Source organism: Pelecanus crispus, chromosome 9, assembly GCF_030463565.1.
Source record: "Pelecanus crispus isolate bPelCri1 chromosome 9, bPelCri1.pri, whole genome shotgun sequence".
Classification (NCBI taxonomy): domain Eukaryota; kingdom Metazoa; phylum Chordata; class Aves; order Pelecaniformes; family Pelecanidae; genus Pelecanus; species Pelecanus crispus.
The window spans coordinates 5753988-6010233 of NC_134651.1; the positions used below are offsets into that span (position 1 = coordinate 5753988).

The following is a 256246-nucleotide window of genomic DNA, read 5'->3' on the forward strand; positions in this document are numbered from 1 at the left end:
ACGCTGCAAGAGTTGTGCTCCCACGTGTGGCTTCATCTGCGTCCTGCCGTGCTAGCAGGAGCCGCCCCAAAGGTGGGTGCTGCTCTCGGAGGGTGCTGAGCAATGAATTACTCTCAGGGCTCTTCTGTAGTAGACACTACTAAGTGGTTGCGAGCTCAACCTCTAATGTGTGGGTTTAGCAGTAAATATGCCTACTCCAGCTGTCCTTCTGAGGGAAATGTCAGGGTGTATTTAATGTTCACTTTAATTGCATTTTAACCCTTTCTTAAAGGCCTGGTAAGCTGGGGACTCTGGCTGCTGGGGAGAGATTAACTGGGAAAGTGCTCACGCGTCGTCTGGAGAACTCACCCAACCCTGCAGAGACCAGAGGCTTAACAAGAAACAGTTGGTCCTTAAGAAGGTTCTCATTTCTGCTCTGAGCTAAAAATTACTTCTCACGGCTGAATTTCAAAGCGAGTGAATAAAATGCCAGGGTAGTTAGTTCTTTCTTCAGTCTTAAGAAAATAAGTTAGAGTGGGTCCTTGCAGATACTTAATGCTTCCAGGATTGTTTTAAGATACAATTGTTAGGCATGTTTAAAAAAGAAAAAAAGATCTTTCAAGAGCTCATTTCCCAGAACATTACCAGCCAACAGCCCTAATGGGCTCACACCACACAGCAATTGTTGACTAATACTATGTGCTTTACCAAAAAAAAAAAAAAAAGAAACAAACTGTTATATGTTTTTTCTTGAGATATATTTAGAGAGCTTTCTTATTGTTAAGAGCTTTAGGAACAATAATCAGTGGTATGTCATTCTGGTATTGTTAGCAAAGTCCTTTCTATTGAATTTTCAAGATGTTGTAAAGTGAGATTATGTGAGTAGCACCTCTGGACACTTTTTCCCATCATTGTGTTGGTATCAATCGCTGACTTCCACTGTTTCTCCTGGTATTAAATGAAAATGTTGTTTCCCACTACGCTGATTGGAGGCCGTATAATGCATGACATAACTGATAACCCTACTGAGATTATGCATTGTAGGATTCGAACTGCGCGAGAAATTTGGACAACAAAGTAGGTGGCCACTTGGACTGGGAGACAAAGTTTAAAAGAAAATGTACCGGGATCATTGTTCCAGCTGAGATGAAGAAACATTATAAATGGATAATTTATGAGGCTCGTTCCTCAGGTTTTGGAAAAAAATGCACTTTTTTTTCCTTGTTTTTCTGTGGGGAGAGTAGCTAGAATATATTTTCCAAGGGCAAAGTGTTGCCCTAAGACACCCCAGCCTCGCTCACCCCCGGCAGAGCTGTATTAGAGCAGAAACCCACACCCTGCTGAGACTCCTGACATTTTCCAAAGAGGAAATATTAAAAATTCAGTGGCAGAGTGGAGGAGGAGGAAGTTATGCTTTGGAACTAGCAGTGAGCTGAGAAAGCCAGATTTTTCGACTCTATAATAAAAAAAAAGTGAAAATAATGAGAGGCTTCGAGCTAGCTTCTGTATTACACACACCACCAGTATCTGAGCAACATAAAAAGCGACATAGGGAGTTCCCTTATAGAAGTTTTTGGCCGGTGCCATTTCCATTACACCATGCCAGGTTGTTTTGGTTTTGCACTCGTGCTTCAGAGGGGTTTTTTGGGGAGGGGGTGGCTGAGCTGGTCCAACATCGCTGTGCCATCCTGCTGATTACCCACACATGCTGCTTCTTCCCCAGCACCATACCAAATTTAGGCTGATTCAAGATTTTTGTTGGGTTTTTTTTTTTTTTTTTTTGGTTGACCCCTGTTCCTGTTCTCCTTAGTGCTTCACACACTGACTTTTCTTCCAACTTTGCTGCTTCCTAAGCTAATAGAGGGTGGCATATGCAGAGCTTGGCTTATGACCGACATAAGGGGGAAGGAGAGGTCACTATGGCTTCCCATTCCTTGTCCTTCCTTACAAGCAGTAAAGAAAAGCATGGGGAAAATCCATTTACGAGTCACACTCCTGCCCTTCAGTGTCTCTCACCCCAGTCCGTACGCTCAGCCAGGACGGGGACCCGATTCTGGCGTTCCTCAGCTGATGGGGTGTTAGGTCCAAGAACTTGTTCTTGATCTCCCATTCAAAGTTTTTATGGACGAGTGTAAAGCTGGAGTGAGTTGCTCCATGCAGTGGTTAAGGTTTTAATAGCTCTTAAGTAATAAAAACAGCAGAACTGCTTCCAAAAAGAGTACCAGGGAATCGAGTCTAAAAGTAATAAAGGTCTTTACTTCGTTACAGTGGATTGCAAAGTGTTTTGTGGCTTGTGGTTACGCAGAGCAGAGGGTCTGTGGATCCTTCTGAACTAAATTTTTATTACACGGTCGTGATTGCAGCCGACTGGCCTGCACATCTCTGCGAGTCCCCTCCTGAGAAAGGGTAGGCACACGTCAGCGTGCGGGGACTTCACGTTGGTCCGAGGGTGGCAAAGCTTATCCTCCTTTAAGACATGAGCCAGGAGCAGCGGGGTGCTAGAAAAGATCCCTGTCCGTGCTCGGGCTACGGACGAATTTGGGAGAAGACGCATCAGACAGGTGCCCAACAGGCCTAGCGGCAGCGGAGGAAATGGGGCAGAGTTCATAGCAGGGCCTGTTGCGATAGGACAAGGGGTAATGGCTTTAAACTAAAGAAGAACAGATTTAGACTGGATGTAAGGAAGAAATGTTTTACAGTGAGGGTGGTGAGGCAGTGGCAGAGGTTGCCCAGAGGCGGTGGAGGCCCCATCCCTGGGAACATCCCAGGCCAGGTTGGACGGGGCTGTGAGCACCCTGGGCTGGGTAAAGCTGTCCCTGGCACTGCAGGGGCTGGGCTGGGTGGCCTTTAAAAGTCCCCTCCAACCCAAATTATTCTATGATTCTAAAGAGCTGGGTACAGTAAAACACCCAGTTCCGTAATTATGAAGTTCTAAATCATTAAAATGTTTGTAAGAATCAGTTTTGAATGAAGACCGTTAGCCTCTGGCCTCCAATGCTTCACTGTCATTTTGGTCACGGGTGATCTGAAACTGAGCCTGTTGCTGGGATTTTCACTCAAACCCCGCTGAAATTCAGGAGGGGTTGAATGCTTAAATTCATCTCCATGTCTCACCTCAAGCCTTCATTTTTTTTTTTCTGTTCCAGCATATTAGCACTTCAGATGCAAGAAGAAAAACCTCTCTATTTTGAGAGCAGAGAAAGACCTGCAGATGAGACGAGAGAGTGCCCGTGCGAGGATGCTGATGCCGCGGCTGGTGTTACGTGGGCAGAGCATGCAGCTCACCCCCTTTGCCTCCCGTGATGGTAACTTCAGTGCAGGAGGCCACGTGGTGAGCTGCCGGCTGAGCACCCCGAGCTGTCTCACCCACCGCTACTAAAAACTCTCACTTGTTAACTTTTTTCCGGGCGATTTTCTAGCAGGAGTTTCTCCACCAGCCGCCCTCAGGAAGAGAGACAAGCTGTCACAAGGGTGGGCGCTGGCCTGGACAAAGGAGCTGCTTTGCTAAATGACCATGTTACACCGCTGCATACCTCAACCCAATTAGCGTGGGGCTGCCTGGACCTTAATTGGGCCTGACACGCGCCTGTTGAAAGAGATTCCCCAGGAATTAAAGCGCTACTTCTCTAGTTTGCGTTGGCTGGTGATGCGAAACATGACACGATTTTTGAGAATTTTCTGCGCTTACCATGAAACAAATATGCCACAGGTATCAAGCAGGCTTTGTTTTGGGGCTGTAATCATATTACAAATTGAACACTTCCACATGTGCATGCTGGCACATCTACCCTCGGCTATCTCACATGTATCTGCCCCAAGGTACAGATGCTGAGGTCTTGACATAGCATAATATAGATCTAAATATATTTTCCAGATTGCCTTAGCACATGCTAATGAAAGTGAAGAGTAAAGACCTGAAAGAAGCAGCTGTTTAAAATTTTCTTCAATCCCCGAAAATCAACTTCTTAATTACTGATAATTTAAGCATCAAAATGACCACTAACCCTCTTCTCCCACTAGACCCTCCCAAGCTGGGAGGCCTGTTTTAAGACTCTCAGGCAAAACTTTTTCTTAGGAGTGTAGCATTTCATCACATTTCTTCAGCATTTCTGGAATTAATTAGTATTAAAATAAAGCAGGAGAAAGAAGAGTGCCTTCTGGAGGTGCCTTCTTTCAGACCCTCCACTCAGACAGACGAGCAGGTACTGCTAAAGCTCCTACCCAGCACGTTATAGAAGACTACTTTTGTATTTCCACAGCACCTTTCATAATAAAAGGTTCCCCAAACTTCCCCAAATGGATTTATAGATATAAATAGCTTCAACTGCTGTTAAAATATGGATGCTCCTGGATCAAACAAAGGAGGCTCTGCTTCCAGCACCCAGCAGCAAAGGGATCTGTGTTCAGTCTGGGCTATGGTCATACCCGGGGGGACAACTGGTCCCAAGCAAAATTTAGGTGGTAGTTTTGGGAAAAAGGCTTCAGTCTTGCAAGATGTACCATGAGTTCCTGAATCATTGCATGGCAGTGGGCCCTCCTTTCAGGGAGATGTTAGTCTGATTAAAATCTAAATTCTGGGAAAACAGTAAATCTTGCTGAAAATTATTTTCCTCTAGCAGCAAATGAATCTGAGTTGGGGGAAAAAAATAAAGGAAAAGAATACAGTATTTTTTTTTACTTTTTATTTGACAGTCTCCACTTCACCCTCTCCCCTGACTTCATTAAGTGACTCTGAATTGTGAAGCTGAGCCTTTTGTAATGCTGGTACCATTTTCTGTAAAGAAATAAAAGATAAATTAGTTGGGCTATTGCAAGCCACAGACTAGGTATACTCACAAACCTACACAGCCATTCAATGGAAAGGGAAAGAGGATGGTTTTGGCCAGGCTGCAGAATACATTTTTCTTATAACTGGAGTCCTGGCAAGGTATACGGACTTTGACATGGAGAAAGGGTCTTCTGTTTGGTGCTCAATGCCTTTGTTTTGTTTAAATCACTACTGGAAGCATCTTAAAATGAACTAGCTTTTCCACGCTGCTATATGACTGACCAGCAAAACCACAAATGAGACTTAATAAAGCTGGAAGGCAGCAGAGTGCAGTGAAATGATCCAGGAGTTTGCAGCAATTCTCCGTACGTCTGAGCAAGAGGGACCTGACAGAAAGTTTTAAAGCTCAAGACATGCATGGAGCAATGGGCCAAACTGAATCGCTGAGCAAAAGCAGCCTCGCAAATGTTTTTATAATAACTTCCCCTCCCATTACTCTGCAAATGTGGCTATTAATGCAGTAAAACAGCAGGGCTGACACGGGAACAGCGGCTCAGCCCCGTAGTAGTATTGAGGATCTGGGCCAGGGTGAAATATTGATTAATCATCTTGTCATACCGGTGCTTTGTTAGATTCTGTAGATAGGAATTGAGGTGGTAATATACAGCTCCTTTGTCTAGTAAGGCTGCTGTATCACATGGGAATGATTTGTTGACTTCTTATGGAAAAGTACTACAGTGGGGTGAACAGTAGGATGATGCTGAAATAAGCTGAAGGCTTTTTTAAAAAGTATAGGAATTATTTTTTTAAAAAAAAAAAAAAAAAATCACTGTAGCAGAAAGCCAAAAGCATTGCTCCTCACTTACCAATCTGTTTGCATGTGGACAAGTGCATCTGTGTGGTCCATTGGGGCAGGCATGACACAAGCACAAAAATTATCCAGTTTTCTTTGTTTATTTGGGGAATGAGAAGGCTAATCAACTCTGGGTTTGCTTTTCAGCTCTTCTTCTGGGTGAATAACTCTGCCATTGAGAAAAGACAATGAAAATCAAGGCCATGGTAAGGTATCTACATGGAGTTGAAGGACCCCTTGTGATAATGTTTTGCCACCTCTGCTCATTGCACCCCGTGGGCAGTGCTGCTGGGTGGGATATTTTAACATGAAAATACAAAGCTCGAGGCTCTCAATAGGAGATTGAGATTCTGGGGATTCGATGAGGTGGTGGCAGCCGCTCCCTGATGGTCAATAGACCTGGTTATGTGCAGGTTAAACTAACCCTAGGGCTCAGCTCAAGGAGTACTTTCCCTGACAGTTATATGATGGGAGTGTGCTACCATAACCCAGAACATTAAACCCAGGAGAAAGTGTCCCACCCTTTCTCCACCTCCCAAAACCCCTTTCATCTAGGGCAGGTGAGGGCAGAGCTGATAAGGACTGTCATTGCATCAAATTAAAGGGGAAAACGATCTGGAAAGCTGTTTGCAGATAAAACTTGACTTGATTAATCTATTTGTTCTCTTTATTTGGCAGAAACCTAAAACCAAGTTTCGCGGTGACTTTAACTGCACTAAAAATAATAGCCTACTTATGCAATTATCTGCATGTACCTGACCATTGGCTCAGGCCAATGAAGTGAGCACAAGAACAGGCACACAGGCTTTTTTTTTCCCTTTTCTTCTTTTTTTTTCCAAGTGTGGTTTAGGCTTCCTGCATGAAAACCTCTGGCCTGTAGGTCTCAGCTTGCCATCAACTTGTGCATGAGGCTCAGGAGCTGTAAGAGCAAACCAAAGGCAGCCCATGCCCGTCCTCGCTGGGTTTGGATTCAGCCCTGCCGATGCCCCTGTTGCTACGTGATGGTTATAAACCAAGACAAACCGTAGTGGGGCTGAAGACAAAAATGACACATACATGGTATTCTAAAATGTAACTTATGGCTCAGGTGAGCAACAAGACGTCTTCGTGTACTGAAACGGGCTGAGAGAGGAGCACGCCTCGCCTTTGGCCTGGAGACAAGGCCTCCATCTTTGGAGGTACTTTTGGCTTCAGTGGAGCCACATTTAACCAAACTTGCCATAAACCATATTCCCTAAATATCCTTTTCCCACTGGGGCAGTGCTGCCTTTATTATGCAGTTTGTTACTAGCTGCCCTGGGGTACCGATACCCAGCGCTGCTGGTATCACTGCTTGCTCTTCCCAGCTTGTTTGCATCTGGTGATAGCAATCCTTGGTCCCACTGCACAAAAAGACCCCACGGTGTGCCACATTCACTCTTTCGAGCCAATTAAAACGTGAAGGACTGCCTTGTGCAGTAGCTGCAAAGACCCAGCTTGGCCAAGGGTGGCAGGCAGGGACACCCCCATGGTCCCTTTTGGAGCTGTCTCAGGCCTTTTCTCTCTCCTGATGGGAAAAGCAGGAAAATCTGCATTGCCTGGGCCAATGCTGGCTTTTCCTGGACATCCCACCACCCGCTGCTCTGCATCTTGTCCAGAAGAAACAGGGCTTTAGACCTGATTTCAAATGGTGCGCTCAAACTCAAATAACTCAATTTTTTTTTTTTTTCCTTTCCTTTTAGACCTTAAAGGCTCATTTCATGCAGTTGGAGGCCCATTTAGCTTCTCAGCTATGGATTTTTATCAATCCGGTGGGTCAATTGTTTGCTATTAGCCAGCCGAGCCGCTGCTCCCCGACGTTGTCCCCGTGAGCAGCAGGCGGTTGCATCACCAGCCCGAACTCAAGGCTCCACAACAGCTTTCAAGGTGACCTTGCACCAGTCCCTCCTGTAAAATGAGTGAAGTAGTTCTCTTTTCCAAGGTAGTGTTTTAAAGCTTAAAGGACTGATCTAAGGTGGAGTCACCATCCCTGGAAGTGTTCAAAAAACAGGCAGACGTGGCACTTTGGGACATGGTTTAGTGGGCATGGTGGTGTTGGGTTGATGGTTGGACTGATGATCTTAGAGGTCCTGTCCAACCTTAATGATTCCTAGTTTTTACTTTCATTAAAAATAATCCAACCACCAAGCCAGGAAACATGAAATTGCCACTCTCCCCTTAATTGGTTTAGTGGTGGACTTGGTAGTGTTAGGTTAATGGTTGGACTGGATGATCTTCAAGGTCTTTTCCAACCTAAATGATTCTATGACTCTATGAAAAGCCTCCAGTGGTCTACTGAGAGCCTCTGGGTCAGGCCCTAAATTGCATGACCAATTCCAAGATGCTTCGCAGTGCCCCATCTTCTGGTTACCCTTATCCTAATGACCCCACAGATGCAGTCTTTGCTCTCCAGACTGCAGACGAAATATGCCATTTTTGCCCTGACCCAGACAAAACCAAGACAATAAGGAAAAAGATCCCTCCTGTTTTGTAGTCCTTTATTTTTTTTTTTTAAGTTGATCCTCCCATAGTAATGTACTGAAATGCGTAACAGTTACATTGTACAAAGCATTTAAAGAAAGTACCTCAACTTGCCGATTATTTCAAAATGAGATTATAAACAAAAGGAAAAATAAATCTGGTCCCTCACTAAAGGCCAAAAAACCCCCAAAAAAATAACTGAATACCTTCCGTTATTTATTTATTTTTTTTAAACATAAATTTGGAACACTTCATCTTACAAATAGGATTAACATGAACATAACATCACACAAGCTCGCAGACAACCAGCATAAAATATTGGGTACAGTTTTTTAATCAGAAGAATCATGCTTTCATGAAGAAATTATAACTGTTTATACAATTGAATCAATTTACTGTATTACAAAAAAACCTAAGTCGCATCTATTAGTTATTTAGTTCATTAAAAGGCAAAAATAAAATAAAAGAGGAATGTAAGAAAATTTCAAACACTGTTTTGCACTCCCATATACATAGATCAGTTCACCTCACTTTTTTTGAAGTACATGGGTGCCTTACATCGTAACGCAGTGGGGGACTGGAGCAGTGCTGTTTGTTATAGGAACAGTGCTATTTTAATCAACAAACAATCGTTTGCCAACAAATAAATACATGGTACACACAACACAAAGAAAAAATTAGAGGGTGGGGGGAAAAGGAAACAATACAACAAAACAGTGACATGATTGTCGAAAATTAAAATCTCCTTACAATGATTTGAACTAGTGGTGCTGTCGATGAACGCGGTGCTTTCACGGAATTATCTGGATGATTTAGCTTCTTGGAGTAGTGAACATTCATAGTTTACAATATACACAAGCCTCTTATGTATTGTTTCTCAGAGTTCTTTTTTTTTCTTTCTTTTTTTTCCTTGTTTTTTTCTTTTTTTTTTAACAATGCAGTTGAGAAGGCAAAAGAATTACGGAGAGAACAAAATACTCCCTGTTACTTCTTTCTACATTTACGATGGATAGTGTGCATTTGATAGAACTATTTTCTTTCTTTGAAGGGCTAAAATGCATAAAGCTTTAATGAAGAGATTTGTACATAAAAGCAACTGTTCCCAATCCTGTGTCAAACTATCTTATACAAAAAGAAAATCAATTCAGTTCCTACTTTAAAGGAGTGCCCATGTGTGTATCAATGCAGTCTTAACCCTTTTGCCCCTGCCCCTCAAAGCCGGGTGAACTGGAAGACACTTTTTCCCGGGCCCGGTTTACATAATCCACTGAAACTTTTTTTTTTTTTTAAAGTCGCATTGATCCTCCAGAAGTCAGCAGCTGCCTTTGCTGTGCAAAACAAAATTGAGAATAAATAGTTTCTTTCTTTTTAAAATTATTCAGTTTAAGGTCACCGGACTTTAAATGAGTGACCCTGCAGATTTATAAGGCATTCTGCTCAGCAGTCTTTTAAATAGTCATATATGAAAGAGCCATGCTACTGGTTTGGACTTGGTCCCATTCTCGGTAAGACTTCACAATGTCATACGTGACTGATGGACTGAATGGCGCTGGATTCTGCAGCGGCTCTCGCCATACTGTGCCACATATTGGGAGAATTGTGGGATGCGGAATGAAGGGAGTCCTTGTCGGAGAGAGAGAGCATCATCGCATACGCCTGGATGGGGAAAGAAGAAGGACAAAGAGGTCACGCTCCCGCGGTGCGGATCTGAGCTTGGACCCGTGCCACCCCCTACGCGGTTAGGGCATCATTTAGGCTACAACTGCTATTCTCAACTTACTCAAAAAATATCAAAGCATGTTAGGTAAAACCACTGTCAACCTCTTCACTGACACTTTTGACTCGCTAATAGTAATAATAATTTCTGCTTTCATCTCGCTTCACGAAGCTCTGAGAAACCTTTGATAGTAGACAAGGTCCCAGAGTCTCCTTTGCCCTCAGCTTCTTGGCACAAGAGGCTCTTTTCAAGAGCCTGAGGAATCACATTATCCCTTGGCTGGTCCTGTATTTCGCCAAATACCACAGTCTCCTTTGCTGACCTTTTCTACAGGCATATTCTGCAATTTTAAAAATTGGAATCTTTTGAAGGGGCTAAAAAGACCCATTTTAATTAATGTTGAAAAAAAAAATAATCAAGAAATAGCACTAAGATCTCAGTCCAGTTATTGCTGGTTTTAAAATATGCTGAGGACCTAGAGGAGGTAACACTCAACAGAGTTTAAAAAAACCACCAAAAAGACAAGCCAGCCAGACGACTGGGTCACATCCCTGCGAGGCTGCAGCTAAGCTCCACAGCATCCGAGGGACCACGCCGGCTGTACAAAGGCAGAGCGGGACTATTTCTTACCATGGCATTTCTGCAGGTGGCAGGCAGGAACAAAAATAGCAAAAAAGTAAGCAAATCCTCCACTACCAGGGACCAGAGCATCCCGCCACGTCTCCCTGGTGCGGTGGGAGCACAGGGGGAGGTTGGGGCAGGCTGAGGTTTGTGGACGTGGAGCACAGCCCTGTCTGACGAAGCTGAAATGACCTTGCCTGCCACACACTAACAGTTTAATCCTTCAGGTATTTGGCGACAATAACATTTTAACTGAGTTAAGCTTTTACCTGGGATTTGGATTTCCTGTACAACGGTTGTTTTAGGTCCTCTGGCAGCTGGGAAGTATTGAAAGCTGCCAATTCAGCTTCACTATATTGATTTTCTTCCATTTTCCTCATTTTGAGGCTATCTGTGAAGTGCCTTATGTGGTCCAAAGCCGAAAGTCCAGTCTTATTATACTCCTCTTCTTTATACCTACAAAAACACCACACGGGTTTTAATGTCAATTAATCAATCCTCTCGGCATTCCCTCGTCCTCCCAGATTTACACATCTGAGCAATTTCCCCCTTTTTTACATTCACAAACCACCTTGCCCTGCAGAACTGTGATCCTGAAATAAAAGAAATTCCCCTTTCTTTCCTAAGAAGGAGAGGGCAGGCAGCGGGAGCAGGGGAGGGAGAGGACATCTCTCTCCTGGTGTCTCCACAGACTTTCACAAGACCATTATGGGAGATCCAGGTCGGTTTAGATAACGTCTCTCCCATGAATGTTTCCTGTCTCACCCAGAACCTGACAATAGCTCCCCAAGCAGAGTTATTTTTCCTCTTAAGGGCTACAGATTGCATGAAGAGACTGAAAACAGGGCTGGTATTGACCCAAACACAGACGCACGTTGCTATTGTAACTGGGAAGCTGGCTACTTCAGACCGGTTCCCACGGCACACAGGTTGGTGCTGGCACTCTTGTATGGTTTATTGTTTTTATTTCACATATCGGGCTCACCAATACTCGGAAGGAACCAACCTGCCAGGGGAAGCTTTGCAGTTCATGTCCAAAGTACTCGTTTCCTCGTAATCCTCCTCCGGAGTCCCCTCATGCATGTCACTCGTAACAGGCTCTTTGACTGCTTTCCCTGCAATTTCGCTCTCTTCATCTTCTTCGTCCATCATGACTTCATCTTCTGCCTCTTCGTCATCCAGCAAATCCGAGTTCTGGCTGGCTACCATGGCTTTTTCATCCTTAAAGTGGCTGCCATTCATTCTGAAAGTACCAAAACAAACCCAAGCAATAATCACAAATCAGTTATGAAAGCTCCTCACCAGCGGATTGTCAGAGGCAGATGTGAAAAGGAACCGTCCCAGTAGAATAGAGTCATTTCTGTATTTTGTATCTTGTTTAGCTTCAGACATTTAGGCAGTATTGAAGAAAATTACACTCAAAAATCAGTGGGACGTTACAATGCCATCAGCATGGGATTTTCCTGTTATCCTGGGAGCCTAAAACTACTGTTCAAGTGGAGGTATGTTTACATATCCATTCCAAATTTTCTCACGCATTATTTCATCTCATGTTTCCAATCATATATGTAGTCTGGGCAAAACAACTCATTGACTTTTAACAGAAGCTGTAGGGGCCAAGAAACTCTGCAAATCAGATCCGGCATTTTCAAAAATGACATCCAATACTGCATTCAGAGTTTTAAAGTCAAAATTACATGCATAATTAATTTTGCACGCTACCACCCATTTGGAAGCCATACTACTTCACTGAACATATGGATTACATACATGGGAACCTAAGGGACTTCAGCTGAAGACCTGAAGAGCAGTCTGCAATACTGCCTCCACGCTGAACTACATTATTGACTGATTCGAAGGGTAAGAAGTAATGAAAAGAAAGGTCATATAGCATTTTAAGTGCATTTATTCTTATTAAATAAGTAATTATAGCAATACACACATGGAAAACCATTTGGTCTACCCGCTGTGATAACGTTCTCTTTTGCTTTCAGACAATGACTTCTCTTAACTACTTCCTACGATATTTTATCAAGGACATAATATCCAGGCTGAAGTAGGGGCTCATTTGCTAATGGCCTCAACCCCACAGGATTCTGAGCATCCGCAGCTGCATCGTGTCTGCCGTATTAAATGAGAGCGAAAGAAATTCGGCACCGCCGCCACGTTGCCAAATGCGTTGCCAGAGGTACTAGTGGTGTAGACGGGCTGAACTCCGTGGAGCCATGTGAATTCGCACCACCAGCGTATCTGCTCCGCTGCGTTACGTAGCACGGAGGCCTTGATTCATCTATTGTTCTCATTGTGCAAAAGGTCCTTACTCTTCCAGGAATACAGTTATAAAAATGGAAACTTTATTGTCTGCCTGCAGTTTGCTTTCGACTCCGTGTGCTTCAAACTGTGCGGGACAATATGGAATATACCAAAAGTTTGAGCGAGATAAGGATGAGCCCTAGCAGTGTGTTTGGTATTTGTAACAGATGCATTTTCTTACGGAGCATACACAAGTGAAAGCTAATTTCTTATACAACATTGCAGCTAATTGTCACAAGTTTAGTACTGCATTAAAAAAAAGCTAGGGGATGGTCTGTTCATACCACAGGATCAAAAAATCTGAGGCTGTGCAGAGTTGGGAGAGCTGAAGCAGCCACCCCCCTCTAAGATAATCAGAGCAACATCTCTTTATCATCTTCTATTTAAACAGGCAGAAATAAGAAATTGTTGAGCACAGTTTGGGCTGCCAACTTGCTTGTTATGCTCAATTGAGGCTGCTAGAAATGAAAGGGAGATGGACTACAACCAAAGTAACAAAAGCCATGTGATTAAGAAAACAGATTCTCTAATTATGCTTTCAAATGCAGCAATTTGCCAGGGATAAAGTATCCATCAAGAGCAGTCTGAAGTGCCAAATTTAGAAAGGAAACACTGCACAACCCAGCAACCTTTTCACTTTGCTGACTTCCTGTCGGAGGACATGTTGAGACCAGATGTGCAAAGAAAAAATCCCAAGCCCTCATTGCCAATCAAGATGGAATGAAATTTGAATATGCATGTAATCACTTAATCCAATACTTTTGTGGAAATCGTGTTATGTCCACCATTTTCATCCCTTCACAAAGGCATCTGGAAATTGAGAAGACAGTGAAGTTTGTCACCAACAGTAAGAAATTTTTGATGCTGATAAAGTAATGCCAATTCAAAAGCGCAAATAATGCATAAGGCAAAACCGATCTCCAAGAAATATGTATAGCTGATGTGCGTATCCATGCTACAGCCTTTTCTGCTTAGCTGTATTTTTATTAGCTGAAAATATTTAGAAGTGGTCTCTCTTCTGTTAGTTCAGAAGAATTGAAACATTCCTATACTTAATAAATCTTAGTAGGAAAAAGTGGCTCACATGCTAGAGCACTGCGGACTACCAACGCCTACCCACGGCCTCACGGGCTTTTTGCTAGTCAGCATCTTTCTTGGGATTGAGTTACTTACGGGAAAGGACTTTCAGTTAGAATCTTTCATTTGATCCAAGAATTTAGCTTAGTCTACTTTATTAATTACACATTTAAATTGCATTTAAATCGTAAGGCTCTCTACATTTAGCCACAGGACGTAGAAGTCACCTGTTCTGCCATGAATGTAAAATGAGGGAATTTTTCAACAGACTTAAATCAACGATGGGAACTTGAAACTCAGAGCTCCTGATACAAGGAGAAATGTGTGCAGAGATGAACCTTCTGTCCAGCATCTGCCACTGGGAATATACTCATGCACAATGGGGAGGGAATCAACACGTTTCTTTTCATAGGACACCAAGGTGAACACTGAAGCAACCAGATTGCTAAAATAACTCATCAAAAGTGAAAAATCAGGTTTAATCTGGAAAAGGAAGGGTGGCACCTTTTGAAGGCAGATCAGTTGCAACTTACCTCTCTTCTGAGTTTCGGGGGGATTGATTGTTGTGGTTGCTGTTTCCAATAAAATTCCTAATTTCTGTGAAGTAAGAGTCTTCCTTGTCATCTAGGATTGCCCCTGTGCTTTCCAGTTCTGAGTGAGGTGAAGATGTTGCAGTACCTTAAAGCAAAACAGAGGACTTCTGTTGTTGCCCTTTTACTTTTTCTATATTTAACCATTTAAATCAAACAAATTGAAACGATGGTTAAAATGGGTGAGCGACAGAAAAGTTGGTCATAGTGGTCTATCAGCTGTAAAACCGGTAATTAGAAGGGAAGTAGTATTATCCAAGGGTGAAGGTGGTTTCCAGCCCAACTGACTGCTTGCATGCTGGGTGCCATTTCCATGGTTAATAATTGCTTTTGCCAAGTATCTATTTCAACATCTCCCTCCTGTTCCCTTGTGACTCCAAGACTGTCAGTCAATAACTGTGTTAGACCAATGGCTGAACTGAGCAACTTTAGCTACTAATTATGCAGATTTGCTTAAAATATGGAGCAGTCATTGACATAATCACCCAGGTTAATTAGCACTGAGAGACCAGTGACAGACGTCTTTCTCTGCGCATCGGAGGAAAGACAGCTCTGCATTCACTGCAGGTACCTGGTTATTGCCAGTGGAGCAAAACGTAGACTGAAAAGACTGCAGACAGGGTTTTTATTAAACCCTGCAGATACCTAAACCAGACCAATGATATCTACTACCTGCCGCTGCCTTTGCTGCTGCTGTGCGGTGACCGATTTGCTTTGGGGCTTGGGAGGCACCATTACCTCCATAATAGCTAGCACTTTTCAGCTCCTGACAGTGGGAATATTTTAGAGGGTGCCAAGAAAATCTTTTAGAGTGTCCCCTGAGACTCTAAATCTAGGACTCCTATTGAAAGCCAAGTGATTGCAGAGATGGGATTAAACCAATTTTCCCAGTCTGTACTCAAAATGCTATGGTTGGCTTAATTAAAACCAAAAGAAAAGACATCATCCAGTGGTATTAAGTTATACAAGGGTAGAGTTTATGCTGGGATTTTCGAAGCACTTTAAATGTCAGCAGAGCTTAGGCACTTACATATTTTCCAAAAACCCACTCATTGGAGCAGACTGGGCAGAGCAACATGTGCCTACTGACACTCAGTAGTATTGGAAGTGAATGTGAAATCCCAGCATACGAACGCTGGCGGTACACAGGGCACGCTGGGGAAGGAAAAGGCATACATACCAGACATGTTCCCGTTCTCGTGCTTTTTTAGATGTCTGTCAAGATTGGTTTGTTGACCAAAACACCTGTCACACAAGTGACACTTGAATGGCTTCTCTTTATTGTGGATGTTACGGACATGTCTCTGCAGGTTAGAAGATATGCTAAAGGACCTGTCACAGTATTTGCATCTGAAAAAAACAAAAATAGGTGGGTAGAAAAGGCTTTATTAGTAGCAGGAAATGTAAGACTTGTCCTAAGAGACATGAAGCACCTCCCGGGCTCAGCCTCAGTACCCAACTGCAGTTCCTTGGTCCCTATTGAAGCAAAACCCTCCCTGAAATAAAGACAAAGTTTTCGCTGACTAACTGGAGAGCCATGCTCTTGGAATGGAGACGTCACTTCTACGGTGTGTTTTTTAGCTTTAATCCACATTAGGCTTTGTAATTTAAATACTGCCTTTAGGAATAAGCATAATATTTCAGAGTTAATGGCATCAAATTAGCTAGGGTAATTGATTTCCATGTTTTTAAAACTGTTGCATGCAAAGTTGGGAAGTTTGAAAACAGTAGAGCAATAACTCTATTGTTTCATGTGCTGCCAATACAATACAATTAAACACTTTTGGAAAAAACATGAAACAGATCTCTTCTAATGCTCAAATAAGGTAAAAAGGGCTATTTCTTTTCCTATTCTAAACTATACTGTGTGATTAAATCTTTTCTTGAGGAATTAGCTTGCTCGATTGCTAATCCCAGAGGAAATTTGGTTATCTTGCAAAAACCAGCAATAAACAATCCCAACCTTTAATACTGTGCCAATGTGAGTAGTTTAGTCTATCACTCTGGTACCAGAGGCATCAATTTTCATACTCTGTAGCGATTTGGAGTCCCTAAAGCCTTTACTGTATTGCTCTTTAAGCCATTACTAAGTCATACTATAACTATTCCAAATTCTCTGGCTGGCGACTAGCCAACAGTCTTCACCACTTTAGTTTTTCAATCTTTTATTTCTCCCGTGCTTCTCTTACGCTTGTCAATGATGTCAATTTTTTTTAGTGCTGAAATGGTCCATTATGCTACTAATTGCTCGTGGCTTTTATGTAGTGGATGAGCATAACATGCATCAAGACCTTTCTTCAATAAAATTAGATGTGAATTTCATTTCCCAAAGAGACTAGAGGCAAAAAACATATTGTTTCCTCACAAACAATGAGCTTACTCTACTCTTTACAGCTCGTAAAATGCAGAAATTGGTGCATTTGTTTTACTGGAACATGAAGTGGCTTCTTTCCAGTTGGTTTAGTCTTTCATTTTCAATAAGGTGAAGCTTCTATACACATTTCTGCATGTGACTGTCCTGGATACAATATCACATACATATTCTTATCAACAAGAGAGTACACCCACATGGGGTTTGGTTAAGCAGACCTCAGAAAGGATCCAGATAAGGCAGGAAACAAATAAATACAGTAACGCCTTTGCAACCAGGACCTTTCAGAAATCAGATGATTGACAAAACACCCAACTTTAGGCTGCAAGTAACACCACAGAGCTCTTAGAAAAAAAACATTTCTTGCAAGGGAAAATATGACCATGAGCCCTACTGAAAGCCACTTCAACCATGCCGGTTCAGATGTGCCAGCTATCCTGCAAGGCAAAGGCAGGACTTGCGGATGGTGCCTGGGCAGCTGCCTAAGCCAAAAGAATTTCACTAACTAGGACCAAAACCTTCCCCCATCTCTGCAGCAGCAACGCTGAATATCAGCATCGAATGCAAAAAGCCCTGTTTGAGACCAAAACGCAACGGTGGTCGCACTGCTAAGGGGTGAGTGTTGGAGCTGGCCGAGCACGGCTGTTGAGCACTCGGTCCCTCGCTTTAGTCACTTGCCCACACCACAGACAGGGGTACGGGGTCACAGTACCTATAGGGCTGCTCTCCAGTATGCGTCCTCAGGTGACGTGTTAGGTTTGCAGATCTCGGGAAAATCTTGCCACAGTATCTGCGATAAGAAAAGGTTTGATAAGACAATGCAACCTTCAATGGCTTCGTCCTGATTTGAGCTGCCCCGGACGCATAGCCCAAATTGAATCATTAATATATGGTACTATTGGGATCGCGTCGGTGGAACAACAGTTCAATAAAATCACTCAGGAAATGTGATTCAGACACATACACAAGAATGGGACTGGAACTGCTGGCACTGGCCAGCTTTTCCTGTGCAAGGGATGTATGAAAACATACCAGTTTTAAAGATCACCCAAACTTTCTAAGCTCACTAGGTGATTATCTGTCACATTTGGATTTGGAATCAAGGGAATCTGTTATTAAAGCCTTGGATTTCTGCCTCCATGTAAGCAAATTTCAAACCTTTCAACCAATTCTACGTGTCAGCAAATGTGACATCATTCTGTGCATTGAATAGGATCAGAGCAGACAAGACTCAAAGACCTAATCCATCAAGGTATGTTTCTATAACAACATGTCTTGAAAGAAGGTGACATGTTTTCAAAAAGATCAGATAAACTGATATGCCAGTGTCAAACGCCTGCGCATTCTGGAGACAATATAGAGACCTAAATAATGCAATTTAAAAACCATTCTCCAAACTCAAGAATATGTCACAGGAACAATAACAGCAAAACAATAATAATACGGTGAGTCCTCTCCCCTGATTTAAGTAACATATTAATATTCAGTTTATAATTGGCCCAGTTCTATTAATGACACTCAGCCCATTTTTGCATGGGGACAGAGCACACACAGCGCTCTCTTAAGTGAATGAGGGTGGTGGTTGCTCCATGTGATGACTTTGAAGATTGCATCCCTCCACTTTTAACATCCCATTTATTTTTCACAACGTGATGTATAAGCCTTCAAAATACCCACACAGCTAATTCTACTCTCCTCGACAAAGCTCCTATTCATTTTGGTTGCACGTACAATGACTATCTTCATTGTATTTTTTTTTTAAGTCTGTACACATAAGTCCTAATAAGTCATGTATTTTATCACCGATCCCTTTGGATATTAAAACCAGAAGCCTGAGAAAAAACACGTCTGTAGTTTATGATCAAAAAAATCAATAATGAAAGCACGCTTGTGCATATGAAAGTGATGAGAATATTTGGAAAAAAGAGTTGTTTATATAATAGTTTCCACCTCATTTATCAAACCGGTACGATACAGGGCAAACTCTTCGCTTCATAACACCAGCAGTTTAATAAATAAGAACCCCAAAACAAAAAGCTTTCCATGTTTCGTTGGAAACTGTCTGAGCAGGGGGCATTTTGGGAGCCCAGGAGGGCACCGCGGGGCAGTTTTGGGGCTACCTGCAGGTGTAGCGCTCCTTGCCCTTCCGCAGCAGGGTCTCGGGCAGGGCGCTCGGCGGCGCGCGGAAGTTGAACATGGACGGCACCGACTGGATCAGCTCGTTGGCCTCCGGCTTCAGGGCGCTAAAGCTCTCCAGCTTTTCAGCCATGTTTTCTATAGCTGACATCTGCAACAGAAGATAGCACAGAACCCGTCACGGTGAATATTGCTTCAGCCTTCTGCCCTCACTGGAAACCCAAAATACAAACGATATACACTGCCAGGAGGGGAAAAAAAAAAGGGGTGGGGGGAGCAAACGTAGAGTTGCAGCCACAAAAATTATGGGGCACATTAGGCAAGGTGGTGGCCACCATGTTGTCCCACTTGGAATAACGGCCATAGCAGGGTGCTGTTTCTCTGCAAGGCCAACACACAGCAGAACTTCTGTCCTGATTGCTATAACAGAAAGCTGCTTCCATATAAAATCTAAATTAGCCAGTGTTCATTCCTTCTAATTTTTAAGCCTCAGCTTCTATAAAATTCCAGTTTATGCCGTCATGCTCTGTGGGTGTATGCGTATGAATCTATGCATCCCACCTACTGAAACCACTGGCCATTTCTGACTGAGTCAACAGAAAAAACAGAGATCCTAACAAGAACTGAATTCCTACAGGGTTTTTTGGGTTTTTTTAAAGGACTTACAGAGGACAAATATTGCAGAGGACACCTTATGAACACTCTAGTTCAACCAACAGCTGCAACAAGCCAGATCCAGAGAGGCTCCGTCAATGTCCCAGCCACATCCAACCATTCAGTCCAGTCTTCTTGCCCATCACAGTCAAAGACCATAAGATAAATCCGTAAGAAATGAAGCTTTGATGGGTTTGGTGCTACATGTTTACATTACCTTTTAGATGCCTATCCTGTTTTTCTACAATGTCTTAACAGTCCTGCTCTACCTCTAGTTGCTTCTACACCCTATGCACTTTGAAATGCCTCTGCTCTTGGTCAGCTGTCTTAAAGGGCTTTCATTTTCAGGGAGTGGGCATTAAATAATTTCTGGAGAATGGTTTCCTTTAAGGTGTCTGGAACGGACCATGAAAAACTGCTCCAAACCCTCAAACATTGTCACTTGGAGAGTTGCAGACTGCTGCTGAGCCTAATGACAGGTAACCATCTGCCTCTTCCTAACACCCCAAACAAATGAAAACAAAGAAACCCAAGATCTCACCTACAGAGCATAAAAACCACAGTATGAGCCCTGTGCAATACCTTGCTTGTAATGAAGGAGGAAATTATACGAACGATGCTGAACGCTCCTCAGCTGAGCACACCTTTCCAACCCATTCTTCAAAATCCATAAGAGACTGCTCCAGTTGTTGGGATTTAAAATTTTATTTGAATGGGAAGAATTGCACATTTGTTGGGTTTTTTTTAAATTTTATTTTAATGGGCAGAATTGCACATTTGTCTCCTGCAATGACTATTCACGTGCTGGTTAGCTCTGCCTTTGGTTTGGTTTTTTTTTTTTTTTGTTCCCCCCTCTAGCCTGTAGCCTGCCCTCTCATTTCATGCTCAGATTCCTAATGCTGAGGACAAATTGCAATGTACAGGGTACCACTGCCAATTTGCCAAACGTCTTTCATCAAACACGGTGAAAAAAAAAAAAAAAATTCTCAGAGGGAAGTCAAGATACATTTACTTGTCAGGCAACAAATGTGAAAGCATTGGGAGGCAGTAGGGGCTGTAAGCTCTGGGGTTTGATTCATAATCACTCAGCTGCTAAAACATTCTCCACAGATGCAAGTGGACAGCACATTTGTCAATATGAAGGATTTTGACGTGTACTGATCACAGGCGTGAGATATGTAATGATGATGCTGCTGGGAGACAAGGTAATTCTATCTCAGCACTGAGATGTCATTATCAACCCATACAACTCAACATTACCATATATTTCTTTTTATACGACTTCATCTTTTTCTTTAGTTGGAATTGATTCTTAAAGCTTTTACGATAGTCTTTCCACTGCTTTTGATTTCTTCTAATTGTCCCCCGCAAGAATTCATTCTTCTATTTTGTAATTGCAGAAAATAAGTGGTATGAATGAAAAATGACCTTTGGCCTTCGGGCTGATTAGCAGTGACAAGACAGTGCATGGGTTATGATAGCACATATTTATGGTGAAGAATAATAAGGGCATTGAGAAGTATAATAAATGTTTTATTTATGTATATTTAATATTCAAGTCAGTTTCATTATCTAGTGGTTTTAAATCATTTTTGGATCACCATTTCTCATGTACATGGTCCCCTACAGTAATATATTAAAGCAACTATTTTCCCCTTTACATTTAAAATGGCTTAGTCATGCTTATTTTTTTCAGTTCTTACTTCCAGGATTTTGCAGAGGAGAAACTGAGACCAATTCTTCTCTAATGTACAGCGATGCAGATCAGCTCTACCTCCAATACTGCCTCCAGGATTACATCAGTCCCAAAATAGGTATGAAATCAGCATCTAATCTTAAATCCCTCATTCACAGGAAACACAAGCACTTCCAATTATTTTAAAGTATTACTCGCTTTCCAAAAATATGTTTCTCACCATAGGAATGACTATTGTGTTTGTGCCCTTTTTTTTTTTTTTTAAAAAAAAAAAAAGACTGATCCATGTAGTCACCTGGTATGATTTATATTTTTCAAGAAATGCACCAGCAACAAAGGGAAGTGCTCGGCCCCAAGCCTTTGCTGTGAGTCGGCAGCACTCAGCTGCTGTCAGGATAATTACAGCAGTTACTATCTGCTGGAGATAGGGCTCACAGGAACCAAATCAGGGCATTTTCTTAAGAAGTCCTGGAGCGTGCTGGTGCTCGGGACCTTCAGGATGCAATTCCCTATCGCGAGATGGGCACCCGGGCAGCATGGACTTACTACACCCCGTAAAATCCTGCCATCCCAGACACACAACACACTCTCTGTGACTTTATATTCAGGCAGACAGCCCCCGCTCATCAGTCCAATGGCAAAATCTCAACTGGGTAATATGAAATCCAGGGTTTGTCACGCTGAGGACTAACTCAGGCACCAAAGCAGGAATTATAAAACCTGCGACACACGCTGTTGGGAAACCAGGATCCCCGTTTCAAGCAGTGGCTCCAGGGGATGCGCAGGAGGGTGGACAAGGGACAGACCTTCTCCTCAGTGTCTTCTGTCATGCACCAGCAATGAGAGGTTCAAAAGCCTTACTTGGAAGTTGCATCTCGATTATGGTGTTGAACGGCGATTGGCGGCTGCGGCTCCCATTCATTTGGCTAAACCCTTTTTGAATCCATTTATATTTTTGTCAAGGAGAGTTCGCCAATTTAATTAGGTGCATATGAAAAGACACTGGCTTTTGTTCCTTCTAAGCCTTTTGCCTGATAATTCAGCTGGGTGCCCCTCATTTTTTTTTTTTTTTTTTTTGTATTGTTCAAACTAATGAATAACCATTTCTCATTCAGGTTCTGCTCACCATTCATGGTCTCATAGAACTGGGGCACAGCTCCCTCGGGCATTTCTTTTCCAAGCTGAAAAAATCAAAATCTACTTAGTCTCATTTTGTATGGAAGCTGTTCCCTACCTCTGATCATCATTGTTGCACTTTTCTGTGTCTTTTCTAATTCTACTACATCCTTTTTGAGAGGGACTTCAGCTGTATGCAGGACCTGAAAGCAGTGTAACATAATGTTGTTTTCAATTCCTTTCTGCTAAGCACTCAGATGATATTTTCATAAAACTATCGACTTCAAGATCTTTTTCCTGAATGACACAATTTAAGAGTCACACTTTTCCCTCGGTATTACCGCGTACTTACTGACATTGAGTTTTATTGCTATTTTAATCACTGGTGACTCAGCTTTCTGTGACTCTTCAGCAAAATCTTCATAGTCAGCTTTGGATTTAGCTATTCTCAATAAAGAGTCACAAACTCTGCTCTTTGCCTGGTCACCCTTCTTCCTATGTCATACACAGACCTATGCCACAGTTCAGACCCCAGTGACACCCCTAGGTGGGCTCACTGATAATCCTCAATGATTGTAAAAATCACTCATTTATTCTTAGCCTTTTTTCCAAGGATGGGTTTTTTTTTTTTGATTCATTATTAACCCAGGGGATGACTTTCCCTCTTCCACAGTGAAACTCCCTTTTTCAGTGGAAACACAACCAAAGTAGCTCTTACTCCTTCAAAACACCGTTACTGCTGATGGTAAAGCACGACTTGCCTCCATAGGAGCTGTGTTGACCATGGAGATGGTCCCGGTCAGCAATACACCAAACTCCTGGAGCAAGCTGTTAGCAATAGCATCTGTCCTCGGAGGTTTGGTGGGTACTCATGGCCACCTCATCTCTCTGGGGATGGTCCCTGGGGACCACCATGGAGGCAGGCGTGTGGCTTGAGCCGCCGGGCAGCGCTTTCGGGAGGGGTCTGCACCCCGGCCGAGTACCCAAGGGCTGTAGCGGTCCCTGAACGGGGCACGGGGAGGAAGGCACCGCTTGACCCCAAGGATGGGATTAGTGTAATTGCCATGTCCACAGAGAAAGCTCCCTGAGGAGGTAGGAAAGCGGGACGATCCCATTACATATTTTACATACAGCTATTGCCTTATGACAAGTCATGTCTGCTCCTAATCTGAGATCAGTGAATGACAGTATTTTATATAGAACAGTAACTTTTGATTTACATATATAAGAGTTGTTGATTCTATCTGTGTCCAGATGTCTGGAAAAGGAAGCAGCTTTCCCCCACCTCCCTCCTGCTCCCTGAGAGGCTATTAACCTCCTACTGACGCAAACTAATATGCAGTCGCAATTCCCCAGCTCCGACTCAAAAATGCAGACATTACCATAATCGGCTAAACCAAGTATTTATAAACATTTCAACGGGCAAGATATCATCAGCAGGGGCCTTGAATATTTGTCTTAAAATTTATTAACCAACAGAAGAAAAAATGGCATAAATAAAGCAAAGGTTTCTTGTTGCTGCTTTTTAAGAATAACCTGATGATATGAAATGATCTAGCAGACAGTCATGAATTACATGACCTCATGTTTTACAAACACGACTCCTTCATCGCTATTATCACAAAAACAACTGACTTTATGCCTGTAACTCATGGGAAAAAAATTGCTCAAATGTTTGCTTTCTATTTTTACTAGTGTTATTTAGAGAAATCTTGAAAACCCAACTACTAAAGCTCAGGATTTCTTCCTTCCCGGTTCAAGTTATAATGCTTTCTCTAAAAACTATGACTTGTCAATTTGTTGTCTTGAAACTGTGTGTATTTGGACATCCAACCATGGAACTTGGCTGAGCTATATTCACGTTCAAGAGACCTATCACACACGGCTGAACTTTATGAAGCAGTAGCAAGAAACTCCTGCTGATCTGTAGTATAGTTCCAGAATAATTCGATTTGTATTAATGCAGTTGGTGGGGATTTAGCTGATCTAACAGAATGGATCATGTCCTAAAATAAGGCCAGTAAAATAAAAGCTTTGTTAATGCACTCATCAAATGTCTTTTTGCTTGTTTGTAAAATTATTTTAATTATTTACAGTGATTCTCCATAAAGCTATTGCAAATAAAGTCTGAACCTCTTTATAGCAACCTTCTCTTGATGGGACCAGAAGGGGATGAAAGAGTCTACAGACTAAATAAATCATGATCCATTCAAGAAAGGGTGTTGCCCATTGATTTGCACTATAGGGTTCCTGCCAAACAGTGAAAAACAATCTGAAATAATCTTGAAATATATGGCATGTGCAACTGTGAATTGAGATAGAAAGGTTCATGTGACATATTCAAATCTCTCAAGATGAAGATTCATCCATGCATCAGCATCCTGCTCTAGGCACTTTATGTTTTAAATGCCTATTTCTGCTGCAGCTGCTCAAAGCAATAGCATGGCCAGGAGACATGCTCACAAAAAAAAGCAGGATGATGGAAATTTGAGGACCAAGCCAATGTCAAGGAAAGCAGACAGAAGAAACAGACTGCACTGGGTTTTTCAACTTCCCAAATATGCCCAAACAGAGCCACTTTTCTGAGAGCAGAGGATTCAGGGTGCCCGGGCCAAATCAACAAATCCTACCCACAGCCCTTTCATGTGCTACACTGAATTCCCTCTACTGCAAAGAAAATGTTTGGGAACCACCTCTTGTGCTCTCCAAGTCTGGCGTCTAACCCTACCTCCTATCTGTTGAGCTTATTCAGCGTCCATGGGTGCTCACAGGAGTCCTTCGGTGCCTGCTTAGCTCCTTTCATCTGGGGACCCTAGTGCATCTTTTGCAGCTGCATAAACCACCGCTTTTCAGGAAGAAAATGGGACTAAAAGCCACGGGTATGGAAAGCAAAGGTCCATCGCTGCTTTTGGAGCGTGCAGAGGAGAGCAGGGCTAAGTGCCAGTCTGCAGGGGCAGCACCTTTGAGGGCTCCTGCACCGGCCCCGTAAAGAGACGCACGTGGGAAAGAATATGTGAAGATCTCAGATCTCATTTTGTGAAATTCTGACTTCGTCTTGTGAAATTGGTCCATGTCTCACTGCGAGTGATGAGTGAGAGTGAGTCAGGACCCGAGCCGCAGCCGGCTGGCTCCAGCTCTCCCCTCCAAAGCCCGAAGGTTGGGAAAAATCTGGGACAAGTATTTATGGGTTCTGTGTTGCAGCTGAGGAGCCAGCAACGCAAAGGCAAAACACGGTGTTATTTGAGTTGCATCTGCAAAAGAAGTTGCTGTGGCTCTTTTTTTTCATGAACAATTTAGACATATTAAAAATAACATTTTATAAAAATAGAAGAGCAAGCTCAAATTTATCCCATAGTACTAAAAGCACAAAATCTGTTTGCATAAGGGGGACAATATAAGTATACACACAGGACAAATTTGACCCAAACACGGCAAATAAATGGGTGTTTTATTTGTGCTTTAAGTACAGCAATGAGCAATTAAGCTCAAAACTTCAAAGCTACTGAATTTACTAACTCCCACTGAAGTCCATGCGAGATAGAAACGTGAAGTCCTCTGAGGCGCTGTATTTTAATGTTTCGAATGCAGATTAAATATTTATAACTATTGCAATATAACAAGATTTCGGCCTGAAAATTTCACTGCAATCTCTGAAGGAAATGGCTTGGAACAATTTCAGTTAAATATAAACAAAACCTGCATTTTGAAACCCTCGCACAGGTAAAGCTCCCATTGCCTTCACCAAATAAAACCGGCAAGATTAGGTAGGTAAAAATAAAGCCAATTTGACATAAGAGGATATTTATCCGCTACAGCTACAACACTCCGCAGGAAACTGTGGCATGCTCCGTAATTGAGTGGTAAGTTATCTTTCATATTATATTTTTCTTATGCCATTTATTTCACAATGATTAAATCAAAAATATAAGCAATGAACTTACCCAAATTCTTTGATCAGGCAATTGGAACTGGGAGCAAAATTGAAACAAAAACAACACATTATTCCTGCATTGGAACCCTCATTGCAATCAATCTACTAATCAAGATTTTATTTAAAGATACTAAGAAAGATGTTCTTCTGAATGATTTGTTGCATCAGGGTATTCCCTCCCTAAAAATGCAATCCTTGTAATGGCAAATTATTGTGAAATACTGTTAAATGATCTAATTTTCATAGCTTTTGGGCCACTGCCACCGGGAGGAATTTTGCCCAGGCAGGGACAGGGTAAGGACTGCAGGGTTTATGTCTTCAATCTCTACTTCAGAAACCTGTTTTAAAGATCCATCTGTTAGCTGTTGTATTACCCAGTTAAAAATAACTAATGCTTCCTTCATCAGATGGCAAGTTTCAGAAATAAATTCACCTACAGAAACGCAAACTTGTGGGACACAAACAATAATTTTGTTCATATTTTACAAAGATAAACCCTGCCAGCAGAAAATTAGAACTTGTGGTGCAATCCACACCTGTACTTTTACAGGGGTGAAAAGGACTAGAAAGGAAAAACAGCTTTTCTGCAAGCTGTTCCCCAGTCCTCTATAAATACCAAGCCAAATTCTGCCTTTGCAAACAGAGACTCCTTTCCATTAACATCAGCACGAAAGCAGATTTTGGCATTTTCTCTTCTGACAGGACATGCGATGGTGGTTTAGTTGGTTTTTTTTTTTACAATGTATTAAGAGTGCATGTTACACTCATGACCTTTGCATCCATCCATCTCACAACAAGTTAAAGACGTTATCCCTAGCAGCTAGGCAAGTGATAAAACGAAAGCCAGTCTTTATCATGGATTTTTTTTTCTACGGCACAATGAAAAATGCAGAGGAATGGGCAAAAAGGTGTAACGGGCATATTTGTGCGCTCCCGTGCATGCGTTCAGCAAGGCGGGTGCACAAGTAGCCCTCCCTCCTGCCAGAGGGTGCTGGCTCTGCCCCACCTCGGCTGGCCACTGCGGTAGGGAGGTGGCACCCAACACCTCCTGCTCACACTGGAGGACCTGGTGACCACACTGGGACCTTCCCCGGGCACCAACAATAGATTTAACCAATTCTCTGCAAAAAAAACATGAGGGGTGAAATCCCGACATCCTGCCCACTAATGGCAAAATGCCCAACGTCTCCATTTCACCTGCACGCCTATGGCATCCTCACCTAACTCCCACTAACCTTCCTCCGGTTCCCCATGTAACTCAGAGTCATCCAACGCTATGTAGAAGAGTAGCCAACTCCTTCCCTGCCCACCACAGACAAAGTCCTAATGGTGCATTTTACCCAAACAGCCTCCTTTCCCACCCGCTGACCACACTACCTACCACCATCGTCAGACCAACCTGCAGCAAAACCTTCAGAGCCCCTTGATCCAACTTCATTACACAACATCGATTTACACCTTCTGAAAAGCTAGCTAGCACTAAGCAAAATAATATTGTTCCTTCCATCGATACAGTACCCAAAATGCCCTCATTGAAATAATTTACTAGTACTTTACAGCCCCTTAGCTGCTCTAACAAAATCACTCATTTGATGGAGAGGAACCTGCCTGGTTTTACAGCAGGGGACACAAAGAGGATCGAGCTCCTGTTTGCGTATTTGTGCATTAGTACTGTCTGCTATGAAATGGGAATTTGTACTTGTTGCTTTGCAACTTGGGTAAATAAGGTAACTCAGAAAGGTGCTGAGCTGCTATTAAATCCTTTACATAAATTCTCGGTAATTTTAGTACTTAATAGACCCTTTGCTTCCTACAGGCACTGCAACTGGAATGAGGTGTTTTTCTGCACTCGCCATCCATGGAATAGAATTATGTTTGTGCATGTGCAACTACATACGCCATCAGCTGCTCTTCCCAGTTCTCCAGAAGTCCCATATTTCAGAATACATTCCATACAACATAGGACATAACAATTGTTGCCTTCGTTCAAAAAAAAAAAAACAAAAATTGTAGCAGATTGTTGGCATGGTTTCCCCAGGAATCAGAGGAAGCTGAACCAGAGACAGCAGCTCCTGGTTGCGTGCTTAAAACACAAGACCCATATGGGGTGTCATTATTAGGATGAAACAGCCTGTAGGCAGCAAGGGGTTCAAATTTGCGAAGACCACAGAGCATTTTATTTCAGGCATAAGGTTTAACTCAAACTTTTAGCAAAATCTCCTTAAGCAAGGAGAAGGAAGACAAAATGAGGGTGTGATGCTGTTGAAGAAAAGCAACGTATACTTTTGCATACAGGTTCTCTTTCTATATTACATACACATTGCAGTTATTACTCCACTTTAGGGAGACCCTCATAAATTTTTGTTATTCAGCAAATAAGCAGCAGGATTATGGCCTATGAACAAGACAGCAGCCCTCTCATATAGCATGTCCTGAGGCATGGAGGAGCAGGGATCCTACGAAGTCATTGCACACACTATAGCCCACGATGGCTACCTAAAAAAGATGGAGCATTTGCATAATGAGACTTGAAAGCATGGAGTGGAAGGTTTTATCGCTTTTCTGGGAGTCCTTAAATATTGACAGCTGGGATGCTCAGCTTTGCTGGCCTGACTTTGAATCTACATTGTCTCCTTGTAGTCAATATTGACTCCACCGCAACAGCCCAGAGCATGGGAGAGCGTTGAAGAAGACACGGGTAGCTGCAAGTGTTGGTAGCTACGCTACAGTTTTGGAGGAACACGGTTCTAAAACATAAGTGTAGTTTGAATCTGGCTTCCTCTACAATCAAAACATGTTGTTTCATCTGCAAAACATCAAGAAGCTCAGAACAATGCTTACGCTTTTCCACCACAATGGTGCAGCAAAAACTGTGTGTTTTAGGAAATCCAAAAATGACTAAGACTGCGTTCATTTCTCTGCACCTGCTTTGAAGCATCAACAGGCTTGTTTACAACATCAAAAATCCCAAAATACTTACTTGTGGATGAAACAAGAATCCCGGGGAAGGTCTCAAGTATTTCTCTTTTAAAGCCTCCAGTGGGTCAGTTAACTTTCTTTTCTCTACTCTGTAAATGTTAAAATTAGATTTGCTTGTGATGAATCAGTCTCAGGTATTAATAATTATACAGCTACTCATGTTTAAAACAGTCAGTTATACATCAAGTAATTTGTTTCTCAGAGATAATGGTAAACGATAAGGAAGTACAGTCAGCTCCCGATTCCCGCATACAACTCATTACTACGGGTGGGGGCTGTGAATTGCCATTAAAGGGAGATTATACCATTTACATAGGAAATAATGCCATTTCAAAAGACCGGTGATAATTATAATAGGAACCAATGACTAACTACTGAGCACTTTTATGGAGAAATAAGGTAACCGAGTGCACTCTCCACTCAGAGGAGAGGAATTCAAGGCAACAGGAGCCTTGAGCAATGGGTCCCTTCTCATCTGCCCATGTGAGACATCGCAGCCACCAACCTGGAAACCTCTCCTTGTGCATGGCCATGCACAAGCAGGGCGAGACAGGTGGGCTTGTAGGAACGCACGGAATCTGATATGCCAGCAACAAAGACTGCGATCAACTCATGCGGGCATTTAGGCAGCGAAAGGCAGCGCGGCTAATTCAGAAGCAGTGTGGAAATTTGAGGTTTTTGCTTTTTTTGTTACTGATGTGTACAGTTTAAGGGACAGATCCTGTTGTCCACGTGTAGATGTAACTCATGGCAAAGAAAGGCTCGGTAACAACTGGCTTTGCGCTACGTTGCCAGAATCTGTACAGATTTCATTAGTTTGTAATGCAGGACCATAAAACACAGATCATTATTTCCACTGCTTCAGGCATTTAAAATGAATATGACGCAAAAACCCCCTATGGTCTAATACAGATATCAATCTGGCATGAGTAAAACCATCTCAGTAAATAGCATCATATCCTGTTTCTTCATAATGCATACCTGTTGTCTTATGCGAGAGCATTCTTCAAAAACTTTGCCCACAGCATTTCTTTTTCAGATAAAGTAATAAATTAACATCATTTACATGGCAGTAACTTTTTTTCTTTTTTAACAATAGGCTGTAGAATCAGTCATTTATATTAGACAAATATTTTTATGGCCAATATTTCCTCTAAACTAATTTAGATACATGACTTTGGCTGGTTGCACGTATACGAGCAGAAAGGCGAAGGGGCAAAGAGGGGCTGAGGTACACAGGACACACAACGAAATCCAGATCCCAGTGAGATCCATCTCGGCACTACTGGGAAACACCAAGGGGTCAGGGTTTTACCACTGGTTTTTAAAACCTCGGCTCACTGACAGTGTCTGCTCGTGCACCCGCCGAAGCCAACGACAAGGCTCCCACTGATTTCCTAAGGTCGATCAGAGTAACTAGCCCAGTGGTTAGGCTTTGCACACACAGGGATGCTGCACCTTCAGTTACCTTAAGGAAATGCCCAATAAATCAATGCATTGCTCAAATCAGTGCAGAAAAGGCAGAAATCATTCTCAATTTCCATATTTTTTATACACCTTAGGACAAATTTGCTTCTTTGCTGTGCTTATGAGATACTCCTACTTAATTCAGGAGGCACTAAAAAGGTGGTGTACAACTGGCACCCTGGTGAGATCTCTCTAATTGCCAGGGGAAGGCAGAGGGCAGTAAAGGTGAGCGGGCAGCATTTGGAAGGAAAGGAATTTGGGGCAAAGCAGTGATGACAAATACACAGCAAATGCACAAATATTCAATACCGATGCCAATTCGTTTCTGGGTAATAGAATATATTCAACTCCTGCACGTCAAGCTGCGCAGGTTAAACCCATGACTCGCTGCAACGCGGGCAGTCATGAAGACTTGCTAACTGCAGCATTCCCGGACCCGGGGTTTGCTCCGAGCAGCTCAGATTGGAGGCGGTGTGCGCAGGTCAGCGTGCAGCCTGGGCCACCCCGTGCCCCGGCGGTGGGGCGACGCCTCCGGGGACGGCGGGACGGGACCGGGGTTGTCCTGCATCTGCGGGCAGGTGGCCCTGGCAGCCCTAACGCCTGTACCAAAGGATGCCGAAAGGCAGGAGATCGTCCGTTACCTGTAAATGGGATCCATAAAGAATGGGGTGGGCCTGGCGTGCTGCAAGGACGACTCCGAAGCTTTCCTTTGCTCGAGGTCGCCTCCTTTCTTTTCTCCAAAGACGTGGTTCTTCCGAGGCTCGGCTTGTTTTGTGCCGCTGGCTCGACTCCTGCTGCCCATGCTGAGATCTAGAGGCTGGTCCTGGCTTGCCGCAGAGGGGGCTGCTGGCTTTGAGGGTATGGGAGTAAGTGGCTTCTCCTCCTTACGCTTTATGGTGAGGTCAAAGGGAGACTCAGAGCTTCCCTTTGGGATCTTCTTTATTTCACTGGGTGATTGGGGCTCCACTTTCAAGGGTAACGGTCTCAAGTGAAACATGGAAGGGTAAGGTAAGGCTCCGACTTTTTTGTCTTGCAGCCCCACAAGTCCTGTTGAACCAAAGTACTTTTCAGCAATAGAAGCAATAGCCTTTATAGAATCATTCACCGCTCCTGACACCGCAGTCTGCTCCTCTAAGGATGGTGAGAAAATGGAATGATTGCTGTGGTCTTTCTTATTATTTATTGAAGCCAGGCTCTGCAGAGAGCTTACTTTGTCTTTGAACATTTTACCATTTTCTTTAAATTTCTCTTTCTCACTTTCAATGTCACTTTCCAGATCAGAGCCCGAGGTGGTTTCCAGGTCACTGCCACTGGGGGTACTGACATCGTCAAGGTCAAGGTCACTACTCTCTGACTGGTCACTGAGTTTCTCATGCGGCCTCTCTTCAGAGGACCTCTCTGGTTGAAGCTCCACTGGCTTATTCTCCCCTACTGATGGTTGCTTATTTAGTGCCTTCAAAATATCCTGGGTGGCTGGCAGTATCTGAGGATTTGTCATGAGGGGACTTTGACTTTTGTTTGTCTGATCTGCGCTCGGTAGTCCTTTAACAGGAGAACTAGTAGGTAGCAAAGGTGGCCTGTGGTACAAGCCTGAAGGAAACAGACCAGGGAAGCTAAAAGAAAATCCAGGAGCTGTTGGAAAGGTAAGACCAGCAGGATGCCTATTGGCTCCAAAATAGTCAGCAAGGCCCGGATTTGCATGATTCATATTAACCATGGACGTTTTATCCATAGCTGGGGTTCCAGGAAGTGAAATGCCTTGGCCAAAAAATCCTCCTGCTGCAAAATGGTTCTTGCCCTCACAAAATCTCCTGTGTTTATTTAAGGAAGACGTAGTGCTGAACATTTGTCCACAGTCTTTGCACTTGATTTGGGTTCTGCAATCAGCATGCATGCGCTTATGACGACAAAGGTTTGAAAACTGAGTATAGGATTTATGGCAGACCTCACCTGTATGTAAACAACAACAACAACACATCTCAGGCTTTATCGTAATTGCCCCCACCCTCAAAATTTTGCAAATAACACTGCTTTTTTACCCGCCAAATGTCAATTAGGAAGCCGTAAGGAGAAGTCTGGGTGCACAAATGTACGAAAAGCTATTGTACTCTTCCAAAGCAAGGCATCCAAGCAGACAAATGTCTAAAGACAGCACCAAAACCCGCTCCAACAAACCAGAAAAGGTCTGAAATCACTAAAAGACCAAAGTTTCCTTGTCTGCTCTTTGTATTGCACAGTGTTGCACATTCAGTATCGTTATTCCATATTGCATTAGCACCCAGAGCCCCGCCAGGAGCCGCGGCTTGGTGCTGTAACACCGTACAAACCCGCGGTGCTCCTGTGCAAGCGAGAGCTCGTGTCTTCAAATGACATCCATTTATGTCACTATTCACACGTGGAAAGTTAGTCATTAAATAAATATTTGCAGGACCAGATAGGAGATAGACGGAGCTGCCTCACAGAGCTTTCGGTCTGCAAGACCACAAGGATATGAAAGAGGTGAAGGAGGAGACAACCAGGTATTACCAACTGCATAACCTTATTAACAAACATTTTTTTCCACTTACAATTAAGAATTTAATCTCATGGAAGTCCAGGCTAGAGCCTGAGTAACCCCAGTCTAGTACTCTCATATGTCCAAAGCATTTCTATTCATGTAATGCAGTGTCCCTACAGGTGCCTGGGATGCTGTAATTCTAAATGCCACGTCTTAATAACTTTACTAGTCTTCATATTGCTTATTTGTCTCTTGCACATGAAAAAATACACTATATTTCAACAACAATTTCCTTTAAGAATGCAGCTGTATTTATTTGCATGTCTGATGCTCAAAACAGCTCCATGGATTTCCTTTCAAAGTCCTCTGGGATGAGAACAGCTTCAGCCTGACAAAAGAAGCACTTGGAAAAAGCCTGAAACCACGGAGGGGAGGAGATCTACCTCGAGCTCACGGGCCAGATCTACCCTGCAACACTCGGCACGTCGGGGCACGGCTTCCAGCAACCATTTTCAGTAGCAGGAGGTTGAAAATGGTCCCGGTGGTGCAGAGCGAGACACTATGAAATGTGAATCATGTCGCTGAAGCAAATGGGATTTTGCATGTCCCTGATTTTCTGGCTGCTACAACCCTTAGGGAGCCAACTGGGGCACCAACCAAATCATAGGTCCCTCAGTTAAAATGTGGTTTCAAAGAGGATAATGCTTAGCTCCCCAGTGCCTTTTTATGTCCCCTTTTGTCATCCTTTGGGGCATCGGGCAAGTCCCAATGCTGCACTATGTCTTGTGCTCTTCATTATGCTAAAATCTGTCCGCATCTCCGCACTACCTTGCTTCTAACAGTATCAGCTCCAGCCCTGTTTAAAAACAAGGCAGCAGCATTATCAGTAAGCAGTATTATCCCTCTAATAAGTCCTTTTTTTTTTTTTTTTCCAGCCAGAGAAAAGCATACGGCCACTTTATTTTTATTTAATTTGTGTTATATCATAAGCTCTCATCTTTCACACATCAAAGCCACACAACAATACACATTGTGTATTCTGAGGCCTTTTTAACAATCATTTTCATGATTTGAGACAGACTGACATAATTTACAATGGCTCTATTTTAAGCCTGCAAAGGAAACTGAATTGAATGTATCCCATCCTGCACTCTCGGTTCCCATGAACTGCAATCACGTCCTCTAACTTCCACTCACACCGGGGCCCGCGCTAACCTTCCTGCTCCTCTAAATCTCTGCCCTTGAGAAACTTGACCACTTGTTGTCATCTCTTAACTGTTTACCTCTTCAGCAGGCTGCTTCATATCTCAGCAACAATGATCCCATTGTTCAAGGGCCTGATCCTGCCTGATCCACCCGTTTTCCCTGTTCACGTCCCGTTGACATCCCCGGGACAATTCATGGGGTAAAGAGTGCAGAATTGGGCCCAAACACAGGAAATTTGCAATGCGGTAATTCAGGAAGAATGTTTGTTGCTGTGTATCAGTTACTGTTCCTGCTGGAAATCTTCATTCACAAGGAAAGACAAGAAAGAAAAGAGAGAAAATTAAAAAAATAGAATTAAAAAGAAAGAAGAAAAAAGATGGAAAAGAAAGGAAAGAGAAAAGAGAGATAAGAATGAGGAGAGGAGAGGAGAGGAGAGGAGAGGAGAGGAGAGAGAGGAGAGGAGAGGAGAGGAGAGGAGAGGAGAGGAGAGGAGAGGAGAGGAGAGGAGAGGAGAGGAGAGGAGAGGAGAGGAGAGGAGAGGAGAGGAGAGGAGAGGAGAGGAGAAGAGAAGAGAGGAGAGGAGAGGAGAGGAGAAGAGAAGAGAAGAGAAGAGAAGAGAAGAGAAGAGAAGAGAAGAGAAGAGAAGAGAAGAGAAGAGAAGAGAAGAGAAGAGAAGAGAAGAGAAGAGAAGAGAAGAGAAGAGAAGAGAAGAGAAGAGAAGAGAAGAGAAGAGAAGAGAAGAGAAGAGAAGAGAAGAGAAGAGAAGAGAAGAGAAGAGAAGAGAAGAGAAGAGGAGATTATTCCAATTCATTGAAAAAGCTTCATTTTCTCTTGATAAGTACTTTCTTTTTTTGGAAAATATTTTATTTGCCTATTCAACATAGAACTATTTTTTATTTAATATAGAACTATTTGTTGTTTATTTGTTGCAGTATGAAACTCTGATTTTCCTGCTCTTCTCTCCTATTTTTAGCCTAATCACAGGCATAAGGCTTCTGCTCCCACAAAAGAAAGTCACCTCCATACTTCACAGCACAGAATCAGACCCCTTACCTTCACTGTTGAGGTCTTACACAAGAAGCTCCCCCTGCTCCCATCAGGTTGATCACAGAAACCAAAATTAAACTGACCAAAATGGTGACATACCCATAGGTCTGCACAAGCTTCATCTTGGATATAACGGGCCAACTCCTCTCCTTGTGTAAAGCAGGATTAGCTATCAACACTGACAGAAATCTCCAATGCACACATTTACAAGGCTAGGCTAATGAATAATTAAAAACAATTCAAGTTTTGCGAACTTCTGATCTTCTACCAGGTATTGTTGAGGGCCTGCTTCTTATCACATGACTGTATTAAATATAACGCTTCACTCAGGTAGGCTAGAGTGGTAAGGGGATGAGAAGGGGCGTATTGGCACAGATTTGGTCTCCCTAAAGTTTGGGAAGTTCTCCCTTGAAGAACATGGATACATTATTGAATTATTCTCCATTAATATATTCAAAAGTCAACAGAACTGAGAAATATTCTACTCCAGAGAAAAGCACAAATACACACTTATAATTGAGAGATATCCTTACAAACTATTAAGGAAGATGCAAACTAATCATTTGACTAAATGTATTTTATCTCAGTTTTAAAACTAAATTAAACCAATAATGGCAATACCATTAAAATATGTAATATTTATTATTATAATCTCAATCAAACAATTAGCAGTTCTACTGAGGACTTTACCTGTTCAAGAATAAAAGTTATTTAAAACTGTTTAATGAGGTGCTGCTTGCTCAAGGTGCCTCTTGCCTTTAACAGGCAGTCTATTAAATCCACGGGCTTTCAAGGCTGGCAAAGAAATTTTGGGGCCAGGTCCAAAGCTCTTACTCCCCAGAGCAGTCTTACTCTTGAGGACCATCACCTGAAGCCTCTGCGTAACATGACGTCAACGAAGAGCACACCCAATGCCCTGCAGATTTTGGAGGAGACTCTGTGTGTACATCGATTGCGCCACCTTGACCCCCGTCGATATTCCCAGGAGCCAGGACTCCTCAGATAAGTTTGTTATAAGATCTACCTCTTTTTCATCACATGACTTGTATTTCCAAGTAAAGCTTTGCTTCAACTTTAGCGGCTGGGGGACGGTTATCAACTTTAATTGCTTCCACGTATCAAAGCAACAGAAGCTGGCTCTGATTTCTCCTATTACACCTTATTACACCCTTTAAATCTCAGCACCATACTTTTAAGCAACTAACTTGTAAGAGAAGCTTCCCTCCTTGCAGCTTTTATTGCTCTACCTACCCCAGGTTTAACACAAACTCCCAGTCTGGCTCCTAAATTGCAAAAATTCATCTCATGCCTACACACACTCTGTACCATGATTGTCTCCGGACCCCAAATTAGCCAGCAGTTAAGTTTGCATATTTTCTGCTTATTAAAAAAATTACTGTAAGTACTATTTTGAATATGTTCACTCTATTATGGCATGTGGTTTCTATTTGGAGAGGCTGGAGATTTTGTGAAGGCAGTGAGTAATTACCTTAGTGTTGGTGAGTTTTCACTCAAGCTTGGGCGGTGTACTGTAATAAGAGACAGTTGCCATAAACAGAGCGGTACGAGTAAATCATGGTGTGTGGCCTTCTGGTGGAAAACAGATATCTCCTTTAGGTGACCCTACCTCCCTCCCATCACTCAGCAAAGCCTACCGAACATGTGGTCTCCAAACCCTTTTGTTCTGCAATTACATGGCTATTATTTGTAGGTTCCTCAATGGGTTTTCGTTCCTTGCACCGTACGTATGAAGAACGCTGGTTGATGTACTGGTGGATTTGATTTATCAGAATAAAGAGTAACAAAGAGCATTTGAGAGATTATTTCATTTAAGAGAGATGCCATTTATAGACTTTTATGTAGGGCGTTGACTGCAACAGGACCATCTGAAGACTCCCTACCTGGCCAGAAGTTACTGTTTTCTAATAATTGTAGTAATCTCTAAATGCAATTACTTAACCTGTAATCAGGTTTAAAAATTATTAGTGATATTTATTATTGGATCTAGTTCTACATTTTCTCATTGAAGAAGCCCAGACCAAAAGTATTATCTAACCCAACGGCAGATACACAGACTTCGCACAAATGAGTCTTTCAAGCCAATACTCCTCCTCTTGAGGAATTATCTTAGCGTGCGGCCGCCGCTTTGTCCAGGTGTGGTGTTGATATTTGGGTAAATTATTGTTGAGAGCAGCAAAAGATTAAGAAGTTTAGAGGACAAGTAGGGGAGGTGGTCACAAGGTGCCTTTCAAGCCGTAGCAGGTGCCTGAAAAGACGGTGGTGGAGATTAGCGCTACCAAGAACAATACTCTCAAATATTTTCTGCCTCTGCTTCCCTGGTGAAAGGGAGAGAAAGCAATCTGCAACATTCCCGTGCACCCGGCTTCCCCATCTCCTAGCAGGATCTGGCTCAGCAGTAAACACAACCCGTGAGACTTTGAGGATCCGATTTACAGCCCGGTACAGTCAGGCCCACATAGGAGGCAAGTTTTATTGCTGGAGCAGCTGTTGGCGAAGATCTAATAGCTCAACTCAATACTTAAATTCGGGGCATGCAAAGTAGCCTCAAGGAGGGCAGCAAGTTCCTCCAACTGAAACTCACTGCCTCTAAGGTTTGTTTTCCAACTCCAGCAAAAGTCACGGCACCTGCTGTGGAGGCTCTGCGGTCCAAAATTAACTCCTAAAGCCAAGCAGCCTTTGCTGGCATTGCCTAATTCCCAGCGTGTCCCCCGCCGCGGTGGCAGCCGCTGCCACCACCTCCTCGCCTGCGCCAGCACCAACGCTGTCCCGTGCCGCAGGGCCGGACCCAGCGCGGGGCACGGAGTCGGGCTGCTGCTCGTGCAGAGGAGCAGGAAGGAGAGCAGCCAGCTTGGCGCCGTGCAAAGCAATGAGGCTGCAGCCGCCGAGCGTGGCACAGCTCCTCCTTCCTAAATCTCATTCCCCGCTTGCTCTTTGCATCTGCGCGTGGAAAAATATCCCGGGGACAACAGGTACGTTTATACAGCAATACCGTGTCTGCCTGGAAAGGAAAACTGTATGAAAATACCACTTTGCACTGGGCTACAAATTACCCAGTGCTCATTTAATAACTCACAGCCCCCGTGAAGCCAGCGGGAAATTCAAAGGGAGCACAACACAACCTCTTGCTTCCAGATTACGCTGCTTTTCGACAAAAGAAGTAACACTTAACCAAAGACATTTAGTTGAAGACTTACATATAAAAGGTTTGACACTGCTGTGGATGTGTTTATGCTGTTTGAGGCCTGAAGAAGTGGCAAAGGTTTTGCCGCACTCTGGACAAGCGTGAGCACGAGCCCCAACATGCTGGGAACGAATATGCCTCTGAAGGTTGCTGGGGTCCGTGAAAACCTGCTAGGAAATGAGTACTGATTAACCAAGAAACTTAACTGCGGAAGAAGCCAGTTATTACAAGAGTCTTTTAAAATTCAAACCTTGGAGCTATTTGGGAGTGTTTAAGATTAAAAATGGTGGCTGCATCGCAGCCTGGCTAATGGGCGTCAGCGGGAGCGGTGCCTGCAGGACGGGGCCTCAGTTTCCCAGGATCAGCCAAGTATTTGGTGGCTCTGTTAACCCCTTTGCAGCTGCTGCAGCAGATGCATTTGCTCCTGCCATTAGAAATTGTGCTTTTGAGGTCAGGCACTTCACAGAAAATGAGTCAAGATGCGGCTGCTTGAAACCTCTAAGCATTTGTGCAATAGAAATACTTTATAGAGACAACTGAGCACGTGGCAGCAAAAAGTCCTGTACACGACACAGTCCCAGTACCCAGAGCTTGGTTGCATCTTAAAAGTGTCAGCTCAATATAAAATTCCCATTATTGCAGCAAATCTACTTAAAACCGAAAAAGTCCTCGTGCAAAAGGCCCAAGCTTTGGGAATCTGGTAAAAAGCAATGCGGAGCATCACATCTTATACAAATAATCTGCTCAGCAAGCCCAGTGCTGGGAAGTGATAGAGGTGCTCTGGAGATGAGATAGTTGTGCTCACTTAGCGCAGCTGAGGCCCGTCACTGTTTCTTATTTTGATTCAAATTGCAGACGGGGACCCATCCGCCCTGCATTTCCCTGGGGTTCTTGCCCCTCAGTGGTCCTCTTCCAGCCCACCAGTCCTCGCAAGGCACCGAGCCCTGAGCTCAGGGGTGCTCAGCATCCTGCATCAGCACTCAGTTCAGACCCCACAGCCATTTCCAAATCAAAGAGGGTAGAAAACCAACATATTTACAAAGTGGAAGTGTAAACCCTTGAGAAACCGTCTGGAGCACAGCAGAAGCCTGACACCCTCCTGCATCCCAGCCCTGGGCATCCCCACTTGCATGCTGTCGTGCATCCAGCGGCACGAGAAGTGCCAGGCAGCCTACAAATTCACTGTACCTTGGCACAGTTTTCACACTCGTAGTGCTTCCCGCTGTCATGCGACATTTGGTGACGTATCAAGTTGGACTTCCAGTTAAAAGCTTTGGGGCACTGGTCGCACTTGTACTCCCTCTCCTCGCTGTGCGACAGCATGTGCTTCTCCAGGCTGCGGAAACAGGAACAGGGCTCAGTGAGGTCCCCCCCACACACGGGTTTATCAGAGGTTTGCAGATCAGCATAGGAAGAGGAGACAGCAGAGCACATAATTACAGCAAAAAAATTTAAAAAGCCCCAAAGGCCCAATCCTGCCAGACCCAAGTCCTTTGAATGCTGGGCTCACCCCAGCCGGGAGACAGAACATCCTCCTCCCTACCAGAATAACACATCCTCTCATGTTTTGCCAGGCCACTTGCAAATGCTCCAGGAGGTGCTGCTGCCATCGCTCCCTAAGGAGATTATTTTATACACCTCTCAGTATTTCACTCTGGTGATTCTTCCCTGCAGTCTGAATTATTTCTACCTGACGGCTTTCCTTCTAAACACACCTCGGATCCCACCACCTGACATAACTCCACTCCTTTGATGGGAGTTGATTTTTCTTACAGCAGGAACAGATCAGGAATAACTCCACTGGTGTAGGACAAAATCAGCATAAAAAGCCTCTAAATAAGGCAGACTACAACTGGAGTTATACTTAATTATTATTAACTGTGTTCAATTGCGTAGCTGTTTATTCATTAATTTCTTAGTAGTTTATTCAGTCTATTAGTAGGGTATTTAATCCCCCGCCTAATTACTGCTGCACATCTTTGAATTCATTTTTATTTCTTAATTTTCTGAATTCATGGTTTATTATTCATTTGCAGCAAATATATTTTTTAAACACTTGTACTGCTTGGTCACATGCAAAATCATAACTCCCTGTATTGCTTGAGGAAAGATCACTACGTAATGGAAGAGTGCATTCACAGAAAAGCCACTGGAAATTGGGATCTTTAGCCTGGGATGCCAAACCGGATCAGTCCTTCCTCATGTGAAGCTCCCACTGATCTCTGCTGAATCAATGGACAAAACCTGCCAAGTTTACTGTCTGGTTTGGGTTGTGCAGCCCGAACAGCAACCTTCTTTCTCAGCCACAGGTAATGGAAATGTTTTCACCCTGTGGCTGCTTTTACTTCTACCCCTCTCAGACTCCCTCCTTCGGAGGGAAAAAATAATTCTGGCTTCCCCTCCTAATACTTCTATAATAATTGACTCTCCATCGTGCACCAGTAAACAAATTTGCCTTAAGACCTAGAGAGACTCTTGTCCCTGGCTCTGGCACCAGCTCCCGGACGCCTGCTGCGACGACGTGATCTGCCATCAGCACTGGGCAGTCCTGGCCCCCAGATCTCCATCTTCCTGCTCAGCTCGTTCTCCATTTAATTACGCACACCCTCAAGCATGGCTTGTTCGGGCCTTTTGTTTTATATAATCTGGATATAGCACACTTCGGTACTTTTTTGCTGTGAACTGTCTTTGTGGTGTATTAGCCTTTCAATAATTCAAGAGTTCGGAGAATGACTGCATTCTCTCTCATTTTTCACTCTTTCTCACAGTACTGCCCATCTATTTATGATGACTCGTTCTTTGTTTTCTGCCCTTTCTCTTCAATATTTAATATTTTAAGCTAAATTTACATTTCCTCAATGATTCCCATATGTTAGACACCGTCCTCTGGTTTGCAGGCAGAAAAGAACTTTAACACCAAATAACTCACGACGCGGAAAAACGTTACAGTCCAGACTCCTGCCTCACCCACACTGCTGCAACCCTTTTGACTTGACCTACCTACATCAGCCCTTTCGAATCAATATCTCAGATTAAAAATTAGATACGCGGAGCCGCATACTGCTCAACATCGGCCGGTGAATAAGACCTTGTGCCTGCACAAATTCACACTCGGCAGGGTTGACCTCGTATGCGGGGAGCAATGTTTGGCACATCATGTTTTAATTTTGGTGTCATTAATTTTGCGGAAGCGTTGAGGAACATGTCATACGACATGCTGATCTGAGACCCTCTGCGTGATGCTGAGCAACCTCTGGGCCATCGACAGGAGCTAAGGAGCATCTGTGTTTTGGGAGAGGTGGCTCAATCTTGCAAAATCAGCATCTGAAACATCCAGGAGCGGTTGTCCAAAGGGGCTAACCCTGGGCATGCACAACTCCGTGCTAACCTCCGACAGACACCACAACATCCTGAATCATGGACTAGTAACGATTTCTGTGAAAAATACGAACTCGCAAAATACTCTAAATTGACAGGTCAATATTTAAGGGGCATACGATTATTAAGGAATGCAAATCAATGCACTGCTGTACCTAAAAGGGCAGTTAATAGTTACTTAAGTTGTGCCCACACAACATGGAGAAGAAAGAAGACACTGTGGGAGTGTGCGAGCTGTGCTACAGACTCTGGCTGAAAGCAAGAGACACTGGCCCAGGTCTGCTGCTGCTATAAACCGGCTTCCTAAGAAATGCGCTGCCTCATCACAGTGGAGGATCTGGCCCAGGATTTTGCCACTGAGATATCTCAGCATTACTATCAAATGTTGGCTGAGGTCAACCTTCCCCCATCCGGAAAGCATTAAGATTTGAATCTGTGAGGTATGTGCTGCAGAAGCTCTTGTGAACTCTCAATATCTTTCAGTAATTCGCAAAATTCGCCATGATCTGCACCGCAACGTGGTATTTTAAGAAGCCACAAAAACTATAGGGACAGGAAATGCTTAAAAGATCTTCAGGATATAAAAGTTGTACTTTCTATTTACATTCTATGCGTATTTCAGATACATAGGCATATGGGTCTATCTGTTTAAACAGCCAGATACATATAAAAAAAGAGATGAACCCCAGTGTTTCAAGACAGTATGTCTATAAATATATATTAAGAGAGAGACATATGTATACTAACATCAAGAACCTACCTCTGACTAGCACGGCTTGTTTGCAAAGGTGAAATTGGTAACATGAGTGAACACCACTCACAGATGTTCTAAGTTATTTCTAACTAAAAAAAAGGAGCCCAGACCTTAGGTGATCTGAACTATAATCACTCCTCTGATTTCACTGCAATCAGCCCAGTTCATGCCAGCTAAAGATCGGATTATCAGAAGATCCAGTTCTTAATTCAAGGTCCCCATTAAGGGCTTCAGTGCAAGGACCAAATTTCTGATTTATTGAGACTCCATTGCTTTATATGCCGTAAAACACCAACCAGCACAGAAGTCTCATTCATCTTCATCTTTGGTTCATATAGAAGATGAAGGTATCAGATTCTGCCCTGGCTGATGCCTAGCAAGATCTGACTGAAGCCGTCACAGAATTCACCTCATCCAATCATGTTTTCAGCATCTACTCCTACCTTTGCAAGTCTGTGAAGACTTGATCACACTCTTTACACTCCTGGATTTCATGCACATCCCGAAGGTCATTCTCATTCTCAAGCTTTTTCTGGAAGTCCTCCTCCACCATGGAGAAGGCAGAGTGAGGTGTGCTGCAGGGGAACTTCTGGTGGTCTACAAGCTCAGCCTTGGACTCAAAGAGCTGGTCGCAGTCCTCGCAGCGATACTGGCGCTCCTCTGGAAGACAAAGGGGTTGGGCACAGGGAGATCGCATCAGTTTTCAGTCATTTTAACTACTACCCCATCAGGAGTGCCATGACAGTGTGGTTGAATAAATGGCTATTCAGTGAAAAAGAGAAGAACCTCAAAAGAAACAAGGATGCCTTGTAACGCTTCATAATAATGCTTTAATTCTACAATATAGGACAGTGCAATACTACCTGTTAGCTGCCTGGGTGACATCCAACAGTGAGCCCTAACACTGGCTTAGGACAAAAGTCAGTGTGTTTATTTACTATCCTAAACGGGGATATACACAGTCTAAGGTGGATATCCAGTGGAGGCTGCCAGTCTCTGCCTTTCTGAATGAAGGAGACTGACTTAGACATGAACATCAGCATCTAAAATAGCCAAAAGGGTGTTTATAGAGTTTTTAAAAGTCTCTTCATTTCTATTAGAGTCCTTTTGCAGCACCCAACCCTGTTCAAAGTAAGCCAGAGGCTCATGAAGTTGGGGTAATGAAGACAGTGGGCCTTGCTTCAAATTCCAAAAAATTGATCACAATGTGTTTCTTACTGAAAATGAGTGTAGAAGATCACTAGAGTGTCACTTTGGAGTGAATATTGCATGCCATTAATTACTAATTCCTGCAAAAGAATAGATTAGCTGAAGAAAATCCCAAAAAGCAAACTTGGAGAAGAGCATCCCATGATACTTTTTCTCTGCTGGATTTTCGACTGATGATCCATACAAGGAGCCAGATGCCCTGGTTTGGTTCCAGTGTTACCTGCCCTGCAGATATAAATACCCAGGGGCTCTGAGTCAGAAAGGCACTGAGGAGTCTGGCTGAAATCTCAAACGTACGTAGTTGGTTGCTTATTGACAGTTGAGCTGATCCAGTGAAAGCATCATAGGGCTCTGTTGTCTGCTGTCCAGGAGCAGTACTTTGGCTCAGTCTGCTTATAAATTAGCCCTGTGGGACATACTCCTGCGTGTGACTGCAGAGATTTCCTCTGGTGTCATTTATACAATAGCTACTTGACCATGGGGACTAGGCATGGAAAATGCTATGCTTGAAAAGGGGGACATCTTTAGCAATAACTAAACAAAGTTACCGCTATAGAAAAAAAAAAACCCAAACACAAAACCAAATTAGAATGAATAAATAATCCCCACCTTTTTCTTAAGAGAATCAAAGATACTTCTCTAAACGTTCTAAGACAGCGCAGCCCTTGATACCTCCTGCCCTGGGAAAACCCCTGTGTAGTGTCCTCAAATCCCTGAGAATTTGTAAAATGTCCACACTGGCATAAACTACAATCTAATGGGTATCAAGCAGATATCCTACACCCAGTCCCTGCCGTGGCTGTATAACCCACTGCCCGATGGGCAGCAGAGCAAAAGGAGCTTTTGGAGGTGGGGGACAAATCTCAGCAACAGCTCAGGAGTTTCAGATCCAGAATCTGTGCGTCGGATGAGTAACAAATGAGCATGAGGAGGAAGAATGGCTCAAATGTTCTCACAAATGACAGCAATGTTAACAACCTGAGATTTTCTCTTTTCAGGAGGACAGAACAACAGTTGTTTGGCTAAGTGGCAAAAAATAACCTATAATCAGGGTCCATACAGGTCCTGCAGGAGCAGCACAGCCTAGATATAAGGACATGGAGTCTTGTTCTCCTTTTGCAATACCCACAAAATGATCAAGTTCCAATCTTGAAGCCTTGCTACTGCCCTCGGTTACATCTGCAAACCTCTGTATCTTCCAGGGAGGTTCAAGCAAGCAGGGGTAAAACCTGAACAACAGTAGGAGTTGCAGGGATGCAGTGCTGAGAAATATCGACTGTGCAGACTAGAGCTCGCCAGATTAGCGGGTACAAAATGCAACACCAAAGGAAGCTACGCTCCTGCTTGGCCCAGGAGTGATGAAGAAAATAAACAGAGAACCCCCAATGCCAGCGCTGGCATTGCTTTTGAGAGCAGACCCACTCTTCAGTGGTACTGAAGGAGTCATGATAATATTAGACTAGTTTATTCACTGAACAGCTTTCAGAGAAACGGAAGGGCAGAGGATAGGCAAATACAACTGTGGCCCAGCTCTCCTCCCTGGCTAAAGTGAAGCCATCCTGGATTTCAAAAGGATTCCAACAGAGGAGAAATCTCGCTAATTTTTTGCTTAATTTCAACGATACTTTCTATTCGACTAGATAGTAAGAAGTGGCTAACCGTGAATGTCTGGAGCCATTGTTTCATGTGAATAATCTTCACTCTTCATGAACAGTAAGAGCTCCTCTCCTGGTTCAATATCTGCTACCACTCTGTAGAATATCTGGGGAAAAAAAAAAAAAAAAAAAAAAGCAATGTGACTACCACAACAGGCAAAGAGGCATAAACCACTGCCGGTGAGTATTACAGGATCAAAACCGCGTGGCCAGACCCTGCCCCAGCGTGGGTGCTGGCTGCCGTTTGCTGGAGAGGTGCCGGCTGCGGCAGGTCTGCTCCTTCCAGCCCCAAAGCCGTAGGTGCTTTGGGCTCTGTGAGGATAAAAAGGACGATTGCTTTCAACAGCCTCTGCTGCAAAATGAGCCGCGTGCTGACTGCAAATATCACCAGCAATTTGCGTGCTTAGTTATACCAAAGCCATGTACAAAGTAGCCATAAAACGCACCCCTGAGTGATCCACGTAAGGGACGTAACTCCTGTTGCACACGGAAAAGGCACCAAAGCAGACCTGAGAAGATGTTGCTGATTAAACCACAGGCATCCAACCCCCCGTTTCAATCATCTACACGCTCCAGAAAGCTGTGAGGTGAGAGGCTTATACAAAGCAGCACGCCTGCTTATTCCTTAGCTGCAAACAGGAATCAAAGGAAAAATCAGCCCCGGATGAAGCAACACCGTGAGCAGCCAAAGCTGCTGGTGGTGACGCCGGGCGGTGGCACCTGGTCCCCTCGTACAGGTGACATCAGGCTCCAGGCTGCGGGACGGAGCCCGTCGGGGAAGCAGGAGGCTGCGGGAGGGCGAAGGGGCCACGCTTCCTTGGGTCCGTGCACCCCGGGCAAGCACGCGCCAGCACCGCGAGCCTCTGCCGAAAGGAAATTCCCAAAATCCATCCGGCTGCTTTCTGTCTCAGCAGGAAACATGAAGAGCACTAAAAAGCTCCACGAAGCAGCTCAAATAAATATTAGTAACTTCCTCAGGCCTTGTTAAACAAAAACACGACAGCTATGTTTCCTACGCTAAAAAATGACGCCTTTGTGTTTTCTCAGACCAATGTGGTTTTAAAGGTTTCGCTCTCAAACTCTTAACTCTCCATACTCCTTTCAGTGCATTGGGAGAAAGGCAGAAAAATCACCTCCACTGCTTCAAGTCAAGCAGACGCGTTTGTCGCAAGGTGCCCGCGCACGGGTATCTGGAGATGCATCGGTGTTTTCCTCGCCCGGTTGCACACGAACCGTCACCCATCGGGTGGCCCCGGCAGCCGAGCACATACCGATGTCCTCCAGGAGGTGGCCGTATAGCCTAATCGTTTCCTTCCGCACAAGCGGCCTTTGCCCACAGATATGGGCGAAATACCAAAAAAATAACTAAATAAGACGCATTTCCTCGGATTTGCTTTTTCTTTTCTTCGCCTTGTCCCAAAAACCGCTCTGGAGGAGGCGTGCAGGGGGGCGGTGGTGAAGGCTGCTGGGGCCAGCTCGTCCCACCACCCCGGCGCTCGCCCCTCGCCAGGTGCCCGGAGCACTGGGAAAACGCATTGGGCAGAGGGTCCCCATGCCACAACCCCCTGCTTATGGCCAGTTTTCCCCATAAAAGCCAGGAGAAGGAGTTTATGGGCAGCCTGATCCGCCCAGGCTGCACCTCCCTCTTCTTCTACGCCGTCCTGGTCGAACCGTCAGCTGCATCTGCTTGGGCTTGCCATTTTCACCCCTTGCCGAGGGGATTTCAAACTCCACGGAGTATTTTGGAGAGTGGGAGGGGCCGAGAGAGCCACAGCAGGGTCTCATGCATGCCTCCTCATGCGGACGGATGCCAGGTACCACAATCCCCTCTGGAGCTGATGCTGCCACGGGCGCCGAAGGATGAGGGGCTGCTGCGTGGGCTTCAGCGCACCGGGGACGTGGCTGGGGCAACGCAACTCATTTGGTCGAAGGCTGAAATACATTTAAGTGAAGCCAGCTTTTAACTCCCGCAAATAAATCTGATGTCAGCACCGCATCCAGTGAATATTTGGTTTAAGCGACACTTGTTTTTTCATTTATTGAGATAAATGTATTGAAAACTGGCTTTTTTCTTCCAGAAGTATAATGGCCTCCACACATTTGAGAAGGAAGGTGCAGCCCGATCCCTGGAAGATAAGCCTAGTCACTGGCTTGCTTTGGGTGGAAATAACGTGTGTGGCATTGCACGCTGACCGGAGAGACTTCTGCTGACCTCCCTGCTGCAACAGCACCCGCCTCCCACTTGGGGTGGGAGCGGCCAGGTGGGACCTCCACCATCTCAGAGGGACTGTGCCAAAGCTCCTGCTCTGCCCAGCACAGCTCTGCCCAGGACTTGCCTCGGTACTCCCAGATTTTGGGTCATGGTCAGGTAAATTCAGCCGTTCTTCCGAGGTCAGCGGTGCATCCACACCAAGGAGCGAAGAAAAAACACAGCAAAGCCTCCTCCAGCACTCCTCCTCCTTTGCTCATGCTGTCCCATCAGAGGCATTTCGATAGACCTTTTCACCTCTTGTCGCAACGCGAGGACACGTGGACCGTACATGGGCATAAAGAGGGTCTTGTTCACAAAGCGTTGTGCTGGGGTGCATCACTTCTCTTTGGGAAACCCCAGTACCATGCAGCATCTTTCTTGCAGCTGTGGGATAAATCCCTAACCGGGGCGTAAGCTCTGCAGCCAGTTGTCCCGTCTGCGTTGGTATTCAAAAATATCAGAGATGATTAAGCTACCCGTCAGATGCTACCTGGCCAGCCTCTCTGTACCTCAGCGGGGAGACGAGACGGAGCATCCAGAAACAACTCCATGGTTGAGATTGAGTGATGTTTCTTTATTTTGCACCTCGGAACTAACGCTCTCCAAAACAAGGTCCAAGCGACAGAGTTCCAGCTCTGGCATTCCAACGTCATTATTATTGTTATTACACTAACTCTAATTATTATTAAAAATAGCTTTTAAAATTTCCATATGTACTAAAACCCCCCCAACTGCACTAACAGATTATATACTAGACTGCGTTCCAATGAGGATCTAAAATAAAACATATTGAACTTTAAACCAAAATGATCTCACTGGCAAATTTAATCTGATTTTAATAGCTGTCCTTATTACTTCACTTGAAAGGCTTTTTTTCTCACTCTTTCCACCTAAAACCTCCTGGAATTACCCTGCCTGAGAAGAAGTGAGAAGGTAACTGTGGAGATGAACCACGCTGCCCGAGTTTTTAGGCAGCAGCAGCAGCCTACTGGGGGCAGACGGCGTGGGGGTCCCGCAAGCCCCCAGATGGGAGAGCTCCTAAATTAAATTACCCCCCAGCCCTGCAGGTCTCCTCCTGGCTGCCCCTGTTTTTGCCACAGCAGCAACCTCTGCTGCAGGCAGTAGCTTTTGCATTAGGAAACGCTAATGTAGAATAAATGGCCTTTTCCGTTGCAAAGCTTAAAGATTTCTTGGACGCGGTCCTGCCTCTACTGTAATTAATGAAAGGTTTTAATTTTCTGACTATCACCTCCTCAGCCTACCAAGCCCGTTTCGTTACCTGACTTTCGTCGGGTTAACCTGCGCTGGCGACGCGTGGGCGCGCACCGGTCTGCCTCGTGCAGTATAAGAAAAGCTGCTGCACGGCACAGGAACGGCCGGGAGGGGAGGAAAAAAAAATAAAAGCAAAGTCCAGATGCGCGTTTCACATGCCCTGGGATCAGCGGTGTGTGACTGCAGTTTATATAGGAAGAGCAAAATCGGATCCAGATCTGGAAACACTTTCAAAGTTCAGGGGGTCTGAGGTGGGGAGAAGTTGGGGGAGGCCAAACTCATCAGTCCTCTGCGCCTGCCTACACCGCAGGTCATATATTTATGCTACCGAGCAGAAATAAAAGCTCCCAAACTGCAAAGCCGTAAAGGGAAAGGGGAGGGGAGGAAAAAAAAAAAAAAAGGAACACACACAATTTACTTTTAAATGGATGAATAAGGCCTCATTGTTATGAATCCCAGTTTACTTTTCCTGGTCAGGCACTTGAAATTTTATTTATGCTTAATAGACTGCATTTGGCATGTGTAAAGATGACAGAAGCGTGAATTATGAATGACCTTCAACCTATTCAGGAAGTTGTAATAATTGAAATAATAGCGAAAACGCACTCCCCGCGAGCTCGGGCCGGGGCTGCGCGCTCGGCCGCCGCCGCCCGCGCGCTTTCAAGTGCCCCGGCCGCGCCGCCTGCCCCGCGAGACCCGCGCCGCTTGTCCCGACCCCCCCTCCGCTCCCGCCCAGCGCGCCCTCCGGCCCCCACAAAGCTTTATCCGAAGGATGCCGGTTTTGGGGGGGGGGGCGGAAAAAGTGACGCTTCAGCCCCTGCGTGCGAGCAAAGGCACCAGCTGCCACGCACGCTTCTGTCCTGCGCAGCCCTGAAGAGGAGTTGTATTCCATCGCATCCAGCTACACCCTGTATTCCTGCGTCTGCGAGAGCTGCGGAAAACATTCCACGTGCCCCAGTGCTGCCTGGCAAATTCAGATTTTAGGGCCGGCGAGGGATGCTGCTCAGCGGCGGTGCTGTCTGTACGTTCGCCTTGCAGGCGACGCGTCGAGCTTACAGCTGGCACCACGGGAAGGCATGCAGTGACTGCACCCCGCACCGCGCTGCCGCGAGGACCGCGCGGAGGACCCGCTCTGCATGGGATGGTGGGAAGGAGAAGACCCCAAAGATGGAGCGCACCCCGCGGAAAGCCTGGTGAAGCCCACCAGCGCCCGCAGAGCCCTGCGCCGCCGCTCCCGCGCCAATATCCGGCACCCAAGGGGCTCCCGGCCTCCGCCACGTGCCACGGGGACGTCTGCCCCGAGCAAGGCACCAGCTCCATCTCCCAGCCATTTTTGGAGGCTCTGGTGCTCCGGAGGGGAGCATACCCCGAGCCGGGGCAGGAAAGCGAGCGCCCGGAGAGGCGGCGTGCACGCTGCCAACTGGCATTCGCCGCCGCGCTGCTTCGGAGCGAGAGCGGAACTTGCCTGAAAAGCAAAACAAATTAAACGTCCAAAACTAATAGCAAGCGTTACGTTCGGGGAGCTCGAACAAAATCAGGATTTACGCCCACCAGAAAAACGAGAAGGACAAACGGATACATAACCTCGCAATGAGGCATAATTAAGCATTTGAGGGGAAAAAAAAAAAAAAAAGAAAGAAAAAGGTCCAAACGGCGAAGCTTCAATTTTAGCTGCTGTGATGAACAACTTCTGCAGCTGGAGAACCGTGTGATGAAACCCGAGCCAGGTTCTTCTCGCCATACTTAGGCAAATGATAAATTGAAACGAACTGGAGTTTTTTCAAGGGCTAATGTAGAGGAATCCTTCCCAAGCGCTGTATCAGGCCCAAAGAAAACTTCAGCAAAAATCCACAGGCAAAACTCAGCAAGTGCCTGCGTGCGAGCGGCTGCGGGGGCACAGGCGGGAGGAGCGGACCCTCCCCTTCACCCTGCCGAGATGGTGGGGGAGCACTGCAGCACCTCGGCACCACGACTGCGAACCCCTTCCTTCCTCGTTTCCGAAATGCCCTGAAACTGCCGAAGCGGATCAAGCAGGAGGGGCTGGAGCGAGGACGCTCTCCCGAAACGGCACCGGGAATCCCCATTTTTCCACCTTCTGAGGCGAAGGGTGCCTCCCGCTCCCCCAAAGCAAGGAGGGAGCGTCACGATGTCCCTCCGCAGGGTACCCTCTTCGGTGTCTCGGGGGCTGCAGGCCACCTCCCCAGTGATACTCATGTCTTCTTCCATCGTAGGTGAATTTTAGCCTCTGTGAAAGCCCCGGATCCAGGTGAGGGGCTGCCGCATCCAGCCGCGCCGCTCCAGCCCTGCAAAATCTCCTGCCTAGGGGGCCGGTCGCTGACCACCGACATCAGACCACAATTCGGTGTGTCCACCCGTTCTCCCGAGGCGACCTCACCATGCGGCTGTCTTCTAACACCCCACCTTCCCTCCTGAACCACACGAAGTGGCAGGTGAGCTGCAGCCTTCTCCTGGCTCTGTGGGCATCTATAAGCCTCTATGGTCCTTCTGGCAAGCGTCCGAGTACGATGTGACAGCTCTCATCACCAAAAAGGCATTTTTTGCCTAGAGACGACGCGCCTTCCCACTTTTATTAAGCACGAATGGGCAATAAAAAGCTTATCGCTGTGCAGAAACGGCAACAACTAGTTGCCGGTTTTGGTTCTAAAGAATTTCTTTTAGGTCACGTCAGGACAGGCCAACGCCGAAAGCGGTAACGCCAGCAGCGCGTCAAGCTCCAGATAACGCAGGCAGACGCAGAGACCGGGCAGGAGCTTCACCCGCAGCCCCGGCTCTAACTGCACGAAGTGGAAAATCGCCACCGACGAGCTCCTCATTCCACCAGCCCCAGGCTGACGCGACCCCGCTCCACTGGAGACAGATTTTCGGTGGGAGCTGGATTAAGCTTCATTTGCTCGATAAACTAATAGCTCATGGGAAGAACCATGGCAGAACAGGGCCCCGTATGAGCTCAGCGTGCGTGTGCCCTCCTGACCCACAACAGCCAAAACCTTAATTTCGCTCTCTGACAGCAAAAGCCTCAAAACTATTCCTTAAATACACAACTTTTGCAGGTGGCTGCGCGTCTAGGGCTGCTGGAGGAGTCTCTGCCGTCTTCTGCCTGCGAGCTGCCTGCCACGGAGCTAGGGGGGGCAGCGGCAGTAAAACCTGAAACATGAAGCTGTGTCTGCAGATTAAAAAAGTTTGTAAAACGTGTAAGATGTGATCAGATCTGGTGAAACCTACAGCAGTAGGTTCACTCGTGTAAGTGTATATCGCTGACACCGGGCACGTTGTTAAGAGCGTAACACTACTGGTTTTGCTCCCATTGCAGTGGCATACGCTTGAGTATAGGGGAACGAAACACACAAAAAGAAGAACCCCAAAAACCTACTTCAGCGCACACAGCAACCCAAAACCTCAGTAAAGTGATCTTGAGCCCCTTGGAGTTTTGGGGGAAGCGACCTGGAAGCTCAGAGCAGTTTCACAGCATTATGTGGTTGTGTCACTGTCAGAGCTCTGCAAGCCATAAGCAAGATAAAAACGATATTCGGGAGTTTTAAATTCAACTGCTATCAACTACATTTCTTAGAAGGAAAACAAAAAAAAAAAAAAGGGCATTTTTTATAGCTTGAAGGTGACCGTGATCCCAGCCTGAAAATGTGTCTGGAATGTGTGACAGCCCCTGACATGCCATCGCTATAGCCACTGCTGTATTTGCAACTGCACTTCCATTAACATATATATTTTAAAATAATGCTTTTGCTGGGATGACAGCGCTGCCAGAAAGCCTAACAGGGCTAATCATTCTGAAGTCATTAAAAAGTTGAACTAATAGATGTTTAATGATAACAGAGGGGAGTCGTCCAAGTTAGCAGAAACTGGTATGGAATCCTAACTGACTCTGAGCTGAAAAAACACATTCCAGGGCAATAACGGTGACAAGACTCTCTGCAGCTCTGCACACGCTGTAGTCTCTTTGGGGAAAGGAAAAAATGAGAGCGCCCTGTTTGTGGAATTTTGTTATTCACATACATCTTGAATTACATACGTTCAGCTTAGATTGGGTATGACAGGAGATAATAGGAAGACAGCAAAGAGAAATCCTAGATCAGCCTCGTTTGAAATTAAAACAACAAAAAAAATGCAGCTTTTAAACCCTACTCCACCTCCAATCAAATGAAACACGAGTTGCATCCAGCATGCGTGTTTTGACCGCATCCCACCATTACTGAGCTGTTCACCTCAGCAGAGCTCATTTACGCAGCCGTAAGAGCGAGCCCAGGCCTTTTGTAAAGCTGATCCTAAGTGATGAAACCTAACCTCAACCATGAGTTGGCAGGTGGGGTGGTATGTCTCTCAAGAAAGTCCAATAGAGAAAACAACAAAAAAAAATGTTTTTCTTGCGCTCTTTTTGTTAAGGACAGAAGGTAGAGCTCAGCAGAGCAACTAGATTACACGTCGCCCTGAGATTCGTCTAAAACCTGCCTCGAGCAGTCTGGGAATCATACCTGCCTGTCAGTCAAGCCTGAATTTAGAAGCATAAACCTGCGGGCAGCGTGAGGCTGGGAGCGCTGGCAGGAGCTTTTACCTTTTCAGGTAGAGCCCAATGTTTGCTTGTGAATTTTACAGATGAGTTGAAGCAATTAGAGGTGAACAATTACTGCTGATCAAGTGTCCGTGCCTCCGGAGCGAGCAGCATCTCCCGCAGCGGGGATGCTCCCCGCTGCTGAGGTGCTTCTCATTCTGGGGGGCACCGGGGGGAACCGGGGTGCCCCCGCACCCCTGCACCCAGCGCCGGCCGTGGCTCCAGCTGAGCTGGGGCCTCCAGTCCCAGCTGGGCTGCATCGCCTCCAGCTCTAGCTTCAACCACTGACACACGTCCTCCAGCTTCACCCTTTTTTTTTTTCCTCCCCCCTCTTTTTTCCTCTTTTTTCCCCCGCTTTTCTCCTAGGAGCTACAGAGGCGTGCCCCAAAGGCAGCCCCGCAGCCTACGCACGCACACACACGCGCTCGGTCCTGACTTGCATTTGTCACTCCTCGCACGCGCACGCGTTTGGCCATGTAATGTCCATTTCCCAGTTTGCCTTCCTATTATATTTTATATTACCTCTGGTGAGCTCGTGCCAGAAGAAAGCAGAAGGAGGAGCTGTTAGAAAGGCTTTTTCGCTTTAAGATTCGAGAGCACATTTTTAGCATTAACTTTTTAGGCTCTGGTCATAAAACGCTGGAGTGCGCGTACACTTTTGCGGGTAAATTTGCAGCCTTTCCAGAGGGCCAAATGAACGACAATCTCTTGCTGACAGCGCCCAGCTCACGACACGCTGCTTGAAAGACAACCAATTCTTAATTTGCAAATCTCAGCAACAATAAGCTATTAAAATATGGAATTATGAACGGCATGGTGCTGCGCAAAATAAGTAACAAGTCTCCAGTGAATGAAAGAAATTATTGGCAGCAGTACAGCCACCGTTACCAAATCTCAGAAATGTAAACACTAAAAAAAGAGAAAGTTACAAGCGCCACAAGTTCCCTTCCAAAAACGTCAAAGCGCGGGTGCGCGGCTGCGTCGCAGAGGTGGATGCTGATGTTTCAGCCTAGCGTGCAGTTCCAGTTGCAGATCACCACTGCCGACGCAGACAGTAAGTTGCTTTGACCAATCCACGTGATTCCACTCCTAATCTTTCCTATCTATGCCAGCTCTTATTAAACGTAAAATATTTGAATTTGCTGTTTCAATTAATCCATACAGTTTCCTTTTCGTATCACTGTTCCATACATGCCCCGCATTGAGAGAACGTATCGTTTTTCAGTGTAAAGCATATTTCAACTCGGAAAATGTATTTTGCGTTTACTAATAATCTTTATGGCTTCTTTAGTTAAACCAGCTGCTATGTAAAGAAAGAAATTATATCTCAGTCGGCTGGCTCATTCTGTGTTACATGTGCTCAGGGCTGAACTGTAAAAGTTGAAAATGAAAACAAAACAAAACAAAAAAATCTTCTCTCATAGTTGATTAAAACCGGTTTAAATAACTTTTTCAGAAACTATCTCGCATGAGCGAGATGCATAATCCCGTGCTGGAAATAGCAGGCTGTCTCACATTCATTTCCTACACGTAAGGAATTTGATTAGAAAGAATGATATCTAATTGAAGCTTTGTGTCTGGTTGTGATTCTTTCTTCAATACTGTCAGGGCAATTAAATCAGCTAAAGATAGTCTTTAACATTCACCTGATGCAGTTAATTAAGTGGTGAAAAATGAAACACTGATTAAATGGATCAAATCCTATGCTGCAGGTAGCAAATTTTAAATTGGAAACAAGAATTCACAATCAGTTGCTGCTTTGCTATTTTAGGTATTTTACTTGAAAGAAGTATAGCTTTCTTAACCTAACTTCACCGTTAAAATATTTCACAATGGTGTGTATTATCCGCAGACTAAAGCGACCCTTGATTTAAGAAACACCTAATAACTCATCAGCATAATTGAAAACAAAATGCTTTGCTGCGTCCTTCCTCCACCTATTCCAGCCTTTTATTCCAACACACAAGGATAAATAACGTTGCAGCCCAACAAAGAGCAGATTTAAGTGCAATAAATGAAAAGAGAAAGAAAACCACTGAAGACCCTGGTTCTGCATACAAGTATTACGAGTTCTAGCAAAGTGTATGAGAAGGTATAATAATATTCATGCACGTGTGCATTCAAATCCAGAGCCCCACACATACAGCGACATTGGCAGCATTATCAGTTTTGTATCTTCATTCTTTCCGTTAATGTCACGTTACAGCTTCTGATCAACCCAACGGTGTAACGTAGCAATCCAACTGAACTGGAACAGGAGCCAGAAAATGCTACTAATCCAAAATCAGCAAATAGAGGCTTTCTATTCCTAAGAAAGCAGCCTCAGTTTGTATCAGGTGTAAGATAAAAAAAAAAAAATAGGGGATTGTTTGTGAATTGAACAACGTGGAAAAATAGAAAATTCGTATTACCTGCAGCCCATAATCAAAATTACTCTATTCTGCATCTCACATCTGTGCCTTATCTTTTACCATAACAGCAAACAGGCCAAAATCTGCTGTGAATTGCTGTTATTTTTTTTTTTCCATTGACACCTTAAAGTTCCTTAAAAAAATAAGTCCAGAAAGTGAACACCACATACCTGATCACTTATCTGACATGCAACAAGGTTGTGCTGATTGTAGCATCCAGCAAACTTGATATATTTGAGCCAGTTTCCTACATCTGGTTGACTGGCATCTATGCAGAACTTCACATTGCAAAACTCATCCAAGATCTAAAAGGAAGAATATGAAAGAGTAAATCTTTCTGTTGCTGTCTGGGCATACTAATCAAAAGATAAATCACAGGTTTCCAGGTAAACAAATGGATAATAATAATATAGGCATGTTTATTCAGAAATACGCTCCTCTGGTGAGATCTTTTTTTTTTTTTTTTAAAGAATGGTCAGAATACATCCATATTAATAAAAGGACAATAAACGTACTGAAAAACGTCTTGACAAACGTTTACATGTAATCGAGATGTCGTCTAATTATTGCTAAGAAATGCTATGTTAATTTAAGAGGGAACTGATTTTTTTTGGCATTCGTCAGTGACTATTTACGTTTAAAATAATTGTTTTAATGAAATATGATTCTGCCAGGGAATATAACAAAAATTCCTAAAATAGCTGGCGTTGGCTTCATTTGAGGTTTGTGTTTTGTTTCAGGATTTACGTCGCTCGCAGCACCCACTTCGTCTTTTTGTATTTGTTACTCCGAACCAAACTTTATTTGGTAGGCAGAGTTATTTATCCTCTTTTAATATTACGCTTCCCCAACAGCCCTTCTGTGCAAACACTTAAATCACTCCCCTTAACTGAAGCAAATAATAGAACTTCCTATGCCAAACTAAAGAAAATAAATGAAAAACAATGTAAACACTCATGCAAAACATGGCAGTATTCAATACATACCAATAAATGGTTCCAATTATGCAGACAATAAACAAATATAATGAGATCGCTTGCGGACAAGCAAAAGAGGATGTTCTAGTCGAATATTATGACAAATTACTAATCGTTACATATGACTGAATATCATTATTTATTCGCGAGCTTCACCACCGGCCTATCCTCAAGTTGCCGCAGCATCCCGGTAGCTCACTGCTACATTTGTAACTCCTCCGGCTGGGCACCGGCAGCAAACCACCCGGTTTTATTAGGGGGAAAAAAAAAAAAAAAACAAACAAAAAGCCCCTGGAAACACACGCCCCACACGACAAGGGAGAGGGAGGCTGCTCCCCCGGTGGGGAACGCTCGCATCCCCGTCCAGCCCACGGCGTTTTTGGCCGCCGGGCTGCCCGGCAGCGCGGCCCGCGGAGTTAACGCGAAGCCGCGGAAGTTTCCTGCCAGGGCTCACGGCCCAGCCGCCGCCCGCTCACCTTCATTAACTGCTCACCTTCCTTAATTAGCCGCGGAGAGCTGCTCGCCCCGCGGGAGGGCCCGGGCAGCCCAGGCACGGCGGGCACTGCCCGGGTCACCGCCCCCGGGACCGGGACCGGGACCGGGACCGGGACCGGGACCGGGACCGGGATCGGGATCGGGATCGGGCCCGCCCGGGGGGGGGGGGGGGGGGGGATGGGGGGGTTCGCGGTGCCCGCCCGGAGCTGCCGCGGGACAGCCGGGCTTCTCCCCTCCTCCCCAGCAGCCTCTGCACCCCCCCAAAAGAAAAAAAACAAAAAGAAGCGGGGGGGGGGGACGGGACACGGACACCTAACCCCGAAGCGCCAGCCCCCCCAAATCCCGGCGGGGCCCCGCAAGGCGCCTTCCATCCCCCGCGGCCGCGCGCGCTGCCCCGCCGCCCGCACCTCCGGTTACTTTTGGAAACGGCGGGGGGGGGGGGGGGGGGCCTTTAATTTTCCTTTAAGCAAAGCCCGCGCTGCCCCGAGGAGCGGGGGGATCGCTGCCCCGAGGAGCGGGGGGATCGCTGCCCCGAGGAGCGGGGGGGTCGCCCCCCCCACCCCCCGGGGCGGCGGAGGGGGGGGTCTGCCCGGGGGCCGGCGGCGCGGCGGGCACCGACGGGGCAGGGCGGCCGCGTCCCGCGGGGCCGTGGGCAGCGCCGGCGCCGCGCTCGCCGCTCTTACCTTGTGTCGCCGGGAGCCTGCGGGGGCAGGGGAGGGGAGGGGGGGCGGAGAAGGGGGGGAAAAAAAAAAAATATATATCCTTCAGGCGGCTGGCAGCAACATCTTGGCGTCAAAAGCGGGCGGAGGCCGCGGCCGTCGGGGTCCCGGGCTGCGGCGGGCGCTGCGCGGGCGCGGTGCGCTCCACCATTTGCCGGGGGGCGGCGGGGGCCCGGGGAGGCCGGGGGCGGGGGGGGCTGGGGGGGGGCCGCCGGCCTCGGAGGGCTCAGCGGCGACGGGGCTCGGCGGGTTTCTGCCGGCTCGCCATCACCTTCCTCTTTCGGCCCCTCCTGGTCTTATCGGCTGGCTTGGGGTGTGTGTGTGCAAAGAAAGTTATCGGGAGAAAGGGGGGAGGAAAGGGAGAAAAAAAAAAAAAAAAACCAAAAAACCAAAAAAACAAAACCACAACCCAAAACCCACACAACCCTCTGTCGGGGGGGGGGGGGGGGGGGAAGAAAAACAACAACAAACCCACCGCACACCGCTCAACAAAACAAACTTCTTTCACTTCTCCGCCGGGGACGGGAGAAAAGTGTGCGTGGGCGGGCGGCTCTCCGCTCCCCCTCCCCACCCCCGCAGCCTGCCCGCGGCGCTTCTGCCCCGCCGCACCCCCGGGCAGCGCCCGGCCCGGCCCGGCCCTGCCCGCCCCCCCCTCCCCGCCCACCCCGTCGGGTCCTGCCAGCCCGCCGCTCCCCTTTCGGGCACTGTCTCTTTAAATCGGGGCAGCCCCGGCCGCGCCGGCGGCCGCCCCCCCCCCCACGCCCCCCCCCCCCCCCCCCCCCCGTCCCGGGCGGCGGCGGCGCTCCCGGCGCGCTTAAAGCGACAGCGGCCCCGCGGGCGGGGGTCACCGCCAGGTCGCGGAGGAGCGGCCCCGCCGCGGGGGGCTTCACCGGCAGGACCCCCCCCACCCCCCCGGCCGCATCCCGGGGCCGGCGGGGGGGCCGCCCTGCGCCGCCGGCCCTCGCCGCTCGCCTCGTCTTTAGAGGCCGGGCGGCCCCGTGCCCTCGCCCCCGCGCCGGGGGGGCCCGGGGGAGCCGCGCTCGCGCCCCGACGGCTGCTCCCGGCGCGGCGGGGGCCAGCGCGCCCGGCTCGTTACCCGACTTCTCAGCGCCGTCACTGTGCTTATTAATAATAATTTTTAATGAAATGAAATGCAACTCCCCCCCCCCCCCCTTGTCCAGCCGATTTCCCGACGACCCCCTTTTTGCTGCCGCGGAACCACCGCCCCGCTTGCCGGCGCTTCCTAAACAAAATTTCTTTTTTTTTTCCCCTTTATTTATTTATTTGGTAACGAATCCCATGAATGGAGCCGGCGGGAGGCTGGGCTCTGCCCGCCGGAGGGGGCTGCGGCGGCGGCCCGGCCCGCTCCCCCCCCCCCCCCAAAATCCCCGGGGCAGCCGCAGCCCCCCCCCGGCTGCGGGGTTTTCCCAGCTTCGCCAAACGGCCCCGAAATCCCACCGCGATGCAAAGCCGCAAAGTTTGGCACCGTCCGAGCTGAGTACGGCGAGATACACGTCTACATGTGTATTTTGGGGAAGAGGGCAGGAGGGGAGAGAAAAAAAAAAAAAAAAAAAAAAAAAAGAGGGCTGAACTCTTTTATTGCACCATCCAGAAGTGCCACCCACTTTTTGTTTTTTCTCCAAGTGCAAATATATTTCTCAGACTAAAAGTCGATTTTTCTTTCCCGGGGGGCCGGGGAGGGGGCAGGGGAAGGAGGGCAGGGGGAGGGCGAGAAGCCGGGTGACAAGAGATGATGATTAATTCGTCTCAGCGGCCTGTTATCTGTGACATTGAACTGTTATTTCAGATAATAGCTATTGTTCGAGGCGGGGAGGGGAGAGAGAAGTGGGGGGGGGGGGCGAAAAAAAATAAAAAAAAACAAAACAAAAACCCGCACGAAGTGGTTGGTGGTAGGTAGGACAGGAAAAAAAAAAAAAAAAAAAAAAAGAAAAAATCCTTTGTCAATAAGCTGGGAAAAAAAAAAAAAAACTCCAACCAAAACTGGTGGGAGATTCCCATAGCAGCCGGGCCTGAGAACCGCGCCGCCCGCCCGGTTTGCCGGACCATTGATTTCCTGCCCTCCCTCCGCTCGCCCATTGTTGGAGCTTTTTTTTTTTTCCCCCCCCTTATTATTATATTTTTTTCTCTCTCTCTCTCTCTCTCTTTTTTTTTTAATTTAGCCATAAATTGGACCGGCTCTCGCTATGAGCTGTTCTATTTTCTTCCTGTCAGGATGAGGGATTTGTTTTATGATGCATTGTGTATTAAATACAAGTAATCTGGGAAACTGATTGCTCGAGCCCATAGGCCTGATCAGAGGCCCCGGGAGGAGCCGGAGCACCCCCCCCATCCCCCCCAGCTTTGCCACAAAAGGAGGAAACGCCGGTGGATAAACAACAGCGGCTGCCGGTACCGGTGGAGCGGGGCCGGCCCGCACCGGGGGCTCCGCCGCCGCCCGGGCGCCGCCCGCGGCCGCTAGGTGGCGCTGGCCGCCGGGACACGGGCCCGCGCCGCCGCGAGACGCGCCGGGAGCGGGAGCGGGGCCGGGAGCGGGGCCGGGAGCGGGAGCGGGGCCGGGAGCGGGAGCGGGGCCCGGAGCGGGGCAAGAGTGGGCGCTGCGCTGCTGCGGGCCCACCGCTGCCCCCCTTTTTGGTTTTTTTTTTTGGTTTTTGGGGGTTTTTTTTGTTTGTTTTTTTGCTTTTAGGGGTGAAACCCCATTTTGGGGGGGCAGTTCCCCCTCGTGCATCGCTCCCCGCGGCTCGGCTTTGCGGAGGGGAGCGCGGCCCGAGGAGGAGGATGAAGAGGAGGAAGGCGGGCACGTGTACCCACGGCGGAGGGGTTCGTGGCGGGGTGCAGTGGGGGGCGAGCCGAGCCCCACCGCCGGTCATGTAAGGGAACGCTGCAGCTACACACACACAAACATTTTTATATATATATATATATATATTTTTTTTTCTTCTTTCAAGCAAGAATCTTTTAAACACACCTAGAGCCTTTTCTCTCTCCCCTCGGAGGGTTTGGTAGGCGCTTCAAGAGGCCCAAATATTTCCGCAGGGTCCCTTTTGCAATTGTTTATTTAAAATAAGTCGCTATATTAGTGGAGGCAGTAAGGAGTTAGTACTCGAGTCTGCTAGCAATTCCCACCAGGCTGTAAACTGATGCCTCTTTTAAGCCTTTAACTTCATGGTCGTCCCAGAAGTAAAAGTTCTCATAATGGAGACCCTATGGGCATCGTGCATTCCAGCACATCATTAAAGCAAAGCAAAGCAGCTCAGCCAAAGCCAGATGAAATAACTGCACTGTCCACTTTTAATGGGCTTCCTGTGGACAAACGCTGCCGAGGACAATGGCGAAAAATCAGACGAGTGGCTGGCGATTTTTTAAAATACCGTAAATGTTCCTATTAGGCTTAATATTATCCTTACATTTATAGAGCAAGCCACTTCATGACCGCATTTTTAAGTGGGGTTTAATGTTATATTTCTCAAGGTGACTAAACACAACATTGAGCATCCTGACTAACACCGCGGTGAGTGTTTAAAAGACTGGGGGAGCGTAGCAAGCGGGGAGGGAGAAAGGAAGAGCGAAGCAAAACAAACACGCGGAAAACAACAGCCCTCCGACATACCCGAAGGCTCCGGGACAGACCCCGGGAAAACAGCAACAAGCAGGAAAGGCGACACGATTTCTGCACGTTAATTCCTCCCACCCTTGCGTTGCGGGTACCGACTTTAAAAATAAAATCAAGCAAAACCACGAGTGTTGCTGCTTATTTCAGGGGAAGAGCCCGACTTCTTCCAGCCCTCGCGCGAAGGAGCGGCGGTGGTGGCGGTGGGCATCGCGGTGCCGCCGCGGCCCCCCGCGCCCCGGCCCGGCCGCCCCTCCTGCCCTCACACGCTGCCGGGCTCGTCCCTCCCGGCCAAAAGGCAGTTTTCGAGTGAGGGAGAGGAGGAGGAAATTAAAGGTAAAAAAATGTAAATAAAAAATTTCCCTTGGTCTGGAAATGGGCCCAACTGAAAGCATGTTAATCTCCACCTCAGTAATTTGGTTCTTCTGGAGAAGACAGAAGCCCTGCTGCTGTGCCCTGCACTTCATAAATCACGTCTTTATGTGGACAAGGTCAGGGCACCTAACAGCTCAGACATGGGCCTTTGCAGTGGCTTGGAGGGCTCCGGCATGTTTATTCTCTCGCACAGATCTCCGAGGAGCAGTCCAGCACGCTTCTAATTACTTTTGATTATTTTCATTTGCTCGGGTCAGGCTGGCTTTGCCGGCACTGCTGGAGGGTGGGTTTCCTCCCCCCGGCCCGGCTGCGGGACGCGGGGGGGATCAGTGCTCCGCCGCAGCCGGCACCCCCTTCCCCAGGGCAGCGCGGGGCTCTGGGGACCCCCCCGGGCTCACCCCGCCGGCGGAGGGGGTCCCCTTCCAGCAACCACGGGGCGCGAAGCCCGAAGCCTTCAGCTGCGGTGGGGGCACCCAGCCGGGCTGTTCCCCCCACCAGCCAGGCAGCGAGCGGCATCTACCAGTTTGAAACGAGGAGCGTGCAGAAAAGCCACCCACCCCCCGCCGAAAATGCAGACTGCCTTTCGGGGAAAAAAAAAATAAACAACCCCACATCCTTGCAAAAAAATTAGAGCGGTGCATGCGCGGGCAATAAGAAAGTTGAAGGACCCCTGCGACTCCCGTGGGGACGGGGCGGTGCTCGGGGAGCTGCGGGGCACACGCAGCCCCCCGCCGTGCACAGAGCAGCGCGGTGGGGTCTGCTCTCCTCCCGCTGCTGCGTGAAACCCCCGGCACGGCGCTTTATGGCTGGGATAAATAAATGCGGACAGCGAACGCGCGGAGCGGATGCACGGCAGGCGCGCTCGCGTGATGCCGCCGCGCTGGTAGGGCCCAGGCGTGGGTGAAGCCGTCCCCGTGGTCCCACGGGCGCCGCTCCCCCTCTTACGGGCTGGAGCAGCCGCGATGCTGCCACTGGCAGGAGCCAAACAACTACCCAAGTACCGAGCAGAAAGACTCTGCTTTTTTTCTCCTATTAAAATCCGTGCTCTAAAACAGCGCGTTCCTTCTCACCCCCATCGGAGCTTGACAGCCCGACCCCGCTTTCTCATCTCCCATCATCCTGGGGGGGTCCCAGCAGACCCGCTGCCCTCGCGTCCTGCCCCGCCCTCACGCGTGCAAACCCGCCGGTGTGCCAAGCACCGGGCATCGCCACGTGTGCCGGCGGCTCCGTCGCATCCCGCCGGTGAGGGTCTCCCTGCAGGTGTGGGTGCCGTCACGGCTGAGCGATGAGGGGAAGCTTCCTGAGCAGGGGCTGCCTGGTGGGAAGGAGTTTCCTGGCAGGAACCGGGGCACGCTGCTGGGGTTCGAGCCTGAATCTTTTTGGATCTCGGGTGTCACGGCTTACCAAGAGAAGAAGGGAGATTGCAGCGGATTTACCTTCTCCATCAATAAGGAGGATGTAAAAATGGGTCGGTGACCAATATCCAGCTGCCTGGGTGAATTTGCTCCCGCCTTGGGGAGGAAGGCTTGCAAACCCTGTAGAAACTGCCCTTCCTCGCAGCAGGGAGAGATGTTATAACGCCTTATTGCAAACCAACCACGGCCCTCGCAGCCAGCCCCAAAATTTCATGCTGGGGGATGCGGTGCTGCTTGTCCACACGCACACACGTACCCCCCGTGAGCATGCTCCTTGCGACGGGAGAAAATCTCCTCGTTTTCCTCCTCCAAATCTTCCCCCAGGTTTCCCTGCCAAGGCGCGTGCTCTGGCGCCGGATGCTGAGGACCGTTGCTGTTTTCCTTCGCAGTGTTCATTACTTCCATTACAGAAGAGTCTGGAAGCCTCCAAATCCAGCCCAGGCCTTTCGCGTGCTCAGGGTTACTGCACCCACAGGGCGAGACAGTCCCCGCCGGGCGAGTTTGGCACGCGCGTGTGCTAAGATAAAAGTCAGGGGAGAAACCCGCGTTAGCGAGCTCGTTTTAACACCTACTAGAGACAGGGCAATTTAAGGCAGCCGCTGATTGATGTGGGCGCTGGCCTCCTGTCCACCCAGAAGCTGTGCGTTTTCCTGTGCTTTACCTTTCTCGTGTTTTGAAAGAAAGCCAAAATCCTGGAGAATCTGGGAAACTCCACTGGCGATGCCCTTGTTCTGCATCTCTCCCCGTGTGCTGGGCAGCCTGGAAGGGCTTTTTTTCTCTTTTAACCACCCAAAGAGTAAAAGACCTTGAGCATGGCGCTCTAAAACCTACCAACATGACCGAAAAAAGTCTGATTTGGAGGGGTTTTTAGCACTCTCCCATTCATCCTTGCTCAAATACAACAGAAGAAATCTATACCAGGTTTGTGCCTGCTCCTGCTCCCACAATTTTCTCATCCAGAAATCGAGCAGTGGGACCCCACGGACTGAGGCTGTACATGGGGTGCCCAGAGGCTCCCGTCTGATGCGGCCACTGCTTCTCTGCCTGGAAACAAAACTTTTCTGCAGAAGCTGCTCTAAAAATGGAAGAACTCTAAAAAACACTCTCTGAGAAGGCACCATACCCCGGGGGGGGTGGGTAGAAAGCACAGTAAAAGGATTTTGCAGACTTCCTTTGTATGTATGTGCATAAGAATTCAACAGGGATCCATTGACTCTTCACTTCTTCCAAATTTTTAATTTTCATGCCTTTTCAGTTGCCAAATAGCCTGCGGGACTGCTTTGGAAGACCTTTTCCAGCCCCAGAGCCTGTCGTGGCATCAGGAAGAGCCGCGCAGGAAGGGTGCGTGGCAGCGAGCCCTGGGGCACCGTTTGGGTCTTGGCACTATCCGGAGTCTGGCAACAGAATTTGCAAAGCAGAAGGCTGGAAAAGAAAATACCAAAGCAGGGAAAATGCCAGGCTGAAAGGGATTGGAAGGGTTAAACAACAGAACTTTACACTACAAGAATTAATGTGACGCATAACAGGTAATTCTATTTTAATAATCAATTTTAGGAGTGACTGGCTATTTTCAAAGCATTCCTATTGTAGCCACAGTTTTAACTAGGCATACAAGAGTGGACATAAACACCTGCGGACTTTATAAGAGTAAGAAGCAATTTATCACCCAATAAAAAGTCAAACACTCATTTTAAAATTTTCAGGTTTGCCTTTGCTGTTTTAAATGTACATGTGTGGACGGTTCTAGGGGAGGTTCAGAAGAGGTGGATACACACCCTACACGCAGAAACACACGTGCAGACAGGCAACACAACCAGCTCCCGCAGCGGGGAAGAAAAACCTGCCTGAAAGCATTGGTGTTACAGTTTCATCCCACCTACGTTTTGTATTAAAACCCCTTGTGATCATCGACCGGAGTTGTCTAAAACCTGAACTAAACGGGCATTAAGGCAGCTGGCATATGAAATTACTGCAATTCGATTTTCAGATAAACCACAAAAATTGATGAACTAACATTGTTCCAGCTGAATTAACTCATCATCCCTGGGAAGAGAAGGTTGCGGAGGAAAGCACGGGCTCTAATAGCGACGATTAATCCTCCTCCTGTTGCAAGGCGCTTGCCTACAAGTGGGAAGACGCCCTGCTAAAGGCAGCCTAAGGATCCACGCTGCCTCAGAAACATCGCTGCCCTGACAGTAGCGTTAGATATTATTTACATGTGGGGAGGAGACGGAGAATTCTTTGTTACGGGCTTGTTATGAAACTATAAATAGGTTAAAATCCCTGCAACGCTTCGAGTCGTGCTTGGTAGATAAGTCCGAGGACTGGAGTGCAGGAATGCTAATGTATTCAGGCGGCAGAGCAACACGCAAGGTTGATCCTTATCCTGTGCTCGGGCAATATCCCCGGGATTAAGTCGTAAAGTATTCGGCCCACAGGTGCCGTGTGAGTGGGCCAGGTTCCCCGCCGTCGGTGGGCAGAGCCGTTTGCATGCACCCACCCTGGGTGGGGAAAATCAGCGTCCTGCCCAGTAAATGCTTAACCGGCCCTGTGCGTGCACAGCGGCCCGCCTGGGCGTGCATTTGAAGTGCTGCTCCACGTAAATTAGTCACACATGGGTAAAGGTGCCTGATTAATTTTGAAAAATCTTACTCGGAGAGCTACCTGGTTTGCACTAAAGAGATTTTGCACAACAAGGAGATTTTGCTCACCGGGAAAATCTCTTGCGGGGGGCGGGGAGAGGACACAGAATATATTCAATACAGGTGTCAAAATAAACCTGTCCTATAACCAAAAAAAATGTGTGTTGATCACAATGGGTTATTAATGAAATAGCTATGAACATCAGCATATCCTTGTGGCAGCTTTCTTTCATAAATGAGTTGAACATTTTCCAATTTCAAGAAAGTGCTGCTACCTATAAACTTGGAAATTAAGGGCTTTTTCCCCTAAGACTCAGATCCCTCGGGGCACTTGTGTTCTGGCATGCATCCCTTATTTGCTGAAGAAATTTCAAACTTGGTAATTTAGCACCATACTGATAAAACAAAGGGGAGGGAAAAAAAAAAAAAACGCGGTTGGGCATATGTGCATGTGAAGGAGGAGGGAGGTAAGTGGTACGGCTTCAGGCATTTTTTTTCCTGTGGCTTTTTTATCCACAAGTCATGCTGCAGATTTTGTGTGAGATTCATAGGAAAACATTCCCAAGACAGAATATATAAGATGCATATCATTCCATAAACTGAATTTTGCAGATGCAAAATGACCTGCAGAATTTGAAGGAGGATGGAGACTGTTTTATAACCATTTTTCCATATAACTTATTCAGGCCTAAGATGTTGGGCGAAATTTGCCACTAGCAGAATTATGAGTATTAGTATTATTAGTATTACAGCAGCACCTAGAGGCCCCAGTTAAAACTGGGATCCTTTGTGGGTAGAAAAATAATAAACACAAGCCTCTGCCCTGAAAAGCTTACAGTTGGCATGGACGGAATAAAAAAGTGTGCCGGATGGGAAGATTATCATTTTGTTTTGACAGATGGAATATGAAGATTTGCTCATGGAGAAAATCGGTGGTGGGCTGGGAAGGAACCTCGTGCAATATTTTCCCATAACTTTCATGCACCGAGAAGTTGCTTTTTACTTCTTTCCTTTGACTGCAATGAACAGAAACTCCTGTCTGCCCGCTGGTGTTCATGGCTTCTCATGGATAAATAGGGGGAGTCTGCTTGGTCTTTGCCAGTTAAAACAGCTCTGCATGTTTTAATATGGCTCATCTGTAGCAGAAATTGTACTTTATCGCCCTTTTTTAGCTAGGAAAATATTTTAGCTTTGGAAATGAACAGTTGATGCTTTGGAACAGATCTTTAAACATAAGCACGTTGTGCTGATTGGTACCATAAATGAAAGCTCCTCCTATAGAAACAGTTTTGGGGAGGATACATAAAACTCTGCCTTTTTTTTTTTTCTTCTTTTTTTTTTTTTTGTGGGAGAAATGTGAAACGGAGTTCATGATGTCAAGTCTTGTTGCTAGGAGTCACCTGGCAATCATGCAAGCGCAGAACGTAAGATGGATCACGATCCCCACCAGGCAGAGCGGGGGAGAGATTGCTCCAACCACAACACCGGCCTCTGCGAAACCTCACCGAGTGCCTGCAAAAAAGCAGCAGGGCATGGGCATGTGCTCAAGATAGGTTGCAAATTTTGGGGCAAAATGAGGCAATGTGTTAAGAATAGACGTCTTTCCACCAGGAAGGATTTCGGAGAACTCTATGATCTGTACTGCTGAGAATCCGGTATAGTATGTGCCAACTCATCGTTGATCATTTCTATCCCTTTATAAAACTCTTCCCTGGTGCACCAGGTGCATCCTTCAGGCCAAGTCCTCACGCGGGGCAAAGCAGGAGATTTGCTGAGGTTAAGGGAGCTATTGTGGGACGTAGCGAGTGAGGAAGGACGTCAGCTTTGTTGGCTTTTCAAGGACTTATAGTGAGATCAATGCCTGGGAAGGTGGTCACACATTCACCAGAGAAGCACCAGCAGCTCAAAATGCTGAAGACAGTGCTGACATAAGACAGCTGGCTACCTTGGAGCCAAAAGTGTTGATCCAGCCCAGACAAGAGTGCAAATTCCACCCAAAATTACTGTGTAGTCCCGGCATCGGACAGGACGCTCAGCCCATATCCAGGCTGTCCCAGGGCTGCAGATGGAGGAACTGCTCCGTGTCCAGACGAAAGCTAGTCCTAGATCCCCCCACTACCTTCAGCTCCAGGACCACGAGGCTGGGGCGTGGTGCTGGTACTTGGCGTGCTGGAGCACATCAGGGCTGCAGCCCTTGGACAAGGTCTGGATCAAACCAAAGCATGGTGCCTCTGTGAACCTGCAGGCATCTCAGGATAGGGCCCCTATCCCTAGAAACATTCCAGGTCAGGTTGGACGGGGCTCCGAGCACCCTGATCTGGTTAAAGCTGTCCCTGCTCGCTGCAGTGGGGGTGGGCTGGATGATCTTTAAAGGTCCCTTCCAACCCAAAGCATTCTATGATATGCCAGATATTTGTGCATCCCATAATTTCAAGGTAATATTTGTGACACCTCTAGAAATAAACTGAAGACAGAAGCTCTCCTGCCAGGCACTGTGAGTAGAAGCTCAAATTAGTTGTCTATTGCACGAGGGAAATCTGTTAGCTTGAGCGATAAAGTACAAATACACGCTACGATATGAACAACCACAATTTTCCCTACTGCCTGTGGTATATTTAACAATGCTATAAAAGATGAAAGTGGGAGTTGTGAGCACTCATTAGCACTTCAGAATTACTTAATTCTTATTTAACTTTCTAAGTTAATTCATTAGTTTCATCTCAAACAGAAAAGAGTAGGTTTAGATTGAGGTTGTTGTGGTCCAGGAAATACTTCTACAGAAAGAAGAAACTGAATTGGCTTGAATGATTTATAAAATGTGAGGGTTTCATTCCAAAATATCATTTATATGCCCAGAAATCTGCTCAGCAAATCTAATCCAGCAAAGGAAAATGAACATTATCAATCCACAAATAAAGATGGGAAGTTACTCGGCAGCAGTTTCAGACTATGCTTGTTCATGTACAACAAGTAACCAGTCTGAAGTTTTTTTACACATCTATTAGGTTTGTATGTACCCTGAGTTTAACGGGAAAAATGTGGGGACAAAGACGATCATGATAATCTTGAAGAAAGCAATAATAGTGACAGCTACTCGCCACATTGAGAGTTAAGCACATGCTTCCTCCATTAACACATCTACTGATGGGAAAGGAGGAGGGAAGTCAACACCAAAAGCAAAGACAGACCAGAAACCCCAAAACTCCAGTAAATCCTTGCTCCTTTTGATACGGTGCTGCTCCACCAGTTTAAGGGGTGCAAGAAGAATAAGATATAAATGGGATACATACGAATGGGATATAACAAAGACTTTTGTTGTCCTGATTTCCAACCAGCCGCATGAAAGGTTCGGTGATCATGGATGATGTTCCAGGTGATTCATTGCAATTCCTGTCAGTAGCCAAGCAGCCATTGGACACATCTGAAGTGCAGTGACCTTGGCTTGCGTGAGCAAGGCTAGTAGTAAAAGCAAATGGAAGTTAAAATGAAAGGTGTATATTTTTAGAAGAATTTGTAGTGTTTGGACTCCAGCTTTGGATGGCTCAAGAGTATTTTGTAAGCCAAAAATCTGTTCTTCGGTTTTGGTTTGTTGACTAAATATACTCGTTACCAAGAACTTCAAGCAGGAAAAATTTAAAAGAGACTTCAGCTAAGATATTATCAGCTTCAGCTGCAGCACAGAACAACTAAAAGGTAATAGCTCTTCAGATCTCAGGTTATTTCTACTGACTGCCATATAATCAGCATGTTAAATCTGTGCACCTCTTCAGGCACAGTTATTTGTGTGATATATACAGATCAATACCTATTGATTTTATAATTTTTATTCATCTCTATGCAGTGATTCAGTTTCACATCATCTTATTTATCAAGCTCTTCTCTGTACCTTTTCTTCCAAGCTTCCCGGCGCTTCCAGGCCACTCGAGCAGGGTCCCACCGCAACCACCCCCTTTGGCCCCTGCACACGTTTCAGCAGGCACATGCTTGGTCACGTCCTGAGTAGTTTGGTGTGCAGAGAGCTGCCACAGGATACCCAGGGTCATTAATATGTAAGGATAAAGTTCATAAACCTCCTTCACTAATGCCACGACCCCACTGTCCCTGCTGGAGCCACCCCCCAGCTTTCCAAGGAGGCTTTGCAGCCAACACACCTGGCCATGCCTTCAAACTTCCCTCTGTGCTGGCTTATGAGGATATGGAGTGGACAAAATTTCCCACTAAATATTAAAATTTCTTCTCTTTTACGCCTGGAGCTTTTGAGACCTGTGCTGGCACCCGAAGACCTTCCCTGCTGCAGCTGCTCCCGCATGCAGCAGCAGAGTGAGCAGAGTAGCTGGCACCAAAAGCCTGACGGTGACTGATTAACAGCGACCTGCTTGACATATTAGAGGAAACCAATGCCATTGCTACTGCTGGCAAGTGCATCAGGGAAATCCTGTTAACTTCACTGGATTGCATATATGCAAATGGTAGCGTATTAGAGCGCTTTAGTAAGGCTGCCGTTCCCACTGAGCTCACACCAGTTTGCAACAGAGCGAATTGTGTCTGGACGCACTAGAGATGCCCCAAATAGACTAAATCATGCTTTAGCAATTCAGTCCTGCCTAAAGCTCCAGCTAGACGGGGCAAACCCAGTCGCTACCCATATGCCTGCCGCTGGCACCCTGCATTCCTGCTGACAGCCCTTATGAAGCACTGCTGTTGCCCATGGTAACAGGATGTGGAGCAAAAGTGGTTAAAAACCATCAGCTGAAATGCACGTGATGAATGAATTTAAGGCAAACAGGAAAACTTCTTTACGTTGAAAATGCCCAACAAAAAGAACTGCACTCTGTTCCAATGCAACGATTTCAGAATGTTTTTGCAGAAGGTGCCAAAGGAAGCTAGGATGTACTGCATCCGTGAAATGGAAATTATTAGGGTGAATGCCTTCTGGAAGGAAAACAAAAAGGGTTGATGAAGACAAAACAACATTTCAGGGAGGCTCACACACTACAGCAAGATAGAAAGCATGGGCTAATTACGAAATAAGACCTACCACCATGCAAAAATAGATTACTTCATAAATAGCTTTAGATATCATGTTAAAAGCACCTTTAGGAACAAAAAGATGCTATGCTAAAACCAGGAGATCTAAAGAGCTGCTATTACACATCCATTACATTTTCTAAGCTGTCTCATTTACTTTTTCAAGTTCTGTATACGTGATACAGCAAGGCAAAACATTTTATGTACCGTAAGAAATTTGAAACAATCTTTAATGTTCAGAAGATAAAGTTAACAAAACTACACTTCAGTGGCTTTTTTATTTCTCTCTTTTATGACCTTTCAAGAACTTAGAGTAAAAGGAAACAAGAAGGAAGGATAAACAACCAAATGCTCATGCTTGCTTTTTTCTGCATTGCTGATCAGAGCCCAAGGCAGAAATTGTAATAAAAAGAAGTCTTCTTTTTAGTGGCTAAATAGGAGCTGTTGAAACACCGATGGTACAACGTGTTTTGGGATGGAAAGCATTTGTTCCTCTTGCAGTTATCAACAGTCATATGTTACACGATTTTCCCATTTTTCTCCCTGAAATTACAGAAGCCTGTCACGTCTTCACGACCGTTTGGAACAGTTTTTCTGCTGTTTCTGCTTTTTCTAAAACCAAAACCAGCTACAACTATGACTCCCAAGAACTATTTCTATAAGCGTCAGGCAATTCAGATTTTCTCTCTGTTCCTTCTAAATATCCTTGGTCACATCATTACAGACCTCTCGATGATACCGATAGCAATAATTACTGAATGTCTTGGGCAGTGATCCCCCACAAACTTCCATCCTGCAGGACGCCAAAATGCTCATGATGCAGCTGCTACGGGGCATCGAGGCTATAGCACACACACAAAATCCACTTTCCAACCTGAAAACCCACTTCAAATTCAAACAGGAGCTATGCATCAATTTGTGTTGGGAAGAGAAAAAAACAATGTATGAAGAGTTGGTCATTTCCCTTGGAAGAAGGTGGCAACAACAGCAACAAAAAAAGGACAAATGTGATGGGAGATTGATGCGAATTTTAGAGCGTGGTGTAGTTCACTAATATATTGGCCTAATGAAGAAAAAATTGACATTGGAGTGGCATAAGCTACATTGACGTTAGCATCTTGCCAAATCTACATTAGATGGAGAGAAGTGCTCAGTTTAAACTGTCACATTGCTACTGTGAAAATCTTCCACAACTGCACATCTATGCTACTGGTGAATAGAAGGTCAGGTAGAAAGTAAGCAATTCTTTCTGCTGGTTTCAGGAGGAAGATGCAAGAAAAAATGGCAAGAATATAAGCAACGTTTTATACAATGTATTCCAGAAAATATCTCAAATGAGTCATAGAATCATAGAATTGTTTGGGTTGGAAAAGACCTTTGAGATCATCCAGTCCAACCATTAACCTAACACTACCAAGTCCACCACTAAACCAATTAAGGGTAGAGTAATAATTAATTTCATGTTTCATCATGGAATTTTTAAAAATCCTAGTATTTTCTGTGGCCATAAGGACTATATATTTCAAATATATTTTGAACATTTCTTAACATGTTTTTATGATGTCTGATGTTACTTCCAATTGACAGATTATTCTTTTCTTTAAAATAGAAGTTTCAGTGGGATGTCTTCTATTACAATCCTGCAGATTTAATATCTGTAATTCGGAGGTAAGTTTAAGCAAATCTGAAGGGATTTTTGGTGATAGAGTATGTACCTGCAATCCAAGTTCATGTGGTCAAATTCACCCCCGGTATAGCTTCACTGAACATTTCAGTGCTTTTTTACTTGGCAAGAATTTGCACTTGGATGAATTTATTCCTGGCATGAATTTCAATGCCAGAATAAAAATCAGATACAGCTACTTAGAGTGACACCCGTTGACTAGAATAAAATCTAGGGGGAAAAAAGATGGGTGAGTAGCTGGGGGGTAGCCTGGTGGTGTTTTGAAGGGTGATATCCATGGAGGATAGATCTATGGCATCTCCTCAGCTAATATTAGGGCTTGCTACATTATGGCAAAGTGTACAATAAGCTGGGAGGTGCCTGGAGCAGGGCAGCAAGATGCAGCTCTGCTCCCCTGTGTTTAAAGCGAAGGGTGTGATGGCCAAAGCAGCGACGAACAGAGAAAAAAGCAGGAGCTAATTCATGACCCTCAGTCATCTTCACTCATTCCGCTGAAAAAATATTCCAAACACTTTCAACATTAAACTCTACAGGGAGCTCACATCCTTCATGAGTGAACAGGCAAACAGCCTGGGGATGGAGCAGGGAGCCAGTGAAGTGAGGAGTACCACCTCCAGTTGGGAACTCGTTGGCCATGTAACGTAGTTGGTTATTGCATTAGCATTTCAGGTGAACGTGGAGTCCACGTCTAAGCCTTTCGGAAAAGATATTTAATGACCCACCAGCCCTCTGAAATTTCCCAAATCTGAAAGAATACCTCTGTACACGTAACCATTACGCGGGTTCAACACCAACCCGGGGAAAGTGTCACCTCCTGAATCACAAGGGATGCTTCCAGTAACATCAATATTCTCCTGGGAGGTCCCCTAGCCAAAGCCTGCCTTGGCCCAACCCTGCTTGGAAGATCTTCCAGGGCTGTAGCACAAGGTGGTATGGCTGGAGACCAAGTCAAGGCATTATTTTATTTTGTTTTGGTTAGTAGAGTTGATATTTGGTCAAAGGCTCCTAGCTGTGAAATGATGGGGAGCTGCCAATTTCTAAGCTAAATGTTGTACATTCATATCCTGCTACCACTAACTCCATTATGATTAGTCAGGAGTGAACTTAGGAGGTTCAGAAATAAGGTTTGGATAAACATCCCCAAATTTTGGATGCTTATCTGAGCCTGACCCAAACCCCCTGAGTATGCAGAATTGAGCTGGAAATCTGGCAAGAATGTTAATTTCCACACTTTTCATTTCTCTCTTGAAGGCTATATTTGCAGTTTAAGAAATTTCCTTTAATTGGAATTAGCATAATACATTATTTCCCTGTGGTGAGAACAGCTTTTCTGTAGTTACTCTGCCTGTTTGGATTTTGTCCAAGGAAGTACAAAAGGGGATGGAAGTGAACACAAAAATCCAAAGTAAATAAGTGAACCAAACTCTTTAAACCCCACAAATGGGTAGATTCTGCTTAAGACTTCCCCCCAGATAAATTATTTGGTCCAATCCTAAAATGATGCCCTTCAGTTTTAATGGTGCCTCTGTACGAATGCCATATCCCTTTCACGTACATTTAGTAATAACGAATGCGTTGGGGCATTTTGTGCCCCTTCTTTTCTGGGGTATATCACTGCTTCAGAAAGCTTCTTATTTTTTTTTAATTTCATTAATTATCAACACCTACAAAAGTATTGTGCCAAGATACGTCAAACCTTTGGGGAGCTTGGAGTTACAATCAGCGGGTATTTGACCCTCCAAAATTTAAGGGTTATGAGACACCGACTCCATTCATATACTAAATTCTGGGATATTTGCCATGAAAATGAAGTGTTTAAGCAACCAACAGAGCCTTCAGATGAGGGGAAATTCACGCCAAGGTTGCACACAGAAGGTCCAACCTGCCATTGAAAAGACCCAGTCTATGCAGGTGTAAATCCAGCCGCTAGACTTGACCTTGCTGCAGACCTCAGATTCAGCTGGGGTGAAGACTATAAAATGAAAACCTTGCAAATACCCAAAGCGATATTCTTTCCAAATTAGCCTCTTTGCAAATCAGCTGGTGGTACGAAGTGCATTCGGAAGGACGTAAGTGACCTTCTCAAACCCTTTCCAGACACTGAGCTGGGAAGGTCACGGTAGCGCTCAGCTGCTCGCCCTTCCTCCTGCCTCTCTTCTTAAGCGCTCCTGGCTCCCAAGTAGCGAACTAAATATAGCGGCAGTCTGTGCGTGCGTGTGTAGGTATATGCACAGCACATGTATATATCGACACACATCCACGAGCCTGAATGCTTGCTCACGTTTAATAATGAGTCAAATAAACAAAAATGAGTATTGACAGAAACGCCTGTTACCCAGCACTCCCAGGGAAGAAAAGCAAAGCCAAGTGCTATTCCGTAAACAGTACACTCGGTACTCAAAAATAATCCCTTTCCAACTTGAATCCAGAACATCACACCTACACCACCAGCTCGGGCGCTGAAACAGAAAACCAGCCTGAATTTTCCCAGCTCCCCGCTCCTTATCAGGGGAGATCTGGGCACGCTGCCGGGCAGCGGCAGAGGGCTGTGCCGCTCCTCCCTGCCAGCCGGGACGGGGCCATGCTGCCTGCCGCTTGGGAAAGAAGAAAATGTCATCGAGCCCGAACACAAAGGGCAAGATAGTATCTCGCTGCTGGTGCGGTGAAGTCATGCACTAGGAAAAATATATTTAGCTGTTCCTGGGCAGAGAGTCCCCAGGAGGTCGCAGAGCTGGTCCGATACTGCCATCGCCTTGTTCACCTGCCCCAACGCGCCGTGCGAGACCTCGCTGCACGCCGTAGAGGCTCGGAGCAAGGCTTGGCCCCTGGGAGCACCGCGGGACGGGGCGCTGACGCTGTTTGCACAGCTGGGGATGTGCCAAATGCCCCCAGCCAGCCCCTCCCTTCAAAACACAGCGGATCTGGGGGGGGACGGCCACAGCCAGCCCCTCTGCTCCCCCGCAGGGCCCTGGCCGAGCAGCTGCCTGTGCAGGGCAGCTACCGATGGTCGCTGTTTGGGACGGGATGCCCTGGCACAGGGGGTGTTTGGGGGGCTGCAGGGGACAGCACAGCCCCCGGAGCCCCCGCAGCCATGCCGGTATATATCGTGCTTAGTTAATCAACAGAGTTACTTAACCCTGATTTTGCCAGATTATTTTCTTTGTGTGAAAGGAAAGGCTGCATTCAGGGAAGAGGGCAGGGGTGGAAAGGGGGCAGACCCCACCGTGGGGGCCTGAGGATCCCCCCTGGGATGGGAGCGCGGCGTGGTCCTGTGCTCACGGCATTCCCTGGGACCTCCTCCAGGTCAGCTTCTGCCTCCCTCATTTTTTACTTATTTGTCATACACTGGGAGAGTGCATTTTTGCCAGCTTCTCATTTAGAAATTAATTTCTACAAAGAAATACTCTAAAAATAGTTTAACCGTTAGAACCGAATCTGCTTTTCTGAAGCCTCCCGAATTCAGGTGTGGGATTGGGTTTGCCCTTGGCTGATGCCATTTCACTGCAGTCAGTGGAGCAACGATGCTGTAAGCCCAGAGAGGCCGTGGCCATCAGCTCCATGTGGCTGGCATCCTATTCTCTAGGAGTCTAGCCTTAGAAACAACAACTTAAATTGCCATAATTATATTTTTCTTCAAAAGATTTGGGTTGAAACATCTTTTCAGAACACTGCTCAAGAGAAAACCAGGCAGTTAATTCAAAGTTGTGCTTTTCTGGATGCTTCATTTTTTGCTGTGTACTTGGAAGAGGACACGAAGCATAAGGCTCAGCTAAGTATGCGCTTTTACTGGGGAGCCCATTGGCTATGCATTGGAGGACTTGGTTCCTTGAAGTCAGCAGGATCCCTTTTCTTACTTCAGGAAAGGAAATTCTGTGACATATATTTGTTCCCCATAAAGCTGTATCACAGGGACAAGCCCATGAATGGATGTGAAATAGAGAGAGAGACACACACCTGGAAGAGGGTTTGAGGCACAGAGACGATGCAGAGGCAAAGGGAAAGGCTGTATTTGGATGCTAAATTCCCAAGGGCAAACTGAGAGCTGATGATTGCAATATGGCACTTTTAAGAGGGAGAAAATGAAGGGCATTTCAGAAGAATGCAAGATAGAAATTGCGTTTTTGAACTTTGATAAGTTTTCATTCTGAGATGTCTGTAGCCAAAATTGAAGGCTGCCGGCACTGATAAGAAAGGGATGTGGCTGGTAAGTCTCTGCAAGTCGAGGAGGTACCTCTAGCACGTAGGAGATGTCAGAGTTTTACCAAAGATGACAGCCAGGATCACAGAGACACAGAGATTCACTGTAAAGTCAACAGAAGCAAATGTTCAAAGTGCAGAACAGGGGCATAAAATATTTCCATCATGAAATCCTAACCCCATTGAGGGCAACAGAAAAACCCTGATTGCCTTTAGACAGAGAGGGCAACAATTCAAGCGTTTGTTTAGCAGCCAGAAAGGGAGCATTACCCGGTGTACAGCCCACACTGCTTTGTGATAAACATGTTATAAAACAGATATTTGCACAGAACTCCCATTGCTTACAATGGGAATATCGTGGGGCATGGTGGTTTTTTTACATGTCACAGGAAAGCATAGGCTGGAGGATGGTGGCAGTTCTGCTCTCCTGGCTCAGCAACCTGAATTTTGCTGTCTCTTCTGCTGTTTCTTCTCTCATGTTACTGTAATTTTACAGTTGAACTCATCAGTTGGCATTAGCCAGCATCACCCTTTTTAATAGCACCATAAAATGAACAACTCGAGAGAGTTTGCCACCGCAGCCATGCACTTTATAAGGCAAAAGTCTGAATAAATATGTAAGTATTCACACGTTTTGAAAAGCACTGGAATAGGAACACACTGAACCAAAAGCACGGATTTATATCTAAAGTTGCATTGACTCCAAAGTAAGAGTGAAAATGTAGGCTAGATGGATAGTGGGTGCTGCAAAGAGTTATTGCTCTGTCATTTTACACCTTCAAGTGATGTGTGGGAAAGAGCAGAGAGCAAGACAAGGTAGAAAACAGCCACCTTGAACGGGTGTACTGCAAACGAAGGACAGTCACAGCACATCCTACCCGACCGAAAATACTGCTTAAAGTCACAGTTTGCAGTATGAGTCAAGACGAAGAGGAAGAGGGCTGTCTCTCACAAGCATGTCTCTACTTTCCTGGTAAGACATGGAGCCCTTCCAAAAACACACCAGGGAGCCCTTCCAAAAATACACCAGGGAGCACCAGCTCTGCGTGCAACGCCTGGGCAGCTATGCGGGACTGCATGGTTACTTTCAACGCATGAATGAAATCAGCTGAACGGACCCATTGAATTTAGCTGTGTTAATAAAAAGAAAGTTACGCGTCCATACTGACCGTGGGGAACTGTCGGCAAATGGTTTGAGAGCCTATCTTCTGGATTTCTCCTGCATAGGCTGGGAGAGCGGACAGGATTACTTCTGGGCAACCCTCTTGGGCCCAGCAAGCTGAGTTTTAATAAATGAGCAAATGAATGGGCTGCCCACGTAATATTTGTTCATACACAGAAAAACAGTATCAGTAGATACACTGTGATTTACTTTGTGAAATTCACGTGAAAAATAATAATTGGGCATTGCACTATAAACCCTCATTTCTGAATGCTAAGCACCAAACCAAAGCACCCACATGCTTAAAGGACTTCGATTCTATTCTTAATGCCGAAATGCTAAAAAAAAAAAAGAGGCAATTTCAGTAGGGAATTATTATGGTCAGGTTGCATGAGATTCATTCTGATGTACTCTAAATTATGTGTTAAATGATGATTTCCAACACAGCCTGTAGCAGAGAGTTTGTTTGGAATGACATTTGTTGTGGCACCAGTGGCCACTACGAAGATGAATTTATATATACACTTAGAGCACCTGCCTGTGGAGGTGTTGCAGATAAGTTCTGCATGAGCAGATGACAACAGAAATTTTGCAAGCAGTCACAAACTGAATTTATGCTCCTAAATAGCAATGGAAGTGTTGTCTGCAGCACTTTCTCCATTGCTTTCATGAAACGTATGCAGCCAAACTATCAGTTGTTGTTATTAAACATTACATGGCGATTTCTTCAGCAAATAACTATCCTTTAGCAAGTCAGCCCACATTGCTGTGGTTGCATGCAACTTGCTTAACTTTTAACCGTGCAGGTTTTGCAGAACTGCTTCTCTTTGCTACATGATTGTGAACGGTGACATTTATAAATGAATATAATGTTTGAAATTGTATTCAGACCTATTTAAGCACCAACATCTATCCAAACAAAGCACTGATACACAGAGATTAGCAGGATACTGATAGAAAGATAACCCACATGAAGGCTGAGTAAGGAGCAATGATGGATTTGCCCACTATTCTTTCAGCTTTGTTAAGGAAGCCTTCCCAGTGAAGTCACGTCTTTACCCTGCAAACATTTAGGTCCAGTTTTAGAACTGTGTGTTTTTATATAAATATGACAACAGTGTCCTCATCCGTCCTGGAGAATGATGCCACCTGCCCCGAGGAATGGTCACAGTTGGAGCTGTGGGATCCTGGGAATCCCTCTGTTGCTTTGCCACCAGGTCTCTCTGTCACCTTTGGTTTTGGAGTTGTTTATTCTACTTTGGGCTACTGTATGGAGTGTATAAAACTCTTATGCTCCCACGTGAGAGAGGCTTTCCCTATTTGCAGTGCGTTTCTTCCTTGCCTGCAGACACACCACCCTCTGGGGATGACCTGGGACCTGCTCGGGCTCTTTGAGAGGCTGGGGCAGGAGGTGGGTGGAATGAGGTCCCACCTGGCCATGGCACCCCAACCCCAGCCCCACGGCATGGGCCAATGGCCAGCCTCTGCTCCTGCCACCCGCTCCTGGCTTCTCCATGGGGCCAGCTTGCTGCTTATCTCGAGCCCTGGGAAGCCAGCTCAGGAAGCTAATTTGGCAGGAAACTATTGACTTTTTTAAGGTCTATTTTTTGAGAGTTCCTCTGACCGAGTTGGCTTTTTGTATGTGGGTGCGAGTGCCCATGCCAGGGCAGGCTGCACCCGGGGAGCGGGAGGGGAAGCATGGCTGCGCCTTCCCTTATGGACCCATCCATGCACCCATCTAGTTTGGCCGTACCATACAGCTGCCCAGCCCACTGCCTCCTTGCCTAGCTCCAAAGGCCTTTCAAAGACTGCTTGCATGAGTTTGGCCCCTTGTGTCTTCAAATTTTACTTGGCCTGGCGCAAACTCCCTTTGCAGGTAAGAGAGAGAAGAGTCCAAGTCTCCCAATGGACATGGTCCTGGCATTGCCCCCTAATCGGATCAAACCTCTGCTGAAAGAGTAGCTCATCTTCTGCTACACTTTCCCTTCCCTCTCATGCATCCCAGACGTGCCTGCCACCCTCCTGCCTAAATAGTTTGGGGAGTTTTCCAGCCTGTCATAACGACCAGGACACCAGCAGGATGCTTTCTGCCAAACTCTTCACCGGTTTCTAAAGCCTGAGAAGAGGCACTCTAAGTGGGAAGAGAACATTTTGCTTTTACATTTAGACAGCTCTCCTAAAATGCCAGTGGCGGTAGCTGCCGGTCCCTGGTGATTATAGTGGGTTTTGTATGGTGAGAGCAGCTTCTACCTGTGCACAACATCAAGTGGTTTCACAAACAACACCCAGCAGTGGCCTTTATGCTAAAACCAGTTGTGTCTGAATAGCCTGCTGAGTTGAGCTGATATATGAGCCAAAAAACAAGCAAGTCTAACTTCCCAAGTGCTTTCTTTGCTTTCAGATGCCTTTTTCTTTTTCTTTACTGGTTTTCCATTGTCTGGCATTTACAATATACCCGCAGAGGTAGAAAGGCATATATTTACCTCTCTTTCCTATCAAAGCTACTTTAAACTTAAGGCGCAGTCCTGTTTCCATTTGGAAAATTTTTTGTACAAGCCATTTACAAGGCCTTTACAAGCCATGGTATGCCAAGACCTCTCCGATTTCCAATTTTACTCCAACCGAGTCTAGCTGGCATGGAGAAGGAAGGAGCTCGACTATCCTACCCAAACTCCAGCTGGAGGATACAGCCACCGCTATCTACAGAGAGCAAAGTTGCAGATAGACAGAGGGAAAGCCAGGAGGTGGTGGAGGCAGCAAACCAGTGTGCAAAGAGGACCAAAAGCAAAAATGTTTGCTACACTCCAGAAGTTGTCTTGCTAGGACATACAGAGAGCCTGGTTTCTGCCAACACAGGTTGTCAGCTGCTGACAATTTCTTCAAACCATTTGGATGGGATTGATGGCAGAATGAACAAGTATGCTCATTAAGTCCTAAATATGTCTGAAAAGATATATATATAAATATATATCTCTCTATAAATAATGGTGTAAATCTCTTCAAACTTTGGTACAATTTATTTCTTAGCTTGCTACTGCTCTCACTGCTAGTGGTCCCACCATCTAACACATAAATGTCTTTCTACTGTAGCACTGGTCCAGGGAGGTTTGGTGCCAGCTTTGCAGCGAGAAATCATCATCTAATGGCCTCAACAGAGGCCGAAAGCCAGAATTTGCTGCCATTTACTGTTGGCCTGATGTGAGTTCTTGTCCTGTGAGCATCCCACACTGCCAAGTGGAGGCAGCACCAAGCATGCAGGCAGTTTTTGGGAGAGTGGAGAGGATTCGGGTACTCAGTCCAGCTGGATCTTTGAAAATGAAAGAATGAATATCACTTGGAAAGAACTTAAACCAAATTAATGCCAACAGGGGAGAATGAAAGAGGAGTAGGAGGTGGGAGGGCATTAGGAGCAGCAGGAGAAAGGCCAAGGAGGGCACGTGGAGAGAGCAAACAGGGCTTCCCCGGGGCCGGGACAGGCTCGGAGCCACTCCTGGCTGCACTCGATGGCTTCACAAACACCTCAGCATGATACACGAGTGTAATATAAACCTCGACTCCTCGAGATTAGCAATGGCTGGGAAATAATGTTATCGCTCCCCATTAAACTTCAGGAGCCCTTCATGAAAAGTCCCCAAAATTCCCATGGGCTTTAAATGAGGGCAAGATTTTCCCCTGGTGTCCGTCCTCCTTTCCTAAGAGATCTTACATCCTGCACGCATCACGTCGTCTTAGTCATTGCCCAACCATGCAAGAGCTCAACCATTTGCCCGTAGTTTCACTTTCTACAGAGATGCTTCTTATTTTTCTCCGTCTCATGCTCTTTCCTCGGCTGAAGTCAGAGGATCCGGGATTTTCCTGCTGGGTCAAAACTCAATCTCCTTCCTCACAGGGGGTCAGTTTAACTACATGTCACCCTGCCAGACGGTGACCGTTAGTACCACCCAGTTTCATTAGTTATCAAGGGCTAAAGTTGTGCTTCGAACATTCATCAATCAGTAGGAAAAAATACGCATCAAATTAAAACTCCCAGCGAACTCCAACACCTTAGGGCTTTTTCCTTTTACAAAGTGACATTTTCCTCCACTGAAAACAGAACTACTTGTGCAGGTGGTTTTTAAACACAAACAGCTGCTCCATGGAAATGCAGTTGGGGAAAATAATTCAGAAAAAAAAGCCAAAGACAAAGCCATGGGTGTGGAGCAAGAGTCTATACTGCCCTGATTCCCACTGAAATATAGGAAGGGAAGAGAAACCTCAGATATAAACAGAAAGTGGAATTTCCATTGCACTGGTCCCAATAAACACACTGGTTTTAAGGGAAGAAAAATGGGATCAAGGGAGCAGAGTGAGCCAGTCGGTACTGCGAGGGAAAGCATGGCTGAGGGGTACGGCTCGTAAAAAGCCGCTTCATCTTTCAGTGTCAGAACAATGCCCGGGTGTATGTTAAACTGTGTTATCAGTGAGGGAAGCAGAGCAAGGCTGGGATAAACAGCATGAGATAGCCAGCATTTTGTGGTCACGATTTACTCCTGCCTTTCCAGGTAGTTCCTCCTTTCTTTTTGCTTCGTTTCAATCTGTCCATCTTTCAAAAGGTCCTATAGGAAGTAACTGGTTTTAGCACTGCTGTCATCATTTTAATGACCAATACAACATTCTTTGGCTATACAGTATTAAAAAAAAAAAAAAAAATCTAAGTAGTTACATTGCAGCCAGACTGCGAGGTGAACTACCCAAAATCACAGACAAATATTGCTGCTCTTTCCTTATTCCACCGCTTTGCCCTGCAACATCTCTGAATCCCTCCATTTCCTCTCTTCTGTGCATCCCCTCAAGCAAAAACTGCCATCTCCACTTTCAGGGCACTTTGTGCTTTAGCCCCCAAAATGCCGTGTGCCATCACCATGCAGAAACACAACGTCAACTCCCCTTCCAATAACAGACCGCAGAGGTAGCTCTTGAAATGCTGCATTTTCTTCAACCCTGCCCTCCGGACGGAGGAGGCTCTCCCTGCAGACACACCCAAAGCTATTTTACCAGGCTCCTCCCAACTCTCCTTCAAATTCCTCTTTGAATTCATAAGGATTAATCTCATGGTGTGCTACGGCTGCTGTCAAGATGACAAGTCTTGGTTTCCTCCTCTTTTTTATGTATCCATTAATGCTCTCTTTGACTGTAAGGTCCTAAAGCAAGAACCATCTCTGTGCCCTTTATTCCCCACCCATCGCATAGGTCTCCCAGCTTCTGCTGTCCTGGTGGTAAAGCCCCCAAATCATTTTGAGTAAAGACTGAAAAAAATAATTCGTTAACCATTTGCTCACCTCGGAGGGCTATGATCTCAGCTAATACAAGTGGGCCTGGTGCCACCTTCCTGTCTGAGCAAGTGTAATGCTACTGCAATAAGAACCCCAGAGCGTTACCCATTACTTTTCCCGGTGCCGACAGTGTACAAAATACTTCACACACAGAAATGAAGATGAAGCCTCCACCTTGGGAACTGCATTCCAAGAAAATGACAGGAGCAGAGAAGAGGTGCAATGAAAGCCAATCTGATGCTGGTGAAGGCATATGTGTAACTTGCTAGTTCTGCTGTTATTTTTCCCTTTCTCTATACTCCTATTGTGTGAATGCTCTTTGGAGACAAGGACTTTTCAACAGGATAAGCTCTTTTATCAAACTGAATCAGACCAGCAGTATCCCAACCTGGGAAGGACTGAGAGCCAGATAGCCCTGGAAGGTGTGCAGTCCTTGTAGCAGACAAATCAATAGCAAAACCTTAAACATTCAGGAGCACAGAATAATCAATTGCAATATTAACATGCTGGTAAAATGATTAAAGTTTGGCGTTACACATATTTTCAAATGTACTGACACTTCATTCTCATAAAGGCCAGCTCAGTTATTTTTGATTTGTATTCATATCCTATAATGTGAATATATTTGCTCAAAATTGCTTAGTAGTAAATCACCATCACAGAAATAAGCTTATATTTATTTTTAGTATTCATGAATTGCATGGTATTGGACCACCATATATTTAACACCTCTGAAGAAATCCAACCGTAACTTTTGAAAGCAACACCTTTATATATCATTATGGACATTGTTTCCTTAACAGTTAATCACACACTCTCTAATCATGTGACTTTTACCTTAAGAGAGAAAAATGAATGACTCTTTAGCTTGAAGTGAAAAGCCCTCTACTTGACCTTTCAGTGTGAAAAACCACATCGGGCCGGGTCCTGAGGGTGGTGAGCACTGAGGACCCTTGGCTTCCACCGAAGCTGATAGAAGTTGAAGGCATTCAACAACTTGCCGGATCAAGCCTGTAATCACTAAAAGCTCTCTCTAGAGTGATATAAATATGGACAGTCACTTCACAGATTTAGTCCAGCATTAGGGTTACTTTAAAACCAAAGCTGTCGGAGAAAATGTTGGATCTATGATATGGCTTTGAACCCAGGTCACTAAAATCTTTCCCGACGCAGCATCTTCTTTGGGATTCTTAAGAAAGCTAAACCTGCAAAGACAAATATTATGGCAACAAAAATAAATGCGTGAGTTTTTAACCTTTTCAGGGAAAGTAATTCCTTTATTGGCTGGAGCTAAAACTTCCTACCTTTCTTTCCCTTTTTGTTGTATCTGTGAGTAATTTCTTCAGTCACATTGTTTATAAGAAGTGAAGTTATTCGTAATCATGCCTTAAGAGTATGTACACAAACTGGACATCCTAATAGAGTACTATGTATTAAATTCCTGATTGTTTGACATAAATTCTCTCTCTTTCTTTTACTCAGACAGGAAGTTTCCCATTTATTTACGAATAGGTTAAGACCCTAGTCATGTTCCTAACCATGTTCCTAAGTGCTAACATATATTAAGTAAATTTAGAGACTCTTCTGCATAGGAAACAAATTAAACTGGTTAAACATGGAGAAAGACTAAATGTAATCTATCTTTTGTCATGTTTATGATATCGGAACGCATCTTATATGAATGTTCCAATTTGGCTGTTACAGCAGATGGGTTGCTTATGATAAACCACAACTACAGACAGAAAATGTGATAATATAAATCATAAAGAAGATAAATAACAAAATTCTTTGAAATAACATTGGTTAAATATTTAGACATTTGGTTTCTAAGCTTGCTTGCACATACGAAATAGTATTCTCTACTGATGGAAAGAAATGCTCTCAACAATAATCATATCGGGCCAACTAATAAGGTCTACAGGACTTATTTGCATTTAGAGACCTCTTTGGATTTATATAAAATTTATGTACATGGGGAAGATATTTGCTCTCCAGGGAATAATCCAGTATGGAAACCTGCATAAAAAAGTAAGGACAACCCATGACTGAGCTATTCTTCCTTAGGTCAGGGCACACTGGAGCACTGTTGTTTTCTCCTCTGTGCTTCTTTGTGTAAAAGTACTCAAGTCTGGGGAAAAAGTGAAGTCTTGACTTTATCCTCCCTAATTTATAGCTGGCCTAGCTGAGGTACGTACCAAACCTCAAAATTATTACCAGGCAGAATTTCAATTTTCCAATTCACAAAAGTCCTAGAAATCTGATTTCTACCAGTAACTTAAGAAGGAAGATTAGCGTGCAAATCCGATGAGGGAGACACACAACCAAGCTTACAACTGCACTAAGGAAAGTAATCCACTTCTCGCAGGTTTTATTTTTACTGGAAGCTTTACACATTTCAAAGGTAGGTGTCGAGTCCAAGCTCCCCCTTAGAGAGACATTAGACTTCTTGAATGCAACACTCATCATCCTCACCTAGGTGTTTATAGGAAAATGGGTGAATTGCCCCCAAGAGGTGCCTCTTTTTAAACTGATGATCAATTTAAATTGCTGAACGATAGATGGCAAATGTAGACTAGATGTCTAAGGATGGCATTTTACGTGGCTAAAGATAGAGATGTTTAATGACCATCTGGGTGTTTCATTTTCAAATACCACTTGTGTCTTCCGCTTGACGAGGGCCCAAAAGAATAAAGCTTGAGCACTCAGCAGTTAAATAAACATTATTTATGTACGGGTTAGAAAATGAAACTAAACCTGTGCCTCCAGAAATACAAAGCGCACCTGCCCCAACTTTATTCAGAGCAGGACTCAGACTTGTCTTTTTATGAATTTTCCATGAGATACACATCATTTTACATGATTCTTTGTTAGTTCCATTTAATCCCTACAGCAGTGAAAGCAACTGAGGTATTCATTAAACACAGATATTGGTGTATTCACAACAGCATCATTCCTCTGCCCAAATGCTGGCATGACTTACGTCCTGGGGATCAAAGGGCTGTGAGGGCAACCCACAGCCAAGCACATGCAGCCAATATTCCCCTCCCAGGAACTGACGCACGATTAAACGCACAGAAACTGGAGCACACGCGGTGCCCCTTCCTTTTAAATTAAGGCTCTTGCCTTTTTAAATGAAGTGATTATGATGAGGGCAGTGGGATTAAGAGAGGACCGGGGCCTTTTGTGCAGGTGGTTTCCCTAATAGGAGACTTTCTAGCAAAAGAGCGCTATATATTCTTCAGGCTCAAAGCTAAACTTCTATTAAAACCAATTAATTCATTGAACAGGCTTGTATCGCTTTACAGTGCCTGGGCCTCTGCTTAAAAGAAATCAATTGTATGAGTACAGCTGAGAAATAACCACTATAATAGATGTTTTAGCTCTTGCTTTTACTTTGCTCTGATAGCCCTTAAGGTGGTCAGAGGTAAAAGCTAAAGATGCATTGTAGCCTAAGGGATGATTGAATGAAAAAATGGGGGATGGGAGTAGAGCTATGCTGATAGACCAATTTCCCACCACTGCAAGCCAGCGCAATTGATTGATGAATCCTTGCTCTGTCAAGAGGCAGCCCTTCAGATTTGATCACATAAATACTCATTCAACTCAAATTCTGCTTGACAAGCCTCAGACAGCTTTGTTCTGTCACAGATATCATTGGAAGGAAAATGCTCCATTAATCATCCTTAATTAACTTTACCATAGTCTGCTGGAACCAATATGTTCCCTGGCTAAATCCCTAAGACTTAGCTAGATTTCTGTAGTTATCAAATAGAGAGTTGTTTTTAAAGTTCCTCTCCCTTATTGCTGTTAACTACAGGAAATCTTTCCCCGCCTGTTTTTTAGGAAGTCACTTCCATTGATCAGGATGTGGCTTAATCCCTTGACAGTTAAGCTCCTTTGCCAGAGAGACACAATTATACCTATTTCTGATTATAAAAGATTACTGTTGCATCTACAATAAGTGCTAAGGTGCTTTGCTTGCAAAACACCCAGTTGTTTTCAGGCTGCTAGAAAGCTTTGCAAACATAACTAAAACCCCCCCAAAATTATAAAAAAGGAATAGGAAGAAACACAACGGATTAGTTGGATTTTGGGACAATTAGAAGTAATAGATAGTATTTCAGGTGCAGGATGGGTGGAAAGCATGCATATATGCTTGTTAGCATGGGGTGCCACTATCTTTTCTCACTCAGCAGTTTTGTTCTGCCGAGAATCTGGAGGAAGACCTGGGACCATCGTGTTAACTTTTTACCACCAAGAGAAAGGATCCTCACACGGCTTCTGCTTTTGACGGGTGTCCTCTGTTCACGGGGGTGCTCCTGAAGCACACAGAAGTGCATTTATGCCATGGAGTTCCCCTCATCCTTGTGTATTGTTACACTGATTATATTATTTTCTTTCTGACACCTTTCTGATGTTTTCTCTTAATGTGGTGAAACCCCCTATATTCCTCAGGGAATTTAAATGGGACTTGAGGGGTCTAACACCTTGCCGGATTGGGGCCTTGCTGCTCTAGGTGCAGCACAGAGGCAATGGGAGCAATAGACCGTGCAAATAAATTCCTTACTCATTCACGCCCATTGACCGGGATACATCCCTACGAAAGGTTTCACCAAAGATGAGGAAAGAAAGTATCACAGAAGCCTTTTGATTAAATAGAAACAAGTGTGGGAACCATTTCTTTAGTGAAACAAAGCCTTATATTTGTTAATCTTACAACACCTTACTCATATGAGCAGCCTTTTTTTCCTGAAAACTGTATTACTGAAAGCTTAGGAGAACATGGGCTATCTATATTGCTAAACATTTATGCGTGAAACCGCATAGAAGCGATGAAATATAACCTAAATTGTGGAGCAAATTTAATGGTAAAAGCTAATGCTTCTTTTATTAAGGAAACATAGTATTTTAAAGTAAACAGTGCAGCACAGCGGGGAAAAAAGATCATACTCTATCCCCATGTACGTCAGAAATCTTCTGCTCGCTCTGGGGAGAAGTCACTTTGTGTTATGCTCTCTACCAACCTTGGACTGTGGTCAATTTAATCAACGCTCCTCCTGACGGCAGCGCTGCTCAGTTGAAAGTGGAAGTGACCATTTCAAGCTGTGCACTCCAAGAAGCCAGCTGGCCTATTTTAAAGTCTCTGGAAACTTGACATACTAATGTTTTCTTTACAGCACTGAATATACTAGTTATAAAGGCATCTTCTCAGGTTATACAACAGAAAAAGGCAGATGCGTAAATCAGGGCTACCAAGCCTTTGCACACCAAAGGACCAAACCAGAGAAGCATCGGCTGGCAGCAAGGTGACAATGAATTGGGTCCAGAAATGAGAGATATGTAGATAAAAAATGGAAACAACTTCTGTTTTCTTGTCTCATCCTTGGGAAGAGCTGGAGCCTGAAGAAGTAGCCAAAGTTGGGACGTTTTCTACTAGCATAAAACTTGCTGTAGGGTTGGGTCTGTTTTGCTATTAATGCTCCTTTCCCCTTCCTTTCCCTCTTGGTTCCTTCTTTTCCCACACACTTGCCTCCACCACTCGTTCTCTTTTCTGCTTTATTTTCTCCCTCTTTAACCAGTATTTCGCAGAAATTTCTCTCTCCACTGAACAGGGAACTAATCTGCCTTTAGCTGCCCGCCCTCAGCTTGCAGAGTTGTGGGTTAGGTTTTCCCCCTCACCTCAACACAGAGGTTCTCAGGAAGAGGAGAAGGGCAAGATAATTAAGGTCTCAGGAGGAAGGAGTCTTCCAGCCATACTGCCTGCCTAATTCTGCCCGGAAAACAACGATAAAGCAGGTTTATCAGCGCTAACCTGAGTTTTGCTCTTAAAGCAGGTTGCAGGGAGGTGGGAGCCCTAGCAATCCTGCTCCTTCTAGCATTGGGATCCATGGGTGTCTGTCTTAGAATCATAGAATCGTTTAGGTTGGAAAAGACCTTTAAGATCATCCAGTCCAACCATTAGCCTAACACTACCAAGTCCACCACTAAACCAATTAAGGGGAGAGTAATAATTAATTACATGTTTCCTGGCTTGGTGGCTGGATTATTTTTTAATGAAAGTAAGAACTAGGAATCATTAAGGTTGGAAAGGACCTCTAAGATCATCAGTCCAACCATCAACCCAACACCACCATGCCCACTAAACCGTGTCCAAAAGGGCCACGTCCACACATTTTTTGAACCCCTCCAGGGATGGGGACTCCACCCCCTCTCTGGGCAGCCTGTTCCAATGCTTGACCACGTTTTCAGTAAAGAAATTTTTCCTAATATCCAATCTAAACCTTCCCTGAATCAACTTGAGGCCATTTCCTCTCATCCTCTTGCTAGTTATTCAATCTTGCCTCAAAATACAGCCATGATATAAACTGATGGACAAAATACATAACTGAAAGAATACTTAGATGCAGGAAACTCAAAAAAAAAAAAAAAATTATCTAGACCCCTATGAGAATGTCCAGTCCATCTTTAAATCACAAAATGAAATAAATAGGATCAGATGTAGAGTGAAAAACCTGTAAATGTCCTTTCTCATTACGGAGGTCAAAGAATACATTAGTTATTTTTAACTAATGTCTTATTCGACCCCATGCAAACTTAAATCAGTTTGGGTCTGACTGATTCAAAGCTGTTCTCTGGTTCCCTGCTTTGCTGTAATAATTGACTAGGCTAGACTTTAGAAAGGTCAAAAAAGCAGCCCCGCTTCATATTATTTCAGCTAATAACTCAGTTCTTAAATCAAAATTTAAGAACTAATCTCTCAAAGCACTATTTCCTCCCCCTCCATTAAATCCATATGTAATTTCAAATTAAATGATAGATGTTGAAAATCGTTACTTTTTGCTTAATTACTTTTAAGTTACTGGGGGACACAGCATGAAGGTTTGTTAGAAGATCTAGGATTCTCCAAAAAAATTGAAATTAAGAAAATCTAAGAAAATCTCAAAAAATGCAGCAGCGACTAAAGAACCTCAGGAAAAAAACAGCAGGATACAGACAGTTTAAAGGAAAAAATAGGCAGACACACTGCAGCATCTAACGCAGGCTCAGAAATGGCTGGGAAGCAGATCTTTAGGGTAGGTGTGGTAGGGCTGATAGGAAGCTTGACAGCACAGATGAGATGTGTGAGTCACGACAAACATACTGGGGGCTTCCTTTGAGTGGCAGACAATAAAGGCTTCAAATTAAGCTATCATCACTCTCTTCTTTAAATATATACATTCCAGGAGGATACCAGCATATGGCTTATTAAGAGCAAATCTAAAGATTGAGTCATGTCAACTGTTTAACATAAAAGTTAACATGCAAGCAACTCATTTCTACAAAAGATTCTGTTGTTAATTCATGAAACCCCCAAATCCAAGTGCTTTAATTTCATTACATTAGTTTGTAATGTTATATTCACTCACAAAAGCTTACTCTGCATTCAGCATATTCTTAGTTCATTCTGCTGTCCTTATCTGACTCCCTTCAACAGAAAATTGGCCTTAATCCCAACATAGGAATGCAAGATGAAGATCATTAGGAAGTACGGCAGTGTGAACAAGGGCTGTCATTCCTCCAAGGTCACAGCGGTCATATTTAAGAAAAAAAAGAGAGAAAAGTAACCTCACCTACGCATGTAAGAAGGGGACTACTTTACCCCATTGGAAGTCACCAGTAAACCTCTCCTGAGTCCCAAGGTTGAGGATGGGAGGACGTTTGGCCAAGCACATCTGCATGCACATCTGGGGGACCCTTTTGGTATATGCGCAATTGCCCCACACATCTCCTTTTGCCTCAGTATCATGAAAACAGAGATTTTAAATGGGCATGGCACAATTAGGCATCTGTTGTAGTCAGCCAGCTGACATAGCAGTGTTTTCTCTCCCCTCCAGCTCTCCCCTTATCTCCCCCAAAATGCCTCTTCTTTTTCCACTTTAAAAGAGCTATTTTGCTTAAGACGCCAAACGCTGGGCTTTGACAGCTGTTTATGGGATACTTATTTGGGGCTGCAATAAACTGCGAGTGGTTTGAGGTTGGCTCTTCAAACTGTAACCGCTGTTGGGTTTTGTGTTGTTTTTTTCTGCCGAGGGAGCTTTTTCTTTCCCACTTCCCCGCGGTTGCTCTGTGCCGGGCTTTTGTTTAGCCTCTCGGCACAGCGTTGTTTATTTGCACTAACAGCGCCGGCCATGCTCCCCATGGACTGTTTGTCCAGTGGCCTGTGGAGCCTCCATGACTTTATTGTTGACAAGTGGTAGGTGGGATCCAAGTTTTTGTGGTTAAATTGTTTATTGATAATTACCTGTTAATTACTGCTGCTGCCAGCTTCCTATAATTTATGATAATCACTGTTTTTTCTTGCTCTTAGAAATACATGTGAAAGAGGAGGGATAACAAAGAGGGCAAAAGAAGCAAGAGAGCCCAATTGCGCTCTCTCCTTCCTGAGTTTTAAAATTGCATGATTTGATTAATTTAACGTGGAAGGAGAGCCTGGCCAGCTCTTGTCAGTGCAACCCGTCAGTATGACGAGGGTGTCACCTCCCAGGGAACTGCCGGTTGGGGACAGCTCTTCTCCTGCATTCGTACGGGGCATGGATTTGGTGTAAGACCTCAACCTAGCCACGCTTTTCCTGAACTGTGGAAAAATGTAAACACTTCAGAAAGTCAGTTTTTGCTTATAAAGGGTACCAAGTAGTTCCCCACCATGTCTGAAGAAGGAACATTTTTTAGGGATTTGATTTTTTTGGTGCATTGTTTGGAAGCTGACTTACTCTGTGCACTAAGATGTCACCATAGGACATCTGCAGAAAGACCAAGTGGTACACTCTGTTGTAGCACTCTAAACGTATTGCTCCAAACCAGGACAAGCCAGGGAGCCACGTCCCCCAGCTGTGGGATGCCTGCCTGGTGAATCAGGGAGGGAAGAAGCCTGGGAAGAGTCTTGCTCCTCAAGCATGGGCCACCCCGGCCACTGGCTCTGCCTCCCATGGCTGGTGAGGCTGCAGCCAGTCAACTCTTCAGAGGGCTTCTGCAGGCCACAGGATTTCTCTTTAAAGACTGAAACTAAAACTAAGCCCATGTATTTAGCTCCTTAAGTGCGTTTCCATGCCTATGAACTCTGGCATGTATTGACCCTGTGTTTAAAGCCACAGTGTTTGGTGCAAATGCATTTTTAAGGGGTCACAATGATAACACAGTATCTCTGCTGAGATGCTGCCTAACTATCAAATTAAGCCTGTTTAGTAATACAGAGCATGAAAACCAGCACCGTCAGCAGCCCTGGAAGGGGTATGGAAAACCAAAAGCAGCCCAGCACCAAGGGGTACCTACAGATACATGTTACTGCAAACCATTAAAGTTGCTGCAGATACTAAACAAACAATTGTCTTTCCATGTTTTCACGAGTTTACACAGTTCCCCCATTTAGAAGCCATTACAGCTGGGAAGGAACTGTATCTTCATTTCAATACGTTTATAGAATTTTCATTCTAGGTGCCTATTTACACATTTCCTGGCCTAAACAATAGCCCCCCGCTTCCCCCCCATGCCATGTGTGCATCGGTCACTGCCCAGCACCGTCCCTCCGCATGACTCGGGCTGTGTACAATTGTCCAGGCAACTCACAACAGTTTATCATCATTGTTTGGTATAATTGGAAGCAGAAGTATTTATACACACCCGTGTACCCTACAAGTAAATTTATAAAGGGAACTGTCTCTTTTAATCTATAGCACGGCCAGTGTAAAAAATAATTTGAAGGAATATTCAGATTTATTACATTACTCACTTAAAGATCAATGTTTAAAATGGATATATATTGCATTAATCCAAACACACAACAAATCATAAAGCTATTTACACAATAAATTTACAATTCCAGCAGACACTTTAATCCTGTTTCTGCTTCCAAGGAGCGCTCTTGTCTACACACACACATCCACCAGCAAACACATTCGCACACGCACAAAGTACTATTGTAATGTTAATTAACCTAATTTATAAACCGCCAACTAGACCCGTAACCTCAGCACAATATGCATTTAACCATAAAGATGTGAATTAAAGTCCCATTAAGGGGAACAGACAAAAGCAAAGAGATTGGGCGTTGGGGCTGACGCATGATCCCAACCTCAGCCCCGTGGCACCTCCCGTGTCACCCCTCCACGAGTCACCAGCACCGCTTCAGGCTTCAATCCCGCTTGTCTCACCTTCCTACGGCTAAGTCATACCCCAAGTTATTTAAACTTCATTTCTGTGGTTTAAAATAATATCCCATTGACGTGGGATCCAAAACTCCTTCAGAGCTAATAAAATGTCACCCTGCCAAACTGAGACGATACGTGCCAACCTTTAGCCTAGTGTGAAATTTTATAACTGAGTTATAAACCCCTCAAAAAACAGGGCTTATAATGGAAAGGCTGACAGATTCTTAACTATACAGTTTCCAGTGGGCTTCTGCTTAATATACTGTATTTCTTCTCCTTGAAGATATTAATTTATTTTTTGAAATGTTCATTGCTAAGATTAAGCGTAGGGTTTTGAAATGTGTTCACAGGCAATTTATGCAGGCACACAAATGTACTCTTCTCCAGATGTACAGAATACTAATTTGAAAATGATTTATATGCTGTGCCGTACTGTACATCCATCCCCTGCTCAAAAGGTTTTCCTCTGACACAACACTGGGATCATCTCATATATTAGCCCTCTGATAGCATTAGAAATTCGTTGAAAAATTGATGAGGATTTCGGTCGATGGCATGGGCTGGAATGAATTTTGTGGATTTCAGCAAAATTGCCAAGAAGGGCAGAATAGACACAGAATGCACTCGTCAACAAGTGAACACACTGGAAAATAAAGGTCTATGCATAGAAAATATGTACTTCTATGGGAGGACAAGCAGGTTCAGAAAGACTGTGAAAAGGCAGCAAAATTACTAAATCCTTAGAATAACCAGTCCTTAACCCAATGACTTAGTATTTGGCTGTGTACAACACGACAACCACCTTATTTTGACAGCAGCCCCGGCTGCCTGTCGCGTAGAAGGATGGAAGGATCCCATCAAAATGTAGCAACATAGCTCACAGCTGGCATTAAAGTGAGCTTTACAGACTTACACATCACCCTGCATATGAATATTTAGCAACAAATACCCCTTCAGCAGTTAAAAATATTCTTAAAATACATTTCCGCTGTTACACCTCCATCGGGAGGTCACTTTTCCTTTTCTCACTTGGTCCCCAGCTACTCTGCATGTAGGTGTTTGGGTTCTGCTTGGATATAGGCTATGTACACATCAATGATTTGCCTGCCCAATATAACCAAAAAAAGGCATGTGCTTGAAAACAACATATCTCAACCTTTTCAAAGGAAAAATCTTTTCTTTGAAGCAACATGAATGTCTATATTCACTATAAATACAGGACTATAAAATGCATCAGTGATGAGAAAACGCACTTGCCTTTGAAGGGTGAAGGCATGGGAGAGGCAAGCAGGATTTTCTTGATTTTTTGACCATAGTAAAATTTTCCGGGCTTTGCTGGATTGAGCCCCCGCTCAATCTCATATGGCCTCTTGGAGCACCATAAGAGAAATAGCGGCGGACACCTGAAGGCTCATTCAACACTCACCGGAGATGAGAGAGAGAATTTATAGTTACAGTGGGTGAGATTTCTCGTAGAATATAGGCTGCTTCATCTCTACCTCAATTTTATCAAAAAATATACTGACAGTCAGGGTGAGTGGTTCCCACACGAGTCAGAGAAAGCCAAATATGTGTACCAGAAATACATGATCCTAAATTGCCTTAAAGTAAAAGGGACAGAGAAAAGCTCTGAACTGCTCCGGAATCCTTCTGTTGTTTGAATTGCATGTTATGCCATGGACCCTTAATAAAATTAGTCCCCTGCTGTGGACACCAAGGCTAAAACAACCGATTCATTTGGGAAATTTGCTCGCCAGTGTTCCCTCCAGAGGACTGGTGGAAGTGATGCTGCTGTTAGCAATGCAAAGGGAGCAGCCACCCTTATTGCCCAGGGCACGGACCAAAATACCCCTCCAAAAACAGTGTCTCAGGGAACCCGGGGAGGTGGTGCCAACTGTGCCAGACTTGCGCAGCCGGCAGCTCCCGCAGGCGCATGGGCATCCCGCAGACCTTGCCCCACAGCGGGTCCCATGGTCCCTGTGCTGCAGCCCCCGTGCCGAGACCGTGCAGACCTGGATCCTCCCGGGGCTGGAAACCGCTCCGCAGTCACGAGTGACAAAACTCAAAGCTTTTCAGCTGTGTGCAAGACAACTAATGGTTTCTATTTAATATACTTGATTTTAGGGAATATCTTCAATTTTTGCAGAAGTATTTTAATGCCTTTTTGCTCTTTCATATATTGTCTTCGTTATTATTTAATCCCAGCTTGGCTGCTACCTGTACAGTTGGTGGAGCATAGATATAGGAGCTCTTTTCCCCTGAAATTATTTAAACCAGATTGGAATGATCCTGGAATAGGTTCTACACAGGACTTTTAAAATGACTTCTTATTTAATAAAGCTGGCCTAGATTTCAGTGGATGGTAGTAAAGAACAAGCAGTGGGCCTGGGTCTGCTCCCACTGAGCTCAAAGGGGGTTTGCTACAGTGATGAAGCCTCATCCTGTATCAGTGACTATGGCTCCACCGAGGACATGAAGATCATTATTAAATCAATGAGGTATCTGGTAAAGATCTGATTCACAGTATTTAATAGTAGCTGGGTCACGAGGTACCTTTATCTTCCACCATGAAGATTTTTAGGCATTGATAACCAGCTTATTGCAAACACAGAATTAGGTATCTTTGCCAAAGAGTGGAATGTAATTATGATTGTAGAAAAGATACTTAATATATCCAGTGGAGGGAATTCAGTAATTTGTTCTGTCAACTGGGAGAACAACTTCAGTAGAAAACTATTTCATCTGCTCCTGCTTGAGATGATATATTTTATTTGAAATAATTTCCTCAGCCTGTGTCTGGAGGGTGAAAACTGACTTGTTCTTATTTATCTTTCTTTTGGGGCCGCATGAATTTCAGACTCATGAAAGTGAGCGACTGATAGCAGTTAAGCTAGGCAGAGCATTGGCAGGTGAGTTCAGAGCTTCCACTCTGCTGCCAATGTGTCTCCACTGCAGCCCCAAATACCTCTATATTCTAGGGAATAGCCAGCCTTTAACAGGCACTGCCACTTTTAAAATACCAATAACAGTGATCTATGACTTGGATTTCCTATGGAATGGCAACTAGATTGGTTTCAAAACTATTTCTCCCCTACCTGCATGAAGGGTTTGTCGAACACCCTTTGCAGCAATATCCAAATGCTAATTCAGACCATTAATCCCCAAGCACGGGCACTGAAACGCTGGGCGCCCACGTGGTGGTAGGGCTCTGAGGGACAGTGGGGAGTCAGTGATGTACCTTGATTTAAATGACAGTGGAGAGCAATGCAGCACCCCCAAACAGCAGCAGCAACAACCAGCAATGGAAAGAATGACTCATTTAATGCGGATAAATTGCACCTTTCATAGCTTAATGAGAAACCAAAATATGCCTAAAACGGAGATGGAAACATGGCTTTCCAAAACTACCTCTTGTGGTGGGCACATCTCTAGGTACTGCAATGCATTTTGGCTTAATTCTGCCCTGTAGGTTCTCCAGCAAAAGCTAGAGAAAAGGTGGCTTTCCAAAACTACCTCTTGTGGTGGGCACATCTCTAGGTACTGCAATGCATTTTGGCTTAATTCTGCCCTGTAGGTTCTCCAGCAAAAGCTAGAGAAAAGGTTGAGCTTGGTTTTGTGCTGGGATGGCAGAGGCCAGCCCCACAGGTGCTGCTGAGATGCATGTTGCGGGCCATTTTCCAGTAGCCACTGGATTTGGCATGGTGTGCTATAGATTAAACAAAAGATTACAATGCGATTACATATCTACAAAAGTTTCAGTTGCACTGGAAACACCAAAGTGTCTTTATAGTAGCATCCCAAAGACACCGCTACAGCTCGTGGTTGTGAAACACAGCCACATGTTAGAGAGACCTGAAGATCATTTTGCTTATGTTAGCTCTGGTTTTGGAGGTTTAGGTTCTCACTGCATTGAATATTCATGCCATGCTGTTCCTCATAGCCCAGGTTCTCAAAGAATAAGGAACAAATAAGATAGTGTTTATCTCCTATGAATCATAAAATATCAATTTTCAGTGCAACCAATCGCCTTCCATCCACACTTTCCTAAGAACAGGTTTCATAGGGTACGTGAAACCAAAGGTTGTTACGACTCGTAAGGCAGAGATGAATCAGTTAGGAAGAACCCATTAAACATGAATCCATGGAAATCCTCCTTTTTTGTTGTTAAATATTCCTACAATAAATGCTACAGTGTGACTCGCAATTTCCTCAAGTTCCTTTTCTCAGAACAATGATGTTTGGCAGCCACTCAAACTGCTTCAGTAAACTCTGCAAGATAGAAAGCAATTTAGTTTCCCTTTAAGACTTCATTGCTAAAGTTATGCTCATTGATTTCCAGCCTCATAATTAAAATTCCTCATTAAACATGCTTGACAGCTGAATGTGATTCCTTTTACCTGCTACTGCTACCTTTTTTTTTCCTTGTGATACCATTTCATTACAAAAGAACAATAGATTTCCTTTCAGGGTAATATAAGGGCACGGTGAGTAATGTACTTTCTATTCTACAGAAGGCCTAATATTGTTAATTTGCTAAATCAATTAAAAGAAACCACTCTGGAGAAAGATGCAAGTCCTGCATATGGATCACATCAGCCATAATGTGCAGGAGTTCAAAGGCTGGCATTTCGCCCCAGTTGGCACCTAACAGTTTACTCCGATCCAGGGAATTTGGCTCTTGATTTCAAACAAATGCATCCTGAAGGCTTAAGGCCAGGAGTAGCTCCGTGTGATTTATGTTTCATACTTTCTCATAACACAAAACCTGAAGAGCTGAAGAAAAAATGTTGTTATTACCGGGCATTTGCTGCAACATACATGTAAATACAGAATTACCCAGTTGCCCCGTGCACCTTGTGGTGTTTAACACGAGCTTTTCCTCTGTGTGGTTGGTTGATTCCCTAAAATTACTCCTCCTCCTCCCAGTTCTGACAATGCAAAATGGCAATGACCTGTTTGTAAACAGATTTGCTTTCCAGGCCAGGCTCACGCCCGAACACAACCACCACCTTTCCCAGCAGGAGATATTTGCCCCAAATATGCAGCCAGGAGAAGGTACTGGCTGCACTGGAAACATCCCACAGAGCCCCAGCTGTGGGGGCAGCCGCAGGACTGGGGGCACCTCACCTTGTCAGCTCAGGGCCCAGCACCGACCCCATCTTCTGCTGACCACCGTGGGAGGGGGGAAGGCTGTCAGCGAACGGGTGGATTTCCCCAAGAGCTGAGGGGTATTTATGGGGTTAGCGGACCTAACCTTGGCAGAAGCTGACGTCAAGTGCCTTCAGAGCAGCCCAGGATTTCTTAGGCTCAATCACTTAGCAGAGGAGCAGAAACTCCCTTCCCAATCACAAAATTAGCAATGGGAGAAGTTTAAAATGACAGATTTAAATTTACAGGCATTGTTAAAACGTTAAGTACTGCCTAAAATGCCAGGTTCCTGGTGCAAAACGCATCGCCAGAGCTGATTTAGAAATTAAAATGAGGAATAGGTCACTGCTTACAGAACAATGAATTGTTCTGCATTTAACAGAGCAATTAAATCATGTCCGTGGCTTTCCAAATTCCAACTTGCCAATCTAGGCCTAGAGCAAGCCAGTTACCATATCAGCGGAGCACTAGGTAATTAGCAACATATTGCTATGCAGGACTGCAATCCAGTGTCTTTTCATGAAAACCAAATAAATAAGTCGCATAAGTGTGCGCTGCTGGTCCCCAAAGTTGGTAAAGCCCAGTGCTGCACGGATTTGCTCTCATGCACATAAACATAATGCTTGTTTATAGCAGTGCCCAGCGACAGTTAAGGTGCTGTCAGCATTTTCATTACAAACCCTATTTTTCTATGGTTTATGACTTGAATATTTTTTTTTTCCCCCAAAAAAATGTGGATGTAATGCTTATGGACCTGATAGTGTGAATATTTTAAGTCATGCTAAGATGAAATTTGGTACCACAGGCTGTGAATGTGAAAGTGAAGGATATTCATTCTGAAAGAGGCTGCAGAAATAAAAGCTTAAAAAGAAAACGACAAATGAGCATTCAAATACGCCAGTTTTATGACAGATATTGCTAATTTTTTCAGGTCACAGATGTGGTCTGTGGGGAGGCAGCAATTACTGCTGCCACTTGTCCGTTCTCTGAAAACTTCTGCCCACGAAAAAGATTTTAGGAATGCCGAAGTGAAGAGATACCATTGCTCTCTTGTGTACCAGAGAGAAAAAATATTTCAAGGATTTCTAGCACAAATACTATTAAAATGCTGATTAACTTCAGTGAGGCTGGGACTACACTCACGGATCAAGTTTTAAGTGTTACTCACCATGAAAGACAGATAGAATTAAACGTTGGCAGCATTTGCACTGCAGACCTACTAGAGCAATATAGTGTATATGACTCTTCCGGACCAGTTGTGGGTAGGATCAAGGTAAAAGAGCATGATGACCTGAACTTCTCCCTGGGCTGTTCATTTCCAGGTCACATACTGTAACTCTTGGATCTTCTGGAGGTGGAGGCAGCAGCCCCCAGGCAGATGATGAGGCGTGAACATGAAAAGCAGGCGCTAAGAGCTGCACAGGAGCTGTTGGGACAGCAGACAGAAGAGACGAAGGGATGGGATTGCTACAGCGATGCTGAACCAGAGCCACCCCAGAGGCTGCCAGAAAAGGGAGCATTGTCCCTTCTTCCACAACAACCGAGACCACCAGGTCTCTTATTTTGGAGTGCATGTGTCTTGCTGAAGAGCTTTTGGCTATGTCTAGCATGGGTGATCCTGCAGTATATCAAGGAAGACACAAGAAGTATCCCATATCTCCGCTCTTTGTTTATTCTGGAAAGGAAATCCGGCTGTGTGGGCCCCTGGGAGCCATGGGACACCTGAAAACCACGGGATGAGGACCTTTGCTTTTCACCGATGTTGGCTGAAAGTAAAGCCAGCCTTACAGGAGGCACCTTAAGCTTCGTGAGCAGCAAGGCATTTATTCTGACTTCCCTGACAGATGAATTCACCAACAGCCCTGCACGTTCTTGTGGAACAAGCCCGGGTTTATCTCCCTCCCAACCAGAAAATTGCAAGTGACCAAGAGAAGGGCTAGCATGTTAAAAACAAAATGCCTCTTCCAAGCAGTGTGTTTGCTAAATAACCACCCAAATTGGCACAACTTTTGGGCAAAGGTGGTGCAGAAGCCTCCAGGTCAGGAGAGTTTGAGATCTGGTGTCAGCCCTCCTTTGGACCTGCAGTGCATCAATTGTGCACCCACCCACATAAAGAGGAAACACCGCAAAGTAAAAGTGGGAAAGCTCAGAGGGCCGCAGAAACGCTCCCACTCCTCAGGGTCCAAATGCTTCAGATGGTTTTTTCCTGTAGAAAAACATATTTTAGAAGAATAAATGCAAAGTGGAGGAGGAGAAACAAAGGAGTGAAGGAGGTGGGTGAATCTTTGCAGGCTCATCTCTGACCATTCCTGAGCATTATTCATTTCCTGGAGCCACATCCATGGGAAACAATACAGTCACTGCTCTTCAAAATATCCAAATGTACGACGCATGAGGGAGTTCTCTCTGTTACGACATCATTCGCATTTTTGAACTCTATATCATCCTTATGTTTTAGGAGACTGTCCTCCCAAAGTAAACAAATTTTGGTGGGGCTCAGTGGAAATCTTTTGTGGCAGACAAAGTGATTTTAAAAAAAATGGACATTTGGGAAGAAACCCCCACACTTTGGAACAGGTCCATGTCAATCAAATGAACATAATATATTTAAAATGTCTCTAGTCTCAATATCTTGTCATTGGCAGGAGGCAAACACAATTTTTGAAGGTGAACCTGGCACCCAAATCCCTCATTAAAACCTGTCCGTTCTTGAAAACATCTGGATGTATTTTATGCAACTGAACCATGCACAAGAGAGCAAACCCGGGTCTGTTTATCTGCACCAAATCAGGCCTCTCAGCAGTTCCCAACAGGGTCTTCAGACCTCTTCTCTCTCCATGAGATGCTCTGACCACCTCTCTCTCCATGGATGCTCTCAGGACCCTCTAGTTGCCATTTTCCTATTTGTTTCCCACCTGTCCACCTATCTGTTTCATTTCCTTCTTGCCTTCGGAGCCCGTGTATATCCCAGACCTTGAATGCCCCTACCAGTGCAATTGGGAAGCTTTGAGGCTTTTAAGGGGTGTTACCGTAGTAGTACATGGGATGTACACTGGTCTGGGGGCAGAAAAGGAGCACAAGGAGCGTGGAAAACCTCTGTGCTGGGACAGACAGGGGAATACATCAACTTCGGGAAAATCATCTTTTTCTGACCCATTTCTGTGCCTCGAGCACAAAGACACATTTGTTCATAGTCCTGAGGCATAAATAAATTAAGCAGCACAGATTATCTCTAGAGAGAATCAAAGGTGAATTTGATACACAAGCATTTACTAAGGAAAATCTGAGAGAGGTGGCAAACACAACCATAGGCAAAGATTTTAAATTAATTTCCAAGAAGCTCTGTCCTAGAAAGTAATTGAAAACATACCCAGCTATTACAGCCATATAGGAGCCTTGCCATTCCTTCATGAGACGCCCCCAAAACACTCCATATGGGATCCTGACCAGTCACGTGACTTTTAATACCCACATGATGGCACTAAAATGGCCTATTAGATTTACAGTGTCATTAACCTTCCAAAATAAAATGAGAGTCTGCTCTGGTGAAAAAAAAGAAAAAGAAAAAGAAAAAGAAAAAGAAAAAGAAAAAGAAAAAGAAAAAGAAAAAGAAAAAGAAAAAGAAAAAGAAAAAGAAAAAGAAAAAGAAAAAGAAAAAGAAAAAGAAAAAGAAAAAGAAAAAGAAAAAGAAAAAAGAAGTAGCCTAACTGCCGCTGGGTTTCGGGTAACCAGTCCGTGAGGAAATGCTGACAGGGGTCACTGTAGCATAATCTTTCATTCAGCCCCAAAGCTGTCACATCCTCCCCAGATGTCTGAAACATAGATATAAATTTTCATTATCCAGCAGAATAGGGGCAGAGGTACACAAAATGATTTTTTTACCAATCAAATTATAGCTCATTGCCAGTTTATGTGTAAACACTAATTTTGTGAAGTTTTCATGTGGTCATTTATCTACACCCAAATTTAGTATCACTGCCGAAGCTGAAAAAAAAAGAAGGTTTTTCAAATTAAATTATTGTCTTCATAATCAAGTTGAGGACACATAAAAACTGAATAAAAAATTAATGCTATTATGGAGGAACTGTGTCTTACCCAGCTAAACAGTGAGATCACAACATCTTTTTAATGAAAGCAGAAAGGATACACCCCATTAAAAGGACCAGAACAACACTGTTGGTGTTGTATAAAACTAATTTGAGGTATCTCATTGAATTCTTTAAAATCTCAGTATTTTTTCCAGGTTGACTGGTACTTAATCTTCAGCACAGGGTCATGCCAGGGTGCAGCTGAGCAGCTTCTCGGGAGGTTGGCAGCAGATGCACGGTGGTGGCAGAGCCTGGGCACCACTAGCCAAGGGCTCCAGTGGACAGCCCAACCGTCACCAAGAGCAAAACGAGATGTCTGCTACCTGAATTGGGGCAAACAAACAGTTTACAAGTGAAGATGGAAATGTGTTTGTCATGGAAAGAAACAACGGGTTGTGTCATAATATTTTATGATTCTTCAAGGCAAATTCAACTAAGTATTAGAAATATCCAGCTCTCCTAGGTCCTAGGTGGTTAAGACCAATATCTCACTTCATGACCACCCCTGCTGACGATAACCGCGAGCTAACTTGATATTCTAAACTGGTAAAATACTCGTTACAGGCGATTGCTTTGCAACAGTGGAGAAACATATACTTTGCTTTCTGGTCTTGCTTTCTTTTCAAAAAAGCTGAAATAGTTCTGCTGGCGGCTTAGTGCACAAAGCGAGGGGAAAGTCACAAAAATGCCATGTTTCCTTTTTCCTGGTACGCAAGACAATGATATTCTTCATGCAAGACAATGACACTAATACTTCTTTATGTCACACAGAAGTTGCGAGGCAGGATCCCTGAAATGTCTTCGTAAAAGGCTGGTATACTCAGAAATGCAAAGCCTACAGTATTATCTTGTTTATTATCTTGCTTTGGGACTGTACCAAATGCTCGGCAAGTCTGGATCACTGTCACCCTGTTACGATGAAAGAAGTGCCTTCGGTTATGAACTACTCTGGAGACACCAGATTAGAGTTCAAAGGCTATTTCTTGCATTAGCAGTAAATGCAGGAATTCTGAAGCAAAGTGATATACTTAGTGTGAGCTTTTGCATATCACTTTGCTATTTTACTCCACAACTGCTTTGCAGGAGTCAGAGCTACTGTTTGAACTTGAGCTCCCTATGAGTTGCAAGTTTGGGGCACATTTACTGGATAACCCAGATTCTTTTCTATTAACCATCAGCAAACACTTTGTATATGTCACAAGCCTCCCACTCCCTTCCAGGAGACCGGGATTTGATGGAAGGAGGAAGAAAAACATGACTATTATAGATTTAATACATCCCCCGGAAGAAGTGAAGCCTGCCCAACTCCAATTTCAAACAAGGGATACTGAAGAAAACTCAGTATTCTCATTTAATCTGGGAAATTCCACTTGGAGAGGGAGTTTTATGGATGTCAAGAGCCAGATTTCCCACTATAACACTCTGGCAGTGGATTTCTCCTATTTTGGACTCAGGCAAAGCTGACAGAGCCAGCTTGGCCACCTCCCTAAAATGGTGCTCCCCACTCTCCCACAAGAAAGTACCACATCAAAAGCTGCCCCAGCCGGAGAACATCAGGAAATGCGTTTGGGCAAGAGGCGTCTAAGCCGCTCCACCCCCAGCTCACACTCCCTGTGTCCAGGGACCTCTGTCTCGGGCCTACGATTTTATTAAAAAATCCCACAACAAATTCCTGCCTTTGGTACTACGCAACCGGCGCACAAAATGATGCTGGGTCTGCTTTAAATTAAAACAAAAGTTGTAGCAGATAGGATCTCTGATACATATTGAGTTGCTTTTCTCATCTGAGATTCTTCCTCAAACAGCTAAAAACAATTAGGATAAATGAGTAGATATAAAGGTCAGCAGTACAAACAATTCTGGGAAAACCAGATAGCTCACTGGATAGTTCCTTTACTTCCGTCACCGCAGAATGAATAGATACAAGTCCAAACGCACTCCCAGCAATCTGATTAGAAAGATATTCAGAGCTCCTAAATAGCTTTTGTGGTTTCATCTTTTTTTTTCTTTTTTCCTAGCTGAATTGCCTCTGTGCTGCCGATCCGCCGCAGATTTGGCGAGGCTGAGGATTTTCTGTAGCAGAAATGCTTAGGGTGTTTTTGCCATCTTATGGCGGACGGTGCCGGAGCCCCTACGGGAACACCGACATGTGGCATTCTGGCACGTGAATGTCATTCCTTAGGACTATTAGTCATCCGCGTAATGTCTAATGACATCACTCTGGAAGGAAATAGAACAAGAGAAAAATCAAGGGACAGCAGATACCTACCTATTATGAACTATAATTGTGCATTTACCAGTCTGCCAAGCCATAAATCTAGTAGTTTAAAACCCATTTTAGCATACATTCATATATGTTAGGAGGCTATTAACACAGGGGTGAATTACAGCAAACAGGCTTCTAAGCAGAGTCAGGATATGTATTTTTTTAAATAATTATAGCGTTCAACACTGTAGTTAAGACTCAGAAGGGTTTTGTATTCCACCAGCTTTTATCCCTAACCGATCACAATGGCAACGAATAAATCGTCTCAGATTGCAACTTTCCATCCCTCAACCCGTTCTTCATAGCAAGTATTGATCATGGGGGGCAATCTGCAAGGCCCTCGCTAGGAAAAACTAGGAAATAATTATTGTATGGGATTAGGGCCAGACACAGTTCTCACTGAAGTGAGTGCAAGCCCTTTTACTGCTTTTATTTTGTGTTGGATTAAACCACTTAAAATTCTCAACTCCAAAACAAAGAGGTTAGAAAAGCCTGAATCAGGCCTCCAGAGATGTTTGGAAGAGTGTTTGCCTTGGCCAACAGGCAGCATTAATAATTCCGGCTGATGGAGGAAAGAGCCGCTGCAAATCGCAGAATACACACCAATGGATTATGAACAATTGTGCGAATACTTCTGCTGTGGTAGCTCAGAAAAAGCCCTTCTTCTCATAGCAGTGGTCTGTCATGTAAGGAATCCTTAATAGGTTTTGTATGAGCAAATAATAATGATTTTTGGTCAAAAAAATTCAGTTTTTAAAATACTCATTATGATGAGGAATTCATGGGAAATGGGTTTTAAAACACCAGAAAGACTTCCTAATGATAGAGAACAGATACCCACGGAAATTAGTACATGCTCACAATACCAGCCAGAAAAGAAAAAGTAGTAGTAGTGCAGGAAAACTCAACTTTAAATTTAATATTGTATCCCTCATTCACCCAGCTGAGTCTACCATAAATACCAAAGAGTTTTGGACAGCATATAGAGAGCGTTGCTTATGTGCACGACTCTTGATTCTTATTGTACTGGTTGACTTGGGTTCAGCCCTACACTTCCATAAAAAGCAAGTTGCAATCCCTAAATATGTTAGTATTGATACATATAGGGAAATACAAACCTGTCCTCTTCCATTTTCCTCAGACTGCAGCCCACAGTCACCATCTTTAAAATACCTTAAACAATAAATGCATACTCTACGTAGTCTTCTGCCAAAACAGAATGTTTTTTTTTTCTAGGTAATAAATTGCTTCAACTCAGAACAAAGATAATTTAGCACTTCAGGGAGATATTTTTTGCTTCTGCAAAACCATAACCTCTGATTTAATAAATTTTGAGTCAAATTCCTAAAAATTACAAAGAAGCTCTAAAAGTTCAAGGTGATTTTAGCACAATTCTTTCACCTTTTTTTTTTTTTAAATCTGCACTCACTGATTTTGCTAGTGGTATCGGTTCTTCCAGCTGCTCATGAAAAGGTGGTAATCATCGGTCTCACAGTCGGATGAAATGACTTCAAAAACTCTGTTACACTTTTAAAGACATCTACGAGAATACATACGTGAAGCTTATCAATTAATGACAGAACTAAAAGAATATCTCATAAGTATGCAAATAATGAGGGAAAAGGTGATGAGGAAATAACTGAAATTTTAGGAGATGTTGTTCTGGTCCTTCAGAGGAGGACATACTAATTAAAGGGTTACGGTGGGTGCCATGAAAGCAGATATTTGTAGAAAACAAAATATTTATCTTTATTGCAGCATTCCTTTCATGTAGGGTAGAAAAAGAGGAGAAACTTTACTATAAATTTCACTGCTGCTGGAGGTAAGCGGCTCGTTTTTTGTGACACCCACTCTATTTTTCTGTTATTACATGATCTTCCCCTTCACACCGCGGGACCGAGCACACAGCCTCCCCGCACACCCAGCCTCTTCCTCCCAAATACTTATTGCAGATTAATGATGTGGTGCAGGGCCTATGGCTGACAACATGTGCATGAACTCAGTTTCCACATGGTTAGCCAGAATATGAATGCTTGCTTTTGGGGCCAACCATTTAACGGCAATAAATATTTACTTGCAGTAAGTGAATTCCTAAGGTCATGTTGCAGCTCTAGCAGTTGCATTGCTGAGTAAGTCTTTCTCTTACGGATGCTTCTTTGTGAAAGACATCATCTAGTTTTTAAGTTTTACTTTTTCATTAAAATGTAGTTGGAAGAGTTCTTAACTGGGCATGTTAATGCCCAGTGCCAGCATTTTTTAAAATCAGATTAACTTATTCAGAACCCTAAATGTAGGTGTAGGAGCCTAACTTTAGGCATCCATTTTTAAAACTTTTGGTGTGTTTCCTAACAGTTCTCAATGCCTTTTTCCCAAAAGTGAATCCCACCCTGAAACTTTTCGTAGGTTTTCTGTTCCTGACTCAAGCATGAAAATCTCCAGGATTACTCCAGATCTGCTCGTATCAGCAACCATATCTGCATCCTAGTGAGGTGGCACCTCTTCTATCGTGCTGCGTCAAGACTGTTTCACAGATGTGAGATATTTGGGAAGTATAATTGATATTTTTGTAATACACTAGCTCCCGTCCTCAAGTCTGCTATTTGCTCTCTTTCCAAAGCATGCTATGAGCAAAGCACAACAAGCGTTTTCTGGGAAGCCAGTTTTTGCAGCTGGGAGACTGATTCTGCAGGACCTGGAGACATCAGACAACCTAAATATTGCAGGATGGAGCAAAATGCCAAAAGTGGAGCTGGGACTGGAGGGAGAAATACCTTCTGTAAATAGGCAGTAGAAAGGATTTATGAAAACCTTGGCTCACGCTCTCCCGTTATTGAACTGCTCCCGACATAAGAGTTTTATAACTATGTAAACACAGAACTAAAGAGTTTGATCCAAATCCCACTGAAAGACTCCTGTTGACTCCAGCGGCCCTTAGATTAGCCCCAAAAACTAAGAGACAGAAAATTCTGCACACCTCCAGCACACAGGCATTCCCAGCTTGTGGGATACTACTGCCATTCTTGCGTTACTGAAGTTAGAAAATAAACATACCAATGTGATATCTAATATTTCCAGTAGATAAAAAATACAAGTTCCAGCTTACTCCAGTCTTTTCCAATTGCCAAGCTGGGAAATGGTTTTATATTTTCCTCTAACTCCCCCAAACTGATTCCAATCCTTTCTAGATTTCCTAAGAAGTCCTTAAGAGCAGGTCAATTTTTAACAAGCTCTCAACCTTTTGGCACCTTCTGTTCCTTTTCAGATCATTTTGATATTTTAGCTATTTCCTGGCTTGCTTTCAGTAGTGGTGTGCAGGTTTTCATATTCTGAGTTGCAAATAATTACACTCCGCAGTCCCAGTTTCGTCTTCCACATTCCAGTCAGGATGAGATGGGCCAAATCATTTCCTGTTTTCTAAATACAAATGATAAATGCCCATATTTGACATAGCTTTCAGTAGGTTTCACGCTGGAAACTTTCCTGATGCTTCTCTCAGTGCATGATATATAAGGTGCCACATTTTATTATGTGAATATCTCAGTGTTCTGCTTCAATGGACAGCATCTTTTTTTTTTTTTTTTTTTTTTGTTCTAGAGAGTCAAAACGGTTTGCCAGTTGGAGGATTTAATATCCTAATAGAGGGCAGGAAGCAAGTAAAGCTATGTGACAGAGCAGACACTGCTTGCAGTCTAAGCATGGTGAAGGACAATAATTATCACTCCACAGGGAGTGATTAGGCCCACTGAAGCTTGAGTGATTACCCTTTCCTTTGCTGACCCTATAATCAGACCTGGATCTCTAAAGTTATGTGCAGTTTTTAGAAGACAAAATCTTAAGGAAAGCACAAGTAGTTTTCACATAGCGTATGCATGATCAGACAATTCCAGAGGCAAAAGCATTAAGAGCACGTATCTGCTGTAGAGGCTTCTTAACATTATATGTATATTATTCAATTGCTACTGTCTGTGCAATAACTTCCAACTAATTAGTAGGATGAAAAGAAAGAGAGTAATGGAATAGGACAGAGCTGCAGTCAATACTGATAAAAAGTCATTATTTACCACCAATAACACAGGTTGCATGGGTTGTTCTCATGAACTATGTCCAAAAGAAGAGAATGGCACTATCTTAAGCAGTGATCCTGCCAAAATATTTAACAAATGCTAGGGTTTTTCTCTAGCAGTCTGTGCAGTGAACAGGCCAAAGCATACTAGTAAGAATGAGAAAAGTAATCAAAATAGCATTTCAACTTACAAGAAACCACAAGACAGGCCAGTTTGTTTTCAGGGTCTTTTATTCCTACAATATCAATTATTTGTTCAACAATGTAAGATAAGAATTGAGAACACAATTGTTCAGGGGAAGTCAAAATGTTCCCATTCACCAATTTCTTTAGGCAATGCATTGAGGGAAAAACGTAGCCTGCATTGCAGATAAACTGCATTGCGTTTACCACTTGCCCTTACCTCACTTCCTTCTGACAACAAATCTCGGGCGAGCAGATAAGATTATAACCCATCTGCTCCATTTTAGAGTGACAGGTGTATACCTTTCCAAAGCCAAAATGCAAAAGCTCCCACTCAGCTCAAAGGCTGGCAGGGCTATGTTTATGCTAACTCTTTTTCCCCCCCCCCAAGGTTACAAAGAGCATTTTAGCTGCCCTGTAAACTCCCAGTTTTTAACCCTAAAAGAGCATAATGAGATAAGGATGAAAGCATAGAGGCATTGAACGCACTTGGAAGATAAGTCAGTCAATTATCTGTAACATCAGAACGGGCTGTACGCAGCCTGTGAGCAGCACCCTCCAGTCTTTTGGTACCTGCTTGAAACAACACCAAAATCAAGATCTTAGAGCCCGTTAGTCTGCAAGTCTGGCCTCAAATACTCTTCTGCCAAGATTAGAAGATTTGGTAGGGAACATAACATTTGGCCAATTTAAAACACTTGACAAGTTAGACCTGGGCGGGGGGGATGTTTCAGATTGGGATGCCATTGCCAGTATTTCTACTGACTCCGGAGAGACTCAGATCGTGGCTTTCAACCCCAATTTCTGAGAGATCCTCCGGCAAATAATCACATTCTCTAATCTCAGTCAAATATGTGTAGGAAAGTAGACAAGAAGCATTTGTCTGATGTCTTGACTCAGGACCTTAGCAATAGCCAGAGTGAATGAGAAAGAAAATCTGTTTGGATGAAAAAATCTTAGAGAAAGAAAATCTGTTTGGATGAAAAAATCTTAGCTGTGTTTAGGTGAGGAACAAATTGTGCTACTGTTTCATTCTTCTTTTGCCATTAACTCTGTTATCATATTGCTGGCAGTATTTCTCATTTCAACCTGCTTGCCATATGTGCATATGCTTTCTGTGCTACTAATTGCTTCTTTTTGACAATATCATCTATATGTGCACACCATATTGCCATTTTTATCACTCTAAGCCTATTAATGGCCAGACTTATAGTTCCCAAAGGAATTAATATTAACCAGCTCTCTAAATATTGTTCATGTCTTTCAAAAACTCCTGTCTTTTAGAGCCTGACTCTGGTTGTGTGTAATTGGGCTGCTGTATTTCATCCTCTGGGGCCTGGAGTCTTAACTTTTGAAAGTGTAGCTCAACAAAATTTATGAGAGTAATATTAATACCCAGGAAAGGCAAAACTTAGGAAAAGTAAACAACTCTTTGGTTGTCGCTGTTTGCTTACCTAGGGTCAAAATCTGCCCTCAGATATACATGTGCAAGTTCAGCGGGTCCCATACATACAGATTTCTGTGGAAAGAATTTGGCCTTAGATGACTTCAGAGGTTTCTTTGTCAGTCCCATTTCCCAGAGAACACTGAACACTCCTACGTGTATATACCAACTTATACTTTTCTGCTAGAAAGAAAACAGTTGTAAGGAGATACTCATTTACCAGTGCTCAGAGAACGTGACAGAATTTTGACTAGGAATTTTATACCCCTAGTTAGGCTTAAAAAAATAAATGGTATTAACATGCCACTCAACAAACTGTCCCCACACTGCTGGGAACCGTGCAAGGCAGATAACAAATGTGCAGCAAATGAGAACAGCAATGTGATTCACTGTAATTCCTAACAAGACAACCACTCTTAAGAATAAGTAACACTCCATGTAATTTGGAGCAGGGGAATACCAGCCAGCAGATGACTGTGTTCCCCATGGAACAAACATGAAATTAATATCATCAAAGTGGTTTAAACCAATTCATCCTATCCCTCTCTACTGGGAGGCAGAGGAGAGGGATTTAAGATGTCATACACGTCACTGTGGTCCCTGATGGTGAATATAGATGAGTAGAGCATGTTGGCTTTGCCAACCCCAACTTGGGGTGCTTAGGAGGGTCTGGGGGAGGGTGGGCCACTTTGCTCAGAGGGGTAGATTACTCCTACATAGCTACAGGAAAGCTATTGCTGGAGCCAGATGCTTAATGATTAGATGGTGAAGACCTCAATGCTGCAGCACCTAAATCCTTCTGTGGATGTGGGTTTGAATGCAAGACCAACTGGTGGCCTCTTGCAGTTTTGAACTTCTTTTTGCTCTTAATCAGCACAAATGTCAATTTTCTAGGAAGTCTGTGAGTAGGCATGGGTTGGCATCAAGATCTCGATCTCTCTCATCAAGCATACAATGTTTCACTTCACATCCCACCTTTTTTGAGGGGTGTTGGAAAGCTGGACAAGTACTGGGAGGTTGAAGTTTAATCTAGAAAGGATGCAAATGGTGTAGGCAAGGTAAAGCTTTCTGAGGCCTACCAAGCCTGGGAACTAAAGCACTGATTTGCATTCCCCTACTGTCCCAATTAACAGTTGTTTTTCCTCTCTTTTTCTGACCAGGAGATGAGTCCCCTTCTCAGGAACCTAACTCAACAGAAAACAACTAGAAGACAGATTCCAGGAGTCATGCCACTGGGGACCATGGCTTATCATGAGAGCAAGGAAGCAGTTTAGGAAGGGAAAGAAGGCCTCTCATTTTTTTAATATGGGGCCTAATTATTGTAACAGTCCTTTACACCATTACAAGGTGTACCAATACTAACTTTGTTCCACTGATTGGTTAATGTCCTGCATTAAAAACTGGACTTCATTGTTTTGTTTGAAGTCTTTCTGCAGAAAGGGATGACTGGAGGAAAGGAAGAGTGACATAATTTTTCCTTGCATTTTTTCTTTCTCTCAGCTCATGAGGATACTACAAATTTCTTGATTCTTTGAAACACGAACAGGACAAAAGTAGTCTCAGAACAGCAGCAACGCTAAAAGTAGCTGTTTTAGAGGAACCGATGTCTTGACCAACATTGAATTTTTTTCTGGCTTTTATTTATAAAAAAAAAAAAAGCCAGCTAGGAAACCTTTGCACATACAATTACACATCCCTAAAAAGACAAACCAGGAGCCTGAAGTGATCATGTGCCCTGATGGCTCGAGCTGCTGTTAGGAAAGCATGCTGAAATGAGAATCAAATGGAAATTATTGTTTTCTGATGCAACAGTGTTCAAATGTGGAACAGTCACCTTGATTGATCTGGTTTACATGTACACAGGAATGATTTTGCATGTAAATATGGCAGCAGAAGCGGAAGAGGTGAGGAGGATGAACTGACACTGACTCATACTAGAGAAATAACACTAGAACTATTGGCAAAAGGAGAGGATCTGACTCTGACTTGTTACAGCCTGATGGAAATTTTGTGAGAAAAACTCAAAATTAATCGCTGTCAATACCTATTGAAGCCCAAGATTGAATCAACCTCAATTAACTTCAAACTGCACCACCACAGCCAGTGCTGGAGCTTGATCTGAACGATGCCTGCTCAGCCCATCTCCTGTCCCGGGTCTATGCCAGGGAATGAAATTTCAGCCGCATTTTGATGCTGAGGACATTGGTATGGGCCTGCTTGGGTGTGTGGTCCGGCCGGCACGCAGGCTGCTCACTTTCATCCATGCTGAACCTTTCACTTGACTTTTGACCTTTCACTTGGCACTGTCCTGTCATTTCCTTGGTTTCACAAATTTTAGCCTCTCACTTGACCTGTGAACTGTGACCTTTCACTTGACCTCTGATCTCATAAATTCTGGAAGCTCATACACGTAATCGCGGAACAAATAAACAAAGCGGCCGTGAGACGCTGCTGCTGAATGAAGCCCAAGGGGCTGGGGAGCAGGAGCCCAGCCCCGGCATCCCGCCTCGCCCCGTGGACATGTCCCTTTGTTCCAGCCGGGACCGTCATCTAATCGCTGTGAAGCGCATTGTGCTCTGCCATGACCATATATCAGCGCTGGTGTGTTGTGTTGTGGCAGTGGAAAGGGATCCACAGCCTCTGACTTTGCTATGAACAAAAAAAATCAACTCAGCAGATCCTCATCCACAAATGTGTGCAAATTAATCGTGACCTCTGAAGTCCTGGGAGGGTTTTATCAAATAAAATCACCAAAATGAGAAGCCTATCACCGTAAGCTTTGGATCCTCACCATGAGAGGAATCAGACAAACCTCCCCTGAGCCCTTTTCCCCCTCCTTGTCAATGCTAATCCTAAAGGCTTCAAATGCAAAGTAACGTACAGCCTTCAATGCAGCATGACAGAATATGATAAGGAAACTCATGGTAAGTCAGCTGGGTGAGATAATGTTCTCAGCTGTGAACAGGTCTGTCTTTACTGAACCCATAGCAGGGTTTGCACGTTGGATGGCAGAAACAGTGGAAAAAATTACAGCCAAAGGTAGTTAACAATTTTTTTCAAACTAAATGGATTTCATATAAGAAGCCATAGCAAAGGTGAAATCTCATAGCTAGACAAAGTTTACATAAGGGTAAGGTCTTCAGAGAAACTTCAAGCATGTCCATCTTCATGCTTAAGTAACCTAAAAGCGTGCAGATACTTTATAGTCATTCATTTTGTCTCATGCTCCCAGTTCTTTTCAGCAATCCTCAGATAAAAAATGCAGACATTGTATGCGCAACTCATAACACTGCTAACCAGAGCAAACCCCAAACAACATATTTTCTCCTCCTCTTCTTGGTAGAGGGAAAGATCGAGATCAGAAGGAAGTTGTAAAAGAGATTCGAGGACACGTCCATGGCTGGTGCCTTGAAAGCAAAGCAGCTTCTCTTTGGTATTGCAGGGACCTAAACCAGAGCAAGTGGCAAAAGCAGCTCATATGTTGAGTGTAATTGTACATGAGTAGGAAGCAAGGTGACATGGGAGATAGACAGAAGCAGTGCCAATCTGCCAAGCTATCGCAGAGGAGATCTCTAACAAAAAGGAGCTGGGGGAGCACTGATTTACTCTGACACATAATGTAATGAACCAGTGCATGCTGTCACTTTACTTGAATTCAGTGTGATTTTACATTTTAGAAGCAAACTATTTTAAATTCATGGAAAGAAGGACTATGCAGAGAAAGCCACTGGATAGAAAGGATGGTCAAATATTTGTGTTCCTTCAGTTCTAGTAAAAGATTTCAAAGTTTAAGGTGAAATTTTGCATGTCACGTGGAACAAAGGTCTCGTTGCACAAAAGGAGAAGTGCCCCTCACTTGTAGGTGAACAGGTTTTTTGTGACTTTCTAACATAAAATCACTTTGCAAAGTAATATAGTATACATGTTGCATTTCCAGCAACGCAGTCTTTTCTTCATTGGGCTCTTTAGGGAAACCTCAAGGCTTTTTTGTTTGTTTGGGAAGATTGTCAGATCCGGTGGGGCTTTTCTCACTTATAAAAGCTTGCAGTATAAGCTTACTGCACGCTTGGCTCTGCAAATCGATGCTGAAGGCTATGCAACACTTGCATTTATTCCAGGTCTTCTCTTACATGATTTTCAGTTATCTTCCAGCTTGTCTGGAAATGTCAGGAAGAAGTTATTGGAAGGAAAAGGCAAGTGGTATGGGTTGAAGGAAGATTATTAATGGACTTTTCTAGAGGGCAGTCTTTCCACTGTGCTTGTTAAATGCTTTCATTACTGATTTTATCACAGAAAGTAAGGGTGTGTAAACAAAAAGGGTAGAAATTGTTTGACGTTTAATAATACAAACAGCAAGTTATCTGTTACAAACCCGAAACTCGTCCTTCACCCTTTAGGACTGAGAAAGGCTCGTGGAGTGGTGATTAGGGATGACTACATGGTATCAATGAGGCACACCTTGATAAGGGCCAAAGTGTATCTCGGATGAATTAAGCCAAGAGATTATTCACTCCGTTACACAACACATTGCTGGGATCTCAGGAACACTACGCACGACTGAATCACCCACACTGAATAAAATTCAGACTGGAACAGGTTCACGATAGGGTTACTTGGACAGACCATCTATGAGAGGGAACCAAAGGAGCCTGGACTGTTTAGTTTATGAAAACAGAAGAACCTGGCAATTCTTACCCAGCTCTGCTTCCCACCAGCCTCAGTGGGAATAAAGGCTGTGGGTTTCCTGACATTACTGGAGGTTTTGTCCTAGAATACAATGGGAGCAGAATCAGACCTTGAAGAAGAAAAACAGAATTGGACCCAGAGGAGTCAGGGCTGGGAAAGCCCCAGCACGTTCTGGTTTAAATTGAGCAGGGCTATAAAAGGCCAATAAAACTCATACTGAAATATGAGCTAAAAGAAGCGCATATCGCTGAATTATGTTGGCCAAGACAATTAATTGAGTTTAAGAGCTGGATATATATAATTTTTAAACATGCTTTAATTTATCTCAAGTAAGTCTATGCTGTTCTCTTGTGATTAAATCTGGTTGTTAAAAATCATCTTGCCTATAGAAACGGAGTAATAAAGAGCCAAAACATCTATTTCCCATGCTTTGGATTCAGAAGCTCTTTCACTAGTGTCAAAACACTGGAATCCCATTTCCTGCTCCTAATTTCAATGACCAGCTTAGCAGTGTTTTACTGTCTATATAGTTATCAAGCAGAAAGTAAATTATTTTGTTAGACAAGTCGTTCTATTTCCAAGGTAAATCTCAGGAGTTAACTTTTATGGAAACCAAGAGAGAAGTCCAAGGAGGCCCATTTAAAGCCTGTAAGCACCTGAGTCCTGTTTGCCTTTTTAAAACTTCCTGAATATGCTCAAAAACCACTTTCATCCAAAAACAAATAAAGTACCATTGGCTGGTCTTCCTATGCTCAGAGCAATGAGAATCTAACACCTATGATACACATTTGAATTCCTCCTACTTTAAAAGAAAGAATTAGTTCTTGTTGCGTAAATGCTCCCATACACCTCTCACAGCCTGACGATAAAGATATTACACTTAGATCCTTTTCAGCAGTATTTCATGCAGAATGGACAATTACAGCTTTTAGACAGAGTATACAAATCCGCAGTCTGGATGGACATTGGGAAACCAGAGACTAAAATCTAATGGGAATGTTGGTTGGCAGAAAGTAACCATGAGATTTAGGAAATACATCCATTTGCTTACAGCCCACCGAGGTAATGTGGTTGTCCTTAGGAGGGAGGTGGACACTAATTACATGGCTATCAGCAGAAGGTGGCAGACGATTTTCTGAGGCTTGAATGGCAGCAGGAGCAGGCTAGAGGTCTGGGCACGCAGGGAGCAGCCAAAACTCAGATAACATATTCCCATTTCTATTTAAGCAGCAATATCTGACTTTGAAAACACTGAGCATCTCTTTTCTAGAAAGCAAGAACACAAAGTGATTCAACTAGGGAAGTTTAATCGTTCAAGGATATTTCCTGGGACAATCTGAGTATACAGATACCTAACAGTTTTCTCTTCTATCGTCTGCTGTGCTTTTAACCCCACTTTCCTCTCCGATTAGAGCTACAGCTGTAGGCAGAGCTGTGCCAGGAGGCAGCGAGGTCCTGGGTGCGGGCGTGCACATGCAGCAAATATGCAGCAAATATGCAGCAAATGCATCCACAATACGGGGAGCAGCCCAGATGCTCGGGGTGGGCACGCACGCAGACCCCGCTCGTGGTGCATAGGTCACACGAACCATCATTCACGACTGGCACATGGGATTTGGGGTCGCCCGTGCATCCTCTGAGCAGTCCCAGCGCGGGACCCCTGTTCACCCAGTCCCACCCGTCACACACCAGCTCTGCTCCTGGGCACCCCCCCCCGCAAGCCTGGTCCCCGCGAGCCCAGCCCTCGCTACAGCACTGACATAAAGTACAAATAAGTTAATGAAACCGCAGTATTTTTTTTCTGCGTAGACCTGGACTATTTCAGCCACGAGCAATGTGAGCAGCCACAGGTGTTGCACTAAATAAAGTAATAGAAAGTGTCTCCATTGTAACAGTGGAAGCCCTGTTCAAAACCCCCCTCTGCTTTTTATTAATAGTTGGATTCCTTTCTATCAGCAGTCACAACTGCATTTACCTTATTTTTCAGCAAAAATATTTCGCTAAGAAAAGATCTACTAAAAATGACTACTGCTTTTTGGTCAGTCAGTACTTGAGCAAGCTTTCAATCTTTTCACAGAAGGGGAGAACATAAACTTGTGATTCAGAAAAGAGAGGAAACCAGGGGTTACAAAGGTTGGGAGGCCAAGTAGTATGAAACAGACCCCCTCCGTCAAGTAAAAAACTTGGCAGGATAACTAGAAACAGACCAACCCTAAATCCAAGGGTTCATGAGCAGTAACATAATTAGCTGGAATAAAACTAATATTCTAGTGTTAAATTTCACCTCAACACAGAGCAGTAGTTATTAGGGAGAGACCAGTGAGAATGAGGAAAGAGATGTTTCATTTAAGACATTTATACTGAGCGGGAAAGCACACGCGGTGTAATTTCCTAAAAAGACCGTTTGGATGCTCCGAGCGAGTGCTGTCTCATCGGCTGCCCTGCTCCGAGGTGGATGCATTTATCAGTTTTGCCTGAAGTGTCTGGAAAAGCCCAGTCCACCAAAATCCTGAAACATTTGTTCCTGGGAAAAGAACCACAAATACATTGGAAAAAATGTTGAACAGGAAATGTTTGACCACTGCTACATCACAAGATATCAAAAGAATTTCACATTGGCTACTTCCTTCGCTGGGGGAGGCAGGGTGTGCTCGGCTCAAAACTAAAACGGCCCCAGAGGCCCTACCAACCCCCCCCAAAAAGCTGAGGTTTCAGCAACAGTAAACACACTTTCTATTTTCTTTAATTAGTGAAATAGGAGCAAAACCTTCGATGACAACGCACACGGCGAACATCAACGCTGAGAGAGGAGATAAACAACGTTAGTGATTTGCAGATAGCGCGCAGGAAATTCCATCCATCTGATGAGCTGTTGGCTTAATGAGCAGCCTTCCACATGTCAGCGGCCAGCAAAAACCTATTTGCTCTTTTACAGATTTCCTGGAAAGGCAGGAGAGGAGGGAAGGCAAGGCAGGGGCAAAGGAAAAGCAAGGCAAGGCATTGGGAAAGGCAAGGCAAGGGGCGGCAAGGCTGCCCTCGGGCACGGTAGAAGACGGTTCGGCGCAGAAGCGAGCAGCAAACCTGTTGCTGTCTCGAGACAGAGGGGTGTGTGTCTGCCTCTCGAGACATAAAGCATTACAAATTCCTAGCTGCTCGCAGCCTTGTCGCGGCCTCGCCTCGGGCAAGCCGCCTATGGTTTCTTTTTGAACAAGCTATCTTTTAACACTCGCAACCGGGATGATTTAACAGAAAGAGAGCGTCTCATTTTTTTGCGAGCGACATCCCCCCTAGACTCTACCCAAACAAAGCTACTAATGTGTGGTCATTTTCTTGGCAGCGCGGCTGCGTGCTGATAACACCGCTGCCTGCTATTCTCCCAGGAGCTGGGCTGCTGGAAGACTGCTCCCTACCTCATCCCCTGATGCTTCTGATGCGGGTGATCCTCCGACTGCACGGCGCCAACCACAACATGCTACCCACCGTGAGAGAGCAGGACACAGGCTGCTCTAGTCAGGAGTTATCGTCTATCATACTGATTGACGAAACCAAGAGTGAGCAGAAAAAATAAACACGAACAGAGGCTGCAGTGTATGGGGCAGTCAGCTGGGAGTTTTAGTATTTGGCCTTGGTGATCCTACTCTCATGGTAGGTTATCTTTTCCTTGTGCTATCATTTATCATAACTTTGAGGGCCAGAGGGAGAAACAAACCTACAATTTTTCTATTGGTTACATTCATTAAACTCTTCTTTTTTTAGCACTACTTCCTTTGCCCCTAATAACAATCCCACCCCCTCGATCTGTATTCCCTAAAGAACAGTGAAATCAAATCTAAGTACAGTCCTCCCCTTTTACTCCTATTACAGCAATAGACCATTGCAAGCAATTAACCTCTGTTATTCCATCAGACCCGGGACTCAGCCGCACGCTTGCCCGGCAGTGCCTCGCCACAGCCCGCATTAACTCCCGCCTCGGCTCCCTCCATCCCGGCCCCTAACGTTATTTGGGCACGGATGTTGGTTTTGCCGCTACCATCTCCTGCTTAAATAACGCCAGTTGACTTCTGCAGGCGCAGCCCAAGTTCTGTGTTGGGCTTGACAGCCACCATAAAGCACTCCCCGAAGTGTCAGTAACAAAGATGATTTGTATGGGGCTTGCAGTCGTCCCCTCTTCTAATAGCTCTCTCATTCCAGCCCAGAAACACTGAGCAGAGAGCAGCTGCTTAAAGCTGATACAAGCATTTCTTCTCTCAGCAGGCCATTCTTGCATAACCATTTATTTTGCAGAATTTTAAAGTGCCTGAAGGATTTAATTATGTACATAGACAACCCCTATAAACTCTATTCTAGGCTTTTTATTGACTTTTGTGCTGGGCAGCTCTTAGGCATTTCAATTAAGTGTTTTTATAAGAAAAGCAACAATATAGTAAAAGAAATATATTCTTTATAGATAGTTCCAAACAGTTTGTGCCGATCAAATAAAGTTTATTTAATTGACGAGGATTTAGAATATCTTATGCTACAGCTTGGAATACACGTCCGTTTGGACCGTGGATCTGTTTAAAGGGGCCTGCCAGGACCACTTAGGTACCAGGGGAAAACAGCTTGGATCTGATTACTTAATCCTAATAACGTGTTTTGAAACTTTAGAGGACTACCTGTCATTTAGCGGCATAGTCAAAATTGAAGTGGTAAATAGTTGAGAGTCAAAGTTTGGCTTTGTCTCGGTCGGGGCTTTGGAGAGCCCGGAGTAGGATAGAAGAAATGTTCCCAAATTTTCCGGAAAGGCCAGCGTCACCTCTATCTGCTTTCTAAACTATTTACAAGGCTTCTGCAAACCTGCCTTCATTAGGGCATAGGATATTTCAGTCCCAACAGGTGGCCAACAGGAGAGCAGGCCTGTTTGCGAAATATGTAATACTCTTTTCATATACTTTAACCAGAAATGTGCACGTCAACAGCCCTCCTAACCCTTCTAATTTCCCTTTCTCCTCTTAATCTGCTCTGCAAGCCATGAGCATGCATTAATATCTCCCTAAAACATTTCACCCAGAGGCAATGTAATTCCGCAACAAGCAACCAACATTTCACAGCTCTGGAGTAATAGATTAATTTGAACCTAATGTTGCCCGTCGTTTACTGCTCCAAATGTTCTGGTGTAGACATAGCCCCGAGGCGCAGCGCTGTGGCATGCGCGGCTCCTGGAACCAAAGCTACAGTTGGCTTCACATCTGTGCATCACATTTGCCATGTGCCTCATTATCCCGCGCCCCACTGTGCCTACCTGTCCCAATCAGCTTCTCAGCCACAGGCTATCCAATTTTTTTTCCCCAACTAAGGATCTTTGTTCTCCTTCTCACTTACTAAATTTTTGCGAGACCTCTGCACCCAAGCAGTAGGGATTCTGCGCATGTGAACCTCCGAGCTTCTCTAGGTTCTTAATTCTCCATTAGGAACAGGAAAATTACAACATTAAGTCTCTGACATGTCACTGCATAAATTGTACCATTTGCAGAATCTAATATAAAGTCGGTGACTAAGCACATAAGCATGTAATAAAGAACCAAGTTGTTTGTTTTGACTTTAACAAGTTCGGTCTGCATCAATTATCTGTAAGTAAAGAAAGAGTAATTTCCAATTCCAGATAAAAACCCTTGTCACAGAAAGAAAAGATTATTACATCCAAAATCAAAACCAACTGTTCCCAAAAGTTTAAAGAGCCAGCCTTTTAAAATTCATCGATACGAGAACAAAAATACATATATTTGTGTGTTCATATGAAAATAAAATCAACTTTTAACAGCAAAGTGTGCCTGCTTTAGCATTTAAAGCTCTGCGTTTAATTCTCTATTTATAGCAACATGTGCAAAAAAGGCACAGTGCCTTTATCTCAAGCCACTATAGAGTAAAGAAGAGAAAGTAAAATGCACTCTCAAGCAGAAGCAGGGAATTATCTCAAACCAAACATATCAGTCTCTGAAACCCAACAGCTCATCACTGCATTAAAAGGTTACATTGTTTTTGCTTCAGTGTACGAAGCACTTGAGTTCGCTTTAAGTTTATATCCTTTGGACTTACTCCAGCGCAGAGAAATTAAAAACGCTTTTGGTCTAACAGCACAATGTTCATCCTCTTCAGAAGATACAGAGGGAACTGGAGCCTAATGGACATTATGCTCCGTTTCCTTCCAGCAGCATGAAGAGGCCTTGATATAGGTAAAAACCACATTTCTACCTACTTACAGCCCCTTCATGCTGGAAGGGGACCTGACACGACTGAAAGCCCTACATCCAAGTACTATTAAATAGAATAAACACTTGTGGCATAACTGAATTTCTCCTCCTATGAGATCCTGAGGTTCTTCCTGCAAACTTCTCCTAGCATCATTTTAATAGCAATTTGTAGCTGCCCTTCCCTGAGTAGCTGTTAATTCTGCCACTAGTCTTACCTGCTGCAGTTCATGAACTAGATTAGATTTCTACACATAATTCCAACACACACACCCAATCCTAGCACATTTCATTACATGCTTGAATTAATTTATTCTATATGGAATTTGTTACCTTTACAATGAAAAAAAAAGTAACTATTCATTATTGAGAGCAGACAGATGGAACATGTTCAATTTAAGACATCAATAAGAAGGGAGGAGGGGGCAAAATCTTATAATCCGTGTGGCAAAACCTATTCCATCTGGTACTTCCAACTTGTCTGCCCAGACTTTTTTCCTATATAAAAGTGAACATTTCTCTTTAGAGTTAACGGAACATTCTTAGGGATTAAGACTCTGCATCTGATTTATAGATAACAAGCAACAACACACACTTAACATACAATATTTTGAAAGAGTAATCTGTTTCATAAGGTAAAGGTTCTGGGCTTGACCTAGGAGAAAACAAAACAAAAAAAGCACAAACTCCAGGAAATTGTGTTTATCTGAAAATGTTATCTAGGCAGTCAGAACAGAAGCTGCAGCTTTTGCTTTAATGAACCATGAAAGTGATTCAGCAAACTGTTTTGGTCTCTTAAAAACAAATATTAAGCGACATCAATACTAAATTATACAACAAAAAAACGCTAGCGATCTCTCAACAGGAAGAAAGACCTTTTTGGCACATTCCCACCAACATCCAGCATCTAGAAGATAATGGCAAAACTGCAAGGTTTTGGCATGTGTCAAAATCAATTTTAATTGTTGGTTTAAAGGCTACTCAATTAATTGCAATTTATTTCCAATGAACGTTGAGATAATGGAGCTAAAGTAATCATTTTTCGTAATACAACTACATTCCAAGAGTGTTTAATCAAATAGGTGGGTTTTTTTCTAGTGTCTTTTTGACAGAGCACTAAACGTACATTTTCCATATGCTTTATTTCCATTCTTGAAGCATGTCCCCTAATTCCTGCAGCGCCTTGCATTAAGCTGTCTCATTATACCAAAGACATTATGTCACTTCTCTGTTTATGAGCACACTGGCCCTCAGCCCTAGCAATAACACCCGGCCACAAACACCCGCTTCTGGCAACCAGCCTAATGATGAAAAAGATTGTTTCAAACCAAAAAACGAAGAGGAATTCAATTATCCATCTAAGCCTTACAGGCACGGAGGAACGAGTTAATTTGGTATAATGATGTACCAAGGGTTCACATTTATCTTTTAAATCTTGGGGACAGATTATGTGGGTTCAGCGCGGCGGCCACGGAAATGACGGGTCACGTTGGAGGGCTGCCGGGTCTCATGGGTGCGCTTGGTGTGGAAAAGTAAAACAATGAGCATCTGCCTCGTGTATCCAATGACTACCTATCACCTACCGTATCTCTAGTACAGAAAAGAAGTGTTTGCGTTGCTAATTTTATGGGATTTGGTTGCAAATGTGTAATATTTGCTTTCTTTGAATCCCACCAACTGTTGTGTTTTAAGGAGAAAACTGCCTGCAGAGCAGCGCATTCCTCCGTGCGTGGACCACGCGGGGATGTGGTCTGCGCCAGCTGTAGGACCTCTGATCCCACCGCGATCGGAGGGCTAAAACGCTCCTATCCATATGAAACAGGACTAGCTGCAACTATTTCATAGAATCATAGAATCGTTTAGGTTGGAAAAGACCTTTAAGATCATCCAGTCCAACCATTAACCTACACTACCAAGCCCACCTAAACCAATGGTTGGACTGGATGATCTTAAAGGTCTTTTCCAACCTAGACGATTCAATGATTCTATGATTCTATGATTAACCTACACTACCAAGTCTACTCTAAGCCAATCAAGGGTAGACTAGACTAAACCATGTCCCAAAGTGCCACCTCTGCCCATTTTTTGAACACTTCCAGGGATGGGGACTCCACCACCTCTCTGGGCAGCCTGATCCAATGCTTGACCACCCTTTCCGTAAAGAAATTTTTCCTAAAAAATTTCAGTGAAGATATTCAGAACTTATGCAAATAGAAAAGAGTTCAGCCTCAGAGGGGCTGCGTGGGGTGTTGGGGAGAGAAGTGATCCCACCCAGGTGCCGGGGCGCAGTGGCCGGGCATCCGGATCCTCGCCTGGCAGCATCCCGGCCCCGCACTGGCACCCCAGGGAGGCGGGTGGGAAGGCTGCTCAGGCGGAGGAGGAAAAGGCCAAGGAATAATTGTGAGGATGTTTGAAAATTTATAATATATTTCTTTTTCCCTTTGGTCACAGCTTTTTTTTTTTTTAATTCTGCCTTTCGGTCAGAGTTTACTTTAAGGCCAAAAGCATCGTAGGATCTTTTTCCCTAGCTAAAGTTGTTGCGTGCGGGAAGATGTTTCATTCCTCCCGACGTACGCAACCTGCACACAATTAAAGCTGAGCTGGGGCAGAATTAGCCGTTCCGCCAGCAAAACCCGATGTGTTGCGGGGGGTGTGGGACGGGGGGCACGCGGAGGGGCAGGAGGGCCGCGGCCCCACAGCCCGCTCCCCTGGGTCAGGGCATGCTGGGAGGGGAAATAAGCTACAGAGCAGACAATTTTCAGCTTGACTGGTTTTACTTTCTCTACCAGGCCTCACGAAAACAAACTGACAAAACAAAGGACACAAAATTAATGACCCATGCCTTCTGTCAATTGACTCTTAGTAACAGTGGCTAGTTCACCTTAATTTTTTTCTTTTTTTTTTTCACTTTGAGCAAGCAGCTGTAGGCAGCAGTTCAGGTTCATTTAAAAATTCTTCAAAGGCATCACTTGGTTTTCATTAATTTGTTAACTGTAGTTTCTGCTGCTGACTAACAAACAATGCAAAAGAATTTATTCAAATTTAAAAAAAAAAAAAAAAGGAAACCCTCTTAGTCACCGCCTGTGTTTTTCCAGTAATGTTCATAAATAACGGCATATCTATATTCCAGGGAAAGACATGCTATTCAGGCTTTCGCCATCCCCTCAAAACATTTTACCCTCTTGATTTCCTTTTGAAACGCCATTATTTATAAGGCTGAAGTTTCACTTGACAGCTCACCAGAAAGCAAAGTTACAACAAAGCTTGTCTTATTAAGCAGCTACATTATTTCTGAGCTGGTTTTACTCGCATTTTCAGCAGAGGTGTATTTTATGCCCTAATGAATACCACTTAAAAAGTGCTAATAGCTAGATCCCTCTTGCACGGCCCTGTGTTTCCCAAGCCTTGCTGCAGTCACACGGTTTTTCCCTTTTATAACTCCTGGCACCTGGGGAAAAGGTGGTGACGCTCCAGCCAGCAGCATTCACGTCCTTTAGCCCTGCATAGCTAAAGCGCCACACAACTTTTTAAATATTTACCCCATTATATAAATGTCCATTGAAGGGCACTTACATAAACGATAAGCGCTTACAGCAAACACTTTTAGAGAGCAGGAGCTGTGGTATGCAGAAGAGATAAGGCCATTTCCTGCAAATCCTTATTCACAGAATTAGTCCTTAATCAGGCAAATAGACTCCCTGATATCAATGGGATTTCTCATGTGAGCGAGGGTGGCAGGATTGGGCTCCTAATGGGGCATTTTAAAAATTCATCTCTCTTCCCGCTGACACCCGTGAGACCTGCTATTGATTTTAGTGGGAGCAAAAGCATCCCGCTGCGCATGTCCTAACCAGCAACGTCCATACGGCACAACCCAGTATCCTCCCCTCTAAATATTTAGTTACATGTGTATGTAGATTAGCCCCATTACTCACCTAGATACTATTTTTGGTTTATAAAAATGCTGTGCTCAGCGGCAATCCATATACAAAATAATTAACAGCTATGTCGCACGCTAAAACATATCCAACATAAAAGAGAGTATTCAATCAAGGAAAATAAAGAGCATGAAGCTGCTTCTTGCCGTGGAAGGAAACCTCATTATGGAAAACAATGCGTTACACAGCGTTATCAGAAAGTTTTAGATATCTGGTGTAAAAGCTAGAATACTATGGTAGCCCTGCTTCAGCTTTACAATAACCCGGTGAGCGAGACAGAAATATTAACCTGATTTTATAGGTCAGGGCAGCGAGCCTTTGCGGCGGCGTGTCTCGGAGCTGCTGGTTCCAGCCACCGGCAGAGCCACCCCAGCAGCGATTGCACCAGGCTGGGGACGGGGCCAGCCTCCGCGCCGGGGCGAGGGCCACAGCTCCGGCTCCTGCCTTTGAACTTGAAAAGATCCACACGCCCCAAAGGGATGCGAGAACCGGCGCTGCTGAAAGTCGATTTCCAGCCAGCCCAACTCGCTACCCACTATCTATAAACTTCCTAGAAAGTTGCAAAACATCACAGGGCTGCTCATTTAGTGCCACTTTTAGTGCAGTTTGTCAGCATTTCCATTACAAACCTTTATAAAGGGTTTATAACTCGGCCACAAAAAGCCACTTCAGACCGAAAGCTGGCGTGCAGCTTCCCAGCCTGGGAGCGAGCGACTTTGTCAAACTAAACAAAACGTGGGTTATCTCCTTTTATGTTCTAGCAAAGGAAAGAGCCTGGGAAGTTTGCAAAATTAGCAGGAGCTTCTGCTTACGTAGAGCTGTATGTTTCTGTCCTGTTTTCTATAGCCTCAACATATAAGTTATAAATTGCTGAAGAAATTTTTTTTTTTTTAATTTAAATTATAAACGCACACAAATGTGATCCCTCTCTGGCTGTTTTGGATGAATCAGGAAAATTTTGCCAACCTCCCTCAGTTAGGGACTCAGCTGTTGGTAACAATTACAGGGGAAAAAACAGCCCCAAAAGCTTTTTTTTTTTTTTTTTTTTATAGTCTTCCTGTTTCAGCCAAGTTCTGTGAATCAGGGTGTTGGTAGCCAAATATTGACAGCTCAGTTCAATAAAAAAACAATAACACGGGGTAGCTTCCTTTCATCTGTAAGTCCCAAAGCACTTGAGAAAGGGGTGTATCTATAAGTATATTTTACAAGATGCCGGAGGCCCCCTGAGGCTGCTCTCCCCCCTGCTCGGTAGGAAGAGCGGAGGTTTAGAAGAAGGAGATAAGCACCGCTGCCCCGGTTGCTGGTGTGCCGCTCACTGCTTCGGCACAGCGACGGGCCCGGCACCGCTGGCAGCAAATAAATTAGGATGAGCGCTTGCAGCTATGGGGTACAGTAGGGCACGACGTGCGGTTCTAGTAGAAATCAGTGAAGAGGCACAATTAGGCAAGTTAACGGGCACAAAGTCCACCCAGGGCTGAAATGAAAGATGTCACCTCTGTCTTGGGTCACTGGAAACAGAAACACTATCTCAAGGGAAGGGTGGCTCCATCCCCACCTAATCCCCAAGTCATTTTCCTCGGCATCTGCTACTGGTGTTACCCGAGAATGGGAATGGATGGGTTTTTAGCTGGACACGAGCTGAGCCTTTTCTTGTGTTTTTATGCTGGTGCTGACGAGGACGCCCACGTGAGGGGCTCCGCGGCTGCCCGGGGTTGCAGGAGGGGCTGGCAGGGGGGTGCAGAGGCACTCGGGGCGCAGGATGCGTCCCCGGGCTCAGGGCTGCTCCAGGGCTAAGGGGGCACAGCAGCAGGGATGGGGGAGATGACGGCAGCCATCAGGAAGGAAAAGCTATGTGTATCTGTTAAAAAAATCCACAGGTCACAAAAAATAAGACTCAAGAACTGCCCTGGCAAACTGAAACCCCCACATGTGCCCGTTGCAGCCCCCAGGCAGGCGGAGGAGCTCGGCTTTGCACAGAGGCAGAGCTGGCCATCAGGGTTTTCTTCTCCTTTTCTTCCCAGTCACCTGCTTCAGCTAGAGTTGTCAGTAAGCCACGCACCATGAGACATCCGCAGGGCTAACAAATAGCTTCTTCCACAGCGAGACAGGTTTTTTATTAAATGGGGCTGAGCAGGAGCTCAGATGCTGTGTGTAGGAACTCAGAGGCCACGTGCGGTAGATACATCAGAAAAACTGAAAAAAAAGATACTAGGATATTACCAGTAGAGAAAAAAATATTTTGACACTGCCTGTCCATTTGACAATGGCTTTAGCAGAATACTTAAAATCAAAAGGTTTTTGCATGTAGAGAGCTCTATGTCAACAAAACGCTGATACATCTGCTCCTTTTTTTCATCTAACACTACTAATACGATGAACGGACACACGCAGCAGCCACCGAAATAATGTGATATTGGTTTAAATGATCACTGGATTAGGCCTTATGGTCTCCATTCAGCAAAGCATTTAAGCATATGTTTAAGGTTAAATACATACTTTTCATGCTTAACTCTACAGGGATAAGCTTAAGCATATGCATCAATTTAAGCAGATACTTAAGAGCTCTGCAAAATCAGGATGGACATGCTCAGACATGTGTTAAGTGCGCAGCGTTATTTAACTGTTGCCTCGTGTAAAACCTCTGGTGAATATGCTGAATAATGGAGAGTGCCCGTATCCTGTGCACAAACTCTGACCTGGGCAGAATTTGGGTGATACCCGTGGGTGCGCGCATGTGGGTGCCCTGGGAGCACAGGGAGCCGCGTGCACCCGCCACGTGGGCAATAAAATCTGAAGGTGAGAAGTTGCTGCCCAAATGCTGGGTGGTCTCTGGTCATGCTGGAGAGGTGGTTATTTAATACCGTTTGTAATGGTTACTCCGGGCAGGTGGTCGCTTACTAAAGATGGGCTGTAGCACACGTTTTGCTGTACGTTGTGCTGGCGATGCAGATGCAGAGAGCACATGGCGTGGGGTTAGTAATAATTTGGTACCAGAGAAGAACTGCGTCTTCCAACCCCCTTGGAAAACAAATTTTGCTCTAAACTTAAGGTCATGTGATTTTTAATGATGCACAAGGATGTAAAAAATGATCAGTGTTACTCGTTAGTTGTTACTCGTTACAATGTTACTTGAATAGGTTGGGGGGGAATTTTTATCTTTTGTGTCTAAGGTATAAGGAGAAAATTCTTGTTGGTAGAATTTGGTAAATCCCAAATATTTAGCCTAAAGTATTCCTAGAGTTGTATGAAATAAAGTTTTTTGCAGAATGGTGAGCCTTATCTAGTTTCACCAGAGTATTTTAAAGCTCAAATCAAACCAATATAAATAATGGATAGAATTACTAACCTGCAGGGAATGTCATCACAAATTTCCTGGAGTTTTCCATGTAACTATAAGCATGACTGGTCTATTTACTGAGAGTAGTACGTACTGTATAATGTTCACTGAAAACTCGTGTAACTAATGCAATATGATAACCACTAGGGTGCTACTGTGACGTAAAGGATATATTACAATTTTATCCAATTCAAACAGGGGAAAAAAAATGGTTTTAATCGTCCTGCCCTCTAAACAAATACTTTGTCTGTTCTACTGAACTTGAAATTCAAGGTTATGTGTAAGTCATCCTGCAATAAAAATAATATTATGGAATAAACAAGACTGTACTGCAATATGATTTGAGTCTTCAATCACTGAATTTTTGGAAATATTTATACGAAGTGAATGTGTTATGCGTGCCAGGATTTTTTATGATTCTTATAATGCAGTTGCAATGCATCGTATTGTTATATGCAAAGGCTCCAGTGACAAGCACATAGATTCAAAGTGCCAGGGCTGGTTTTGGCAGGTGGAGATGTTTCATTGAGACAATAGGTTTAGCTTTGCAGAGAGAAGCCTAGCTGCAGTGCTGTCTCGGAACAGCACAGGGATGTTAGCAGAAGCATTGCCCACCCATCTGCAGACAGAATCATAGAATCTTTAGGTTGGAAAAGACCTTTAAGATCATCCAGTCCAACCATTAGCCTAACACTACCAAATCCACCACTAAACCAATTAAGGGGAGAGTAATAATTTCCTGTTTCCTGGCTTGGTGGCTGAATTATTTGTTAATGAAAGTAAGAACTAGGAATCATTAAAGTTGGAAAGGACCTCCAAGATCATCAGTCCAACCATCAACCCAACACCACCATGCCCACTAAACCATGTCCCAAAGGGCCACGTCTACATGTTTTTTGAACCCCTCCAGGGATGGTGACTCCGCCACCTCTCTGAGCAGCCTGTTCCAATGCTTGACCACTCTTTCCATGAAGAAATTTCTCCTAATATCCAATCTAAACCTCCCGTGGCGCAGCTTGAGGCCATTTCCTCTCATCCTATCGCTGACTACTTGGGAGAAGAGACCAATACCCACCTCACTACACCCTCCTTTCAGGGAGCTGTAGAAAGCGATAAGGTCTCCCCTCAGCCTCCTCTTCTCCAGGCCAAACAACCCCAGTTCCCTCAGCCACTCCCCATCAGCCCTGTGCTCCAGACCCTTCACGAGCTTCACTGCCCTTCTCTGGACACGCTCCAGCACCTCAATGTCTTCCTTGTACTGAGGGGCCCAAAACTGGACACAGATGGGGGGACCAAACTGTCTGTTCTCCTCCTGCATGCACAGGATAAGCTGGCTGAGCTTGGGGTGATGGCTACTCTGGAAGAGGCAGAGCAAACCCTCTTTGGTGAGTTGAGGGCATCACAGCTTGTGGACAAGTGTTGTGACAAAAAGTGGAACATGCAGTAAAAGCAAAATGCTTTTCCTGCTGTCACACTGCAAAATTTGCAGAGGTCGCCTGTCCTGCAGAGGTTGAATCTGGCATTGCTTTGCACTGGATTTTGACATGATTCAAAGGCCACCACGTGGAGAGCAGGACATTCCTGGCACTGGACTAGCCTTTGAGGAGGCAGGATTATGTTCTGCCTTGGGTGCCTTTAATAATAACAATGAAATAAGTAAGATGAGAGCCAGAAGTTTGTATTCAGCTCTTCCCCTGTAACATTTCACCTTCTTTCCAGACAGAGACTGCTTCAACATGGCCAAGTCCAGCCAAAAACCACAGCCACCTCCAGCGCTGGGGACAACCATCCTGTGGCCGCAAGCTACCACCTTCCAGGAGTTTCAGCAGCGCTGCCCTCCCCAGGCAGTTGCTGCAAGGGAAGGTTTTCATTCCCTCACAAATTGCTGCCCTGGACAGTCCCCTGCATTTACAATCACTGTAAGGCTTTTGGACCATGCATAAAGATGAGGAGGAACCTGAGGAAAAACAGGGAAAGCAGATACCTCCACCAATTTTCTTTTTGGAATGGCATCTCCCATTTTAATGGAAATGAGACACATTTCTAGGTCCCCGGTAGGTGAGTTCACATAAGAGAATTAATTTCTAAAGCTCCCTTCTCTTGTTTGAGACACTTCTGCCAACGTAGGGTCACCCCCGATTTCTGTTCACAGCATTTTTTAAGCATGTGATATGATTTAGTAACTCCCCTATTGCTGGTGAGAGGCGGCACCTCCCTTCGCTGAGGGTTCGTGAGCTGCCCTGTACTGAAATGCCAATGAAGCTGAAGTGTTCTTCAGGAAAAGCTCCATTTCACTCAAAATTTTGGGAGCCTGGGAGGACTCGGATCATTAGGGAAGACTGCTGCCATCACTCTGCTCAGAAATGCATCCATGGCAAGGGAGACGTTCCCCATGGCCATTTCATCATCTCTTTCTAACTTTCTACAAGGGTTTGTGAAGAAAATGGAAAAAGTGACTTAGTAAAGGGGCATTTGTGAGCAGATGTACGACCCCTCTGTGTAGCTACATGCTGACAGGCATCAGGTATAAAAAAGTATATCATCAGTCAATGGGTGCGTTCCCCTTCAGATACACAAGGAACACTCACCCTTCACTGTATGTCATCCTAAATGCACCGGAGAGTATCAGATAGCACAAAAATAACGCATTCTCATTCTCTGGGGCGTAAAAGCATCATTCTTCACCACTGGTCCACTGTGGGAAGTGATGTGCTGCCATCAGCCACCGAAATCAACGTGACGGCAAGTGATGCCCGGCTCAGTGAGCTCGCACCACCCGTGGACACGTGCAACGCTCAGCAGCAGGCAATAGCAGGTTTGCCAAGGCAGGATCGTATTTTCCCTCAGCTCCTAACCACGCAACTGCACTGCCAATGTAGGTTTATGGATGTAAATCCACATTAACATCTCTGGGAGGGGTCAGATTTGCGTTGCAAATGCTGGTAAGGGCCAACCCCTTCTTTGCCCCCTCCCCTCACTGTCTCCTCTTTCTCCATCCCTCCACAAGATCCAGGGGCACGCTTTCTCCCCAAGTCTTATTGCAGCACACAAGAAGAAGCAAGCCAAGCCAAAACCTTAAGATTTACTACCAGAAGCCATCATCAGAATATACTATGTATCTCATAAAATAAACATGGTAATGAAAATCGTTTTTACCGTAGCCCTCAAACCTAAGAGCATTAGCAGCTGCTTTCTGTAAAGCCAGTGTTGATATTAGAGGGAGATAGACATCAGGCTGGGAGATGCTGTTCTTGGCTCTTGCAGGGTTAACCCACCTTGACCGGAATTTAGCTGTGCTTTGTAACCCTGCACCGATAATGAGTGTGTACCTATGAGTCAAAAGCTCTAACTAACTAACTTTGAAACCAAAATCTGAGTTTTAATTAGATGCCCCTCTTTCATAAACAAAATCAGACTGTCTTGTGCTTGCTTTAGAAATTGGACTAATCTTTGACAGGTTGTTCTCATTTTCCAATTACCCACTAGGGAACGCGCATTGGCACTCCGGCAAATAATTTTTGGCTGTGCCCCTTGGTTGCAAATAGTGTCATTGTTCTTGGTTAAATCTGTGAAAATTATACCTCCGCTCCTCACTGCTGGCCGCCTGTTAGAGCATCCTGCATGGCTTGGAGACTGATTTCTTTATCAGGCTCCATATGCTTCCTTAGCTAAAGGCTATACGCAGGGCAGAAATCTGCTGTTTAAGGAGCTGCTGACTACCCATGCTGAGCTATAGCAGTGAGAGCCCTGACCAGAATCTGCTTTTTGAGTTCCCCTGAATCTCCATGAACAGATTTGCCTATAAAACCAGGACTGTGTATCTGCATTGCTGCTACAGGCAGCGGCTGGGTCAATCCGTGGCTGCGGACAGGTCTTGGCACGCTTTTTTGGCCATCGGTTCCCCAATTATATCTGGCTGATTTGGAACAGGTGAAACATTTCACACTGCAGATGGAGGCTGGCGCGTGAGAAGACAAACCCAAAAGGTATATAAGCACACGATTGATTTAAAGCAGCACAAGGGACTGAGAACGGGGCTGGAAATTTTTCTCCTTGTCTCTGTTCAAAATTCAGCATCAGAGGAAAGTTGAGGTGGTGCTTTTTCATCACAACTTCATTTTCTTTTCCCATGGTACACCTTTCCTAGGGACAAAGTCAATAATATTCTGCACACAAATCTTTTAAACTTACTTTAAAAAGAGGCATGGCAGAATTGGTAAACTCCAAGGCCATTGGATTTTGTGCAGTAATCAACAAGCTGAGACTTTGTTTCTGCCTGAGGTGTGCAGATGCTTCCACCACACAAGCAGTGACCAGCAGTGACACAAACCCAGGCTGCTGGTGCGGGCACCTGGCTCGGACTTGGTACAACCAAGCCCTGCTCTCTCCCAGGCAGTATCCTAAAGCCCCAGAGACAAAGGAGGAATATTAGCAATATTAGTCACAGCTGAAATAAAATGACATTTATGGATTAGCATAATCTACTCATTGGTTCTGGATTCCACAACATTGGAGGCTTGTTGAAAGTTCACATGATGCTCCTGAGCACCAGATTTTGTATTTAGGGATATGCTGAGCTGAAAAATGAGTGGGAAGGGCAAAAAAGAAAGGAAGGAGGGAAAAAAGAGAAAAATCAATCCTGAACAAAAATTGGAAAAGCAACTTCCTATTGGCTAAATATCCGAAGCAGCTACAGGTGTGCATTCAGCCTTTGAATGCCAAAATATGTTCAAAATCTATTTGTTTAAATATCATCTTACACCCAATTAACTACTGAAAGCTGAAGGGAAAGGCTGCTGGGGAGCTGTAGTGACACTGGGAAATTGATGCTCCCTAATGCATCAGCTGTCCCAGAGATCAACAAGTTGAGAAAGGATAGAAAAAGGCATCAGTGTAAAGGGTTCAGCAAGAAGGGCATGTCTGCATCATCCACCCTCCACTGCTTTCATTGTTTTCTGTGATTATAATGTGTCATGTCCTCAGTGCCCAGCAAGGCAAGAGGCACGTTGCTGCCTCCAGCTACCTCCCGGGAGGGTGCACAGGGGACCAGGATGCTCCTCTGAACAGCCCAGCAGTGGGCAAGAGGCCACAGATACAGGTTGCCTCACCAGCAATTAGATATTTGGAGAAATGTTTTCAAAATAAAAGTGGTCAGACTCTGGGACAATCTTGGAGACACTCCGACCTCGGCTGGACAAGACCCTGAGCCACCCAATCTGTGTTGCATCTGCTTTGAGAGAGGGTTGGCCCAAAGCGCTCCAGAGGTCCATTCGGTCTCAGCTACACGGTGATGCCACAACTCTGCTACATGGTGTTTCTGGTACCGGGAGCAGTCATGTCATTTGCTCTTCATGGGACATAAAAAATTACTTTCCTGAGCATCCTGGGTGGTGAATTATACCCAAAGCAAGAAGAGGAACACTACCAAAACCTTGCCATGATGTCCATTTATGCCAAAAAAAAGACTCTACCTTGACTTGAAACAGTCTAGATTAGACCACATACACTAGTATCTCTGGAGCCAAAAGCAAGAAATAAAAATAGAAAATTGATTTAAAGTAAAAAATAAAACCTTAATGCACTTTATAGTCATAGATGCCCCAAGTCACGGGTGTCTGTAGATAAATAGATGCATATAGGCATATGCACACACGCATTTATAACGCTGGGGTCCCTCTGACCTGCAAAACCATCTTATGGGGTTTCCTTCAGTCAAAATGAATCAGAGGAATTAATTGAACAAATCAAACTAAACTTAGTCACAGCAGTGCTCGTTGCCTGGAGAGCCTCATAAATCTGATTGAATGATGGGATGATGGCAAATACATCCTCATTACCATGCTAAACTCAGTTTGCTAAATAAATTAGTCATGTCATCAATGTCATCACTGCATTCCTCTGCCACGGCCGCTGCACAACCACCGTTGCTCTCCCTTTTGCTCCCCCATAATACCTGCCAACTTCAAAGGGGCACTCGGGGGAATTAATGACTCAATGTTTGCAAAGTGCCTTGAGATCCCCCAGATGAAAGGTGTTTTATAATCCCTTCTTGGCTTGCCCAGCCTGTGTCAACCAAGAAGTGCGAGAAGCCAGTGGTGCTGGACCTGGAGGGGGTTTCTCACAGCCTGCGCTCCTCGGAGGTGCCCATGTAGCACGTGCTGGCATGTCAGGGATGTGGGACAGCCCTGCACTTGCTGATGGGAGCCAGGGTCAAAGATTAACTAGGCTGCGGGGTGCTGGCGCACCTGTGCTGGCCCGCCACGCTGCGAGGTCGCTTTGCCACTGTGAATAAATATGGCAAGGTCTTCGAGAGAGTCATGGCCTTGGTGGAAGACTCTGCAAATGAGGTCCTCGTTGGTGTTTGCAGACCTGGCCCATCCTGCCTCTGAGCCCAACACTCATTCCTCTCAAAGAAACAGTTTTCCCTAAAACTGCAGAAGAACGTTCTGTGGGTTTTAACATGAGAAAAACTAGATTCTTCCGTTTGCTTTCTCTGCTTAGAGATTCTTTTTTTCCACTTCTGGAGAGCAGAGAGACACAAGGCAGTAATGTCCCCTGTCGCTGAGTGCTTCCACCCTCCAGCTGAGCATCCTGTTCCTTTCCTGGTAGGGACAGGCAGCCAGAGCTCATGTCACGGTCCTGCACGTCGCCCCATCGCTAGTCATGTCCTCCAGAGATCTTGCCAATACCTCTGAGCAATGAGTGACAGTGATGCCCTGATATTTCAAAAGCTTTAAAAAAAGACTAATGGGAAAATAATTCAAAGCAGCTATTGGTATTAATCTCCTCCTTCTAAGTAACTGCCAAATTTCAAGCCAAATAGTTGGAGCTTCCTCTCACAGTTTGGGAAAGGAAAAAAGAAGAAAAGCTTAATTATTTTCAAGTAACGTTGAATATAATGAGCTAGGCCATCTTTGGTCCTTGCTCTGGCAAAAATCCCAGGTAATATTCCAGGAAGCTGCCTTTGTAAGCAAAAAAACCTGTAAGCCACTGTCTCAGCTCGCCATGTATATGTGTGTGTCTCATTGACTTCAGGGGAAGTTGCATGCATGCATTTGCAACTAAACTTCTCTTCTAGGTGTAAATTGAACAAAAACATCCCTGAGGAATCTACCTATAAGCACCGGGATTTACCTTTGCACTTGGCCACATTTGTATTCCTTGGTGCAATTTTCAGACGTACATTGCAGGAGGGAAGGTATTACTCAGCCTGCTTTATTTTCATATGAATGAGGGTTACTGTAAGAGGGAACATTGTTTTTAATATTGGCCCTGAAAAGTACAAGCCAGCAGATGGCAGTTTAAACCACATTCAGTCAAAACAACATAATATTTTAGCCAGGGCCATTATTGTCAGATCATTTCAACACGTATATTTGAAGATTTGACTGTGAGGATGGTAACAAGACTAAAAAGACTGGCTGGGATTGCTGGCAGGATTGCTGCACCCCTCTGTAAGAAGTTTGCATATAGGCTGGTTCTGCTGGCGAGCTCTGCAAGGCTACGGGGCTCATCTTCAGATCTGGGTGAGCAGAGACGGGGTAGTAATGCCAGAGGTGCACAATTTTATTTGTGTGCACATGTGAATGCAGGTGGGTGCTGGCCATGCCTTCTCTATCTCAAGCTACCGTATGCACCTCTGTATTTGTGGCTGGACTGTCAGCATCATGCCTGGACATGTATGTGACTGCCCATATCTGAAGGAGAGCGTGCTGAGCCATTTCCAGGCTCTAGGGTGCTTTGTGAATTTTAATCTTATATATTCTTTACAGGAGAGAAGGTGTTATCCTACAAATGGCATTTGCAGAAGGCCCTAAAAATGACCAGGCTTTTCCTTAGTCTCATTCTCCCCGATGCACCAGTGAACGTCCCTCAGCCAAGAACACCACCAGTGCTTGCGCAGTTTCACTGATCCAGGCAGTTAGCCAAATGACACCAACTAATTTTCCTAATTCCCACCATCTAACTATGGATAGGAAACTGGGGAGAAAGAGTTTTAAAAATATGAGCCAAAGCATCCATGTTCTTCATTGGGTTTTGGTGAGCGAGCGCAGGAGGGAGCACCGTGCAGCCTCCCTGCGCGGATGGGCACGCAGCTCCCCGCACATTCCAGGATGATAAACCTTTGATATGCCTTACACTTCACTGCCCTGAAAATGCAACTTTCCACATTTATGAATACAAACAACGCTATTATCTCTACCTTTCTAATATTTAACTAATCTAAACACTCAGGTAAAATGTTATCTGAAATGGTACTTCTATAAATGCATTAACTTTGTCTTCCTTTGACTTTTAAGATATCTTTCCTTACTAATACATCTGAAAAGATTGTTTGGAAAGCCTTCGTAAAGTGGCAGAGCAAACAGATGAAGGGTGTTCTTTAGTAGTTCTTTATTATTAGCTTTCCAATGATACTATCTTCTTGTACTTTTCTTAACGAGAAAATAAATAGAATTTGTCTCACACACAGCTGTGTTTTTCTTTAGCTAAGGAATGCACAAAAGGAAATTTTAAAATCATGCATTATCAGTGAACATGCTAGTTAAAGTAAATAGATTCCAGCCAACTTGCTTCTAAAAGATTAAAGGTTAATGATGGAACTTACCTTACTCAAGAGATTTATGAATTATCAAAGTCTAGAAAAGATACATCCAATTTTCTGGCATTACCTACCAACCAACCGTTGAGAGCAGGCACACATCCTCTCTCAGCTGCGCAGCTACATTTTCTATCACATCATTTAGTGCTGTTTACTGATTAATTGGCATTTCAAGACCATTTATTAAAACACTTAATTGACCCCAGCTAATTCTTTTAAGAAATTCAATGGCTGACGTAGGGTGCTAGTTTAAACAAACAGTATGATGTCAAAGATCCTTCTTATTATACCAAAGATTACGTAGTAAAGCAATGAACTGAGGACATGCACAGAACGCTGGTACCTTCTATGTAGTACTCACTTATCGGTGTATTTATGCTAAATAAATATATCTGGATTTGCTAAGTAACCCATAAAACAATTACCTAGTTCCGAATTATGTCCGAGGAACTCTAAGACAGCATATCAGAAATAGCATGAGCTTTCTAAAGCGAGCTTCCAACCCTTTTCTGGGACAAACAGTACCAAGGTAAAGCCATATCTTTTGAAGTGTTTGGAAGGTTTGCGACAATCAACCCCGTAAAACCATGGGCAAACACACCGGCTCAGGCTGCTTCCCACTGCCGGGAGCCGGGGCAGTTTGAAGTCCACAGTAGCTGGCCCACTGTGGGAAAGATAAAGCGGTTGTCCTTTAGTGTGGCATTTATTTCTTTCATTCCTTCTTATATAAGACTTAAAATTTGAAAAAAGCGTTCACCTGACTCAGCTTCTGCTGAGCATCAACACCTTTCAGGATACATATTTCTAATGGAGAACAATTTAATAGAGTCTGGACACGTTAGTGTGGAGACATTACTGGGATTATTTACTTGTTTATTTATGAAATCTATTTTAATCCCTGTTTCTCTGTTGAGAAGCCTAAAGCCATCAAAGGCTTAATGTCTTTGTGTGCCATTCATGGGCAAATGAATATTTTAACTCTGCTCTTTAATGATCCTTATAGATTTTTAAAGCCTGGCCCATATATCCTAGCTGTCCCTTTGAATGTATGTTTTAATGACATCAGTGAGAGCTGCAAGCAAAATGAAGGTGGAATTGGGTCCTTCATGAATTAATCTATTCTGAAGATGAAATTGTGCCATCAGGTCAGAGCAGCATTTTCGCCCTTTGGAAATTCAACTCACTTGAATCTTCAACACCTCTCTCTCTATTCCATTCTCTGCTCCCTAACCAGCTAGAAACCATTTCCACCTCTCCACCCTTCTGCCCCAATGATAAAGTAAATAGCATGATAAAGGACATCGATTTGTTTTAACGTAGAAGAATATGACTCATTTGTTTACCTCTGCAGTAAAACCAGTGCTGCAGAATGCCATAAAACCTTTGAAAATGTTTCAAAGACATAACTTGGGGCCACTAGTGTCCAAACTTTCAGCCAAACCCCAAAGAAACAGAGGAGCTGTTTCTGGAAGGGAGGCAGGTGAGAGCTTGAGGATTTAGTGTGCCTGCTGGTGGACTGCAGATATTTGATAGGAGTATCTTAATGAACTGGTAAATTCCAAAGAAATTTCCAACTACTCTTAATCGTGTGTTCCCCTACCAGGCCAATATGAAGACAAAAAAGAAAAATCCATTAGGGCATTCATTTTCTGCTCTATATATGCCATGTGAATAGTGCTATCAAAACAGCGCTGGCAATTATAACAGCATTATGGCACACCCACTATGTTAGTATTTAATTGCAATTATATCAGATGTACGGCCCTTTCACAGATTGTATCATCCTAGGATAGAACGCAAGCCCTGGATATCACACCAGCTTTGGGGCTGAGGTCCCACAGCATGGGATAACATCAAGTCTGTTGTCACACAACATTGCTCTAGTGAAATTTGCCCTCCAGCCACTCCGAAACCTTGTCCTTGCATAAACCATGCTGGTGTCGATTTACAGGAGCCCACGGAAAAAAAAAATCAGCATCCTATCACAGAGGGTTTGATTGCCTCGGCTCAAGGAGCGCAACCCTTGAGAGGCCACCGGATCTCACCTGCAATCACATGAAATCCCACCTGGCTTTGATTTAAGATGATAAATCAGGCCAGGTTTTACTGGAAAGTGAGCCTAGATTTGTGCAAAAGGTTTGCAAACCTCAGCCTAGCCAGCTGCCTTCAACAGGCAGCACTTTCCATGTGACTTCAGGTTTCCTGGCAAATATTTTGCAGGGCTCTGGCTTCTCATTCCTTTTGCTCCTGGCCTTCTCCATTATGGAGTTACATGTCATGATGAGACAAAGTAGAAACCTTGAGACATTCTCGTTCTCTTTCAAATGTTGTTGAAGGCAGCTTGTTTTAATGCCAGATTGTGCTGTATCTATCCTCACTGAGTAAAACTTTACGCAAGAAATTGTCCCACAAGGTTCAGACAAGATGCCTGCAAAATAGGTGACTGCAGAGAGAAGTGACCAAAGGAACATTTAACTTCTTTGGGAGGAAACAGTCAAAACTAGAACACATTACGCATAAAAGTAAGCAATACCAAGCTATTTATTTTTTGCAGTACTTAGACATGCCGCAGTGAGGGACAATCCACACCTCCTAGGTGTGAACTGGGTATTTTTATTCCCCACATGAAGCTTTATTCACCTATGGATCCCGCGGGCATGAAGCCCAGGTAACTGTAGATTTCCAAAATGCAATGGAGAACCAAGAGACTAAACGCCCTCTTCATGGCAGGTTGCAAACATTGATCTTCTCTTATTTTACCTAGTTTGCGCTTAACTTTTTTCTATTAGCCCTTTGATTCTGCAGTTTTACAACGACAGGCTCTGAGGTTGCAGCACAAGCCCATGTTATTAGGTACAGCCTCTGGAAATCCCTCAGCGCAGTTCATCTTTGGCTTCCTCCCCTAAAATTACACCTATAACAAAGACACTTGAAAGCAGAGTTACCGACTTCTAGCATTTTATCTTAAATCTCAAAATATTTGGTATTTTGCTTGCTGTTGAGGAGAAGCTCTTCAAAGAGTCGAGACCTAACCAGACAGAATAGCTAATAATTTTGAATGCTATGATTTGGAGGGGGAGGAGGCTGATGGGGCTCCTTCCTGGGTGACGGTAGTGAAAAAGCAACAGTGAGCTGGTTGAGATGAATGCTGCCTTTAAAAGAACCAGAAGCATCTATTCAGTGAGAAAATAGGACTATTCCATAAAAGAGACGGGAATCAATTACAGCCTTTCATGAATACAAGGCATGAGCACTAGGTTAAAGCAACAGCTCTTGACCCACAAGTATAACCTATTTCTAAAACACAGATCAATTCATAAGAAAACGTATGTCAAAACACACATCTGAGATGCTGAAACTCCTTTCTTCAGCGGTATTGAAAAAAAAAGTCAACGCAAGAATAAAAATTACTTTGTGCAAAAATAAGTGTTATCAGTACACATTACAGTTGCCCTAATGGAAAAAGTGTGTACTACACATAATATTAACTGCTTTTGCCCCGTGAAGCAAGGATATAGCTGGAACATGACTACTAGGCAAGAAGCAAAGCAACTGGAAAAAACCAAAAATAAACTCAGAAAGTCATTGGGTCAGAAGTAAAGGAGATAATTTAAGATCTGATTTGGTAAGTTGGGATGACATTATAAAATAAGTGGTTGTAAGAAAAAGCAAGGATTTGAGAACCCATCAGTCCAGCCAAATTCTCACAGCTGTTTCTTCATAAGCAATGGGTTTTGTTCCATTTAATTTCATTTGGATCAATTTACCTTTAGCCAATTCAAAGCACAGACTTGGGTAAATCAAGCTGAAGGAGAGGACATTAAAACAAATAGTAAAGGAATTGTAACACACTGAAGAAGAGGTTACTAGCACATGGATATTTCTTCAAAATCCAACGCAAAAATCGGTGCCGTGTTCAGTAAGGACAGCAGTATCAGCCTGCAGGAGAATGGGGTAGTGCTCAGTCTGTATTAACTTAATAAACTAAGAAGGCGGCATTTGGAAATTACTGAAGTTGTTGCTGTAACTGTTTACTTTGTATAAGCAAATAGTGGGTTAAGCCTTTACAAGAGTAGCTCATAGGAATCATCAAACAACTTATGGTTCTGAGAAAAAAAAAAAAAAAAGCATCAATATTGGATTTGAAACCCATCTTGAGAGATTGATCAAATATGAAATCAGTCCTAGAGAGTACACTTAAGTACCATGCCTAAACTCTTAGCTAATCCCCAACATATTGAGGTTGTCATCTTCCCCTCTCAATGGAAAGAAGTAGTGAAGAAGAAAAACCTGAAGGGCTAAATCTTGTACTCTAAACATGCCAACCAATTCAACAGATGCCTAATTTCTAAGTATGCGAGTAGATGGGACACCCTTCATCATACTCAATAGCTTGCATTGCAAATCCTGTAGTGAGACTAATTAAAATTACTATATATCCCTTATAATATGTAATGCACGTTTTAGCCACATTCAAATCTATTCAACCCCATATGAGCTTGGAAGGAGTTTGAATCAAATTCTTCTTGAGAGCCAGTGCCATTTTTTGGTCCCTAAAACTCATTGGTCCCAGTGAGAAGCTGGGGAAGACAAGAATTGCAGCGCAAGATTTTTGGCTTTAATTGGCTTAACAGCTGACTGAACGCCTATGGTTCTGAAGACACCTGAGGTGACAAAGTCAGAAGTGTATTTGTAGTCCAGAGTAGAAGGAATTACACACATGAAAGCCAAGAGGAATAATTTTTAGAATTTGAAGATAAATCTGCCACAAATTTCAATCTCCTGGAGCAGTTGCAGGGTACTTCACCCATAATTGATGCCAATGTAAATCACAACAACTTAATGATTTCCTCCTAAAATATAAAACTGAAGTTATCAAAACCAGCACATACACGTAATTTGGGGATAATTTCTGAAGGTTTCTTTCCTTTATTATTAGTTGTCACTGCTCATAGCTCGCAACTAAATAAATTGAGAAGCTATTAAAATTCAAATATAAATATAAAAATGTCAGCTGTTAGCAACATCATCTATCAGTGGCAAAAAGAGAACCAGGGAAAATTAAACCAGGTGTTCTCTGATTTTAGTAAAAGTCTATTGGGCCAGGCACGGCTGCTTCTGTGTGCACCTTGCTAGGGATCATGTCCAGCTCCAGCTGAAGGGTAATAGGTGGGTCTCGTTCTAGTAAATCCATAGGAATGGGCTATGAAAATAATTCTGCTCTTTGCAGATGGTATTTTTTGAAAACAAAGAACAAAAACACAAATCAAAATCCTTACACATGGTGCAGTGATTTCTCGTGCTGATAATTAAGTCCATTTTGCATATTGCAAAAGCACACCAACTGTACACTGTAAATTTTCTCCCATTATTGACAAACTGCTTGCAGATCCAGAGAAGAGTGGTCCTTTTTCTAAATCCATGATTATATATATATATCACCTACATCACTGACATCATCCAATAAACTTAATTGACGGCGGTTTGTCTTAACTAACCTACGTTTTCAAGGTGTTGTCACACAGAATGAAATGTGTGTGCATTTAAAATCTGCACCCCCTGGGATAGCTGGCGTACGTACAAATTCCCAGTTATAAAGTTGAGTTATAACGTAGCCCTCCCAAGAAATGCTGATGACTTTAGTGGTGTGATTTCTGATAAGGTCCCCGAGCCTTCCTTCCCTTCGTCCTGCCTCGGAACCAGCACGTGCAGGTTTCCCAGCCACCTCCAGTGATGGTTAATCACAGAGAAGCCAGTGATGCATTTCTATCCCCGGGTGTACAGATTGGTCCGGCAGGCACTGTGTGTACAATGGTCCCTGGAATATCGTATCCCTCTGCCTCTGCAGCTTCACCACGTGAGCTTTCTTTTCCATGCAGTTGTGTGACGAAAAATAATGAAGAAATTTCTCATATTCCACAGACAGGGACACATCATGGCAAGACTCATACCAGACTCATGTTATGATTCAAACAAATCGTACAGCTCTGCCTCACCAGAAACCACTTGGAACAGGCACCATTGTGCTTTGGACGCACACAGGCCAGCCGTGGAACAAATGAGCACGCCAAAATATAGCAAAGCTTAAGACACTTTTGAGTTTTTACTATGTTATTAGAGATGAGCAAACATGTACGAGAACAAAATGCACAATAAGCTGATCTCGTTCCAGGCCCTTTCAAAATCTGTGCAGTGAAGTATCTCTTCCCCTCCTTCCCACTGAACCCCAAAAGACACATTATCTTTGAAAATATACTGCAAAATTCACAGGGTCAGTAGGTCTGGCATCGTCTGCTGGGCTGGCTGCAGACTTCAAATCCCGTGCGCTGGGGCTTCCTCGGGGGAAGCAGCGCTCGCTGCATTCCACTTTCTTAATGGGGTGTAATCAGGAACACGTTTGCTTCAAACCTATTAGTGAACTTCCCGCTTTGAACCCAAACTGTTTTTTAAAGTAGTTTTTATTAAACTTAAGTATCAAATACACTTCATTTTGCTAACAACTGTCCCTGGCATTCTTTCTGATGAGATTTCAGCCCAGTGTTATGAGGCAGACAGTGCATGTCTCTCCTGTCTACAATAGAAAGGAAACAACGAGGCATGCTAGATTCTCATTCCCGTTCACTACTTTTTTTCCTTTTTTTTTTTTTAAATCTGTACAAAATAATGGGATGGTACATTTGTCTGATACTAAATCTGAAACAGAGTGAAAACTCAGAGTTGGAAAAGCCTGTCTTAATTTTTGGCTAGAAAAGCTATATTTGTTTTTGGATCACTCCATAAATCGGTTAAGATTAATACCTCCTTGGTTTAAAAAACACGCCATACAAATTTGCCTGATTCAAATGCTAAACCTGTGAGTTGTCGGTTTAAAGCAGTAGCATGTTTCTTTCTCTTTGCCATTATCCAAAAGGAAAACAAATGATAGATCCTCCCACCCCATTACATTTAGAAGGGCTATCATTAAAAAAATGACAGTGTTTGTAACTGCACCCATACATTTTGCCCAAGTATCAAAATTGCCCAGTTTTAATACTGGGGCATTCCCATCAGGCAGAGATGCTGACAACCAGCCCAGCTTAAAAACTACTACTGGATACACAAATATGGAACTGAAATAACTGCTCACACGAGATCAGCTTTATTATTACACTCATAAGACAAAAGGGCAGAAGCAGCTATCCCATTTGACTGCATAACTCAGGCTATCGCATTTTACCCAGACACCCTTGAAAGTAGCTGAAAAGCCTGGATTTGGCTCAAACACACCCAAAAAGCACACAGATCCAGAGGGACGAGGAACGTGCCCATTACCCAGTGGGCTTGCTGTAGTCGTCCATCACCTTTATTTACCACGAGCCTCTCGGACAGCTCCCCACACCGAGGGCCCCGCAAGTGCCCACCAAGCAGCTGGGGTACCCTCCCCAAAATCTGCCCCGCGGTGCCTTCACGTTTCCCCGTTAGCTCAGTGGAGCGTTTGAGCTCTCGCCTGCTCCAACTTTAAAGGACCTGGAAGAAGTCCTCCAGTTTTGGCTGTACTCTGTGCGGAGTTCCTCCCTGGACTGCATCCAGCGAGCGCGGGTTTCCCATCGCAACCTCCCGGCCTGCAAGCACGACCAAAAAAAGCTTAATAGAGTCCACCCGCGTCAGGCTGGCAGGGTGCACAATTCAGAATTTATGTTTTATTAAAGCAACATCAGTAACACTTTTCTGTGTGCATGAGCATCTATTTGTACACTCGGTAAAATATTTCATCCAGCTCTTGGCACTATCTTTGATCACAAAGAGAAGAAATGTTAAAATCCCTCTGTTTAAGTAACTGCACCTAGATTAAGATAAACTTAGATTCAGTTCTTAGCTATACCACAATATTTCTGTGCATCTCAGCTGCCTATGTGACCCCTTCATACCCTGGAAATCCTGGTTTATAGAATTGCCAGAGCTGCCTAGAAATGGGAAATTTCAGTTTTCAGGGAATTCTGAAATATTACGGGGGGGGGGGGAACCCAACTAAATCAGAACTGAAAGCTAAAAGGCCAATGCTACCCTTGAAACAAATGCTCAGGAAAAAATCCTGGATTCAGAGTGTCCAGCTAAACCACGACAAGAGTCACTTAAACACATAAGGCAATATTTCATTTAATATTTAAACTTGCTTAGGTTAATTCAATTCTTTTTTAATTTGTGTTTTAAAGCCTGAAAAATGTTAAGAGAAAATGTGTTGTATCACAAAGTTGCATTTAATATAAACAGATGATTGAAATATATATGTATCTCAAAACAAGAAACATGCTGACACTAGAGAAACAAAATGGGAAAGCTGAAAACAAATGATAAATTTTAAGCAAGTTGCTTCAACTTTTCCCATAAAAAGTAAGTAAATATAGACACTCTCCCCCAGAACACTGATGCTGTGATGGAAGACCTCTCAAAGATCTTTCCCAACAGCTAGGCAATATAATTATCAGGTGCTGTGTGGATGAAGATACCAGATGTTCCTTGGTATCTGCATATTCTCCTTCTTTCAGAAGATGACTGATAAATAGTACAGTGCTATATATTTTGTTTCTCATGAACTGCAAGGCCTGCCAGGCGAGTGAAACCACTTTGTCTTTTCATATCTTTAGTGACCCAGGTGGCTGCAAAGCCACGTGTTGCAAAGAGAAAGCTGCCATGCTCATTTTCTTGGCTATCCCTCAATTCCTGATTTCTTTTCTGGATGGGATCAAGACTGCAAGGAGAGACTCAAGTCTTTCAGACTGTGGTGGTCAGGACACATCTCGGGATGTGCAAGAGCCATGTTTAACTCCCTACTCTGGGTCAAACTCCTAAGCAACCTGAAGTTGGCTCATTTCTTTCAATACCAGCCTGGGTGGGGTCTGGCACTCTGCAGACATGCTCACCACTCAGCATAGACACATTTTCTGTGCCCATATCCACCACACCCAACCTTGAGAAGTCTTTCCAAAGGGAAGTCTCAACACAGGGGAAAAACTTTTATGAAAACCTCTCAATTTCAGTGAATCCAGATTTTCTGATCAAAAACCATTTCCTTTTTTCAAGTAGCAGAATCACTGACAGCTCCAGGCTGGACACTTTGGTTTTGCCTAGAGTCTCCATCCTCCAGCTTAGGAACCAGCTATTTATCAGCTGCTCCCAGTGCCCCAGGCTGAGAGCGACCATCCCACCGCTGGGACTGCTCTGCACCTCGCCTGCTGCGTGTGACGGGCATCCCATTTCTGGAAAAAGTCTTCTCCCTTCACCCATGGTTCTTTACAAGCTCCTGGAGGATTGGTTTTAAACACAGTCTATGGCAGATGTGAGACGCTCACCCAACCCTTCCCCAGAGACGTGGGAGTTTAAAGAGCTTATGGCCAAACTTCAGCAGAGCTACTCCAGCTCCTGGGAGAAATGCTCACATGGCGCTTCTGTTTCTCCTCACTCATTCAGGCCCCATATGTTAAAAACCAAGGCGTAAAAAACCAGAGCCTGATTTAAATATTGCATGGCCAAGCCCAGCAGCTAAGCCATCATTAGGTGTTGACTTGACAAATTTTCTGGGGTCGATACCTGCATAGTCTTTTATGTAAGGCAAGCCAGCTTGTTTCTCTCTTCTTGCTGTTGCAGGCCAATTTTAAACCTCCCTGAAGACTTTATTTATAGGATGTGCCTTTGCTTATGGAAAAGTAACATGTGCAGACAAAATAACTGTTTTTCAGGTTTGATACTAAAGTCCAGCTGAAACTAATCAAAAGTCTGAGATCTTTGGACCCTGGTGGGGCAAAACTCCTAATGAAGACAGATGTAGGACGACAGAGGGAATGAAAGAGTATCTGGTCTCATCTACTCCGCAGGGTAGATTTCTACCCCAGAGAATAAAAATGATTGAGATCTACCCTTTTTAAATATTATCCTTCTATCTCTTCCACTTAAGTCATCTCATCCATGTACTTTTTCCCGTTTCTTTCAAGCCCCACGAAAGATGCTTTTGCTTATTTGCTTCGTGAGCTATACTGGTAAATCAGTAAATTAGTCTCTCTTCTTGCACCAAAACGTTTATTTATTGTTAGCTAGCTTTAAAGGTCTACCTTTGATGACTTGGCTAACTCAGCCAAGTCCCACCTATGCACCCATCTACATGTCTGCATAGACAAGCTCAGCTCCCGCTCAAGCACCTAAAGGAAAAGCATCATTCCTCTGTAGTGACAAGCACCCACCAGTTTTTGTTGTGAAGAATGCGTTAAAATGAGAAAACCAGCTGAGTGCTGAAAACAGCACATCATGGGGCTGCCTAAGCGGGACCAGAGTCCTTCTGAATAGCACATATACCATTAAATCTGGCATCCCATACCTGGCCTAGCTAATACCTAATGATTTAGAAAAAGTTTGTGTGCCGTGAGATGTGAGCATGGCAGCAAGATCTCCTTTGCCACCCCAACTCTTGAATCCACTCGTGCCCTAAACCAAGACATTTCATTACACTTCTTATTATCTCAGCTTTTATTGCTACATGTTTTATTGGCCATGAAATTATCCAACCCTTTAAAAAAAAAAAAATGCAAACCACAAAATTTGTCTCAATCTCTGAAGGACACCTATGTCTTTTGTGAATTTTACTAGCAAAACTTTAATAAATAAAAGCACTTCTCTCTACCCTGCCTTCCCATTTGTAGTTTCTCAGTTTCCTCAACGCTTAATCTTCAGTCGCTGTGAAACCAGATGGCTAAACAATTAGGTAAATCGCGGGCATTGCTTACTTTGCCTCTTCTGTAAGCACTAAACAGTAAATTTCACAACTTTCTTGCCACGAATGCAACAGTGAATGCCAAACCCCAGTTCAGCAGCCAGACTCCTATTTCCTGGGCCTGCCGAAGATAGAAAATATCACATTTCTACCTCATTCGACCCTTTCAATATCCCTGTCACGCTTCATTGCTTTACAAGGCACCATTTCACTGTTGCAACAAAGATTACAGGGAATCTAACAGGTAAGGCCCCAAGCAAACACGGTGCGGAGTGGACCCAAACAGGAGGCACAAGGACTTCATGTCTTATCTGCTCCCCATCTCGGCATATCTAACCACAAGGACTGCCCCGCTGACAGCCTTGCCTGTCCTCAGGCAATGAATCTGTAATAAGATATATACACACAACAAATAATAGAGGTGGTTTGTTGTGTTTGGGGTTTTTTTTCCTGAAAAAATATATACCGAGGTAATTAAATTGCTAACATGATGGATGGCCTCATTTTGTATTTGAATTCAAAGTGACTTTCTATAGCATATAAAAAAGTGACTTACTACAAAAAAGTATAATGCTATAACTTGCACTGAAATAGAAATATGGATATTTGCCTTGAATTCTGAAGAATCAAGCTTTGTTGCTCTGTGAATGACAATTTATAGTATTTAGATGTTTTACCAAAAACCCTAAAAAATTTTGGAGGCATTAAATAATTCAAACTCAATCTCCCGTACATAAGAAGCAGAGAAACTGAGGCACCGTGAGGTTGCAATGTATTTCAGATTACTTAGAAAAAAAAAAAAAATCACAATAACCTTGGGAAAGGAGTCTAGTTGTTTAAGTACTAGACCTTATACAAGCCCTGTGCAATAATATATTGTATATGGCATTGGCAGCATCACCCGTAGTCAAGGTTGTACAAACTCCCATTTACAGATCCTGTTTTCAGCTGTATTGACCTGAAGAGCCCTTAAGAATATCGTATCAATGCCACTATCACACAGTCACAATACAGGAAAATTGTCTGATTTCCTGCTCCCTGCTTCGTCCCAAATAAAAAGAAATAGGAATGAATATAATAGGAAAAATTAAGAAAAAGCAGTAACCAACCACTCAAAATACATCAGAATAGCTTCAGGACTTCCATGGAGCCATTAAACAAACTAAGGATTTGATGTCATGTTTGAAGGCTTATGTTAATGTGAAGTTTGGGTTGTAATGCATTATAATTTAGGAGATCTAATTTTGCATTTGTTCTCTTTCTATGAGAAATTTGTGATCCATACCGCAAGCTGCGGAAGCTATTGGCCAGCAGCCATAGAAGTATTAAATGGAAATGGCTTGTTACATCAGCAGTTATTTGCTGGGCAGCAATGCTGTTTTTAAAAATCCACTCCAAAAACCCTGTAAATCCTGGTATATATTTTCTTGCTTTTGCCTGACACTCATAGAGTTAACAGGCAAAACATTCCAATAAAACTTCCATACAAAAGAGCTAAGATGTTAAAAACTCACTGTTAACATCTGTTCATCATTTCATTGTGCGGCCACACATTAGATAAACGTGCTTACTCATAAGAGCACAATACCTAACCGTGACCTCAGCTGTGACATCAAACAAGCACATGGGGGAATTATTCCATGCTTTTGGCATCAGCGTGGTTGACTTTCACAAAGGGGGGGAGCAGAAATCTGTGCCTGACGAGTGGTGAAACTGCGGGATTAACAACCAACTTTTATCAGTCCTTTGCCATTGGTTTCTTTACAATAGGAAAATGTGTGCATGTAAATAGGTCCATCCCCTGAAATTAAGCAAACGTCATAACAGGCCAGTTAACTAACCTGTAATTACACTGTCACTTGTATTAACTCCATCACCTGCTAATAGAGTAAGTTATAGTGGAAGCAGCCAATGTTGTTAGGAGGGCTATTTATTTTATGCCCTAATTAATCAGTACTGACACTGAACCACATCCTTCCTCCTTCCTCATTATTTAAATCACCCATTTATATGGATGAGCCTCTTTGCTTTGTGCATTTCATTAATGCCTTAACATGCTCCCATGAGGAGAGCGGCGGGCGCTGTTCCGGCAAGGCGGGCAACAGAAATGCCGGGAGGCTGCTCCCGCTCTCCCAACCTTTTTTTCCCTGGGAAGGGCAGCAGGGAGGTCAATGGGATCGAGTCTTTGGGATCTCAGGGGTCTGGTCCTCCATGGTGTTGGGGAAAGAAGCAACTTCCTTGGGTCGGCCCAATTTCAAGCATTAGGTACTTGAGGAGAACATCTCTTTTTTGGGGGGCACACCAGACAAGGAAACCTTTGCTTCAAGTCAGGCACATGCCTAAGTGATTTTCCAAAGCTGGGTCCTGATCCTAAAATTGGAAGCGACAGGTAGAAGTTCCCCTATCCCCCAATCACCTGTCCTGAGGCTGCAAGTGAAACGGAGACGTAAAACTACTTGGTCTACAGAATGGAGATCAAAGTGTGGTGGGTTTAAATTGAATATGAGGCAATTTGGAAGAGTGGAATTCAGAATATCTCTGAAAATCTCAGGGCTTTATACAGTGGTATACAGTCTCTTATAGTTCCACTGAAGTATTTTTGTTTAACCCCGTGTTTTGAAAGGGTTACCTCTGCAATATTTCATAACAGAACAGCCAAAACAAAGTCTAAATCAAAGTATTCTTGATGGAATATTTTAAAGCCAATTTTTTTTCCAGTCCTTTCTTTTACATTCCCCTCTTTCTGATTTTTTGCTGAACGCTAATGTCCCAGGTAAGCACTTGCTGTTGCACATGCGTAGGCTCTGCAGAGCAGCCTGAAGTGGCTAGCGGGATTTTTTAAGTGACTACTAACTTGTTTAAACAAAGCGCACAGGTGGGCTCCCATTAACAACTCTCATTTGAGGCAAGAAGCCTCTCTGCGGTTCTCCTGGAGGGTCAGCACGGGAATGGGGATGCCTGGCTGAGCACAGCAGCAGCAGGGCAAACCCAGCCCGGGTGACACCCGCTCACACTTGCCACGCTGTGCTGCCCTCCCTGGCATCACAGTTAAAGAAGTTTAACATTAAAAACCCACTCCAAACCTCTTTAAGTTGTTATTCTGCTTCCTGCCTTCAACACAGGCAGCTCCTGCCACAGTCCAGTCACTTCCAAAGTGGGGCTGAGCTCTGAAAATTCAAAACTCACAGGGGATGGGGAGGAGGATGCACAGCCAGGACTGGGAAAGCTTTAATGGTGAAACACAGGAGCACGCCTGCCTTGCCCAAAACCAGCTTAGCAGTAGGATGCTAAGGATGGGGAAGGCACAGTAGGTCTTGCACCCCATCCATGCCCACCCCACAGGACCAAAATCTGAAACCAGCCTGTTCAGGACTCCCCATGTCTCCTTCAGGTTGTCCAAGAGCCTCCAATACCTCTCTACATCCATGCCACGCTGCCCGGGGCCGGTACGCACATTTGTAGGTCAAACTGGTTATTGACAGATTCTTTGGAAGCTTCTAAAGAAAGACAAATGGCACAAGACTGTGCATACTTTACTTGAGTAAAGCTCAAACACAGCTTTGGTGAGCTTTCAGAGGACAAAAACCAGTTGAACAATTTAATGAAAAGCTGACAAACATGATCCTATCAGGCAACTCGCAATAGCTACAAAGGGATTTTTGAAACTTCAGGAATTTTTAACCTGGAATAAGCCAAGATGCTCTAGTGAAAGAATATACTTGTAGTGATTTTAAACTATATTATTAATTTGAATAAGATTCTTACTTTAGAGGAAACACATACAATTTTACCAGTAGAGCTTTCAGGCAGCAACTCCCATGCCAACACTGATAGCTGCAAACCAACGCAACTTTCAAAAACAAGGAAATATTATCCAGTGCTACATTTTGAAAACAAAGGCTGTGTGCAGCTCCATTAATTTGTGGTTCAAGGGCAATAATTAAACCATCCAGGTTTCATCCAAATATTTTTTCTGACTCCCCAAACATTTTGCCAAACCATGAACTAATTTTGACCACGAAGGCTTTCTCGTATTTGGCACATTTTTGGAGACAGTTGCTCACTCGGCAGAGCTCCAGGGGCCCTTGAAACCTCGCGGCGCAAACCAGTCAAAAGTTGCCAAGTGCATATTGTCCAATGAAACCTGGTGTGTCAGAAACCATATAAACCAAACCAAAGCTGTACAACTTTTCCATGGACTTCATACCCAAAACCGTGCGAGGGTGTGGTTTGGGCCAGTTGCCTGTACCATGAAGCATTCTTCAGACAGTTTGCAGCTACAGGGGGTATTTACAGACTGTAGATTTTGGCCAACATTCTGTGTTACCTTTTGAGTGTGAAGGGGGCCTTGCCCAGGATTTTTCTCTCTCTTTTTTGTTTTTTTAGAAAGCCCCCAGCTATCACATGTTTATTAATGAAGACAAAGGTGATGAACCCTTAGCGGGTATCATGATGTCGATCCTTCCTGGCCAAAGCCCAAGGGTTTGTTTTGAAGTGTGCCATCACACTACATGTTTAAATGCCCTTTTTTCGAGTCAAGTGACTCTGAGCAATAGAGGTATATTGCTACTACAACACACAAAATGTGCATACGTGAACATCCGCTTAAACCAGTTGACAAGGAAAGCTCTTAAGGTCCGCTATTTTTGCAGCAGAGCAGAAGTCAAAAACTCAGTCCAACCAAGTGCCCTGTCCTGCCTGCATTTAATTCAACAGCAAAGCACCGGTTCCCCATGGCCCAGTGCTGACAAGTCTGAGAATAGCCAAAGAAATGCACATTAATTATCATTACTATGTCTGTTATTGTATAACAGACTGTGATTCTGTACTTTATCTCCTGGACCATTATCTCCTGCCATGTGATCTAAGTGTTGATACTGCTAATGTAAAGGAACACAGAACAGTAGTCATTTATCCTGCAAAAGACCTCGTGCTTTTCTTGTTCTATCAATCATTAAACAAGTAATGTCTTTTGTGTTATTGCCTTGACATTCATTAACACTCACGTCACAGGAAATCTTTGCAATTAAAAACCTTATTGACGATCTGTGGTTGTTTTTCATTGGCGTGTAACAAGCAAGATAATAAAAAATGAAAACAATAGTGTTATCATAGATAACTGAGGAAGTTTTTCCTTTTTCTTTTTGTACCTCAACTATTTTAATGTTGCTGGTCTCTATTTTTTTTTAATTTGAACATGGACTTGAGGGCTCTGAATGCTGGCAAGCCACTTTTTATCAGCCCTGAACATCTGAACACCCCTTTGACATTAATCCTGTATGACCAGCTTTAGTGGAAACACTCAGTCTTGGAAAAGTCAGGCTATTTAAGGACAAGACAAATGTTTCCCTCTCCATGCTATTCTGCCCCTTGGAGATGTATAAGGACCATGTGCGCAAACCAGCAACACAAGAACACTGTGCTTTGTCCGCTGTCCAAAACATGCATTGGACCGGTTTCCATATTGTTGGTGCTGCCCCGGGGCTAATGCCCTCCAGGAGGTGGAGGGAGGTTTTGCATGGAAGCTGAAGCCCTGGGAGGAGATGCACAGAGCTGTGATGGAGGGGGACCTGCAGCTGACCAGCAGCTTGGGTCTGGTGGGAAGCAAAGCAGTGGGCAACCGGCAACCCCTTGAACATGGCTTATGGCTAGACGGTTTACCCACGCTTTGTGCTGTGTCCAAAATCACCCCCTCTTTTTACAGTTACATGGAGTCTTACAAATTTAGGCTGGTTAATATGGATGCTACCTTCTGTTGGGACTAAGGGCCAAAAGCTTCTGAGCTAACAGCTGACTGCTGGGATGCATCAGTGCATTCTTCCTTCTTGCAGAAAAGCCTGGATTTTGCATGTGCTGTGATCACGATCTGTGCCACCCTTCACTGTGGGACACAGCATGTTAAAGTGCTGGTCTCTGACTGTGACTCTGGAATTGAGCCTGTGCTTCTTACAAACCCAGACTCCTGTCTGGCTCAGGCCATGCTGTTTGAAAGGTGCCTTCTGGAAGATAATAAGCACAACCTCAATTCCCACAGACATTGACATAATTGAAAAATTAGACCATTAGGCTCTTACATTCTTACAGGCTGTTTTTAATTGCAGTCCATATATCTTGAGCATATTTACTGAATGCTCTATGTATACAGAGGTAGCTGAGAAGTGAGGGCAACTCTGCAACCTTGCTACAGAATCGAGACAGAAAAAAAAATGTTAAATCAGACTCATCCTTGCCTGACTTACTCTTATATTACAGTGCTGGAACTCTTAAATGCAGAGATGTCAAGGCCAGAAAGGACCATTATAATAATTTCACCTGACATTCTGCTTAACGTCATACAATTTTTGCATTTCTGCTCAGTGACAATGCTTCAAATTTACACCATCATAAGAGAAAGAATCAGAGCCATTCACTTCAGAACTATTATAGCCATGAAGGATGTTTAGAATAAGGTCCTGTGTACATCCATATCCCTTGATAATTAGCAAAAGTGGAAGTGAAAATCTGAAAACAGCCTAAAAATAAATTGTATATTTTCAGTTCCCGGGTATGAGGGCCTCTCTTTGAGGCCTAATAAAATGCATTTATGAACAGCCAGAGCGCTGAAGAGTACACAGTGTATTTGACATAGTAGTAGACTGCCTTTGTTGTGCACCACAGTAGTTAAATAAATTCATATCTCTTTTCCTCTTTCTGGTAATTTAAGCATTAGTAGTGCTGATATCCAATCTGGACTGCCTATGGCTTTTCTTTTGACATCAACAGTAATGATCTTAGAAGGAATCACATTTATAAAACCATCCAACAAAAAAAGAATGTAACAAAACATGACAAGTATATTTCTCTGAAATGTAAGTAGAAAAAAATATTGATTTAATATGTTACAGGTATTTACATTATTCATATTTTATGCCACTGATTAAATTCTTTCTCATACCCTGTAACTAATACAATCAACTGATAAAATTGACAGAATTTTTACATTAAAAACTATTTCTACCTTTGGTATACACACTCGTTCATCTAGCCTAATAAGAGAATAGATTTTGCAGAATTGAGACCAACACCAACATTCAGTAAATTAATCCAAAGGCAAACCCTGCTCCCCTTGGTGCCTCTGCTGTTTACTAGACTACTATGCAGACCAGAATACCACAATTTTTAACACAATCTTTCAAGGCCATCTAAACTTTTTCAAGGCAAAACAGCATTATACTATTGAAATCTGAAACAAGTCTTGGGAGATATTCTTACCACCAAAAAAAAAAAAAATCTACTTTAGGAATCCTATATGAGATAAGAGCTAGAACTTCATATAGCAAAATATTGCCCTGCTCCCACTGCCAGTGAGGGGCTGAGTTTATATGTAAAACATAGCTGCTGCAGGGAGGCTACCATGTATCTTCTGAGGAATGAGTCTTTTCCACCAGTCCAAGCAACGTCAACTTTTTAAAGGGTGAAGAGATACCTTCAGTAACACAGATATTGCAGAGCTATTGCTTCTACCTCCCATCTCCTCCTCCAGTTTGTTGACAGTGACTCCCCAGTATACAGGTGTACCTATACTAGTTTGGTACAGCTTACCTGACCTTGGTTTTGTACCCGTGTAGAAGCGTAGCAGCGATATAAAACCACCCTGCGAGGGTTCCAGGCATCCTCGTGCCTGGTGGGACAGTTTCACACATGGTAAAAGTTGTTTCATCTTAAACCACTGCAAATTTATGGACACGGTAAACTCATACTGTGAAACAAACCATTGCCTTTGTGTAACTTCATTGAAAGAGAGAGTTTGATGGTGAAACCCTGGTTGAACCACAGAGACAGAGCTCAAACAGCCTATTTTCTCTTCTGGCGGTGTCGCAGATCCATGCACCACCTACAGAAAATCGTTTTATCTCCCTACTCATCAGTTTGCCGTGAGTAATGTGACGAGCACGTTGGACGGAAATAAGAGACCTCAGGTATTTGGGCATGAAATGGATGAGCATTGTGGAAAAGTATATTGTGAAGGGAATGTATAATGCAAACAGGGATGAGATAAAAGATATCTGATTCACAAAGATTATGTCTTTTGTGCCCAATATATGGGTGGCTAGCAGGTCACTGTGCAGGAATTACAAGTAATATAAGCGGGCATGAGGAAGCAGTATTTTAACTTGAAAGGACTTGTAGAGGGATGAGAGAGAATTTGCATAAAACCAATACAGAGCAGATGGGACTGGACAAGCCTGCTGGTATCAAACACATGCCAAAGGGAAATTACAGAAGAACAAGGAAGTTATTGTAGACAGCACTTCGATATCCTAACCATACATGAAACCAAGAAAACCTCTAAATCCACCAGAACAATCACCTAAAGGGTTTAGCAAAAGGCCCCAAGTTTCTGCTAGAAAAATATCACATTACTGGTGACAAAAAGCCTTATCATGTTTTCCTGCCTTTAATTGCTTTGGAAGGCAAAATACCTGTGCATGAAAAAAAAAAAAACCAAAAAACGTTGAGGGTAAATGCAAAGTTTACTATTGCATTAATGTGTGTTATCTACTCTCTGACTTTTTTAACACTGTTTTGTGAACATGAAAAAAGGCAGTCAATGCCAGAAGTATCTTTTCTGACAGCAAATATTTGGAGAAGCTTATTGTCGTCAGCCCTACAGCAGACTTTTTTTTTAAAAAAAAAAAAAAAAAGAAAGAAAGAAAATTGGCTTTGGATTCAAAGAACATTGCAAAAAATAAATGTTATGATGATCAGTATCAGTATTCTAGAATTACAAGTCCAAGATCTTTTCAGAGGCGTGTGTCAGACATGATGGTAAAAGGCAGAGAAATATGTAGGCAGAAGTGTGAAAGAAGTCTAGGCAGAGGTGTGAAAATAGTTTATAGTTCATTAAAAAGAGGCAATAACGCAGAAACTTTCCCAAGCTGCAGCTGCCTAACTCTGCACTCATTTTGAGCAAGATCTTCTGCCGAGGTTGTTCCTGAAAGCTGATGTCCCTCAAGTGCCATAGTCTCCTTTGTGGGACGCTCGGGCAGGAGCGATGAAGAGTGTGGATCTATTAAAACTACTGTGTTTGGAGGAGAAATGTGTAAGTCACTCCCTCTTCTGCAATAGTAGACTAATTTTATTCTGTCTATACTCTAGAGGAATGAAATGCTTGGTTGATGGAGCCTAAAAAAATCCCAATTCAGGTGGAGAATTATAACACAATAACCCATGACTAATATGTTATATAGTGACTGGGTACCAGGAGGTGCTGGGAGGAGAGAAGGAAGCAAAAGTTAGCACAAAGGGCTAAAAGACAGGCCATGTTCCTGCAAACGCCAAGGAGCCGTTTTGACCGTATTCATTTGACAGTGGCGTGTTAACAGACCACTTCTCCTATGGTACCCATGAAGGAAGAGAGGTCTGTGAAGCCCCAGGCCTTGTGATATTCATTTATTTTTCCAGTAATCCAGAACTATGAAATAAAAGTTCAAATCAACAAAGAAGACAGAGATGACCATGGTGGATTTAGTTAAGAAGAGGTTTGGTGCTCATGTGACCTAAGAACTGATTTCTGAGGAACATTACTCCATCCTTCCTTCCCTTCCCCTTCCTGACCCTCCCCCATGCCATGATTGTACACATAAATTAGAGTGAAACCAAAACCTTTTAATACCAGCGTGGTAAGCTGAGACACCACTTGACAGTGCTGAGTTTCAGCCTGGCTGGACACAAAGCATGAACATACCTCTGCGACTCAGCACCCGAAATTCAGAATTACATTTCTGCTGGATGACACTTCAGTGGTGACACGCATTAATAGCCCCGCTAAGCATAGATAACACACCACCACTTAGGTGTCTCGCTAGGAGCCCTTGCAGTAATGAGCTTTAAAGAAACAATGACTCACGGTAATACGAACTGTCACGAGGTCTCGCAGAAGAGGATGTGAGATAGCTCAAGGACAGTGGCACTCAGCCTGCCCCTGTGCTCTGCAGCACACCTCTTCCCACGGCCAGATGAAGGCACAGGTAATGCGACCTTGTGAATAGACAACTGCTTTTAAGTCCTATGACTCACAGAAATATTTTCATCCTCTCTCCTAAACAAACCTGCTTCACTACCAATAAAGTTTCAACTGTTTTTTGGTCCTGTCTCTCCTTCCAGCAGCTGCTGAATTTCTCCCCTGCTTCCTCCTGGCTGCTGCGGTGAGACCCAGCACTGCCACGTGCCCACAAGCCCCTCGCCATCAGCCACGCACCGCTGGTGGGACCTGATTCTCCAAAGTGGGAACTAGTGGGAGATAAAAGCTCTGCTAGATAACAAATCACTAAAGGGCAGGTTTTTATGCAGTCTATGCAAATGGTCTTTGGAGGGGCTTTTTCCCACACGCTTCCAAGTATTTCTGCCCCAAAGGGTGTATTCTTTTAATTAAAACCAGGAATTTTCTTACCTGCAGCACTGAAACCTCAGATCTGGAAACCCAACCTGTCGTGCAATCAGGGCTAAAGCCATCACATCCACGTGCGGAGCAGAGAGCAGGTCAGACTCCGGCTCTGTGCATTGACTCCACCATGCAAACAGGTGAAAAAACTCAAATCCTTACAAAAGAAGAAAATACCAGCAGCTTTTCTAAGGAATATTGTAAAGGACCTTGCTGGGGGAACAGCAGCTTGGGAGCAATGTTTGTGGCAGAGCTATAAACTCACGAACAAATTAAAAGGATTTACAAGAGTAATTCAAGTCTCAAGCCAAACCTGCTGAACAGCAGGAGATGATACTTCCATGGTCAGGAAAAAACAATTAACGCTGTACTCGTGGAAGAGGGTTTAGTATCATTTCTTGCCCTACCAATTAAAAAAAAAAAAAAGGTTATCTTTTCAGTTATGGCAGTAAGTGCACAGGAAGATCATTCCTTATCTCTTCAGTGCCTCACCTGGCTCTCTTTATAGACCCTTTGTTCTTGTTTCAACTCACCTATTATAAGACGGCTTTTTTTTTTCCTCCCCTTTTTAATGACCCAACACTTTAGACTCTGGATTTTAACTCTATCTCAGACATCTGAATTCAATGACTCCAGCCAAATTGTTTAAAGCGCAATGGCCTTACATACATATTTTAAGCTGGAGTTGGCGTTTTTTTATACCCCTGATGTTCCCTGTCCACGTTATACTGCTTGTTTCATCACTGCTGAACATGCATGGAAACCTCAACAACTAACCCAAGATCTGCAAAGATCTGCATTTGAGTTTTTGGCTTTTATATGGATGCCCAAACACCAGCTGATATCAGCAGGAGCAATTCCAGAAGGCTCTGATCTCTGCATATAAATGGAGAATAACTTTATTTGCAGAGGTGCTCCATACTACGCTGTTACGTGGTGATCAGTGAGAGCTTGTAACTATGAAAAGTTTTTATTACAATGTGCAAATTAAGAAAATATTAAAGGTAAGATGTAGTGCGGAACAGAGATGTGTCTCAATGCACTGCTGAAGGTGGTGGCATCGGTGTCCACTGGTCTAAGCCAAAGTGCCCTGAGGACATTGTATTCCTTCCCCAGGGGCTGAGCTAAGTAAATGGAAAAGTTCTCTACAATTCAATAGCAATGAAATCAGGAAGAAGGAGATACCTAGCCGAGGTCCATGAAAAATGTTTGGAGCCCCTAAAAACTATAGATAATAATAATAATACAGGTGAATATAAAAGACAACAAATATCCTTTCTGTGAAATTTTAAACTCTCATGTAGCTGTTATATGGGTCCCAAGTAAATCCCGGAGGATCACTCAAAGCCCCTTTAAGACCATACAATATCATGGCATCACCATGTGGTGTTTAAATCACAGGGGCTTTTATCTGGATGTACACAGAAAGCCAAGGCACACACTGGAGCTGTTCTGAGCACACAAACTATGCAAGGCTTACTTTCTGCAAGCTGGGAGGAAAGGTACCAACAAACAGAGAATGTCCACGTCATATTTTTCACCAGATTTCTTCGCTGAAAAGCCCCTGCAGTCCCTTCTCGCTACTCTGGGCTGCCCGGTATGTGGAGAAGGATCTCTCCAGACACTTTCCCTTTAGATCACAAAAGGAAACATTAATCAAGCAAAAGATGGGAAATTATGACACCTAGCTGCTAAAGTTCAGCCCCAGTGGCCAAGTCAGAGTTGATCACAGGGTACAGGTGACTATCCATCAAATGACCTATCATAACACACATTAAAATGTCTGGGTTAATCAGGACAGTAGCCAAGAACAATATTTTTCTTCTGACTTTCGTAACAGCAGGTACAAAAGCCATCCCCTTGAAACGCTGGTCTGCAAGCATTCGAGACAAAATTTGATTAACTAAACAAAATTCCAAATATCATTTAAACCAAATTATACCATCTCCCCGCTGCACACCAAATACAGGATCAAGGATGTTTTAGATGAAGTAGGGAGGGTATTAGATCTGCAGAGTTTTAGGTGTGAGCTGGAAAATGCGTTGAAACCGGAGCTTAACTTCTGTGTTGCTACCTGTAATCACATTAAAACACAGAAAGTGAGATTGAAGGTTACTATACCACCACCTGATAGTGAAGTGGGATCGGTTGCAAGTATCGTTGCGATTACTCCGCAAAATACTTTAATGTGGATGAGGAAGAATGTCTTTATGAGGTTATTATAAATTGCACCACATAGTCATTAGAAAAATACCAGTGTGACTTTGTGCTTTGCCTATTTCAGACTCGGCATGAGGAAATGATAAAACAGTTTTATTGTTGCCAGTAAAGACACTTCGCATCTGTGAGATTACTTCCTCCTGAGGATCTCCGAGCCATTTCTCCAAGCCTCGGTGATTAGAGAGTTGCTCAACGGGGCAGGTGTTTATCCTCAGCACCACAAGCGAGGAGTCGAGGCACGGCAGAGCTGATGACTCAGGCACACACAGGATGTCATTAATCAGGGCCAGATTAATCAGGTCCCAGCCCCGGGTGTTAATCAGAGCTCTGCACTTGTCCCCATTTCTCCCAGCCCTGGACCAGGGCCGCCTTCTCATTGTCACATCCAGAAACATTAACCGGGACCGGGTCCCCGTCGTGTATCGAGTGGACCCGTGCTCTTTGGTGGACGGTTTCCTGGGGGAAAATGCAGGATTTTTTCATGGATGGCAGTTTGCAGGCGAGTGGACAGCGCTACTACAGAGGAGGGAGACGAGACCGGTGTCACCAGCTTGCAAACAGCTCACGGGCACTGTCCCGGAGCTGGCACCATTGGGCCAGCTCAGCAGCCAGCGTAGTCCTAAAGGAAAGGATTTTTCTGGAGGGAAGCCTAATAGTCTGGAGGGAAATTGTGCCTGTGGCAGCGCAAGTCAATGGGAATATTGAGGGTGAGCCTGGGTTCAGCACTGAACTCGGTGACTGGAGCAGGTTGTTAAGGCACCCGCTTAAAAGTTTTACTGGAATAAGCCTAAAAATACCATGTTTCAGTGAAGAATATTTATAAACATCTGACTGGTAAGGATTTTTTTTTCTGCTGACGTGAACTAAGTTATGATCTATAAAAGTAACAACTACAAACACAAATAATTTTTTCTACAAAGAAAAAAAATCTCTTTATCAATGACAACTGTCGTTGCCACTGCTCTATGTATTAGTACTGCTCTTCACTTGGAGCGGTTTGGTGGAAAGGATCATTACATAATTAAATGGTATAGACAGAGATGTGCGCTCAGTGCATCAGCAAGCTTTGGCAGAGGGACGTTATGTTTGGTTATATCAGTTAGTGCAAGCAGATTTCCCAGCTTTGCACCAGGAAATTAAAAAAAAAAAATCTTTGTCAGGCAAATGATGGATCCTTATAACATTATACAATGAAAGAAGAGCTCAGGATATGTATACAATGGCTTCAGTTCAACAGAGTCTGCAGCAACAAGCTCAATAATGGAACTTTTAAGTTATATGTATGTAAACCAAACAGAAAGCTGAGAAACCTTCCATCTTAGATGAATAAACTGTTTACCTAAACAGAAAAAACCACCATTAATTCTCATAAATGACAATGCAGCGATGCACAGCCTGCTCACCCAGGTTGGATCTGCTGGGTGAGGTCCAAAGCATATGCTTGCACAGCCCTTGCGCCTTGGACGTGGCTCGCGCAGCCCCAGGCAGGCAGCTTGGGCCGGCTCCTGCTCTTTCCGAACCCAGCTATAACAACTAAAACGCAGACTAATTTCCATGTTTGCGATTTCCGTTCGCAGTAATAGGATATAGGTATGATTCATGACGAGATGTCCAAAGCGATTTTAGAAGATGCTTCAGATGGCACGCGCTGGGGCTGAGACCGCGGGGCTGTCCAAGCGGGGAGAACCGCAGGGGAAACATGACACACGCAACCCCAGACATGTCCCTCTGCCAGCTCACCCCACGGCGGGGCCGGATCCTGCCACCCAGCTCCACGTTGGAGCCACGCATCCGTGAGCCGGTGCACCCCAGGGCACCGCAGCCCTGCTCCCAAACCTGCAATTCCGCTCACACCAGGGGCTGGGAGAGAAGAAACCATGTCCTGCGGTTAACTGGGAGGAGTTGAGGGCAGTGGTTTTCTTTCCAGTTTCTCTGGAAGTGTCTGTATGGCATTAAGTAAGTTCATTTCTGTAGCGCAGTTTTCCCATCTGGAAAATGGGAAGCGGGGATAAGACTTAACGTCGCGAGCGTGTTAGAAAACATAACACTTTAATGTGTATCCAGTAATTTGAGATCCCGGGATAATAGTGCAGAGAATTATTATTATTACGACAGAAGGCATTTTTACCTCTAATGCACAAAGAAAACAAATAGCAAGAGAGTGAGGTTCGAAGATCTAACTTTTATTTTTATTTTTGAACTTTCTAATTTTTCAATAATTGAGACCACATATGTTCAGTTCCATATGTGCAACAACCCAGTTCCAACCCCTTCTGAAAACTGGTTGCCAGCTATGGAGGCAAGTAAGAATATACTAAGCAAAAACAAAGAAACAAAATATTTAAATAAAAAAAAAAATGTTGATACTTCTGTAATTCGCAATGATTTTCTCAAACCAGCCAGAATCTGGAGAAGCATTTGACAGTGTCTGGGCTTAAAGCCATAGACAGTATCCACTGCTCAGTGTTGTATAATTTACAAACTCCTGTTCTTTCAACAACTACTCAGAAAATGAAATTGTTAAGTAAATATATAGCAGAAAAACAACTCAAAAGAACAGAGCAACTCCTTTATATCATTCAAAAGGTGATGGCCTCTGTGAGAGAAAACAATTTTCTGCAGTCTGCCAGAGCTAGAAGAACATCAAACAAACCAAACAACATGAAAGCTATGAAAAAAATTTGCATGCCTTTTTTCACAGGAACCTCCTCTGCGGCGGTATGCGACACGGAGATAGGTCCTTACATGCATCTGCCATCTGGGGAGACAGTTTTCATGCGACTCTGCTGGGCTCTGATAATATCAGATTACAAAAGTGACAGTAGTTGAGAAACACGTCGGAGAAAAGTACGTCTGCGTTGCTGAAGCTGCTCGTACTACTGGGCTAAGGCTTGCTTCTTATTTTGGAGACTCTCTATTCATCAGTCCCCAGAGAAAGGAAAGAGGTCCCAAATTAGCGGTCCAGGGAGAAGATCTGAACCAAGACCTGGCTCCCAGGGACCTAAGGCCGACAGTGGTAGAATCCCGCCGTGCCCAGGGGACACGATCAGTCTGGAGCAGAACAATGGGACGGGTGCATTACCTTTCCCGCAGCTGGGTCAGGAAACTTAAGAAATTGCTCCTTTATTAAACATATTAGAGACTCAGCCTTGTTTGCCTACTGATATCCTTGAAGGAAGGGAATACAAAGATGAGGGTGTGAATGCTATCTGCTATATCACCACTCTCAGGCTGCTAGGACAGTGTTATTTGCTTTATAGTAATTCATTGCCAACTTCACACATAAAAGTTAAACACACTTTTTAAATGATAACACTCAAAAGACAGTTTTCAGAAGGAAAAAAACCAACAGAATGCAAATCTCTACTTAAAAGGGGTTAGGTGGAGGTTACCAAAAAGTGTTCCCAGGTCTGTTTCTCCTCGCTGTTCCAGTAAACGTGGTGACCCCGGCCACCCGAGGGATGTAATGATCTGCACGGCTTTCCCTTAGCAGAGCCTGGGGTGGGATAAGCGCCCAAAAGCACATGCCCCATGTGGGCTAGGACCATGCAGGAGCTCAGTCTCCCCTTCCCTGTGGGGCGACTGTCTCCCCACGCCCTGGGAGCCATTCATGTGCTCATCCCGACCTCCCCGTGCTCCTCCCCGCTCCCCACTTCACCCCACCCAAGCACAAGCACACAGTGAGACCCTTCACATCAGTGGGCTTTAGACCAGCCATTAAACGCTCTGTTATCTCTAGCGGTGGCAAGAACAGCTTAAAAAAGCTTTGCTTAAATGGAGTTATGAAAATATCAGCCACTGATCCAGAAGTTCTCAACAATTCAGTGATGCAAGGTCATTCCTAATTGCCTCCATCTTTCCTATTCTCTCTCCAGAGAATAATTACTTCAAGAAACAAAGTCCTGGTTTATTTTACTAAGATCCAGAAATTCCCTGCTTTTATAACAACAAGCAACTCCCCTCTTCTTCCGCTTTGGACTAAAGAGAATATTACCACTGTCAGTTATATGCTGGGGAACTGTTAACCCTTAACATCCATGCGGTGAAAAAATAAACTGCAGAAATAATCACCTCGTGTTTAAAATTACTCAATACTGTTAAAACGATCCTTCGTTTTGCTTGTTTGTAAATGGGAAGAACAAGACCACGCTTCAAAAGCATTTATTCTGTACATTAGCAAGAATAAAAATTCCCCTGGAATTGCTGTCCTAGAGCGAGGCACAACATTTCAAAACTTCCCTTTTGATTTTTCAAATTCAAAAGCAAAAGGGATTATGCTGAAGCAGCCTAAACGCTCAGGTTTAGACAGCAGAGCTGCGCAATGCAATCGCTGTGCTGGGCTCATAAAAAAAGCCAAGTCAGGGTGGTAATTGTAAGTGAAAAGTGGAATTTTAGAGTCAGTCCTATAGTAGCTGTTACCTGTCAGAGGAAAACGGGGTACCTCGCTCAAATGGCTTCTCACTATTATTATTATCATAGTACCATTATTATTATTGTATTGCAGTACTATAGTATTAACTATTCAACTAAACTTTATATTGGGCAAAACCAACCCTCACCATAACTTTTTTAGGAACAGCTTGGGAGCACCCTGCAAAGACGACTGCTTTCAGCAGATGATGGAGTCCACCCCACACCCTCTTCTTTAAAGCCTTCTAAAAAATGCTGAAACCTGCTCAATCATCTCCGTTATTCAGTATTTCCTCACAGCCATTTTCTGCAGCTACTCTGAGGTCCATAGATCTCTCATGGACACTCTGGTGAAATCATCTGATATTCTGAATTTAAACTGTTTACATTCTCTCTGGCTGGATGCTGGAAGCGGTGTGGACACACGGTGCAGGCAGCACTCCAGAGTACAGTTACTCAGAATCCAGCTTCAGCAATATTCTGCAAAACTACAGAAAAAATCACCCTGACCAGGCTCTATCAGGTCCAAAGAGGCTGCCTCAAGTGAGAAATGTTCTCCCATGACCATGAACCTTCAGCAGATTTTTGATCTGTTGAACCGTGGTTCTGTGTCGTTCCAGCCATTGGAGTAAGCGCACCTCCAGCTCCAGCCTGGTTTTGGACAGAAAGTGCCAGAAAGCTATAAAAAAGTTTTATAAGCATTTCTGACAGGGCCAGGAAGTCCCAAAATCTCATGAGAAAGCCTGTTGCTTGTCATCTTCTTTTGCTTCAATAACATGGTGCTGAACCAGGACCAAGAAATCCTGAAATACTGGGAAAATCAAAGGGAGGAGTTTAACTAAGGGAGAATTCTCTTGTTCCTTTGAGTAGACTCAGTTGCAAATTAATTTATTAAAATCTTTCTCTAAATTACTCAATTTACAATGCAATTTTGGCGATTTGGTAAGTTATTTCAGGGCAGTCCATTATATTATTAGTGGTCTGCCAGAAGAGAACCCAAACTGAATCTCTGAAGCTTATTCATCACCTAGACAAGTTTCCCAGTCATAAAAGTCCCGTGAGAGGCTTCAGAAATGAGGATGTGACAGAAACAGATGCACTCTGATCAAACCACAAGGATCTTGAGGAAATCTTAGTTTTTTAGGTAAAATGATAAAAAAAATCAAAGATTAAATTTCTCAAGCATAATAAACAAACCCCTGTTGTATTCCAGTCTTAAAGGATATATTAATCAACAATCTGCTTCTCATCTTAACATGTGTTGAGATAAATTTTGTTTCGCAAGAGAAAAGGTAACAGTTGCTTTAACAAAAAAAGATGAAGCAATGCAAACCCCTCTCTCTGGTGTTTAGTGCCTTTTTGGTCAGTGCCTCTCCTTTCTTAAGTGGAATTAACAGACTGGAAAAAACCCCATTACCCTGAATCTTCAGTGTTGCTTGGAAGATTTTGTAAATCAAACATCGGTCTTATTTCCATGTGAAGCTCTCATTTGACATTACAAGCCTTTCTTCTTGAGCAGAAGGCGGCAGCTGAGGCAGCTATCTGGTTTCTGGATTATAATGTTTTCTTGCATTCTTTTCTCATTCTACTTAATATCATCCCACCTCTAAATCCTCTTGGCAAGTCTGGAGCATAATCACCATGGTATAAAAATACTTTTAAGGGTAAGTCCTCTATTACCTGCCATCAGAACAGACTATATTCTGTTTAATGCCTAAATGCTGCCTAACTACCTCTGTGCTGTGCCCCTCTCCAGGGCCATCACAGCTCCTGAGAGAATAGCAGTACAACACAGCAGCACTGATATCACAAATTAGCTTTTCCCCGGGTGAGGAAGAAGAGAGGAGTTTATTATGTTGGGCATCAACCGCTATAGCCAGCATTTCATGACAGTTTTTATTAACAGTAGCCTTCTATATTCTCTTGCTTATGACTTTCTGACAATGCCTCTCTCCAGCATAACACCTTCCATGTGTAGCCTGAAGCCAGAGAAATATTTTCTCAAATAAATTTGATAACAAATATCATCAACTGATTTGCAGGTTGGACAAGTATTTTAAAACCCCTTTACATCATGTGTCTGGAACAAATGATCTAAGCTTAAGGTTTGGAATCATAGAATCATAGAATCGTTTAGGTTGGAAAAGACCTTTAAGATCATCCAGTCCAACCATTAACCTACACTACCAAGTGAAGATGAGGTTGTGTAGATTCCTATAATGGGAGACCAGAGAAATTAAGATTTTGCACATGAATGGGACAGTGAATGTGAAGATTTAAGAGCTCTGTAGAGATACTAATGATTTTAGCAATGCAGCATCCAGTAAGACAGGTAAGAATTATGATCCCCATCTAGACTGGGAGACACTAGAGCACACACATGCACAGAAAATCCATGAGTACAGGAACAAGGGAACTTAGTCCCTCAAATCAACCTCCTTTGCTATCCACAAAAGCCCTTGCACGTCCACAACGATGAATCCCTCCACAGGCAAATCAGGAGGACTGGCTGGAGAAGCAAGTTTTTCAGCAATTCCCAAAATCTAACCTTGCACAAATGGATATGTGTAGGGTTTCCATGGAGCAACCCACACAGTTACCTCTTCCCTCTGAACCCCTACTAACTTTTAACTCTGCAGACAACTTACCGGTACAGACCAAGGCCAATACCTCTTCTCATTCCTGTTGGCTTCTCACTAGCAAAGCCTCACCTGGAGCAATGTGTCAGCCAGGGGGATATTTTCAAAGAAGGAACAGGATTTCTGTTACTGGACTTCAGCCTTTCCAACATTCCCCATCTGCTACATCTCTGTCTTCACCACTATGAAGCTGTCAATCAGCTCACACTCACTGCCCTTACAGCTTTTCTGATGCTCCAAAATCATGAAGAAAAAAGCAGCCAGGAGTATGTAAGACCAATGTCCCACTGCACACCCCTTCCACGTGCTGCAGGAACACCTGCAGCATAAGGTCCAGCACGCACAACCTTTCAAGGACCCATCCAGATGGACAGCCTGTATGGTCCAAGGAATCAATACAGAAAAGGCCCAAAATGGAAAAAAAAAAAAAAAAAAAAAAAAAGGAATTGATAAAAATGTAACTGTATTTAGAAATGGGTTTATGTATTATAATGTGTTACAGCTCCAGGAGTGTCTCTCATTCAGCCACACCTCTCTGTGTAAAATCACTGGGGGAAAAATGCAATTATCCATTATCAGTATTGATCTATTGAACCAGCTGCAGTATTTTCTATAGATACTATGCTCTTTTTTGATAATTAACCTTTTCTCTTCCTTCGCCTAGATGTACCTTTCTTCTTTTTGAAATCATTGAGAATATTTCTACTGCCTGCATTAGGAGCAAGACATCTTTGTTGGTAGAAGATGCTGAATGCACTTTAACCGCCTCTACCTTGATGCCCAATGGCAGATTTTTCAAGGGCAGATATGGGTGGCGACAACCCAGTTGTTTTGCAGAGTACGGTACCCATGTCTGTAAACGTACTGTGAAATTACTGTACACAGAAAATTCCATATAGCTAGGATGGTCTCACGTACATAGCAACACCACAAACACTGTTACTGGCAGAGAATATATTTTTCTAAGTACTGAAGCAAGATTATGAACCAGGATGAGTCAGCATATGGAAGCCTGCATAGAGACGCTCCCAAGGACACCCCGGAGTCAAAGCAAAGGTTAATGGAACAGACCCACATTGTTGTTTTCATCTGAGACAAAGGTTTTATCTGTGTAAACAACGTCTTATTGCTCCATGTTAACAGCATCGCCACTTTAGTTGGAAAACACTGTGTACCGTCTACAGATAAACCAAATATTGGCCTACCTTTCCCAGGAACATCACCTTCCTGGAGGTGTCTGCATTTTCTGTGCCAGAAGAGCAAACTCATTGTGCCCGTTGCACAGCTGATTGCCCGCATACAAGTAATCCTGAACAAGTTTTGTCCAATTTGCCTTTGAGAATTATTATTTTATTATTAACAATCATGCAGGTTGAAAAGTTCGTTTAGATAAGTCTGCGTTTCTGGGTCAGTCAATCTTCAAGCCAGGAAACACCATCACTGGTGTAATAGTCTTTCATGATTTCCTGGACGACCATCTTATCACAGTTATAGTTTATGAAAGACAGTGGACTTTCTACCTTCTGATATAAAAAGGATAGTATATACTCAGTGCAAACTTCAGCCTGTTTAGACTAGGTAAAAGTAGCACATCATCTGTCCATCTACTTTTTTCCTAGCATTTGAATTTTGGAAGCATGTATCAAGCTTTTCTCAATGAATGTAAGAACGTTTCTGCACTTTGTTTGACCCTGCTGAACTTTGCAACACTGACTTCTCAACACCCCTGCTGAAAAAAAGCCACTAAATCTTACAAACTATCTCTTTGTTGTCTCTTGCTTTTTCCCAGCCCCTCCTTCCAATCTTACAGAGCCAGTTGAGCTGCACTTTTCACCTCCTCTGTTGACATGAAATGAAGTAATCACATTTATTTGAATATTCACTACAGATCTTGTCATCATCTCAGTTTATTAGCCAAGAAGATAGTGTTTCAAGAGCAAGTCTTAAAACTTTACAGCATGGATCCACTCACTCACTAAAAGCAGAATAAGTGAATTAAAACCTCAATTCATAAAGCAAATAAATGTCATGTAGACACACCAGTGAAATCAAGCCATGAAAGCTAATGAGCCTGCAAAACAGAAGTACGGAGCCTGAAAACGGTCCTAAAGCCATCTTCAAAAACCCCCAGGTAACTCTGTCAGGATGCTGCCACAGCCTGTCCCTCTGCAGAGCACAGACTCCGATTCACTCATTCACTACAGGGAAGCGGGGAAATCCACAGGCATGAATGAGAGCACTTCCCGCCACGCACAAACAGGTTTGTGAAATATATACTACCTATGTATTTAAGTATGCATGCACATATAAAAACAAATGCAAAGGAAGAAATGGCTACAGCCTTTGGGTTGCAGTGGATGCTTGTATCTGCTGTGTGATGGTTTACAACTTGTTTTAAGTGTTTCACTGACCATATTACTGATCTTGGGATGTAAAAATCACTATACTTACCTAAACACAGAAAAAAAGAGACAGATACAGAACATTAATGTTTCCCTTGTTCTACAGGCAAGATGCATAACATATGCATTACACATAGTATATTCTGAAACTGTGGACTTTAATATTATTCTGCAAATGTAATTTACACGCTATATGGGAAATGATGGATATGATCTTTGGATGAAACATTGCTAACTTTCTCTGCCAGTCCCATTTAGCCCATCTGAGTGGCATACCTGCAATGAATGAAGACTATCCCTTCTTAGAGAAGATATGATATAAAGCAAGCAAGAGGAAAACAGATTTTAACACCTTTGGGAGAGCACAAGAGAAAGGGCACGATCTTGGTTTGTACCTGTTCTGAGGACAGAGGGTTCAGTGTTTATCACTAAAGCACTTCCCTCTATTTCCAAATTTACTGGCGAGTTGTTAAGACAAGGACAGGGAACATGATGAGAGGCGGGGCTTTTTTCCCTAATGAAAGAAGTGAGAGCGTCTTTCCAGCTGCTCTCTCTTTAATATTGTACAGAAGACCTGGACAGAATTTGTATCTACAAGATCATTTCTGGAGTTCCTAAGGGGTTTTGAGGCCAAAACACCTCTTTTGACTAAAGGACTAGTGGAATTGAGCCTCCAGGATCCAGTCACTAGTGAGGCTCGAGGACGCTCTGCACCTTCCCAGAAAGAGCATGGAAGGTTAAAAGCCTGTTGACAGATGACTTTGGGAAGAAGGGATTGTTTTCCTTCTAGAAAGATGGCATTGAGAACAGATTTTTTGAAAAAACGTTTGGACCTATTGAGGTCTACAGTCCATGATGAAACTCCAGTTCTCTCTTATTATGCTGAAAATCTGCTCTAACAAGGCTGGTCTGAAAATCCACATGATGGACCACTTAAATTGCTTGTCTCCTATAAAAACTCAAAAGGCTCTCCAGTTTCATCTTTTTGGGTTTTAATCTTTTAAAAGCATGTTCAGATTATATTCATTTGATTTTAGTGAGATTGTGCTCTAAAATAAATGACCTGTGTGCACACACACTAACACATGTGGAATTCCTTTTCAGTAATCCTCAAAGAGGCTTTTGATTTTACTTCTGATTCACCAGAAAAAAAAAAAATGCCAGTGAGCAAGTGAGATGCGCACAGGGATTTAGATGGCTCCAAGGTCACCACATACATTTACATAGGAAACATATGGCTATGGGAAAACTCTCCACTTGGCTGTAAATGGGTTCCTTGAGGTGTTTTCACAGAATCTGATTCTCAAATAGATAAAAATCCTGCAAATCAAAGGCCAGTTGGAGGGAAATGCTATCTCAGTTAATAAGGCAGCCCATCAGCAGCTTAGCTACACCATCCCAGAGGGAAATCCAAAGCCTGTGGCTCTGGGGACCAATCCCACCAGAGTCAGCGGGGGCTTGGTGGCACCCAAGGGAAAATCTGCATCCAGTTTCCAGCACTGTGGTCATTCTTGAGGATGAAAAGGACGCAAAATGTGTTGCACAGACAGCAACCACCAAGTAGGGCAGGTCTGCATCCTCTTACAGTGGGGGAAGCCTTTAGAATGCAAAGGGCAGGCAGGCAGGGGAGGAGCTGGAGGAGGGCTTTCTGCTCCTGGATGAGTCTGTCTCGCCCGGCGCCGTGAGAAGGGCCACGCGCTGAGCATGGGGCCGAGGACACCTCTCATCCCACGGGGCTGGGAAAGCAGGGTGTCTCCTGTGCCCCATCGCAGAGCTGTGTCCTGCCCAGAGCTGCCATTCACCCCTTGAGAATAAGGGGAAAGCTCCAGCTATTGTCCAGGTCCTGAAAGTCTATTATTAGAGAAGAATAAGCCTGAAGTGAAACAGCTTTTTGGTGAAGGAAGCTTCACATGACTCATCCATCACAAGCTTTATTATTGCTTCAGACCCTACTGCAGGTTTACAACCAGCTGTTTTAGGGACCTTGCATTTTCCCCATGAAATATTCCCTCCACCATGTTTAAAGCTGACAGGCAGGTAGTTGTAAAGTCAGCCATAACGGTCAAAGCTGGCAAGTTTTGCCTCAACATGATAAAAAAGTCTGCTATTAGTACTTTGTGATTAATGATTGTATATTACAAATATACATTAATAAGTATAATATACTCTCAGTATTTTATTGCTGCTTTTATGATATGACAGGCAAACCTATGAAAGCATATTTAATGTATTCGCACGCCCATATGGTGTGTGTAATTTACACAAACTGTAGAGATGGCTTAAAATGCATCTGAAAAGGACACAATCAAGGTTGGTAGTACTCCAACTTGACCCATATTTTTATTACAGTTGTATCTCCTATAGGAAGATTTTTGCATTCTTCCTAATCTCCAAATTTCTGCAATTTAGGGCAAATGAGGAAGGGAGAATTAGAAAAAAATCAGCGTTGGAAGTGTAGCCTTGTGAGAAACTCCCCAAACATGAAGAGGTTACTGCAGTCTGAGGTAGGGGAGAAAGGGTGAGGGAAATGCTGTAAGGGAGCAATATTAGTGTCTAGTCCCCAAGAGTAGAACAAGCAGAATTAAAAATCACTTTGAGTTCCTTTCAGCGCTGTTGTTTTGCGGAGCTCAGACACAGGCACAGTGTTTGGCAATCTGCGCTTGCTTGACAGGCCACCACTTGCAGCTGAAGCTTGTAGAGAGACTGAAGCAGCAAAAAGGGGTATATTGCATCAACCAAAACCTTTATATTAATTACCATCTCTACTGTCCCTCCGTCGGGTTTCCAGGCAGCTGCGGCAGCTCCTGCAGGAGGAAGGTGCTCTGATGGTCTCCGGAGGACGTGGCTGGTGCAGAGGCTCCTGCAGCCCCTAGGAGGAGTATTCTGCAAGGCAGCTCCTTCTGCCTTCGCAACACCTTTTCATTTTCAGAGCCAGGACCAGCTTCAAACCAGGCTCCTCCAACTATTTTTTCCAGCATTTACCTATTATCGCTCTGTCAGGGTATGCGATCAGTTGTCAGCATTCTCAGGAGGTGCTGTTCAGTTCTTTGTAATTTCTTTTCCCCTTTCGCACATGAAAAGTCCAAAGAATCTGGGTTTTGTCCTCAGTTTCACGCCTAACTTCTTCCTGCCCTGTTTACACAGCCATCATCCTTTCAGCGCAGCGTGGGCTGAGCTCTGCGGTCGAGAGAGCATTGCAGCATCTTCCGGGGGCAGGAGCATCGGAGCAAAGGAGGGTCTGAATCTCCACCTGGGCTGCACTGACAGCACATCCAGAAACAGAGAGCAAATGCACAAATCTGTTTCTGCAGTGGGTCCTGGGAAATCAGTGGAACGATCCCAAGCTCAAGTGCAGCAGTAGCTGGCTGACAGTAAAAATCCTGAAGGCAGCAGGCATGGGTTTTTTTTTTTTCTCCCAATTGTTTCACTTAAGAAACAATCCCCTTTTCACAGTATGTCAAGATACATCATAATAATTCATTAGCATGCTGTTAAAAGAAAAATGTGTTTCAAACATCTGGATAAATGCACATGTGTGCGCATGGCACCCTGGGCAACTGCATTTGTTAGCACCAATTTGCCGGGGCAAATTCCTGACTGTAGGAGCAGCAGATATGAATAGACATGTGCACAGATAAGCTTCTGGGTCAAACACCCCAAGCTGCAGAAATCTTTGTTCTCAGTTCATCTGTGTCCTGTTGGGGTTCCTCTTAATCAAAAATACATGTAGTTAAGAAAGCAAGACAACAAAAGAAACGTGAGAGCAAACTGAAGTGGATAAAAAAGAAGAAGAGTGGGTCCCATGGAGCCCCTTACTCAGATTGGGGCTCAGTAATTTAGAGAGATCTTACCCAAGAACAAAGGTGGATGTGAGCTCAACAGAGGCCACATCCTATATGCTACAATAAAACAGGCGACATATTCTATCAATAAATGCTGACAAAGGCAACTTTTTTTTCTTGTTGGGAGTTTCAGGGCCTTGCTGTCTTTTAAAGGCAGTGTTATTCAATGAAGGAGCAGAGCAGTTAATGCATGCCTGGATCCAGAGCCTATCAATGCTCTGCAAGATGTGTCCTGCATTCAGCCGGGCTTGCGCCAGCAGCAGCTCCCAAACTCAGTCCGAGCACGGTAAACTCACCTTTGCTGGAAAATTGGAGCATGCCAAGTGATGAAAAAGCCATTCATTTAAGTGATCTCCAAGACATTTGTCTTCAAAGGGAGGAATAGACCCTGTTCTTGCATGGCACGTTCTCTCTACGAATTTCAATTTCAATCAGTTTCTACACTACTAATTCAGTCAATCAAACAGACACCCCAAGCACGCAATGCATCCTTTGATTACAGATGAAAAAACATATGTACAAGAGCCACATTTTTAGAAGTACCTTCCTTTTGTGGCCTTTCAGCCTCTAGTCAGCATGACCTGACTTTGCCAGTGACCTGACCCCAGCAGCTCTCGGTTACAGTCCCTGCAGGAGTCGGATGCTCGGCTCCACTAGAAAACGGATCACGTGGAAAAACTTGGTGGTTAACTTCTGAAAACTTGAGCTCAAGGGACTTGTGCTATAGCATGCAAAAGAGCTGGGGGATAGGGTCTTTTAAAAACTGTTGTAAAATCCATTTATAACCTCACAGGAGCAGCTCATTTGGAGGTGATTATCCAAGCCAATGGAGGATTTCAGTGTTCAGCTAATAAGGATGAGCTTGCATAAACTATACTCAACTTTGATATAAATCCAAATAAGTTTTGGGGCTTTGTTTTTTTTTTTTTTTCTTTAACATTTTGGTAATGCCTCTCTACTCCAATCCACTTGAAATAACGTAACTGGAGCAATTTTCTACCAATTTTGGCTGTATTCAACAGGAGTGCCTTGTTGGCAACTAGAGAATATCCAAGTAATAATTAAATAATAATTAGCACATCTTGGATGTAAGAGTAAGGTCTCTGGGACCAGGCCCCTTTGGTGTTGCAGGTTTGGCCATGTCCTTGCACAACAGTGCTCTGCGGATGCTTCCCGGAGGGACTGCAGTCCACACAAGTAACAACAGCCTCTGGATGAAGGTGTATCCCTGTGTTTCTTTTCAAAACAATTCAGCACGTTTAACTTTATAAAATCCCAAATAACAACGAGCAGCTTCTTTCTTCATCCAGTTCACCTCAGAGACATGTCAGCTTCAAAGCGCAGATGGGTCATTAACATATGACTGTTGTTGGGCATAAATAACCCAAAAAATACCTAACACAGCTGGAGTCGAGCACATTCTGAAACACTGAAAACAAAAGAGGCAAACTTATCCGCCCCATAACTTCTGCAGTCAATGGACGCTGCTGAGCAGCACTGAGAATTGTGCTGCCTGCTTAGACACAGAAAAATAGGGTTTATAAGCCTAGCCTTTAGGTAGTGAGTCTGAAAATGGTCATTTTAATCTCCCTACGCCTCTGTTTCTCTCCCTGTAAAAAACTAACTTATTTATACGGTTAAATACAGCAAATGCTAACACATGACATTTTGATGTTGAGAAATCTAATATCTGTAAAGTGCCTTGGAAACATCAGCCTGAAGATGCTGGAAGAGAGCAAAACCCTACCCTCATTTTCCAAGGAGAAAAATCAAAATTTTAGGCAATTTGCCCAGTCACAGCGTGTTCAGCAAATTGTCACTGGAAAACATTTTGTGCCATCCCAAATCAGTTTTCCCTGTGATGGTTTTAACACAATTCCAGCCATAAGCTGCCACGAAATGAAGGTTTGCCTTGTTTCCTACATAATGTCTGTGATCCACCCAGTTGTCCTACCTTATTTGAGCAGTTTGCTGTTACCCTGTGGATGACAATTAGCAGCTATAAGGGAGCAGCCGTGCCACCCAGCCTTCCCGGCTCTTGGAAGGGCTGCTGAAACTCCAGTGCAATCAGCCCTGCTCTTGGCCAGGCACAGGAACCCATCCTTTCACAGAATACGATGGAAAGTCTTGTAATAACATTTCCTGAGTACAACCTGGGGACCATTTGGGAAGAACAGTCTGAAGTCATAGAGGTAGTATTACCTATAAAATGTGTGAAATATTAAGAAGGGCAATATTTCCTCATCACATAAAAAAAAGAAATCCCAGTAAGAGGTACATCACTATTTAACTGGATAACCACATTCCTAGATACAAAGTCTAAATCTCAAAAAAAACCCACTGTTTTCTATAGATCAGCAGAAGGACATGTACATAACGTCACAGGTCAGTTTGCCATGGCTTAGAAGAAGCTCCGTCAAATGTTCGTTTTTTCATTAGCAGTTTGTTGACATTGACTATTTCTGTCTTGACTAAATGACTGACCAGACAGTTTTGCCATACAGATGGACAGTGGATGAGAATGAACTCTGACCCATTTAAATTAAGTCTAATATTTATTGTTCCAGGCCAACAATGGTCTTGGGAAGCACTGCCTTTGACCTGCTGTGTACGTACCATCGTATACATGAAGGAACTGTACAAAATAGATCCTGGATTGTTTAAAAGATAAGCCAGTTCCTCTGAGGATGGGGATTCATATCATGGAAGATTAAATACAGATAGGCTTACTGAAGAATTTTATAAGTTAGCCAGGATTAGGATAATTATGATACTACATGCATTTTCTATCAGTTTTTCAGTAGAGAAAATTAACTTAAGAAACAAAGAGCAGTCAGTATTAGCCCGCCAATCACTCTGATTTTGCTAATGAACAGATAATATTGGACTAATGCTAGCCTAAAAACATACATATATTTCTAATAATCAGTTTATGATGTATGTGGACACTACAGAAGAAAAAAGACTTCAGTTGTTTTCTCTCCTCTTATGCTGCTTTTTAATTTTTGGTGATTTACATGACTTTTAATGCAGTTTCTGTGTATTATCAGTTTTATTTTTCAGTCTCTGGTGCTGGTTTCTGTAGCATTGGGGGTTAGCAATTCCAATTGACTGACTACTGCAGGGTATATTACATTCTTACACAGGTATCCAGCTTCACATCTTTTTCTTTTAATGAAGACAACCTGATCAACGTTTTGTTTTGCGCAAATTTTACGTTACAAAAAAGGAATGAAACCTTCATTTTGGGTATAAGATACCTAATAAAAAATAAAACACACCAAAAAAATTTGGAGAGCTCAAGGAAGCAATAGGCTAATGTGATCCTTCATAAAATGTGGAAACCATCCTTCCATATTTCTTCCGTGGTTTTTTTCTGCTAGCTTTTTACCAATACATTGTCTTAACATGCTATAAAAAGCTTGTACAAAATCAGCAACCAAAATATCAGTTAATTTGTCGTGCTATGGAAGTAACAGAAAGAACAACCTTAATTCCCACACATGCTCTGCAGCTGGGCCAAGCCCGACACTGCAGACAGCGTGGTGCCACCCAACCCTGGTTGGGTCATCCCCGTCCTTCTGGGAGACCTCTCCCACATCCCCTCATCTGACTACTCTTGCAAGTACCGACCCAGCACCTGCTCACACCTGCAGGGAGGAAAGCACCAGCCCCACAAGGACAGCCCGCGGCACTAGAGGAGGCAGCGACAAGACCCCTTCCACTGAGGCTGGCCATGATCTCACCTTCATTTTACCTTCCTCTCCCACAAAGAGCATATATACGAAAAGAATGGTTTCTTGCCTTTTTTTTTTGTTGTTAAACAGTCCACAAAATTTACGTTTGCGTGCTTGCATGCTGGACCTGGTGCAGGGGTATTTCTGTATTTCAGCAGTCTTTTCTTGCTGCTAAAACCCTTTTAATTGCTGGATGCAAACACCTAATGCTGGACACATACGTGTCCTGCACAGCAGATCCCCATGCCTGATACTGGTCTGAAATGGCTTTTTTCTCCTCTTCTTTGACCTGCACCAATGCACTGTGAGCCGTAAGGCTTACTGCAGAGAACCTGTAACATTATATTAAATCTTTGCAACACTGCATTTCTCATGGTCGCAATAAGTTCGATGAGATTAGAAAATAAATTGGACCATAGTACATGTTCACTATCAAAGAACATAAAATGGCTTTACTGTACATTGGTAATAAAAAAAATTAAATAAATTCTGCTGACCTAATTTTTTAATGTTCTCATAGTTGGCATTATATATGTATACGTACACAGGCACATTTTTCATATATTTAACCAGTAATAACTTTTATCACCACAATTTTGCTATTGATTGCTTCTTTAACAGCAAAATGCATCACAAACAGAAATGAATGAAGCTGTCGGGAAGAAAGTTCTATAGTAGCTTTACTGTCAATTCCCATCATAAATAACCATGACATCATATGAGTCTTATCTACGGGTTGCTGTTACTGATCAATGGCATCACTCTAGTAGTGTAAATAGCTTCTAATGTCCCATCTTCCACCTTCAAATAGGTTCTGATTATTTATGATAGCTGTTAGGTTACAAGTCTGAGCTGCGGTTTGGATTTATTTTCTACTTACAGCTGCTGTGGATTTCAAGTTAGATAGGATTATTTTTTAGTTAAGATGATGAAATGGGATAGAACTGTCATGGAGCCTAGAAAAACATTCATCTCATTTACTCTCTGTAGCAATTTGACTGTGAATCCAAAGACCTTAAAGGCTTTTCATTAAATAATTCAAAATGTTAAAACACAGAGTCCCGGTTACTTTTGCTAGTTCAGCGCAGCCTAATCAATTTACAGTTAAAAAGAAAAGGAATAAAATTTTTCCTTGTTACTAAACTATGAAGGAGTTTCATTATATGCAGAACCGTATAACATAGCCTTACAAAATTGTCATGAAAATATACCAGCCAACAGAAAAATCTACTTGTCAGCTTTTCCCATGGTGATCATGAAAAAACTAATGATGTTTTACTCACTCACTCAAACAAAAACTATTCACCCCCGGGCTAGTCGATATTTGGAAAGATGATATAATCTCTATATTTCTTATGATAATGAAAGGCATGTCTGCCTGACTACGGAGCTCCAGACATTTTTTTTTTTTTTTAATATCTATCGCATTCTCATACCCCAAAATGGTTCTTATAATTGAGAACTCAGGCAGTGGACATACAGAACGACAGCACATTGGGAAACAAATGCACATAGATTTCCACTTACACAACAGAATAGAGGAGTCAATAGCACGTTAACTAATTCATTATTTAAATTTCCAGAGTCAAGTTCCTCTCTTGCATTACATTTAGCAAGTGCACTAAAGTTGAGGGGTATTCTGGAGGGAACGGGTCATTTTTCCCAGCATCAACAATAATTAATAAATGGTTAGTGTTCTCTAGCTCATTTGTCTAAAGGAAACACCCTAATGACACTGAGGGGAAAATCAATAAGGATAAAAACGCAGCAGTGATAAATATTCTGCTACTCTTATCCTTTGGTGACCTTCTGAGGGGTTTCAGATTTAAAGACTCATCCCACTACAGTCTTTTATTCCTCTCTTTACCATAATTCACCAGTTAATAAGTAACTCCGAGCTGATTACAACTTATCTATAAATGTCTTTTATGCAGTAGCAGTGCACAAGCCTTTCAGTGGAACAAACCTGACTCATTTTTTTTGCTTCCTTTACGGCAACTTAGTTGTAAATGATAAAAAAATTCATGATGGTATTTGGTGTGATAACTTGACAATGCAAAGATCTTTGGGTTTGGCCTGAAAGAATCCAAAACACGCTCCAATCTTTGTATCTGGGTGACAGGCACTTATTTTTCCATCCAGTATTTCCTCCTTAAGATTGTTCTGTTTGGTGAAGAGCTGTTGTGCTTATAACAGCACACACCTCCTAGCACTGCCTTGCCTCAGTTAAAGAGTAACCACAGCACCAGAGGTCACTGGAAATGGAAAGTCTTAAAAACGCGCAAACAAAATCACTGTCTGGGCTGGAAGGTTTCAAAAGCCATTTTAGTAATTACCAATAAAAACCTGATGGCACTTCTCCAGTCGCTACTATTGTTTGGGCTTACAAAAGTACATGATAATAGCATCGTTCTCGCACATCCCCTCTCCTACCCATGGTGGACTTTCTCTTTTTTTTTTTTTTTCTTTTTTTTTTTTTCCCCTTTCCTGATGCTATAATCTGTGTTTCTTATGCCTTAGGTAAACTTAAAACCTTGGCAGGGAGAAGGAGGGAATGTGGCTGCTGGGTACTGACAATAGCTGTTTTGTCACCGCCAGGCACTGGTGGCCATCAGGAAGCGGGGACTAGTCCAGCCACTTGATGCCAGGGTGGATGATTTATTGCCTAGTGTCTCCGGTGGCAATTGGACCCCTTCCCGCTGTCACTCACGCCTTGCAAAGATTCGGTCCTAAAGAAGAGGTTCCCCCCTGGTCTAAAGAGATTACAATGCTTGTCATAAAGTGTCTTTTAGTGGAGGGAAATGGGTATGAAAATGGGTAAAGAAAGGAAACAATCAGAAGAGGAGAGAAGATGGATGTTCTGTAACCTTTTCTCAGAGACCCATTTCTTCTACTTTTTCTCCTGTCTTTAGCAGGTTTTTGTTTTGGCTGATGACAATGCGTAATAGCCTGATAAATTGATTTTGTGAGTCCCCTTTCTCATCTCTTGCGAAGACACTAACTCGTTGGGACTTCAGAGGGCTCTCGGAGGCAGGAGACAACAATTAGTTTGTTGGGGATGTCAGAAAGGAGCTTCAAAGTTTTGCCAGGAAAAATCCTTTCTGACAGATCAGTGCTGACAACGTTGGCAGCTGCTAGGAAAAGTGGAGCTGGAAACTCCCTCTGACTCTCAGGAGCAGGGAAAGATTGCAGGACATTAACTCTGTACAGTGGGTCGGGTACTGACGCTGTTGCTTTTCACCAAAGCATATATGGCAATGACTAAAGCTTTCCACCAGATGAAAGAAGAGTAAGAAACATTTAAAAGCAAAAGTTTTCAAGTTTTTTAACAAAACCTATTACACAATCTTTAAAAATTTCCGCGGAATCAAGAAAGCACATCATAGCAAGATTTGCTTCTCCAGAGTTAAAATGGGTGGCCTTGATACTTTTTATAAGAACTCATCATAGGAATATGTTTTTATGTTTTTACAGCAAAACCCCCAAAATAGTCAAGTACTCTTTTTCATTAAAAAGCAGGAAAATCCTTCATGACTTTCTGACAGCAGTTACATGTCAAAAATGACTGCGTCAAGGTATGTCTGCATGCATCCCGTTACAGAAAGCCCTGTGGAAAAGCTCTGTATATAAACCCTCCCTATTTTAAAAATCTATCTTAATTTCCTTAACCTGAAAATAAAAAGATCAGCCATTTCCTGGAGGTAAAAGCGCTGGTCAGTCCAGACTTGCTGAAAATAAGCAGCTAGTACCATTTTGTTGATAGATCACAGATCCAAAGGGAAGCTATGTTTTCCTGTAATCACAGGATTTTCGAAGGAAGAGCTGACAATGAAACCTGGCAAAGGCTTTGTGAACTTCCAGAAAAGAATCTCAGGACAATTAGTCTCTATTAAATTGATAGGTAAATGTTACGCAGTACAATTGTGTGCCTGTAGAAGTGCATTGGACATGTTGATATGGATTCTTGCACAATTGTTTTTTCCTATATGTTATGAAACAGAAAGATACACAGTTTATTTCGTTATAGTTAATGTGTATTTTTGCAATTACGTAGAAGATGCTTAATAATTGCGCTTATTGGTAAATAGTAACATATATACACATGCAGTCTCCAGACTCTTCTGTGCTATGATTTACCTGGAGATCTTCAAGAAGCAGAGGGAGCTTTTACTTAAAGATTTCTAGAAAAGACAAACTCTCAGCACCAATATTCCTATGTGATAATGTGATAAATCAATAAAAATGTATTTAGAAAACTTTAGAAATCTTTTATCATCATATGCATATTTGACACAGGATGGGACCTATGCACATTATTGCCGCCTCAGTTTATTTCCTTGATAAACTGCAGCAAGCTTGGAATGAATCATGTCATGTCGCTACTGATTCTGCACAAAGAAATCTTCCACTGAACAGCGGTTATTTTAAAAGGAAAAGGAAGGATGAAGTGTATCGATAAGGAACTAAAGCAGACCTTTTAAACTCAGGGAGAAAAAGGAAGTGTTGTACATTCAGTAGTTACAGCCAATTTCACGAGAGTACAAATTGCTTTGCCAAAAATCTCTTTAGATGCATTAATACTGCGCTAAAGACACAGCACCGGAGTAATAATTGCACAGTCATTTGCTAGCTTTTAAAATCACATCAGTCCAAATAATACCACTCTGAGTTATTCCCGGCTAGGAGCAGCCCATTAATATCACACACAACAAACGTACAGCAGATCCTGAACAAATCCCAGATTATTGGGAAGGTGAGACAGATCTGGTATGCAAAACCCAGCTCGAGAGCTGCAGACTAAAAGTTAGGCCCAGCAGACATTTCTCAGTCCATTGGCTGTTTCGAGTTGCTGTTACTGGGTGGCAGAGGAGGATCAGTGTATGTGGGAAAAAATGCTGTTCGAGTGGGAGAGAAAATATGGTTTTTTCTTTCAAAGATACACTAGAACTCAATCAGGCTATTAATCAAACAGATAAAACTGGCACTTCAGTCCCTGCCGCTAACAGAGCTCCGTGCAGTAACAAAACCTTCTCAGCACACCAGGAGACTCTTAAAATTCAAGCACTCTCAAACTTAGCAGCACCCCTGAGAGCCACAAATTGAGAGAAATTAATTCTGTGCCCCTGCACCCCTCATTACCAGGAGAGCTGAAGTAGGTCAAATGCAAGTTAATCTCTTAAATTCCACTTTTGTACATGGATGTTAAAGCAGCCATTACTTTTGCACTGGCAAATGTCTCCAGGCTAAAGTGCAGAACTTTAATAAACCATAACAGGTCGGTATTGAATATAATTCCAGCTAAATGCCTGAAACTTTTTTTTTTTTTTCACATTTTAACGTTGTCCCCTGAAATGACCACCCCATGCTTCACTATAACAAGCACGTCTGAAGAGTCTGAGCTGCACCTAAATGGCTATTTGTAATAAATACCTCATTCTTTTGGAATTAGTAAATGTGCATGAATGTTAAAATGACTTAATTTTTATCTCAAAAACAAAACAATGATGCCAAATAGAATAGCATGTTAAAGATGCTGCTGAATTTGTCATCTCAGCAGACACACAAACACATTTTAAAGGAAACAAGCCTGTCCCTGCAGAACAAAGCAGTAACCCCCCTCATATAGCAACACCTATGTCTGGTGATGTCCAGCAAGATTTAAATGTTCTAGCCCTCATTTCAGTCCGCATTATGCACAGGTGGATCAGGTGCGGGTTTGCAAAGTGAACAGGTTCCCTTGAAATCCAAACTGGACTCTCTACGGACAAAACACACCAACATTGTATTTCGATTCCTTCTACCGATACGTCAGTCCTGAGTGCCCAACTTTTAAACTGCTTTCCTATCGAATATTATCATGTGTAGAAATAGAACAGGCTGGTGTTACTCGTCATAAAACCAGTGGCAACACTGCCTTGCTCTAGAGTTGCAGTCTGAGCCTGTGTAAATCCACCCACGAGGTAGAAGTGCCACGCTCATCTCTGGCAATTACTCTAAGGCAGTTGTGAGCTTTTGGGTCACATACCTCCATCAGACCGCAAGCACAACTCCTGCTGATACCCAAGCGACTTGCATGCATGGAAAGAGTGTGTTAGATTTCCCACAGTGGCTTCCCTTCTCCTGCTAATTCATCCACGGGTGACATTCCTACAGACAGTAGCAAAAAGAATATATTCCTGTCCTAAAGGTAGCAGATTTACCTTAAAAACCTAGCAGATAGTCACATAACTTTAGGTCAAAGCCATACCTTAGCATGAGCTTGCCTTTACACGTTTCTCCCTGCTCCTAATGTATCTTCAGAAAACATACAGTTTGTCAGAAATTTCAGCTAACGATCTCCATTTCCAGTGTCAACCTAAGTTCAGTAGCCATCTACAGACAGCGTAGCACCTACAAGGATAATAATCACCAGCAAAACTTCTTTAAAATATTTGTTTTGAAGAAAAGAAACAAGTCCAATGGCAAGAAAAAAACCCAATGAAATAAAAATGAACTGCAAAAGAGCATTTTTATATTGCGATAAATTCTGGTGGCTTTTTGAAATATTCTTTAGAAGACTGGAATGGTGTAATACTAAAACTCTGCTTCTACACGTACAGCCTGCACACGCATAGGTAGTCGTAGATTTATTGCTATGATCATGTGTTAGACAGTTGTGTTGATTCTCCCATATCTTTAGAAGCAAGTAATAATGACAATTTTTGGAGGTAATAAAATTTCACGTCTCTCGTATTAATGCATTTCTATCACTAGCTTCTTAGACGCATTTGGAAACAATCAAGTTCTTATTTTAAGGAGCCTTAAGATAAGGTATCTGTGAGCTCTACACTTGGGGTAATTGATCACATTTGTTTCCTGTACGTAGGTTTGACTCCTCTTTCCCTTAAACTTGGCATGTTTCTCATTACCCTATGGCTTGTTAGCCTAGTAGAAACGTTCTACCGTGGTGAGTGAAAACAGGACGATACTATTACAAACCACATCTAATCGGGGATGGCAGCCCTTCTGCCTCTCCAGGAACTTTAGCACCCGTAATGCTTTTCTGCGGAGCCCTCCTAGGGATCGAGGTATGGGCTGCTCTTCTGCCAAAGAGCTCGGCAGCGCTTCTGCCCTCCAGGCTGGAGTCCTACAACGTGGTTCTGCGTCAGGACAGGATCGCAAGCACGAGAAAAACATATTAAACATACTGTGTTTGTTTTCTTTCCGATGGTGGGAAAGTGTTAGCTCTTCTAAGTAGATTCAGGAAGCCTTTTGCCTTATTTGTGAAATGCCACAGAGTAGTGTTGCTTCACAAAGAGTTTTTTAATTTCAGAACACAACAGTATTTATTTAAAAGCAGCTTTGTTATTCACAGCATTAAAAAAAAAAAAAAAGCCATTAAGCTTTCTCATAGCAAAAGAAAAAATTTAGGCTTTTTCATGGTCTGTCTTTACATTGGGTTTATATTGGTACTGTTGGAGTGGATCATGCTCTACTTACGTTAAAGAAAGTCACGGTGCTACATCCATTTTTTTATCAGCAGAGAATTTGTCCTCATTTATTTTGATTGAAAAACCACTGTTATGTTATATTGTAAATGGACTGGTCCTGCTGCATGAAAAATACCCCGTGCTGTATTTTTAATTTCCTCTTCTTTCTTCTTTGCATTCCTTCTCCCCCTTTCCTACCAACAGTCAGAACAAGCAAACTTGTGCATTTACCAGAAAGACAGAGAAACAACTCTACCTCTAAACTCAAACCCATGCCTGTACGTGAACCAGCAGGGAGGATTTTAATCAGGCCTTGCTGGCTCTGAGAAATCACCTACGTACGGCACAAAACTGCTGCAGGAAGAGAGGCTGGGAGGAGGCAGGCTTTAGGGGTATTTCATTTGACTTTCTATAGACTTGTTCCTTGTAATATCGCATTTAAAGAGCCAGGGAGTTTTTACCTACTGAGAAAATAGCCTATAACAGCCTTTAAAAGTCTTGCAGCTGGCCAGGTTTGGTATTCCAAGGTAAAAGTCTCTAACCACTAAGGGAGCTGCAAAGCTTTCACTAAGTGGTGCAGAACGCCTTTCTTTTATTCAAAAACTAATGTTGAAGCTATTATTAGTAGCACTGTCTTCATCTCACTGAAGTTAATATTCAGAATTGGCTACCACTGAAATATTTCAGTTTAGCAGAAAGCAAATACTTCATTAGGGAAATGTTATACCCAGTGAGGGATCATTACTGAGTTTAATTGATAGTAAAAAAAATAAAATTACCAAGTGGGAAAGAAAATCCTGTACTCATACTGAAAAGAGATCTCATCAAATAATGAAACCTTTCTGGCTATTTCTACTCTAAATTCCTCTCTTTTCTAAATATGCTTTTCACGCTGCCTTTATGCAGTTCACTGTAATCTACCTAATTTGTTCCCATGCTCTTTCTGGGCTGTCTTTCCTCTCTGACCATCTAGAGAACTTCACACATTGTCAACCTATCATAGGTGAAATCTTTTGAAGATCTACTACTTTTCTCCTAGCCTAATAAGGTCAGCGACCTTTCAAGCTCTACTATTTCCTTTTCTATCATTAGCCTGATACGTGCATCAGCTACCTCTCAATTTTCTTCATCTCTTCAATGCCTCACTTCTTCCTTTGGACACTGTCTAATTAGGAACTTAATTTCCTCTTCCCTGATGGAGTTTTTGATAATAGAGAGATCCTATTCACCCCTGAATCACAGAGCAGCATTATGATTTCCTGCTCAGGGGTGTCTTCAGGTATGTTAATTAATTTTCATGGTGGCAGCTCTGCCACAAAACCACAATAGACTGACAGCTTATCACTCCCGTAGAAAATCCACCGATGGGGAGCAGTCCTGCCCGAATTCGTTCAGGTTCACTTTGGAGTGAAGGAGGACTGCAGTTGTGGAAGTAGCTAAGGATGAAGCTTTGATGCCCTGCAGAGCCCACATTGCCTTGAAATCCTTTCTGCAGCCAGCACTGGCTGCTCCGCAGAAAAGACACCGGCGTTTGGGAGACTTTGTCCCATCCCCATTCCCCAAGGCCCTCGTGCTCCAGGAGAGGAGCTGCCCCGTGCCCCAGCGCCACATGCCACGCTTTTCCCAGATGTAAGTAAGTGAGAACCTCAGTTGTAGGGGGTTAAAAGAGGCTGGGAGGGACCCAATATTTTTTTTTTCAGGACTGGAATTTTAAAAGTAATTCCAAGAAGTGCCCAATTTTTGCATGAGCAATTGTGGGCACAAGAAATGCCTTCTGTGGGAAAAACTTCATGTCAATTTAAAAACAAAATGCTGTCCAAATAAAGTTTCTTTTACATTTTTCTACGTTATTAAGGAATTTATTATTTGCTCAATTTTCTTTACCACTTTTACTGCATTTTTCTTTCTGCAGAGTCACTGGTTGCTCTGCAATAACCTGTGCCCTTCCTCCCCAGTGAGGAGGTGTGCCAAGGCTGCTCTGCCATCTTTAAGGTGCTGAGAACTTTTTGGTAGGAGCCCCATAATTACTGCTTCATCTTTGCCCACCTCTGTTGGCTTCATAGCCAGTGCTGCGAGCAGACTTGTGCGTGCTGTAACATCACTGGGGTTGCTGGCGTTACATCAGGAAGAGATTTGGCAGCATCTATCACGTCTGTCTGGGAAATTTGGGCTCTGCTGCTCAGTGTCTGATGGAAGAGGTGCCAGGGCTGCCCTGAGGGTGCAGGGCTGGCAGAGGCAAGGATGGACCCCAGGGCAGATGCTCCCAAACCCCCACCACCATGGGACAAGGTGGCAAGAGACAGGAGGCATCACCAGCAGTCTCTCCCCATCAGCACCTCTTTTCTCAGTTTTTTGTGGTTGGTGGCAAACATAAGTTCATCTATTAAAAAAAAAAAACAACCCCAAAACAGAACAGCAAAGCCTGAAATCTGCTTGTTCTTGTGTCAGGGACAGTTCTGAAGCCAAACTATGCGATATTGGGGCAGATAGTGAACATGAGGTTTCCATTCCCCTCGCGCTCCTCCTCTCTTGACCTTTCTCAAGCAATTCTCTGAGATAACCCAGGATAAAACCCCAAATCTCCAGCAGAAAACATCACCTCCCAGCATTAGTACAGCCCCTCCAAGCCGGGAGGAAGGCTGCCACAGGGTTTAGGCACCGCGGTGGGACGGGGGCAGCCTGGGCTCCCTGCCTTGCTTGCCTGGGCTCCCTGGGGCCGGGCAGACCCCCTCACGCTCAACGTGCCCCCGTGGAAAGCTTGCTAAAGACCACCACCGGCACATGCAGAGACGATTTGTTATCTACGTAATGCATTTTCTTGTTTTTTGCCAGTCTGTTGAAAGCTTCAAAAATTTAAAGGCGAGCCTCCCCCGAAGCCCCTCACAAGCACCACAGCATCCATTTCCCTCTTGCACACCTGTATCTCAAAACAACCAAATTCCTATTTAAATTTTAAAATTGATCTACAAACTTTCTTATTAATCTTTTGCCACTGAACTAAAGCATTCCTTTCCCCAAACAGTGTCAAAATGGAATCAACTTTGAGACCGAGCGGCGCACCTAGAGACCGTTGCGCGCTCCTATACGCTTGCGTTTGTGCATTTTCCCTTCCTTTCTCAAGGTGGGGTTTGAGATTTCAGTTATTCTGCAAACAAGACCCAAGAGAGACACAATTAGACTCCCCTGGAGACTGACCCCTTATAGTGCCCACCTGTAGCTGGACCCAGAGAGCATCCCAGTGCAATGAATTAGCACTCTAAGCTGATTAGAGCAGCTCTGCACAACTCTATTTTATTGACACAATGAAGAGAGGACAGAAAAGGGCCTGAAATGAGAAAATCATTTCCATGCTGACTGAATTAAAAGAACAAAAGAGCTCCTTGCAGTTGCAGCATTCAATTTGTCGGAAAAAAAGGAAGCCACTTAATGGATCACAATAGATCTGAGCAGACAGATGAAATTTAAAACTTCAGCATGAGTGCGATTACCAGCTAAACATATTCTCAATCATTTCCTCCATATGCATAATTTAGTTGGATTGTTTACCTTGGGGTTTTTTTTTGCAAAAACACTGTGTGAGATGTTATCTCCTAAGCGTCTTTGCATCCCATTTTTTCCGAATCGGGGAAGGTTGTTGCGTTGTCTGGTAATACATTTTGTTATAACGCAAATTGCACTAAATTGCAGCTGGGTATGTTTCCCTTTCTCCCCTGCTTCTAGAAGTAAATTAATATTTTCAGCATATGGAAACAAATAATGCAAGATCATCTTATTCAAAAGGAGACCTAAATTGATTATAAATCACATGCATTATTCTGCTCTGCTTTGAAGAGAATGGACGTACTGCAACTCGTATTCTAGCAAAATATATTAGTTTGTGCCACTATAAACAGCCTTCTCGTTAAATTTAGGCTTAAGCTAACAGTAATAAGACAAGAATACAGACTATTAAAGGGGTTCCTGTGAATGATATATATAATTACTTGAAAAACAGATATGCAATTTACTTTGGCATTTTCAAATCAAAACCTACTTGCCTGTATAAGGAAATATACCTTTAAAATAAATCTGTGAAATAAATTGAAAACATCAGTATTTTAGGCTCCCTGTCCTCTAATTATGTAAAAGCTTGAATCTGACACAGTCCTAATTCAAAAGTGAAAATCAGTTGCATGTGTAAAAATATTTGAGTTTCCCAGTATATATTTATATTTTCTAAGTAATGAAGTATTAAAACAAGAAAATACTGAGCACAGTCCTGGGAGCATGTTGGCACACAAATAACATCACTGCAGATTCCTTGAGAGTTAAATATTTAAGATTATGCAGAACGGGACCCTTATTTTTCTACACACAATTTTAAAAGCTTATATATTGTTACAATATTTACAAATCAAATATATCTTGCAGACCTGAATTCAAAACAAAAGTCATTTTCTGAGCCTTACTATGACTTCAGAGCATCTGCATTCAGATCATTTGCATTGATTTGCCCTGACATATATTTTTAGTTGCTGAGCATGTTTTAACCAGTTCACTTTACACCCTTTTTGCCATTCAGTTTGCAATTTTACCAGCTTGTCTGCATCTATTTCTGAGGTTAAAAAAATTAGGGGGGGGGGGGGGGGAAAACCAAACCAACCGGTAAAGGAATTGCAATTGCTTATAAACCCCCTATTTTGAAGCTGATACCCTGCTAAAGAGAACGCTGAGTACTGGTAGGATTCACTTCTGCTGGCTGTTATTACTGATTTGACTAAGCATTTCACAGGGGTAAATACCCAAATCATTCAGGGAATGACTGTCATAGTATGACATGTGGTTAACAGCCTTACCATGCATGTGCTTCGCTTTCAGAAATTTTACTGATGCCAACGTAACCTTCCAAATATTTCAGATGATCATTTTCCCCTACTCTTAAAAACCTTTTACAACCATGTCTGAACCATTCAAAGGATTCTGGACTGGAAAGGTTACTGTAACCATTTCTTCTTTTTTTTTTTCCCTCCCCCGATTGATTGAGCTAAGAGATTTCTATATATATTAAAAAAAAAAAAAAAAGCCATGTATAAAGCTTTGGGATATTTTAGCAAACTCAACGTAGTGTAACTTTGCTGACAGCTTGTCACATTTCACTGACTGTCTGTCTGGGATCCTGCGATAACATCTGCATTCACTCAGGGCGAGAGCTTACCCTAAGACAAAAAAGTGGGTCCTGCCACATAATGCTCCATCATTCTGTCAGTTCTGACATGGCATCTGAATTTTTTTGAATCACTAAACACTTTTGGGACTCTGGTCCTTATTATCTTTCCTTAGTTTCTATACTCGCTCGGCAATGCTGAAAAATGTAAAATGTGCAAACAAGGTAGTGGACGGCCCGGGCTTTTTGTCGTCTAATCCTCAGCCCCTCATTCATGCTCACTGTTAATCTCTTAAGACATTATAAAACTGTTAGACAAAGAAATGTGAATACCTCTGCTTCTCAGCAGAATGGGAGGAAACCAAGGAAAATCTGGATCACGCTAAGCTTTTCTTTTCACCACAAAAATGGTAACTTAAACCTGTTGCATCAAATTATTTATAATTCCCAACACTAAGGCTTCTTTTTTTTTTTTTTTCCTTCTTCTTCAGCACTACAGAGCAAGCCTGGCAATATCGCAGGAGGGGGAATGCTACTGCCGAATTTTCCAAACACATCAAATGTGTCTGTCGCACATAAAAAAAAAATCATACAAAACCTGTCAGAATTCGGGCAAACCGTGTTTTAATCCCTGTGCTGTTTAATGTTTGGCAGGGCACACAGCTCAGAGTCCTGTCAAGGCTGCTTGAGACCCACTTTTGGGAATTCCTTTGCTGCGGAAGGACCGGGGCCTCGGTGGCGGTGGGTTTGATGGGGAGGGCTTGGCGGGGGGATCCCAGATGGGGTACGGCACGGGTGCCCCTGGGCTGGCAGGAGGCTTCCTGGCTGGATGGGATGCGGGCCCCATTTCACATTAATCCAGCTCTGTTTGGAGCCGTCTGCTGTTTCAGGTCATCGTTTCACTCCTCCTGACTCCCACTGCTGCGGGGGCATTAGCATGGGGACAAAAGCCGCCCAAGCACCTATTCAAACTCAAACCCACTAAAAATCACACCCGAAATGATACTGTTGCAATCAGCTAAATTTTATTCAGGAATGCTGGGGCTGAAAACCAGAATTTTCATCTTCTGCTTGTGCATTGTTGTCACGGGTGATGGGAGCAGATAGTCAAGTCCTAAAAATGCTCCAGAAGCACAAAAGTATTTGAATGCAAATGCCAAGCAAGTCACACATACTGAGCTGAATCCCTACCACAAGGGTTTCTTTACACACACAGCAACTTCTGTTACAGTCATAATTTTCAAATAATTATTTAAACTAGTGTGAAAACAGGGCATCATTATTTCTGCCTAAAGCACATATTTTATTCAGCTTCACCTGCACCAGCAGGATGGAACATGCTTTGAGGACAGAAGCCGAGATGTTGCCTTTTTCACAACAGCGCTAGCCATCAAATCTGGGAGATGATTTGAGAAAATCAACTTTTGAAAAGAAGTAGTGGGGCCCCATACTGGTAGGGGCTGAGCTGCTTTGCCAAGGGCGAAAGCGGTGGTATTTCAAGCAGAGGAAAGGGTACGGAGGAAGGTACAGGCAGACTCTGTCCTCGAGAGCGGTGAAGCACCAAGCCTGGATGGACCAAAGGACACTGAAATGCTGACATGAGAAGAGCAGAGACAGAAAGGGATGAAGCAGAAAATTAAAATTCATGCAGGCACTAAAAGGCAATCAGAGCCTGGTTAGCAGACTGTGTACACGATGCTGGAGATAAAGATGACCATCATGGCAGTGACCTGCTGAAAAATAAAGTGAGGAAGATGAGGGCCAGATATAAGGGGCAGAGATGGACAGGACTGGCAAAGGATGCAGAAGAGGCTGAGCAGAAGGAAATTACAGGAGTTTTTCATGAGGCTGAACAAGAATCCCAGCTGGCTGCAAAGTTTTGGGACAACGTGCAGGACAGTAGCACTGGCTATGGGAGGAGGAGGAAAAAAGTGATGAAGTAAGAAAAGAGAGGTGTACTGCCTGCAGCCAGCTGGTCGATGGAATTGTGCTTTGAGACCACAGATCTTCAAACAAGTAAGAAATAAAGGCCTCTTCTCGTAGTCCTAACTGGGGGGAATTTGTAATATGTTGTCCTCTGTGCAAAAAAGAAGTCGTATTTCCAAGGGCATGGCAAGGGACTGCAGCACCTTCTTGTTAACTGCTCATTTAGGTGCCTACACACGTAGGCATTCCAAATAGGTAGACGCCCAGTTAACACTAACAAGAAAAATTACTTTTTCCATGTTCACATGCAAATTTTGGCTTATGCAGATGTTATGACTAGATAACTGCTTAAAATTTGGCTTTAAAGAATATTTTCTGTAAACGCAGTAATGCTGAAGCTTTCCCATATCCAAACTTCCATTTTCCCATCCCAGAGAGATTTACATTTTTGCACAAAATCAACATTACTACCACGGATTTGAAATAACCACTGCTGTAAGCAACAGAAATACTGTGACCGCAAATCTCTTGGAAAACACGGATATTCAGACTTAACGTTGAAGAAAAATACATGTAGTCATAGTTACACTTTTAGACAGCCCATTTACCACTTGAGGCCATTTCAAGAAGATAGGAAGGCGCTGAAAGTTACTCTCAGAAATGCTAAACAACTATGCGCCAGGTCTCCAACACAGCATGTGAACCCTCACAGAGAGTGAGCCCAAGCCCGTTTACGCGCGTGTTGCCAACACACCTCATCAAGTTAAGCCTGAGAACATCACTTTGGGAAACCCACTAGACAGAAGAGCCCCTGTACGCTGCAGGCTTCACCTGATGAAACATTATGCCTTTGGCGGGATCTTTTACGTCGTTCCACGTTAAATGCTAGGACTGCACTTTAAAGGAAGGGCTACTTAACATTTGTATTTTTTTCCAAATTAATGCTTATTGTATATGCCAAAGTTAATGCGATCACATAAAATTGGGCTGGATTATGACAACCTATGACTTCACTTTTGCCTGTGCCACCTACCATTCAGCCAGGAAATGTGAGGGCTGTCACATTAACAAAACGCCATGTTAATACCCTCTGGGGTGGAAATACCCTATTAGCCAATTATTGTTTTCTATTCTTTACTTCCAAATAGATAAATTTTTGTACCATTCTGATGAACACATCCCAATCTGCAGGCTCTAGCAAGCAGGAGTTGGGTTTTTTGTTTTGCTTTTAAAGTTCAGTGACACCTTTATTAGAGCAAATGCCCAGATTTCAGCGGTACCATTAAATCATGCAGTGGTTTAAATGCCAAACCTCAGTGCTATATCCTCTGAAGTGCATGTGTTCATTTGGGTTTTGCCGTACACTGACTCCTGTCTTCATTTGCTTCTGTTTAATGATGACCATCTCCTCCTGCCCACATGTACGCTCGTCTCTCCCACTGCTTGTTGAGCCATCAAGACACACCTTTGTTTCATTTAGTATGCAATTTTCACCTCTGACCCAAGAAACTAGTCTTAGGCTTCCTGAACTTTATTGCCTGTTAATAGACTGCTGGCTTTCTTTTCAGCAGTCATAGAAATAGTGGAGAGACATTTAATTGAAAAGAGGGACAAAGCTAGAGCCTGAAAGGCAAAGTCAGTAGGGTTTTAAAAAAAAAAAAAAAAATCCAGAAATAATATGTTTGAGGGGCTTTGGATATTCTTTACAAGTTTGTGCCTCTTTACACAAATAAGAAAGACATCATTGATTTAATTATCTTCCCAGGGAACAATGGTATAATACTCTGAATGGTGCTAAATGATTGATCTGGCAATTCATCTTCTGCTAACAACTATCTACACATTTTGTTTCTCTCCAGTCCTCAGACCGATGACATTAGCAGCAATGTCACGGAGCAGTCCTGGGCTTTCATAAAACACCCACAGATGCTCTTTCCTGCCAGTATTTAGGGACACATGGTTATAATTTTGTCTGTATGTCTTTGTCATAGATTACTTTTAACTACATCTGTTCAATTAAAATAAAAAAGAAAGACACAGCTAGAGTCCATCGGCTTTATATCAAAAGTAGCCTCTTAATGAAATAGGGAGATTTAATTTTGTAAGTGTTCTGACGAGTGAGAGATACCTTTCTGTTTTTTCAGAAGTTCTCTGTTTGGTGAATAGTTAGGAAAGGACATTATTACAGCATAAGGATATTATTGTACACGGAAAGGCATTATTAAAAGTGATTTATTGTTCTGTGTTAGGAAACTTATAGGAAAAGTCTGATAATATATTAAACTTGTTTATTATGGACTTCATATAATTTTTGAATAATGCAGCTTTTTCTTTTGACAAGAGCAATAAACTCTGCTGGTATAGACATACGTTGATTATCCCAAGTCAACTGTGTTGCTTAAAGAAACATGCCCAAACAATCAGCTTTTGACAGCTGCATCTCTTGTTATTTACAATAGCCATCACAGTAATAACTCACCATTTCTATATTAATAAGGCAGTGAAATTTATTATGATGGTATTGAAAAGTTATTAAGTACTGCATCCCAAGTGACAAAGTACCACAGCACTGTCACTATCCAAAAGCAGTTGCCCATCCATCACAAAGCTTTCCAGATGGTCCTGCATCTTTATCGCTCCCAGGTTGGTGACATCACCTGTTCACCCACTCAAAATTGATGATGAAAGCAAACAGATCTATCTTACTTACATTTACCAAATCAATTTAATTTTACAGGCCGTGGCTTAGTGACATATTGACTGTTTTCCTTAATGGCATCTACTGTACTTAATGCAAAGAACTCATCTTTGAATCCTGGCTTGCATAATGTGGCATTTCATAATAAATTTTTTATAACATATTTATTTAATGGGAAGAATTATGATTGTTTGTCAGTTCTATTAGATGCAATTATTATTCTCTTCAGTTCTGTCTTTTTTATTTTTCTTTCTGATGTTGTCTTTCTTAATGGCTAAATTCAGTTTACAGCTTTTGTCTTTTAAAGGGACATCTGGCATATCTCACAACGATTTTTCTTCATATTTTGATAATCTCACAGATCTACTTCAATGTCAGCTTTTCTCTCAGCTTATTTAGTGCTATCACCTGCTTGGACAAACTGCTACTGAACTGAAAGAAAATCTATCCGGATTACATTTAGGTAAATAATAACCATCATGTTTTGCATAGGAATACAAATTCCTGAAACATCCCCCCAGTTCTGCTCTGAAGAAGGCAACAAAACTTCCTTCTCCCTCTCCTACTTCTAAGTCCACTTGCCCCTTATGGTTTCACTCTGCTTTCCTCAGGAGTTAATGCTCCTCCTGATTAAATTAAAACCTCAGTGGCTTTGTGGGGAATATGTATGCAGAACTACAGAGAGGTTTCTGTGGCCTTAGACCGTGCCATGAAATGGGTGATTTCCTGCCCCCAAGGTCAAGGACATAGTGGAGCATCTACTGTGGGTGGAGAAACAGTCAACTCTACACAAACCATTTCAGGTTTAATTGAGACAAAGGTGCTGCCTCACCTTTTTTATGTGAGATTTCATAGCCGTACCACGCCAGCACACGCTCAGCCTCCCTGTGCCAGCCGAAAACCTCTTCCTCATGTTGTTGCCACGTTGGCTTTGGGTTGGCTCAGTGACTTATCAGCGCCATGAGCAGCAGCCCTGGTTCCAGAGCCAGCTCAGGACAGGGGCAAGTGACAACCCCCTTCTGGCAGCCACTGAAGCCTCTCAGCTACCTTGTGTGATACGGTTTTGAACATTTTCTGGGAATAGCGCCGTTGTAGAGCCAAAGAGGGAGCTGTGCAGATCTTGTTCCTACTCTCCTTCCAGTGAGCAGCAGCTTTGCCTGAGCAGGGGAAGGCTGTGGTCTTTGTCCAAAAAACCAAGGCATTACATCGTATTGACCTCACAATGTGAGACTTTGCTTAATCGTGTTAATCAAAGAATTAGGAGAGTTGAAGAATGGAAGTAAGGAACAGTAGAGAAAGACAACAGTGGACTACTCTGTGTGTTGTCTCCATGTCCTAATACTCTTCCATCTGCACAAAACAACCCAAAGGACCAACAGCACCCTGTTGCTGTCAAATATATTTAATTCAAAGTGAATGACAAGTCTACCTTGTATACCTTGGGGTATACAACTGACATTGCCTCTTAGAGCAACACTTTGCTCATGAAGCATCTGCCCATCTTGCTACAGGACTCCTATTGCTGCGGTAGCATCTGACTTAGTCACAGCCTCACCACAAGACACAGATGCAAACAACAGAAGAATTCAGACTGGTAGCATTAGCAACACCGTAAGTAATGTCTTTTTTGCACGTAACTTTCGAGGGGCTGTCTTAAGCACCCTCGTGCATACTCACTCCAGGCAAGATATATGGTATGAACTCCATCCTATGTGGCACTGAACACTCTGTCCCTAACAGAGAGCTTAACAGAACAGCTAAGCACATGCTTAACTCAAACACCTGGGTAATCCTGTTGATGATAAGCCCGTGTCTAAGTGCTTTATTGGATCTCAGCCAGAGTGCTCTATGCCTTGCAAAGCAGAGCTCCAAATGGGATAAAACATCACCTATGTATTGAAGAAAAGGTAGGGATGTCACCCCCACCTGCAGCTGCCAGAAGCGGATGGTCTGTTGACCTGCGGGAGAACACACTATCTGCAAAACTGGGTTGGTCTTATATTGATCAAAAAGCATCCCCCCCCACCCCCCCCCCCCCACTATAAAACAAATTTCTCCTTTTTCATTTCAAATAACAGAATAATCCACATTCCTATTCCTGGTTTTGCTTCAATAATAATTTTGCAAAGGTTCCTGGAGTCCTTATGCTGAAATCCATACACAAAGAGAAAATGTAGGCAAGGAACCTCCCCACTTTCCAACCACCTGGTCCAGTGTGGATTTGCTTTGCAAGTTAATGCTCTCAAAGACAATTCAAGAAAAGGTCAAGGTTTGGTCTGTAAGTCAGTGCAGTGTGAAAAGTGTCAGACAACAGCAGAAAATTAAGTTTTTATTTAACTCTAGGATAAACTCCATATCCCAAAGAAAAATATTCAGAAGTGATGAAGTTTTTGTTCCTTTCATTTTTTCCTTCTTGCAAAAGACAATCTACTGCTCTCTCCCAGTGTGATTTCACTGACCACGAGGGAGTTATCTCCCTCAGCACTGGCGTTAATAAGAATAGCGTAACACAAGTTTTAAGATGTGTGAATCCCATGCCCAGTTATTTAAAAGATGCCACTTTTTGTTCTGTCTTTATTAAAAAAAACAAACAAAAAAACCCAACAGATGCTGCTTTCAGCATTCTGACAAAGGTTTTCCAAAGGAGGACCCAAAAATGGAGCATAATATCAATACATAGAGCAGAATCAGCCAGTAGTTATTTACACGTTGATTACAGTGGAACTTTTTGGATGCTAAAAGCAAGAAAACCAAGCTATTGGTTTAGGCATTACAAGCTGGATTGGGGAGCAAATACATTAGATTCCAACTCTAAAAGCCTATACCTTACATTTTGTAACTTATTGTTTAATTTTCATAAAGACAGATGGTATACCTAGAATGCAGAATCTCAATTAAACCTAAATTTAAATTTTAAAAATGCCAAAAGAAAGCCAAAGAGTTCAGAATTGAAACTTAAAATTGCAACTATTCCAGTCCCTATAGATCAGTGGGAAGCCTTTACTCCAAAACAACTGTAAGAAGTTGTTCAGTTTTCCCCAAAGATGCACATCAAAAATGTTAGAGGAGAGGTAAACAAATAGGCAAACAGCCTCCTAATTTCCATTTAGGAGTAATAGCATCAACTCAAGCATACTCTACCAAATCTATGTATTTCAACCTCACAGTCATGACAGGAAAATATACTCTGCTCTGTAAACAGATTATATGCTGCTTTATAAAGCTCTAAAATACTTTTTTCCTTCTGTGACAAGTTTGATTTATTAAAGTTGATTGCTCCTGTTTTTACCTTCCTGGCAAAGAAATAAAAGTTCAAGATAAAAAAAAAAAACTGTGAAGAAACTGCACCTATGAATGAGACTGGGTTTGCTATAGCAGTAAAAGACCTGAATTTGAATATTCTACGTACTCCGGAAGAAGCTGGTCGAAGATAGGTGCATATGCTTTGGTGACCTATTCAAAGGCTTTCTTTGAAATACTGTCCCAGTTGTTTTTCATAGCAGGGCATGAACCATGATGAAATCACTAAATTTGTGTTCCCTTGCTTTTGTTTAAAAAAAAAATTACTGCCATCCCTTAAAAGCTTGTTTTCTTTGTTGATTAAGAAGCAGTCAATTTTCCCTTTTCAAACAACCACTGAGCAACAGCCTCCCGACCCCCTCGGATATTCAGGCTGCCGGCAAATACTAAAACCTCGGTGACAAACTGCAAAAAAGCTCGACCTTTCCCCTTGTCCGGTGACCCCCTGTTCGATTTGTACTTTAGCTAACCAATACCTGATTAGATAATGCTCAGCTCTAGACCCACAAAATGAGATAAAATTCAAATTTATGGCTTTTCATTTAAACTGGTCTACAGCACTCTAATCATGGCCCAAGCACAACTATATCACAACAAATTCTCTTTGTCCCAGAGTGTGGTTTATGGCTGAAGTATATAAATGGACACAATAGACATTGTTTTGTTGTACTTGCTCTGACAAAATTCTGTGTCGATGCCACAGGGAGTCTTGCTATAGGAGAACATAGGAACAGATCCCAGGAAATTCCTCAGCCTTCTGCAGCAAATTTTTCTGCATCATCAAACTGCCTGGCTGCAAAAGCTAACAGCAGCATTTACTCCAGCTTCCACTTCTCTCCCCACCGCTACAGGCTAATCCTAGTATCAACTCAGATAGACATCAGTCACAAAGACTGAAAGTAAGAGTATCCCACAGCTGGAAATACCCAAAACTACAACAATCTTTTGCAAGGGAATTTAGCATAGCCTGTTACAAAAATGTCCTTTCCAAAAACATTGCTACAGTCCAAATTTGTGTGTAGCTAAAGTCTTCCCTGCAATGTGCATGTAGGGTTTTGGGTTGAAATTTTCTAGTTTAAGACTCCAGGTTACCTAGCAATCCTAAACAATTGCAAAAAAGGAGGAAATCTTTCATAGCAAAACCAGTAACATATGCAGCATTAGCAAACAGCTAAGGAAGATGCTCAGCTTTCCTTCAAAAAATATTTTAATATGTTTATGCTAATTATTTTCTCGAACAAAGATTCTTCCTTCATCATCTTTGAAACTCAAACACCATTTTACGTTCAGTGTTTCACCTTAAACTCAGAAAAATGCAGGTAAAATGGAAAGATTGATTTTCCAATCACTTAGTCATCCTCACTATAGTTGCAGGGGAGTCTATTCAAGATAATTAAATAAATACACAAATGTTAGCAATGTTGCAACCCCGCTATGTATTTTTCTGAGCGATGCACTTGTGAGGTGAAGAAACAAGTAAGCCAGGACACAGGAAAATGCTTTCTTTGGCCTGTGAGACCAGCGAGCAGTTCGAGCAGGTTGAGGGATCTCAACTTTTGAAGCCACCAGACATAGCTGACATCTATAGCACCAGGAACTATTCTAGGAATTAGATATAGTCAAACATAAAATAATATCTTGACAGCAGCTACATCAGTGCAATTTACTCAGCATGCAAACATCATCGTGGAAAAAAAGATTTTAAAACCTCTCATACTACAAAGTCATTTAAATCCACAGTCAGTACCATATAGAAACTTTGGCTCCATGCTCCTCCATTTAAACTATAATAATGAAAATTCACCTTGATATCAGCAACTGCAGACCGAATTCCCCATTTGTTAACTGACTTACTGGCACCTGGCAGGAGAAACGCCCTCTTTCACAAAAGTGCCCATTCAGGCAGAAAACTTGACACCACAAAAGCTCGTCTTCTCAAGACTGTACCTAAACCTCAATAAATGATACCCTTCCCTCACCATCCCATGCTTCCTTCGACACTGCCTGAACCCCATACACCAGTAACAGCTTCTTTCTGCCTTTTTTATCCCAAGGCATAGGTCCCAAGGTAGTGGTGGTTTCCAGAGCAGCGTGATGTGAACACCTGGGCTGGGCACTGGCAAGGCCTTCTCCAGCACTACCAGGTCCCTCACATCTGTCCTTTAGCCTTAACCTTCACTACGTGCTATTTTACTCATTATGTAAACTCTGGTAACCAGCATTTCTTTGTCTCCCTTCAATTACAATAAATGTACTTAATCCACTTGTTGGAAAAATATTCTGTTTCAAGCTCCCTTGAGCACTGTGCAGAGCACTTCTAGATGAGTGGCCAAATTGCAGAGGGACTTGACTGTTGATTTTGTGTGATTTTGCTCCAACAGTTTTCAATAGCTTCTCCCCAGCTGTCCCAAATACATAACACTGTTCAAATGGCATGAGTCCTGCAGCTTGAAAGGGATTCAGTCTGCCAGCTGGGCTTCCAGCACTATCAAGATATGCATTTCTTGTGCAGATTTTGTAGACCCCCAAATCCTAAATATTTTAGGCAGGAAAACTAGTCTCTAATATTGCAGTATATTATCAACATCTAAGGGTGTGAAAATCAAGATGGGTTTCCCTCAATATTAGTGGGGCTATCCTGCACTATACCACCTGAGGAATACCCTAAAAATGCTCTAATTTTGGTATATGTTAACCCTGCAAGTACAGCCATGTCTCGGCAGTTTTAATCCCATTTCTGTTATCAATATCTGAGCTTAATTGTGGTGTGGTTAAAAGTCAGATTTTATGGCTTCCTGGTGCCTTTTTCAAATAATAAAGATTTCTCACCAGCAATTATATTGCATCAGGGTCTGTTAACTTGATAGAGTGCTGCCAAGTCTATAATTTCTCCTGACACTATTCTGTCATATTGTCACGGGTCTCACCAGAGTTTAAACAACTGGGTGGAAAATTTGGGATGAACTCACTGAGTATTTATGGACAGTTAAGAGCAAATCAAACCTCTATTTTCCACCATATCTGCAAGGCTCTGCTCCATAGCGAAACTCCTTTTTTCCTGGGAAAATGAACCTCCCCACTCTCCAAAGGTCAGTCGTGCCCCTGGAGAGCCGTGCAAACTCTGCACTACTCCCCTTATCAGAAACGAAAGGAAACATACAGATGGAAAGCAAAGATTGCACTCTGTTTCTACAGCACATTGTTAAAACTATGAATAAAACCATGCAAGAACGTTTGTTACACCACAACACAACTGGCAACGGGCACCGCTTGAAGTCTAAAGCCCTGACCTGGCCATGGACCTGCAACTCAGCCAGCTCCATGGTGATATCACAGCAAGGAAACACATTGCCCCTGAAGGCAGGGAAAGCAAGAGGCAACTGCTGTACTCACCAAAGGAGGCCTTGAGCTCCTTCAAGAAAAGCAACATTTCTCAGAGCATCTGCAGAAGTAACATGAGCCACATCGTCCCCATGTGTGCTAGGTTTGACACCAGCATCAAAACATACTTTCACTGAATGAATGGCAAAATTCTCATTAAGTTAAATGGAACCAGGATCCAACCCCCAGCTTTCAAAGTCCCAGAGTAGCACAAGGTTCTGCAAGAGCAATTTTAGCCACACAGTGCTAGATTTTAGGGCTATTCTAACCACTGTCGACAGAAAGTGGCGATGCACAACCTTGAAAGCAGCACCCAGTTTCTTTTCAAATAGATAGTGCAATGTCGTTTGCAAATCCCTCACCCACAGACATACTGCAGGACTGCACAAGAACAGACTAAAAATGGTACAGCAATGTTCCAACACCACAACTTCTTCCTTTCCTTTCCGAAAACAGGCATCATCTGCCAACATCCACCCAGGCACATTTCATGCATGCTCTTCAGCAACAATAATTCCTGCCTTTTTTTCTTTTTTTTAATTTACACTTGTTTCCATTCAGAAAGCCCCGGAAGGCCACAAAGCAGTTTCACGTCCACAAATATCCCCTGGCTGCCGCAGGATAGGACTCAAATTCTACAAATATTTCTGTGTTTATAGACACGCAAGAGTGTTCAACAGACTGAAAGAATGTAAAGTGTCTTACCTCCCAACCATAACTGGGATCTTTAAGGTGTGGCCGCTGCTCTCCTACAAAAGGGCCAAACTTTTCCCCTGCTTCAATCTTCCTTTTGGTCCATATCCCTAATCCTGCTCCAGGAATGTTGGATTCTCGGAGCTCAAACTCTGAAGGAATGGGAATGTCATCAGGAATGTATATTGGAGCCTTGTAAGGAGAGCTCTCCTTTGGCGTGAAAGCTTCGCTGGAGGTTGCTGGAGAAGACGGCTCTTGAATGTTGGCGGATGTTGGACACTGGACATTAACAGCCTCTCCATCAGCTTCTGGCACTTCCTCCAAAGGAAGCTCAGGAAAGCTTTCATACAAACATTCATCACCTGGAAAACAAAGGCAAACAGTAGGATTTGAAATATCCTGACAGATTTTGCACATGAAACCCTTTCTGCCTGCACATGAAATGGAGAGGACAGTTTGGTAGGTGGGTGACACCTTCATCAATCACTAGGCCTGCAGCAAAGCCTCACCCTGGAAGGAGCCGAGCCTTTTCCCTACTGTAGGCCTGGGGATACGCAGTGTTTTTCTCAATATTCCTGACATCAAAAGTGGTTTACATCATTGAACACAAGCGAGGGAATTACATACAGATGTATATGCAAGCACACCCTATTATCCGGATATAGCGCTTTGCATTGCATACTTCTTGAAATTACAACTGAAAGCCAGCATTATATGTAACAACTGAAATCTAAGTGAAGTGAAAAGCAGGAAAGCTTTACCATTCTTTCAGAGAGACAGATTGAACCTAAAGTAGCCAAAATTAAGTTTGATGGCCTCCAATTAGTCTTTGGAGAAAAGGATCCAGCCTACCACACAACTCTTGGCAAGAACTTCAGCTGATGTAAATCAGTGTCTTACCATTGATCTCCAAGAAACACAATGGTCTAAAATAAGTTCAGGATCCAAACAGCACCTTATGGAGAACATGAACCTTCTCCTCTTACACTTGCAAAAAAACCTGGGGCAGATCCAAAACACATTAAAAAAAAAAAAAACCTTCATCTCTGGGGCTTAGCCAGAAAACAAAAAGAAAAAAATAAAAGAAAAAAGAAAAACTCACTATTTTTGACAGCTCAAAATGTAAGGCTGATTGTAAATTCCTTTTCATCAAAAGACCCTGAGTGACTTCAGCAGGGGCTTTAGCTGCACCAGCAATACTATACTCAACCCAATAATACATGCAAAAGGAGCAAAAAGACAAACTAACCAAAAAACTTCTTAATTATTTACATTCATTTAACTTTATTAACGTTACTGTAATTTTCCTACTCACCAGAACTCATTCTACTTAATTCTAACCTAAATAGGAGGCAAGAATACTATTCTCCAGGGAATGAAGTTGAGAGATCAGGTATTTAAGATCTGAGCAGGAGGATATTTGCATAGTATGGTTGGCCCAGAAATTAAAGTGTTAAGCTGGGCTTGGCATTCAGAATGACTCCGTTTCAGTGAAGAAACAGGAAACTTTAAAATGTTCTTTCAATTTCTTGCTCATTTAAGAAACTATCCATGGTAGATTAGCACCGTATGCCTTTTCCACTGGAAACTGGTCATAGCCCATTATCTCTCACATCTTTGTTAGGTACTATCTCACAGTTTTATATCTGTACTTTCATGCTTCTGGTACTGCCTAAGACAAACACGGGGACATAACAAATCATTTGAATAGATTGCTCCCATCACATGACTGGCAAACTGGATTCTTCATCTGTGAGCAATTTATTCACAGCCATGAACTGTTTTTCTTTCTTTTATGTGGCACTGGCTATGACCTCATACATGTCACAAGAAAGTTCAGCTACCCATTCCCTTGGCCTCTGGTTTGGCAGACTCTCCCTGCACTTGATTGAACCCAATATTGATTAGTTTGTCGCCTTTCTAATACCTGCTCTGAGAAGAAAATCTTGACTGACTCTACCATTTAGCTGAGAAGGACACACAGAGGGATTTTCCATTGCTTGTGCTTCAGAAATCCTGCCTGTCATAGCTTAGTGGTCCCAAGATCGGCAAAGATGCTCAAGGGCTCATGAAAGCACTGGTGCAGAGAGCTTGCCCTGTGCCTAGCACCTATGATCCCGTGCCCACCATTTCCTGCCCAGGGCTGACCCGCAGCAAAACTCAACCTGGACTCCAAGGAACAGGAAAGAAAGCATGAAAAGGGTGGGGACACAGCTCCACCTGGGTGTCACCGTTCATTTCACCCTGCACCGAAACGACTACATTAGCAGTCATCTCTGTTACGGCATGGCATTGCTGCTGCCCCAGACATGGCTCTGCCCCAGCGCGGTGGGATGGGCAAGAGAGTTTGGTCCACACCTCCTGAGCATCCCTGAAACTCCAACGCGGTCCCTGCCTTCACAGGCCATCAGTGATGCTGCGTCCACCCAGGGCGGGCTCACTCCCATTCACATGTCTTCCCCCCACTGTTTAGATTGCAGTCCTGCCTAAAAGACTTCAACTGGTTTTGAAATGGGGGCAAAAAAAACCCCTCTAACCCACGTATACACATGGAGTGCAGGAGGAGAAATCGGACAAGGAAAGCGATCTGGATGATGATAAGCACATGGCTTACTGGAAGGGGGGGCTTTAAAAATTTCAGGCATCTAAATCCTACTGATTTTCCACGACAGCTAGGTGCCTGACACTCAAACTCCTTCAAAAGTCCATTTCACGTGCTCACTGCTGTTGTCCCCATCCCGCCAAGCAGCGCCACATAAACCCAAGGCCCTCCCTGTGCCCCATGGCCACGCTCGACTCTCCTCCACTGAACGATGAAGTGGCTCAGCCAAATCCTTTCAGTCACAGCAAGCAGCGACCTGTTCTGTGCCTTTCCCCAAACAGCCGCTTTCCTCAGCCCCACTTGCCAGCAGCGCCTGCCCACAAGCCGGCACAAACCGAGCCTTACACAGTTAGCAAGAACAGCTTTGCAGATGTTTCTTCTCCCCCAGGGACAGTCCAGTTTAATTTCTCTCTCGCAGACTCAAAGGTCTCAGTTATACTTATCTCAGTCATTCTGGCTACGCTCATTTTTAGCCATATAGGGTCAAACCTGCAGCTGATAAATTGGCCTCTGGAAGCCTGGCAGGGAGACAAGTCCGTTTGCTGGGTCTATTGTGCCTCCTTTGATTTCCAGCAGCCACACCCGATGTCATCATTAAACACGGGCTTTCAGTTTGAAAGCTCTGGAAAATATAATACGCCTATATGCCCCAAAGCCCTAGCAGTGTGGGTAAAACGGATTACTGAAATATTATTCTGCCTGAAATAGCAACATATTCTAACAAAAATGTATTTTAAAACCTCAAAATAAACAAGAAGTTGAATTACGACTGACCAAGAGACAGGAAGACCATTAAGACATATTTCTGAAATTAATGATAGAAGGAGCTATATTAAATTCTGTGTCCATGAACCAGGATCTGGTCTTCATTTTCAAAGGCTATGGGACTATTCCCCTTAAAATTTACACCCACATGGATCAGAGGGACTTCCAGCAAAACCATGGGATATTGACCGACAGAAAAATCTTTGTGAGGTTAGAAACAGACCCAGGGACTGTGCTGGTAAGCATCATTTTCCCAGTGATCTGCAAATCATTCACACAGATAGCACCACAGTTTTGAAATTCAAGATGGCTTCTTAAAGTTCAGTAATTATCCCCACTAGAAATGGGATGAAATAAAATCAAGGCCCCTGATAAGAGAACAGATGAGATTAGGTAATGTGGAAGCTTAGATATTAGCCTCCATAAAATTCTTCACCACTATTTTACAATAAAAACATGAGCAAGCTTCAAAGGAAACCCAGGAGGAAAGGTTAATTGCTACTAAAAGAGCAGGGTGGACACCTGCATTTGCACTTTTGACACAACCTTGCACGCCAGCAGGAAAGAGTCCACGTGGCTGCGTGCTGGGGATGTGCCTGATGAGGACGGGAGAGCAACGTGCCAAAGCTACCGCCGTAACTCCAGGGTCTGGGTCATTTTGAGACCGAGGGGGCTCCTGTGCATGGCTGGGAGGAGGAGAGGACTTCCTTCTATTCGAATGTTTCTTAGCAGTTCAGCACGCTCTTCCTCTGCAAGAGCAATTAGGTAGGCGGCACGAACGACTGAGAGAGGCAGAGGTTGCTGAATGCAACCCAGCCGCTTTCCACCGGCTCCAATTGCTAGCGAGGCACAGGCATGCTGTTTTCAAAAGCACACTGGGCCGCACATTCGATGAAACCGGGCTTTTCTGCAGCTGAAATTCTGCGCAATGGCGTCTCACATCAAGGGGACGTGCTGGCCTATCACATGTATCAGCGTTTCAGGGTGGTCTTCAACTCGAAGTTCACACAAAGTCCTCCAAGGATCAAGTCTGCATTCAGATCTCCAGACCCAAAGCCACCCCTAACAAACAGTATCATAACCATACAGACTATCCATTCTCCCTTTCTTCAGGCAATTTATACCCAAGAACATGCATTCCCACAGCAAATACTGACTGATAAGCACTCTAGCACATAAATCCAGTTCTCTGCACTTGGAGTCATGCACGTGGCCACCAGTGACTTAGTCATAAGCTGGATGGCTGATTACTCCAGATGAAGGAGGTAGGCTGGAAGCAAAAGCATCTAGAGAGCCCACTTCAGAAGTGTTTCTAATGCCATCACCTTCCAAGCAGGATAAAATAAGAGCGGAGATAAATGTGGAAGTGGCTTTTTGCAATGAGAAGATATACACAGGTTCGCACCTGCAACTTCTCAAATGTGAGAAAGATGAGCCCTAGCCCCAAAGACTAGACATGGGAAGGACCTTGCTCTGTTCAATGGGAGAAGTCCATCACGCGTCAGGAGCTTTGAGCTCCACTAGCGAGGTTGACCATGCCTGATAGGAGCCTTTGGTGAGGATGCATTAATGAAGGCTTTAGGGGAACATATTAGAATTGGGTTAATTAGTCTTCTAATGCGTAAGGTGAGGGTGGACCTGAATAGACCGCAAAGCCGTGGATTGGATCCTTTAAAGAGTCCGTAGAGCATTTCTATTTGTTTGGCCTAGCGTTTCTATTCAGCACTGAGGAAATCAGCGTGGAGTATTTGCAGGGATATCTGAAAAGGAGGCAGGCATTTCCTGTTGCATACAAATGAGACACCTTTATCTGAATTTCTGTCTGAACAAGTAATAATTAAAGAAAAAACTGTTACAGGCAGGGACTGATTGATTACAAAATATATCCACATCGGTCTGGAACACAGGAGGTCAGGGAAAGCAGAAAATTAAGAGAAGGAAACCCATTAGCTTCAAAAGGAGCATACAGCGGTGATGAACTACACAGGAGCCACCTGACAGTCCCACGCCAGGCAGGCATGGCTCAGAGGGGGTCACTTTTATGTCCTTGAGAGGAGAAGCAGAGAAGCATCCTTAGCTTTAAAAACATGCAGAGGTTGGCTTACTATCTCCAGACACAGAAGGGACTCTAGCCAAGAACTACATTACTCTACTTGAACATTTTATCAGTTAACGTACCTGAAACTGGTTTGTGCCACTCCCTATTCACAGAACTGTTCTGCGGAGCTGGACCTAATGACGATTATTTATTATTATTTGTATTGTAACACAGGCTGGGAGCCCCAGGCAGGACCCCATTGTGAAAAGCATCAGACAGACCTAACCAAATGAGATTAGGTTCTAAACAGAACTAGTAATTCCCAGTTAGGTGAAAATTATGAAACTAACAGAGAGAGAAAAACTGGTTTACAAATACAAAGTTTGGTTGTACAACAAAAGAGATTATAAGCAAGTGTAGAGATAAACACGGCCCTTAAAGCAGTTCTGAATCATTACTTCAATTACCGAGGAAAAATAGTTTCACAAACATTAGCCTTCAAACGCATGGGTATTTTGCATACTTGTATTACTTGACCCTAACACAAGCGTGAGAAAACCAAAGCTGTCCTGAACACACTAAAAAGGTCCAACCCTGAAAACTGCGCCCATGGACCACGCAACAAAAGCAAGGGGCACCAAAGCACCCATGCGGTGGCCCCAAAGGCCAGATTCTGATTTTTCTTACACAACTTAAATCCAGATTAATTACTTTAGATTTCCACCAAGGAATAAATGAGATCAGTGTCTGTCCTGGAGTTAGCCAAAGTCACTCGAATTTCTTCAGGCTGACACTAATGTAACAAAATGAGATGGAAACGTGGTGCCCAGATTTCAGCTTTCCCTTCATGCTTGCGTCGCTGGGGATTGCAGAGAGCATTCGCACGGTGCGTTCAGCAAATCCTCCCTGCAGCGTAGCGCTGAGCCGTGCCGAGCAAACCCTTCTGCAGTGCCAGCAGAAGAGGGAGTTGTAGGAAAAGCTGCACAGACAAAGGCAGGCGAAAAAGGCAGCCTGAGCACAGCGCGCTTTGGGGCTGAAGTACGGAAATCACCAACTTTTCACGGTGCTGCACCGTGGGCTGCAGCGTCCATGTGAAAAGGAAAGGGAGCTCAATTTGGGTCACTGCTGGAGCGCCCTGTGCAAAGGGCTCAGTGCTGCCAGCAGCTTCCGTCTGCGCCTCGCTGCAAGATGCACGTCAGTAATAACAGTGTGGATAATTCACAAGACAAATTAAAAACCTTCCTTGCATGGGAAGCAGCTTTTGTTTCTTAAATTATTGTGTCTGCAGAAAAAATAACCTTGAAACAAGAGGCTCATACTGGGAGCAGAAGTGAGCTCCTGAGGGTAGGGTGAGCACCAAGCGCTTGGAGAAACCTGTCCACAGGCGAGCAGGAAGCGAAGTTGCACACACTCAAGGGCATCATGCCTTTGAGACAGGATAATTTCAGCATTGCCAAGTGTTGGTACTAGACCAGCAAAGTCATAATAGAGTAACTGCATAGGGACCTGCCCGTCGGCTCTGGCAATTCTCACTATCAGCCCCTACAATAACTAGTAGCGTTTGGTGCTCTGTCTAGTGTCATTCATGTCTAATTGAGTAACGCAGTCAAAAGCATCTGATGTGGACCAGACACTGGCTTTTAATTAGAGTCCAGCGCTGAGAGACTACGGGTCAAATTCTACTTTCATTTGCATGGGAGCCGCTCTGCTTGATGTCAGGGGAAGTTGCACCTGCGTAACTAAAAAGCAAAATTTGGCTGCTTGTGTTCCTGTGCACTTTCCATATAAATTACTGTATTACATGCAGCAACAAAGAATTATAAATGTTGGCTGGCACACACTAAATTTATTTACAAGTTAAGTCTAATTTTATTTATAGTTCCAGTACAATCATCTCTAGTAGAAATATTTATGTTATCTGTACTTCTGGTCTGTTAGAGTCTACTGCAATCATAAACACCGCTGAAAAATTATTCACAGTTAGCAGGGTTTAAACTACCCATTATATCACTAGCTAGTGCCAATAAACTTTGGTGCTGGTTGATAAAGTTTCCTCGATGGAATAAATATATATTTGACTTTCAAAATCTTTTCTGGGTTACACAGAGCGGGGGGTAAGAGAAGAGGGAAATGCCAGCTGTAGGGTTTGATATACTGAGGGCCAGATCTGCAGCTAGCAAGGAGCCTGTAGAGATTCACGCCGGCTGGGAGGCAGCCCAAAGCGTGCTGAAACTCTAACTAATAGCTTAAATTTGTATCTTAGTAAAATATTTCAACTGAGTGGAGCTGCAGCAGCTAACGCATACTCACTAACGCCCTTTGTGACTCTCGACATGGAGTAGACCCAAGGGAAAAAATAATCTGCCTTGAAATTTTGAGCCCTAAGTACTGGTCACTGCTAAGGGAGGAAAATGGATTAGAGGAACCAGCTTTTGTTCATTGTTCGATTACCATAATAGTAAACATGACATATATTCTCACACTGACATGGCACGGGAAGCCAACGTGCTTAGGAGAAAACTAAGAATGGGAAGGTTAAATGTGAATTAGTGAGATCAGCCACTTACATATAGAAAACACTAACCAGGAACAAAATTTAACTAAATCTGTATCAGCTGGGGTAAGACAGGGAAGGTAACACACTTTAAACAGTCCCTGACAAGGTGACAAACCATTGCTGCAAAAGAACATTTTTAAATCAAAACAATTACTTAGACCTACAATATTCTAATCAACACAAATGAAACTTTATCTCAATGTAATAAATCAGCGTAACTGAACTTCTTTTTACTCATTAGCAGACCTTTACTGTTTTAAACTGAGATGTGTCACAAAGTAGCACTGGAAATCACATGCCTCTTTCTAACAGAAAGCGGTAATAAAAGATGACTATTCTACCAAATTATAATGAAGAGAGATAACAGAGTGAATTATAAAACAAAGGTTATAGATAGAGACTGAGCCTTGTAGAGGTAATGACTTTTAATTGGATTGAGTTTATCATATTTTCAGAGGTACAGCGCAACCAGAAGAAAGGATTAGAATTATTTCCACATTTCATTATTTGGCATAATGAGAAAACAGAGGGAGGTCCACATCCCTGATGTGTTTGGTAAGCCACAGGAGATGTTGAACATGTCAGTATCTGGTAGAGTACGGTCCTGAGACACAAATGCATTCGCTCCCTTATAATGCGGCAAAGTGTAATCACTCAAAAAAAAAAAAAAAAAAAAAAAGAAAAGAAGAAAAAAAAAGCCAGGTCATGAAGTTTTTTTTTTTTTCAAAAGCGCATTACAAGTGAAAAGGAATTTAACCCCTTCCTGCCAGCAGTCACTTTAGCACTAGCCTACAAACACCCATACATCTGCTTTGGGAAGCTGAACAATTCTCACTCTAAGCACCAAAATAAAAAAAAAAAAAAAAAAAAGAATTGATGAAGGCTTGGCCACCCCATCCTCTCTGTCATGCCTGTACAGTCACACCATCATGACAAAAAGGCTCTGGGGAAACCAGCGGTGAGGGGGCCTGCCCTGCGTGCATCCGAAGGGATGCCCTGCCTACAGTCCACTTGGAAAGAGTACAGGACATGGACCAGTGGGGAGAAGGCAGCTGGGGATGAAGGACCAAGAGCGGGGGGATTATCAGAAGGCCCAATGGACACAGCAGGGTACCAACAATGTACCCGTTTCCATGCTATACCCAAGTATTTCAGGGAGGGCTGGAGTTTCGAGGAGTTGCCTCTGGAAAACTGAGCTGCTGTAAAGCAGAGACAGAAGGTTTTGTACCAGCAGCCAGACAGCTTTTTAATTATGTTATTACAGTGAGAGGGTCTTAATTATATTTGAGTGACACTGTGATACACTGTAGTTAAGTCCTTGAAACACTAACAGAAATACTCGTAACAAATACACTGATCAGGAAAAGTATCAAATAATTAATCCTATAATGCTGTCCACTTCAAAGACTCAAGGTCTGGCAAGACTGGTTTCCAGCATTTGTTTCCGAAGAGATACAAGGCCACAATTTTTCCTGCTAGTGACTTCTCAGCAGCGTGAGCTGTAGTTATATGTCCGCAAGGTCACCCAGTAACCAGCAGGACATACTTAGCTGATTGGAAAATCATGCATCTTAAGAGCAACTATACTTCATGTTACATGTGCAGGTGTATTCTGCGTCATTCTGTAGGGCATCATGATATGTTTATATCCAACTTGTTTGGATGAGTAAAGTCATTGTATTTATGGGGAAAAAAAACACCAACACCGTTGGGACAGTTTTATTTCATCATATGGAGGAACACTTTCAGTCCTGCATGACGGCATTGTTTTGGGTGGGGTTATTCCAAGACACAGATGGCAATTTGTTCCCATTTGTTTTCATGAAACCTAGATCCTTGGCTGGCATGTACAGCTTTGACAAGTTCTCCTCATCAGTATCTCACTCAACACAACATACACACGTGTTTTCAGAGCACAAGAATCTTTCCAGCTTCATTTTTCCAGGAAAAAAAACATTCTGAATTGATTTATCTACATTATCTCCACTGATCCCACTTTCCCTTTGCTCCAGACACTGCCCATCCCTCCAAACACTTCCACTGTTTCTTCTGACAAACCAAATTCTACCCTTCCCAGCCATACATTTGAAATAAGCACTTATTAATTTTTAATACCAACAAACTATTTATGATCAATAAAATATATTTTTGTTTCCCAGCGTGTTTCAGAAGGCAGGTCTGTCCCTGCAAACCGGGATTTATAGAATATCTTAAAGGCAGTGGGACTTTTGCCAATGACTTTAATGAAATGATAATTTCAGTGGCGATGCAGATAAGGTTTGTCCATGAAAGCGATAGCATTTACCGCACGCATCCAAGCACAACCAGGGAACAGACACTTGCTGCCCTAAAGCAAGCCCCAGAGTCCATGGCAGTATGACTTTAAAAAAGGAGGGAGGCAAAAGAAAGCTGCACCTGTTAAATACACTTACAATTCTCCATTGCCTTTCTAAGAGAGTTTATTTTTTCTAGAAAACATGGCATACATGAGTGTGTGACAAGCTACAATGATTTGTAGCAATTATTTTCCTTGACCTTTGTATAAGAGGACGGGGGGAATGCTAGGCTTTTTGCAACCACAGCACCCGTATGGAGATGTATCTACTCGTTCAGCCCAGATGCAGGATGCTGCAGTGCCTCACTCCCGGTGGTCTCAGCTCCCTCCCGTGCCCTGTCCACATCCTCTCCTACGGGAAGGTGTTTGAAAAGCAGAGGTTAGCTTTTCCCTGGAAAACACTTTGTTTTCCCTCCACTCTCCCCCATTTCTTTCTCTTCCCACTTCTCTCAGAACAGCTTCATTTTCTTTTCCATGTTGTTACCAAAAAAATAATGGAAAAAGAAAACATTCAGAGAAGTTGGGAAAAAAAAAAATCCAAACCCCAAATATTACAGCTTTGAGAGTTTTGCTGAGCAATCAGGAGACTTGTTTTAAAAGGAGAAGTGTTTGCAGAAATTAGGCAAATCCAGGATGTTGTCACCTCTTTCCTATAAAAATGTTCCTCATGCAATTTAGAAACTTCTTCGAGAGTGTTTGTCTGGCCATATTTTTACCTAGCACGTCTCTGAACGGTAAGCTCTCTGTGGGATGACTGCTTTGAGGTTTTCAACACTACCTAACAGTTTTCCACTCTTGCTTCTCTCCCCTGCTGGTGGTCCACAGCTGACACCGGGAGGTGCCTGCTCCCTCTTTAACGGTATTTGCAACCTCAGCCAAAAAATACCCTTTGCTACACCCTTCACTTGGATGCAAAGTAACACCTCACTCTGTTCACCCGTTTTCCTCTTTCTTTGGAGAAAAGTGAGCAAAACTGGTTATATCCATCTGCATTGCCGTTCTCGCAGGGAAAACCTTTTCCCTGCAGCTCTCAGGGACCAGGAGCCCGACTGCCAATGGTGCCCTTGTCTCGTGTGCTTGGAGACCTCCATGCAAGCCAAAGCTTCATGGCCAGAGCTATTCCAGACGCAGAAACTATTGGGAAGGTTTTGACTGGAGAAGACTAGACTTTTTCAAGACCAGCTGGGGAAAAAAAGATTGAGAAGCTATTTCAGCACACACAGGACTAAAAGGAAAGACCTCCTGGGCTCTCACCTCCCTGGTCTATCAAGCCTTTGCTTATACTGGGAACGAGTAGCTCTGACACTACACACGCAGTTGTTTTTGCAAAAATATCCAGTAACAAATTCTCCCATTCCCTCCTGGGTTTCCCGTTTCTTCCATGGGATCATATTATCTCATTTGCCTCAGATGAGCCCCATAGCGAATAACTCATCTCTCTCCAGTGCTTTGAAGATGCAAAGCAGGACAGTATGGAAATGCTAAGCGTTCTCATAGCACCAGCAGCCTGTTGTAAGGCGGGAGGAGTGACAGTCCTTATTCTGATCACTTCCCCCCTCCAAAATCAAAAATGACACCAGTGTGAAACCAGAACGAGACCCCTGCTGTGAAACAGTTAACATCAGTTAGATCTATTTTGACTTTAAAAAAAAAAAAAAAGAAAAGAAAAAAAAAAGAGTAGGACTACAGATTATTTTACATGGCTTCCTGGTCAAAGCCTCAAACATTTTGTAGATATTTATTGATATATATTAACTGTAAAGAAAGTTAACTGCTAATGTAATTTATTCCACTCTTTGTTCCATACACCTTGTATCGCTTTCTATGAAGCTGTTGATCTTGGAGAAGCAGAGAGGTCCTGGTGAGCTGCTAGCAGAGAGCAATAAATCAGCACTCTGAAAGCTTCTGGTTCATCCCAATAACTTGGAAGCAAATTTGAAAAATAATCTTTTTTTTTTTTTTTCTTATTCAAACTGGCAATCTTCACGAGTTCTATTGTTTTCATGTGCAGGCTGATATATGACAGCTTAAATAAATACATAGCACTTAATGGAGCAAATTCAGCTGCGGTGTAATTGGATGCCATGCCATTAGAGACCTTGGCCTAGGCAGTGCTCTCCGTCCCAAAGGATCATAGAGGACCCTACAAGCTCAAACTAACATGCGGTTGTTACATGCTTTAATTCTACTTATTATGTCACTACGGACTAATCTTCTGTTATAAAGAGTACTTAACTATATATCTATTTATGTTTACGGACATGGATTTAAGTACTGTTTATAATGACAAGAATGTATATATACAAAATGTATACGTAATATAATATGATATATACACACAGAGAGACACATGCTAAATCATGGAAGTGATGGAGCCCTTGAGCAAAAATGGCTTGAGGAGTACTTTTTTTATGTGAGGAAAATAATGCGGCTTTTCCTGACATTGTTCTGAGAATGGCTTGAATTCCTTTTTTCCAAAATAAAGCCAAAAATGCTCAGAAATTTTCAGGCTCGATTATTATGCTTCACAAAGCCATAAGTGGTCATAAAAGAGCTCTTTTGTCAGATACCCTTCTCCATAGCATCAGTGTCTGTACAGGGAGAGCAGAGCAAGGCAGAAGCAGCGTGGGCTGCACTTGCTCAAGCAGCAGCGATGCAATTGCTGCTCACGGAAGAGATTTTCCGAGTGAGGAAGTAGAAGCAACAAATTGCGTTTTAAACTTTCCCTGGTAAGCTCATTAGAAGCTGGAGTCAAACAAAAGCAACTCTTCCTAGAGCACTTTTCAAAGCAGACATCAAACTGGTATGTAGCTGACCTTCTCCACACTCCTGTGAACCTTAATTCAGCAAGTTAGGTAAGGCCATGCATAACTCAAGCATGTCAGAGGGGAAAAAAAAATACAAGTATTATCGTGAGGACGTGTTGAAAGAGCACTCGGTGCACAACCGTGCCTCCATCTCACCCGTGGGCAGACCGCAGCCATGTGGGTGAACATGACTGACCCACAGTCACAAACTAAATCGGTGGTGAGTTTAGAAAATAAGCAAGTTGTCTGGACTTGGCATCCCTTGTTGCTTCCCCACAAAGCCACAGTCCGGCTGCTCTGCAGAGCGTTAGTTCGTGGTTTGCGTACGGACCGCAGCCCACACGGGAAAAGCTGGAGATCGGCAAAGGGAGCATTCAAAGAGCTCTAAAGCGAAGACTGAAATGTGGTGAGCCTTGCACAAGAGTCCACGTTGGGTGCAGGGAAAAGCTACGTTTTAGTCAGGGCTCTGGACAGGGGCTATGGAAAGGTCAGATGGAGGAGGGGGGTTAGGGGCCGAGCCTGGCTATGGGATTTCTCTCACAAATACCGTGCTCAGAGCTGGCCGTGCTCCTCCTCACACCCCACCAGCCTGCTTTCCCCACTGGAGCCATCACCACTCCTCTCCAAGATCAGCGGGAGCATCGGGATCTCACACATACCAACCTCAAGGGAGCACAACCAATAGCCCAAAGCTTGAGCTACTCTTCCCAAAAAAAAAAAAAAAAAAAAAAAAAAAAAAAAGAGAGAGAGAGAACCAAATGCTGTGGCCCAAAAGAAGATTTGGTCTATTAGAAAGTGTCTGCAAAAAGCATGTCTCCAGGGCTGAGACCACCAGAGAGGCTGCCCAGTTCCCAGGCTGGGCTGGCAGGCTCCCACCATGCAGGAAAGCCCGTTTCCATTCCCTGCTGCTCACCAGGGACTTCATCTCTGGGTTAACCTTGTGTTCTCTCACCAGAGGCCAAATCTGCGGCACTTATGCACCCACAGGGAATTCTGCAGGAGAAAAAGAGCTCAGCATTGGTTTTGTCCAGGTATTTCAGCTGAACGGGATAGACCAAATAAATACCATTTGTTGTTTAAAGTGCAAATCCCAGCAACTTCTTTGAACAGGAGCATTTGGTAGTTGACACATCTACGGATGTTTTAAATCATAAGGGCATCCACTCCATTTTGGTTTTAATGTGTTTGTGTGTGAAGTTCTTTGTCATTCCAGCCCACCTGTCTCAGAGCACAGAAATCGAAAACAGGAGTAACTCTCGAATTTCACCTCAATTTAATCCATCACAGAAAGCGGACTGGTTTTGCACTGTATAACAAAAACCACCAGGACATTTAAACAAAGTGACACAGATCATCAGCAGATCAACTGAAAATGACAGCTCAATCAAACAAATGTATGTTGAGAATTTCCACAGGGCAGCTCTAGCTGCAGCCAAACCAAATTTGTTTAGTATACATAAGTTAGCTGCTTAGAAACATTCAGTATGCTGCTAGCCAGATGATGACTTTCCCAGATAAACATCTATTTAACCAAATATCCCCCCATCCATGAAACTGCTAGCAGAGTTTTGATGTATTCTCCTAGTCTCTTAAAAATATGACTTTCCCCCGGGGCTGGTACCGACCCACCCATGTGGCACCTAAGTAAAAATAATTAAACACTCCTTAAAAAAAAAAAAAAATATATATATATAAATATTATAACCACAAAAAGGTAGGCAAAACTCTATAACCCTGATGGAGTGCTTCTGGCTTCCAATAGATTCACAAAGTGGCATTAAGGTGAAATATGAATTGCGAACTTGGGAAGCACCGGAGTAAACTGTGCATCCTGTGCCATATATCATATATACAGAGAGGAGAGGATTTGTCTGATTCTTCTTTTAAAGCGAGATATTGCTACAGAAATCAGTGACAAATCTCCTATTGATTCCAGAGGTGCCACATAAAGCTTTTGATGAGGAAATATCTAGTTAAGAGCTCCCTCTGTGATTCCTCCCTGCTTTAGAGCAGCCTTTCTGCAGTGTTATTTACTAACAGTAGAAGTGGCAAAAAATAGTTCTGAAGATCAGGAAGTCATCTGGCAAGTTTAGTTTAGAGGTCATTAAAATACACATGAAGTTTCAGCCAAAATGGGATGCCTGAGTAAAAGAGTCTTCAGTTCAGACCATCGGCGCTCCCTGCTCTCAGCAAAATCAAGGAGACGCCGTCGGGCTTGAGCCAGACTAGAAGGACGTGGCCCACATGCACTGAAATCTGTGGCCAAGAGCCTACCTGGTGTGAAAAAGCCAGATTTTATTTAGGGTGACCATTTTAGGGACCAGTAGCACACTTGCCATTCACCCAGCGCATGTACATGCATCTCTGCACATACATGTATGTGTTCAGGGCGTGATCGTGCAACTCTAAGCTGAATAAGAGACTGGGAATGACTGGCTAATATAACGACTTACAATATAAATTACAATTTTGGTGAAAGCTTATTTTTTCTTTTTTTTTTTTTTTTACTTCTGATTCGTTAAAATAAATAGATTCAAAAAAATAAAAGCTACTAGGCAATACATATCCACTCTTCAAAGTTCTGTCAAACAAAAGAGTGCCTATAAAGCACATTTTCTGATGGACATCTGCTTACTATTTAATATCCACAAAGAGAGTATTTACAAAAAAAACAAGTGCAACAAATTAGGAGGCCTGTGATGCCGGAGCATCCCAAGGAGCGGTGTTTACCCAACAATCAGCGTGATGCGTGGTGGCGGTGGAGAGAATAGATGCTTACAGATTTGTCATAACTTATTTCCTGGGGCAAAAAATGCACCAAAAGGTGGGTTGTAAGTGGTCTGACAGCCCTAAATAACTACTACCCAACCTGGAGGCTGCCCGAGAAAGCCAAAACCAGATATACTGTGCCAGAAGTAAGAGATAAGTGTATTTTTCTAGCCTCTCGTTGCAGAAGAAGAGGCCAAGCTGCCCATATTTAAATGCAGAAACCCCAGCATCCTGTTCCTATCACCAGCGACAGAGACCCACAGACCCTGCGAGACAAATGAAGTGAAGGAGGTGGACCCTAAAGTGCAGGAGTCTGATGGGGGGCGGTGGGGGAAGGAGAAAATCCCCTAAGCGCTGCTTTCCCAGCCTGGCGCGAGGGGTTCGCTGTACACAAAAACACATGCTGTTAAATACCATGGGATTTCCTTAAAAAGTCTCCATTTGTGAGTTTAACTCATGAGTTTCGAGTGCGTAATTGCACTTTCGCCAGAGTTTGCAAGTTGACCTACTGCTGGGGAACAAACACATGGGAAAGTAGGGACGAAGAACAGCAAAGTTCAAAGTATCAGCCCCATGAAAGGTTCCTGCTGGATACTGGCTTTTGGAAAGCTGTGTTTCTCCCAGTGCAAAAGAGCCACCTGATGATACAGAGTAGACATCACAATACTCAAAGCTCGTATTCTTTTCAATGACGTAGGATTATTTTTTTCTCTTTTCCCCTTCCACTTCCCCTGAAAATAACACACAGAAAAACAGGCTAAAGACGCGCATACAATGGGGAAATTTAAACACGACGTAATCTTACAAATTAACACTCACAAGAGAAGCAACCATAAAATAAGTAGGAAAGGGAGTTTAGACAAATTAACCTGGATTACCGGGCGGGGTGGTGGGAGAAAAATAAACCAAACCCCCAAACATACACATGCACACCAGCAAAAAAACAACCACTACACACAAAAATATACACACACCCCTGCCAAAAAAAAAAAGGATTTGGTAATTTTTTTCTTTGATTTTAGCAGTATGGCTGTTTTCAAAGTGTATGTCTGCAAACCAGCTCAGATGATATCGATGCAAATCCTGAGTATTATTGTCCTCTTTCTCTCTAATCCCAGCCTACAAGCTACGTACAAAATACAATTCCCAACTAGCCAAGTGGCAGCATGAACTCTACTGACAAATGTATCAAGGAGGGTGATGCAGATTATCGCTGGTAGCGGATTTCAGTCCTTACAGGGAAGCCAAAGATCAGACTGTAAAATCTTCATGCTCATTAATGAGTGGTTTGTCACTTAAAACCAATTTTAGTCATGTGAGTAAAGCAATTTTATTCTTAGGGAGTTAAACACACCAGTGCAAAGAGCTGAACAGGGCATATAACCAGCAAAGATTACCCTTGTCCTACTGTTCACTGAAGAAAATATACCCAGGCCATATATATATATGTGGCGAAATCTTTTATTTCATTTTCTACCAATGGCCTGGCTCCCTAAGGTGCTGAGCACCTATCCTGCCCATAGTAGGAGTCCAGAAAACCATGCAGCTGCCTCAAACTGGACAACCAAACCAACAAACTTTTTGTAATTTTCCTAGCTTCATTAGGAACCGTCAGTAGCATTGCTTGTAGCATTTACAGCCCTGATTCAGGGCTAATTTAATGCAGTCCAGAGTAGAACTGAATCTGCTCATAGTGGTTATTGATAAGATTAATATGAATAAAAAATGATCATAGAAGCTAACATTGATAGGAGCGAGAAGCGAGAAACTCTGCTTCACAACCGCGACCAACACACCGAGAACTGCAGAAATCAAAGCACAGGATGCACTATGGTTTCCACTGCATTCCTCAGACTCAGAGATCTGCCAATATTTTGCACGTAAGCATGCGGACCTTCAAAAGAGCCGATTTTGTCCCAAGAAAGTACAAAACAATCGCTACAAAGGAAAGTAATGAAAAATCCTCCTCCTGAACAAACATGCCATAAAAATAAAGTGTAAATCATAAAACCCAAATGAAAACAACCACTCCTCCCCCAAAATTGCCCAAATAATGGGATGAGGAAGTTTTCACTGATTAGATTAAATGCTGTGAAGCACTTTCAAACTTCAGTAACAAACTACTCTAAAAGCAGTGACAGAAAGCAATGCACGACACACAGAGCAATTTAGGGGTACATGGAGGCAAAGCAAGGCCTGATCCAGAGCCCCTGGGCATGGAAAAGGCTTCTCAAACGTGAGACATGTTGGCTAACTCCACTCTCAGGGGTTTACTGCTCAGGTCACTGGAAGAAAAATGAAGCTAACAAATGTTTTTGAAAATGCCAGTTCTTGAAAACAAAATTATTACGCTGAGGACTGAGCACCATCAAGCACAAAACTCCAGCATCGCAGCTTGAGACAAAATGCCAGACCCTCACACAAAGCACTTCTCTAAGATTATTTCCCCAGCTCAGCAGAGAATACAACAAAATAGGTCATACGTCACAGGAGTAAAACACCACAATACTCAGGAACAAAATTCCTTGAGACAAAGGGTCTGCATGTTTCTTCTACCCCACCAGCTCCCAATGTCAAATATCTCAATCTTACAAGGGGTCAGCTTCCTACCCCTCAGTCTGCCACGTTCAACCTGGGATCCAAGTCCTGGTTGGACTGGATGATCTTAAAGATCTTTTCCAACCTAAACAATTCTATGATTCTATGATTCTAAGCCAGGCAGTGACAGAAAGGAAAGATGTTAAAATGAGTTTCTTTACTGTCTTCTGCCTTGAGATATTTTCATCCTTTACTGTGTTCCCTTTCAAGCACATGAAAACCAGCAAAACATGTGGATTCCTCTTATCCACAGTAAAAGGTGTTACAAACATTGGTACAACACCAGGGAATCTGTGCCTGCTATTACACATCCACCAAAAGCATTGATCTCACGATGGGCTGGTCCGCCAGGATGCTGGAGCACCAATGCTGTATTTCGAGGCACCTTTCATGCAGCTCTACCAGCAGATAGTCTTCGTTCCATTGCTTCTACGGAGGAGGTGGTCCTCTCTTTTACCCCTCTTTATTGCTAGAAAGCTCATTTCCACCCTCAGAATATTCATGGGCACTTTGTTGCCTATCTCTGTTCCAGCACTGTCCTTGAGCTTGAATGGTTTGCTGGGTGTGTTTATCACCTTTGGTATCAGTCATGACCTCTATCAGCCTTCATTTTCCTCAGCTAAACAAGCCAAGCTTTTCAGCCTGTTCTTGTATTCAATTATCAATCATCAGCTGTTCAATTAGAGACAATGCAACTTTAACACCAAACAGCCTCAGAAAGGGAGATATCATCCCAGCCACCATGACAGAGACAACACGAAGTTGTGTCAAGAGCAAGTATACAATTAATCCACAAATCAGGAGAGAAAGCAGGGGCAAGAGGAGAATTGAAAGCAGCATCTCCCCTTTCGGTGGGTTACTGTGACTTCCCATGTTGCTGCAGAAATCACGTCCAGGACAAGTTGCTCTCAGGAAGCAATTACAGGGAAGCAGCAGTGCAGAAGATGGATCTGTTTCTCAGCTCTTCCACATGTCACTTCTAAGGAAGGAGCTGGTCATGTGGCTCACAACTTCAAATCTAAATATTTCCAAAGGAAAACATCCCTAAATGTGAATATTATCTACCGGCCACACAGGACCTCAAATCATGCAAAACACTTTGAAGCATTTTATGGACCAATCTGAAGTACATCAATTAAATTCTGATCTCTCTGCTGTTCAAGGCAAACTACTGATTGATGACATGGGGCAAGATGTCATCCATGCTCTCTGTTGCCCTATTATCAGGTTCTGTCATACAAATTTCACATGTGCTGTGGATGTGGGTGACAAGCAGCGTGGGGACAAGCTGTAAAATGCAATTGTATGAGCTTGACCTGGTGTTTTCAACCATTTCTGCTTAACCTAAATGGGAGCATCTTCAGAAATGCATCATTGCTGAATGTATTTTCAGCTGAAAGATTTTTTAGATCTGAATGCAAGTGGACTCCATCACATAAATATATATATGTGTATCCATATGTTTGTGTGTCTCAGCGTGGAGGGTAACCTTTCTTTAGAAAGGCCTTTCTTTGAAGAAACTTCATCTTACTGATCTAAAAAAAAAATGCTATTTTTTTGATACGGCTCCCTTTCATAAAAAAGTTTTTGAAGGTTTATTTTCATTCCAGTGTGAAATAAAAATAAATTCCATAATATAACAGGCTTCTGTAGAAAATAAGTAGCATCTTACAGGCAGCTGCAGTGATCATGCATTTATTCAAGCCAAGCTAAGCATGCCCTAAATAGTTAAAAATTCCTTTTAATTAAAACACTTATTAGTACCATTTTACTTGTTGCAAGTAAAGATGCGAATCCGCAGAAGGTGCACGTGACTATTTCTAACACTCACTACAGAATAGGTGAAACCATTTTAATTTGTTGTCATATTCCCACATCTCTTTGCTTCCCTTCTGGGAGGTAAGGAGTTTGTGCATACCCGTGCCCCTCAGCAGGCAGATCCAAGCCTTGCCTGCTAATAGATGTTGAGGTCAACACCAAGCAATTCAAAGCTTCTCATTAATTACTGCTAATTGTCATGGCAATCTCCTTTCTCCTGTTTTACATCATGAGCAAATGATTTTTCATTGCAGAATAGGTACGAAGAGAGATGCTTGGGAAAACATAATTAGTTTCACTAATTAGTGTGATCTGATTTGAATATTTCTATTTGCTTCTGTAATTTAAAAAAAAAAAAAACCCAACCAAAACCACAACACACCACACACACCCCACACCAAACCTCAATGAAGTCAATCCCACATTCTGAAAATTCAGTCCAGAAGTAAAGATAACCGGTACTGCAAACCTGTTTCTCCATCAAAAAAGCCATCTACTGATGGCTGAACATCCCCCAGGGAATGTTGTCCAAAATCAAAAAGGAAAGAGTACCCCCTCCCAGAGACAGAGCTGAGAGGACACAGTCACATCAAACCTCCCACATCTCAAAGTAGTTACTTACTAGCACTAATAACCCTACCTTAGATATTTTAATGAAATAATTGTGTCTGCTCACTTTGTCTTTCATCATCAATTAGGTCAATTTGCATTTAATGTCTCTCTGCCCAATTCACACCATTGTATTTTGCACGCCCAGCAGTGGGTTCAGAATAAGGCTTCATTCAAAGCAGCACGTGGCAATTTTTTAGGGAGGGTGGAGGACTCGTTCAAAATCTGTCCTAGAGCTGTGTCAAAGCTGGTTTTAGTTATTTTAATTCTAAGCTGCTGAAGAACTCCTTCAATCCTTAAAGTTTCGAGGTTTGAATAATTAACGGGATGGTTTTTTCTTCTTGCACCATTCTAGGAGGATATCTCCATTGAATCCTCCACAGCTGAATGATTCGTTTTCTTCCTGAGGAGAAAAGTGAATGAAATATTCCTCTGTATATAGAGCATGCCATGGTAGTGATTTTCCTAAAGCTTTCGATTTGGCTGAAAAATCCAAGCAGTGAAATACCTACTACAATTTCTTTGGCTATTATGAACCAAGCAAGATGTGCAGAGCTGTTGATGAAGTATGAATAAAAATACATTAATTTATCCAACATCCCAGCTACTACCGGGGCTGATGTGCAACTAGAGGAGGCCAAGCATACCGCTTTACCCTGCCGAGGCGTCACAAGCCCATGGTGTTAGACTAGCAGGAGCTGGGTCAATAAATACAGGTAATGATTTATTCAACGTGTTTCTGTTTCACATAACAGCCTGAGCAGATTATAATTTTCTTTTATGTGTCCCCTATTCAAATTTGCTTCTGGATATTTTTAAAGTCACAATTGACTGGAAATATCAGAGATTTTAGCTGTTTTGTTTAGCAAAGAGCAGTCAAAGCTTGCTTCTACCCCCGGACCCAATGAGCCCCCAAACATTTCCAGCACAAGTTCACGCAGATGTGAAATTAATGTTCACCTTCTGCTGTTAACTTTTACCAGCAAAATGGTAAATTTGGTTAATAACAGAAAAGGGTATTGATGGTGCTTTCTTCACAATGCTCATTCACCTCCGCACTTGTTACAGTAAAACAGAGTATTTGATGCTGCTTGCTTTTGGCAAAACTCCACCATTCAGATACTGCTGCAGCCACAGGCTGGAACAGATCCGGAGCAGTAAAAACAAACAAACAAACAAACAAAAAAAACAACCTCCAAAGCACCGTACCAGCATCTAATTGTAAAATACAAGTTTCCTGATGGAGCAGAGGCTTTCTAGGAGGCTGCAAGACCATCTCCAGGTAGGCTTTCACACCGTGAAGGAGGTGGCGTTTCCGTACAATAGAAACGCCATCTCCTCCACGGCGTGAAAGCTTTCGGTTGTTCTTCCAAGCGGGACACAATATGAAATGTGACTGGCAAGTTTTCTCCATAAACAAACCAAACTTCTCTCCTTTACAGAGCTGCCTTTCTTCTCCCAAAGCCTACTAAAAGCTTGGAGTCTCCTTGAATCTATTAGAAATCCTTCCTGGAGAGAGGAACCAGACATTGTAAATGAACCATGGCTTAGAAGCCCCCTTGTACCTGCAAATATCCCACAGATTCCAGAGGCATTTTATGTCGTGCCTATTTACCTGTCATGCTAGTTCTCACCCTATGATTCATTTATTTTTAATGCTTTCAGCAGTTTTTACTGATACTTTCCAAGGTGTTAGGGTGTCCCCTCTGTAGCACTTTCAGATTTGCTTGCAGAACTAATACAGTGTGGCAACATACAGAGAATATTGTTCAGATGCTTTCAGAAAAATAAAAAAAAAAGCAAGCTTTCCCCATTACTAATGCACACATGCTCATATGTAAAGGACTAATAACTCAGACCAGCCATTAGGCTCTCCAAGAAGCCTAGCAAGCACAGTGGAAGGGCAAACCCAGAACCAGATTGACCTGAGGGGACCTTGGCCATCAGCCTGCAGGCAGAGCAAAGATGGAGTCCCAGCCAGGCTGTTCACGGCATGGTCTGGATGGTCTTCGAAGCAGACAGCAAGGATGGAGATTTCCCACCTCGCTGGGTCCCGGTGCTTACATGTCCCATGGGACACTATTCTTCCCTACACACAGCTCCAGTTTTCCAAAATCTTCCTTGCACCAGGGCTGAAAAACTGGTATTTTGGGTGCAGATGGCAAGTAAAGGGGATAAAAACTCACTAATGTCCATGCTCTGGTTGATCCAGCCCTGGTGCCCACCACCAAGGTGCCCACCACATGCTTGTAAAAAGAGTTGCTGTCCAGTTGGTCCTTTCTCAGTCTGTATCTCCAGAAAAACCCTATTCTACCATGGTAGCAGAGCTTGTTCTTGAGTTATTTTATGGAATTTTCATGCTCCACAAAATTAATCTTCTTGAACAACTATAAAGGTCTACCAGTAAAAAGAGATCCCCAAACAGAAAGTTACTGGAACTTATCCTCATCTAAATTCAGATCCAACAATACTGTAGCCACTCTGCAGGGTTCAGTCTGGCACAAAATTGCCAAAATATTTCCCAAAGTCCTGGGCAGCTCTGGAGCTGCCTCTGAACCATGCACAGCCAGTCTGGCCCCGTGCTTTGGGGAGTTGGCATGAGGTGGGCTTGCCTGTCTCTGCAAGGGCTGCCCTCACACCTTCTGGTTCCCCTTTTGATACTGATAATTCAGTACTAAGGGCAAAAAACCCTTCTAAGAAAGCATTGAAAATATGACTCAATATTGGAACATCTGCAAATTCTTAATTGTCTGAGCTGCCCCCTCCATCAAAAATATTCATTATTTGCTGCATTTCCTAAATAACGGGGGAAAAGTCACCACTCCATTTCCTAATAATGTATGCCCACAACTCTATTTTCCCCATCTGCTATGCTTGCCTAAGACTGGTCATTTGTTACCTGCTAGTTCCAATTGATTTCCTTTTGCCTCTGCTTTCCTTCTCCATGAGTGCAGAGAACAAACACCACGATTTATACCAGCCATCCAGTACCAATCATTAGATAACAAGGCCCTTTACTGAAAGCATTTAGAGTAAAACAATACTTTAAGTTTACCTTTGCTTTCATTTCCTTCTTTATTACTTCAGGTTCAAAATAAGGCCAAAGAAGTTCCACTTACATGGAAGATTAGACAGTCATCCAATATAAATCCTTCACATCCTATACAACATATAGTGCCCAGTTTCTAGTGCAATTGTTTACATTTCTTTTTTAAATCGGTTTGCTGAAATTCTCAGCCCTTCCTTCTCTTGTACCCATTTGCTACCTATTGACCTTGAATGTGGAGACAACTGCTCCATTTGTGGTAGGGTGGCTTTCATCCCGCAGGCGGCCAGGCATGGATGACCTTTGGGTTTCAGCTCATCAAGACTGAAGGGGAAACAGAGAGAGGGAGGGACTGGGAAAGTCCTACTGATGACTGATGTCCAAGCAAAGTTACTTTGCGCCGAGTCTGGTTTATTTTCTGCTATCATTTTCTGTGCAGTATGGAAACATTTCTTCTCCACACAGAAAAGAGCTGGACTAGAAGAAACTGAGTAGGAAAAACTAGCCCAAAGACTTTAAAAAAAAAAAAAAAAAAAAAAATTGGCAAGAAACTTGAAAATGCAAACCTACCAGGTGTGCTCTGTGGTTCTTTTGGATGACTTGGTTCTTCACTGGAAAGTAACGCTCCATAGCTGGACAAAGTGCTGTCCTAACGCAATGTCCTTCCCTTACTAATTATTAGTGTGTGAATACATACTTATGTATTAATATCCAAGCTTTGACAGAGTTAGAACTTTCCACCAGCACAATACCAATACTTTTCTAAAGGCAGATTATGCTCGAGTAAAACTTTAGTAACGTTATTCTAGCAATGGCTCTTCTACCTGCTTGTAATTCAGTGTCAAGGAAAGTGGTTGACATTCAACCACCCAAAATGACAGGAGCAGTTCAGGAATTTTAAGAGAGGGGCCTTCTGGAGGGACACCATCCCCTCTCACCCCAATCACTACCAGAAGCGCAAGCTCTCCAGAAAGAGGTGATACAGAAATAGCTACGTTATTCTGTAGACACACCTGAAACTGCAGAAGCAACAACACCCAGAAAATTGAAACCTCTTAGGTCAAGGCTGCCAAACAGATTGGTTCCCGCTGTGACACCAAATGGGCAGTCTCTGTTACCTAATTCTTCTGGAAGTTCAGGAAAAAGTCTCCCAGTGGAAACTCCTGACTCCGGAGCACTTTGGCAAATCTGGATCTTATTTAGATGCCTAACCAGGGGCTGAGCAGTAGAGGACTAGCAGGGTGATAATAAAAGAAAACATTGCAGCAATTTATCATTGAGGAGCAATAAGAAATCCTTCCCGTTTTTTTTTTTTTTTCTTAAACAATCTTTAATCAATAGAACCTGTTTTTCTGAAGTTAGACATGAGCTGTGAAATCCAGATTTTAATTTTCCCAAATATGTCATGGTAACATCTCCAGAAACATACCGGAGAATCATCCTTAATTTTCCACAGAGTTATTCTGCTGGAACAAAATTGGTTCTGTCTCAAGTATGGCAATGCATTTTTGAATGCTGCTTTATAAATTTTAGTAGGAACATGCATTGTACAGTACAGCAGTTCTTTTAATATTAAAATATTTTATTAATTATATATATATAAGACAATATAATCTATCACAGCATTTTGAGACAAGGGTCAAACATTTCTTCTGACAGAAAAATTAAAAATCCTTTTCATTGAATACTTATATGTTCTGCAATGAATAAAAAAGAAGTTTTCACGTAAAAATCTATTAATTTCGAATCCAAGTGCTTTAGGTTTCATGCAAGTGCAAAACCTTTGTAATGGACACATCCAAAGCCCAGTGAATCACTTGAAAATGCCCTTCAACCCCAAGGGGCTGAGCTTGGGCCCTGTGGCATTTAGCTGTCAAAAGGAGGAGCTGGGTACATACACTCATGTGCTAATAATTGAAAGGTCAGCTCCATATACCCTTCATTTTGCAAGGGGCTGTACAAGCTGGGAATTTCATCTCCGGTTGCCCACAATTCAAGCTGAGGTCCAAGACTGATTCAGCTCATCACAAAATGGAGACAACTGGTGCAATTCAAAGAACTGCTGTCATGCCCAGGTTTAAAAAAAATGTTCAAATTCCAAATAAATTTGACTCTAAGGTTTTTGCCCAGGCCTCTGCAAACTAATACTAAAAGGTTATTGTTGAGCTGTAGCAAAAAAAACCAACCAAAAAACCCACAACACTCTGATTGTAGCCAACTGTCCATCCTCCTTTCAGCAGGGGGGCTACATGTAATTTTCTGCCTTCAATTAAGATTCACCACTAAATTCATCTTCTTTTAAAACCATATTATTGCACCCTATGGTATCACATGAAATGCACAGCAAAGGTTTGGGAATTCTTTTGGAGGATGATGGGGAGTGGAAGCCCATGTTAGAGGCACAATGGAAATAAATGCATAATTCAGTCCTCGCTTTTTTATTTGTCCTTGGCATTAATGAAGAACAAATTAGCTACTCTCCTTGGGTGTCTACCAGAAATAATAGTAACAACTAGAGCTCTTTCCCCCTCTCAGTAATATGTTCCTTTGTAGATAAGCACTGTGAAGAGGTAAAATTATGTCTTTTAAAAGTTTACTGTTTTCTTGTTCTAAGATGTAAATGATAGGGTTGGGACTGGGAAGTAATTCAGAAATATTTATTCCACTGAGACAATAGCTTTTTGTCATCAGAAGAAAGAATTGGTGACTATCAAAATGAAACAAAATGCAACAGCATTAACCATGGCATGCACTCCATCAGTAAATAAGAAACGCACCTTTCCAACGACGCTGCGCACCGAAGCCTGAGCCCCGCGTGAGGGAAGGGATCATAACGGGAATGACCACCCCCTAAGGTGACCTGGCTGAGGGACGGAGCGTTTTTATGGCTATTCATACACATGCAATAAATATAATAAGATACTTGAAGCATTTCCTCCTCTTCCAGACGATTAATTTACAGCCTGTTTCATCAACCTTTTATGATGTGTAACAGGGACTTGAAAAAAATGTAAACATCTTTGCATCATTTTACAGTTATGATATCCTGACCAAGGCAATTCTTGGATGGAAGTAAACATTCAGCCTGGAACTGGAATTTGCTTATTTAGAGACTGCAAAGCTTTGAAACCCATGGTATAACCATGGCAAAGCAAAGTAACGGCCCTCAAGTGAAGGCCAGCGCATGGGCATAACGGAAAGACAGATCTACCTGCAGTGGAATGCATTTGTGTAATTAAATCAGCCTGCCACAGTTTCATCTATTATGTAGGTGCAGAAATACTAATAATAATTATCGTCACATACCTAGAAAGACTGAATTAATGGTTCCAAGCAGCAAGAACTTGTTTGTGTTTGGATCTCTCTCACCAGAGCTTCTTTAACTAGCTCCTGGGTAGAATTCATTAATTTTTATTAACAGGGAAAACATTTGTCCCCGTGACAATATTTGCATTGCCTGAATGATTTTCACCTCTGCCACAAGGTGTACTATCGGCTCATACATCACGCGATTACTTGGAGAGCAGAAAGACCCTCAGTCATTAGTGAGTGAATTAAAGATGATCTAAAGAGCTATTAATCACGGTGACAAAAGCCTTAATGTTGCTGTGACCCTAGTGGAGCCTGGGGACTAAAAGGGAAGCCGAGGGAGAGAAAATGGAAACATATGTTTTCTCCAAAATAACCTACCTTAGGAGAACTGTCAAAGATAGAGTCACATCAAACTGAGAAATTCTGCCATACCAATGCTCCTAGATTTTACTAGGGAGGGCTCTGTAGTCAGCCTACATTTTTTAATTATTATTATTTACAAACAACGTAAACAAGTACGCAATAAAAGATACATGGTCTATCCAGACCTTCCTTTTCTTTGTCTGGAGTTATTTAGAAGCAATATATTTAGAGCAAACTGATACTCGTAACATACTCTAGTATAAACAGAGATCACTTAGAGCACAACATAGTCCAGGTTAAAGATTTAGCATCCACATCCCATGTGGAGAACACCAGGCGGCAAACCCTATTTCTGCATTTTCAATTTGAGACTGTACTATTAAATAAATTCAAGAAAAAGCGAAGCCTTCAATTTCTGATGCTAACTCAGATTCAGGGAGATGAATCAGATGTTCAGACACAATGCTTAAATCACAAACCCCAGATATATGAATATGACAGATATTTCTTATCTTTCCAATAACCACTTTAGGCATTCTCAGTTACAGACTATTCTTATTGGCACCGTTTTAGTGAGACGTGTCTATAATAACATTATCTCCTTATTTTATTGGTAGCAAGATACCTATATAAAAACTATACATATAGATATAGCCGAAAACCTCATCAGAAATGTTACCTTTTATTGTATTTTTAATTATTTTCTTTGAATATTAGAATCTGTAGCTATCAAACACAGATCAGGACACTGGGAAAAAAAACTATGTAAGTGTTGACTATCTGAATAAGAGCTAGACATTTGGAACTTGGTTATGCAAGGGATTTGTAAGGTCATGTTTCTGATTCACAGGTTGCCATTTTGAAACTAAGCAAAGAGCAAACCCAAGGTATATTGTGAAGGCTTATTCTTAGAAACAGATCAACATGTGAGCTTGTATCGCACCCCTCCTCTGGGGAAGGAGGCTGCCCCTGTCTCAGTCCCAGAGGAGGCTGCTCAGCTCTCCCGGGGATCCCGCTCCACCCAATGCAGGAAACGTCATGGCCCCAGGGCCCTTCACTCCTCTGTCCCTAAGGCAGAGGAACGCTATGGCTTTCTAGTAAGCAGTGCTGTTTAAGAAGACAGCAGACACTGGCAGCTGAGTTCCTCACACCACCATTTCAAGGGGGCTTTACACTGAGGGACTGAATGGTAGTTATGGGGGGAGCTGGCTTGTTCCCAACTGCTGAGCTAGACCTCAAAGTCAATCATAGAATCATGGAATGCTTTGGGTTGGAAGGGACCTTTAGAGCTCACCCAGCCCAGCCCCTGCAGCGAGCAGGGACAGCTTTACCCAGCCCAGGGTGCTCACAGCCCCGTCCAACCTGACCTGGAATGTTTCCAGGGATGGGGCCTCCACCGCCTCTCTGGGCAACCTGTGCCAGTGCTTCACCACCCTCATTGTAAAAAATTTCTTCCTTATATCCAGTCTAAATCTATTCTTCTTTAGTTTAAATCCATTATTCCTTGTCCTGTCACAAATTGGGTTGAGACCATGTAGAAGCTTGCTGCTCTCCTGGACATGGCTGGTCCCTCCGTGCTGTCCCATCACTTCCAAATCTTCCTCCTACTCCTGTGCTGCGAGGAGTTCTCACCCCATCCTCTGCTCAGCCCATTTAACTCACTGATTCATCAGAGCATCTTATTCCACTTTATTTACTTTCTAGCTCCACCCGCATGTATTACAAAGAGATGTCTTGCAGCAGCTGAGCTCCTGGTACTCTCTGCTGTGCTCATCAATGCCTCATGGACAACCTGCAGCAATTGCCTTCCTGCTAAGTGTGTTCCCATGCTGCTTCCAAGTCATGCTCCCTAAGGATCTGATCCACAGCTCCTGAAGAGCTCCTATTTTCTTCATCAACTTTGAACAGATATAGAGGTATAGGGAAGCAACTGTAATGAGCACGGCAGCCAGAAGTTAAAAACAAGCTTAAGTTATAAGGATGCCATAGGAACTTTCCACCTCCCTTTGCCCTCCTCTCCCTCCACCCTCTGGGTCTTCAAATCTGTTTGTCAGGATCCAGATTGAGTCTCCCAAAATTAATTTAAAAGTGTTTGAAATCACTCTCTCCAATCCTGTGCAGATCTAGGATATTAATGGGCTCCACAAAGATGAACTTGTTTCTAGACAAGACTGTTGCCTTACTCTTATAAAACTCTTAGTATTAGTGATGTGATATCTGATCGGTCTAAAGTAAAACTTTCATCTCAATGAGAAAGGTCACTACATATTCATCTGATGTCAGACCTATACATAAACAAGCTTCCTTAAATGACAGATCAGAAGCAAAAAAGTGGTCTCTTTTTTCTAATAGCATCAGCCCAGCTGCAGTTCTCAGCAGCGCTTATTCTCAGCTGGTCTGCTTTCAACTTTCACTTCCTATTTAGAAAGCTAAATTGGGAGTGCTTTAATCTTCTACATTTGCTTCCTTAATGAGAAGTGAAAGGTATAAGTGGCAGCAGGTAAGGAGATATTGAAAGCTGTGGCAGACTGGCATTTAAATTTTCAGAAAAGCTAGATCAGAGAATTTTCTAACATTCCTTTCTTCTATGATAGTAAAAAAGAAAAAAATTACAAAATCAATAAAATCCAAAGTTGCAGGGAATATGGCACATCACCAGAAGGGCAAACTTTGGGGAGTGCAGAGAGGAGAGAGACTGCATGCGTCCTTGTGGGCTTCATCCTGGAGTATGTGAGTAGTTCTGTCCTGATCCAGCGAACCACTGAAACGTGCTCACCTGAGCTGGTGTTTCTAAAACAACACAGTGCCCAGCTTAAAAGTAAGCAAAGACAGTCTTGTCGCTGGATTGCTGGCCACTGGTAGTGTCCTCAGCACCTCACAGGATGAGGCCTTATAAGCAGAAAACAAAAAGCTGTAGACAAGAAATCCCCTAAAAGCTTCATCTTGACAGTCTTTGCTGCCAGTAGGGAACATCATGAGTTTGTTTGTACAGTTTTACCATCCAAATGCTAAAAACAATTATTATTTTTTAATATACCTGCCTCACTGCTTCTTCCCAAAAACCTTGAGAAAATTAAGAGAAAAGCAATCTGTATGTAACATCCGCCCCATGAAGAGATAGGTGTGATTCCAGGATAAGCTTTGTTTCACAAGCCTCAGCCTAGCGAAAGAGCACATTTCATTGCTCGTTCCTTCGCCTAATTGCTTTTCCTGTTAATCTGTGTTTGTTTAGGGAGAGAGAAATTCCTATCCATTTTGGTCAGAACTAAGACGACTCATAGAAATCCAGGGCCTGGATTTCAACATCTGTGCCCACTTGAGGGTATCACTTGTGTCAACATTTCCAGAAGTGGCCACTGCATGGGACTCCCTTTCCATGCGTGCAGTCTCAGCACTGCTGGTCCACTCCTCCCAACGCCTCCTCACATCTGGGTCCCCCCACTTCTGCTCCATCTTTTGATGCCTTCTTATATTTCCATTAAATGATTATACAAGAGATATAAAATAAAAGTATCAGTGCTTTTGTGTCTTCCCTTGCACTAAGTTACAGCTGAAACAACCTGGAAAAGAGTTGTCAGACAAAGTGCTAAATCTCAGCAGCAAAAAGGATTAATTTGGGCATTTTTTGAGCAGAAAGACTGAATATTACTACAAGCCCATGAGCCATCATGCACTGCATCATGTAGCACACCACTGGTGCTGCACTCCCATGGGGAGCAGTCTGGAAAAATAGGCTTAGATCGTGCCAAGACACCTGCTAACACCCTTCACTGTGGTTCCCACTCTGTACCTGAATGTTTCATGGCTAATTAAGAGGTAACAGCACCTAATTTCCCACTGCACTTCAGGTGTTTGGAGGAGAGCTTTTTTGTGTTTCCTTGTATTTCCCCTGGGTTTTGTTCCTACACATCCTATCCATGTGTTGCTGACTTAGCTCATTAAATGTAAATTGACATCTCTACCATACTGGGCAGAGTATCCTCAAAATCCCTTAAATATCATGGTGCCTTAGAACTAACATAGAACAGGCTGGAATATCCTGTACAAGTGAAAGTAGGTCTGGGAAACAACACTAACAGAGGCTCATTCCCCTAATACATGGAGAAAAAGGGGATCCAGTGCAAATGAAGCATAGGATGGTAAATAAGAACTGTGTTCGCTTGCAGTCATGCACTATAGCCATTAAGCCTTAAGGTCTTAAAGGTACCAAGCAATGCATATGATAAATTTCTCAAAAACATCCCAGCCATAACATAGTTCTTGCTGATTGCTCATTTACCCATAATGCATGCTGTCATAGCAAAGCCTGACAAATGACAGAGAAAGCTCAGGTTATTTTTTACGCTGACTGCCAAGCCCCTCACCTCAGATTATTCATTTATTAGGGCAATCACTGAGGTCTGGGTACTTAATATTGTTTTCACCAAATATGAAAATGATCTACTTGCCTATTCTTTAGTTCCTCCTAGGGCAAGCCATTTATCATCAGCCCTGGATAAATGACTGCTTCATTATAGCCATAATTTATGAGATGTTAGAACTAAAGAGCCACACCTAAAGACTTAAAGCTTTAATATGGATTAAAATAAGATAATCAATCAAGCATATACAAATTTTCCTTAGAATTATTTCTTGCTTTGGAATGGCTTTGCATTTTTAGAATGGAGGTACATTTCTTGTTACCCAACCCCAGGCAAGTTGTTTAGAAGTCCATAAGGAAATCTAGGTTATAACCTTACTGGTCAGTGTTAGATGCCACTTGGTAATCATTACATGATTCAATAAAATTGTCTTTTGAGCTAAGGGGCTTTTTTTGTGGTTTTGATGGTGTAGGTGTAACCCAGACTTAGATTGGCTGCAAGCCTTTGGTCCAGAACAGGTGGGGAAAGTGTCGATTGATGCCAGACTCCTGCGTTCTCTGTAGATATTGCCATGCTTTTCATCCCCTTCCTTGGAAGTTTGCTCATCTGGGGTTACAGAGGAGGGAGGGGTCAATGTTACAATTTTAAAATATTTCTGTGATTTTTAGGGTGCTTCTCTGCCTGAAACAACGTTTCACAACTCAAAGTTTGGATGAGGAAAGGTTCTTCCTCTATCTGGGGAATGAAATATCCCTCCCTCCTAGAACAGCATTACAGCTTGTAAGAAAAAGTTTCTGGTTTGTCTCTTGATTGTATATTTGCTAGCACAGAGCCAATACAAATATTATTTCTTAAGTATGTGCCTTGCTTGAAACACTAGCCTAAAGCTACTTAACCACTTAAGCCTGCATCTTTTGAAGCCCATGTTGGAAATACAGGATTTGTTGGATTTTTGAACACATACCACTAAGACAACAATGCAGCTACAGCTCATATGCGGGGTAGACCTGTGCCAGCCAGGCATCGTGTGGGCACCAAGATCTCAGGCAATGATGGAGCCCCAGGGGCTATGGGCAAGATGAATGGGCTGTCCCGGGAACTCAACAGCAAGCCCACAACAGCAATGCGTGATGTGATGAACAGGCTGCTGGGAGAGGGTACTTTATTTTCTCAAGCACCAAGAGCACAGCACACAACCCAATGTGACTAACACCCCTGGTAGGTGACATGGACAACCCGAGCATCTCCTTAAAATTCAAACCTGGACAAGTGCGCCCAAAATGGATGGGGTTACCATGCACCCAAAGACCCTGCATTTGGAGCCACAGTTACAGATGAAAACCAAACTCTCCCAACAGCAACAGCTTCATGCTCTCAGGATAAGTGCCTGTGACATATGTTTAATTGAAACATATTGCGGGCTTACAATGAGACAATATACTGCAACTTCATACAACACTTATGGTTTTAGCCAATGAGGCTTCTTCAGTAATGCTAACAATGATTTAAGTTTAATCCCAGCACCAGGTTTTGTTAGCTGAAGGACATTTTTCACTCTGGTGTAAGCTCCCCCTTTCATACAATTTGGTGTCAGCATTTCAGCAGGAATAAAACAATCTAAGTTCTGCAGTTCCCCTGTGCAAGAGCTATTTAGGTACATCTGTGCAAGAAAATACTTGATACACACACATTATAAATGCAAGTCCATGAAATATATCTACCTATGCATGTATGTGACTGAACATACACATGGATAGGAATATATTTGTTGGCACAGGTACATGACAGGGTTTTTTTGATGTACCTGTAAATAAATGGCTAAAAATTATAGGCACAGTCTTAAAAGTGCTCAGGAACTGTATTTGCATCCAGAACCCCCAAAAGTCCATTTTCCTATTTATTTGAGGAATTTTTGACTGGAAGCTCGACAGAATTGAGCCATGATGTAATTCTCAACCTCAGATATTGAGATCTGGGCAATGAGACAGTTTTAGCAGGACTTGCTCGCTAGCTGACCCATAAGCAGCCTTAGGCAACACGCAAGAGTGTGGCCCACTGTTCTTGTGACAGGAGACCTGCAGATCCCACCGGAGGCAAGAGGCAGCAGGACACGCACACAAGACTTGCAGAGCCACAAGGTGCTAGGAAAAACCCACTTGCCCTACGTGAGCAATTTCCCACTGACCAGACCTTCAGACTCAACAGGGAGGTGGTGCCCCATGGCAACAGAGAAGCACAGGGACCACCTGCACCAGACCCAGTCATCTCTTTCCCACCACGGTGCCACTGGACTGCAGGACAACACTCCCAGCCTGGCTAAGCCAGCCCCTCCCAGCCCAGGAGGGCTGCATTTTCCTCAAGGACTCCAGCCCCTAAGTCAAAACCCATCATCGTCTCTTAAAACAAATTCTCTCTCAGAGTAAGAAGTTGTGTTCCACTTTCTTCGCCAAAATAAATGTAAGATCAAGTTAGAAACCCTCCAGAATAGGGTTGGTAATGCAAATATTGACACAGCAAAGAGGAGAGAGTGCAAGAGCATGGCTGGACAGACAGTCTGAATATGAAATATTTCACAAAAAATGTCATCTTTATTTAGTGGGTGATGAAATCAGTGACTATTTTAAAAGATTCATAGTTTTTGTAGCCCAGACACTTATGCCCCCAAGTTATATAATGGGAATGTGAAGGAAAGGCAGTTTTCACAAGTTATGTTTGGGATTAATGCTGCAAGCTCTCTATGTGCAGGACTCCTGCTGATTTCCATGGAAGTTTTGCAGGAGAAAAATTTCTAGGAACAGATAATTAAGGAATACCACCACCGCCACCCATTTCTACAAAATGGTTTTATATGGTTATTCAAGCTAATTTTTCTTATGTGTGCGCTTATTTGCCACATGCTTAATCAGCACAACCAGCCATCACAGCATCCAAGGCACATTCAAAGCATAGAATAAAATGGACATGTTAACACATTAAAAAAAAAAAAAAAAAAAAAAGGCACTTGTTTGCAGTGTTAATCAAGAAGCACATACAGCCTGGTGAAGCTCTTGGGCCAAATCGTAGAGCCCATAAGCCCATGGCCCTCCTGTTTGGTTCAACAGGAATTCTGCAGCCAAAGTGACTGGTGAAGTGTTGTGTTGCCTTGTTGGCTTCCATGTGGATTGTTGATCTAACCTATGTTGGCAAGTCCTGCCTCTCTTCTCCTTTCATGGGAAATAAAGTGTTTAGAAGAAGGGCATCTAAGTGGAAGGTAGTCTGCTTCTCAATAGCTCCTTTCCTCAGGCAGTCAAATATATCAGGCAAACAGGATGCAAACCAGACTTGGTGGCATTTTACCAGTAGGAGTGACACTCATTCTCCACGGCTCAATGATGAGCCAAGGTGTAGGGCTAAGGAGAATTAGGACCAAACCATAAAGGCATCAGGGCTTTCAAAGACATCTCTGTAATTACTGCTCCTCAGCAGCTCTATCTTTCAGTGCTGGTAGCTCAAGAAGGCTGCTGTGGTGTCTCCAGGTGGTCAGCATCTGCCAGCAGCTCTGCTTGGGCTGTGGGAGCATGGTACAATATCATCTGTATCCCATCTAATTGGCTTTCATCCCTCAGAGAGCTTTGTACCTACACACCTGCCCTAACTCAGCAATGCCAATGGTAAAGCTGTGTCTGAACCAAATCATTACACCTTCCCTAAAAAGTTCAGATGTGGGCTTGTTTCAATATTAATTTATGCTGCTAAAAATATCCCGTTTTATTTATATTTTTTAATGAACACGGTTATTCTATTAAGTTGAAGAAGTTGATGTGAACTGAACAAGAAACAACTTACATGCAAACTGCTAAGTTACCAATTAGTTCCTTAAAACAATTGAAAGTCACAGAGAGCCCTCAATGCACAGAGGCGGTTAATTAATTAACATTAGACGTGATTAATAATGAGTCTTGTTTAATAGTAAATATCTGCCTGCAATGCCTGCATGTCAGAACAAAAAGCCTTCAGAGAGCAGGCAACTATATCTATCCTGATTGTGTTTGGGATTTTAACATGTTTTGTGCAGGCTGACAAATGGCCTATTAATTATCTAATGTTGTCTGACAACAACAGCTTGATAAAGATGTATGTTTTTGAATTGCTGGATGAAAACTGCTGGAGAAGAGCCCCACAGGGGCCTTGCTGTCCTAAAACTGGGCTCCAAGCCATGACAACAGGCAAGACAAAGCCCTATCTCCTGCCACAGCCTTCGGAGATAAAATATGTCTTGGCATTAGGGACATTTTCAGAAAACTGCTTCTGCAATATCTGATTAGGAAAAGGAGGAGTACGTCTTTACTAAATTGGGGTTAAGGCATAATCAATATCATATATGGAGTGTCTGGCCTATTCTGCATAAACACAGGCACTTCATATTATTAAGGAGTCTATAATGCAGAGGAAGCATATGGCAGGACATTGCAGCTCTCTCTATTCTTTTTATTTAGAACTTTATCTTCCAACCTGTTTGACAGCTGCTCCTAAGTGGTTTCACAGTGCCAAATTATTTTTATGATTGTTTGATGTTTTATTCTCCCATTCCAGTTAATGAGATAGGATCCCACAATGGTCATAATTCAGAGCTGTCAGAACTAAAAAGCATGCTTGTGGCAAGATAGCCTGATGGTAAATAAGGCTAAAAGCTGCAGATAATAAAAACTCTCTTATCCGAGTCTCCTCTGCAATGAAAACTTGTTTTGGATCCTTCTTTCCTTTGTGCTCACTTGTACTGCATCTTTTCCCTTTTGGACAGGTAAACTATCAATCTTCTGGTAACGTCACCCTTTTAATTCTGTTCAACCTTTCCTTGTAATGAAATGTGTAGGATACATAGGAAATGTTGAAATGTCTAAAGATATTGAGTGCTATATTATAATTAAAGGGCTTGCGTCCTGTTTATTGTGCCAAGGGAATAATTTGTCATATATGCTTAGAAGAAACTGTTCAACAAATGACCTTTAAGAGTCCCAGGAAATGCTTTATAGCTGGCATCCCCAGTGATTTTAATGAAAACTTTCAAGAAGTCCCCATTTCAAATCCTACCTTTTGGGAAGAGAACATCTGTCCCTCTTTTATTCTTACACACCTTATACTGGGAGGATGTAAACAGAGTGAGATATACATAAGTAGTCTTGGAGTTACACCACGAGACTGAAAATTGGGGCTTCTTTGTTCCCATCTCTGCCAAAGAGTTTCTGCATGACCTTGCCATCTCATTGCCGATTGCCTCAGTTTCTCTAGTTAAAGAATATCTGTACAACACAATATTGCCCATCTTAGACAAGTGCTCTGCAAATTTGTTCAGGAATGCACCAGGCAATTCCACTCTGTGGCTCAGATGCTACACTTCCACTTCTGACCGGCCAGTTGATCAAAGCAAGAGCACGTTTGCCTTCAGAATCACAGAAATTGCATAAAGCATGGCTTTACATAGAAAACACCTCTGAAGCATAAAACATTTGGAATTGTAGCATTTGCACTAGTCCGTTTATACATCGTTACATGCAAAGACAAGCTTCCATTATTCAGAGAGCACAAGAGTGAACAAGGAATAGCAGGAGAGGGGAGACACAGGCACCTTCCCCAGGTGATGGGAATAGGGGAGGCAGGACAGAACAGGGCAGGGCACAAACTCCTCAGGCCTTTCGTCTGGAAACCTGCACCTGTGGGTTAGCTACTGGGATGAACTTGAATCAGCAACTGGAACTCATAGGAAGCCCTCCAACATCCACAAAAATGAATGCTAATCCCCACTACTGACAGCCAGGCACCTCTAATGAGCTCTCTTCAGAATAACTTATATCACCTGTATGTATGCATTTTTTATTTCCTACTACTCTTTTTTTTTTTTTTTTTAACAAGAAGTCATGGAAATGACTGTGAAGCAACCAAAACATAAGGCACAGCAATAACCAGTTAAACCCCGAAACAAAACAAACAAAAAAAACCAGGAGAACTTTCTTCCATGGAAACAATGGCCCAAAGTCAGAGACTCTGAATGAGCCCTGGGTACATCCATCAGCAATCTGTACCCCCATGCCTTAGCAGCTGGGTACAGCAGGCAACATGAGAAGGTGAGATATGTGACCCCACATCTGAGTGCAGGATGACCCCGTACGATCTCCGGCAGTGGCCAGCACCAGCTCCTTCAAAGGAAGATGCAACGGTTTCAGGGGAAATCTGCGGTTACGGAGCAACACATACTCCACAGGAGTTAGCACTCAAAGCCCTAATATGTAAGTCCATGTCTGAACAAGTCTGGGGTTTTTTTAATGTATAAGTCAATTCTTAAACCTTTTTAATACATGTCTTGTAATACATGAGACAACTGGATAAATTTAATCTCAAGCATTCCACTGAATAGGTCTCGGCACAGGTCTCACATGCAGTTAGTTTGTGGGTGGAGCGTGGCAAATCAACATTGCTAAAATTTTTTACATCTCCCATTTTGAAGGTTTAATGTGGAAAAAAGGGCATAGTACTACACAGGCTGCATACATCAAAATCTGAACACAGAAAAGCTGATTCAGCAATTACCCTGGTAGGTTATATGCAACGGGTGTAAGAAATGCATCCCTTTGCATCGTTTGCCCAGACTACAGCTAATAAATGTTGTAGTAACTGTCAGATCAGATCCTGGGGATCCGCCAAAAAGTCATGGGAGCAAGTCCAGAGGAGGAGCATGCAGGAGCAGATGAAAGCCAGTTGTGCTCCTGCTGTCCACACCAGTTCTGGATTGCATTTGTGCCAAAGCACCACTTTGGGCAGAGACACCTCGACCATACCATTTGCATCAGCCTTGGGGAAGGAGAGGGGACAGGAGCACAGCCCCACCGCCCCAGGGCTGCCTGCACCCGACGGAAACACTGGAAATAACCAGTGCAGGCAGCCCTCGGGCAGCGTGGGGCTGGCAGAGCACCAGTAGATCCCTCCTAGCATTGGAAGAACAGTAATATCACATTATTTTCACATTCCTGAGGTCACAGGCTTGCCGTGCTAGACAAATCATCACTATCCAGCTTTTGACGTTTATCGAATAGCAGAACCCAAAACTCCCTTGGCTACACGGGTCTTGCCGAGGGCTCGATCCAAAGAATCCCAAGTCAAGACTCTTTCCATAGACTCTTCATCTGGGTCTGCAGCAGTTTCCCTGGCCACTTTAGTCTCCAGTTCAATACAAAGTGTATTGATATTGACTTGGGATGTTGGCAACAGGAAGGGAAGAAGAGGGAAATCTCAATGTGGACAGCATAAGGAAATTTGATACGGCTTCACAAAGTTCAGGTTCTCCTTTTTTCAGTCACAAGGAAAGAAAATTGATGATGCCACAAGTTTAATGCTAATTGATTTATTACCTGCCTAAGCAAATCCTGGGCAATGCAATGGCAGGCTTAGACTTAAAGCAAATGATTTACAAGATAATGTTTGACTCTGGGAAAGGGTAATCAGATCCAGATACAATGGATGATAGGATAATTGAGAAGAAATAAAAGAGGATAAATTGCCATGTGCTAATGAGCTTACAGGCCCTAATGGGGAGGACATCAGTTTTAACACTCAGGTTATGAGCTAGGAGCAAGGGTTTTTTTGGTTTTTTTTTCTTCAACGGCTGAAGACGTAGTGCTGAAACAAACCAAGATTAATAGTGTCCCACTCACTTACTTAGCCATTCTTTACACCTTCGACAGCTTCCCGCATTAAATGTATGGTTGTTTTTTAACCAGGTTTATCCAAAGCAGCTCACCTCAGTTGGAAGCCATATTACCTATTTCTAGGTTAAGGCACATCTGTTGTTTGGGAATGAATGACTCAAAACAGCATTTCTCCTCCTCCTTGCAGCACTGGCCGCCTGATGAGTTTGCAATGTCTTTGCAGGTCTCTTTAGGATCGTAGGAATAGTCTCAAGCCTTTATACGGTCTCACTGCACTCAGGTTTTGAAGCAGTTGCCAGAGCAATGCTGTCTCACATCATGATTCATTTTTATATCTTTCTCTCCCTCCATCCCACATCACCACCTAGAACCAGGGACACTTTATTGGTATTTCTGATTACTGCTGTAGCCGTCTAAATTTTTCAGCAGGATGGGGGTCTCTCCAGCCCTGATGTAGAAATGCTCTATGTGAATGGTGCTAGCCACAGAGTAATAAAAAGACAGTGCCGTGTGCTGTTATTGGTAAGGAATACAGAAATGAAGCACTTCCTTAGAGACCAAGCCCATATTCCAGTGCAAGGCTTCCAACAAATGGAGTTTAATATGATGAATTGTGGTACAGTTCCAGAATGAATACAACTCTCAAAAATGCAGCTCCGCTGAAGCTTTTAAGTTATAATACGCACAACATGTCCAATACTTGATTTTAAAGAGCAAGATTCCTAGTTAATATGCACAAAAGTAGCTATGATCCTTCTGAGTTAAGATACGGGAAGCCTTTTCCCCAAAACAACAGACACTTTAGGCACTCAGACATGAATTAATTACAAATCCGATGCAATCTCGGTACAGGTGGCAGCTTAGGCATGCTCCTTCGCTACAGAGGGGGAGAATGACAGCAGGGACACACATGGTCCCCACCAGACCAGGACCTACCAGCTGCACCAGGGAGCAACCCCCCAGTGAGCAGCTTGTGGGCAGGGGGAGCAAAGAAGGGCAGAGTGCCCACACCAGGAAAATATGTGCTCTGAAAGGCGCTCCAAAGAACAGATCCAAGCTCTGCTCGTTAAATCAACTTGTGAGTTTTCATTGTCCTGACCCAGATTTTAACATTCACTTTAGAATTGGAAACACAGATCATAACAACACAAACGGGTAAACACCATAGTCTGACGCTCATGGAGGCAGGAAAGAAAACCTACTTTTCCCACCCCCTGCAAGTGAACCAAGTAAAACTGAAAGCCTGGGTTACAAAAGCTTTGAAATTTAGGTGCATCTGGCACTGGATGCAAGTGTAATGGTGCTTGTCCCTCTGTAAGGAGGGATGCAGCAGCAAATTCTTTCAGGTACTTCAGCTGGATACCAGGAATGGACTTGTATTGGAGATCATCCCTTTCTCCCCCCATCTTATCAAGCATCCCCTGGAGCTAAGCTATTGCCACACTGAATACAGAATGATTTAATGTCAAAGTAAACAAGATTTTCCTAGTGTCTTCCACTGAAAAGTCTCTGGTCTAGTTGTAAAACAAAAAAGAAAAACTAAGAAGAAAAATATTTATTAATGTCTTAACGTATTACAAGTCTTAACAGATTAGCATGTTCATTCAGGGAAACCAGCCTGGAGTGGTAAACTTGAAATTGTTGCAATTAGTACAAGAATTGTTCTACTTGAAGCAACTTGCCTTTTCTGTTTGAAAGGAACACACAATGTGAGCTCGCCGTTCTGGTATCGGGCACTTACTGTACAAGCAAACAGGATATGATAGGTGTGACTCAAGTAATTGTCTCTATTCACTCTTACGGATAAAATATGGGTTTAATATGCTGGGAAAAAAAAATGGTGACTGACTATTGAAGAGTTTGCTTGTTTGTTCATAGGCACTGATTGTGGTTTTAATTTTATCTACTGACTTTGCAACTCTGAGACGGACCCACAGCAGATCCAGCCCCCACTTTCACAGCTATGGGAGTTTTTCCATTGACGTCAGTGGAAGTTGCACTAAATCCCAGCAACCTGTATATGCCAACTCTCTTCCCTCTGCTGAGCCTTCTAATGTTCATCCACCACCAAAGTTAATTCTAGGCATAAAATTAATTGAAACCTTTGCTCTTTTGAGCTGCCACCTTCAAGTCCCTGGTTGCTCATCGCACTGGCGTATGCATTGTGCTGATGCTCCACGTCCCACTTCAGCCCCTGCACCCAAAACCCCGTCCAGCATCAAATGTATTTCCTCACTCAGCAGTTGGAGCATCCTGTACCACTGCTCATGCCCAGAAGATCTGAAGCACATTACAAGGAGCCTGAACTTTGCTGTATGCACACTTCACTTGAAGTTCAGTGATGCTCCATGCTGTCAGTCCCACTCCCTCCGAGGACACACTGCTTCTCCCTTCGCTGCTGTCCACCACTACTCTTAATGCTGTCCCTTGCATCATGCCCCATACAGAAAAGCAACAGCCAGTTGTTTTAGCACAGCAGAGGCACAGAGCTGAACGCCAAAAACGTGCATACAACTTCTGTTAGAGATGCAGTATTTGTGCCTCGCATCGCCTAACTGCGCTTATACTCAACATGAAGAGGCAAACAGGAAGACTTACAGGGAATTGCTGCGATTTGCACGTAACTGCACAAGGCTTTTTAAATGGCAGACCAAAATGACAGCACATCAGGAGGCCAGAAATAAAGCAGGACTTCCTTTGCAACAAAGCCAAATCACCTGCATCACCTGCGCTCAAGGAACAGAGGACCCTACCATGCTTCTCAGCTGCTGCAGGGACAGCAGGTCAGAGGTGGAGAGGCACTGAGCTACCAGTGCATCTCACACCTCCAAAAGCAGGAGCAGGAGCTGGGGCCCTTGTGCATCAGCATGTCTTTCTGAAGACACAACAGGTCCTTTCTAAGTGCTGTCGTATGGATGCTGTTGGCCTCATATTTCATCTCACCTACACATTATGTCTAGTGATATTCTTTTCCTTAAACATTTTTATTGTATAGAGGTATTTATTGTATAGAGGTTTAGGTTGGAAATTAGGAAAAATTTCTTTACAGAAAGGGTGGTCAAGAGTTGGAACAGGCTTCCCAGAGAGGTGGTGGAGTCCCCATCCCTGGAAGTATTCAAAAAACGGGTAGATGTGGCACTTCGGGACATGGATTAGTCTAGTCTACCCTTGATTGGCTTAGAGTAGACTTGGTAGTGTGGGTTAATGGTTGGACTGGATGATCTTAAAGGTCTTTTCCAACCTAAACGATTCTATGATTCTATTTTGGGTTTTGTTTTTGGGTTTTTTTTTTCCCATTTTAACACTATTCCCCATTGCAACCAATTCTTCAGCCTGCAACCACCACATTGGGGTTAAGGACACACATGTTCAGTAGGAAATCTGCATCACCTTTCTTGTCTGTAACAGAATTTTTTGCTGAGGCAAACCCTTCCATTTATTGACAGCCTTTCTTCTAAGTCCTTCAAAACCTCTATCTGCCTCCCTCACACATGCAACACATCTTTACACCCACCAAGTAGTGAGGGTGTATTTTGGGAGACTCTGTCTCCCATGGCCACCACTGCGTTGTCCCACAGCAATTGATGGGAAGGTGGCTGCATGGCTTCCCCTCCTGCAGATCAGGGTGGCATCCCCACGCACGACGACTGTGGATACCTGGAGAAAAACTTCTCTGCTATAAAAGAGCGTTAAAATACCTCACTGCCTGCAGCAGCGCAGGGCAGCTGCCGTCCTTCCCACAGTGCTGTGGCAGGAAATGTTTTATTCTCCCTCAGCTGTGCCAACATTTTCAGAGTGCCTTGGCTCGGTAAAGGCAGACTTTTTGACCCTGCATTTGGCACATGCACGAGGAGGAGAGACAAATAGGCTCATGAACGGGGTCAGCGCAGCCCTGTTTGCACGCTCATCTCAATCCCGATGTGACCAGCAGCTGCCCTGGCTGTGTAGATCTGTGGGTGAGCACGGGTGGGCACGCCGAGAAGCCCAGGAGGAAACCCTCGGTACCCACAGCACACAGATGAAACGCATCAAGCTGCTCTCCCAGCTGTGCACAACACAGGTGTAGGCACCTGGGGAAGTACCGGCTTGAGTTCCCTCCAACAGGGCTCAAACATCAAACACCAGCAGCCCAGAGGGATCCTTGGTCAACACAGTGAGAGACAGTTCAGGAAACCTGGATTCATGTCTCTACTTCATTAGCTTTCCCACGGGAACAGGCGGTTTCTAACTCCAGTGTTTTTGAAAACTGCCTGCTTGGTGCCTCAGTTTCCCATCTGTGTAAGGCGATACTGTTTATTGCCCTATTTTATCCCAATTTATCTCTTTGGGCCATGCACATTTCAAGGCAACAACTCTTATGTGCCTGGAGCAACTGGCACAACTCCCCATGATCTCACTGCCATCGTACAACAACAACAACTGGCATACCAGAAATGACAAAAGGGTCATCTTAACACTTTCCCCCTCCCCCAGATTTTTTTTGCTTTTTAAACTGACCTTGCTAGCCCTCCAGATTTAGAGGAAAGTCTTGTACAATACACAGACTTTAAATTCAGCTGAGTCTGCTTTGGACTTCTTAAAGTAAGCATCTAAAAACCAGATGTTAAATATGATTCTAAAACTTTTTTGAGGGTGGAGAGCACAGAACAATTTTTGTTAGAGGTGTTAGCTCATATGTCAGTGATTTCAGCTTGATGCCACTAGAAATAACAGAGATGCAAGGTTTTGAGAATCAGAATGGATAATGGAAACACCAGCTCAGCCTTAACCCTGGGTGCAGAACCACCACTGCTGGGCTACAGCCCCATTGCTTCTGCTTCAGCCAGCAGGTAAAGCTCAGAAAGGGGACATGCACATGGGGGAGGGGAAAAAGAAAAAAAAAAATTGTAGTGTACAGCATGGATAAGCCATACACAGATATTGGTAATTTCAAATAGGTACTTCTCAGAGGAGCTGTACTGCACACCTTTGACCTTTAACTGGAGTGTTCAAACATTGCATGTAATGATGACTACCAATGAAAGTCCTATGCTGTGCTTGGCTGCACTTTCTATATGAGTGCCAGCAGTAAGATAAATGATAAACTGGTTCACTGGAGTACTAGTGGTTTGGGGGCTATTGATTTTTGGTCCATTCTCTTTAAAAGTGAGATCTAAAAAGTTGACAGAGGGTCATTAATTTCATCATATACTTGTCGTCTCATCCATAACCAATCCAGGGGCTGAGTGCGCTTGTCACTCTCTGTTTGCACTTTATTTGTTTAGGTTTTCTTTGTGATTCTACATTTTTCCCCTTTATTTCAGCTTTATGTTGTTTTTGCTGCTGTTATTTCCTTTTTCCTTTAAATGAGCTCCTTGCTTTGGACTTCTACTGCAAAAGGCTCTCTGGACAAATATATATTTATATTATAAGTAAATTCATCACCTTCGTTATCAAGTCTGTGCTAGGAGAGGAAGTCACCTCTGTTTAGTGCTATTCATTTAAAAAGAAAAAGACTCCTATAAAATTCATCAATCTTAATTGTGCAATCTGAAGGATTTTGATTGAGTAAACACTTGTCCGAAGACTTCAGGGTCTTGTTTGAAAGAGACATTAAGGAAAGGGTTGGGGGATTTTTTTCCCCTACGAAGTTCCATAGGTCCATGACAGTGTTCTCAGTTGATAGGGAAAAGACTGAATTCAAATAAACATATGTCCATAATTAGTAGAGTTCCCTTTCTCATGGTTCTGATTAAGCCCTTGGTGACTCTTTGCAGTGAATTAACTAAGAAAATTTTTTACCAACTCTTACTGAGAAAAACCTGTTCCACTGGCATATCTCAGCTTTCAGTAGAGTGAGAATATATAGATAATTCTCCATAATTATTAGTATAACAACTGGATACAAATATTTAAGACCAGAGGAGTATTTTACACATCTAGAGGATCAATATCCATAGGAGGAAGTTATTCACGTACAAGAACTGCTATACAGTAGGCAATTTTTACCAGCTTAAGTTGATTAAATATATTTCTAGGTAACAGTATCATCCGTCTCCCAACACCAAGTTCATCTGCACTGTCTTTCGTTGAGAACCCAACAGAAAAGTGTATGTAGAAAATAAAAGAAAGCGTGATTAAGTACTCCAGACGATGGCAGAAAAATCCAGTGTTAATAATATCACAACCTGCCAGTAAATCTCTTTTTTATAGGTAAAGAAATACATTTCTACTTTAAAGTGTGTTTTTATATACCCTTGAGTGCCCAACTAGCTAAACTACCAAGGGAGCTCTACATGATTTAGAAGTTAATCCTTCAAATGGCTAACAATTGAATGCCTCAGCTGTTTGTAGCTTCCTACCGCTGGCTAATTTCATTTTTGTTTCATGTGTTCGGTGGCAAGCTTTCATTGTTCAGAGCCCTGACACTGAGGCTGTAAATGTAGTTAATTTAGTTAAAATGAGGCTGGGAACATTCATGCCATGTTCAGCTTGTTATGACTAGACCTGGTAGAAGTGGAAGAAAATATGCCTGGAGAACAAGAATTAAAAAAAAAAAAAAAAACCCACAAAAGAAAAAAGGGAGAGAAAGCAGACAAAGGAGATGATCCAAATTTGCCAAATTTATGAGCATCAGGCAACCTTTTAAAGAAAGAGGGGAAAAAAAAAAGATTCAGAGGAGAGAAAAAACCTAACCATTTAAGCTTACTCTTTTGAGGGCCAGAACAACTGGATGTGTTGAAATATTGAATCAACAACTGTTTAAACACTGTATTGGGCTTCCTGAGCCTACCTTTAACAGTTCCTTCTCTTGTGCCAACAGCAAAAGCTCATCAATCCCTTCCCTTTTCCAAACCCCATTTCATTCGTATGGCACTTACAGAGGTCAGAAGACCCTCAAGTGCTCAAAATTATTATTTATAGCAGTTGGTGCACAGTTCCTTACCGCCCATGCTGGGAAACACAGACTGAGCTAAGATATTCTTCAGCTGAGTATTTTAAGCAAGGACCCAACACTACCAAATGGGACTCACCTAAATGGCAGGAACCTCCCCCCAGAAAAAAATCAAGACTTTTTGCTGACTTGGCATGAATGGCTGCATCTGTTCAGCTAGTGACCACTTTTCCCACTCACATCCCCAAATATACAATGCACTAGAGGCTGAACCTCATCCTGACTGCAGCCACCTCCCATCAGCAGAGCCTGCTCTCCGTGGGATGCTGGGTGGCAGCACCCATAAGGCTCCTGTCCAGGCTGCAAATGGTGCCATGCGCTGAGGGCTCAGCAGCTCTGGCACTTCCTTGCTGCAGTTCCCAACCCGAGCAAGCAGCTTCTTAAAGTCCTAATTGTAATCTTGATTAATAGGTATTATAACACAGCTCCTGTTTGCCTGTAATTACATTTGACACAGAGATACAAATCAGCAGTTTAACATGCTGGAATAGGATTCATAGGATTTCATAGGATTATGGACATATACATTTTTATTAAAGCTCTATTGGTTTCTCTTTAGCATTCATCAAATCTCTCCCTTTATACAGAGATAAATATATCTTTTTTTCAGAAAGTCATTAATTTTGGAGTTTAAGAAAAATGAAATAGACGAAGTGGGTAATTTTTCACACTTAGAACAATTTCCCTATGATATTATGACTCTTGTTCTTGCACTGCTCTGGGAGATTAATATGGCTGTTATTTTCTCCACTAATTGGCTTTACAGATAGCCATGGGAGATAGCACCTAATAAAGCCAAACAAGAGAGAAAAATGTTAACAGCACTAAGCTGTCCCATAACAAGGGGGTCTATTCATTAAGAAGCTATATTCTATTAGGGAAGATTTTTTTTTTCCCCCCTCTTAAACAGATTTTTTAAATAAGTAGAGTATGCACCAAAAACCAAAAGTGGATTACACGTGGTTGTCCTGCTCCCTAAAGCACTCCAGCTCTTCACTTAAATGGTCGCCGCATGCTGCCCATGTGAACACTAGCCGCCAGCACGAGAGAAATCACTATTTCCTTTCCAAGCCAACAAGTCCTCCTCCAGCACACTGGCCTCCATGCAACGTTTTCTTATGTGTAAGCACAGGGCGGGGTTAATAACTTCCCCTGATCACCCCCTTTTCGCATTACAGCATGGTAGTGGAGGCTTTAGCAACACTCCGGTTTGGAAGCACGTAACATTGGGAGAAATTGCTGTTAAGCATCCCAGAGCTGAAGGATTTCCCAGCTTGGTACCATGCACATATGGATCCCCACTTGGACCCAAGCCCTTTTAGGAGCTCTGATAGTAGGAAAGCAGGATTACTCTTTTATAAAAGACTACAACATCCACTAACAAATAGCCTTGCCCAGAAAGGAGCAATCCTCACTGGCATAGGAACAGCCTGTTCCCCTGTCTGTGCTGGGATGGAGAAACGTTCTCCGTGTGATGGCCAGAGCCTAGCTCACTTTCTGGCCTCCACACTGTAGGCATCAAGCCACATCTGAACTTTTCTGGCACTTTACAGAGTCATTTTATGGTGCTGCTAAACCAGGTTGTACAAATCATTTTTATTCTAATGGGAACAAGACTTTTGTCTTACTAATGGATCTGAGACAAGTCGTGACATACAGTAGAGGTTATTTTTTCTAGATATTTTACTAATTATTGGACTATGTAGGTATATGTAAAAAGCTATCAATACTCCTACAATAACCTCCCTCCAACATTGGTATTTTATCCTTCTCACCAGAATTAGACTTTGCCAAATAGCAACAGCTATCAGGGACCTTGCAGAGAGCCTCCCACTGCAGGTGAAGTCATCCATCCAAACACCACCTGCAATTTGGGTTGTTATCCAGACAGACCAGCCCCAGAACAGAGACAGCAATCAGCACCTTCCCAGCAATTTGGTTTTACAGACATCTGAGCACCTGGTTCCTAGAAAACTACTCTGTCCACCTTTAATCTGAAGTGATCCTAAGAGGCCATTAAAAAAAAGTCCAATTGACATACAGAATAGGTGAATATGCCACTCACTCTTCTCAGTGAAATGAATTTATTGCTAATTTTTAAAGTTTTAGCTGTTTTACAGTGCAACCAGCATTAGAAACAGAGATTTGATAAATAACACATCCATTTAAAACCACAGAGGTATCTAGTTAGCATGAACACATACACATAAAGTGCAGATGGGACACAACAACAGCGCCTAATAATCTCTGCTATCAGATCAGAGAGGGGCTCTCATAAACCACCAGCAGGCTCACATCTAAAAATAAAAAGAAAAAAAAAAGCAGCATCACACTGTTATCACAAGCCTTTCCCTTGAATCCAATGCTTTTTTTCCAGGCTTTGCAGCTTTAAATAAACAGACTATGCCTGAACTCTTACTCGACTACAGACTGCCTGAACTCAGCAACATGCACGTGTGGTTACAGATCAACACTTAAACATATGACCCAGTTGTACCTTAATGACAACACCCAGACATCATACCGGAGGACTGTTTCTTTAGCAGCTCAGAGAGAGAAATATCTCCCACTAAGCCCCTGCCATCAGTAATTCCTGCGGCACAAATGTCTCTTCTCCATGCACCAACCAAGCTAACACATGGCTTGAGCAAATATCAGAAAGAAGGTGGTATGTCTCCACTTCAATTCATCAGCAATTTTCTTTGGGGAGCAGATAACCTCTCAATTCCCCAGGATGTAATTTTCTCCACGGCAAGGCAGCTAACAATCTCATTTCACCTATATTTTTGATATGGGCACAAATCTCATACCATTTACTGATGGCACACTAAGACTTACTCTATGTGACACCAGGCACCCACAAATACCTTGACACAGGATACTCCATTTTGGAGCAGTATAGTTGGGACTTTTTCTAAATATTTTTCCAACCTAAAACTGTTGTGCTCAGTAGCCAATATGTTAAATCAGCACTTTTAAAATAAAGCAACTCTGCATTACTACCTAGGAGTGACTGCTTCCAGTATCCCTTATATCAAGGCAGGGCGGTTAAAACAACACATGCATTTAGCTGAAAATCCTTCACAAAGTCCTACACTAGATATAAATCCTCAGCATGGTATTTGAGAGGGACGTTAAAGGAACATTTCACTCGAGGTGAGTTTTAGCCTGATGGAAGGCAAGATCCTAATCACAGAAGCTCTGAGCAGCTGGTATTTCATTTCACTCCAGCTCCCGCCTGGACTTCAGGTTCTCCACCATGAAGAGTGCAAGCATAGGTTCAAAGAGCATCTTTGCAAATGCTGCTTTTGGGACGAGCCATCACTTCTCCACTAAGGCAGACAATGTCTGAAGTGTCCCCCAGGTATGTTTTGTATTTATAAGTATTACTGATACTTCAGAGGTCAAGATGGAGCAATTTAGGTTCCCATTGCAGTAACCTCTGAAGTTTAACAATATTTAAAACAAGGGATTAAATTTCATAGGAATATAGTTGTGTCTCTGTCCTTCACTCCATCACTATTATTTGTCTTCCTAATCAAGTTTTCCACCATTTAAACAGATAATCAGATGCTACTGAAGGGAACAAAGTGAAAATAATGAACAAGCGTATATTAAGCGACGAACCTATAGTCCGATATTGTTTGCCTATAGCAAACAAGAAAGGCTCAGGTGTTTGTGGAGGATAGGAGAAGTCCAAGTATCTAGAATAGATGAAAGAATTCAATGTTTAAGCACACAGTTTTTGGTCTAATGAATTGTTCTATAGGTGCTTTGGTATAACAAAATATTGAAAGTCACCTTAAGAAAACACTGTTCACAGCTACACAGGCACAATTCCCACTCATCCCACTTAGCATATGCCACTCCAATAATGGTGAAGATCATTGTTTTTTTACCAAAGCTGGAAGCGCAGCAGGGGCAGCAGAGCAGTGCCCATAGAGCTTGCTATGAATATTTCCCTCCTGCTGTATCTTTCTCGAGTACATGTCCCTCTTGGAAATTCATCAGGCATGAGCTTAAGACACCAAATTCAAATACAGACTTTCCTCTACAGTCAGAGCCACCCAGATTAAGAACTTGCATTTGAGCTCACTTCAAGATTCACATTTTTATTAGAAAATGAAGAAAATTTAAAGAAAAGAAATTTGAAGAAATTCAATGACATTTTCTTTAAAGAAATTTAAAGAAAAATTGAAAAATTTGCCATCAAAATTTCTACATGTTTATTTTGCTAAGAACACTGGATTCAGAGCAGCACCATATAGCCAGTAAGCAGCATCTGGCTCAGACCATAAGAAGCCAGTTACTATTTTTACATTAAGAGAAAGATGGAAAGGTTTTGGTTTGCTTTTTTGTTTTACAGATGCATAAAATGTAGAGGGAGAAGCTGAAAGATCGCTGCTCTATTAAAGTTACAGAATTACATAAACCAAGCTTAGAGGAAGTTTAAAAGTTTTGCACAAGAACTTAGCTTAAGCATTCAGACTAAATGAAATTAGCAGAATGCCCTACCTGCTTGAGAGGCAGAGAAGGGGCTTTAACCTCCACCCAGCACCACAGACACTGGCCAAGAACTCCTGAGCACCCGCAGCCAGTTTTATACCTGCTTTTCACAGCTGAATCTGGTGAGTTGTGTAACTTGAACACCTGCAAACGCCGATGGCAACGAGCAGGCTGAGCCCTCATACACCAGGCAGGGGATACAGTCCAGGCTGCGCCGAAATTTAATGCCCAGGTATTTAAACCCTATATAGATATAAATTTATATACATGTAATACATATAAAAATTGTATATTAACATCCAAAAAAAAGACTCAAAGCTCAGAGAAAGACCAAAAGAAACACACACATGCAGCCCAAACTGTGCTCACAAACTATCTTCTAACAAGCCCGTTTCTGAATTGTAACCAACCCGTGTCCTTCTGCAGGTGGCTGTGAGCAGGTTAATCCGTATTGCCCAGGGAACCCCTCCAGCATGGCCCATCCTGTTGCAGGATGATAGCAGCTACCTGGTGCCCACCCAGGAGAATGTTCCTTCCATTACAGTATTGGCCAACAATCAAGGAATTGAAGGTTTCTCTTATCCAAATTAGAGTGGTGCCAGCCCCTCCACCGGTCACTCCTTCAGCTGTCAGAGCTGCTAATGCTAACACTTCGGATGTCACTGGAAGTGACACTTCTGGCTGCTTCGAAGAAGCGGCTAATTAACTTAATTTTTTAAGCTTACAGTAGAAAGCCATTCCCATAAAGTTGAGAAAGTGAATTTTTTTCTAGTATCGGGCGCTTCTCTCCTTGAAACAGCACCTGTTGTATTCAGTTGGACCCATCATTTGTCTCCTGGCAATAACAGGGATGATTTTGATCTCTCACAGCATTTACACCTCCGCTCTGCCATGAGCTTCAGCAAGGTTTTTTTCCTGCTGACACCAGTGGAACCGAGGAAAGCAGCTGCCCCCACATTTCTTCTCGGGATTTCAGCCATAACACAAACCAGTGGTAGCTGCTTTTCCAACCAGCAGGGAGCAATGATTTCCTAATTAGAAAAAATCTTGCACTTTTTATTGCAAATGTGTATCTAGGAAGTCAAAATGTACAAATTAATATCACAGATATCAAAATACTGGACACAGAGGCATTGTTATTATACTTAAGGCTGTACCAATGTTTCTCTTTCAGTGGTTTATAACTTGGCTTAAAATTTTATTCCTGGCTGAAAACTGGCACAAAATTTGAAAATTTGAGAAAAACCAGTAGGCAACTATAAAACTATAAAAAGTAGGGAAATATTAAACATCCTTTTTACCGTAAAGATAATATTTTTATTTGGAAGATGAAAGGAATTTTAAAAAGATGTGGTATTCCAGCCAATGCTCTTTTGTGGGGAAAAAATGTTGTTCTTTGCCCTGTCTTCCCACAAGATTGCTAAAAAACTCAACACATTTTTAGCAGAAGGTTTTAAAGACAAAGGAGAAGATTGGGCCCAGTTTTCAAAATGGTGTGCCTTACTTTCTTGCTTACAGCAAAAGCAGCAGCATAAATATATATGCGCCCAAATAATTATTTTTACATATTATTCATGCAACTACATATTGAATAACATTACACAATGCTACAGAAAAGGTTTTTGGAGTGATATTAACTAAAGCTACAGAAACAAATAGAAAAAGGACTAAAATGCAGCCTGGAACTAACAGAAGGTAAATCATATAGGAGCAATCTCTTTTTTTTTTTTTTTTTTTTTTTCCCTAGATAAGGCAAGGCCAAAAAATAGGTCTACTCTACCTAGATTTCAATAAAACACTTGATGCAATGTTGCATTGAAATTATTACCAAGGATGATAAAGATGGAGGTTTGTGCAAAAAGTCTTTTTAGGTAGGTAAAGCATTGGCTAGGAGAAGGCGGCCATGAAAGGAGAAATATCACATTGCAGGTGGTAGTAGTGAATTTGGCAGGAGAAGCAGGAATCAGGCTAAAGATTGTTAAGAAAAAGGAGAGCATCATCACTGTTTGAGAAGATGAGAGGGGTGAAGTGGTGGGACTGGGATGAAATGACATGTGCTTGGGGATGAGACCAAGAAAACCTGCCCAAA

The 256246-nt window shown here is 43.3% G+C and overlaps 1 protein-coding gene across 5 annotated transcripts; it reads right to left on the reverse strand.

Annotated features, from left to right (window-relative positions):
* Window positions 1–9620: 9620 nt before the first annotated feature.
* MECOM (MDS1 and EVI1 complex locus) lies at window positions 9621–203412 on the reverse strand. 5 transcript variants are annotated; one of them, XM_075716655.1, is made up of 16 exons: window positions 203071–203412; window positions 56405–56539; window positions 45720–45822; window positions 43295–43511; window positions 39908–40055; window positions 38733–38886; window positions 31409–32717; window positions 29302–29389; window positions 26332–26358; window positions 18909–19075; window positions 17501–17578; window positions 15598–15767; window positions 14361–14505; window positions 11444–11680; window positions 10707–10893; window positions 9621–9755 (listed from the first exon to the last, which is right to left on the reverse strand). In XM_075716655.1, the coding sequence occupies exons 3-16, from the start codon at window positions 45766–45768 to the stop codon at window positions 9621–9623; spliced, it is 3111 nt and encodes a 1036-aa protein (XP_075572770.1). In that variant the 5' UTR covers window positions 45769–45822; window positions 56405–56539; window positions 203071–203412. The 5 variants fall into 5 exon arrangements, with proteins under 5 accessions (XP_075572770.1, XP_075572769.1, XP_075572771.1 ...); XM_075716654.1 differs by having other exon boundaries at window positions 38733–38889; XM_075716656.1 differs by lacking the exon at window positions 26332–26358.
* Between the last annotated feature and the right edge of the window lie 52834 nt (window positions 203413–256246).

Coding starts and splice junctions, on each gene's coding strand:
- MECOM (XM_075716654.1), bottom strand. CDS start 45,768: ATGAAGAGTGAAGATTATTCACATGAAACAATGGCTCCAGACATTCAC. Junction 32,718..38,732: donor CAGTGTCAAACCTTTTATAT/GTAAGTCTTCAA, acceptor GTTTACATACAG/GTGAGGTCTGCCATAAATCC. Junction 19,076..26,331: donor TGCCTGATCAAAGAATTTGG/GTAAGTTCATTG, acceptor CTTCTGTTGCAG/ATGTCAGCTATAGAAAACAT.